Raw genomic sequence first — 288,358 nt, 5'->3', positions numbered from 1 at the left:
TTTCCCCCGAGAGGTCATCAGCTCCTTTAGAGACTTTCCCTTTCCTGCCATGGGCTCTACCTCTTCGTCTGAAGTATCGTCCGAGCAGATAACGATTGAGGGAACACCAACCGCGGAATGTTGATCCTGCTCTGCTTCGGGATTAAAGGGCTCCACCGGGGGGTTTTGCTGAACTTCCTCCTCGAAGTAAAACTTGTCTATTTCTTCCTCAAGGGAAAGACGAGATGATTCAGCTCTTTCTTCAACCAAAACAGCAACACCAGGCTCATCTACCGGAGGTAGCTGCTCTGCCAAGTAAGGATTTCTAACACCTGGCAACACCACTGGTGGCAAATCGTGGTCAGCTAGGAGTCCGTCCAGGGACACGTCAATTCTAGCCAGCCTCGGACTGCCAGCCCTTATAGCGTGACCGACCGCCTGAAAAGCGCTGCTCAGAGGCTGGTAACCCAGAACCAAATGGGCCGCGCGCAACTGTCCGTCATGGGCGACGTAAATCTCCGACCTGAGAAGATAGTTCAGCGCTGGCACGTTCACAAATCTTATCCGAGGAGCAACGTGACTTTTGTCTGCAAACAAACCAAGAAAAGTGAGGTCAGATCATGAAATTTTCCAATTACAAAGAAAGCCAGAAAAAATAACCCCTCAACACTAAATCCTTTCCCCAAAAAGGATCAATCCTAAAAGCGCCGCACCTGGGTTTCCTGCCCGAGTTGGACAGTGAATACCGTCGAACCATTCCCCAGAAGCAATGAGGAAGTCATCCTTCACGGTCTTATTGGAAATTGGAAGACAAGAGATCAACCTAACGACCTCGTTCCGGGATTTAAGATAATACCCATCATCCCCGAGGCGGTGGCATTCGTACAAATAAGCCACATCATGCCAAGTGAGGCCTAGATTCATCCGCTCGTTTAGGACATCTACACAGCCTAGTATCTTGAACATATTTGGGGCATACTGATACGGCGTCAACCTATGGTTGAACAGGTATTCCCTTGTGATCCTGCGCATGGGAAGTGTCATCCCTCCCTCTATGAAAGCAATCATGGGGATAACGACCTCTCCCTCAACTCTATCGGTCAATATTCCTTCAAGAGGACAGTGCCGCAGCCCAACCCTCGGGGGAATGCGGTATTTAGCCCTAAAGGCTTCCATAGCGGCAGGAGTTTTTACTAATTTTTCGAATCTACCCATCTGAACTGAACTGAGGAAATGAAAGTAAAGACTGAAAAGAAAAGTAGAGTCCGAGGAAGGAATTGAAACGGAGAGAAAGGCGAAATGTACTGGTACCTTCACAAAACGCTCAAGGGGACGACTGGGAATCTCTCTTGGACGAAGCGCTTCACAAGAACGGCTACGGCGGCGTAACGGACGCAAGTGTTCGTATATCTCTGGGATTCGATGGAGTTCTCTGGAGCCTTTTGGGGTTTGAGAAATGCAGATGAAAAAAGAAACTGAACCCCGCTGACGTCTTATATAACAGGGAGGAGAGAGAAAAGATCAGTATCGCCTAGAAATACGGGAAGAAACGATGGCCGTTCGATCCACACCAAGCCGTTGGATGAAGGGAACATAACGCCTCCAGAAGTTAATGGCCACGTCTCGTAAATTGTAGCGCGTCAAAAGTGACGGTCCGCACGCGCGCCCCACGATCTCCTTATTTCCCTCCACTCACAAATATCAAAACCCCGCTTTTCTCCTCGGAGTGAGGATAAAACCGCAGTTTTGAGGGGCTATTGTGGGGGCCGGCCCAAAAATGATGGGCTATTCCAAACTCAGGCCCGTTCGAGGAGCGTACTATCCGAGGAAGAGCCTCGTATGCAGCATTACCCAATCCCAGCAGCTCCAAGGAAACCCGTCCGAGAAGTAATTCGTCCTCGGACATCACGAAGCCCAGACGAGAAACTCTGCTCAGCCATTTCAGCTCACCTTCCCCAACATATAAAACGAATTAAATTCGAAATATCTCACGGAAGGCTACCACCACATTAATTGCGCCCCAACCACCCTCTTGGCCGCATTAATGAGGAAAAGACTCCTGAACAGTACCGCCTTGGCCTCTACAACTCACAAAGGGTCTGATGAGGGCGTCTGATGGGACAGGTGCTCGAGTGGATGCTTGGATGACTAACAGGTGTAAGGCTGGGATGAAAAGAAGAAAAATATATAATGTAGTGAAGTCCCTCAAAGAAGGGACGGCAGAATTGTAAGAGAGAAAAAAGAAATAAAATCAGACTTGAGGAATCCTTCTTTGCGTTCTTATTTCCTTTCTGCAAACAGTACACTACATGCATTAGACTTGCTAGTTTCACTGAGGCCAAGTTCTTTAACCCATTCTCTACAAGTATTTATTGTGGGTTGTGCTTTGGGCCAAGGCCTGATCAACAGAAGTTGGGCCAGGAAAATCGTGCAACCACAGTAATATAAATTTTTTTTAACATAGTCTATTAAGAATGGTACAAAGGCACCCATCAACCGATCCCAACATAAGTTTTTTTTTGGGGATGAAAGAGATAGAGAACCCAACAAAAGTTAAAAGGGAATAAGTTAAAAGGGAATAAGAAGATTCAAAAATGGAATGAGATCTTGCTTGGAAGTAAAACAAACGGTCCACCTTAATTTTGTCTTTCCACGTTCCAATTTCCATTCCATATTATGTACGCACTACTCACTAGGCCACTGAGCTCAAAAACAGTGTTATGGTTCGTGAACGGTGCGCGGGCCTTAAGTAAAAAACGTAAAACGCGCACGCCTGCCACTACGCAAACGCACACTTCTTGTCTTGTCTTGTCAGCCATCGCTGTGATTGCTCTATTATTGGTTTTATTATATTAAACTCTCCTACTCCCACCTTCAACAACCACTCCCCCGCAAAAGTCAATATCGCCAACGCCAATGCCTACAATTTTTGCATTATCTATCAAACTCAAACTTCAACTTCCTCTTCAATCTTTTTGACATTCAATAATGTCTATAATATGCATGTATTTATTTTCCACTCAAAATTTTTTAAAAGTACACACTTTCATATGTGTGATAGAGATGGCTATCACCAATTCACCGCCTCCATTGGTAACAAATTCTTAAAGCTAGTTATGGTGACCTGGTCAGAAACACATGCCACCTTCCACAACCATGAGGTCCCCATTTTCAAACTTCGTTTTCTCCGTTTATATACTCATCTGTAGCATGAAATATCTGCTTACATCATTCTAGTAAGTATTTCTTCGTTTTTTGTGATAACCTTTACAAATATGTACAATTTAATTATTAATGGCAATTTGGCTGCTTTGTTTCTTCTCAAGCTGTAATATGGGAGTAGAGCCTTGAGTGATTCTCTTATTTTATATTCTTCTTGGAGCCTTGTAGGTTTATTTTTGCTGTACTTTACTTTGAGTTCTTCGATTGTTCATTTATTTAATTACCTCAGTTAAAAAAGTTATTTTTAGATGAATTGAACTGCTTTAGAATTTGATTGTGTTCGTTTGAGTTTTGATGTAGTTTGTTTCTTGTTATAAGGTGGAGTACTGGGATTCTACCACAAATTCCAGTCTTGGGTACTAAGAGAAAGTTGAGAGTTCTAGCTCTCTGTGTGTTAGTGGGATGTATCTGTTAAAAGCTTGGACGTATGGATTACTTATTGTTGCATGGTTGTGTTGTTCCTCACTACTTATCGGAGCTCAGGATACTCGGATTACCAACCCGGATGAAGGTGATTTTGCTTAGTTTAATTTGCTGTACTTTTAATTGCAATTTATGATTCACAAGCTTTTTTGCAATTAAGTTTTCACACTGGTCATGGGCACATGTTTTCTGTAAATTTACCCGTGAACTCTCAAACAAGTGATTTCATTTAGGAAAATGCTAGAGATTGGTGACACATCGGTTTGTAAGGCTTATGTAATAAAATTTATAGTATACCTAGCATCACTATTTTATTTACAGGAACTTCACATGTCAAATACTCACTTCCCCTAAGTCATAACTGATTATTGTTGCATATAGTTGAGCTGTAGTTGTTATTTGATAAACGTGGGGCTGCTAATCACAAAGTTGATGTACAATAGTTAAACAACTTTGCCTTTTCCTTTCATGTGGAAACCTTGATACTAGAATTAGAGAAACACATGGATCAGCAAAGCTAGTGAATTTTGTAAATGTTCATGTTGATGAAATGATGATTAACATTTGTATTCATTTGCAGTGAAGGCATTGCAGGCCATCAAGAGCAGATTGATAGATCCCAATGGGAATCTGAGTAACTGGGATCGAGGAGATCCATGTACATCAAAATGGACAGGAATTGTGTGCCACAATACATCGTTAGATGATGGATATCTACATGTAGATCAATTGTATGATTTTAACCTTTGCTATTTTATTTCTATCAGGGAGCAATATTGATTCGAATAATGTTGCATATTCTTTCACTTAGAACACTTTTCTTTCTTTATTTCTTTTGTCCCCCTTGCATGATGAGACATTTCTTTTTCCACTTTTATCTCTAGTCATATTAGTTGATGAAGGGAATGAAATTCCTTGGTTCTTTAGTTCATTTAAGATTCAAAAAAATTATTGGGACTTGATCTAATAGCCCCATGTTTCCCAATTTTTCTAGAAAATATGGTTCGGATATAAGACTATGAAAGCTTTGATACAACTTTTCTCTATACTGCATGTAGGAATTTCTGTTGAAGAACTAATGTGGTGCTTTAATAATTCCTTTCCGGGCTGCCTCTCTGCAGGTTACTATTAAATATGAATTTGTCAGGAAGTTTAGCACCAGAGCTTGGCCAGTTATCGAATTTGACTATATTGTAAGGAAAAGCATATCTGAAAGCTACTTTTCTGTGCTATGATACTTTTTGTTATTCAAAGTTTTTGGTTACCTCTTTCACTTCATGATCTGGATCATTATTATTCTCACTCCCATTGTAGCATTTAATGTACTTATCCTACTGATATATTTTTCTCTGTCTACTCTGTTGAAGGGATTTTATGTGGAACAACATAAGTGGGAGTATACCAAAGGAGATAGGCAATATTACGTCTTTGTTTCTCTTGTAAGTTGAGCAGCTTCTCTCTTGGATATGTTAGACACTCAATATTGCAATCACAGGATTACATGCTTAGACCATTAAGAAATGCAGATATGCTACTAGTTTGTGCATTTCAAAGCCTTTGAATTCTGAATAATATGGGAAATAATCCTTGTATCTGAACTAATTTACTTAATATGTCGGCACTTTTCTGAATACATGATATTTTAATATTGCAAATCTGCAGTACGTTGCTTAGTCTCTAATTCCATTTTCAATATTTTGTATGTTCCAGGCTTCTGAATGGAAACAAATTAACAGGTCCCTTGCCTGAAGAGCTCGGTTATCTTCCAAACTTGGATAGAATACAAATTGACCAAAACCATATATCAGGACCACTACCTAAATCATTTGCATTCTTGAACAAAACAAAGCACTTGTGAGTGTGTCTCTGATGCTATAGTGTCTAAAATCAGTTCTACAATGACTAACCCTTATACTACTCTTTTCTATGAGCAGTCACATGAACAACAATTCGATCAGTGGGCAAATCCCACCTGAGCTATCCAGATTACCAATGCTTGTTCACTTGTAAGTCGGTAACTTGTTATCTTGTATATTATATGTCTCATCCATCAGTACAGTCTGTGAGATCAGTGACCATCTTCAACTTTTGACCTGCAGCCTACTTGATAATAACAACTTATCAGGGTCTCTTCCTCCACAGTTCTCCGAACTGCCAAATTTACTGATAATGTATGGTTTCTTATTTCCTGGAACATAAACATTTTTGTTTTTTATCACTTAAAAATGTCAGTACAATTACAATTAAGATTTCTGAATTTATTTTCTTTTTCTTTTTCTTCTCTTCTTGAACAAGGTCATGATTTCTAATTTTCCTTTTTCTATAATCTAATAATACTTAAGCAATCTTTTCTTAAGTTTCTTGATGATTCATTTTCTTTGTTTTGCAGCCAACTTGATAACAATAACTTTGATGGGACTACAATTCCAACTTCTTATGGCAACATGTCTAAATTGCTGAAGTTGTAAGTGTATATTATTATGTTATTGTCCCATGTTTTTTACTAGGTTTCAAAAGTAAAGGTGGATTGAGGTGCTAGCCTTGAGGTGTGAGGCAAAAATGTTTTGTTTATTATTTTAGCAAAAATGCAAAACTGAAATAAATAGGATGTTGGAAATTGTCTTAGATTCTTATTTTGACTTAGTTTGGATTTTCTTGGTGTGAAAGAAAAAATATATTCTTTGTAAAAGCAGTAATTTGATTTATTTTATCCACTAAGGAATAGGTATTGAAGCCTTATATAGATAGCACTGTGAAATGTCTGGTGGCTTTGGGCCAAAAGGTCCTCCCCATACAGGGAGATATTAAGAAGACTAAGAAGAACATGAGTGGGTTTCATTGAATAGTAGTTTGATAGTTCTTTTGGGGTTTAAGGATACCCACCTATGTGACTTTAGAGTTTGACTAATGTGTTACTATAATAACATCGTATGGTGTATTGGGATTTTGGTACTAAAAGAGTTGTCAAGTTTGGGATTTGGTATTGAGAGTTTCTTTTGGGTGTGTTGGGATATGGGTTAGTTTGTGTTTGTTAAGTCAGTGAATATTGTTTGTAAGAGTAAGTGATTTTGGTTTGTGGTTTGTGGTTGTAGTTCATATTATTTATAAAGGATTCTAGTTGCCTTACCTGTGGATCTAGACATAAAGTTGTTCAAACCATATTAAACATTGTTGTCTTGTATTGATTTTTTATTTCTTGTTTGTGTAAATGTGCACCGAAATTCTGACAAGCTATTATCAAAGCTAGGTTGATCCTAGTGTGGTTAAAGAAAAGATTTTTTGTACAAGTTCGTGATTGGTTTGATATAGGCGCACACAAGTTTGGCTTTAGAAATGGAAATGATGATCAACTTATTCGAGGAAAAACTTTTTAGACTATGATGGAATTGTTACAGAAAGAATGAAGATTACTTGATGGAATTTGAGTTTGTGTGGAGATTTGATGAAAATTTTCTCCCATTTTGACTTGGTTTTAGTTTTCTTGGAGTGGAAGGAAAATTTATTCCTTATAAAAGAAGTAATTTGATACTTCTTTTCCACCAGGGAATATATACTGACACCTTATATATAGAAGACATGACTGTAAATGGTTTTGTGGTTTTCTCCCAATAGATCCTACCATATGGAGGAGAGAAGGGAAGATTATTAGAAGAACACAAGTAGGTTTCTTTGAAGAGTAGTTTGAAAGGGACCTGCATGTGAGACTTGAAAGTTTGTTTATTGTGTTACTTTGATAGTATCATTGGGTGTATTGGGTTTTTGGATAGTGAAAAGGTCAAGTTTGTGAGTTGATATTCAGAGTTTGTTTTGGTGTATTAGGATTGGGATTTGTTTGCATTTGTGGGAAGTTTTGAGTGTGTTGGTATTTGTGAAGGTTGTGAGTATAGTTGTGAGAGTGTGAGTCTAGTTTCTAGGCATTAGTTTTGTGTTGTAATCCATATTCTTGATAGGGAATTTTTGCTATTGTTTGTCCATGGATGTAGACATTGAGTTTGCCAAACCTTATTAAATATTGATGTCTTGTGGTGATGTTTATATTTCTAGTGCGTGGATGTTTATATTTCTGACTTTTGAGTGTTCTTTAGCAAGCACCAAATTCCAACAGACAGAAAAACTAGCAAAATAAAAAATAATATAAAATTGATAGAATGGTATACATTTTGTTGGAAATATATAAATTATTCAAACATTGATTGAAAAGAAATTAAATGGGAATGTTACCTAACTTCGATTGTGGTGTTTGTTAAGCCAACTAAGGAGGCATATAAAGTTTTTTTTTCTTTGAAACTTCTAGGCCACTGGTACACTGAACAAGTTAGGATTGCTTTAATTAATGATTAATCCTTTGAAGGTTTATTCAATGTTCCATACCGGTTTATGTAATCAGATATCAAAAATGTTTCATGTTATTTGGAGCTTTATATGCTTGCAAGATGGCAATCAAGGAGTATGCATATCTGCGTCACATGATATTTCACAGCAAGATTGATAATATTTGTGTTTTGGTTGGATTTTCCAGGAGTCTTAGGAACTGCAGTTTGCAAGGACCAATTCCTGATTTGAGTCAAATACCACAGCTTGGTTATATGTTAGTTGCTTTATTCTATTTTCCTTTTTTAATCTATTTGACGCTGATTATGAATGAGCTTTTAAGTCAAAAAGATAAATGCACCAAGCTGAATAAAATTTTCTCTTTACTTTATCAAAGATCAGTCTTCTAGCTACTTATACTTTAATTTTAATTTACATAAATTTCAGAGATCTTAGTTCAAATCAGCTAAATGGAACCATACCTCAAAACAGACTTTCTGCGAATATCACGACTATGTAAGATTCTCCATCTTTTGAATGACATGCCATCTGCTGGTTTTTGTGTTTTGTTTAAAATTATTTTCCAAATTTACAAAATATTTAGACACATCTTTCAGTTTTTGAACATAATTTACGCAAGCAATTCCCTTGACTTCTGATATCTATTATTCAATCAATATGCTCAGCGATTTATCTAACAACAATCTTACGGGAACAATTCCTGCAAACTTTTCGGGTCTTCCTCTTCTTCAGAAATTGTGAGTAGTCCTCCACTTGCTTTATTCCTCCTTTCATATTTTTAGTTGTTAAATTACCGATTGTCCCAAAAGCTTAAGCTTTTGTAACAATCAGTAATTTAACAAGTTCTATAGTTCATTGTTATTGTAAATCATTTCATATCTATCTAAATTTGAGTTTCCACTCATCTCAACCGTTACTTATAAAGTTACTAGTTGATATTAGTCAATAAATTAAACTGTTAATAAATAAATGGCTTTATTTACTAAATTATTCCCCATGGCAGGTCACTTGCAAATAATTCATTGAACGGTTCAGTTTCATCCACCATTTGGGATAATAGGCCTTCGAATGCAAAGGGAAACCTTACAGTGTAAGATCTGAGTGACAATGTTTCTATTTCCCTTGGTTAAAGGCATAATTTTCTGTTGGGTGTGTGTGTGCACATTCATGCTCTCAGACATCTTGTTCTTATATTGGTACAAATAAAGTTGATTTGTTTTTCTGATTACAGCACACTCTTTTGTAAAATTCCAATGTGTAACATCTTGGATTGACTTCAATAAGTTTACAAGCATCTAATACTGGATTTTCTAAGCGATTGCTTGTGGCCCTTTGGAATTGCAGGGAGTTGCAGAATAATAATCTTTCAAATGTTACTGGCAGTACTGCTATACCTTTGAATGTCACTGTCTGGTTTGCTTCTGTACTTGCTCCCCAATTTGCACTTGCTAATTAGCTTCATGTAGAATTTCATGAGTAAAAAAATGCATCTTAAATTAACGTGATTACTTGTTAAGATGTGCTCCTTTTAGTTTAAATAATTAAAAAAAAAAAAATTTGGAGGTGTAACAGACATACACATTGATACAATTATCATGTCACTTGTTTTGATAATTAATTTTCAGGCTTCGAGGGAATCCCTTATGCAACAGCAATGTAAATGTTCAGTTCTGTCAACCTGAAACTCAGAGTTTAACAAATTCCACTCCTGCTCCTATCCCTACAGTATGCCCACCATCTTACGAATGTTCCACCACATCTACTCAAAGTTGTATTTGTGCTGCCCCTCTGATTGTTGAATATCGGTTGAAAAGTCCTGGATTCACAGATTTTCGTCCATACATAGATGACTTTGAAGAGTACATGACAGGAGGTCTTCATTTATATTTTAATCAGCTGGACTTCAAAAATTTATGGGCATGGGAAGAAGGACCTCGACTGAAGATAACCTTAAAGTTTTTCCCTGAGAACAACAGCACATTCAATAGTAGTGAGGTTCTGCGAATCACAAGCAACTTCACATCATGGAAAATTCCTGATAGTGACATATTTGGACCTTATGAACTTCTCGGCCTTGATCTCCTGGATGTTTATAAACCTGGTTTGTCTTGAAACCCTTGTCTGATATGTTTTGCAACAGAGCTTTGTTGAAGTTGGAACTTATGCTTATTTACCAGTTGAAGAATGTACAACTGTCTTCTCTAATGTATTTGACCTACACCTTGAAGTCCTCTATACTAAATAGATAATCTTAGGTTTGTGGCATTATTTTCTGTTAGTGGTTATACCTGTGTTTGAGTCCATACAAAGCTGGCCTATGCTTGTCACTCTAAGCAATTGTGTGTCTGTGGGTGGCACATTTTAGTGGAGATCAACTTTTTTTTTTTTTTTGCTGCCAACCATTTTGAAGATAGGCTTGATCTAGGCAGTTTAGTGCTTTCACCATAGTGATGCTATGTTCAGTGATATTGTAGATACAGTTGCACTCACAAGTGAATAACTGCAATATCCTCAGTTCAAGAGGTTTTATATTTTTTTTCTGGGCAATTAAGTTGTGTTCTATATTGGCCAGGAAGGAAGCTTCTAATTCACACCTGATGTTACTTATGTCTTCACCCCAAGTATAGATGAACTATGTGTCAGGCACATGTTAATTTCATATATTCATATATGAGATGAATATTGTTGGATGGTTTTGAATTTTTTATGCTAATAATTTTCACTAATGTCACAGAGGTTGGCAACTCTCCAAGCTCTGGTATAAGCAAGGGTGCATTGGCTGGCATAGTGGTGGGGACCATTGCAGGTGCAGTTATATTGTCTGTAATTGTTTCTCTTCTGATACTGAGAGTGCACATGAGGAAGCACCATGCAGTTTCAAAACGACGTCATCGTGAGTATCTTATGTTTATGAAGTTAGGATGTTTAGGTAGACATATCATGATTTTTCACTTTCCCTGTAATTGTTTTAATTAGGCCTGTCAAGCTTGCCAGGCTGACACTTGTCCAAGCTCAGCATGAGGTACAAAGGCCTCAAACTGGCCTGAAATGGTCAATATTATAGCCCTCTCTCAACTATTGGTATGGGAAAGCTTCAGCCAAGTTCTGGCTGGCCCATGAATGGAAACATCATTTAGGGATGAAATGTTTTAATGAAAAATACCATTAGACTTGGTGGCATGCTGGCTTGAACCAACTCTAAAATAAATAATAACCACTCAGCCTTTCACTTATAAAGTGAAATATATACACACACAACACATATGTATACAATAAAGCATTCTGATAGTATGCATAATTGTATTAGTTATTTTAAAACAAATGGGCGCAGCATCTTTCATTTTTAACATTTGACCTGTATTTAAGTTACAGCGTCTAGGACTAGCATGAAAATTGATGGTGTGAAGGATTTCACTTATGGAGAAATGGCTCTGGCTACAAACAACTTTAACAGCTCTGCTCAGGTTGGCCAAGGAGGGTATGGGAAGGTTTATAAAGGCATTCTAGCTGATGGTACACTTGTGGCCATAAAACGTGCACAAGAGGGATCTTTACAGGGTGAAAGGGAGTTCTTGACAGAGATAGAATTGTTGTCAAGGTTACATCATCGAAACCTTGTGTCTTTGATTGGATTTTGTGATGAAGAAGGTGAACAGGTGCTTATTCTTATCTTGATTGGACATATAGAATTTTTTTTATACAAAAGATTGGATTATCCTTCATTCTCATAGTGGAATACACAAACATGAGTTGATGATTCCCATCAACTTAGGAAGTTGATACAATTAAATCATAAGGTCATGAAAACGGTCAAAGAAAAAATAAATAATAATAAGAAGAATAGTAAGAATAAAAACAATAGAATAAATCAAACTCAATCTAGAGACATTATAGATGAGATGCTGCCAACTTTTTATTTTTTCATCTTTTTTTTTTTTAATTTTTAAAATTTTTTTTTTTGTTAATAATGTAGAAGCATATGCAGAGTTCTTCATAAATTAAGGATGATTTGATTAAAAAAAAATGTATCAACAACTTATTATCTCCTTTCAAAATGAACTTTCTAGAGTACTGTTCTTCACGAGCAGTATGTTTCTCCTGCAAAATTGTTTGGCTTTCACACCAAGGACTGGTATTTTTCATTCTCTGTGGCTGAATTTGTTTAAAAATATTGCCTGTGAAGAGCTTCATGTTAGTATTGTTGTGGATGCAGATGTTGGTCTATGAGTTCATGTCAAATGGTACTCTAAGGGATCACCTTTCTGGTACACCTTACATACACCCTTTAAGTTTGTTTCTCCTAACAAATTTACTTTTCAAACTCTACATCACATTCAAATGAGCTTATTTGTGGTTCATGTATGCAATAATACAGTTAAGTCTAAAGAACCTCTGAGTTTTGCTATGAGATTGAAAATTGCCCTGGCATCATCTAAGGGCATCCTCTACCTACATACGGAAGCTAATCCCCCAATATTTCACCGAGATATCAAGGCTAGCAACATATTATTGGACTCTAAGTATACAGCAAAAGTTGCTGATTTTGGGCTTTCCCGACTTGCACCAGTTCCAGATATTGAAGGGGATTTGCCTGCTCATGTATCCACAGTTGTGAAGGGAACACCAGTAAGACACTTATTTATGACATTTTCCTAAATAGAATTATAAACTTCATGAGTCTAGGTTGATGAGTGAATTTTGCCACCTCCTATCACTGATTTTGTCGTCATTGTTCTCTTTATTGTGGCATCAGTGCCACACGTTAAGTGCCTATAAGTTTTATATGTTTCTTCATTTGACAATCTAGCTTGGGTTTCCAACCCTTCTTGGTAAAACAAATAAAAATGAAATGATAATAGTGTCTTCCATTTCCATTTTTGTTTAAATTATAAATTTATACAATTTGTATTTTTTATTAAAATAAATAAGTCAAACTCAAACTAAATGAAATAGACTTAATAGTGTGTGGTAGTAAATATAATTGATATCTATTTCTTTATTCTCTCATTCTCTGTATTAAATTTGCAGGGTTACCTAGATCCGGAGTATTTCTTAACTCATAAACTGACAGACAAGAGTGATGTCTATAGCCTTGGTGTTGTATTTCTGGAACTCCTGACAGGGATGCATCCGATCTCACATGGCAAAAACATAGTTAGAGAGGTAAAACATTATTGACTTGTTTGCCTTAGATTCGATAGGAGCCCAATGGTACATTAGGTGATTGGGCATGAAAGAAATTGTTGTTCTGTAATTTATTTTACCCTTGCAGTTTAATCCATAATGAAAATTCTCCTCTGCCATATGTCATTTTATACTAGGTGTAATAGTCGACAGTGAGATCTTGAGTTGCAAGTTTCAGTTTTAACTTCAAAAAAACATTGAAATCTTTTTACAATACTATGCCAAACAGAATTTTATACGATGAAGATCACTTTGTCATAATGTTGTTATCATATCATCCTCTAGGCAACAGTGGCTTAAATTTGGTGTAATAAAATGAGCAGTTGTAGTTTTTGACTGTCTTTATCCATTCCAGGTTAATGTCGCATATCAATCTGGTATGATCTTTTCAGTTATTGATGATCGAATGGGATCTTATCCTTCTGAATGTGTGGTGAAATTTTTGACTTTGGCTCTCAAGTGTTGTGAAGATGAGACAGATGCTAGACCTTCAATGGCAGAGGTGGTCCGAGAACTTGAAAATATATGGCTCCTGATGCCTGATTCTGACATTAAAACAACGGATCCTATGCTCTCAGGTTCTGAAAAGGTAATGACTTCACCATCATCATCCTCTAATGTGAAGAATCCTTTTGTGTCATCAGATGTATCTGGCAGTGACCTTGTTAGTGGAGTCGTTCCATCCATCACGCCTAGATAGGAAACGTTTGGAAAATTGGTTGTATCTGAACCTGAGGTTGCTAATGTCTTGAAAATTTGAACTGGGAAATGGTCTTTACGTTCATCTCAGTTGTTGATGTTGTGGAAAGTGTCTCTCTTAAATCTTCATTACAGTTTGTTTTGGAAAACTAATGTACTTAGAGCAGTAGATGGTTTAATAATATTGGTGTAAATATCAACCTTGTACTTTACAGCAAAGTAGTAGAAAAATATTTATAAGAAACATAATACTATCATTTATGTTTATGGAGTATGCAATGTCTAATTGACACAATGGAAATCTAAGCAGGCCCGAAGTAACGACAAAAAAATTTGATTGAAGTTTTTGAGATATGGCTTCAGATATATTACACGCAACTGGTATGATCGCAGATTGGTCTTCTTAATAATGCGCTGATGTTGTGATTATGGTAAACATGGATGCCTGGATTTCTTCATAAGTTGATGGTGACATGGTGTTGCATGTTATTCATTTACTTAGGGGAGCCTGCCTCAGGAGACAGAATCAAATTAAAATTTTTATGAACTTAGAAATTATAGGAGAATAAGATAACAAAAAAAAAAAATTTATATTTATATTTTTTTTTAAATCTAAAAAATTTATATAATTTGGTGAAACTACTTGATGTAACCACAGCTTCTAAGCTCAACTTTTATTATATAGTATATGGATCCGTTTAGATAGAACTTATTTTGTTAAAACTGAAAATTGAAAACACTGTATCAAAATAATTTTTAAATGTGTGAATAGTATCGTAAGACCCATTTTTAATGAAAAAGTTGTTAAAAAGTGGAATTTGTGGGTCCGTAAATAGTGCACAGGAAGAAGCAAAACGTGGACGTGATAAGTTGGATCCAAACCGCACCTATGTATATGATCTGATATCATTTATGCACTTTTTCTAATAAATTATTATAATTCACATAATATGTCTAAATTATATTTCACATATCTAAATGCATCACAATTTACAACTAATTCTCAAAAAACTAAAATAAATCGAACAATAAATAAATAAATTAGGGGTAATAAAATACTTATATATATATACGCACACATATATTGATAATCAACCAGCAAATAAAAGTAGCTACAAAAATTAAGTTAATATTCCTATGACAATTTAGTACAACAATTTTAAAGTTCTTTCCATATTTTCTAAATTCAAAGGTCATTTTACTCATCACACAACATGTGATAGCCTTCAAAACTTCTTTCTTCTTCTTCTTTTTTTATTTTTTTATTTTTATTTTTTTATGTGTTAAACTTTCTCCTGGAAACTTGAACCTCAACCCTTACCTTCCACATCTCATAAGACTACAAGTACTTAATATTTGTGTTGTGACCATCGCGTCAAGGGTGCGTAGTGGTCTTTTTCTATTTTTTAATATATATAATATAATATTTAAAGACTCAACCCGTATCATTTGGGTTTGGAACAACAATTTCTTCCCATTGTTAATGAAGTCTTTTAAATACTACCTTCTACAAGTCATTCGATCTCATTTTAAATTTTCGGGAGCATAGTTCTTACAATGATTATAGGGACTGGGATATAAGATTTTTAAAATTGACGGCAAAAAATTTGATTCATGATTCATCCTTTTATTAGGGACCATGATTGAGATAAAGTGTAATAGTTAAGCTAAGTTATTTTACCATCCAATCGCACTTTTAATAATTAAGATTAAAAGTTAAAAATCCTACTTTTAATCTTAATTTCTGTATCAAATTTTTTTTTTTTTTTCTGAACCTTTTGAACCATAATTGCATATTGCAACAGTCCTAAATCCAAATTCATGCCACTGATATTACCTTCTTCTTTTTTTAATTCCTGTTACTAGACAATTAAAGGGAAGGAAAAACAAAATGTACTTTGACCTGTTAGTTGGCGGACAAATGGCAAATGGAATATCCAAAGAACTTCTCGAAATGGTAGACATTGGTTGTAGAAAAATGGGCGACCGCTTTATTTGTTTATTTATTTATTGATAAAATGTTCAACATCTCTAAGCCGCAAGACATGCTTTTGTAGAAGCTTATTATAAAAAGAGAGAAGTCACGATTATAATATTTTCACAACAAATTATAGGTGATTAGTTGTTATTTGTTCAAATTTGAATCTAACACTAAGATTATTTTTTTGCCCCAACAATAACAATCAGTAACAACCTATCACTTAAGATTTGCTGTAAAAATATTGTGAAAATATTATGGACATATTATTTCTCTTATAAAAAACTAACATGGCAAAAATTGTGAATGGATAGATGTTTTAGGACTTTTTTTTTTTTTTTTAGAGTTTTAATTTATGGCAAGGTCGTAGGTGCCCCCCCCCCCCCGGGCCGCCGCCGCCTCCCTGGCCCAATGAGAAAAAGCCAAATATAAATTATATAAAGCTTGGTTTTGAATTTTCATGCTCCATTTTTGTTCAATACTTCCATGCTTTCACAAAAAGTACACTTTCTTTATTCAAATTTATATTAAATTTTGATTCTTTTTGTGAGTTTCTATCTAGATTCTAAATGATTAATGAAATTTATCTTAAAGCATTAGCATAGGATAATTGCAGCTAAGTGTTTGATGAAGTTCCCCAAAGAAGCTTGGGATAAACACACACACACACACACATATATATATATATATATATATATATTCTTTTATAAGTAGATTGGATAAAAAAAACATGGTTGTCTTTGGGTTAATCTAGAGGTACAATATGAAAGTTTAGGCTATAACAAATTTTTTAAGCATTTGGGTTTGAGTGTACGTATTTCGCCCCCCCTCACTCAAAATCCTAGCTCCGTCTCTGATTTATGGCATCTACTCTTAATGATAGTTTTTTATCATCAAACCAAGACACCAATCGGTTTTTAGTGTAGACAGGGATTGAACCCTGAATCTCTTATTCAACCATAAAAAACTTTACAAGTTGAGCTAACTTTAGCTGATGTTTTAGGACCTTGTGGGCTTTTTTCTCTTCCAAAGGCGAAAAATTTGTCAAAGATGCATTTTCAGCAGTTTTTTTTTTTTTTTTGGTAATTTAACGCCAAAATGCTAATAATTTCGTTAGTTAGCATCGTTTCCAAACTATTTAGGAAATGAACATCTCAAGTCTTTTGGACTCGATTTTATTGTAGCAGCTCGATTTTCAAAGACTTGAGTTTTATGTGCTAGAAGTGCTAAGGTGGAAAAATTTTCCATGTGGAACTTGAGTCTTTGAGACTTAAGTTCCTAAAGAAAAAATGTAGACTTCAACAATGAAGAAAGAAGAAGGCAGAGATGTTGAGAAAAGAAACAACTCAAAGAAGGTAGAGATGTTGAGAAAAGAAACAACGCAAGATCAACAATGAAGAAGAAAGAAGCAACAACAACAACAAAGAAAAGAAACAACACAGAGATCAACAATGAAGAAGAAAGAAGCAACTCAGCAAAGAAGCAACAATGCAAAACCTAATAAAGAAGCAATGATGCAAAACCCAGCAAACTAAAGAAGCAACAACGAAGCAACCCAGGCAATGAAGCAATGGTTTGGACTGAACCCAGGTAGTGAAGGCTTTAAGCGGCAGCAACAAAGGCTCTAGGCAAGGGAAATCAGCTCGAAATGAACTTCTCCACTTCGGATTCTCACACACACTCTCTCTCTCTCTCTCTCTCTCTCTCTCAACCAAATTTGCAGAAATCTAAGCCTTTGGGTTTTAGGGACTTTCTTAATTTTTTATTTGAGTCTTAAGAAAGAAAATTGGATTCTCACTTTCTCTCTCTAATCTAGATTTGCAAAAACCGAAGCCTTTGGGTTTTAGGTATTTTCTGAATTTTTGATTTGGGTCTTAAGAAAGAAAAAAAGAAAGAAGAACAAAAAGAAAAACGAGAGCTCAGTGCAGGAACTAGAACTTGAGTTTATAAAACTTGAGTTCCATGTGGATTTTAATCCACCTCAACTTTGCCAACACATATGTTAGGGACACATTTATGTAATTGGTTAATCCTTTGACCAAACGCACTTTACTTGTAATTGGATAGATCTAGGATGAGTTTAGTACTTCAAGAAACAAATGTTCAAGTTAAGTATTGAAGCTATGTAAGTCTGACCAATAAATAAGTAAAGGAAGTGCTATTCATTAAAACTTGACAGCAATCTTGATAAACAGACTTCTATCAACATTTAATGTTAAAGCTCAACACAAACTGTATCTGTCGAGAATTACGAAATCAAATTTTCCAGATCTGATTACACACATATACTTGAGTATTTGTGTAGGATTTCTTTTCTCACAACCCTAGACATATATAAGGATTATTTTAAGAGCCGTCATGAGTGATGCAAAGTGTTGCAAACAGAATACATGCTAATTATGACTGGAGACAGAAATTACTTTAGTTCATCATATTCTCTGTAAAAGCTACTGTGTCTTTACGCAAAAGGTTTTGTGACTAAGGAGCTTCTTGATCTTCATTGTTGATCAACATCTTCCTCAAGTTTGTGTGTTAGTCACGTACTGAGATCCATGCTTCACTGGTTAGTCACGTACTGGAATCCGTGCATCATTAGTTAGTCACGTACTGGAATTCATGCATAGAACGAAGAGATTGCCGCTATAATACAAGTCCAATTGGGTATTGGGGTAAGGGTTCAATTGTAGGTTTGTATTAGGTACTAGGATTCTTTTTACTTGTAACCGTTTATTATTGATAATAGTGGATTCTCAAGAGTGGTGACCTTAAATTCACCCGATGGAGTTTTATTTCGGTGGTTTTCCCTATTCGTAAACAAATCACCCGTGTCAAATTTATTTTCTACTGCATTTAGTTTAGTTGGTGATTTGGTTGTACTACCACGCTATTGCATGTTAAATTGACTTAATTAATTAACTTGGATAATTAATTGATTAATTTGCCAAAGGGGTTAATCCATTTTTGCCCTATCAATATAGAAATCGAGTCTTAGAGACTCGAGTTGCTACAGTGCACTTGAGTCTAAAAGACTTGAGATACTAGTTTTTAACTAATAAAATTGTTAACAAAATGGTGCTATTTTGCCCAAAAAAAAAAAAAAAAAAACTCATTTTCAACTGATTAAATTGTTGGGATATTTTATAAATTTAGCAAATTTCTCTCTCTAGATTGAATGCCAAATCTTATCCTGCAAGCAAATGTCACATGGCATGATAAAAAAAGTGATAGACTTTGCATTAGTTGCTTGACTACGATGTGGCCCTTCATTCCTTGTCATTGATGTGCTCATAGAGTCATAGACCAAGTGTGACTGACATGATTTTCTTTTTTCGATAATTCTTATGAGGACACACACTTTACCATGCACTTTACCACAATTTGTACATTTGTTAATTTGTAATCGAATTATACTACTTATATATGGAACCATCACTATTACTTGGTGATAAGTAATCTAAGTACTACTTGACACATGCTCAAGTTATAAATAAGTGATTGGCAAAATTTGTGTCTACACTCTATAGATTTTTTGTTATGTTTTCCCCGCCACAATTTGTGAGAAAAGATGCATAATTAGTTTTGGCTTCAAGTCTTCAACAAACATGGAATAGTTTCAGGTGCTTAAAAACTTGAATTTGAATTTAGATTTGAACTTGAAATCATTAATTTATAATGTTTTGATTTCAAATATATTGATTTTAGATATTATTTCAAATCTAAGGATTTTAAGGTTTAAAATCTATAGTGAATTTTGTCAAATCCAAATCCTCAGTGTTAAACAAGTTATTTGAATTTTAATTACTGAATTCAAATTCTTTTTTTTTTAGAAAGAAGACAAAGACGTTTTATTAAGGCAGGCTAGATAAATCCGCCTGAAGAACTGATACAAGGTCTGGTGGTATCTCATCCATCCTGACGGTCATAACACTTTTGCCTTACGAGCTAGGGAGTGGGCCAGCTTATTACACTGACGTCGTACCCAGGATATAGAAAAAGTTGTAAAAAAACGAATTGAGGAATAAAATATCTTTTATAAGGTGACCGTGCTGTGCCAAACTCCTATCTCTATTTTTCAAAGCTTTGAACAGGGATTCATTGTCTCCTTCTAGGACGATATTATCCAAACTGAGTTCCAATGCAAGCTCCATCGCTCTCCGTGCTGCAAGTGCTTCGACCTCGATCACAGTGGTTGGCAAAAGGATTTGTTGCTTCAGTGAGACTAGTGTGTGACCTTCACTATTCCGTATTACAACTCCCAGTCCAGCTGTATTGTCTTCAACGAAGGTTGTTGCATCGTAGTTTATCTTAAATCGTTGAGTTTCCGGCGGAGACCAGGCCATCTGGTGTTGACCTCGGTGTAGAGAGGGATTCGCTGAAGGTGCGAGAGCTTCAAGTTGTCTTTCCCGAGCATGCTCTGTTATTTTGTCTAAGGGCAAAGCTGTTTTGCCGAGGCGGAGATTGTTGCGGCGATTCCATGGGTTCCATATGACAAGAGAGAATAGTTCCAGTTCCTTATTACCTACAAAAACAAAACCCATAACATCAGTGAAATTTCTACTACCCTTGAGTGCTTCATGATTCCATATTGGAGTTTGATTCCATAAGGAACTCAGCACTGGGCAGCCATACAGGGCATGGACCATGTCTTCTTGGTGCACTCTGCAGATATCACACAAACCATTAGAGGTGATTTTGCGGTGAGCCAGGTTCACTTTAGTGGGTAAGGAATTTGAGCATGCATGCCAGATCAGGTTTTTAACCTTATTTGGCACCTCCAAACCCTATATTTTACTCCAGAGAGGTTTCATGGCTTCATCATTCGAGGGTCCCAGCTGTTGGAGCGTGTTTGCTTCTAGTAAGAACCTATAACCCGATTTAACAGAGTATTCCCCATCCAGATTAAATGGCCAAATCAGGAAATCTTCTTGAATGGAGCGACACAGAGGAATATTCTTGACAGTAGCTGCTTCAAAGTCATAGAAGAGCCGGTCAAGCATATCATCTTTCCATGTTCTGTTCATTGGGTCAAACAGTCACTCACCCAGACAGTACCATCTTCATCCAGTTTTGGTGTTAAAATTCTGGGTTTGTTTTTCACAGGGAGCCAATTGTCTCCCCACACCCGTATTGAAGTCCCCGTACCTATTCTCCACACCGCTCCATGCTTTATTATCTCCCTTCCTTTTAATATGCTTTTCCAAGCATAGGAAGCATTACTTGGGGATCTTGCTTCCATCACAGAGGTATTTGGAAAAAATTTGGCTTTGAAAACCTTGTAGAACAATGATTGGGTGTCATGCAGAAGTCTCCACGTTTGTTTTGCCAAGAGTGCATCATTAAACATGGCTAAATCTTTGAAACCCATACCTCCTTATGATTTAGGCTTACATAAGTCCGACCATTTCACCCAATGAATCTTTCGATTATCACCTCTTTGACCCCAAAAAAATTTGCGAATTAAGGCCTCAATCTCATTGCACAAAGTGAGTGGTAACTTAAAACAAGACATGGTGTAAGTGGGGAGAGCTTGTGCAACAGCCTTAATAAGAATTTCTCTACCTGCTTGAGATAAGAGCTTCGACTCCCATCCTTGTAGTTTCTTCCAAATTTGTTGCTTTATGTGGGTGAAGCTCTCAGTCTTGTTTCTACCCACCAGGGAGGGGAGACCCAAATACTTCTCATATTGTTAAACTACCGTTACTCCAAGCATATCCTTGATCCTATCTTGGATATTAGTATTGGTGGACTTGCTAAAAAAGAGTGTGGTTTTAGCTCAGTTTATTTGTTGACCGGAGGCACGCTCGTATTTAGCAAGAATGTTCAACAAAGTTTGGCATTCATTCTCCGTAGCCCTACAAAAGATTAAGCTATCATCTGCAAAAAGTAAATGGGTAAGTTTAGGACCATTACGACTGATTGATACTCCGCGAATATCACCATATGTTACTGCTTTACTTATCAGTCCATGCAGCCCCTCTGTGCACATGAGGAAAAGGTATGGGGATAAGGGATCTCCTTGTCTAAGTCCCCTTGATGGTGTGATGTGACTGTGGGGTTCCCCGTTTATCAACAATGAATTCAAATTCTTATGCCTAAATCCTTCTATCTAAACACACAACATCAATGTTTCCAAGTGATCCGCATGACTTAAAATTTTGGTCAAACCAAAAATGTTACTATCCACCAAAAAATAGAGTTTTGAGTGGTCTTCAATTTGAAAAAAAAAAAAAAAAAAAAAAAATCCTCTTGAACGGCTCCTTGCACAGAAATTAATTTATATTTTTTAAAACCCATAATAATTGATTAATCATGCACCATTGCCACCATATCATTCTCAAGAGTCAAGACTACCTAATAAATTTTCATAAGAGTAATGTTACAATTACAAATTATTTTACAATATTTTTACAAACTAATGTTATGCTAAACTTTTTATTAGTTTTTATCTAGGCCCACAATTAATACATTTTTTCATTTACCAATAACCATTTATCAAATCAGCAGTTTGTAAAAAAATTTGTATCTCTAGCATTACTTATTTCCATAATTCACAATTGTGAATTGATCCTCTTAAAGTCTAGTTATAATTCGTTCAAAAACCATCGTTTATCTTTGGCATGATAGTCACTCCACAAATATAACTGCTTGTGGGATGGAGGGTAAGGACTGGGGTTCAAGTCTTTAGGGGGGTTTCATATATATATATACGTTTAGATTGAGTTAGAGTAAAATTTCTATATTGCATATATATATATATATATATATGTGTGTGTGTGTGTGTGTGAAATAAAATAAAAATAAAAAGTCGTTCGGAGCTCATTTCTTATATCAACTTTATTCAATGAAGCCCAAACCCAATATAATTGATGGACGATACAACACTGAAATGGGCCTCGAGTCCAATGATATTAACGGACAACACTACACACATTGGACCTCAAAGTCCAATGAAATAGAAAACGATATTGGACGGTATCGGGCCTTTAAACCCAATGGAATAAAAAAAATTTCTACAACATGATGTTGTGCTCTTCCAGCCTAACTGATGGAGGAAGGCCCCGATTTACAAGGACTCACCACTAGAGTTTTAGGATTCTTGGGCACACAATCTATAAACCAAAGTGTATTGAGCCTCCCAGTACGGCCCATCTCACTTCCAAAAGAGCCAACCTTCATGAGCACTTTCAACCTAAACTCCCTAGTCTCTAGCAGTGCAATTGGTGTTCCTCAAGTCCCAAATACTTGGGCAATCACCTTTTAAGCTCTTTTCCAACATTGGTGATTAGCCCAAGCCTGTGGGTTTGAAACAAAGGCATGAGGTGACATGGTCTGGTAGGTGTGGAGGACATAATTTTAAGTTTAGCAACATGGTGGTAGTCTAGTCATGCAAACCATTGCATGCCTTCTTAGGGGCGTTTATTTTATTTTATTTTATAAATTTGATACTTTGATAGTTAGAGGAGGGGGTATTTGAATCTTGAGTATCTTATTTGGAAACACCAAAAAATGCCAACCAGTTGAGTTATAATGCTCTTGGCACATATAATGGCCAAAAGTAGTAAAATAGAGTGTAATTGTGTATTCTTGGTCATTCTCCCTTAAGGGGTATGTTAATTTGAGGGTTTGCCACTCGACCATGATGTGTGCTTTAAATAAAATCAAACTAAGCTCATGCAACTAAACACACTAGATCAGGTAATAAAAACCAGGACAAACCCTTGCAATTATGCAAGTTTGTTGCTTCAAATCCCAAAAGTCTTGTTGTCATATATCCGTCTAAGTAAACTTGCTTAGCTAGGTGGATCAACTTATGCCAATATAAATAGGAAAAATATTCTCTTACACTCATTTACTTCTACTATTTTTTTTTTTTTATCAATATTCACAACTGATAGAGAAATGTCCACATTTAAAATATGGAAGTGAATGTAAAAAACTAGATGTAAAAAAAATAAATAAATAAAAGTGTAAAAGTATCATTACCATAAATAAGAGAAGCGTCCTAGGGTACATCACCATCTCTAACTCCTTTTGCTCACTATCCATATCAACTAGTTTCAAAAAATCATGTTTTTTAAGCAAGCAGAACCGGATTTCAAAGAAATCCTGTGAACCGCTTGACCCACGGTTGGACCATTTGATTTAAGTAGAACTGGTAGGGGTTCAATCACAATCCAACCTTGCTTGATGAATTAGAAAAAAATGAATAAAGTGCATTTAATACAATTAGTACTTTGGTTGAGATGGGTTAGTTTTAAAGTCTAACCACTAGGCCATGCTGGAGTGTTGATGCTCTAAGTGGAAACTAAATATACTTGAAGTAAACTTAATAGAATTCATACCAATAAATTAAATAAACTTTCATTACTACTTTTATTTTATATTGTAAATAATATTCATAATATTCTAAAAGGGAGTATATAAATATATTCATACTTTTTTACTTCAAAAATTAATAATAACTTTTAATGTATTTTTTCATACTTTATTATTTTACTTATATTAACTTTCTTTAAAATATGCTTGAAAATCATTTAATTTTCCCCATATATATATATATATATATATAAAAGTCAATTATGGTAATTTTATAAAATTCATATCTATATTTGTATTTAATTAATTAATAAAATAATTATGACATCATCGCAGTTTGACCTCGGTCCGATCTTAAAAACCATGAACCTCTTCCCTTACCGATCCTATGAACGGTTCGGGTCTGAAAACCATGCTTGAGGTACCACTTGATAAACATGGATGCCTGCATTTCTTTATAAGTTGATGGTGACATGGTGTTGCATGTTATTCATTTGCTTAGGGAAGCCTGCCTATTTTTTCATGCTTTATTATTTTACTTTTATTAACTTTCTTTAAAACATGCTTGAAAATCATTTAATTTTCCCCATATATAAAAGTCAATGTTTCAATTTTTATAAATTTAATATCTATATTTGTATTTAATTAATTTATAAAGTAATTATGACATCAACGTGGTTCGACCTCAATCGAATCTCGGTTAGACCTTAAAAATCTTGAACCTTTCGCCTTACTAGTTCTGTGAACAGTCCGAATCTAAAAATCAAGCTTGAGGTACCATTTATTTGCTGAGCGCAAGTTCAAGTCCTGCCCTTAGCAAGTGAAATAACATCTCTAGCATGCAAACCATTGGACCACACACATCTTGTTGGTCAGGAATGAAAAATTAATAAATATAAACCCATTTAAGTATCAAACATATTAAAAAATTAAATAACACATCACGGTTTGACCTAGGTTGAATCTCGGTCTGACCTCAAAAATCTTGAACCTCTCCCTTTTTTGGTTTATTAAACGGTTTGAGTTTCAAAACCATGATTTAAATTCAAGAGGACCATCAAGTACTAATACCTTATTGTCCTCTAATATGTCGAAGAAAGAAACTAGAAAAAAAATGAAATGGATGTGGTCAAACCACTATCCCTCCAAAATGGCTGTTATATATTTTTTATTTTTTAAGTACCCTCTAATAACTTGGCTCATTGTAAGCACCAGAAGAACATGTAACATGGCCTTGTTAACACATTCATTACACAGTAAACTATTTTGAATTTCCTGAAAGAATGAAATCAAACCTTCTGGAGTACCTGCACTGCGAAAACAGATATGTCCTTCCTCAACTCTCCCTCACATTAATAACTTTGCGGTTGATGCTATTGCTAGCACCGATTTTACCTGTAGAATTAGAAGTCCAAAGTTAAAATCAGGTCAGTAGACTCAGTACTTAGTAGAATTCAAAGTCAAAATTTAAAAACAGGTCAGTACTTAGAGGCAATTTTTTAAAGGTATGATAGAATTTCAATTTATGGTGTCAACTCCATGATAATTGCTTTTTGTTATTAAGCAAAGATACTAATTAATTTTTTGTATAGACGGGAGGTTTAAATCTTAAATCACTTATTTGAACAGGAGGTTACTTAATACCCACTTAAAGGTAAAAATTTAAAGGTTTGGAGAAAAATAGATAATGCGTTTATACTTTATAGCCACATTCAAGTAATTTTAGCTTCAACACTATGGGCCCTAAAGAAATTCCTTCAACAGGGAGCTACACTAATCCTAAAAATAAGTCAAATGCTTCAAGAGACCCCATGTAAGGCCAAGAGGGGAAAAAAAGAAGTAATTTTACCTTACAGTCACCATCATGTCACCAAGCTCGTTTGGAGTGCATGATTTGATTAAGGCAACAAATTTTTTTTTTTTTTTTTTGAGAGAGTTTCAACCTATGATATTTACTCCTGATAATAGCTCTTTATCATTAGACTAAGACACCAATTAGTTTTTGGTATAGGAGGAGATTAAACCTCAGATATTTTATTTAACTATCAGAAATTTTACTAATTAAACTAATTGGAACCCATAATTAAGGCAACAACCTAATTACAAGCAACTGCAAAATTATAATATAACATAAATAAAAAATAATAATTATATAGTTCTTATAAACTAATCATGCATTGCAAAGATGCTTGATTAATTTCCTAGGCCATAGAGTTGTTGATACACCCATTGCTAAATGAGTGGATTGAAATTTCTTATTAAACACTTATTAGTAGTATTTTGGTATGTAATGTTCATTTAGATAATTGATGATTCATAAAATCTAATCCACTCATTTTACAAATGATTTAAAACAAAATCTACAAATAGAGTTTCTTTATAAAATGCAAAGGATCCTTATCCGCTACAACCGGCTTAATGACAGACCTGCATTATCTAACACAACATGGTTTAACCATCTATGTACCATTTTGTTCCTAAAATTATTTTGTGTAATGTGTTAGATTTAGCTTCTCTAGCCACTTGGATGCCAATTATATATTGCTGGGCTTCCCCAGTGCTACTGTAACTCTCTCTTTCCTTGTTTTAATGTTATTTGTAAAGTTGTGATTTCCAATTAACTTGTGTTGGCTATAATTCTGTGCCAAATTTGATTGTATTTTCTTCAATCATTTCTCTGTATTTATGTGGGTTTATTTGTAAAGGATGAGTGTGAGAGATTGGTGAAAAATCAAGTTTTAAAGATGAATCAGTGCAGTTCGTGACTAACTCGCGAGAAGCTCCGGAGAAGAGTAACCTGCGAAAAGGCCACGTGTGAAGCACATGACTGGAAGTTGAAGAGTCACACTAGGTTGTTAAGTTCGCGAGTGTTTTGCGAGAAGGGCTATCTCATGAGGTACCCGCGAAACTCTTTGTTTGACAAAAAGATAAAGTGTTTTACCAAATTATTTACTCACACTATAAATACCCTCATTACCCATGAATTGTAAGGAGTGCTTTCCAGAGAGAAAACCCTAGCAAATACACTTGAGAGTTAGATATTGTTATACTCACAATCATCTGCACATTTCTTTATGGTTTTTCTCAACTCCTACCTTTCCATCTCTACATCCTTGAGAGGTTCATAGTTCAAATACTTACCACACCAGATATGAGTGTTAAGTGAGGTTTTGGTGTTGTTAGGAGGCATTAGAATGAGCCATTTAGTGGTAGATGCAATCGGGCTGAATTGTGGGATCCGGAAAGCTAGAGAAAACAAGACTTCGAGAAGTCCATTGGTAGCAAGAGTTTGGAGGGCTTAAGTACATGGGATAGACTAGGCTTGTAGGGTCTTTTGTTATTCTCTAGTGGAACGATTTCGACTTTGAGGATTGCGGAAAGGTTTTTCTCCGAGTTCTTTGGTTTTTTCTTCGATAACACGTCTTGGTGTTATCTTGTGTTTGCATATCCCTTCCCTACTCTTTAAACTTTCATTTTATTGTTAATTGTGGATGGATATGGCTTAGAGTAGTGTTATCAGTTCATTGCGCATATTTACTCTTATTCTGCACTTTATTAAGTTTGAGTAAAAGCAATCTAGCCGTAATTTTTTATTTGGGGTCTGAACAAGCTCGAGTGTTCTCACGCAAATCCGAGCTTTTATTATTCAATGGTATCAAAAAAAAAAAAAAAAAAAAAAAAACATCTAACATGGTGTTTGGTATTAAATTCTAATATACCCTTTGATATTCAAATTCTTGGGGATACACAAGAAAATATGGATTTTCATGAATGTAATTATTTTTATGTTTGATTTGATTAAGAACATAGTAATATTCCTATAAATATAAGACCCACATGTTTTATTTATTCCTAATGATTCTATAGGCATTATTTTTTTTTTCCAAAATATCCTTAGGTATTAAAATCTTTTTTTCTCAATATATTCTTAGGCCTATAAACACTTTTATCTAACATATTACCTATCACTATTATGTGGCTTCCTACAAAAAACAATGAGAAAAATAATAAAAGCCATAAAATAAACTAAAGCTAACATTTCGAATGACACATATAAATTGAAAATACTTAAGGTACGTTTGGTATACTGTAATAGCTCCTGTAATGGAATAGTTATTCATATGTAATAGCAATTTGGTTATTTAGTTGCGTCTTTATTACATGAATTAGTTATTACATTGAAATAACTATTCCTTAAATTGAAGAGTAGTTATTCCTCTTTAGAATGTATGTAATAGCTATTCCTTAGGGTACATTTGGTATGCTATAATAACTCCTATAATGGAATAGTTATTCATGTGTAATAACAATTCGGTCATTTGGTTGTGTCTTTATTACATTGATTAGTTATTACATTAGAACAATTATTCTTTAAACTGAAGAATAACTATTCCTCTTTAAAATAAATGTAATAACTATACCTTTTTTTTTTTTTGAGAAGATGTAATAACAATACCTTAGTGCATATAATAGGTTTTAAAATTAATATATTTCTAAAAATATAAAATGTCCTTATACATCATCATTTACAAACTTTCCATATGTAACAACCAAACTTATGAATAGTAATAGTTATTCCATTATAATGTTTTATATTCTCAGTAATAAAGATTACTATTCCTACTGTAATCTACATTCAGTGTACCAAACGTACTCTTAGTGTATATAATAGGTTTTAAAATTAATATATTTCCAAAAATATAAAATTTCTTTTTACATCATCTTTTACAAGTTTTCCATATGTAACAACTAAACTTATTGACAGTAATGATTATTCCATTACAATGTCTTCTATTCCTAGTAATAAAGATTACTATTCATAATGTAAGCTACATTTAGTATACCAAACGTACCTTTATTTTTATTTTTGTTTTTCATGATTTATGAGGACATCTTTCCTTATCAATTAAAATAATATATTTTCTTCCAAAATTAAAAAGATTTCAAATCTATATAATATTTAAAAATTGAAGCATAACATTTATTATTAGCATAACATTTCGGCCAAATTCGGTCTCTTTTGGTCCATTTGATCTACTTCAGGCCATTCAGTTAAATTCTGTGCACTTACTAAGAATGAGAAAATAGAAGTTTGTGTTGAGACTACCTATTCTAAATTTGAATTTATTAAAAAATATAAATCTCAAACTCATATGAAAAGAGCAAAGTCAATATAATAATCCTTAAATGTGATTATATGTATAATTTTAAAAGAAGGCGAATTACATAATTCCCCCCCCCCCCTAAGTATAGGGGTTATTTCCAATTAAAACCTAGAGTTTAATATGTTTCAATTAAAATTGGAGCAAATTATACTTTTTTTTCCCTAAATTACTACTTTGATTACGCTTAATCTTCTCAAAAAATATTATGCTTAATCCCCTGAATTATTAAAACGCACAATAGACCCCCATTATAACTCTATTGATCAAAATCGTATATTAATTTCTAAATTGTTTCAATTTGTCTCTCATTGAATTTATTTATTTATTTAAATTATTTGGAAATTTTCATGGAGTTATTATTAATAACAGTTTATGGAAAATCATATAAATTGTAAGTAAAACCTATGTAAACAAAAAAAATGCTTTAAGTGCAATAAATTTTGGAGAGTAAAAAAAAAAAAACCTTAGAAAAATCATAGCAGATGAATTTTAATGAAGATGTGACTATTTTGTGACTTTTTTAATTATAAAATAAAATATCACATAGTGTTCATATGATGGGTTTTAGAACCCGTTTGGTACGTGTGTTTAAACAACAATTTTCAATTTTTTTGGAAATACGTGTGGGTGAAAAAGTGTGTGAAAATACGTGTAATGTTATTTAAAAACTGAAAACATGTGTTTAAATATATGTACTAAATGGGCCAAGTGTCCATAACTCCATAATAGTCTAATATGCAATTTTATTTATTTATTTATTTTGTGATTTTAAACTAGCTATGACTATCAAATGGGCAAATTGATTTTTTTTTTTTTAAAAGGGGTTCTAATTGGAATTTTTTTTTTTTTTTTGGTTTCCCATAGTGTTTCCTTAAAACTTTCAACAAAAAACTAATCACTGTTCGTGACGGGTGGGCCCATAATGGAGTAAATCGTTGGCTTAGAGAGTTTTTTCAAAGTGCTAGTGCCTGGATTTGAATTAGAGAGCTCCTAATCAAACCCAAGATAGCCACTATAAGACTGAGTGTCTAACCACTCGGCCAACTCCACTGATTTCTAATTGAAAACTTTAAAACTTTGTAATCATCCCCAAATTATAGGAATGAATGGTGTGTAATGGATAAGTGAGCAGTGAGAACTAAAACGGGAAAATCAAAAAGTCAAAGCGGAAAGAAGACGCGGAATGAGGGTAGGATAAATGGGAAGATCAAAAGAAAGACTTTTGGGGAAAGAACAAATATTTAAAAATTGATTATTGAAAACGAAATGAAAAAGATTTTTTTTTTTTTGGTTGAGGAATGACAGAATAGATAGTTTATTGAAGAAGAAAAGAATGTACTTTCAAAAGTGCGCCAATTAATTTAATATAGCAAGGTCATAATTTAGCTAGAACTTTCAAAAAGTTTCAAGTTAGGCGGCTTAAAAATTAAAATAATCTCCCCAACGTTGTATTCACTATTCACTCTCCCCAATTTATTATACCTTTTAACTGACAGAATTAGATTTTTTTTTTAATAGACAAACGTCTCTTTGGTGTTGGTTTGGGCACTCTGCAATTTCATTTGATTTATTTGCATTGTATTTATTAAAATACATAATTTTTGGTAAATTCTATGTTAAATGTCTAACAAGAAAATAAAAACTAATTTATTTAAAAAAACTAAAAAGATTAGATTATTTGCAAAAGAAACTTACACAAAAAATAAGAATCTTTTTTCTTTTGGCTCATTCCCAAACACTCTCCCAATGTCTCTTCATCCGACAAACTTTTTTTAAAGGTAAAAAAAATATAGTAGTAGATTATGAACCATTGTAGAGATATTTTAGTATTTTAATTCAATGGCGGCTCCGAGAATTTTGTTTAGGGGGGTCATTAAAAAATTTTAATAAAAAAAAAACTAGAATATATCGAATTATCAACAAAATAAAATTAATACATGAAGTTTTACAATTTTCTTCTATAAGTTTTCAAATTTTAAATTGTTATATGATAGTTCATTATGAGTATCTATGCTCAATGTGGGTAGCTATGACTATGAGGCTATGACTATTTTATTTTGTTAAGTCTATCTAACATTTTTATTTTTATGCAGTTGTTATTATCTATTTGTTATTGTTTTTATAAAATATTTTAAACTAAATGACTAAACTAAACTCATTAGCTTTGTATTAATTATTGAGGCACACAACTACACTTATTCATATATAAACTTATACACTTTGCGTCTACTTAACTAGCCAATGCTTGGACAATACTAACTTTACAATTCTTTTCTTAAATTTTACTAACTTTATAAGAAAAAGTTATTATAACATGATAACAATACACACACATGTAACAAATCATCTCTATTTCCTAATTATTAAGTTATATAAATTTATATTATATTTATATTGTACACACAAATGTCCACACACATCATAATTCACATAAATAGCATTATAACAAAAAGTAATACACACTATCAATATTAGACACACTCATACACATGATATAAATTTATAAAAAAGAGTGATACTTACAATTCACAAACACTGACTCTTTACTCTTAGAGTTAAAAATACTTGTAATAAGGGTGTGCAAAATTTAAGTCAGGGTGTGCAAAAATATTTTTAAAAATAAATTAAAGTATTAAACTAAAAAAAAAATTTATATATATAATTTTTTTTTTTTTTGGAAGTCAGGGGGTTCAAATGAACCCCCTGAATATAGAATAGCGCCGCCCCTGTTTTAATTTTAAAGTGATCACTTTTAGTCTCTATCAAACTTAAGTGATCAATCTTAGTCTTTGTGTCAACATCCATTAAATCTCTCTAATAAAATAAATGTGGCCAGGAGTGGCCCAAAATAATTTGGGACGAAAAAATTATGTGTGACCTTTTATATGTAAATATTAATTAAACAAAATTATTTAATACTAATCTCATCAAGGTTAATTTGACATATTAAATATATAATTTGATGAATAATACCAACTATACTAATGTTAATTTCATACAGAGAATTAAATATCATGGTTGAACCATAAATTTTAATAAAAATATATTATGATTAAAAAAAAATTTATTCTGGATATATAATGATGCATAGTTAAGTAAAGTTATAATTTAATTTTTAATCTTATATCTTGCTTTTAAGGGAGAGAGAGAGATAGATATTATTTGGTATGTGGATTTGTAGGATATCGGTTTACAAAAATTAAAATCTCAAACTATTAGGAGAGATTAATTTATAATTGATGATTTTATACATTTGCAACATTTTTTTTGGAAATATTTTAGACTTTCAATTTGGTTGGGTTTCTTTTGGTCTCATACTTTGGGAGTCTTGATAGAAATGAAAAGAAAAAAAATACCCTAAAAGCACTACAAAATGTTCACTGATGTGAAAAAAACTATAAGTGATGAATTTCATAAATCCAATGAATGTTTAAATTACTTTTTTGTGATTAACGATATGCTAATTTGCTGAAAGTATGCTAAAGTATACTTATACCTTGAAAATATTGGAAAAAATGCCTTGACACCCCCTAAACTTTAATGTAGTGGCCATTACATCTTTTGAACTTTTATTTTAACCAATTTACTCCTTGAATTTTGCAGATGTGCCAAATAGGACCACCTGTTAGCTAAACTGTTAAGTGATTAACAGAACTATCATGCATGTGCACCTCATTTAATAAAAAAAACAAAAAACAAACCTCTATACCATTTGGGAGAGGGTGAAAGAAAAACTAATAAAAAAAAAGGTAGCCTCATCCTTATCTCCCACTGCAAATAAAGCTTAAGCACAAGAGCATACAAGATCAAATCAAACTCTATCAAATAAATTGTTATCTACATATTCAAATAAATTGTAATTTGTACAACAATTGTAAATACATGTACAATCTCCCAAAAAATAGTTACGGGAAGCCAACATTATTTTCAATCTCTACATCTCATCTCAGTTTCTTCAGATAGCAATATGAGGGTGGTTTTCAAACCCAAATTGAAGCTCTTCTTTTACAACTTCTCTCTCTAAACCAACAAATCAACCACCATGGCCAACTCAACATCTCATTTGCCATTACGGGTCTCTTCTCTAACTTCTCTCTAGTGATTTCTTTCTCTCTCTGGCCAAAAACTTAACCTCCATTTCTGAAACTCTCAAGTTTTAGCCTTTCAGATTTAAATCCAAATCTAACCTCCATATCTCAAATCTAGTTTTCCCTCTCACAAAACTAAAAAACAAGATTGTCGGCAGGACCATGATCGTCTCTCTCTCTCTCTCTCTCTCTCTCCTAGGATTCAAATGGACACTTGACTGTGTGGATTGTCTCTCTCCTAGGTTTTTGTCTCTCAAAATTGTTCTCTCTCATCTCTATGGGTCTGAGGCAATTGAATTGGGTGATTTTAATGCTCACATGTGTGTCATGTGAGTATTTTCTTAGTTTATTAACAGCTGACCAATTGAGGTACTAATTTGGTACAAGAGTAAATTGGCTAAAATGAAAGTTTTGGGGTGAATAGCCACTATGTTAAAGTTTAAGGTGGTTGTTAGAGTATTTTTCCCAAAAAAAAAAAGATTTTAAAGTGAGAAAAGGCGAGGAAAAAAAAATGTTTTAAAAAAGTTATACATAAAAACTAAAAACTAAAAACTAAAAGTTAAACTTATAAGCTGATGAAAAACAAACACTAGCATCACTAAGTAAAAAAAGTGTACAAACATTAAAAAAAATTATTTTATAAAATTTTATGCCTTTGAAAATGGGGGAAGTGAGGGGGCCTTTTACCCTACGGATGTGTTTGTTTGGAGGTGAAATAGGGTGGATGAAAAACTTTAAACAGAAAATGAGAAGAGAAAATTTTTTGGAGGGTGTTTAGTTGAGAGGGGGAGAGGAGAAAATGATGATGGGGCCCACCAAAAAGTTTTCTTTCCAAAATGGAGAGAAAACTTGGTGGGAGAAATCTTATAGGTGAAGGACAAAAAAGCCCATTTGCAAGTTATACATGGGCTTCTTCAATACATTTTTGTTTTTTTTTTTTTTTTTTGTTTAGACGTGATTTTTTTTTACACATGATTTTTATTATTTTAATAAATTTGGGTGATTGTATTTTTTTTTTTTTTTTTGTTGTTTGTTACTTTTTTGTTTCAATTAGACATCATTTTTTAATAAGGATATATAAGTAAATTTATATAAACTCATTTTTTCCATCCCTCCACTTTTTCACTCTCAACCAAACAAAAATGAGAGAAATTAAAATGGTTTCTATCTTTCTACTATTTTCTATCAATTCACTTTTTTACTTTTTCAACTAAACGGATCCTAAAGGTAATTTTTTATTTTTTATTTTTGTGGTAGGATCTTATGCCTAGGCCTTAGTTGCCTAGGTCTTAGGTCAAATGTGACCAACAAAAGCTTTGTCACTTGATTAACATCTTTTACTGTTTTCAAGAAGACATTTAAGACACTGACCTGAAAATTTTTAAATACTAAATAAATTCATTGGTTATTATCTTAATGGTCACCTTAGAGTCTAACGTGACACCTGTGCATTTTATGTGCCGTATAAATAATTTTCCTTAGTAACATGACAGCATGACAGTATAGACTAGATTGATAATGAATTTTTTTTTGTTTATAATTTTTATTTATTTATGGGAATTGATAATGTTTTTTTTTTTTTTTTTCAGGGACACAAATGTATTTTTACCTAGTTATAAAACTCAAAATCTTCTTAAAAAAAAAAAAATCACTTTCCCTCTCGTTTTTTCCTGTTGTTTTCTGGGAAAGCCAAAAAAAAAAAAAAAAAAAAAATCCTGAAAATCACAATTACTAAACAAATACTTACTTTACTAATAGATCATGAATGGGCTTTAAGTGGCTAAACCCATTCATGATCAAGCTCAAAGTCTCGTCCCCCATCACTCCACCATTACCTTGCAAAGCCAAAAGGAAACTTTTGATGGTGTTGGATTCTGCAACGGTGCATTGCGGCCTCAACCACTTTGATGATTGAGATTGCTGGCTTTGTTTATAGTCCCCACAACTGCAATGGGACCACTCTTTGTCTCCAAGTCATAGTCAGTGACCTTTCTCTTTTGGGTCTATTTTTAAAATTCAACCTGCAGTAATTGTTTAATATGAAACTAAGAACCCAAAAACCAAAGCTAGAAACTAAAAACGTCGGTTTGTGAAAGAGATGGGTGTGATCACCAGCATCACCAACAACTTGGGTGTTCCTTTTTATGGCGACCTGGTCAGGAAGAAGCTACCGCTACTAATGTCACGGTTTCATTTTTCAAACATGTGAATTCTCTGGCTACTATTCAATTGCAGCTTTTCTTTCTTATCTACTTGCCTTGTTCTGATTTTTTCAACGATTCAATCTTAATCTAGTATCTGGGTACGAACATGTACCTCTCTCTCTCTCTCTCTCTATTGGGTCCACCTTAAATTGCTCAATTTGCTGTCAAGTTGGCTTCTTTGTTTCACCTCAATCTTGAGTAATTCTCTTATGTTATTTTATTCTTCTCTTGGGTTGCTTGTTTTGGATATATTGAACTGCTTTAGAATTTTAAATGTGTGAGTTTTGATGGTTGTTTTTGATTATCAGGTGGAGTACTTGGATATTTTCTACAATTTGTAGTATTGGGTACTTAGAGGATTTTTAGAGTTCTGGGGTTCCGTGTGTTAGTGGGATGCATCTATCAAGAGTTTGGACGTGTGGATTATTTATTGTTGCATGGTTGTGTTGTTCTTCACTACTTATTGGGGCTCAGAAACCGGTTACCAGCCCCGAAGAAGGTGATTTTGCTTTAGTTTTCTGTTCTTTTGCATTTCATGATTCACAAGCATCTTTTGCAAAATTAAGTGCTCAGGATGATGCTTGTTTAGATTTCTCACATGCGTGCTTTCTGAAACGATTACTCATGTTCGCTTCCCCCAAGTTAGGAGTGGTTAGTATGGCATATAGTTAGGTTGTAGTTATTGTTTGATTCATCAATTGGGTGTGCTCAAAACTTGAGGCTGTTAATAGCTTTGATGCATGTTTTTAAGATAACATTGCGTTCCTTTAATGCAGATACCCTGATTCTAGAATTATAGAAACAGAAGGACCAGCAATCATGTTGATGAAATGATGATTAACATTTGTATTAATTTGCAGTGAAGGCTTTGCAGGCCATCAAGAGCAGTTTGATAGATCCCAATGGGAATCTGAGTGATTGGGATCAAGGAGACCCATGTACATCAAATTGGACAGGGGTTTTCTGCTACAATACACCTTTAGACGATGGATATCTACACGTTAAACGATTGTATGATTTTAACCTTTATTGATTTTTATTTTTATCAGAAAGCACTATTGACATAAATTATGCTATATTTTATTTCACTTTTTTCACTTTGTTTATTTTGTCCCCTGCATATGATGAGATGAATATTATTCCACTTTGATATCTACTCATTTTAGTTGGTGCATGGAACAAACTTCCTTGATTATATTGTTCATTTGAAATTAAAAGAAATTTATTAGGATGGGATCTATTATCCACATGTTTCCCAATGGTCAACCGTATCTCCTAATGAGTTTAAAATCTATCTTCATGTTCTTTTCATTTGTGAAGAAAATTAATAACTATTAATTTATTAGAATTTATTGCCTACAAACACAATTGTTATCTCATGCTTAGCATTATAATAGATTTTGAAGCTAGTCACAAGTTTGCATATAAAACTATCAAGCTTTGATAAGACTTGGCTATTAATTGCATGTAGGCTCTTCTTCTGAAGACATAGCAATGGTGCTTTAATAATTTTGTTTTGGGCTGCTTCTCTGCAGGCTACTACTACGTATGAATTTGTCAGGAACTTTATCACCAGAGATTGGCCGCTTATCAAATTTGACAATATTGTAAGGCAAAGGATATCTGAAAAATAATTTTTGTGATACAAATATCTTTATTTGAATCACAGTTTTCGGAGACCTCTTTCACTCAATATTCTGGAATCCCATGGTAGCATTCTATATTACTATTTACTTATCCTACTGATATATTTTTCTTTCTACTCTGTTGAAGGGATTTTATGTGGAATAACATAAGTGGGAGTATACCAAAGGAGATAGGCAATATTAAGTCTTTGTTTCTCTTGTAAGTTGAGCATCTTCTCTGTTGGATAGGTTAGACACTCAATATTGTTATCACAGGATTACATGCTTAGAGCATTAAGAAATGCAGATATGCTACTAGTTTGTGCATTTTAGACCCTTTGAATTCTGATACAAGAGATAATCCTTGTATCTGAAGATTCAGAACTAATTTACTTTATATTTTGGTGCTTTTCTGAATACATGATATTTTAATATTGTAAAGCTGCAGTACAATTTCTTTGTCTCTAATTCCATTTATAATATTCTGTGTTTCCAGGCTTTTAAATGGAAACCAATTAACAGGTCCCTTACCTGAAGAGCTTGGTTATTTTCCAAACTTGGACAGGATACAAATTGACGAAAACCATATATCGGGACCAATACCTAAATCATTTGCAAACTTGAACAAAACAAGGCACTTGTGAGTGTGCTTCTGATGCTATACTGTCTAAAATCAGTTCTACAATAACTAACCCTTCTACTTCTCTTTTTTATGAGCAGTCACATGAACAACAATTCGATCAGTGGGCAAATCCCGCCTGAGCTATCCAGATTACCGAGTCTTATTCACTTGTAAGTATTAGGTCATATTCTTAAATTTCATATGAGTCATCTGTATGACCATTGACAATCTTCAGCTTGGCACCTGCAGCCTTCTTGATAATAACAACTTATCGGGGTATCTTCCACGAGAGTTCTCCGAACTGCCAAATTTGCAGATACTGTATGGTTTTCACTTTCCTAGAACATAAATATATTTATGTTTACACATAATTTTCTTTACATTTAAAATTTGTGAATTTATTTTCCTTTTCTTTTTCTTACGCTTTTCATCTTGAACAAGGCTATAATTTCTAAATTTTCCTTTTTCTACGGTGTAACATTACTCTAGTAATCTTTTTTCAAGTTTCTTGATACTTTCATTTACTCTGTTTTGCAGTCAATTTGATAACAATAACTTCGATGGGACTACAATTCCAGCTTCTTATAGCAAGATGTCTAAATTGCTGAAGTTGTAAGTTCATATTATTATTGCTTGTTTGTAACTATGTTCCAAAAGTAAAGGTGGGCAAGGTGCTAGCCTTGAAGTTTAAGGCTCAATGTTTGTGTGTGTGTGTCTATATATATATATATAGAGAGAGAGAGAGAGAGAGAGAGAGTGTAAGGATCAATGTAAACTACTCTATCAATGTTTGGCTAATGATTAAAGAAGCTCTTCCCTCCCCCTAAAATGCAAAACTATAATAAAGAGGAAAATACCAACAAGACAAGAAGTACTATAAAATGGACAGAGTAGTTTGCATTTTGTTGCGAAAATACATAAATTATTCCAACATTGATTGAAAATGAGTACTTTTTTTAAGGATAAATTACAACTTACCCACCCATGGTTTGACCGAAATTTAAGTTGCTTACCTATTGTTTTGACACTTTACCCCTCTGAATTTTGACTGAAATTTAAATTGCCTACCAGTGGTGTGAAATCCCATGATACAAGTGTTCCGTTGGATTCATTTTGATCTTATTGGATCTTGTATTTTTATGTTTTTTGTGTTTTTGGAGGAAATAGACATAAAAGTGGAGCAAATAGACATAAAAGTGGAGCAAAATTACATATTTAGCCATGCTTTTAACAAAAGTGGGTTACGGAACTCTAACTGAGCTAACCTTAGATAGGTAAAGTGTCAAATTTTAAACCACGAGTAGGCAACCTAAATTTCGGCCAAATCATAGGTGGGTAAGTTGTAATTTGCCTTTTTTTTTTTTAATTAGTAAGTGACACTGACATGCACATGTGGTTAGTCTTGAATTCACAACCTCACCCTCCAGCCCAATATTAGGGGAGAAGAAAGTGCCAGTTGAGCTATGGCTCATTGGAAATTGAAATGGAATACAAATGGGAAGTTACTCAACTTAGAAGTGCTGTTGGTTTAATCCAACTAAGGTGGCATGAATGTACTTCTTTGCATTTCTCAAGTTGTAAAGAAGCTAGATTATCTTAATCAGATATCACAGAACTTTCATTAACTTAGAAGCTTTATATGCTTACAAGATGGCAATTAAGGAGTAAACACATTCACATGTTGCGTGATATTCAAGATTTATAATATTTGTGTTTTGGTTGGATTTGCCAGGAGCCTTAGGAACTGCAGTTTGCAAGGACCAATTCCTGATTTTAGCCAAATACCAAACCTTTATTATCTGTAAGTTTATTTTTATTTTTCCTTTTAAGAGTCATTCTGGGATGATCACTTATGGCTTTTAAATCTGAAAAATAGATGGACCAGGGTGTATGGAATTTTCTCTTTTCTTTATCTAAAAACTCCGATAGCTACTTATACTTTCTTTATGTTTTACTTTGTATAAATTTCAGTGACCTCAGTTCAAATCAGCTAAATGGAACCATACCTTCAGATAGGTTTTCTCAGAATATCACGACTATGTAAGATTCTTCATCTTCTAAATGAGATGTCAAATTTTGTATTTTTTTTTCATGTTGTTTGAATTTAATTCCTAGTTATTGCGAAATATTTCAAGACAACTTATAACAGCAATTCCCTTGACTTTTGATATCTACTATTTGAGCAATATTCAGCTTGTTATCCCACAACTATATTTCTGGAACAATTCCCACCAACTTTTCTGATCTTCCTCATCTCCAAAGACTGTGAGTAGTCTCCCTTTCTTATTCCTCCTTTTGTGTTTAGTTCTATGGTTCATTGTTATTGTAAATTATTTTGTATTAATTTAAATTTGAGTTTCCACTTATCTCAACCATTATATTTTAAAGTTACTAGTTAATATCAGTCAATAAATTAAACTTTTAATAAACTAATTGGATTTATTTGGTAAATTATTCCCCATGGCAGGTCAATTGCAAACAATTCATTAATTGGCTCTGTTCCATCCTCCATTTGGCAAAGTAGGGCTTTTAATGGAATGGAGAAATTTACAGTGTAAGAACTGAATGACAATGTTGCTATTTCCTTGTTTAGAAGTGTCATCATATTTTGGTATGGGTGTGTGCATCTGTTCATTCTCTCAACCGTCTTTTTCTTGTAATGGTAAAAAAAATAAAGTTGATTCCTTTTTCTGATTACAGCATGGCCTTTTGTAAAATTCAAAGTTTAACCTCCTGGGTTGACTATTAAATTTACTCTCAAGACTGGATTGTCTAAGATATTGCTTTTTCCCTTTGGTACTACAGGGAGTTGCAGAATAATAATCTTGCAAATATCAGTGGCACTATTTATCTACCTCCAAATGTCTCTGTCTGGTTTGCTTCTATACCTCCCCAATTTTTGCTTCCTGATTAGTTTCATATAGAACATCATGTGTGATGAAATGCATCTTCAAAATGTGAATACTTGGTAAAGGATTGTGGATGTGATCTTTTTAATTTTAGTTTTGCAAGGTGTAACATACATAGCACATTGATGTGATTAAGTCTCATTTTTAACTCTCAGGCTTCAAGAGAATCCCTTATGCTTGAACTCCAACCTAGCCCAGTTCTGTAAACCTGAAATTGAGGAAGACAAAAACAGTCAGAGTTCAACAAATACCACTTCTGTTTGTCAGGCTCATGCATGCCCATCCTCTTACGAATATTCCCCTACATCTCCAGTAGTTTGTTTCTGCGCTCTTCCTTTGTTTGTTGGATATCGGTTGAAAAGTCCCGCATTCTCAGATTTTCGTCCGTACAGATTTAAATTTGAGGAGTTCCTGACATTTCATCTTGAGTTATCTCTTTATCAGCTGTACATTGATTCATTTACATGGGAAGAAGGACCTCGACTGGGAATGCAATTGAAGTTCTTTCCTGTATCTGATTCTGTAAACAATGCTAATACCTTCAATAAGAGCGAGGTTCAGCGAATCTTCGATGTATTCACATCATGGAAAATTCATAATAGTGACCTTTTTGGACCTGCTGAACTTATCAGCTTTCCTATACTGGGCTTCTATAAATATGGTTTGTCTCAAAACCCTTATTTGATATTTTTTGCAACAGAGCTTTCTTGAGTCATAACTAATGCTTATTTAGCTGTTGAGGAATGTACAGCTTTCTTCTCTAATTTATTTGACTTACACCTTGAAGTCCTCTATACTTAAAGACCATCTTAAGCTTGTGGCATTATTCTCTGTTGTTGATTTGTCTGAGTAACTTGTGGGAATATCTGTGGGGGGCACATTTGAGTGGAGATCACCTTTTCTTTTGTTGCGAACAACGTTGAAGAAAGGCTTGGTCTCCAGTTTAATGCTTTCACCATGGTGATGCTATGTTCTGTTGAATAACAGATACAGTTGATCAGCACATAAGTAAATAACTGCAATGCTCGGTTCAAGATGATTGTTAATTTTCCCGGCAATTAAGTTGTGTTCTATATTGATCAAGAAGCCAGCTTCAAATTCACACCATCACTTATGACTTGACCCCAAAGATAGATGAACTATAACTCAGTCACAAGCCTTATTTTGTGTATTCATCTATGAGATGAATTTTGTTGCAAAGCTTTGATTTTTTTTGTGCTGATAGTTCTCACTAATGTCACAGATGATGCCAACTCTCCAAGTTCTGGTTTAAGCAAAGGTGCATTGGCTGGCCTAGTACTGGGGATCATTGCAGGTGCAGTTGCATTGTCTGCAGTTGTTACTCTTCTGATACTGAGAATGCATGTGAGGAATTACCATGCGCTTTCAAGAAGACGCCATTGTGAGTATCTTATTTTTATGATGTTAGGGGTATCAGGTAGATATGTCATGTTTTTTTGCTTTTCCTGTAATTGTTTCTATCGTACACCCTGAATTTAGGCCTGTCAATTGGGCCAGGTTGATACTAGTCCAATTACATAGGCCTTAGCCTGGGCTTGGTCAATATCTTAGCCCTATCTCAGCTAATGATGTTGGGCAAGATTCAGCCAATTTTGGGCTGGCCTGTGATTAGAAGCATCATTTAAAGTTGAAAAAAGGTTAAAGATAAATTTGCATAGGACTTGGTTGCATACTGGCTCAAACCATGTTTAAGTTGAAGAAAATCCAGTCATCAACTATGTTTGTAACGACCCAAGGAAAAGCGCTAGCCATATCTGCGCTATATCTCAAAAGGATTAGTCACAATTGAGACTCTTAATAGTTGTTAATAAAGTCCAGTTCAACCTAGTATATGTCCAATGTGGGACTTATCAAACACCCACACACATCCCACAATCAATCGAACTGGGGCATCATCACAATGTTAAACAATGTTGTTGACAAGCAAGGAAGTACGGGCACTTCATTTGGAGTGCAGTACCCGTGTAGGACACTTGCATTGCCTGGGACACTTCTGCATGTGTGTCCCAGCAGTATCCCTTAAAAAAAATGAAGCACATGGCCAAGACACAAGAATAAGAGGAATCAAATACTCTTTCACAAAACAAAGAGAGCATTTATGTTTTGAATAGTAATAGTGCATTTGAGAATTAATAAATATATTTATTCTTGATTTGAATTCTAATTTCTAAACATCCTTTAATAGTCATGGATTTTCTTTATTATCCATTATTACTCTTAATTTGATATATTTAACATTATATGAAAAATATATGCTTAATAATAAATAGAAAATAAAAATAAAACTATATTTAATAATTAATTTAATAGACATGTTCCGCCGTACCTGTGTCCTATTTTTTCAAAAAATGCCATGTCACCGTGTCATACCCGCACCCGTATATGTACCTGTGTCCATGCTTCTTAGTTGACTAGTAAGACGCAATGGTATGTGTGTGTGTGTCTGTGTGAGTATAAATAAAATCTTATGATAATCAATACATAATTCTATCAGGTATTTAAAAAAAAAAAATGGCACTGCACCTTTTTATGCAGCACTTATTTCTATGTTTTTATTTTTAACATTGGTCCTATTAAATATGCAGCATCTATGAGCTCCATAAAAATTGATGGTGTAAAGGATTTCACTTATAGAGAAATGGCTGTGGCTACAAGCAGTTTTGACACTGAGGTTGGCCGAGGAGGGTATGGTAAGGTTTATAAAGGCATTCTAGCTGATGGTGTAGTTGTGGCCATAAAACGTGCACAAGAGGGATCTTTACAGGGTGAAAAAGAGTTCTTGACAGAGATAAAATTGTTATCAAGGTTACATCATCGAAACCTTGTGTCTTTGATTGGGTATTGTGATGAAGAAGATGAACAGGTACTTTTTCTTATCTTGAATTTATATATACATGTTCTCTATGTTCTTAACACTTATTCCAAATTTCAAGCCAATTGGATGTTATTTTCTATTCGATTTGTAAACTCATCTTTTATGCATATTTTTAATATACAAAAACTTGAAATTTAAACATTTAGTAGATAGAATAGTTATATATCTCATATCAACTTGAAATTTTGCAAACATGGAGAGTATTGGAAGAAAATGTAATCTAATAGCGGATTTGTCAAAATTTGCATCAAATGAAATAAATATTGAGTGGTGTAGGATTGCTTAAAGAGTTAAAGTTACACTAGATATAACTTGAACCTAACCCATATACATAATGAATAAAAGATTGGATTATCCACCAATCTTCTTGGATACACAGGGAGATGATTCCCATCTACTTAGGAAGTTGATGCAATTAAGAGTTAAAAAATAAGAAGTGAAAGATGTAAAACCGTGTACATAGCTGCTTTGAATATGCAAACAATGGAAGAAATCAAATTCGGTTTAGAGACATTACAGATGAGATTTTGCCAAATTAGTTGCTTAATAACGTAGAAGCATAGACGGTTCTTCATAAAGTAAGGATTATTTTGGCTCTAAGAAATGCATTAAGGACTTAAATATCTGCTTTCGCAGTGAACTATGTTGCTCCTGCAAAATTGTTTGGCTTTCACACCCTGGGGACTAGCTTTTCTTTCTCACTATTGCTTAATTTGTTTTGGAAATTTTTCTTTGGAGGAGCTTCATGTAAGTATTGTTTTGCATGCAGATGTTGGTCTATGAGTTTATGTCAAATGGTACTCTGAGGGATCACCTTTCTGGTACACCTTATAATCATTCTCTAAACTTGCCTTTTATTGATCTCACTATAGTATTTTCTAGGTGTTCCTCATTGCGAATGATTGCAATCTATAACTTGCAACAATACACTTTCTCCCTCTCTTCCCCCCCCCCCCCCCCCACCAAAAAAAAAATTCCGTTTTATTTATATATTTTATAGCTAAGCGTAACTTTTTTACTTTCAAATTCTATATCCATTCTAATGAGCTTATTAGGGGTTCATGTGTGCAATAATACAGCCAAGTGCAAAGAACCTTTGAGTTTTGCTATGAGATTGAGAATTGCCCTAGGATCGGCTAAGGGCATCCTCTACCTACATACTGAAGCTGATCCTCCAGTATTTCATCGAGATATCAAGGCCAGCAACATATTATTGGACTCCAAGTATATGGCAAAAGTTGCTGATTTTGGACTTTCACGACTTGCACCAATTCCAGATATTGAAGGGACGGTGCCTACTCATATATCCACAGTTGTTAAGGGGACACCAGTAAGACTCTTATAGTTGATGTTTAACTAATAGAATTATAAATTTCATATTTTTCTAGGTTGATGAGTGAATTCTTATCAGTGTTCTCCAGCTGTGGCACAAGTGCCACATTTTAACTGCCTATAAGTTTTATATGATTCAACACTTGACAATCTAGCCTGGGCTATTGACTCTTCTTGGAAAAACAATAAAAATGAATTGATAATAGTGTTGTTCATTTCCATTTTTGTGTAAGGGTAAATCACAGAAAACCACCCTAAACTATGGGATACTTGCACATCACAAACTTTGAAAATTTGGTTGAAACAACCGTGCCAAAAAGAGGAACTGATAGCTTGATACCATGTTAGAGAAGTATTAGAAATGAATTAAATGAGAGAGGTTCAAAAAGAGAAGCTAAAAATCTTTTATAGCCTTCATCCACTATATTCCATATATATATATGAGTTTTTTTTTTTTTTGAATCCTATATATGTGAGAGTTGGTTACAAGGAATAGAGAATATTCTAGACAATATGATAGCTGGTGAGGGATACTTCAGCAGCAACACCCACCCCTGGGATACTCTAGACTAATCTGGAAGGATTCAACACAATGCAAGGGTACCACCTATACATTATAAACTCTTTAACAGGGTGCAAAGTGCAAGATCCCCAATATATATATATTGGTAAGTTACACACGGTCCCAATAAGTCTTGAATCCACAACCTCACCCTCCATCTCATTACTGTGGGACACGGAACTGCCAGTTGAGCTATAGGTCATCGGCAATCCCCATAATTTAGGGTGGTTTTTTTGGAACTAACCATTTTTTTAAATTGTAAATTTATACATTGTTATTATTAAAAAAAAAAAAAAATGGTAACTCAAACTCTATGAAATAGACTTAGTAGTATGTCATTTGAGATGTAACTGATGCCTATTTTCTTTTTCTTTCGTTCTTTGGATTAAATTTGCAGGGTTACCTTGATCCGGAGTATTTCTTAACTCGTAAATTGACAGATAAGAGTGATGTTTATAGCCTTGGTGTTGTTTTTCTTGAACTCCTGACCGGGAAGCAGCCAATCTCACATGGAAAAAACATTGTTAGAGAGGTAAAACCTTATAGACTTGTTTGTCTTGGATTTGATGAGGCCTAATGGTGCATCAGGTGCTTAGGCATGAAAGGGAAAATTGTTTTTCCGTGATTTGTTTTATTGTGTAGAATAAAGATGACAGCTTTTAGTTATTCTCTCTCTCTTCTTCTTGCCATATGTCATTTTATTCTAGACGTAAAGATGAGAGATATCCTCATTTGCAAGTTTCAGTTTTAACTTCAAACACTGAAATCCTAAAAAAAAAATCTTCACTTCTGTCCTTATGCGAAACATTCGTTTACTTGTATAACATTTATGATCATTTTGGCATAATGATCATATTATTTAATCCTGTAGATACAGTGGCTTAAATTTGTGTAATAAAATGGTTTCTTATAGTTTTTATATGGTTTCTATTTGTTTCAGGTTAATGTTGCGAGTAAATCTGATATGATCTTTTCGGTCATTGATGGACGAATGGGATCTTATCCTCCTAAATGCGTGGTGAAATTTTTGAATTTGGCTCTCAAGTGTTGCGGAGATGAGACAGATGCTAGACCTTCAATGGCAGAGGTGGTTAGAGAACTTGAAAGTATATGGCATATGATGCCTGATTCCGACATTATATCAGTAGGCCCTATGGTCACTAATGCTGAAAAGCTTGCAACTCCACCATCATCATCCTCTACGGTGAAGGATCTTTATGCATCAGAGATATCTGGCATTGAACTAGTTAGTGAAGTCATTCCATCTATCGCGCCTAGATAGAAAACATTTCTAAAATAGATTGTATTAGAACCTGAGATGCTATGATCTTGATGTTGTGTAAAGTCTCGCTCTTCATTATTCATTACATTTTTTTTTTTTTTTTTTGTAAACTAATTAGTTAGACTTTTTTTTGGGTAAACTAATTAGTTAGAGCTGTAGATGGTGTAATAATGTCACTGTAAAAACGTATAATGTTCAATAATGAAGTTGTTGATACTTGATAGTGAAATTTTGAAATACATTGATAAGAAACGTAAACTTTATGGAGTATGTGCTGTCTGATTCAATATAAACATTAACTTTATGGGACACTGAGCAGTCTTAAAGCTACAAGAAAAAGAAGATTTGATTGAAATGCTTTTAATGAAAACTGGCTTCATACACACTGGTATGATTAGGGGTGGTGGTTAGTCAGTTATCTTTCTTTTTCTTTTTCTTTTCTTTTCTTTTTTTTTTTTTTTTTTTTTTTTTTGATACAGGATAGAAATTCTCTTTTAGCCTAATCTACTCTAACCAAGGATACGCAGTAATGTTACTCAGTTAGCATTGAATCGCTATGGATCCTCAAAGGCCATCAAATACATGATTGGGCCCGGTTCTAAGAATAGGCTAGTTAGATTAGATTAAATTAATAAGGCCCATTTAAGCCTAGGGTTGTGGAAGAGCTTGGGAACGAACGAACCAAGAGTGGGACATTTGTTTTTTTGAGAATATTAAGTATTTTAACACATAGATGGGAAGATGGGAGAATGTTTTAAATAAATTAACAGTGGTGTATATTCAAAACTGAAAGTGGTGGGACAAATTGAGTCCCACTCCACTTTTACTAATAGGAGGTTGGTGAATGGAACTTTTATAAGTTCATAAATGAATGTGATTTTATCTAATTAACTCAAATAATATAATTTTAACTATAACATAATTGTTAATTATTAGCATTTTCTTATAAATTGGAAAAATATTAATGTAATGTTTTTTTGTTTGTTTATTATATGGGAACTTCCCATATAATAATAATAATAATTAAAAAAAAAAACATTACATTAAGTTTGATAAAAAAAGAGAGTAGATAACATATACTTTTGTCTCTTATAGTTTATGATTATTTTCATTTTTGTCTTTTAAGTTTCACAATTTTCATTTTAACCATTTATGTTTGATTTTGTTTTCATGTTGGACATATTTCTCATTTTCATTAGTTATCTAACCGTCTATAATATGTTTTTTGCTTACAATAATGAAATTCATGTATTCCCACAACATTTTAGAGCTAATATTTCATGAAATAGTTAAACATAGAGGGCACATAACAATCATATTACTCATGAGAATGAACTGCCAATTATTTAAAAATAATAATAATAATGAAAATGAACTGCAAGACTAATAAGAAAACAAAATGAAACGTAAAAAGGGAAAAATGAAGAATTTGAAATGTAAAAGGCCAAAATGGAAAAAATCCTAAACTTTAATGGTCAAAAAACTACTTTAATTAGAAGAAAATGAACTAAGATTGAATATGTAATCTCATTTGATATTGAACTTGAACTCGACTCATGATTGAAATTAAATTAAATGAAGAATCCTAAACTTTTAATAGTCCCCTTTAACTCTACTTGTTTGCAATCCTAGAGCTAACTAGAGCTCAATATGTATATTTTTACACATACAAGCTGGTGCTATCTCTCGAGGATTCAAGCTTCCTCGGGAAAGTATTGTGGAAGGTTGGAGCCCGGCCGCCTAGAGAATACTGTGCAAGAGGTAACCATTCTTTGGAGGATAAGTTTTAGGGAAAGAAGCCAACAATAAAGGAAGAAATATCTAAGAAGAAGTCTGCTACCACCACATTAAATGCTCTGCACCTAACCAACTAGCCACATTTATGTGAAAATGACACCTGAAAAGTGATATCTTAGTTTACAGCTATTCACAAAGTTTCTAGGAGGTTTTGGATGGGACAAGCATCCAATAGATCACCTATAAGATCAACAAGTGTAAGGTTGGGATAAAGGGAGAGGACTATATAAGGAAAGGACCCTCACAAAAAATGGGGCATGTAATCTGAGAGAAAAGGAAGAGAAAAGGAAGAACACCTTGCACTTAGAAAAACTTGAGTAAATATAAGAACACTTGATCCTCGGACTTGACCAAGAAGTGTAATTCTTACATTGTATTTTCTTACTGGCTTGCATCCTGTCAATCTAGGCCTGTATTTGTTTTGCTAAGTCGCTTTCTTGTAAAATCCACTTTCTACAAAATATATTGTTGTTGGGCTTGTTGGGCCCTCATCCATCTATCATGGGCTATGGGTCGAAGTCTACTCCTTACAATTACTTACAAGTAGGGATGGCAAATATGCTTTGCCTTGCTTGACCCACTCCTGCCCCGCATCACCCTCCCCCCCCCCCCCCCCAAACTTTCCTCTCCTCAAAGAGGTGACAAGGTAGGGAGTAGGGTCACGTCCCGCAACGAACCGCAGCAAGGTTGGGTCCGCGCATGAATGGGCTCATACAATATCATTTGTAGAGAGTGGGTTCGAAAGGCTAGGCCTCGGTTACCCAGCGATGGGTTTTTGTGGCGTTCATATGTGATTTAAGCGTTTTCACCCTTGGAGCCTTTCTTCTGGAGGTAGGCTGGGAGCCTTTCCCTTTTGGCCAGTCGTCCCAGCCCCCCCTTTTAGATTACTTACTTTTTCTTTTATACTAGTCTGCATTCACTTTCCTTCGTCCACGTGTAGGGTCGACATTTCCAAGACTGATACTTATCCTGTCAATCCCAACCCAAAGTTGTTGGGAGTGGTTAATAAAGTTAAAGGATAAGGCTTTGTTAGGCGCAGAGATATGCATGGGGAAGATGGTAAAGGCAGCTTTTCCTAGATATTTTAGATTTCCCTTCAAGCATGTTCCTTTACCGTTTTGCCCCTCTTCTTAGTGGATCTTTAGGTCAACCGAGGACTGCACTGTCCTCGGCTGCTTCTCCGGGCCAGTTGGGCCTTATTATTCTTGAGCTCGGGCCATGACTTTTTTCGGCTTAGGCCTTTGAACTCTCCATCAGCAAGTGGGCCTGGCCCATCAATTATTGGACCCCACAATAGCCACTCAAAACCCTGCTGTCCGACATCATGGTTGGAGAGGGGGGTTTTGGTAATACCGAGCCTTTATTATGGCTCATTTAATTCATCCCTTGACTGGTGCTGGCGACTCTTCACCTGCCCAGGGAATGTGCCGGCCTACAAGACGTTCCTCTTGATTTGCGCACGATGCGTTTATGCCGTTTGGTTATCTGAAGCGCGTCTTTAATGTCTTCCCTTTACGAGGCCTCCCAGATTCAACGGTTTTTGATTGGCGTGGGGAAATGAAACGGACGCATTCATGTTTGCAGATTTCCTTGGAGATCTGAACGTATTATGTACTCTTTTCCTCGTCCCCTATATAAAGAGAGAAGACAAAAGCTTACTTTCTCATACCTGAGTCCCTCAGATTCCTCCCAGAGTCCACTTCTTCTCTCTGGTTATACCTTATTCGATAGAAAGTTCACCACAGTAGTCAGCCATGAATAAGCCACTTCATTCCCAAAAACACCATGTCCTAATAAAGCTCGAGATGGCTCGGTCAGGGCAAGGATGGCGGAGACTCAAGATTTGTCTCCCCTTTCTTTTAGCCAAAATCCGAAGCAGGGACTCGTCACATCTCACTTTCGGTGTGACCGAGTCAAAGACATCCATTATCACCACCCTCCGCTCTGTCATGAGCATATCTAACATGACACCAGTGTGTTAGGAGTCAGGACTGGGGCAGGGACTAAGTGCCCCTGCTTCTTCCTTTCTTCGTTCACTGGCGCCTCCCTCTGCCTCTCTTTCTTCTTCTTTCCACCACCAGATCCATCCTGGTGCTTTTCCTTTTCCCTCTTTTGTTCCTCTTTCTTTCTTTTCATCTCTTCCCTCTTCTTCTCCTCCTTCTTTTACTCATGTCCTCCATCTTCCTCATTCATCTCCTCCATCTTCTGCTCATGTCCTCCATCTTCCTCATTCATCTCCTCCATCCTCTTCTTCCTTTGCGCTCCTTGATGACAGGAGCTTGCTGAAGTGCTTCCATGTGTTCCAATTCTTCTTCCTTCTCCTTCATCTTTTTCTAAAGAAGACTCTTCTCCTGATATGAGCAGTACTGAGGCAGAGATTGGAGAAACTTTGAAGGTGAGTTTAAAAGACACCTGACTGTTTACTTATCTGTATTGCGGATGCTATTGTTGCTTTGGCAGTTCATCTTTTGTATAGGCTTGTTTAAGCCCTTCTTTGTACGTTGTAATAATTTTTCATATTAATAAAAGTTGCTGTTACCTTATTTCGCATGTTATGTTTTTATGTTTTTACAAGTTTACAAACGCTGCTCGGCACCATAATATAGCATTTGAATCAATGATAACTAAGGCTAAGATGTTTGCTAATAAAAAGGTGTCACCATAACTTTAATAAAATTATTTAACATAGCAAAGCCGACCAGTGAGGAACGAAACTCACCTTAAAATCAGCCAAGATGAGGACTAGGTGCTCGATACGGTGTAGGAAGTAACTATCCGAGGACATGTCATTCGCCAAATGGACAGTTTCCTTAGGTTGATGAAAGTTGGGTCGTTTCGCCATCTTCTTAACACATTGGCTTTAACCTTTTACGGTATTTGAGCCGAGAACCTTCCCCATTCTAGTAGTCGGTTTCCCAAAAGGCTAGAGTCCGAGGACTTCGTAACGCCTGGGTTCCGACTAAAACTTAGATTTTTTTCTCAGTACTTGGTTTCCCCATAGGCTTGAGTCCGAGAACTATGCAAGTCCTAGGTTCTGTCCAAAACTTTTTGAGTTCAGTTTCTCCCTTTCCTCAAGTATTTCATGAGGTGCCGAGCAGGAAGTTGTCCTCGGCAACGGTTATTCCTCGGCGTAGGCCATTGCCCCTGGGCCCTTATGCAGATTGGGCCAGGGTCGCGAATTCACTAGGCCCACGAATTAAGAGGTATTTATGCAGTCTTTGGCCACGCGGTACTTTCTGATGTCCCAGTGTTCGAGGTGCGCCTTTACGAGGCTCCTTTAATCTTGTGGTTGCAGTTGACGTTGGAAGTTGGGCCAGAGCCATTTTGTCGGTAGCGTTCCTTGGGACGCTGCGTGAATTAAATGCCACCACCTTATCTCTTTAAATAAAAAGGGGAGAAAGTTACTTCACCTTCGCACCAATTCTTTAGTTTTCTCCTAAATCACAGCTCCTATACTCAGTGCTGTTCTCCCTTAGCACAACATGTTTGAGGCGAGGGTTGGGAAGAAGGAACTCTCTCCGCCACGGAAGCGCCGTGCCCCCATGAGACTCAAAATAGTGAGGTATGGGCACAGGAAGTATAAGTTCAAGAGAATACTCCATTTCGATCGAGGGGAAAGGATGTCTCTCCCTCTTTTAGTCAAAATCCGAAGCAGGTTCTGTTCATGCCAGAATTTTGGTGTGTCAGAAGAAAGATTCTCCGCCGTCAGCGCCTTTGCCTTGTGGCGGGCGAATATTTAGAGAAAGCCCCTCAACTTCCAACTCCCTGCACCTTTCCTTCGGCGGTGTCAGGCTCAAGTTGGGTCTCTTTCGCTGTTTGAGTTGTGGGCATGTGGAAGCATTGAGGAAGAACAAGGTCTTGGAGCTGTAGCCAACCTCTCCTCTGATCTACTTCCTCGGCTTTATCTTATTCTCTTGTATCTTCCTTTCTTTTTGGTTATGTAATGAGCTTTGACACAAACTGATTCCAGCTTTTCATTGTACGCTGTACTATTTCTTTATTTTAGTAAAATAAATGGAAATTTCTTTACTTGTTTTGAATACTGTTCCTTTGACAACACTACTTTGTGAATGGGTGTGCTCCATGTGTGTGTTTCTCCTCGGCGGCATTTAAAGCAAAAACTCTTGAAACACAATCCAACTAATTCTCATTTACCGACACTATCAGGCATAATGATAATAACTCATAATAAGTTAAACTTAGGAAACTAACCGAGATAACGGTTGAACGTTCTGTAATAAGTGTGAGAATACTGTCTGAGAACGACAATTCTAAATAATTCATCCGAGGGAGTGACTGAGCATTGCATGACTTCGATTATGCTTTTGGAAACACGTTACTCCATTCCGTACTGGTCCCTTTAGTGTTGAGGGTCCGAGGGCAAACTAGAGAATCCGTGTAACGTAGTTTTTCCTTTTTTAAGCAGTTGGTTTTCCCAGAGGCCTGAGTCCGAGGACCATACAAGGCCTTGGTTCTGTCCAAAACCTGTATTTTTCTTTGTAAGTAGTTGGTTTCCCCAGAGGCTTGGGTCCGAGGACCATACAAGGCTTTGATTCTGTCCAAAACTTGTATTGTCTTTGTAAGTAGTTGGTTTCCCCAGAGGCTTGGGTCCGAGGACCGTACAAGGCCTTGGTTCTGTCCAAAACTTGTATTGTCTTTGTAAGTAGTTGGTTTCCCCAGAGGCTTGGGTCCGAGGACCATACAAGGCCTTGGTTCTGTCCAAAACTTGTATTGTCTTTGTAAGTAGTTGGTTTCCCCAGAGGCTTGGGTCCGAGGACCATACAAGGCCTTGGTTCTGTCCAAAACTTGTATTTTTCTTTGTAAGTAGTTGGTTTCCCCAGAGGCTTGGGTCCGAGGACCATACAAGGCCTTGGTTCTGTCCAAAACTTGTATTGTCTTTGTAAGTAGTTGGTTTCCCCAGAGGCTTGGGTCCGAGGACCATACAAGGCCTTGGTTCTGTCCAAAACTTGTATTTTTCTTTGTAAGTAGTTGGTTTCCCCAGAGGCTTGGGTCCGAGGACCATACAAGGCCTTGGTTCTGTCCAAAACTTGTATTTTTCTTTGTAAGTAGTTGGTTTCCCCAGAGGCTTGGGTCCGAGGACCATACAAGGCCTTGGTTCTGTCCAAAACTTGTATTGTTTTTGTAAGTAGTTGGTTTCCCCAGAGGTTTGGGTCCGAGGACCATACAAGGCCTTGGTTCTGTCCAAAACTTGTATTGTCTTTGTAAGTAGTTGGTTTCCCCAGAGGCTTGGGTCCGAGGACCATACAAGGCCTTTGTTCTGTCCAAAACTTGTATTGTCTTTGTAAGTAGTTGGTTTCCCCAGAGGCTTGGGTCCGAGGACCATACAAGGCCTTGGTTCTGTCCAAAACTTGTATTTTTCTTTGTAAGTAGTTGGTTTCCCCAGAGGCTTGGGTCCGAGGACCATACAAGGCCTTGGTTCTGTCCAAAACTTGTATTTTTCTTTGTAAGTAGTTGGTTTCCCCAGAGGCTTGGGTTCGAGGACCATACAAGGCCTTGGTTCTGTCCAAAACTTGTATTTTTCTTTGTAAGTAGTTGGTTTCCCCAGAGGCTTGGGTCCGAGGACCATACAAGGCCTTGGTTCTGTCCAAAACTTGTATTGTCTTTGTAAGTAGTTGGTTTCCCCAGAGGCTTGGGTCCGAGGACCATACAAGGCCTTGGTTCTGTCCAAAACTTGTATTGTCTTTCTAAGTAGTTGGTTTCCCCAGAGGCTTGGGTCCGAGGACCATACAAGGCCTTGGTTCTGTCCAAAACTTGTATTTTTCTTTGTAAGTAGTTGGTTTCCCCAGAGGCTTGGGTCCGAGGACCATACAAGGTCTTGGTTCTGTCCAAAACTTGTATTGTCTTTGTAAGTAGTTGGTTTCCCCAGAGGCTTGGGTCCGAGGACCATGTTTCCCCAGAGGCTTGGGTCCGAGGACCATACAAGGCCTTGGTTCTGTCCAAAACTTGTATTGTCTTTGTAAGTAGTTGGTTTCCCCAGAGGTTTGGGTCCGAGGACCATACAAGGCCTTGGTTCTGTCCAAAACTTGTATTTTCTTTGTAAGTAGTTGGTTTCCCCAGAGGCTTGGGTTCGAGGACCATACAAGGCCTTGGTTCTGTCCAGAACTTGTATTGTCTTTTATTTATTTATTTTCCGAAGGTTAGCTCCTCGAACAAGGTGGGGGGAAGCTAGCCTAATGTTTGGAGCCCCTAGACTTGTCCATGCCACTGACACTGCGAGGCGTAGCCCCTAGTGGGAACTGATGTTGGAATGACAACACTGTGTCGCCGGTCATAAAGGCATCCTCATAGACCTCCGCCCGACAAATGCTTAACTCCACCGCCGTCTAAACCGACGCGCAAGCCATTCCCACAGACGGCGCCAATTGTAGGGTCACGTCCCGCAACGAACCGCAGTAAGGTTGGGTTCGCACATGAATGGACCCATACAATATCATTTGTAGAGAGTGGGTTCGAAAGGCTAGGCCTCGGTTACCCAGCGATGGGTTTTTGTGGCGTTCATATGTGATTTAAGTGTTTTCACCCTTGGAGCCTTTCTTCTGGAGGTAGGCTGGGAGCCTTTCCCTTTTGGCCAGTCGTCCCAGCCCCCCTTTTTAGATTACTTACTTTTTCTTTTATACTAGTCTGCATTCACTTTCCTTCGTCCACGTGTAGGGTCGACATTTCTAAGACTGATACTTGTCCTGTCAATCCCAACCCAAAGTTGTTGGGAGTGGTTAATAAAGTTAAAGGATAAGGCTCTGTTAGGCGCAGAGATATGCATGGGGAAGATGGTAAAGGCAGCCTTTCCTAGATATTTTAGATTTCCCTTCAAGCATGTCCCTTTACCGTTTTGCCCCTCTTCTTAGTGGATCTTTGGGTCAGCCGAGGACTGCACTGTCCTCGGCTGCTTCTCCGGGCCAATTGGGCCTTATTATTCTTGAGCTCGGGCCATGACTTTTTTCGGCTTAGGCCTTTGAACTCTCCATCAGCAAGTGGGCCTGGCCCATCAATTATTGGACCCCACAATAATAATCAAAGACTTTGACTTTTTGGGACTCTTCCATATTATGTCATATAAGTTTTGGTAGTCTCACAATTTTTCACATAATTTTTATTTTTTTCAATTCCTTACTTATTTGACAAAAACTAATCAAATGGCAACCATTCCTTTTAATACTCCAATATGTAGCTTGTATTTAGACTCCTATTAGGAATTTTTTTTCTTAGAGTGGCATGCAAGTCTTTGACGTACTTCCAAAGCATATTTGTATGCAACGCAAATTTCTTCATAGTAAAAGATGTGTAGCCGACTTACTCTCATAAAAATCATATAGGATTAAAAGAACTAGGCTAAGCTCAACCCATACATCTATATAAGAAGCAAAAACCCTCATAGAAAAATTAAACAAGATTGTAGTTGTAGTTTCAACTTTCAAGCCATGGGAAACTCACTGTGGAAACATTAGCAAGACATATAGAAGAAGAAATACACCATGACCAAGTACAAAAAGATCATCCAATCTTCACATGCCAAATATGTGTAGAGTCCATGGCTCCATGCAATCAAACCAAAAATTCAACTACAATAACAACTATGTGCACCCTCTTTTATGATGCCAAATACATTGAAACCTAGATTGACAACAATGTGCCAAACATTGAATGTCCTATATTTATTTATGGAGCATGAATTTCATGTTTAAATAAGAATTAATAAATAAAAACTAATAACATACATATTCTATACCACACTTTGAATGCTTCACAACATCATTATTCTATTTATTTGATTTTTAAACAAAATTTACCACTACAAACATGTTTCTCTTATATTCTGTTGTGTACTTCGGTCCACTTTGGTCCTTGTAGACACTTAATTTTGCACACATAATTTAACATTTGGAGATGATGAAATAATCATTCTAAGTACCCAAAAATCATGATTGCATTTCATTCATTAAGTCATTCATCACACATCATAAAAATGATCTTAAGATTCTAACGATCATGACGATATATTCGGTTTCCAAATCAGACGGTTGGATTAAAAGATATCACAAGATCAAGTTTGAATGGCCTGCATACATTTATTTGGGTGAAAATAATCACACGTGATTAATTGAAATTTATTTTGATTGGATAACAATTAAAATTAATTAAATGAATTTCTGTGATTGGTGGTTTATTTTGTTAAAATAAGATTGGTTGCATGGGAATAAAAGAAATAATTTGATAATGTTAAAATTTAACTGATAATTAAGTTTTTAGGGTAATTATCTCTAAAATAATTATTATAATGATTTAATTATCAAGTTAAGATAAATTTTATCTGGAATACAAGTCCAGAACACATTTAAGTACAATCCCCAACTTAGAAAAACGCCCAAAAGAAGTCCAAAATGTGTAAAAAATGAAAGTTGGGTGAAATCGCTGAAAGTGCCAATTGGTAGTAACCAATCAACAGTCAACAAATGACGCAGTAACCCATCAACAATCATATTGGTCCACTTTGGTTCTATTTGGTCATTCTGTCCACTTTGGTCCTATCTGGTCAACTTTAGTCCAATTCTGTCCACTTTGGTTCTATTTGATCCATTAGGTCTTATTTGATCTTATTCAATCCACTTCGGTTCTATTTTGTCCGTATTAGTCCAATTCGGTCCATTTTGTCCACTTTGGTCAAATTTGGTCATATTCTATCCACTTTGATTCTATTCGGTCCAATTCAGTCTATTTGGTCCACTTTGGTCCTATTTGATCCATTCTGTCCACATTTGTTTTTTTTGGTCTATTTCCACCCTATTCGGTCCATTAGGTTCTATTCATTTGACTTTGGTCTCCTTTTGTCCTATTCTATCCACTTCAGTCCATTTGATCCACTTTGGTCCAATGGCGGAGCTAGGATTTGAGTTGGGGGGGGGGGGATTTATATATGATACACGTACTTACACACACTATGTGAATATATAATATTTGAGACCAATTTGAAAAATTAAAAGTAATTCATTTAAATACTAAGTGATATTTAATGTAATTATACCAATAAAAAAACTCTACCAAAAAAAAAATGTTTATTCATAATATTGTATTTATCTATTGAGATATTTCTCACATGAATGATCTATTTTTAATTTTTTTTAGAGCCAAAACTCAAGTTATGAATGAAACTATTAGTAGTTAGATAAATACTGAGTGTAATATATATGAATTTCTATTATTTTAGTTAATGTAGTCCGATAAAAAGGTTCAAATTATATGGTACGGACAAACTAAAAAATTCAATGCAAGGCATGTTAGTGGAAGACTTAAGGTTCCTCAATAGTTCGTTTAGAAGATGTGCTTTGTTTCAAGACCAAAGAAATAGAGTGGCATTTAATAAACCCAAAAACAAAAAATAGGCAGGGGAATTTAATAAGTATTAGCTATAATAACTAGGGGAATTTTTTGGGTGGGCCAAGGGAGGCAACTGCCCCCCTAGCTCCGCTTCTGCTTTGGTCTATTTCGGTCCATTTTTGTGCACTTACATAATGGGAAAATACAAGTTTAGGTTAAGAGCACCTATTCTAAATCCAACTTAAAAAAAATATCGATCTCAAATTCATATTATGTGAAATATTAAGCATAGTATTTATTATTGCTACACTCCTATTAGGCTACATTAACGTAGCATTTTGTTTCACTTCAATCCAACTAAATTTAAGTGAAGTCTTTCTAAATATGAAGGCTATGAATATACAAATGTACTTTAGGTCAATTACTCTTTTTTTTTTAATATCATTACTTTTAAATAAATTGCATGAGGTTAATTATATCTTCAAGCAATATATATATATATATATATATATAAAGAGAGAGAGAGAGAGAGAGAGAGAGAGAGAGAGAGTTGGGTTCGAGTTCACCCAGTATAACTTTAAACAATGTTACACTAAATATTTTTTAATTGAATGCGAATTTTAACAACTCCACTGTGGGATAACATGAGAGAGAGAGTTGGGTTCAAGTTACACCCAGTATAATTTTAAACAATGTTACACTACTTAATATTTTTTAATTGAATGCGAATTTTAACAACTCCACTGTGGGATAACATTATCTTTGTGCATTCTCCATACTTGCAAAATTTCAAGATGATTAAATATCAATAGTCATGTCATCAATCAATCGTTTAAATTCAAGTTTTTGTAGTTTAAAATAATGACTAAAATATGAGTCTATTGGTCGAATAGTAAATAACAACTGATTAGCAAGAATATTGGTATTGTGGGGACCGTGGCCCAAAATAACAGGACCCGTCCGAGGACAGCAGCCCATCCGAGGAGTTAACGTGGCTTAAGCAACCCATGTTGAACATCACTGGAAACAAAGAAAACAGGTCCGGGAGGAATTTCTCCTCGGACACTGAAAATCCGGAGCGAAAGGACATCCCAGGCACTAAAGCCCATCCCCTAAATACGTGAAAAGGAAGGAAATACAAAATATCTAAGCAAAAGCTGCCACCGTCACATTGAATGCACTACAGCTACTTTCCTGGCCGCATTAATGTGTAGAAGACCCCTGAACAGTACTACCTTGGCTTTCGCAACTCACAAAGAATTGAAAGAGGTGTCTGATGGGACAGATGCTCAAGTGGAGGTTTGGATGATTGACAAGTGTAAAGCCCAGATGACAGGAAAATGCCTATATAATGTGTAAAAGCCCCCATAAGAGGGGGACGGAAGAAGGAGGAGAGAGAACTGTAGCATGCAAAGGAACCCCACTGCATTGATTCGTATATACAAACTAAGTGTTTAGCTCTATCAAATCGTGTGGTTTTTCAATATAATGGCTTTTGTTCTTGTTCATGTGTTATTTTATTCCATGCAATACCCCGTTTAACTTACTAAACCTAGTTCTTTGATCCATACTCTACAAAAAATTCATTGTGTTGGGTTCTTTGGACCAAGACTCACAAAATAGGGGTTTGGTCTCCAAAACTGTGTCCCTACAGGTATGTATGTTAAGAACATATAGAACATATAATCCAACGGTTAAATTTTTTAAATATGAATTCAATAACTAGTTATTGGGTGGTGTAACATTGTTTAGAGTTATACCAGGTATAACTTGAAACTAACTCATATATATATATATATATTTATATATAACTTGGGCATAGAAAAATATATTTGTGCTTATACCATCAAATTTACTTGATTGCCTTGCTTATAGTAGCCAAAACATATTTCTTCACAGGTATTTGTATATGCTTCATAGTCTTAACATATTTTGTCTCATTTATTTATGCTTCATAACTTAAATCATGCTTAAATAATTCATACATGAGAAGACTATTTTTCTTATTAATTTCTTATTTCCATCACAGCATCACTCATTGTATTATCTTTTACCTAGTAAAAAATGCAATGGTAGAGGCAACAGACAATCCATTGGCGTGAGAACAGAAAGACTACCAAAGAACCTTGGTCTAACCATTAACCCATCAACAGTCAACACACGACGCATGTCACGGCCACAAAAAGACCCAAATAGATTGTCAATAGAAAAAAGAATTCCTTAGGGGTGGATCTGGATCAGAGAGTGTGCTTTGTAGCTCCCACATGCTGGGACAATATTACAATCATTTTCAATCACGCGATCATATTATTCTACGTAAAATCTTCTTATCACAAAAACATCCATAAATCACAGTCATCCAATAACATAATCTAATAATGACACTCATGCATGGTGGATCACTCCCAAAATACTTGAATAAGAAAGAGCCAAAACCTCTTGCCTGACTCTTGATAAGACACGAACTATAATGGACTAGAAAAGAAGAATACACATCAAAATCTACGAGTGTTTATGTCCAATTTTTATATAGTTGTTGCCAAGTCTTGTGCATCAGCCAGTCATCAGTTAACTTTCATAAATTGACTACGATGACAAAAATGTCAAAATGCGGAGTTTGCTTAAACCGGACTGTATAGCTCAAATATGAGTTCACCAATCCAAAAATGGGTAAATTTCATAAACTTGCTATGAGGTTTGTGATAATATCAATTAGGTCCAAAACATTTTAAAAACTATTAATTTGGTCCTCAAAAGACAATTTTGTCCCTAAACATACCAAATGCCGTTAGTGATTCTCTCTCTCTCTCTCTCTCTCTCTCTCTCTCTCTCTCTCTCTCTCTCTCTCTCTCTCTCTCTCTCTCTCTCTCTCTCAACGAACCCTAGTCACTCCTAGAAAAACCTCCATGAATACCTTTTACAAATAATCCCAAAATACCAAAAAAATCAGCACAGTAGCAACTCGAATATACCCAACCCTTTCTGAATCCATAAAAAAACAGTAGCAAAATCTCATTGAAGCTCCCTTGAAAACACTATGAAAAAAAGCACAAAAAATACCTTTCAAAACCAATAGAAACCCAAAAAACCAGCAAAAATCCAAGCCAAACAACACAAATAAATCCCTTTGTAAATTCCCAATGAAATCTCCTAAAAAGACCAACAAGAACCCAAAAAACTAGCAAAAATCTCAGCCAAAGAAGATTAACACAACCCCAACTGTTAACCTTATAAGAGAAAAAACACACCATATCACAAGATCGACTTCATCATCTCCTGAAGAAACACTACCCAAATCCGAAATCCAAAGGCCATGCCACGATCCATGACGTTGCTGCAAAGAGGATGAGAGAGTCCGTTGAAGGCGAGATCTAGATTGAAGTACCACCATCACCACCATGTGGGTTCCGATTTGAGAGAGAGAGAGAGAGAGAGACGAAAGTCCATTGATGGCGCTGATGGTGTCAAACTTGCGGTGGGAATCGGGAAGACCTTTGCATGGTGGTGTTGCTGATGCCAGTGACCAAGCTCATGGGTTTCGTCATGGATAAGGTTTGGTTAGAGAGTAAGAGAGAGTTCTGAGAGAGAGAACTTAGAGAAGAGAGTTTTTTTTTTTTTTTAAGAAACAAAGAAGAGAGAGAGAGAGAGAGAGAGAGAGAGAGAGAGAGAAGTAGTGGGGATTGGTTTGTTAAGGACAAAGTTGTCTTTTGAGGACCAAGTTGGTGGGTTTTAAAATGTTTTGAACCTAGTTGTTATTATCACAAACCTTAGGTTGGGTTTGTGAAATTTACTCAAGAATTGATCAAATACCTGTTTGCCTACAAAAATTCCGGTTGGTGCACTCTTAGTGATGGAGTATTTAATTGACACCCTGTTCTCAAAATTTAGGAGCTTTAACTGTTTTTGGTTTTATTGCTTGTTGCTTTGTTTGGTTAAATAATATTGCTTATCCTAGTGAATTTTACGAGCCCATTGGATCAGAAACTTCTCAAGCACAAGCATTTACTTTTCTGGTTAGAGACCAACACCTTGGGGCTAACGTGGGGTCCGCCCAAAGACCTACCAGTTTAGGTAAATATCTAATGCGTTCTTTGATTGGAGAAGTCATTTTTGGGGGAGAAATTATGCGTTTTTGGAATTTGCGTGCTCCTTGGTTAGATATATATGACACCCAAAATTTAAAATAAATAACCCTTATGGTTTTTATTTTTTATTTTAAAGTTATGGAAGGTAATTTGACTCTTGAATGTCTTTATTGAAAATACAAAAAATGTGCTAACTAGTTAAGTTACAAAATTCTTAGTTAGGGGTCCAAACACGAACTTAATCAACACGAAAGTGAAAAAAATGAATAGATTTATTTTGAATCTATCAGTCATGAAACGGTTCACCTAGAGGAACTTGAAAAGAAGAAGAAGAAAAAATATCATTTCCAACTTAGGGTGCGTTTGGATACCGTTTATTTTACTGAAAATTGAAAATTGAAAACAATAAAAAAAATAATTTCCGAATTACTATTCACACCAAAAATACTGTTCATTTACCTATTTGCACTGTTCATGTTCCATGAATAGTGCAATAGGTGCTGGTTAAAAAAAGAAGAAAACGCAGACGTGATCAGCTAGAAACGCCAGTCCAAACGCTACCTTAATATTATTTCTGCAACAACTTTTGCCGTAGACCCTTCTCTATGAGTTAGAAAAAAATTTGGTGCGATAAAAGCATATAGATGCTTAGAATAAGATTCATAGAATTGCCAATAACTTTATGAAAAAAAGAAAAAAGAGAGTTTCGAAAAAAGAGAGTTTCGAAAAAAAAAAAAAAAAAAAGAGTAGGACTAGTTCGAAGAGTAGCGCCAATTACGTTGGTCAAACTTCCAACTGCCATCACTATAGTTTATATTATCTTGGTCAACAGACAACAGCGTTAGTGCTCGAATTCATCTAAAGTCAAAACTGAAAAATTCAACCTTCGCAACGTGGAGTCAGGTCAGCCACACAGCAAGGTTGTCTCATGTGCAATTATCGGATGTCCCCGAAGGGACATCTCATGTGCAATTATGAACGCATATGAACCTGATCTATATATCTATATTCTATATTTTCATATAATAAAAAATAAAAATCTATATTCAATATATATCTAAAACTTGAAACGAAATATTTATCATTGCTATCCTCTAATTGAGTCATATCAATGTTCACGTTGTTATCATTTTTTTTTTCCTAATTTTCTTATAATTTTTTTTTTAAAATATTTATACTTAGTTCAACTTTTTTCACTCCCTTATCTTTTTATCTCCCAAATCCTGCTACAGTCTATTTTAATATCACTATTCATCTTTTCCTTAATTTTCTTTTATTTTTTCTTTTCTTATTTACATCTTCTTACTATAAATTTATCATTCTTTGTTCCATTCTTTGCATAGTTTTTTCTCACAAAAAAATTATCTATCTCTCTCTCTCAATTATTTGGTGGATTTTTTTTTTTTTTGGGTTCTATTTGATTGTTAAATGCTATTCTATTGCATTATAAAGAATTAAAGATAGTATATAAGAATATAATATCATTCTATTACATAACATGATTTGGATAATTTGGTATTTATTATTTTATTTTTATTTTTTACTTTTTTTTTCTTCTCATCTAATTTATTCAACATTTAAATTTAGCTACATTATTCATATCAATGTCCACGTTGAGTCACATCAATGTCCACATTGTTATAATTTTTTCTTTCCAATTTTCCTATATATATATATTTTTAATATTATTTATATTTTGTCCAACTTTCCTCACTCCCTTACCTTTTCATCTCCCTAGTCTCACTACCGTTTACTTTAATATCACTATTTATCTTTTCCTTCATCTTTTTTTATTTACATCTTCTTACTATAAATTTATCATTCTCTCTCCCATTCTTTGGATAGTTTTTTCTCACAAAAAAATTCTCTCTCTCTCTCTCTCTCAATTATTTGGTGGATTTTTTTTGGCATCTCTACTTTAGGTAACAAAATTTGTGTGTTCTACTTTAGGTTGATGTGATTTAGTTTTGTGTTTTAAGTTTTGTTTTTTGTTTTTAGTTCTATTTGATTGTTAAATGCTATTTTATTGTATTATAAAGAATTAAAGATAGTATATAAGAATATAATATTATTCTATTACATAGCATGATTTGGATAATTTGGTATTTATTGTTTTATTTTTATTTTTTTACTTTTTTTTATTCTCATCTTAATTTATTCAACATTTAAATTTAGCTACATTCTCCATATCATTAAATTATTCATATTTTTAGTATTTTACTTAAATTCAAATAAATAAAATTATCTTCATAAAATTGTGTTCATTTTTTTAACGTTTACACTTTCTCCGACCTTTCTCATTCCCTTTACCTTTTTATCTCCCCACTATCCTCTATCTTAATATCACTCTTCATCTTTCCATTTATCTTCCTATATTTTGTTTCTTCTTATTATCATCATTTTAGTATAAATTTTTCATTCTCTCTTCCATTTTATGCATAATTTTCACTTACAAAAAAATTATTTCTCTCTCTTTCTGTTTCAAATTTTTGGTATATTACATAGCATGCTTTGGATGATTTGGTACTTATTTATTGTTATATATATATATATATATATATATTTTTTTTTACTTTTTTTCTTCTCATATTATTTTATTCGACATTTAAATTCAATAACATCCTCCATATCATTAAATTATTTATATTTTTTCTCATTTTTTTTATTTTAAAAAATTAAACACATAATATTTTAATTAAATTAAATAAATAAAATTGTCCCCATTAAGTGGAGTAATGCTAGGAAAACACTCATTCTCACACCCAATGCATCAAAGAAAAAATGGAATACAAAATAAATGCCAATTTAGAAACACTAATTTTTTAAAAATTAATGATGATATCAGACCAAATATATCATAAAAAAACTAATAATGCATATTTAATGCAATAGAATTATCATCAAATTTTGGAAAATGATAGGTTGCCAATGGAGAGAGAGAGAGAGAGAGAGAGAGAGAGAGAGAGAGAGAGAGAGAGAGAGAGAGAGAGAGAGAGAGAGAGAGTAGATAAAAATTAATGATGATATCAAATCAAATGTCAATTAGTAACCATTAATTGGAAAACAAAGAGGCTATATATATGTATGTATTTATGTATATTTCATACACTATTACTTTTGAAATTCTAATGAATGATGCTTAAAGTCTCTAGTATGCAAATCATCAATATGTAAATATATGAGATCATGAAAAAAAATGATAAAACTAATTAGTCATTATCATTAGGGAGTAGTAATTTAGGGTATGTTTGGTAATTGTTTTTCCCTTTATTTTCTATTTTCAAAAACAATTTTCTATTTTTGAGACTAAAAAACTTGTTTGGCAACCCAAAATAGACAAATAACAAAATCTGTTCTCAAAATTCAGTTTGTGAAAGAAATTGAAAACATGCAAAATGTTATTGTTTCAGGCATCTAAAAAAGTTGAAAATATGTATAGAGTTTACTTTAATGATACACCTAAAGATTCACTTAATAAATAAATAAATATATATATATATATATATATAAAATGTTTTTATTAACTTAAAAAAAATGAAAAGTAAAACAATAATATTAATAAAAAAAATTTATTGAGATTTCTTAAAAAAAAATTATTAAGGCCCTACTGGCTACTGGCGTGTCTGCGAGACTGCGACTGGTTTAGCTGAGAACAAGAACTGCATAGACTTAAATCAGCAGGTAAGGAGCGGTAAAGAGCTTTCAGCCTTTCACACCACAAACAAACTCATCTCTTTTAGTTTCCTACAGCTTTTTTGCCCAATTTGTTTTCATTGCAAAAACGAAAGACATGGCTGCTGCGAGCCTAGTGGGAGGAGCATTTCTGTCTGCAACCCTCAAAGTGTTGTTTGCCAAGATGGCGTCACAGGAGGTCGTTGACTTCATCCGGGGAAGAAAAGTCCCCGATACACTGCTGAAGAAGTTGAAGACAACGTGTCTTGCCCTTCATGCAGTGCTCAATGATGCAGAGGAAAAGGAATTCACAAACCTACAGATCAAAGAGTGGCTTGATGAACTTAAAGATGCTGTCTACGACGCAGAGGACCTTTTGGATGAGATAGCTGCTGAAGCTTTGCAGTGCCAGTTGGAAGCTAAGAGCAAGGTAAGGAATTGCATCACTTGTACATTTACTTGTTCTGAACAAAAACTAAAATCAAAGATAGAAGAAGTCCTTGTCAGGCTAGATGATTTAGCAAAGCAAATGGATCTTATAGGTCTGAGAGAAGGTGTTGGACTTGGAGGGAATCCTTTACCAAGAATAAGATTGCCCACCACTTCTCTGGTAAAAGAAACTAGAATTATTGGTAGGGATGATGTTAAAGAGCCCATAGTCAACTTGCTGCTCTCAAATGATGCAAAAGGCAATGAACACCTCTGTGTGATTCCCATAGCGGGCATGGGTGGGATTGGCAAGACCACCCTTGCTCAGCTTATTTACAACGACCAAAGAATCACCGAACATTTTAGCATTAGATTTTGGGTTTGCGTTTCAGAAGAATTTGATGTGGTTAGGATCACAAAATCAATTCTTGAGGCTGTCACTTCACAGAAATGTGACACTACAGACTTCAATATGATCCAAACTAGATTGAAGAAGGGTTTGATGGGAAAGAAATTTTTACTAGTTCTTGATGATGTATGGAATGAAAATTATGGCGACTGGGAGCTCTTGAAGAATCCCTTTAAATACGGAACATTGGGAAGTAAAATTATTGTGACAACACGCAATGAAAGTGTCGCATCAGTTACGCGCCCTATTCAAATTTTTCACCTTGATAAATTATCAGAAGAAGATTGTTGGTGTTTATTCGCAAATCATGCCTTTGAAAATGGAAACTATAATGCATATCCAGAATTAGAAAAAATGGGTAGAAAAATAATTAAGAAGTGCGATGGCCTACCATTAGCAGCAAAAGCACTTGGTGCTCTGTTGCACTGTAAACTAGATGAAGATGAATGGTATAAAATTTTGAACAGCAAAATTTGGAGTTTGCCTAATGATGGGGTGATATTCTTCCAGCTATAAGATTAAGTTACAATTACCTACCCTCTCATTTGAAGCGATGCTTTGCATATTGTTCAATATTCCCAAAGGATTATGAATTAAAAAAGGAAGAAGTTGTTCAATTGTGGATGGCAGAGGGCTTCTTGCAACAAGTGGACGAGAATAAAGAAATGGAAGAGATTGGCAATGAGTACTTCCTTGATCTAGTATCGAGATCACTTTTGCAACGATCAAATGGCAACAAATTTCATTTTGTAATGCATGCCCTTGTTCATGATCTTGCTAAATTTGTATCTGGGAGATTTAATTCTAGATTGGAAGGGGACTACAAAAATAATATTATAAATAAGACTCGGCATTTTTCATACTTAAGATCACAATATGACACAAGGAAGAAGTTTGAAGCTCTTTATAAAGCTAAGCATTTACGCACCTTCCTTCCATTACAATTACACAAAGCGAATGTGGACTTATACTTAACAAAGAAGGTACCACAAGATCTATTGCTAACGCTAAGATATCTACGTGTACTTTCTCTTTCTCATTACACTAATATGATAGAGTTGCCTGAGAGAATTGGAGATTTACAACATCTACGCTACCTAGATGTCTCTTGTACTAAAATTGAGAGGTTGCCTTACTCTATATGTAGGTTGTGTAATTTACAAACATTGAATCTATCAGAATGCAAATTCCTTGTTATGTTGCCATCAGATATGCAAAAGCTCATCAACTTGCGGCATCTGAATATTACTGGAACTAGCATACAAAAGATGCCAATACATATGGGTAGATTACAATGTCTTCGGACTTTGACCAAATTTATTGTTGAGAAGGATATGGGATTCCAAATTGGAGAGTTGGGGGAACTTTCAAATCTATGGGGAGCGATTGTGATATCAAAGCTACAAAATGTGATAAACCCGACAAATGCTTTGAGTGCAAAGTTGAAGGCCAAGAGGCACCTTGATGAGCTAACATTGGAATGGGATGCTGATTACAATATTTCTCTAAGTGAAAGAGACATACTCAACAATCTCCAGCCTCATACAAACTTAAAAAAGCTTGTTATTAACAACTACAAGGGAACAAGCTTTCCAAATTGGATAGGAGATCATTCATTTTCAAATATCACAGTTGTTCATTTAAACTATTGTAGAAATTGTCCCAGTTTGCCATCACTTGGGAAACTCCCCTCTCTTCAAGACCTCTCCATTGTTGGATTTGATGAAGTTGTTAAAGTAGGTCCTGAATTTTATGGTAGCAGTTCTTCTAATATAACACCATTTCGATCACTGGAAATATTGAAATTTGAGAGAATGTTGAAGTGGGAGGAATGGCTTCCTTGTGAAGGAGGAGTTTTCCCGCGTCTTCAAGAGTTTTATCTTTGGTATTGTCCGAAACTAAGCGGAAGCTTACCCAAGCACCTACCTTCTTTAACCAAATTTCATGTTCATGAATGTTCACAGCTTCAGACTTCTCTCCCAACAGCTCCTGCTATGCGTGAATTGACATTAAAGAATTGCAATGATGTGTTTTTGAAAGAATTGCCACCTACATTACAGACACTCAGAATGGGTTGATTCAATAACTTGGAGTCTCTGTCAGAGGGAGTGATAGACTGCAACCTTTGTCCTGAAATGTTAATAATCTTTGACTGTCCTGTGCTTAAGTCTCTTGCTCATGTTGTTCTATCCAGTCCCACTACACCAAAAGTGCTTGGTATCTATAAATGTAGGGAATTACAGTTCCCATTGTACCAGTGCTACTCTTCCCTTAAGAGATTGTTTATAAATGATAGCTGTAGTTCTCTCATTTCAATTCCTTTAGACATCTTCCCGAAGCTTGATTATCTCCAAATAAAAAGTTGTTGCAACATGGAGTCCCTTTTAGTTTCGGAGGGACATCAACCAATTGATCTGGTGTGGTTGGAAATTGAAGATTGCCTTAATCTTGTAGCTTTTCCTAGTGGAGGATTGTTGGCCCCCAATCTCACACGGTTAAAAGTCGATAATTGCCCGCGTCTCAATTCACTCCCCCAAAACATGCATACACTTCTACCATCTCTTGAACTTTTGGAAATTATAAATTGTCCGCAAATTGAGTCTTTTCCAGAAGGAGGTCTGCCATCCAATCTAATTAATATTAGCATCGGTGACTGCAAAAAACTTATCTCCACTAGAATGGAATGGGGTTTGCAAAGACTGCAGTGTCTTAAAACATTACTATTTGGAAATGTTAATCTTGATTGCTGGGATGTGGAGTCCTTTCCAGAGGAGGATTTACTACCCACAAGTCTTAGAATTCTTGCCATTGTTGGATTTCGAAAATTGAGATCATTAGACAACAAGGGGCTTCAACACCTTACCTCTCTTCAACAGTTGTTCATCGTAGGCTGCCCTGAGCTCAAGCACATGCCAGAAGATGGGCTGCCTTGCTCCATTTCTTATCTAGAGATTGAAGATTGCCCTTCATTGACGAAACTATTCCAAAGGAAGAAGGGAAAAGAGTGGCGCAACATTGCTCACATCCCAACCATAAAAATCGATGGCCAAGTCATTATATGAGCCATAAGTCTAGACGACATCCAACCCCATTTGACAATCAGGTATTTGTTCGTTCTACTTGCATTTCTTTTTAGTTTTTTATTAAAAAAAAAATCTATTTATTTTGAAAATGATATTAATACCGATAAAGGGGAAAAATAGGATTTCTTAGATGCCAACTGTGATGCGATGTTTGTGGAAATAATATGAAACAGGTCTACTATTCACACGGGATCATCTACAATCCATGTATTGTTAGTGTAATGAATTTTTTTCTTGCCTATTCAAATGTTCTTTAATCACAAACAATAAAATTCTTGGTCTGCAATTATCTTTCCCTTTTATCCCCCCCCCCCCCCCCTTTTGCAGATTAATTTTTAATGAGCTGTCGCATGAAAGCACATTTACATTTTGTCTTGACATTCAAATGGAATTTGGTTTCAACATGAGATTGAACATTCGGATTTGGTGCCTACTCCCTTTCTTTTCTACGGATATCTGAGTCCTTTGTTTAATCAATCCTATGAAATAATGCAGTGAGAAACAATATTAGAAAGTTTGTTACTTTCAAATGTCTTCAAGTTAATCTGAAGCATCAGCCTCTAATTTTCATACAGAAGCATGGAAGTGAAAATTTTGTGGCTAAAGCAAAAGTTCCAATGGAATTATGGAAACTATGTGAGCTTGCAAGTCATGGAACAAACAAAATCCATGCTGAATGGATCATGCAAATTTAAGGGGGCAAGCTCATCCTTCCAACCTTAGCTTTAGTGTGCCATTATTTTCAAAATTGAGAAGCATTTTTAACCACATCCTTTGTTGCCAAAAATAAAATTCTTTAGTTTTGGCAACCATTTCTCGCATCTTTTGTGCTTAGCAATAATGCCAAGTTATATTCCATTGAATCTGAATCCCCTTGTTGATTTTCTTAACATTTAAAAACAGAAATCTATCATTTAGAGTACATTCATCTCAAGAAAAAGTTCAAGCATTTGAGAAAACGAAAAAAGAAGAAGGATTTCTTGTAAGATTGTTAGTTCATTGTCTTATTACAGCAAGTGCACAAAATGATTAATTGAGTCCTTTCCTCACGTTCTAGCAGGAACAGGTCAACGTTTGATGGTAGGCAATAAACTCTTAAGAATGTCAAGTGCCACACAAGTCTTGCCACTCTTTGCGTTGGGTGATTTCCAAATTTGAGATCATTGAACAAGACCTTACCTCTCTTAGATTTGTGGATCAATGACTGTCCTGAGCTCAAACTCATGCCATAAGAGCAGTTACCAAAAGAATTGCAAAGGAAGAAGGGAAAATAGTGGCGCAAGATTATTCACATCTGCTACATAAAAATGGATGACCAAGTCAGGTATTTATTCTAGTTGACCAGCTAAGTTTCAATCTTGATTTTACTTATTTTTCTTAAAAGTATCTAACATTCTCAAAAAAGATTTTATTAAAAAAAGGGTAATGAAATCAGTTAGATGACTTCACCAAAAATAAATAAAAGAGATGAGCGTTTAACACCCATGTCACTAAGGATCTATATCCTTCTCTTCCGATTAGCCTACCTTGCAGTAAACAAGACAGACTCAAAAAGCGAAAAGACAATTTATATCGAAACATTTTTATCTACTACAAAAAGTTTTGAATATTTTTCAAATGGTTTACTTCTAAGTTCTAATGATTTATCATGCTGACATTTTCTTAACTAGTTCTTTGTTCCACTGACTTCTGGGTTCATTAGGATCCTACTTGGATATGCTACCTATCAAAACAAGAAAAGGATCCTAATTGGATATGCCATGCTGTTGAATGATTCTGCCTTTGTCTCCCATGCTCATTGAAAGAATATGGTCACGTTCTAATTTTATTACAGAAGGGCGGAGCTGCGAATTTAGTTGCCAAAATTTCAAGAATAAAGCAATTCCAATGAAAACTATGGGGGCTTCCAAGTCATGCTAAGACCACCTCTCTTATATGTCCCAATTTAAATCAATTTCACATAGGGGAGATATTACCGTACAGGTTAGGATACTTTATATCTTCATTATTTACTAAACATAACAGAGATATTACCATATAGGTTAATATACTTTATATGTCTTATATACCCCAATTTAAATCTATTTTACATCATCAGATACAACAAACTAACTACCTCTGGGTGGAGATGGGTTTGCTAAAACTACCTCTCTTTTAAATTCAGGAACTGGTGGAGGACATGAAGATGTGTAGCACTCTTTAAAAGAAAGGTTGCTGGTTCTGGTTATTACTTCTCTCCCCAACTCTAGACATCTCAACAAGGCTCAGCCCATCAGAACTAAGATATCCCAGTTGAAAAGTGGTATCTAAATCATTAAGATAATGTCAGTTTTTAAATGCCAGGTGACTAGTGCCTAAATTCATCTCTTCCCCCATTTCTTTTTATCATTTATATACAAATTTGTTTTGTTTTAAAACAATATAAAGACGGATATATGTCAGAAAACTTTCTTCTATTGCTGAAAAAACCGTTGTCTATAGCCCAAAAAAAAAAACCCGTTGTCTAGAGTGAATTCATTGCATACAAACATTGAAAGCATTTTAGTGAGCGAAAGGAATTTTTTTTTCTTATATATTTTTTTATGGTTGGGTGAGGGTTGGAGTTAGGGGGTGTTGGGTGCTCACTTTTTTATACTTTAAACGTATTGGTCATACTCTTGCTTTTATCTTTATTAAGTGATTCATCTATATGACAATCTTGGTAAGTGAAATACAGGAGACACTGTTCAGACCATCAAAAACACTTTTCATGGATGAAATATCTACTGGCTTGGGAAGTTCGTCAACCTTTCAAATGGTGAATTCAATCAAGCAATATGTTTACATTTTGATGCAACAGTTATCTCTCTATGGCAGCTCACACCTTAGACTTGTCATTTTTTTCTCCTTTTTATTTTCCTCTCTAATGACCACATTGTATACCAGGTGCCCCATGAACTAGTTCTTGAGTTTTTTGGAATCCATGGGTTTCAGATGTCCTGACTGGACGGCATGACAGACTTCTGACAAGAGGCAAGTGTAAATTGCAGCTCTGATATATGCTAAAAGAACATCTAAAAGATGGGCCTTACATGTGGTCCATGAGTATTGTTTGTATTCAACTGATTTATCATAGATGACATTCAGGGAAGATCAGGATCAGTACTAGACACCAAGATAAGACTTACATTTTGTCATAGTTCAGGATTTTGCCAAGGCATTCCATTCATTCCATGTTGGAAGGAGACTAAAAGTCAAAGATGAACTTGCTTTGAAAACTACACAAGTATGGTGTTAGCACAAAGGAGCTCTTGAATGCTCGTTTCTTACAAAGAGGAACTCAGGTTTTTACTTCTTCAAGCTGGTGAGAGTGGAGGTAGACCTTATTTTTACTGTTTTTTTTTTTTTTTTTTTTTTTCTTCCTAAAACTTGATTTTGATTAATACCTTTTCTCTGCTTTAAGATTTCAATAGTGGCACTGATTACAACAACCAAAGGAGGAGTTTAGAATTTAGATGGGTGCTTTGTTCTTTACTGTGGTGGTGGTAGTTATGTTTACTGGATTGTCACAAATGTCCATGACCACTGCATAGGTTCCTGTTTTCTCCAAGCAAAGGGACTTGCTCTGTCATCCTTCATGGGTATATGCTCTTCCTTTACGGATACTCAAGATCACTTTCACATTTGTAGAAGTTGGTGCTTGGGTCATCCTCGCCTATTATGTTAATGGATTTGATCCAATGTTAGAAGGTAACATGTTAACTGTCCTGAATTTGTCTTGCTTTATGAGATTTGCTTGGAACCTGTTTTTCTCTTCTTTAAAATATATGCAAATGTGGACCCTGCAGGTTGTTTGAGAAGTACATTCTTCTAATACTTGAAAGCCAAATGGCTTCTCATTTTTTCCATAATTGCAGCAGCAAGCATGGTTGTTGTTAAAAGGTTTGGGTCATTGACAAATCTCTTGCTTTCGCATCGGTGGCTTCATCCCATCAAGAGGTATGTTATACTGAATTGATAATTTTACATAATCTTTTCACAATATTACACTATACATCAAGAATGCTTCTTTCTTCTCTATATCTCTGCATGACTAGACCAACATCCCCCCCCAATGGTTTAGTATAAATTTTACCTAGTGTGAGTTTGGATAGCACTGATGCATTTGGCGTTTGACCTTTTTTTGGGGTCCCACGGCACTGTTCATGGGACCACCAAACTCAGCAAAATGCACACACCTATGCATTTTTTGGTCTCACAGCACTATTCACACCTTTAAAAATTATTTTGCTACAATGTTCTTAGCAATTAATTTTTAGTTTTTAGCAAATAAGCGGTATCTAAACAGGCTTTTAATCCAATAAATTTTCAGTTTTCAGCAAATAAACGGTATCTAAACAGGCTCTTAATCTCTACGTTTTACCTAATTTGGCTACTCTTTCATAATAAAGATTCTCCCTTAACTCAACCATCCCACATGTTTATTGTTATTGCTTGTTGGATAGGGGTTGGGGCGTTCATTGGATTCGTCTTACTTTCAACATCAATTTCACTCTAGCTCTCACTAATCTCAACTTTGGGAATTGCATAACGGTTTCTATTCATTGGTTTGATGATAACACAGAAATAGAAGCCTGAATTTGTGTTAAGATAGTGGCGTGACATCATATTTTAGTTACATTTCCCAAAATACAATTTCTTATTTATTTTTAAATATACATATTTTAGTAAAGAATAATTATTCTTCATTTAAAAAAATTAATAATCAAACAAATGAATGGTTATTCCTAAGGAATATCTATTACATATAAAGTCTATTAGAGTGTACCAAATGTACCTAAGAGTGGAAAGAATTCCTAATCTGAAACTGAAAGTGCAGAAGCTTCTATCAAAGCTAATATGGTAATAGGAAAAGTGGGATGGTCTTCCAATTGCTTTATGAAATTACCTATTCATTCGACATGACGCTGTTAACTTATTATGTCATAAACATTGGAATAGATAAAGCTTCTTGTTTCAATTTTTCAATTTATTAGAGTCCGAAAATCTAAGACCTGATTGTTTGATCTAAACTTTCAGGTAATGAAGAATCTGGTTTACTAGAGGACAAGTTAGTGCTTCTGAAGGGTATAAGTAGTGCTTTGAAGCCCAGTGTTCTCACAACTCTGATGGGTATTAAGCACTAGCAGCACTGGTAAAGCAATCTGGATGTGCATGCTCGTGGATGTTGAATGTGCAGTTTTTCTTTAGTAGTCTTGGGCACATGTCTTGAACTTCAAATACATATAACAAAACACTACTTTTGTTCACGATTTGCCAACTTAGCACTATGAACCATATATATAACTGATTTCAACAACTGGAAGATGCATATAATGATGACACATGTCATTTTTTTTAAGACATAGGACAATGAAACATGTCAAACTCCTATAATCCATTTTAATAGCATCATAATTATTGGGTATTAGGCATCTGACAAAGTATTGCTATAAAATTGATTGTAGTTTAAGACTACAACCTTTCTCATTATCTTTTTTTTCAATATCTTTTTATTGAAAGTAAATTTTGACAAATCTACCATTGGATTATATTTTCTTTTTATATCCTCTATGTTTGTAAAATTTCTAGAAAATTAAAATCAATAACTATGTCATCAATAAATTGTTTTTTTTTTTTTTTGAGAATGATCAATAAATTGTTTAAATTGCAAGTTTTTGTAATTTAAAATTATGCATAAAATATAATCTTATAGATTATAAAGCAAATAATATTCAATTGGTACAAAATTTGATATGTGTATTAAGAGCATAAAGAACATGCAATCTTGCAGTTAAATTTTTGAAATATGTAGTAATATTAAGCTACAACCAATTTTATAGTTAAATTTTGTCCATAAATACCTAAAAACCTTGATATGTTTATTTTTAATTTTAAGGGAGTATAATTGAAATAGTATTTTCTATATTTTGTACTTTCAAATGTCAATATATGTTATTTAAAATTTTGTTTTAAACTGTAAATTTTTTTTTTGTAAGGAAACATATAATGTATTTTGTTGTAAGGTTTTATATACAGTGAAATATGTATGGAAATGCAAATTGTTTTATTTTAAAATGTGGGAATGTAAAACCAATTTATTACCATTTATACTTTGATAATCACTAAACTGATGTATGAGAATCATTTGTTATAATATGTTTATGTATGGGAATCAACTTCTATAGAAATGTATCTCCCCAAAACGTAGACTAAATATCTCTTTCCTCCGCACAATTTACATTAAGTGAAAACTAAATAAAAATAACCATATTGTAGATCATACAATATTCAAGATGCAAAAAATGTAAGCCTACAATTTCCTCATGGCCAAAAATGATTTGGTGGCTAATTTTCTCTTTTCTCACGATTGTGATGAGATATTGTTTTATACATTATATAGACATTAAAAATAAAATAAAATAAAATCTTATTCTTAAAAAGTTAAAAAAATAATAGTAAAAAAAATCATGCTTTGACCCCCAAAGAAAAATCATGACTTCGTCCTTTGTAAACTTCAATCACTAGTTTATACATATCTTGTTCATCAATGTTATCGTTTGAATTCTTCTAACAATAATTATACGGAGAACAATTTTTAAGATAATTGAGGTGGCAAATTGTGATTGAAGTAAAAAAATAAAAAAATAAAAAAATTCTTTCACTTTCCACATTATTTTACTTATTTAAAAAAAAGCCAAAATTTTTTTTTCTAAGAGTGCCAAACTAAATATAACAAAATTCTTAAGCAAATATCATGATTCAAAACTAATATTTTATTTCATAAATTAATTTTTAACCCAACAAACTTGTGTCTCACTTTCTTTTCATTGTGCTAAATTCATTTCTAATTGAATATGAACTTTATCTTTCTAACACTATATTTTTCTAGATTAATACGATACCATATTGATGGTCGTAATCTAGGATTATAAGGAAGAAAAATCAATTGCCCTAGAAAGAAGATATAGAGTCCAGCTTCTGAATTTTGATTATTTTTTCTCTTAAAATATGCATCAATTATGGATGCTTTTTCCATAAATTACCGATTATTAAATCCAAAAAGAGTCCATGGAAGTCAGCTGATACAAAGTTAATTATTGTTTTGACAATTTACACCTTTTTAGAATTTTTAATTAAGGTTTTAATGTATGGCCAGGATTTTAATCAACGGTGGGGCCAGAGTTTGTTTTTCTTAGGGTTTTCTTTAGCATTACAAAAGAAATGTAATTCTCATAAATAACCTTCAACAACAATGACCAAGCCTTAGTCCAAACACTTTGGGGTCAAACATGGATCCTCGTCAAACTAGTAAGGGTCGGCCACGTGTTTTTTTCCACCGTTCTATTCAACTTTTTTTTTTAATAAGTAAGAAAGATGTATATATAAAAAGCTACCTTATGCAAATAGCACAAAGCAATCCAAAAAATTACAAGGTAAAAAAAAGTGCAAAGAAGAAATTAAGTACAAACAGGGAGAAAACTAAGAAACAACGGGAGGCAATCACTAGATGTGAGACCCCAAGCTCAAGACCAGTCAAATAAAGAACTACTAAAAGAAGCAAGCAATCAGTCTCCTGATCTATTCATGTCCTCCAATGTCCGCCATTCTATTCCATCCAAAATCATACTCTCTGTTACTTCCCTAATTAACATGTTCCTTTTTACTACTTCTATGAACGTTTTTTTGGTCTTCCTTTATCTATTTTCATTCCACTAACTTGGGGGTAATTTGCCTTTTAGCATTATTTTTAGCAACTATTTTTTTAGATGGCATGTTTTGGAAATATATTAACAAACTAGCATCTCGAGTGTTAGAAGGTCGAGATCAATGATGAAAATCAAGTCCTTAAGACTCGAGTTCCAATCTGATGTGGAAGAAAAAAAGCCATGTGGAAATCGAGTCCGTAAGACTTGAGTTCCATAGAGAGGAGAAGAAGAACAAATAAGGAGAAGAAACTCAGCAAAAGAAAACCAACAAAACAAAGAAGAAAAAACCCAATATAACAAAGAAGAAGAAACCCAAAACATCACAAACCCACATGAAATTTTTTTCAAAAAAAAAAAAAAAAAAAAAAAAAAACCTTAACGATGAAGTTGTGGACTGATTCGGTCTAGGATTGGCTAGCCTTTGCCCGAACCGATCGAAAATCAAACAACAAGGGCCTCAATGAAATGGGTCCCAAAAGGAAGAAGCCCAATAGAAGAAGAACAGAACGAAGAGACCCAGTTGAATGCTATTTCTCAACGAAGGAACTCAAGTCTTAGAGACTCGGGTTCTACGTGGATTTTTTCTTCCACGTCAGATTGCCAACACCTTACAACTCAAGTTTCACGTCGAACTCGAGTTTCAGAGGCTCGAGATGATAGTTGTTAAATAGTTTTGCAAACTTGACAATTAACTAAATATTTCAAAATTAGTGCTAAATGAAGGAAAAAAAAATCCACTAACTTGACTTAATTCACTTATGCTTACTAGTGCATTAATTGCTATTCTTTAAACATGATCAAATTATTTCAAGAAATCTTTTCATCAATAGTAGTTACCTTGATCTTTAAAAGAATTTCCTCATTTCTATAGGAAATGGTAAAATTCAGCTTGTTCCAAAAGATTAAACTAATTGGAAATGGTAAATTCAATCATTTAACTTTTATTCTAATACTACCCCTTACATGTGGGCTCAAACTCCCCTTCATATGCAGGGCCTAACACGTAGAATTTATAACTTCCTAAATTGGAGGTAAAGCGGAGACAAGTTTTCAACTCAAGATCACTTGCTCCAATACCATGATAAACTACCACTTGACCCAAGAGCTTAATCTGATGGGAAGGGGGAATTTAATCATTTATCCATTATTCAATCACATTTAAGAATATGGCAGATTATTGGGAACTGACAGCTTAGAACTACATTTGACTTCCTAGAATCTCTCTATCATTCTGTTTCTTTCTCATTCGTCTTCTACTTGCACTTTAATGTACTATTGTTATTTCTCTACTATAATTGATTGATCTAAAAAGTAGATCATATCAAATCTGCAAAGTGCAAACAGCCCTAGAAGTCTATTAAATCTTACTCCCGACCGATACATTTCACTATCAAAACCTAATTGGCCCTACCCCTTTCTACATCAACCCTAATCCCAATTCCCCAAAATAGAGTTAGAAGGTGCAGGATTCGGGTGCTGTCTTGCTTCAATTAGCATAACACTAAAATTGACAAAATACTAATACATAGCACTCACTATACACATGATAAACAATTATTTCTTTAAAAAAGAAATTATATAGGCATAATCCTTCCTTTCTAGAATTTAACATAATTTCTCAATCCTTTTTTTTTTTTATAGGTAACATAATTTCCCAATCCTTATAGCATATCAATAAATCAAATTATAGTTGATTGGAGTTGCATATGCAAGAGGGAGGGGTGAGAGCCCAGATCATTTCCTACTCCACTATTCTTTTGCAAGGGGGATGTGTGAGTTCATCCTTGGGATGTTGAGATTTTGGTGGGTGATGCCCAAGACTATGCTTTTGTTGATTCAAGGTTGGAGAAGGAGCCAAACTCCTTCCAACACAGAGCTAGGGATTTAGTACATCCATGTTTGATGTGGACTTTGCAAAGGGAAAGTACTCAAAGGATTTTTAGGGAGCAGCAATTTTCAACTATGAGAATTAAGTTGACATTGGTAAGCTCATTGTTTTCTTGGCTTTTAGTTGATACGGAGTTTTGTAGATTTCATATCCTCTTTACCTTTTTGAGAGATCTTTGGTTTTTAGGTGGAAGAAACCCAGCATACACATCAAACCAAAAATCTAACGTATTGGTGACTTACATTTTTAAATAAAATTTACCATTACCTACCCAAAAAGAGAAAATTAGACAGTTTGAAAAGCCATTAGATTATGTGATATCTTTTAAATTAGACTAATACTTTTACGCATGTCATAGATCTTAAAGTACCTGAATCTTTTAGAGAGAGAGAGAGATGAAAAGCAGATGCAAACCATATGTTCCTTTATGAGTTTGTCTCGTTCACTCCCAGATATCTCAGCAAGACGCAAAATTGAACTCTGAGGCACAATTGCTGCCTTTTCCCACCCAGATTCCTTACTGCAATGCAATGCCATACAGATAGCAAAGATTGGCACAAAGTGATTTTTGACCAGAACTGCCAACAGTTGACAAGCAACCTGGTATCAAACAACCATTAGATTCAATGACAAATTTACAAGGAAATATATTTTTAAGAAGACTGATAAAAGAACCAGACACCAGAACAATCAACAAGCAATATTAGTTTCATCTTCAGAGGGGAAATATACATAATACATCAGTTATAACTTATATATTTAACAATGACATTCTAGAAACTAGAGTATTCAACAAAAAAACTTGATATCAAGCAAAAATTAGAGGTTCCCATCCCCTTGATATAAAAATGAGATAGATATTAGAATATGCTAATTCCTTGGCAACCCAGCTTAGTTTAGAGCTATCCCCATGCAGGACCAGAGCTGGAAGAAGCCAATGGCAACAATACTATACGAAATAACTAGGATCGACATCAGAAACAAATAGTTGACGTATCTACATTGAGCACATCCAATGTGGTCAAATGGAACACTTATGGATATCACATCCCAAACCAAGAAAAAACCATTAAAAGAATATAAACTTTGTTAGAATTATGGATAAAGCAATTAAATTCACCTTTTTCTAATAGCTTAAACTTTTGGGACAATTGATAAATTAACATGGTATTAGAGTAGAATTATAATTAAGCAATAATATCATCACTTTCTAATTGCTTAAGTTTTTGAGAGAATCGGTAATTTAACAAACTTTAATTAGTAAAAAATAGATTAATAATGTGGAAATTTAAATATAGGATGGAGTTGAGCGACCAGAATTGCCTGCACATAAATGGCACTACACAAGCAAATAAATATCCAAAGCATCAACTTTGTTTTCAACATTAATATATCAAAATAACACATTGGAGGTCAAATAAAAAGGGACTACAGGTTAACACCATTCAGACTTACAAAGTCCACAAATGCACTTTCTTATCAATTTCGTGAATCATTGTTAACTAAAACAGATGAAAAATATTGAATTTTGATACTTTCATAATTTTTTTAATAGTTCATATCAAAAAGCACCAACTCCAACTAAAACACCAAAATAAGTCAAACAGATTACAACACACTAAATCAAAAAGTTACCAAAGCATTCAAATATTGAACTCTCTTAAATTCCCACAACTCCAAATATCTACCAAGTTTTGATTTGGTGTGTGTGTGTGTGTGCGGTTGAAATTACTGTTTTTTTATCTTTTTATATGGCCGAGCGGTGGCAGGGTCAGAATGTGACATGTTAAAATGCAATACCATAAACACGAGATGGACATGCCACATCAAAGGATAAAGCACAAGACATAGTTGCACTACAGCGGGCATAAAAATAAATGTGGTTTAGAATAAACTCAAACCAAGAAAATAATCATTGTTTTCTCAAACAGAAGATCATACAAATTGGCAAGCTTAAAAATAGAAGCATCATGTACATGACTTGAAGAATTAACCTGTAAAGAATTTGTTTCCTAGAAATATAGTATAAAATACATGCATAAAACTTTTTTTTTTCCTTTTTTTTTGGGGGGTAAAATGCATACTTAAAACAAAATATTCAAGTTTCCTGTCAAGTATATATCAATACCTTTGACTTTTCAAAATATCCATGCCTTATGGAACAGAAACAATTATATTCATCACCTTCAGCATAGATGCGTACTTAAGCTTTCTGGATAGATTATGAAGTACTGCATTGACCAATTCCCCGAAAAAAAGAAAAAACAAATAAACAAAAAGGCTGCAGATAATAAGAAATTAACCATGACTAACTGATAATGCAAACTGCAAAAAAAGGATGGATTTTATACCTCTGACAAGGATCAATAGCAATAACTGCACACATCATAAATACAGCCTGGATGAGCCATTGAGAATCCTAAAATAAACATGATGACTTTGAAACATATGCAGGAATTTGAAATTCCAAAGCATTGAATTGAGAAGTAATCTAATCTTCTACCAGCAATTTGAATACCCTTCTATAGCTATGATGAAAATTATTATCTAATTCTTGTTCTCAAAAGGGAACAAATCAATCAACTCTCGATGTTGTCTTCTTTGCCTCAACATCAAGATGACAGATGCCAATAAACAAAGATTTTGTGTATAAAGGCATTGAAGATTTAGGTTGTCAGATGCTTTTTGGAGATTGACCACTTTACCAATGGCATTTTGTTTAACAATAATTCCACAAACTGAGAACCCTAAAAAGATTAGGATAAAAATCCTTGCACAATCTACAAACCAATATCTGCATTGCTGAGTTATTTCTAACAGCCAACCAGATCTGCTTTTCTTCCTTTTTCTCACCTGTTTTGACCGTTGAACTCCAAAATATACCCAGCTTGTTACTCCTCGATCGAATCTTAATCAACCTATCAAATCCCTAACCCCCAACATCCCCAATTCCCTCACATAGATGCTGCAAAAGTGAATATGAATGAGAATAAAAATTTAAAAACAGTTACTAATACATAATACCACAACATTCAAAAACAAATCACACATAAGATCCCTACCAAGTACCAACATAATTTATCAATGATTCAAGTGTGCAGGCTTCGAAAGAGAAAAATATACATCAAATAGAAGAAAGGAAATATAAAGCATCTTATTAAACATCTTCAACTAATAGCAAAATAAAAAAGCAAATGTCCATATGCAAATTTAAAATGTAAGTCTATCACAATACTTTTTAAAAGAAGAACATGTCAATCTCTGGCTCTTTGAAGTATAGAAAATATTTAAGGTTTTATAAAGCAGAGGATTCAGTTAAATAATTTTGGCATAACCATACAATTTTCCTGGGGGTCTATACATATTTCTTACCCTAGGAAATGAAAATTCCAGCCTCTTTTGTTTTCTAGGAGTTATAATGGACAAAATACTTTTATCATGGTCACATTAAGACAGTAGTTGTGGTGGTCAAGGTGAGCATAGGCCAGCAATGCAAGTACAGCTACTAGTCATCTTCTCAAATGTACTAACAGTTCAATCCCTTTTAAGTTTCAGGGTTGAGAAAACACAATCAACTAAATGATGATGCGTTCCTTCATCACCCAAAACCAGACCAAGGAAATATGAGCTGACTGAGACATTTTTAGTCATGGATATCCAACACAGGGAGACTACGAAGCACGATGGAGAAAGTAATCTTACCACCTAAAAGTCATGTTTACCAAAAAAAAATGCAAATTTCTTAGACGCAAGATATTTAGACCATTGAACTTCAAAATTCTAACCCATAAGGATTATTTCTGCTTTGTAAACTAAAATATTTGAAGCTCCAGCCTTTAAGATCACATTCCTGAGTACCACGACAGATTTCAGCATCAACATTGACATCTACGCTTCAATAGATTAGAAATAATGTAAACCAAATGAGAACTAGAAAACTAAAGAGTATGTCATACTCATAATACTATAAGCAAACAGACCTTCCAGTTAGCACGTCCCAAAACTGCTCTCAGGAGACTCTTTCATGAGATTTAAAATGTCACAAATGTCACCCTACCCAAAAATGAAGAAAGTGAATATGTACAAGTACACATGTTGGTACACATCCCATAACTAAAACTCATTACATAGAAAAACACACCATGTAAGCGTTAAAGTAAATTGCATTCTCGATTTCTTGAAGAAAGATCTAATGTGTGGCCAATCCAAGAATACATCCTGACTCATACAAAAGTCAAAACCCAAACTCACATGAAATTTAAATGTTCCCAACTCAACCCCAGCTTCATTAAGTTGACAAGTACCTTGTGTTTTGCTATTCTCAAGAAGTGAATAGGGTAAATATTAAATTACCCTAACACAAGCTATTTTGTTAATATGATGTTTCTAATTGTTATAACTAATTTTGCCTAGCATATATACTACTCATAACACTTGTAATGGTTTCTTGGGAGCTATGGCCAAAGAAGTATCAATGTTGGTAATGAAAGCAATCAAAGAGATGGTGTTTGGAAAGACCAAAAAGCTATAACTGACAAAATATGTCACAATGTTAACGAAGGTCCAATACAATACTTCTATAATGTAACTACCAAAATTAAAAGGTTGATTAGCTAACTGTTGAGATGGCAGTGCCATTGTATAAGCTGTAAATGCATTCTGGATGGAAATTTCAACCCTCCACCTTTAAAATGAGCGCATCGTGCTAACAAATTCTATCTTACACAAGAATAAAACATACTATGGTGGCTGCCTTTTAATGGAAAATCAGCAATTTACAAGTGCTTACACGCACAGTTGAACCAAACAAAACAAGTGTTTATTGCATATATCACGTAAATTAAACAGTCAACTAAAATTGACAAAACATACTAACATCCTGAGTAATGCAAATGTTTTCTCCTTAGTTCCTCTATTTAAAAGACCATAAAGAAGCAGGCATGGAGAATTAAATGGAATTTGTTTCCACTGACATGTAATCAAAGTATAATGCACTTACACTAATAGCATTCTTTTAAATAACCTAAGATCCCACACATCTTGAGGCATGACATGTGTTTATTAAATCCTAAAAGAAGAATTGACAAAAAAACACTTTCATAATAAAAGCATGTACATGTTTGTAAATGGACTATTATAGAAGGCATCGCCTAATTGCTTAGAAAAAAGGATAACGCAAATAAAGTATGAGAACACAGTCTAAGAGGGCACATGTTCTGGCACTCACATATGAAATTATGTTTCCAAGGAGCACCAAAGCAGCATCTACCTGCATGGAAATTAAAATGAACATTAAAGTGGCAGCTCAAACAAAAAATTAGAAAAACTTGCAGGCTATGTTAGTAGATTTCCCAGCAATTAGATCTTCTAGGCTGTGTTTATTTCATACTATCAACAAACCATAGAAAGGTTGTCTATCATCATAACTATAATTCAGTAAGGCACTTATAAAATAAAATAAAAAACTATAATTCAGTAAGGCATAACTGATTTATAAAAATAAAAGTATACAAAAAGCCATATCAACTGCGGGAGAGAGAGAGAGAGAACGAACGATCAAAAGCCACCGAATAGTTATAACAACTTGTTATACAAAAAAAAAAAAAAAAAAAAATCAAAATAACACATGAGAATAGTACAAAAGCGTTCAAATTCAACCCCAAAACAAAACCCAGATAGGAAAACCCAAATCAACTGCGAGAGAGAGAGAGAACGAAGATCTTCCCAATGAGAGAGATAGAACCTGCCGAGTAGAAAGAGAGAATCGGTGTTATGGCCGGGACAGGAGAGAAGGGAGAGCGGAGAGAATGTGGAGAGAGAGACCTCTGGGATTTTAGGAGAGAGAGAGAGCCGTTGTGGGTTTTTACAAATACGTGGAGAGAGAGGGTGAGAGAGCCGTTGGGATGTGCGCATTTAAATACATAAATTTCGGATTTTTTACAAAACTGCCACTGAATTTCCTTTTTTTTTTTTTTTTATTCCACGTCCAAGCTTTACAAAATTCTTCCCATTTATTTATTTATTTTTATTCAAGATAAATTTTTTTAACTAACCTAATCTGAGTGTATAAATGTGTGAAACTCCCTCCTAAATACTTGAACCCTGACCCTTACCCCTCACACCTCATAAATACTTATATTTGTGAAGTGACCACCGCACCAAGGGTATACGTTTTTTTTTTTTTTCTTTCTAAAATGTAATAACTTATGTTTATCATAATTCGATATTGTTACATTTTCAATTACAAAATTACCTAGAGGGTGTGATGAGATTTATATACAAAATTATTTCACCAAAAAAATGTCGAATTATAAAGAATGAAAATTATTACATTTTAGGGGAAAAATTGGAAGAAAATAGATGAACAAAACTTATATACAATACCTTAAGTATTGTTCCTTAGTTTCCTCTCTTAAAATTCCGTCATGTGGTTACTTTACTTAAAAAGAATACTTCCATTCATGAAAAAAAGCCACATGGCATAATCTTAAGAGATAAATCTAAGGAACAACACCTAAGTACAGTATCTAAGTCTTACTCAAATTAGACTTAACTCACTTGTGGTTAGGCCAATTTTGTCACTTAACCCACCTATGGAGCCCTCTATTATGCAACCTTAATCCACCTTACCCCATTCCATTTGTAAATCTCATTTACTATATAAGCCAACTTTTAGAATACTTTCTTAAGACACATTTTGAGGAAATTTTTTTTTGAAGAACTTGAGACAACAAATTTGGCCAATACACTATTGAAATCGCATTATGTGATCAAAATAATGTGAGATCTTGTTTTTGGTACTAATTTCGAGCAAAGAGATACAAGTTTTCACCACCATTGTCCTCTCACACTATTAAGTCTATGTTCTAGGGTTTAAAACATTTTTGGAAAAAAATTATACTGATTTTTAGCACAATTGTATGTTGGTGAGTAGGAATTAAAGATTCACCTTGCACCATGTCTTCGTCATGTGACTTTTACTCAAGTTCTAGTGAGCATTTTTGTTCAAGAGAGTGATGTGCACTAAGGACCTCTTTGATACTATCTGACTTTGTGAGAAGGTTTTTTGGCTGTTGCTTTTACAATTGCTAGTCACAGACTTACACGATGCGGGGGAATAAATAATTATTTTGTAATTTCAATATAATGTATTATTTGTTCTCTAAAATTTGTTGAACATAAGTTGTTCACCCTAAAAATTAAACAATTATTATTTGGTCAAATTTGGTCTACTTTTGTCACATTTTGTCCAATTAGGTAAACTTCAGTCCACTTTGGTCCTATTTGGTCCACTTGGTCAATTTCGGTTCCCTTTGGTCCATTTTAGACTAATTGAGCCTTAAATTGATTGTTTTTGTAAGTTGCCTTTTCAAGTTTAGCTAAAGAATTCTTTTTTTTCCCCCCTTATTTTTTGGGTTGAAAAGTATGAAATTTTATTATATTTGGGTTAAACTCTTTAGTTTTGAGTTAAAAAAAAATTTAGATATTGTAAATTAGAAATATGAGCCCTAAAAATGGAGTAAAAATGATAAATATTCAAAAGTTCTATTCCACTTCAGTCCTATTCGATCTATTTTGTCCTCTTCGGTCAATTTTGGTTCTATTTGGTCTATATTGGGTCCAATCGGTCCAAATTGATTCTATTCTATTCACTTCAGTCCTATTTGGTCCATGTTACTCATATTCAGACCACTTTGGTTTTATTCGGTCCACATTGGTCCTATTCATTCCATTATGTACACTTCGGTCTACTATGATCCTATTCGGTCCAATTTGGTATTATCCCATCCTATTTGTTCCTATTCGGTCCATATGTCCATTTTGATCCTAATATGTTAATTCGTTCGGTCCACCTTGTTCCCATTTTGTCATAATCTGTCCACTTAATTTCATTTGGCCATTTTTAAGCACTTACATTTAACGAAAAGATATGTTTGGGTTGAGAGTAGCTGTTCTAAATCCAAATTTATTGTAAAAAACATAGATTTCAAACTTATAATATCTAAAATTTTAACCATAATATTTATTATTGCTTTTATACCCTAAATTCTAAGACTTTAGGGTGTAAAATCGAAAACATCCAAAACTTTAAAAAGTAAAATCCAAACACTCCTAAAATTTAGGAAGCAAAATCCAAATTCTAAAATGTTAGGGTATAAAATTCAAATACCCTCAAACTTTAGAGGTGTAATTTGTAGTTTACCCAAAAAATAATAGATATATTTTCAACAAAAAAGATTATATATATACACAAACGTTGACAAAATTTAGCTACAAAATTTGTATAATCTAAGGTTACAATTTTGCTTAATATCTTTTTATTGAATTTGAATATTGACAAATCCACTATTGAATTACATTTTATTTTTATATTCTCCATACTTGCAAAATTTCTAGAAAATTAAAGATTAATAACTATGTTATCAATAAAAATTTTAAATTGTAAGTTTTTGTAATTTAAAATTATGTATAAATATAAGCTTATAAATTATATAGTAGATAATATCCGATTAATACAAAATTTAATACGCATATTAAGAGTATAAAAAATATACAATTCAACATAGAACTTTCAAAATATATAATAATATTTATTTTATTAAGTAAAGTTATAGTTTTTTACTACCGTATACATTATGATATATATATATATATATATGTTAAAATTTATTTATTTTATATATATATATTTCATTGTTATTTTTTTTTTTAAAACCTCTATAAAAGTTATATATATATATTTTTTGTCATGACATGTTTTATCCAAGCCAAATCCTTCTTTACCCATTTACTAAAAAAAAAAAAAAAAAAAAAAAATCTAAAATCACTCTCTACTTCTCCCGTTGGTTTCTTGGCAACCAAACAAATCCTGAAACTCACCATTAAACAAGATTATCGAGAAAACCACCACAGGTATTGTTTTGGATTCTGCAACGGTGCATTGCGGCTTGACTCACCTTGTTGGGCGAGACTGGGAACGTTAGGATTTGACTTGACGGTAGCTTTTTGTAGTCTCACTTTCAGTCTCAGAGTTACAGAGCTTCCTCTTTTTGGGTCTATTTTTACATTTAACATGCATTGATTTTTTTGTTACCGCTACATTTAAAACTAACACGAAAAACTTTGGTGACTGACAGAGATGGCTGTGATCACCATCAACAACTTGAATGCTAGTTATTATGGCGACCTGGTCAGGAGATACAACTATTGTCAAGGTCTCATTTTTCAAACTTCAAATTGTATTCTCTGGTTAATAATCAATTGCAGCTTATATTGTCTAATTGCATTGTTCTGGTTTTTCAACACTTTAGTCGTCTTATTCTAGTAACTGCTACTGATATATACCTCTCTCTCTCTATTGGGTCAACCTTAATATGCACAATTTTTGTGGTTGCTTTGTTTTGTCTCAATCTTGAGTGATTCTCTTATTTTATTCCCTAATAGTTGGAGATTTTCGCTCTACTTTACTCACTGTGAGTTCTTTGATTATTCATTTATTTACCTTAGTTATTTTAGAATTTAATAGCATGAGTTTTGATAATTCTTTCATATTATCAAGTGGAGTACTTGGATATTACCACAATTTATAGTCTTGGGTACTAATAAGAGGATTTTTAGAGTTCTGGGCTTCCATGCGTTAGTGGGATGTATCGGTCAAAAGCTTGGACTTATGGATTATTTATTGTTGCATGGTTGTGTCATTCTTTGCATCTCATTTTTCAAACTTCAAATTGTATTCTCTGGTTAATAATCAATTCCAGCTTATATTGTCTACTTGCATTGTTCTGGTTTTTCAACATTTTAGTCTTCTTATTCTAGTAACTGCTACTGATAGATACCTCTCTCTCTCTATTGGGTCAAACCTAATATGCACAATTTTTGTCAATTTGGTTGCTTTGTTTTGTCTCAATCTTGAGTGATTCTCTTATATTATTCCCTAATAGTTGGAGATTTTTGCTCTACTTCACTCACTGTTGAGTTCTTTGATTATTCATTTATTTACCTTAGTTATTTTAGAATTTAATAGCATGAGTTTTGATAGTTCTTTCATATTATCAGGTGGAGTACTTGGATATTACCACAATTTATAGTCTTGGGTACTAATAAGAGGATTTTTGGAGTTCTAGGCTTCCATGTGTTAGTGGGATGTATCAGTCAAAAGCTTGGACGTTTGGATTATTTATTGTTGCATGGTTGTGTCATTCTTTGCTTCTCATCGGAGCTCAGAATCCGATTACCAACCCCGAAGAAGGTGAATTTGCTTTATTTTGTTGCTCTTTTGGATTTCATGATTCACAAGCTTCTTTTGTGCTTAAGTTCTTCAGGAGATGCTTGTTTAGATGTCAAATATTCATGAACTCTCTAATAAGTTATTTTATTGTAATTTCACATGTCAAATATTCACTTACTGAAGTCGGGAGTGGTTATTGTTGCATACAGTTGAGCTGTAGAGGTCATTTGATTCATTGATTGTCTATGCCTCAAAACTTGAGGCTGCTAACAACATTGATGCATATTTTTAAGATAACATTGGGCTCCTTTAATGCAGATACCCTGATACTAGAATTATTGAAACACAAGTACCATCAAAGATGTTGATGAAACAGTGATTAACATTTGTATTAATTTGCAGTGAGGGCTTTGAGGGCCATCAAGAGCAGTTTGATAGATCCTAATGGGAATCTGAGTAATTGGGATCAAGGAGATCCATGTACATCAATTTGGACAGCGGTTTTTTGCTACAATACAACATTAGACGATGGATATCTACATGTTCAACAATTGTATGATTTTTATTTCTATCAGAGAGCATTATTGACATGAATAATGTTGCATATTTTCTTTCACTTAGAACACTTTTTTCTTACTTTTTTTTTTTTTTAATTTTCTCCCCCTCACATGATGAGATGTATATTATTCCACTTTTATATTTACTCATTTATTTTCTCCCCCTCATTTATGTGCATTATTCCACTTTTATTCCACTTTTAAAATTTATCTTCGTGATCTTTTGATTTATTGATATATTACAATTTATTGCCTACAAACACATTATTATGCAAGGATGCACGGACGCGGCTCCCAGGCCGGCGCACCCGCGTCCGACGCTGCGGGACGCGGCGACGCGGGAGGGACGCCGCAGACCGCGCGTCCGTCCCGCGTCGTGCCGCGTCGCGCCACGTGGCGGATCCGACTCGGGCCGACGCGGGCAAAATCGGCGCCGACGCGGCCCAAATTGGGCCGAATCGGTCCGTATCGGCCGAAACAGGCCGTGAAAATCGCCGGAGAGGCCGAAATTCTGGCCTCAGATGCGTTTCTTGCCTTATTCTTTCTTTGTTTTGTGAATCAAGTATATTAATCTGTTTTTTTAAGAATATTTTAATAGTAAAAATATATAGAAAATATAAATAAAAATATTTTTAATAATTTTTTAATCGCCGAGTCCCGCCGCACCCGCACCCTACTTTTTCAAAAATTGCCGAGTCCCGCACCCGCACCTGCACCTGAGTCCCAAAACGCACCCGTGCTTCATAGTTATTATGTAATGCCTATCATTATATTTGATTTAGATGCTAGTCACAAATTCACATATAAGACTATTAAGCTTTGAGAAAACTTGGCAATTAATTGTAGGCTTTTCTTGTGAAGACGTAGCAATGGCACTTTAATAATATTGTTTTAGGCTGCTTCTCTACAGGGTACTACTGCATATGAATTTGTCTGGAACTTTATCACCAGAGCTTGGCCGCTTATCAAATTTGAAAATATTGTAAGGCAATGGATATCTGAAGGCTGATTTTTTGTGATACAAATATCTTTATCTGAATCACAGTTTTCGGAGACCTCTTTCACTCAATATTCTAGAATCCCATGGTAGTATTGGTTACTTATCTTACTGATATATTTTTCTCTATCTACTCTGTTGAAGGGATTTTATGTGGAACAACATCAGTGGGAGTATACCAAAGGAGATAGGCAGTATTACCTCTTTGGAACTCTTGTAAGTTGAGCGACTTCATTAATTATATACTTGTACTGTTAAGAAATGCTGATTTGCTTCTAGTTCATGCCTTTAAAGTCATTGAGTTTTAAATAGTATAGGACATAATCCTTATGTCTAATTTACTTTATATGTCAGCATTTTTCTGAATACTTGGTATTTTAATTTTGCTGTACATTTGCTTTGTCTCTAATTCTATATGTGGTATTCTGTTTTTCTAGGCTTTTGAATGGAAACCAATTAACAGGTCCCTTACCAGAAGAGCTTGGTTATCTTCCAAACTTGGACAGAATACAAATTGACCAAAACCAAATATTGGGGCCACTACCTAAATCATTTGCAAACTTGAATAAAACGAAGCACTTGTGAGTGTGTTCCTGATGTTGTACTGTCTAAAATCATTTCTACAATGACTAACCCTTTTACTTATCTTTTTTAATGAGTAGTCACATGAACAACAATTCGATCAGTGGGCAAATCCCGCCTGAGTTATCCAGATTACCAAGTCTTGTTCACTTGTAAGTATTTGGTCATATTCTTAAATTTCATATGAGTTATCTGTTAGGCGAGTGACCATCTTCAACTTGCAGGCTTCTCGATAATAACAACTTATCAGGATATCTTCCAGAAGAGTTCTTCAAACTGCCAAATTTACAGATACTGTATGGTTTTTGTTTTCCTAGAACATACATATATTTGTTTATACATAAATATATTTACATTTAAAATTTTTGTTTTTATTTTTATTTTTTTGTTTTTTGCTTTTCATCTTTAACAAGGCTATAATTTTCTAAACTTTCCTTTTTCTACAATGTAAGATTACTCAAGTAATATTTTTTCAAGTTTCTTAGTACTTTCATTTTCTTTGTTTTGCAGTCAATTGGATAACAATAACTTCAATGGGACTACAATTCCTGCTAATTATAGCAAAATGTCTAAACTGCTGAAGTTGTAAGATCATATCATTATTGTATATTTGTAACTAGGTACCAAAAGTAAAGGTGGAGCATGGTGCTAGCCTTGAAGAGTAAGGCTGAATTTTTGGTTTTTTTTTGGGGGACTTAATGATTAAATAAGCTATATTCCCCTCCTAAAATGAAAACCTGAAATAAAGAGGAAAATACTAGCAAAATAAGAAGTAATATAAGATAGAGCTGTTTACATTCTGTTGGGATAATACATAAATTATTCCAAAATTGATTGAAAATGAATGCTTTTTATTGGTAAGTGACATTGACATGCACTTGGTCGGTCTTGAATCCATGACCTCACCTTCCATCCCATTATTATGGGAGAATGACGTGTCAGTTGAGCTATAGCCCATTGGCAATTGGAAAGGAATACAAATGGGAAGTTACTCAACTTAGAAGTGTTGTTGGTTTTAATCCAACTTAGGTGCCATGAGGTATTTCATTGCATTTTTTTGAAATTTCAAGGCAACTGGTACACTAAACAAGTTAGGATTTCCTTGATTAGTCCCTTACCATTTGATGTTCCATATCATTTTTATGTGGTTTGCTCAAGTTGTAAAGTGTCTAGATTATCTTAATCGGATATAACAAACATTTCATGTTCTTAGATGCTTTGTACACTTGCAAGATGGCAATCAAGGAGTATGCACATTCACATGTCATGTGATATTTCATGGCAAGATTGATAATATTTGTGTTTTGGTTGGATTTTCCAGGAGCCTTAGGAACTGTAGTTTGCAAGGACCAATTCCTGATTTTAGCCAAATACCAAACCTCCTTTATCTGTAAGTTACTTTATTATTTTTCCCCCTTTTTAGAATCATTTTACCATGATCAAGTATGGCTTTTAAATCAGAAATAAATAAATGCACCAGGATGAATACAATTTTCTCTTTTCTTTATCATAACAAATCCACTAGCTACTTATACTTTCTTTATGTTTTACTATATATAAATTTCAGAGACCTTAGTTCAAATCAGCTAAATGGAACCATACCTCCAGATAGGTTTTCTGAAAATATCACGACTATGTAAGATTCTCCATCTTCTGAATGAGATGTCATTATTTTTTCTTTTTTCTTTTCTTTTATTGTTATTTATTTATTTTTTTGCATTTGAATTTAATATCCAGATATTGCAAAATATTTACAGACATGTCTGTCAATTTTTTAAGATAATTTATACCCACAATTCCCTTGACTTATGATATCAATTATTTGAGTTATATGCTCAGTTTGTTATCCCACAACCATCTTACTGGAGCAATTCCCTCCAACTTTTCAGTTTCGGGTCTTCATGATCTTCAAAGACTGTGAGTAGTGTCCCTTTGTTTTCCCTCCTTTTGTGTTTACTTCTATAATTCAATATTATTGTAAATTATTCCATATAAATCTGAATTTGAGATTGCGTTTATCTCAACCATAAAATTTTAAATTTACTAGTTAATATCAGTAAAAAAATTAAACTGTTAATAAAATAATTGGATTTTTATTTGGTAAACTATTCCCCATGGCAGGTCCATTGCAAACAATTTATTGAGTGGCTCTGTTCCATCCTTCATTTGGGAAAATAGGGCTTTGAGTGGAATGGAGAAACTTACAGTGTAAGACCTGAATGACAATGTTGCTATCCCTTGGTTAAAACTGTCATCATCTATTGGAATGGGTGTGTGTGAGTCCATTCATGCTTTCAAGCATCTTTTTCTTGTGATGGTGAAAATTTGAGATTTTGCCTTGTTCTGATTACAGAATGGCCTTTTGTAAAATTTAAAGGTGTAACCTCCCAGGTTGACTTTAATAAATTTACTCTCATACTAGATTTTCTAAGCTATTGCTTTTGGCTCTTTGTTTCAGGGATTTGCAGAATAATAAGCTTTCAAATATTTCATTTACGGGCACTGCTTATCTACCTCCAAATGTCACTGTCTGGTTTGCTTCTATACCTCCTTCCCAATTTTCGCTTCCTAATTAGTTTCAAGTAGAACGTGATTGCATCTTCAAAATGTGAATACTTGTTTAAATATTTTGGATGTGATCTTTTTAATTTTAGTTTTGCAAGGATTAACAGACATAGCACATTGATGTGATCAAGTCTCATTTTTAACTTTCAGGCTTAAAGGGAATCCCTTATGCTCAAACTCCAAGCTAGCCCAGTTTTGTGTATCTCAACCCAAGGATAAAAATAACAGTCAGAGTTCAACAAATATCACTTCTGTTTGTCTGGCTCAAGCATGCCTACCCCCTTATGAATATTCACCTACATATCCAGTAGATTGTTTCTGTGCTTCTCCTTTGTTTGTTGAATATCGGTTGAAAAGCCCTGGATTCTCAGATTTTCGTCGGTACAGACATACGTTTGAGAAATTCCTGACTTCTACTCTTAACTTGTTTCATTATCAGCTGTACATTGATTCATTTGAATGGGAAGAAGGACCTCGACTGGGAATGCAATTGAAGTTTTTTCCTGTATATGATGCTGAAAACAGCACACATGTCTTTAATAGGAGTGAGATTCAGAGAATCTTTGATATGCTCACATCATGGAAAATTAAAAATTTTGACATTTTTGGACCTTATGAAATTATCAGCTTCTCTCTACTGGGCTTCCATAAAGATGGTTTGTCTCAAAACCCTTATCTGATATATTTTTGCAACAGAGCTTTCTTGAAGTTGGAACTAATGCTTATTTTGCCATTGAATGATGTAGAAATTTCTTCTATAATTTATTTGACCTATACCGTGAAGTCCTCTATACTTCAAAGACAATATTAGGCTCATGGCATTATTCTCTGTTATTATTTTTTGTTTATATTCTGAGTTACATGTTATGTCTGTGGGTGGCGCATTTAAGTGGAGTCACCTTTTCTTTTTCTGCCAACAACATTGAGAAAGACTTGATCTACACAGTTTAGTGATTTGATTTCGCCATGGTGATGCTATGTTCTGTATAAACAGACAATTGCACCGCTGTGATTCAGCACACAAGTGAATAACTGCTATGCTAAGTTCAAGTTGTTTTTTTTTTATTATAAATTTTTGGGCAATTAAGCTGTGTTCTACATTGATCAAGATGGCAACTTCAACACCCTCTCACTTATGACTTGACCCCAAGGATAGATGAATTATGACTCAATCACATCTTCCCTTCTTTCATGTATTCATATGTGAGTTGACTATTGTTGCAAAGTTTTGATTTAGTTTGTGCTCATAGTTCTTACCAATGTCACAGATGGTGCCAACTCTCCAAGTTCTGGTTTAAGCAAAGGTGCAGTGGCTGGCCTAGTACTGGGAACCATTGCAGGTGCAGTTACATTGTCTGCAGTTGTTATTCTTCTGATAATGAGAATGCATGTGGGGAATTACCATTCACTTCCAAGAAGACATCATTGTGAGTATCTTATGTATATGAAGTTAGGGTTTTTAGGTATATATGTCATGATTGTAATTGTTTGTGTTCTACATCCTGATTAGGCCTGTCAATTGGGCACAGATACTAGTCCAATTATAAAGGCCTTAGCCTGGCTTGGTCAATATCTTAGCTCTATCTCAGCTAATGCTGTTGGGCAAACTTCAGCCAAGTTTGGACTGGCCTTTGATTGGAAGCATCATTTTGAGATGAATAACAATCAATAAAAAATACCATAAGACTTGTTATTTTGACGAACAACCATTCAGCAACTATTTTATTAATGTTGTTGACTTGTAAGACGCAATTTGTATTCGTAAGTATAAATAAAACATTTGGATAATCAGCGCATGAGTTTATCAGGTATTTTAAAACAAATGGCACTGCATCTTTTTGTGCAGCATCTATCACTATGTTTTCATTTTAGCATTGGACCTATGTGTAAAATGCAGCATCTACGCGCTCCATAAAAATTGTTGGGTTGAAGGATTTCACTTATAGAGAAATGGCCGTAGCTACAAACAACTTTGAAAAGTCTACACAGGTTGGAGAAGGAGGGTATGGTAAGGTTTATAAAGGCATTCTAGCTGATGGTACAGTTGTGGCCATAAAACGTGCACAAGAGGGATCCTTACAGGGTGTAAAGGAGTTCTTGACAGAGATAGAATTTTTGTCAAGGTTACATCATCAAAACCTTGTGTCTTTGATTGGATATTGCGATGAAGAAGGTGAACAGGTACTTTTTCTCATCTATATATGGGTTAGGATCAAGTAATACCTGGTGCAACTTTAAATAATATTAGATCACCTAAGAACTTATTCTGGAAATCCCACAGTTGGATTACATGTTCTCTATGTTCTAAACACGCATGCTAAATTTCTTGTGAATTTGATGTTGTTTACTATTTGATCCATAAAATAATCTTTTATACATAATTTTATAATACAAAAAACTTTGAGATTTGAACATTCTATGTATGAGAATAATCTTGAAATTTCACAAGAATGAAAGGTATAAGAAGAAAATCTAATCCAACAGTAAACTTATCAAAATTTGCCATAAAAAAATTTTCACTAGTGTAACATTGCATAAAGTTACAGTGGATGTAAATTAAACCCAAACCTATATATATATAATCAATAAAAGATTGGATTATCCATCAGTCTCATTATTGGGTACACAAGGAGATGATTCCCATCAACTTAGGAATTTGATGCAATTAACCCAAATGAATATGAAAGCTTTAAGAGTAAAAAAATAAAATAAAAAGAAAAAGAAATATGAAAATCGTGTTATAAGTTCTTTGAATAGTTGCTAAAAGTCTTGTAGCTCTATTGGCATATTTTGGTGTTTCCAACGTAGATGCCGAGGGTTCAAAAAACTTCAAATTCCCCCTCTCCCATTATATCTGTCAAATTATCAAAAAAAGTAGATAGCTACTTTGAATAGTTGCAAACAATGGAAGAAATCAAATTCAATCTAGAGATATTACAAACGAGATTCAGTCAAATTTGTTGCTTAATAATGGAGAAGCATATACAGAGTTCTTCATGATTAAAGGATTATTTGGCTCTAAGAAATGGATTAAAAACTTAAATATGTCCTTTCTCTGTGAACTTGAGATAATATAGTTTTTCATTTACTTCTTCATGAGCAATATTTCTTCTCCTGCAAAATTGTGTGGCTTTATAGGGACTAGCCTTTTCTTGGTCTTTGTTGCTTAATATGTTTTGAAAAAATTGCTTGGGAAGAACTTCACGTAAGTATTGTTTTGCATGCAGATGTTGGTCTATGAGTTTATGTCAAATGGTACTTTAAGGGATCACCTTTCTGGTACACCTTATATTCATTCTTTAACCTTGCCTTTTATTGATCTCACTATAATATTTTCTAGGTGTTCCTCATTGTATGTGAATGCAAGTAAACTTGCAATTTATAACTTGCAACAATACACTCCCCCCCCCCCCCCCCCCCCAATTCCCCTTCTTTTTTGTCCTTTTTTATTTTTGGATCTAAATGTAAACATTTTAATTTTCAAATCCCATCCTAATGAGCTTATCAGAGGTCGTGTGCAATAATACAGCTAAGTGTAAAGAACCTCTGAGTTTTACAATGAGATTGAGAATTGCCCTAGGATTGGCCAAGGGCATCCTCTATCTACATACTGAAGCCAATCCTCCTATATTTCACCGAGATATCAAGGCTAGCAACATATTATTGGACTCCAAGTATATGGCAAAAGTTGCTGATTTTGGACTTTCACGACTTGCACCAGTTCCAGATATTGAAGGGACAGTGTCTGCTCATGTATCCACTGTTGTGAAGGGGACGCCAGTAAGACTCTTTTTTTCTTTTTCTTTTTTTAATAATAGGTGACACTAGTAAGACTCTTATAATTGATGTTTAACTAATAGAATTATAAACTTCGTATGTGTCTAGGTTGACGAGTGAGTTCTTCCCCCTTTGTATCACTGATTTTGTTATCAGTGATCTCTAGCTATGGCTCAAGTGCCACATGTTAATTGCCTATAATTTTTATATGTTTCAACATTTGATTGTCTAGCCTAGGCTCTTGACCCTTCCTGGAAAAACAATAAAAATGAATTGATAATATAGTGTTGTTCATTTCCATTTTTGTTATAAGGGTTAATTGCAAAAAAAAAACCTCCCTAAATTATGGGGTACTTGCACGCCTCAAGGTTTGAAAATTTGCAATCAACATTCTAATTGAAACAATTGTGCCAATAGGCACCCTGTCATCCAAATTAGGGTTAAGGTTAATGGTCACTCGTGATTTGCACATGACCCTCAAAGGGTAAAACGATGGATCTACTCTTTTTAGTTACTAAATAACTAAAATACCCTTACTAACTGCAGACTTTCACTAAAATGCCTGACTGATGTTAAGACAGAAGTAGAAAAATAAAGATAGAGTAGGACAAATCTTAAGATTCACCACTTAGAATATGCCTGTAAACCTTAGGCATCACCACCTAAGAGTGCTTGGAATCACAACCAAGCAAGAGAAACATTATCTAATAAGAAAATTCTTATTCAATTTGTACTACTTTCACGATTACAAAAGCCACTATTTTAATCGTTAGTGTGGGCACCAGATTTATTTATGATTTTTACTTATTTGAGACACCAGATTTCAAACTTTTATTTGAATTTTGAATTAGTTTGGGCTTTATTGTGATTGAGGATTTTGCGGGATTTAATTGTGGCATGATTAAGATTTTCCATATTGATGTAATCTTGGAAGCACTATTAAAATAGTGGCTCTTGTAATCATGATGACATTGCATTTGGAATAAGAATTTCTTGATGAAAATCCTCTCTTTTTTGGTGGTGATTCCAAGCACCCTTAGGTAGTGAAGCCTACGGTTTTTCCCTTTTTGTATCTTATTTTTTGCTTTCCCTACTATGTTCTGCATCAACTTGGTATCAAACGATTTCAAGAGCAACTATTTCCTTGATTTTCTTGATTCTTGTCATTTTTGTACTTGATTGTTGACCCCTATACACTCCTTGTGTACTAGGGTGTCCCTTTTTTATATCAATAAAACTTATTACTTATAAAAAAAAAAGAAAAAAAGAAAAAAAAGAGTAACTATTTTAATAGGGATTTACTTATCAATTTTTTTTTTGATAAGTAAATTTGATAAAATCATGCCACAATTAAATCTGATAAAATCATCAATCACAATGAATTCAAAATTCAAAATAAAATCAGGCATCTTAATGAATTAGTATTATTTTGATTAGTAAGTTATGCATGCATTAGTGGGTATTGAACCCACAACTCCATCTTCCATCCCATTATTATGGGAGGAGGAAGTGCAAATTGAACTATAACTTATTGAACTGGTATCTCAAAGAATATCTGAAATAATTATGGTACTCCTTGCATCATAGACTCACCCAATAATTAGTAAAAATAAGTCTCCCTCTCCATCTCAAACTATGTCAACCGATTCTCGTGCTTGACCTAATCCACAATATCCCAAACAAGTTGTTTCCATCTTGTGACACACTCTTGCTTGTCTCACAGCAACACCCACTGGAACAGTCCATATACCCCCATTCAATGTTGATTAGGGTTATGAATTTCAAGAGACACTTGCATGGGCCTCAATCCCTTACTGTTGTATAATCCATTTGACCTTCCCATTTCATTTGCGCCACAGCTGCCTCTCTCTCCAACCCCTCCACATTCTCCCCCTTTTCTTCCTCCACTAACCCTAGGATCAAAACCGCCTTCCCTTTTCCCCACCAACTCCAACCTCCAATTTGGTAACTTATGGCAAGGCTTCCTCCATGCCACTACTTCCTCCAACATTTCAAGTCCACAACTACCTCGTCATCAACCCCATTCACACCCCCCCCCCCCCCCCCACCCGGCAAAAAAAAGGGCATCTTTTGGGACCGTATAATCTTTTCTATACATCATCTTCTTGCCACTTTTCCTCCTTGATGACTCAGCCAATGCCTATTCACTTTGCTTTCCTAGTATTGCATCCATTCATTTGTTTCACTATGTCTAACACTTGTTCATCACCTCCACATACCTTGATTGGATGACCTAATTGAACTTTGAATTCACCTAGTCAAGCAAATGAGAGTCATTGAGTTTGAAATGTGCAAGTCACATAGACATTAAATTTGACCTTATTTGGATGGTGGGTTTGTAGATTGGCACAATTGTTTCAATTAGGGTGTTGATTGCAATGTTTTATTGGGATGCAAAGTGCATGTATTCCCATATATATATATATATATATATATATATATATATATCGATTAGTCAGTTACACTCATACCTAATAGGTTTTGAATCCACAACCTCAGCCTTCATCCCGTTAAGTGTTGGTTGAGCTATTGGTTATTGGCAATCCCCATAGTTTAGGGTGGTTTTTTGCAATTAACCATTTGTTTAAATTATAAATTCATACAACGATTTTAAATTTAAAAAAAATGTAACTCAAACTAGATGAAATAGACTTAATAGTATGCTATTGGAGATGCAAATGATGTCTATTTCTTTATTCTCATATTCTCTGAATTAAATTTGTAGGGTTACCTTGATCCAGAGTATATCTTGACTCGTAAACTAACAGACAAGAGTGATGTTTATAGCCTTGGTGTTGTATTTCTTGAATTGCTGACTGGGAAGCAGCCAATCTCTCATGGCAAAAACATTGTTAGAGAGGTAAAACCTTATAGACCTATTTGCCTTGGATTTTATAGGGCCTAATGGTATATCAGGTGCTCGTGCATGAAAGGGAAATTGTTCTTCTGTAATTTGTTTTATTTGGGTAGGGTAAAGTTTGACAACTTTTAGTTATGTCCTCATTTGCAAATTTTAGTTTTAAATTTGAGGATATCCTCAAATTTGCAAATGAGGATCTCTCTCGTCTTTACAAATTTAAATGAGAGATATCCTTATTTGCAAATTTTAGTTTTCACTTTAGTAAACCATTAAAATCCTTTTAAAATCTTCACTTTCAGCCTTTTGTGAAACACTCGTTTACTTTTATATCAGCTATGATCATTTTGGCATATAGTTCATATTATTTGATCCTTTAGATACTTGGCTTAAATTTATGTAATAAAATGGTATCTCGTAGTTTATAATCTTTTTTTTTAAAAATGGTTTCTATTTGTTTCAGGTCAATGTTGAGTATAAATCTGGTATGATCTTTTCGGCCATTGATGGGCGAATGGGATCTTATCCTCCTAAATGTGTGGTGAAATTTTTAAATTTGGCTCTCAAGTGTTGTGAAGAAGAGACAGATGCTAGACCTTCAATGGCAGAGGTGGATCGAGAACTTGAAAGTATATGGCATCTGATGCCTGATTCCTACATTAGATCAGCAGGTCCTATGGTGACTAATGCTGAAAAGGTTGCGACTCCACTATCATCATCCTCCATAGTGAAGGATTCTTATGTGTCGTCAGAGATATCTGCCATTGAACTTGTTAGTGGAGTCATTCCATCCATTACACCTAGATAAAAAACTTTTCGAAAATAATGTTGTATAAGAACTTGAGATGTTATGATCTCGAAACTTTGAATTGGGAAATGGTATTTACAATCATCTTGGTTGTTGATGTGTAAAGTCTCACTCTTTGATCTTTATTATATATTGTAAACTAATTAGTTTTTTTTTTTTGATGGGGAAAACATTGAAACTTCTTTTATTCAGAAAAGCCTAATAAGTCGGCTTGAAATACATTGTGTAGTTGTGGTGAAACATCCTCCATCCATACTAAAAAATCTGGTATGCTAACAACATATCTAGCCAGACTATGAGCTAAAACATTACATTCCCTCTTTGTGTGAGAGTAAAGTAATTCATCAAAACAGTGAGACAAACTTTTTGCATCCTCAATCAGCAAACCCATTGGTACCAGCCGCCTCTCTTCCTCCATTAAACATTTGATAACATTCAAAGAATCTCCCTCCAATACAGCCCTCTTCACTCCTATCTCCAAGGCAAAAGCAAGAGCCCACCCCGCGGCTGTGGCTTCAATATCATCACTACATAATTCTTGATGTACCAATTTAGAACATGACGCTATCACTAAGCCTCTATGGTTTCTAATGACAACGCCAATCCTAGATTTTTTCTCATGAGGGAACACCGCACCGTCAAAGTTGATCTTAAAGAACTCTTAAGGTGGTGGTTTCCAATGCTTTCTGGGGCGCTGATTTTGTTGCACTGGTATATCTGAAATCACTTGCCTGGTGTGGTAGTCAACTAGCCAAACTTTTGAGATGTGAGCTATCTGGTGTAGTGAGTCCGTGGGTTGATTGAGGCGCACTCAGTTCCGCTGGTTCCAGATTTGCCAGACCGTTACAGCAAAGAGCTCAAGATGATGGTTGTTTCGGATCAGCCAAGATAAGAGCTCTTTGAAATCCACGAACTGGACTGCACCTCGGACACTCCAAAACTGTAAATTAGACCACACCGAATTGAACTCCGGGCAAGACCACAAGGCATGCAAGGCATTCTCCGATGAGGCATGGCACCTGACACAGTGAGGGTTTGTTGATATAGTGCGTCGGAACAAAGCACTCTTTGTAGGCATAGCTTCACGGCAAGCATGCCACACCAGCGTTTTCACCTTCGGTGGAGTGCGCATGGACCACACAGCTTTTCACACTTGAGTATGATCATTTGTAGTCACCTGTGGCTCATCATTCAGATCCTCTTCCATCTTTAAGAACCTATATCCAGTCTTGCAACTATACTTCCCATCATTTGAGTGTGGCCAAAACAAAACATCCTCTTTTGCTTCACGGCTTAAGGGGATTGTCTTAATCAGCTCTGCCTCCTCAGTGTTGAATAGACCATCAATCATTTCTAAATTCCATTGCCTCCTCCTTGGGTCTATAAGGACATCCACTGTTGAGCTCTCAAGCTCTACCAATGGATAGGATGACACATAAGGGGGATGCTTCCTAGGCAGCCAATGATCTTGCCAAATTCTTATTTTTTTCCCATCACCCACTCTCCACCTAGCCCCCCTTTGGATAACGTCCCTCCCTATAAGTATACTCCTCCAAGCTTAAGAGCCCATTCTTGAATCCTTGGCCTCCATGATGGTTGCATTTGGGAAAAACCGAGCCTTGAACACTTAATAGAAAAGGGAGTTTTGATTATGCAAAAGGCGCCATGCTTGTTTTGCTAGTAGTGAATCATTGAACTTGGCTAAATCTCTAAAGTCCATGCCACCCACTCCTTTGGACTTTGTCAAATCATCCCATTTAACCCAATGGATTTTCCTTCGATCACCTCTGTGCCCCCACCAAAATCTTTTAATCAAGGCCTTAATCTCATTACATAAACCCAATGGAAGTTTGAAACATCCCATTGTATATGTGGGAATGGCTTGTATGACAGATTTAATTAATACCTCCCTTCCTGCTTGTGAAAGTAGCTTCCCTTCCCAACCTTGGAGCTTTCGCCACACCCTCTCCTTAATGTAGTTGAAACTTGCTTTTTTCCCTTTCCTCACAAATGATGGTAGACCTAGGTATTTCTTATATTGCATGATTTCTAGTACACCCCAACCTTCTTTAATTTGGTCCTTTACACTCCTTTCAGTTGCTTTGCTGAAGAAAAGAGCCGTCTTGCTCTTGTTTATTTTTTGCCCTGAAGCATCTTCATAATCCTTCAAAATATCCAACACTTTGCCACACTCCTCCAAAGTTGCCCTGCCAAAAAAGGGGACTATCATCTGCAAAAAGCAAATGTGTTAGTTTTGGGCCTTTTCGACATAGGGAGAAACCATTGATGTCCTCATTCCTTTCTGCTTTTTTGATCAACCCATTCAACCCTTCAGTACAAAGCAAAAATAAGAAAGGGGAAATGGGGTCGCCTTGCCTTATACCCCTTGTTGGATGAATCATACCACAAGGTTCTCCATTCACTAGCACTGCATAAGTAACAGTTTTTACACGCAACATAATCAGATTTATCCAACCATCTTTAAATCCCATCCTCCTCATAATTCCCTCCAAAAAAGGCCACTCCACTCTATCGTAAGCCTTACTCATATCAAGTTTTACTGCCATATAGCCATGGGATCCAGATTTAAATCTTTGCAAGCAATGTAGAGTTTCAAATGCCACCATTATATTATCAGAAATAAGTCTATCTTTTGTAAAGGCTTATTGGTGTTTAGTAATGATAGAGGGTAAAACATTTTTTAAACGGTTAGCTAAAACTTTAGAAAAAATTTTATACAACACGTTACACAAGCTAATAGGGCGAAATTGGTGGGCATACTTAGGAGAACTAGTTTTGGGGATCAATGTGATAAAGGTATGATTAAGGGATTGGGGTAATGTACCTGAGTTAAGCCACATGAGGATGGAGGAAATAACATCTTGACTAACCGTACCCCAAAAGTGTTGGTAGAATAATGGTGGCATTCCATTCGGACCAGGAGCTTTAAGGGGAGCCATTTGTTACAAAGCCACTTCCACTTCATGGGCTTCAAACTGTCTGCTTAGTAAGGCATTCATCTCATCAATAATCACAGTTGGCACACACTCCCACACCCTTGAGGACTCCATTTGACCCGAAGAAGTGAAAAGATCTTGGTAATAGCTTATGAGAATTTCTGTGATATCTTCCTGGTTGGTTTTCCAAGAATCCTCTTCATCTCTCAAACCCTCAATCAGATTTTTTCGATGCCTTTTCGTAGCACAGCAGTGAAAGTACTTCGAATTTTTGTCACCTTGCCTTGCCCATAATAGTCTTGACCTCTATGCCCACATAGTAGCCTCCTTATCACGTCACTCTTCAATTTCTTTTTTTAATTGTCTAACCCTAGTATTGTCACCCCTTATGATAGCTTCCTCTTCGGCCTTGTGGAGAAGTTTCCTCAATTTTTCCAACTCCTTATGTACATTCCCAAAAACATTTTTATGGAGGAGTATGTGCTATTCGATACACTCATCCAAAGGGACACTGTGTAGTCCTGAAGCTACAAGAAAAAAAAAAGATTTGATTGAAATGCTTTTCATGAAAATTGGCTCCATACACATTGATATGAACAGGGTGGTGTTCACTCAATTAGCATTGAATCGCTATGGATCCTTAGAGAGGCCGTACAATACAATATTGGACCTGGTTCTCACAATGAACTAGTTAGATTCAGATTAATAAGGCCTATTTAAGTCTGGGCTTATGGAGGAGCTTGGGAACAAACCAAAACTGGGGCAAATTGAGTCCCAAACTTGGGGTCCATTTTTACCAATAGGAGGTTGGTGAATTGAACTTCTAAAATTCATAAATGAAAGTCATCCGATCTAATCAAGTCAAATAATATGTTATTAGATGATTGATTATATGTTATTGTCAAATAATTCAATGTTATTGTAAATTATTCCGTATAAATCTAAATTCGAGATTCCATTTATCTCAACCATTAAATTTTAAATTTATTAGTTAATTTCTATAAATAAATTAAATTGTTAATAAAATATTTGGATTTTTATTTGGTAAATTATTCCCCATTTCAGGTCGATTGCAAACAATTTTTTGAACGGCTCTGTTCCATCCTTCATTTGGCAAAATAGGACTTTGAATGGAATGGGGAAACTTATAGTGTAAGACTTGAGGGACAATGTTGCTATCCCTTAGGGTGTGTTTGTTTCATGTAAAATATTTTTTGGAAAAATACTTATTTTCCGGAAATGCTATTTTCCGAAAAGGAAAATATTTTTAAGTGTTTGGTTGCATTTTAGAAAATGTTGTGAAAAATATTTTCTGGTGTTTGGTTGTGTTGTTGAAAATACCCTAGAAAACACATTTTCTACTTATTACTCACATTTTCTCAGCTGCCAAACAAATATATAATTTCATTCCTCAATCCAGAAACACAAATAAAACCCAGAAAAAAAAATTCATAATCCGGTCGCGACTGGGTTCGATGAGAGGCGAGATCGCGTGAAGCCGATTGGTGCTGCGATCGCGATCGGCATGAAGGCGAGATCACGATCGGGGATGACAATCTGGGTCGAGGACAATCGGTTTTGGGGTGCGACACAGTCGGGGACGACGATCTGAGTCGGGCTCTTCTGGGTTTTCTGGGTTCTTCCTCTCTCTCTCTCTCTCTCTCTCTCTCTCTCTTTGCGCGTGGGCGCGTCTCCCTCTCACTCAGCTCTCTCTCTGTTTTCCGGAAAATGGTATTTGATAAAAACGGAAATCAATTTACACCCGTTGATAGGCCAACTGAAAAGCATTTCCAGAAAATGCATTTTCCGTGCGCAACCAAACACCCGTAAATACGGAAAAACATTTCCGGAAGTGATTTTCACCCAAAACAAACACAGCCTTAGTTAAAGTGACACCATCTTTTGGCATGGGTGTGTGTGTGTCCGTTCATGCTCTCTCAATCATCTTCTTTTTTATAATGGTGAAAAATCAATTGGTGTCTTGTTCTGAGTACAGAATTTTGTAAAATTAAAAAGTATAATCTTCTAGATTAACTTTATAAATTTACTCTCGTCCTAGGCTTTCTAAGCTATTGCTTTTGGCTCTTTGGTATTGTAGGGAGTTGCAGTATAATAAACTTTCAAATATAACATTTACAAGCCACTCTTATATACCTCCAAATGTCACTCTCGGGTTTGCTTCTATGCCTCCTTCCAAATTTTCACTTTCTATTTAGTTTCATATAGAACGTCATTTGTAATGAAATGCATCTTCAAAATGCGAATACTTGATTTAGAGATTTTGGATGTGATCTTTTTAATTTTAGGGGTCATGTGTGCAATAATACAGCTAAGTGTAAAGAACCTCTGAGTTTTGCAATGAGATTGAGAATTGCCCTGGGATCGGCTAAGGGCATCCTCTACCTACATACTGAAGCCAATCCTCCTATATTTCACCGAGATATCAAGGCTAGCAACATATTATTGGACTCTAAGTATATGGCAAAAGTTGTTGATTTTGGACTTTCACGACTTACACCAGTTCCAGATATTGAAGGGACAATGCCTGCTCATGTATCCACTGTTGTGAGGGGGACGCTAGTAAGACTTTTTTTCTTTTTCTTTTTATTAATAATAGGTGACACCAGTAAGACTCTTATAATTGATGTTTAACTAATAGAATTATAAACTTCATATGTGTCTAGGTTGATGAGTGAGTTCTTCCCCCTTTGTATCACTGATTTTGTTATCAGTGTTCTCCAATTATGGCACAAGTGCCACATGTTAATTGCCTATAATTTTTATATGTTTCAACATTTCACTGTCTAGCCTGGGCTCCTGACCCTTCTTGGAAAAACAATAAAAATGAATTGATAATATAGTGTTGTCCATTTCCATTTTTGTTTTAAGGGTTAATTGCAAAAAAAACCTCCCTAAACTATGGGGTACTTGCTCACCACAAAGTTTGAAAATTTGCAATCAACATTCTAATTGAAACAATTGTGCAAATAGGCACCCTATCATTCAAATTAGGGTTAAGGTTAATGGTCACTCGTGATTTGCGCATGACCTCAAAGGGTAAAACGATGGATCTACTCTTTTTAGTAACTAAATAACTAAAATACCCTCACTGATTGCAGACTTTCACTAAAATACCTGATTGATGTAAGACAAAGGTAGAAAAATAAAGATAAAGTAGGACAAATCTTAAGCTTCACCACTTAGAATAGGACTGTAAACCTTAGGCATCACCACCTAAGAGTGCTTGGAATCACAACCAAGTTAGAGAAACATTATCTCGTGAGAAAATTCCTATTCAATTTGTACTACTTTCACGATTACAAGAGCCCTATTTTAATCGTTATTGTGGGCACCCAATTTATTTACAATTTTTACTTATTTGAGACACCGGATTTTAGACTTTTATTTGAATTTTGAATTAGTTTGGGCTTTATAGTGATTGAGGATTTTGTTGGATTTAATTGTGGCATGATTATAATTTTCCATATTGATGTAATCTTGGAAGCACTATTAAAATAGTGTCTCTTGTAATCTTGACAACATTGCATTTTGAATAAGAATTTCTTGATGAAAAATTCTCTCTTTTTTGGTGGTGATTCCAAGCACCCTTAGGTGGTGAAGCCTAGGTGGTTCTTCCCTTTTTGTATCTTATTTCTTGCTTTCCTTACTATGTTCTACATCAACTTGGTATCAAACGATTACAAGAGCAACTATTTTAATAGGGCTTCCAGGCTTACATCAATATTAAAAGCTCTAATCATGCCACAATTAAATCCGATAAAACCCTCAATCACAATGAATTCAAAATTCAAAATAAAATCAGGCATCTTAATGAATTATTATTATTTTGATTGGTAAGTTATGCATGCACCCAATGGGTATTGAACCCACAACTTCACCTTCCATCACATTATTATGGGAGGAGGAAGTGCACATTGAACCATAACTTATTGACCTAGTATCTCAAAGAATATTTGAAATAATTTTGGTACTCCTTGCATCACAGACTCACCCAAAAATTAGTAAAAATATGTCTCCCTCTCCATCTCAAACTATGTCAACTGATTCTCATGTGCTTGACCTAATCCACAATATCCCAAACAAGTTGTTTCCATCTCATGGCACACTCTTGCTTGGTCTCACAGCAACACCCACTGGAATAGTCCATATACTCCCATTCAATGTTGATTAGGGCTATGAAATTTGGGAGAAACTTGCATGGGCTTCAATCCCTTAGTGTTGCATAATCCATTTGACCTTCCCATCTTCATTTGCACCACAGCCACCTCTCTCTCTAACCCCTCCACATTCTCCCCCTTCTCTTCCTCCACTAACCCTAGGATCAAAATCGCCTGCCCTTTTCCCCACCAACTCCAACCTCCAATTCGGTAACTTATGGCAAGGCTTCCTCCATGCTACTACTTCCTCCAACATTTGAAGTCCATAACTACCTCTTCATGAACCCCATCCCCACCCCCCTAAAAAAGGGCATCTTTTGGGACCGTATAATCTTTTTCATACATCATCTTCTTGCCACTTTCCTCCTTGATGGCTCAGCCAATCCCTATTCACTTTGCTTTCCCAGTATTGCATCCATTCATTTGTTTCGCTATGTGTAACACTTGCTCGTCACCTCCACATAGCTTGATTGGATGACCTAATTGAACTCTAAATTCACCTAGTCAAGAACATGAGAGTCGTTGAGTTTGAGATGTGCAAATCACACAAGCATTAAATTTGACCTTATTTGGATGGTGGGGGTGTAGATTGGCACAATTGTTTCAATTAGGATGTTGATTGCAAGGTTTTATTGGGATGCAAAGTGCATGTATTCCCCCCCACACACACACACATATATATTGATTGGTAAGTTACACTCATACCCAATGGGTTTTGAATCCACAACCTCTGCCTTCATCCCATTAAGTGCCAGTTGAGCTATTGGTTATTGGCAATCCTTATAGTTTAGGGTGGTTTTTTGCAATTAACCATTTGTTTAAATTATAAATTCATACAACAATTTTAAAAATAAAAAATAAATGTAACTCAAACTAGATGAAATAAACTTAATAGTATGAGATTGGAGATGTAAATGATCTCTATTTCTTTATTCTCATATTCTCTGAATTAAATTTGTAGGGTTACCTTGATCCGGAGTATTTCTTAATTGGTATATTAACAGACAAGAGTGATGTTGTATTTCTTGAACTCCTGACCGGGAAGCAGCCAATCTCTCATGGCAAAAACATTGTTAGAGAGGTAAAACCTTGTAGACCTATTTGCCTTGGATTTTATAGGGGCCTAATGGTTATCAGGTGCTCGTGCATGAAAGGGAAATTATTCTTCTGTAATTTGTTTTATTTGGGCAAGGTAAAGTTTGACAACTTTCAGTTATGTCCTCATTTGCAAATTTTAGTTTTAAATTTGAGGATATCCTCAAATTTGCAAATGAGAATATCTCTCATTTAAATTTATATCCTCAAATTTGCAAATGAGGATATCTCTCGTCTTTACAAATTTAAATGAAAGATATCCTCATTTGCAAATTTTAGTTTTAACTTTAGTAAAACATTGAAATCCTTTTAAAATCTTCACTTTCGGCCTTATGTGAAACACTCGTTTACTTCTATATCAGCTGTGATCATTTTGGCATATAGTTCATATTATTTGATCCTTTGGATACTTTGGCTTAAATTTATGTAATAAAATGGTCTCTCGTAGTTTATATTAAAAAAATGGTTTCTATCTGTTTCAGGTTAATGTTCAGTGTAAATCTGGTATGATCTTTTCGACCATTGATGGGCAAATGGGATCTTATCCTCCTAAATGTGTGGTGAAATTTTTAAATTTGGCTCTCAAGTGTTGTGAAGATGAGATGGATGCTAGACCTTCAATGGCAGAGGTGGATCAAGAACTTGAAAGTAAATGGCATATGATGCCTGATTCCGACATTAGATCAGCAGGTCCTATGGTCACTAATGTTGAAAAGGTCGCAACTGGACCATCATCATCCTCTATGGTGAAGGATCCTTATGTGTCATTGGAGATATCTGCCACTGAACTTGTCAGTGGAGTCATTTCATCCATTACACCTAGATAGAAAACATTTCAAAAATAATGTTGTATAAGAACTTGAGATGTTATGATCTCGAAATTTTGAACTGGGAAATGGTATTTACAATCATCTTGGTTGTTGATGTTGTGTAAAGTCTCACTCTTCGATCTTCATTATATATTGTAAACTAATTAGTTAAGAGCAGCAGATGGTGTAATAATTAAAAAAACTGATACTGTTCAATAAAGTTGATGCTTGATGGTGAAATTTTGAAATACGATTGATAAGAAACATAAACGTTTATGGAGTATGTGCTGCCTGATTCGATACAATCATCCAAAGGGACACTGGGCAGTCCTGAAGCTACAAGGAAAAAAAGGACTAAAATACAAAATTCATCCTCTAAGTTTTTTCATATTTCATTTCAGTTTTCTAAATTAAAAAAAATCAATTAATAATTAAAAAATATTTTCCAGATTTTTTTTTTTCAAAAAATCTTAACAAAAGTTTGATGGAAGGCTTTAATTGAATAAATTTAAAACTTAGAGGACTGAAATGAATAAAAACAAAGTTAGAGAACTGAAATGAAATCTAAAGAAACTTAGAGAGTCAATTTTGCATTTTGGCAAAAAAAAAAGAATGATTGAAATGCTTTCCATGAAAACTGGCTTCATACTCATTGATATGAACAGAGTGGTGGTCACTCAATTAGCATTGAATCTCTATGGATCCTTAGAGAGGCCGTACAATACAATATTGGACCTGGTTCTCACAATGAACTGGTTAGATTCAGATTAATAAGGCCCTTTTAAGTCTGGGCTTATGGAGGAGCTTGGGAACAAACCAAAACTGGGGCAAATTGATTCCCCAAATTTGGGGTCCACTTTTACGAATAGGAGGTTGGTGAATTGAACTTATAAAATTCATAAATGAAAGTCATCCTATCTAATTAAGTTAAATAATATAATTTTAACAATAAAATAATTATTAATTACTAGACCCTGAGTTATGTCCCCTTACTCCATCTTCAATATTCAAATTGGTAAGAGATTTTTAGAGTATATTAAAGCTCTTTGATTTCAGGGATTGCTTTCTAGAATAGTTGCTTGGTCCCAATTCTTGTCCTTAACTCAAACTCAATCATTGATTTATTTTGCTTGGCCTCAACCTTTACTGAAGTTGAGCTGAGGATCATGGCCGAGCTCAACCATTACACATCACCAATTTGTCCATCATACTTGTTGAAAAAATAAAGACAGAGAATAAAAAGATACAACAAGTAATTTATTGTACAAATTTACGGACAAGTAAAGTAGACCAGGCTTAACCCTAATGGGCTAGGCGTGTATATATACTAACATGTTGAGAAAATAAAAACAAAAAGAATAAAGTAATAAAATGTGTATTTCTGTGTGTCTGTAACAGTACAATAAATTGTCTTTATATACGAACATTGAGAAAATGTTATACAAGCAAAAGGTGTGTATCCCCCTCAAAAAAAAAAAAAAAAAAAAAAGCAATAGGTGTGTACAGTAAGTAATGTGCTATATAGGTGAAGTAAAGTTGGGCTTAAGCCCAATAGCTGGGCTATGCTATGCGTATATACACTTACAAAACTCAATGCTTAGCAGATCACCATGAAGCCGAAAATGGAGACCTAGGGATTTTTTTTTTTTTTTTTAATATTTGTTTATATAAGTACAGTAGGATTTGAAACTATTGCATTTTTATTATCAAGCTAATGTACTAATATATTTCTTTTAGGTTTTTGCAAGATTTAGTCTCGTGTGTCTTATATGAGAATATGAGATTTTGCCAATTCAAACAGTGCATCTCTCTGCTTTTCTTTCTCTTGCCCTAGTCCTGTTCTAGCCTACTTCTAGCTTTACTTATCCTTGTGAGAGCATTCATGCCTCATACCAATGAGTCACTTCACTCCCTTTCAAGCCTATTCACAGGAGTTTAGCATTGGTTCCTTCCTTTAACTCATTTATTCATCATAGGCGTAGTTTTCGGGGAAAAGAGAATTTGGCCGGCCAATTGGTCCTCCAATCTCGATAAGATAGCCTTAATTTTCTAACAAAGGGATTAAACCATGACAGCTCAGGCAAGATATGGAATGGATCGTATGTCTATATATATACAAATTAGTCAATATATTCCTAGATGATGATAAGTAAAATAGAAATAGATTTTTTTTTGGAGAGAAATATAGAAATAGAAGTAATTTATTATTATTATTAGTTTCTCAAAAAAAAAAAAAAAAAAAAAGAAGTAATTTATTAAAGGGGAAATTACATTTTACCACCCTAAACTATCACACTTTGTACCCTAAACTATCACACTTATCACACTTTGCACCTTGGTGTCATTTTTGCTGTTATATTTAACAAAATCTTGTTGCATGTGACAAGCACATGCTTCTTGCTTAAGTGGAACAAAGTTAAAAAACTGAAACATCCTTCTTCAAAATCAATTAAAACAAAACTCAAAAATTTCCACATCTCCCTTTGTCTCACGTGTTGTCATCCTCTTCCCCATATTCAATTTCAAACTATTTAAATTTACCTCTCTAATTCCATAGCATAATTCATAGCAATATTGAAAGGATCATTCAGAGAGTCACACCTCAAAGTGTTGTCACCTTATAATACTATTGACAACACTTCTCTTCTCAAAGTGTCCTCAGCTTTTTCTCAAACCTCTCTAATTGATCTAATCAATGGCTCGATTGGCCGCATCTCAGGTTCACTACCCATTTCTTTCATTCTATCTACTCTTTTTTTCATTACCCAAAACAAAAAAATGGGTCTTTGTCTTTTGGGGGAGAAAGTAGGTAACTAGCACTAAAATACTAACTATTTAGTTAGTAGTTAAGGTTTCAAAACTAATTTTTTTCTAGCATCTCGAGTCTTTTAAGCTCGATTTTGGCCAATAAATCGACCATCAAATGCTCGATTTCTATGCTCTGATTACTGCCGACGTGGCAACCTTTGCCACGTGGGAACACAGAAATCGAGTCTTAGAGACTCGATTTCTAAGTGTTATAACTCAGTGAGGCACCACAACGTCAGGGAAGAAAGCAGAGAAAAAAAAAAAAAAAAAAAACCCAGAAATAGAAAGAGAGATCGGCGAGACCCAGGCGCCGCGCGCGGCCGGGGTCTCGCGCGGCCCAGGCAAGACCCAGGCGCCGCGCGCGGCCTGGGTCTCGCGCTGCCTGGGCTCGCGAGACCCAGGCCGCGCGCTGCCTGGGCTCGCGAGACCCAGGCGCCGCGCTGCCTGGGCTCGCGAGACCCAGGCGCCGCGCTGCCTGGGCTCGCGAGACCCAGGCCGCGCGCGGCGCCTGGGTCTTGCCTGGGCTCGCGAGACCCAGGCCGCGCGCGGCGCCTGGGTCTCGCCGATCTCTCTTTCTATTTCTGGGTTTTTTTTTTTTTTTTTTTTTTTTTTTTTTTTTTTTTTTTTTTTCCCTGACGTTGTGCAGCCTCACTGAGTTATAACACTTAGAAATCGAGTCTCTAAGACTCGATTTCTGTGTTCCCACGTGGCAAAGTTTGCCACGTCAGCAGTAATCAGAGCATAGAAATCGAGCATTTGATGGTCGATTTATTGGCCAAAATCGAGCTTAGAAGACTCGAGATGCTAGAAAAAAAATTAGTTTTGAAACCTTAACTACTAACTAAATAGTTAGTATTTTAGTGCTAGTTACCTACTTTCTCCTCTTTTGGGTACTTTTTGGTTTAAACTTTTGACTTATGTTTTACTAATGTTTTTGGTATGTGGGTTTGTTTTCAAGTTGCTGTTACTGTTCTTGTTGGAAGTGATTGTCCACTAGGAGATCTGTATTTATGGTTTTTTTTTTTTAATCTTTTCTATTTTTCTCTGATTAATTTTGTGCTTAAAAATGCTTACTTTGTTAAATCCATAATTAAATGGTTTAAGTGTTTCTGTTAGTTCTCACCTCTTTGTTTTATTTTTTTGTTTTGTTATGGATCATATAAATTAATGGGCTTGTTTGGTTACTTTTGGTTTTAATAGTTGTGCAGTCTTATTTTAAGTCTACATTCGTCTGTGAATTCGTTCAAAGGAGAGAACGATAAAAAGAAAAAAAAAAAATCAGCCAAAGAATTACATCCGTGGATTCTCAAGCTTTTAGGGAGGTGACATTTCCTTTTACCAGGGAAGGTGGATGGGGAAGAGGATGGCATCACGTGAGACAGAGGGAGATGTGAAAATTTTTGAGTTTAGTTTTAATTGATTTGAAGAAGGATGTTTTAATCTTTTAACTTTGTTCCACCTAAGCAAGAAGCATGTGCTTGTCACATGCAACAAGATTCTGTTAAATATAACAACAAAAATAACATCGGGGTGCAAAGTGTGATAAGTGTGATAGTTTAGGGTGCAAAGTGCGCAATTAAATAGTTTAGGGTGCAAAGTGTAATTTAGTGTATAGTTTAGGGTAATAAAGTGCAATTTCTCCTTTATTAAATGAAAAATATTTTTTTAAACAGGTCAAGCAAGTGAAAATAATTTAAATCATTGAAATTTCATTTATTCTTCACAATAAATTTATATAAATTAAGAGACAAAATTATGAAAATAATCAAAACATAATCATGGAAGATATTGTGATTTTGAATGTTAAGGTATTTAAAAACCACCAGCTAGTGTGGCGTAGTGGTTGCCTACTTCTTGATGGCTGTACTTGGTGCGGGTTCGAGTCCTCATACCCCATGGGTGTGGGGTTTGGACTTAGGTTTAATCCGTGCACTTTCTTGGTAGAGTCCGAGTGGGGGGCACCATTATGAGCTGGTGGTACCCATAGGCGATGTACCTGTGGGGCGTGGTCGGCTGTGATAACACACGTGAGCCACCCTTTTCCCTTCTAAAAAAAAAAAAGGTATTTATTTAAAATTAAAACATTTAAAAACTAGGTAGATAAGTGATTTGAAATATCTAAAAAAACTTGAACAATTTCAAAGAACATGTTCATGTTGAACCAGTGGCGACGCCACTCAGAGTCTAGGGTGTTCCCAGGAACACCTTGACTTGAAAAAAAAAATTTTATATATATAATAATTTAAATTTTTTTATTTGTTTATCCTTAAAATAAAAAATAGGAACATCCTCAAGTAATATCAGGAACACTCTCAAAATTTTTTTGCTAAACAAATTTTGAACTAAAATCTTAAAAATAAAAATTGTAACAGAGAATCTAAAAAAATAAAAAGATATTTGTAACAGAGCAAGCCCCCAAAAAAAAAAAAAAAACCAACATCAATCCTAAACAAATACCCAACAGGCCCAACCCAAACGTATTCTCAAAAAAAAAAAAAAAAAAAAAAAAAACATAGAAGTACCAAATGGCTCAAGTCACCTTCAGGCCCAGCACCACTTTGATGGTCGTTGTTAACATTTAGCTGGTTATCCCTTCATCTTCCTCCTTCAGTCTCGTCTGTAGTTCACCTCCCTTCTTTTTTTTCTTTTTCATTTTTCTCTTCTTCTTATCTGTTGTTTAGACTATAGCTGCACCACCTGGTTCCTTTTGTTTTGTGTGGTTCATGTAGTCTTATTTTGTGTGTACTGATACCACACGTGTACTCACACCAACCCACTTTCTACTTCTTATTAAATGCTTTCTTTATTTATTTTTTTATTTTTACAAAAGTTACTAATGGGCAGACAAACCACGTTGGTTTATCTGCCACTCTTTTACTTTTTTTATTTTTGATTTTTGTTTTAATTTCCTAGAAAATCGTTTATAGTTTTCTATTTTTTTTCTTTTTGACCACTCCTCCGTAGAAGGCTTATTATGCTTTTTAATTTTTTTATTGAGTTGTGAAATTAGCTTGAAATAATTTGAATAAAAGAGGTAAAATTTTGAAATGTAATTAGATATATTAATTTATATAGAATTTTTTTTAGACTATTAGTAGTTAGTAAAAAAAATTAATGAAGTAATTAAACACCAATAATTAATAATTTAATTAACTAATACATTATAAAAGACAAATAAATTAAATTATATTAAGCTAAACAACAATTAATAATTTAATAATTAATGAAATAACAATACAACAATTTATAGTTTATAAAAGAAAAACAAATTTATGAAACAATTAAACAATAATAATGAATAATTTTATTAATATTTCAAATGAATTTATAGTTTATTGTTCAGGTACCTTCTTCATTTTTTTTTTCCTTTTTTGAGGTTTTTCGGTGTACAGAATGCAAATTTTTTTGGTTTTAAGATTTTTTTTTTTAAAGCACAAACTTCATGTTGGCCAAATCTTAAATTTCGGTCAGTATTTACCGAAACGTCCCGAAACACCCAAAATAGACCGAAATGACCTGGAATTTTTTTTAAGTGAAATAGGAACATCCTAGACAAAATTCCTGGAGTCAACACTGTATATATATGTATATAGATAATTAAATATAAATGTACTTGGGCAGGATAAGGTGAGCAAATCTATCCCCTTATCACCTTTTTGAAAAGGAAAAATTACTCAAGGCAGGACGACACAGAACATAGAAAATTATTTTCATCCTAAAGCCAAACATGAAACCATAACATTACGCCTCCTCGTTCAGATAAACAAAAAAGCAAATGTAGAAACATGGTTAAGAAACTGATGGTTTTACATGTCTGCAATATGAGTTGTTGTCATTGGCCTCATGGCTTGTGATCAAACGTGGTGGTGTGATCCATATAGAATTATAAATTCAATTAAAAAAACATATTAGAATAATAGTGCCAAAAAAAAAATGTGAGCTTTTAAAAGTTTGTGTCAGGAAGAAATCAATAAAAAGTCAAAAACTCTGATTTTATATATACTAGTTGCATATCTGAGCGTTGCGTGTGATAATTTTTTTAGGATGGTTTCATTAAATATTTTATTAATACTATAATTTTAATTATTAACCATTGGTTTTTCATTAGTTTTTAAGTTAATACAAACCTTGAATATACCATTTTTTACCTTTACACATACACACACACACACACACACACACACATACACACACACATATAGTGAATCTTTACACATACTTTTAAGAAAACTCTATATATTCCACTTTTTTGGATGCGTAAAATTATAGACTACTACTCCATGATGATAGTGGCTAATTAATTTTATATATTTTTTTTTAGTTATCTCATTTGTAATGCTTCTTACCATTATCATATATTTACTAACTGATGAATTGCATAACAAAGACAATAAATGAGAGGTAGCGTTGTTCATTAGATTTTTGAAAGTAATAGTGTATGAAAATTAATTATATATATATATATATATATATATATTATAAATAAGGTTGAATGAAATGTCAAAAAATGGATTTTTAAATTTTCTAACTTTATTTCTTATGTAATTTCTACAACTATCAGAGAACATCTCTATTTTAGTTATGATTAATATAGTTTCCATGGTTAGAGTTTGATTAGTTTTAAATTTAAATTTAGTACTATGATTGTATTTTTTTTTTTTTTTTTTGATAAAGATAGAATTTTTACTCTAGCTTAATCTAAGTGTATATGTGTGTGAAGCTCCCTTTTGGAGACTTGAATCCCGGCCCTTACCCCCCACACCTCACAATCATTTATACTTGTGGAGTGATCACTGCACTAAGGATGCGCGGTGGTATGATTGTATTTAATTGTTGATTATTGATTTAATTTTTTAAGTGAATTTAACGGTTTATGTTACTACACTATAAAGTTTTTATTGTTCTCCACACAGTAATATCTATTTTATTTTTAATGGGCAACTAGTGGTGTTGCCAAATCTTTATGGACTTACCATTACCAACCCTCCAACGAGCACCTCTTTGTATTACATCCAGCCCAATTAGAATGCTCTTCCATGCGTAAGACCCAGTAGCCGAATCCTTTGCTTCCATAAGGAACCATGAGGGAAGAACCTAGCCCTGAAAATTTTATAAAAGAGCGAATCTTTGTTATGCAACAATCTCCATGCCTATTTTGCCAAAAGAGACTCGTTAAAGAGAGATAAGTCCCTAAACCCCATCCCACTAGCACTTTTAGGCTTTATCAACTCCTCCCACCGAAGCTAGTGCATTTTCCTCTTATTTCCACGTTGGCCCCAAAAGAATTTTTTAATCAAGGTCTCGATCTTATGACACAAACCCACTGGGAGTTTAAAACATCCCATAGCATATGTGGGAATAGCCTGAATAACTTCTTTTATTAGAACTTCTCTCCCTACTTGTGAGAGCAGCTTCCCTTCCCATTCCTGCAATTTTCTCCAAACCCGCTCCTTGATATAAGTTTGCCTTCGTCCCTTGCTCAACAAGAGAGGGTAAACCCAAATATTTCTCATAGAATTTGATCTCATGTACCCCCAATAAAGACTTTATCATATCTTTATTCTCCTCCGAGGTTGATTTGCTAAAAACCAAGGCGGTCTTATCTATATTTAATTTTTGGCCAGATGAAGTTTCATATTTTGCTAGAACTTGTAAAGCTTTTTCACACTCAGTCTTGTTAACCCTACAGAAAAGGAGGCTGTCATCTGCAAAAAACAAGTGTGTCAGTTTAGGGCCTCTCTTGCATAGAGAGAAACCCCTAAAATCACCATTTCTAGCAGCTTGTTGTATAAGTCTATGCAAACTCTCTGTGCATAAGAGGAATAGGAAGGGGGAAAAGGATCCCCTTGCCTAATCCCCCTAGATGGCTAAATCATGCCATAAGGTTCACCATTCACCAAAATAGAGTAACTAACAATTCTTCACACATAACATGATAAGCACAATCCAACATTAACAAAAGCCCATTTTAAACATAACATTTTCCAAAAAAAGCCCATTCCACACGATCATATGCCTTACTATATCCAGTTTCAAAGCCATAAAACCATTAGTACCTGAATTATGATTTTTCATACAATGCAAGGTCTCAAAAGCAACTAAAATGTTATCAGTAATGAGATGATTTTTAGCAAACGCTAACTGATGTTCTGTAATAATAGATGGTAGCAACTTTTTTAAACTATTTGCTAAGACCTTAGAAAAAATCTTATACATCATATTACAAAGACTTATGGGTCTAAAGTCTATCACATGTTCAGGACTATTCACCTTAGGAATGGGAGTTAAGAAAGTGTGATTCACCGGGCAAGGCAAGGTACTCGTATACAGCCACGATAAATGGATTGTGTGACGTCATGATCCATCATAGGCCAGAAGTGCTGATAAAATAGTGGGGGCATGCTATTTGGGCCCGGAGCTTTTAGTGCAACCATTTGTTTCAAGGCAGCCAAAACCTCCCATTCCATGAAGTCACAAGCTAGCTTCTCATTCATATCATTTGTTACAACCGAAGGTAGGCAGTCCAAAATTTCTGTCATTGAGCTCAGGCTGGTTGAGGTGAATAGATTACTATAGTAATTTGTTATGATCTTCACCACTGTCTCTAGTTGTTCCTATCACAAACTGGCCTCATCTCTCAAACCTCTAATGGAGTTCTTCTTGAATTGCTTCGTCAATTTACTGGGAAAATATTTAGAGTTGCTGTCACCCTTTGTTAACCATAAAATCCTAGATATTTGGTTCCACATTCGGGTTTCCTTGTTTGAGAGAATATTAATCTCGGCCTTGAGCCCCCTAACCCGAGAGTTATCACCACTCCTCATCGCTTCAGACTCTGCCTTAATCAACATTTTCTTTTTTTCTTCCAACTCTTTTCGAACATTCCCAAAAAAACTTTATTCCACCATGTCAAACCTTTACCACACTTTTCAACTTTCTTCAAAACATTACTTTTCGTATCAGGGCTCACAGTATGCACCCAAACTGCCTCCACCGTTTCATTATAGCTAGGATTCGAGAGCCACATCTCTTCGAACCTGAAATTTTTTTTCCATAGTGGATCTTCCAGCCCTTATGGATTTATGAACAAAGGTAGGTGATCAGATGAAGTACAAGAAAGACTATTAACCCTCGTACTTGGGAATTTGAGAAACCGGCTGTTATTCGCTATACCTTTGTCTAGCCTCTCCCATATTAAAGTTCCATCATCAAAATGTTTCCTCCAGGTGAAATCCGAACCCACAAATCCTAAGTCCAAAAAGCCGCATTCATCAATGATGTCCCTAAAAAGCTGCATTTGATTATGGTTTCTCACAGCCCTACCTAGCTTCTCATTTTGCTTGACAATTTCGTTGAAGTTGCATACATATAACCAGGGACTAGATGCTCTTCTGTTCAAAACTCAAAGCTTACTCCAAGCTTTATGTCTTTTAGCAGTCTCAGGTTCCCCATAGAATCCTGTGAAGCGCCACTTTGAATCCATTCCCTTATCAATAGTAGTATCAATAAAGTATTTATGTGAATCTTCACTGTAATGTTGACAGAATTTTTTCAGTATAGTAACCTCCACCTCTCCCATTCCTTAGCACCTCCCACTTCTGATCAAAATTGATTTTATCAAGAACCCAGTCTAGCCTTGCTTCATCTATCATTGTTTCGGATAAAAACAAAATAGAGGGATCTTTTGCTTGTATCAAATCAACAAGCTCATTCTCTGTATGTGGGTTCCCAAGCTTATGACAGTTTTATACTAATAGATTCATTATGTCTGGAAGGTCTGGTTGCCAGCATCCGTCAATATCGTTTTCGAAATACCATCTCCCTTGGAAACCTGCTGCCTTTTGCTAGGTAACTCGAGGGATGAGTCATTGGTTTCCTTCAACCTTTTTCTAGAAGCAGTCCTGTCTATAGGAGCAATTTTATTCTCAGAGTTTGTTGCCCTGGTTTGTCTTCTCCGATAGCCCGCCTGACTATGGGATTGGTTGCTACCATTGGTGATAGTTCGAGGGACAAATAGATTACAAACCCATCAGAGTTTACGTGATGCACCAAATCTGCCAACTCAGCTCCCTCTGAAATCTTGCCCGAGAAATTAACGCAATCAGAGTTACTATGGGGCAAGGATTTAGAACTGCTAGGTGTCGAGTCAATCTCGTGTAATTTGGAATGAAAAGGATTTTCCTTAAACATCTCCCCCTAATCAGCTGTAGTAGATATTTTCGGGTTTCACTTATTTTGATTTGGAAAAAATTTCTAGAATTACCTCCTTTCCTAACTTATCCAAAGAATTTGAATTTAAAAAAGATTCGACATTAATACCTTCCCCACAAAAATCAGCTTCCATATCAGGAATATCCACCGGAGTAGGAATTTGCATCACCTCCCTCCTTCACCACCGTAGGAACTCTGGTCACCTCTTCTCTAACCCAACCTGATTCTTGTTTGTCGAAGTAACTTGGGACATAAATGACATCTTTCCCAGTAGCTTGATAGGAAGAGCTTGAAGATGCGGCCCAAACTGTTTTTGTTCCTGCGTAAGCGAACCCTTACTCAGTATCCACAGGTCACAATTTTTGTCTTCATGGTTCAAACGACCACACCAATAACACATATTTGGGAGGCGCTCATATTTGAACTCCACCCACATCTTGTTTCCAATTTCTAAGGTCACCAGTCTGCCTCGACAGAGTGGTAGAGAGATATCAATTATGACTCTCACTCGAATACAGTGGCCTCCTTCATTGTCCACTGCATCCCTGGACTTGCAAACATCTCTAGCAGTCTCACAGATTTCTTCAACCACCTTTTTTGTCATGAAACTGATTGGGATGTTGTGGACCTGCACCCAAAAGGTAGCCTTCCTAAAAATCAAATCCTTTATAGGGAAATCATGGGCATACCCAGGGCCGGCTCAACAAGTTTTGGGGCCTTAGGCGAAAATTTTAAATGGGGTCTTTTTATAATTAAATATTAATAAAATAAAATATATTTATATATTGAATTTTTTTATTTAAAATCTATTTTTCTTGCTTTTTGAGATGCAAAATTACTAATTAAGTTTTTGTATTTAAGTTCCTCTAACATTTCTTTTTCAATTGATAATATAGCTAATCCACTTAATCTTTCTTGTGACATAGTAGACCTTAAATAAGATTTTATTAATTTTAATTTTGAAAAACTTCTTTCTGCAGATGCAACCGTAACAGGTATTGTTAATAATATTCTATAAGCAATATATGCATTTGGAAAAGAATCTAGTCTTTTTAAATAATTAAGTACATTAATTGGAGTATTTTCATCTATTTGCACAACTTCTTTTAAAACTATTAGTTCTGAATATAAATCTAAGCCATTAATATCATAATAAACATCATGTTTGAGAAAACTTTCAAGATTAAGACAATAATTTTTCAAACTAATATCATCTAGTGCTTTTAGTTTTTCAAAATTAAATAAAAAACCAAAAATATCCTCATATATTTGAAATTGTTCAAACCTACTTTCAATTGATGAAATAGCTTGATCTACTATATATAAAAAATAATTAATTCTAAAAGATTCTTCAGCAGATTGTGTTAGCTCATCATTGACATTCTCATCAAATTGTTTTTTTCTACGAATTATACGTTTTTCATGAAATATAGGCTCTATTTCCATTTTGATTGCAATCTCTTTAGATGAAATCATAGCAGATGTAAATCCATCTTCTCTATATTTTTTAAAAAAAGATATGAGACCCTTTAGTTGATCTATGGCAACGTCAATATGCATGTCTTTTGATTGTAAATTTTTACTAACAGAGTTAATAGCAAATAATATATCATACCAAATAGTCATGCCTAACAAGAATTCAAAACTTTCAAGTTCATATGTTGCCAAACAATCAGCTTCACTTTTTGTTTTAGGATCTTCACTCGTTTTTGCTAACTGTAACAAAGCATCTCTTATTTCTAAAGCTTGAAATTTTATTGCTTTTACACTTTCAATTCGACTTTCCCAACGTGTTTGTGACAATGGTTTAAGAGTTAAACTTGAAACATTATCTTGTAAAATTCTCCATCGCTTTGTGGAAGAAGAAAACAATGTATATATACGTTGTACTACTCCAAAAAAAGATATAGCTTTAGGACAAGAATTGGCCACATCACATAGCACAAGATTAAGATTATGACAACCACACGGTGTGTAAAATGCTCTAGGGTTTATATCAATTATTCTTTTTTGTACCCCTTGTTTTTTTCCTTTCATATTAGACCCATTGTCATATCCTTGTCCACGTACATCATTAATATCAAGTTCAAGACTTTTTATTACACTTATAATTTCATTAAAAAGGCCTTTTCCAGAAGTATCATCTACTTTTAAAAATTCTACAAAATGCTCATCTATTTTTATTGGACTAGTTGAAATATTCACACACCGTAATACTAGAGTCATTTGTTCTTGATGACTTACATCTAGAGTACAATCAAGTATAATTGAAAAATATTTTGCTTCCTTAATCTTTTTAATAATTTTACCTTTAATTTCATTTGCTAACAATTGTATCAATTCATTTTGTATATTATGTCCAAGATAATGATTATGAATTGCACCATGTTGAATATGTTGAACATGTTCTTGCATTACTGGATCAAATTCTGCAATCATTTCAATTAGACTTAAAAAATTTCCATTATTTTCTTGATAGATCTTTTCATTTTTTCCTCGAAAGGCCAAATTATTTTTTCCAAGATTTTTTACTACAGCAATAATTCTTAACAACACTTTTTTCCAATGATCTTTCTCTTTGTTTACTTGTTCTTGGAAATTTTTATCAATTGTTTTATTTTTCAATAATCTCATTTCTAAATCAATCCAAGCATTCATGTTAGTAACATGCTCTTTGCTTGTTTCATGATTTTTAATCTTATTGCTAATATTTCTCCAATCATTAGTTCCTTCATTAGTAAGTTGATTTGTACTATTACCATGTGTTGTTGAATTAAACAACTTGCAACAAAAACAAAATGCTTTATCCAAATCTTTTGAATACACTAGCCATCTTCTATCAAATTTCTCCCCATTTGATAACTTTTTAAAATAAAATGTAGTAGAAAAATGTCTACGCTCTTTATCTAAAGGAAATTTTATATCATTCTCTCTAATTGGACCCTTTTCTACTAATAAATCTCTTAATTTTGTATCAATATTTTCCCATTGACTTGGATCATAGATATTATTTGTAAGTAGGTTAGTCATTTTTTCATTTTTTTCTAAATTATTTTGGTTTTCATTATCAATTATTGTTACATCAAATGTTTCAACATTATTAGGACTATTTTCATTATTCTCTTCTTGTTGTATAATTTCATCATCTTCCAACTCTTTTTGATAAGTTTCTTGTTCATTTGTAATATTTTCACCCAAACTTTCTATTGTGTTTTTTTTAATACTAGTAACAAATTTATCCATAGATCCTTTTTGAGATTCAATTTGTTTTTCAATTTTTCTCTTTTTAAGAAGTTTTTCATATCCGGATAAATATTTTCTAGTAGACATTTATAATGAGAAAATATTTATAGATAAATAAAACACAATTTATAATTAAAAATGATAATTTAACTAAAAATAAAATTTAAAGTATAGAACAATAAAACCTGGTTATTGCAATTTTTCTAGAGCCGTGACCACTTGAAAGTTTAAACCTGCACAAATAAAAATTAATTTAATACATGATTTAATAAATTAGTGTCACTATAATACAAATGAGTTGATATGATATACATCAAATTATTAATTGGTATAATAATTTATAATAATAAATAAAGTGTCAGATTAAAAAAAAAAAAGGTTGAGAAACCGTCGGACCAAAGTGAATCACTGTGGTCATTAACCAAAAAAAAAAAATACTGTGCTGTGGTCAGTGGTTTGTCACGTGACATGACAGACCACTGACCACAGTACTCCTATTAAAAAAAAAATTGAGAACCAATCACAAGGCCATCCAGCCAGATCAGCTTTTTTTCTCCAATTTCTATGGCTAAGTTTTAAAGTAGATAAAGGTCCCATCCCATCAAACAGTTGTGCAGTGCAGTGAATGGGTGAAACAAACTAAAAATATATATAATATAAGTTAAATAAATAGATGACTCTTGAGTCTTTATTTTCGGAAAGACAAAGAGAAAGAGGGGAAGAAAAAACTGAAGCAGAAAAATACCTTCTGTGACTGCCGGCTGGTGCCTGGTAGAGTGGTATGCAGGAATCAACAAAGAAAAATTTTAAGCTAGAGGGGCTGACTGAGTTGATGAAAAAAGATCAAAAATCAAGATGAAGATGAAGAAAAGAAAGGTAAAACCGTAAGAATATAGATGAAGAGGCAGAGAGTTGAGAGGTTTTTCTTTTGTTTTTGACATTTATAATCTCTATTTTAGCATATTTCAAGACAATTACGTTATATTATTAATGAATTTGTCTGCTATTAATTTTAATTTTAACATATTTCAAGAATGAGTTAATATATTTGTCTCCTAAAATTTAATTGTGTCAGCTGAACTTTGACTTTTTTTTTTTTCCTTTTTAATCTTTTGCATTTTAGGATACAATGGGGCCTTTTTAATGCATTTTATTGACCAATAAAAATGCTTAAAATTTTTTTTAACTAAAATATATAAATAAATATATTATATATAAAATTTTTTTTTACAAGTAGGGCCTTCTTTTATTTGGGGGCCTTAGGCGATTGCATCTCTTACATCTGCTGTTGAGCTGGCCCTGGGCATACCTTTGTAAAACCACTAAATGTTTGTCGAAAATTCGTGGTTGATTTTAAAGGATTTTATCAATATCAGCTAGATTATCAAAAATGAACAGGACTTTGTGGTCTCCAATATTTTGAATCTTAAAACCACCGGTGGACCGCGAAACCTGTTTGAAAGTCCTCGCTAAAGGAATAGAGAATACAGAGTTGATGTTGGGTTGAAAACCACACACAATGAGACGTGTCCTGCTTTGTATTAATACTAAAGGATTATAGACAAACTTCCCTAAATTGTAGAGAAGATAATTACAGCAAATTACAATTATAGAGAATCAGCTAAAGTCAAGGGATGTGCTACGGAGGAGACAATCAAGGGAGTGATATCGGCTGACTTATGTTTGGCAAGAATCTGAATTTGAATTGGATTCTTTTATGGCAATATATTTGGAGTCTTGGCTGGCAATATTTGACTTTGAGTTAGACACATCAAGCTTCTGATTATCACACCCCCGCAAGCTAATGGGACAAGAGCGTACCATAAGCTTGTTTGCCAATAATTTGAAACGGGCAGTAGAAAGCCCTTTGGTGAACACGTCTGCTACCTGATCTGTAGTACAAATGTAGCTAACATCCAGCTCCTTGCGAACAACCTTATCACGCACATAATGGTAATCTACTTCCAAATGTTTAGTGCGTGCATGAAACACCGGGTTTGAGGCTAAAGAGATGGAACTAATGTTGTCACACCAAATAAGCGGAGTTGTTAGAGAGACACCCAAATCTTTGAACAATGATCGCAGCCATGAAATCTCAGTTGCAGTATAAGCCAATTGACGGTATTCTGCCTCTGTGCTTGAGCGAGATACAGTATGGTGTTTCTTGGCACTCCAAGATATGGGATTATATCCAAGATAAATACAGTAACCACCTGTAGAGCGACGATCATCCGGATTTCCAGCATAATCAGCATCGGAATAGGCTTCTAAACATAGAGAACCAGGTTGATAAAACAAACCATGAGTAGGAGTGCTCTTCAAATAACGCAATATTCTTTTGACAGCAATCCAGTGAGTTGTGGTAGGTTGATGCATGAATTGACACACTTGGTTTACTGCAAAAGTGATATCGGGATGAGTGAGTGTCAAATATTGTAGCGCCCCAACAACACTTCGATATTTAGTAGGATCAGGAAGAGGATCACCATCATAAAGACTTAATTTCTGTCCAGTATGAGCAGGAGAAGAAATAGGCTTGACATCTTGAAACTTTGTGCGATGTAATAGATCCATGGTATATTTTGTTTGAGTTAGGTACAAACCACCAGAACTGTATATGGCCTCAAGACCAAGGAAAAAATGCAAAGGACCTAAATCCTTCATAGAAAATAGTTTCCCAAGGTTTTGTATAAGCTGGAAAATATGAGATAAGCTATTCCCTGTGATCAAAATATCATCAACATAAATAAGTAGAATAATGATCAAAGCACCCTTACGAAATGTGAAGAGGGAGTAATCAGCTTTAGACTCACAAAAACCGAGCTCCTCTAAATAATCAGAAAATTGTTGAAACCATTGTCGAGGAGCTTGTTTTAAACCATAGAGGGACTTATGAAGCTTGCAGACATGGTGTGGATAATTAGGATCAATGAACCCAGAAGGTTGACGCATATACACTTCCTCAGATAACCGGCCATGGAGAAATGCATTCTGAACGTCCAATTGTCGAATAGGCCATTTTTGATGAATGGCTAAAGCAAGAACAATGCGAATAGTGGAGTGTTTCACAACTGGACTAAAAGTCTCTGTATAATCAAGCCCTTCTTTTTGATGAAAACCATTTGCTACAAGACGAGCTTTATAGCGCTCAATAGTACCATCAGATCTTTTCTTGATTTTAAACACCCACTTATTAGGCAAGATGTTCATATTTGAGCGAGGAGGAACCAATGACCAAGTGCCATTCCGTTGTAAGGCATTAAATTCAGCCCCCATAGCATGACGCCATTCTGCATGTTTAACTGCTTGGCTATAACAGGTTGGTTCAATCAAATGAGAATCATATATCACATTCATTGCATATTTTGGATTGGGTTTGCAAATTCCATCTTTTCTTCTAGTGACCATGGAGTGGGAGGAATTTTCTGGGAGAGTTTGTGATGTAGGAGGTAATGGATTTGGAATGGAAGATGTAGAAGTAGGTGGTATAGTGGGGTTGGGATGAGAAGTTGTAGGGGAGGAGCCTATAGGATGGTTGCTAGAAATATGAGGAAGAGAGCTTTGTGTGAGGGAAATGGAGTCTTGTGGGGTAGGCATTGGAGGAGTTTGAGGTATAGTAGGGGAAGTGGGTGGAGGTCTAGAAGAAGAAGGTGGAGTATGTAGTTGAGGTAGCTGAATCATTTCTAGTGTAGGTGCCAAAGATTCCAGGGGGCCCTTTTCTGCAGAAACAGTGTTAATGGTCTCTTGAAATGGGAATGAAGACTCATCAAAAATAACATGACGGGATAAATAGACACGACTAGTGCTTGGATCAAGACATCGATATCCTTGATGATTAAGAGAGTAACCCAAAAACACACATCGTTTAGAACGAAAATGCAGCTTATTTGTATTATAGGGTCGCAAATAAGGAAAGCATGCACAACCAAACACTCGAAGACTATCATAAGTGGGAGATTTTTGAAATAGCTTTTCATATGGACTAAGATAATTTAAGACACGAGTTGGAAGTCTATTAATCAAATACACTGCAGTGTTAAATGCATCAACCCAATAGGTATTTGGCATATGAGCATGAGCAAGAAGAGTGAGACCAGTTTCTACAATATGCCGGTGTTTCCGTTCAGCCAATCCATTTTGTTTAGGGTGATTCGGACATGAGGAGCGAAAACTAATACCATGATTAGCTAAAAAATTTTGAAAGGCATTATTAGTATATTCGCCACCTCCATCTGCTTGAAAAGCTTTAATTGTGGATGAAAAAAGATTTTCAACATGCAACTTAAATTTGACAAAAATAGCAAAGACTTCATGTTTAAATTGCATAGGAAATATCCATGAATAATGAGAGAAATCATCCACAAATAACACATAATATTTGGATCCTTTCATAGAAACAGTTGGAGAAGTCCAAACATCTGAATGCACCAATTCCAAAGGAAATTTGGATATTGAATCCGACAAATGAAAAGGTAGTTTAGTACTCTTGCCCAAAGGACATGAATTACAAAAATGATTTGAACTTTTACCACTCATAGGAAGACATTTATTTGAAATAAGACGCAAAAGTGTGTTGGAGGCAGGATGACCCAGCCGAGAATGCCAAACTGGAGCGCCAACACGGACACCAACAAATGCAAATGGACGACTTGACTTAGTAGAAATCTGGTTGTGAATATGGAAAGGATAGAGACCATTTTCACTCTTCCCGCAGAAAAGCGTCCTCCCCGTGCTTAGATCCTTCACATAAAAACAATCAGAGAAGAAAATAAAATAGCAGTTATTATCACGAGTAAATTGATAAACTGAAAGAAGATTAGCAGCGATAGATGGGCAATGTAAAATATTATTCATAGCAAGGGAGGATGAACCATGAGGAATTTTATTAGAACCAATATGAGCAATATTCAAACCTACACCATTACCCACAGCAACTTGGTCCTGGCCATGATATTCATTGTGAACAGCCAGATTTGCAAGATCCGAAGTGATATGATTCGATGCACCAGTATCAGAAAGCCATGTGGTATGAGGATTGTTCAAGGATGCAGCAGCTGCCATAGCCATAAGTTTTTGAGTTGGAATTCGGCCTTCATAAGCATGATTCATTCGGTGAAAACAGTCACGGGCACCGTGTCCTGGACGATTGCAGATTTGACAAGTCGGCCGAGAAGAATTATTACTAGAGGACCCAAAATTCGTGGAACCAGAGTTGGAGTGGGACCAAGAATTCTGAGGTCGACGTGAACCAGAGGACCCTCTGGCTCTCATATTAGACCCTCGGTTATGTAGAGAACCTCGACCTCGAGTGGTTTGATTATTAGATTTGGGAGCATACATCGCAGTAGGAGTATTGTCAAGCAAAGGTGTTTGTTGTTTCTGAAGCCTGTTTTCAGCACTAAGAAGTAATGCCACAAGATCATCATATGATATAGGAGTGTCACGTGCTTGTGCAGAACTGATAGTGATTTCATATGCTGAACCAATGTTATTCATAATAATAGTAACAAGTTCATCATCATCAATGGGTTTGCCAGCCAAGGCAAGATTGTCAGCAATATGATTTATTTTGTCCACAAAATCAGAAATTGAAAGACCATCTCCTCTTGTGTTACATAAATCATTTTTCAACTGTTGAATACGATTTTTTGAGTGAGAAGCATACCTCTTCTCTAGTGAGGACCAGGTTGCATATGCTGATGTGAAACGAGCCACTGTGGATAGCACTGGTGGGGAGAGAGAATTATTGATCCAACTGAGGATCATTTGGTCCTGTTGATGCCAAGTAATATAAGATGGATCCACTTCGGTGGTCTCCTTACCATCTTTGTCCCGTTTAAATTCTGGAGGACATTGATTTGTACCATCGACAAATCCCATCAAACTCTTGCTCTTCAAAATAGGAACAATCTGAGCAAGCCAAAGAGGATAATTGGTTCTGTCTAGTTTAATTGACATGAAACCTGAATGACTGGGTACCACGACGCCAGTTGAAGAATTGGTGTGTTCCACTGAGATTGGTTAAAGCAAAGAAAAGAGAGAGGCTGGAAAAAAAAATTGTGTTTCTTTTTATTTTATTTTTAAAGGTCGTTGGACATATAGCTCTGATACCATAAAGGAATAGAGAATACAGAGTTGATGTTGGGTTGAAAACCACACACAATGAGACGTGTCCTGCTTTGTATTAATACTAAAGGATTATAGACAAACTTCCCTAAATTGTAGAGAAGATAATTACATCAAATTACAATTATAGAGAATCAGCTAAAGTCAAGGGATGTGCTACGGAGGAGACAATCAAGGGAGTGATATCGGCTGACTTATGTTTGGCAAGAATCTGAATTTGAATTGGATTCTTTTATGGCAATATATTTGGAGTCTTGGCTGGCAATATTTGACTTTGAGTTAGACACATCAAGCTTCTGATTATCACTCGCCACCACATCCATATTCAACAAACAGGTGGCGAGAAACTTAGCTGCTAGAATAAACTTTTGTAAACGTTGATCAATTGGAAGAGTATAGCTCGAGGTTTCCTTTTTTGACAAAGAAAGGTCCCCCCATTTACTAGTCAATGCTTCCATCACTTGAGGATTCCTCAGAAACAAAGCAAACAAAACTGAAGAGAGAAAAAAAAAAGTGTATCCTGTAGACCCCTGAAAAAAACCCCACAAACTCAAGCAACAAACTTGTTGTGATAAGAGGACAAATCTCTCCTTCGAAGAAGGGACAGAAAACCTTCTATTGCCTAAGAGAAGAGGGAGCACCCAACTTTCTTAGCGACAAAGAGTTCATGAACAAGTTCGAGCTTGTTTGATTAATAAAATTATATATTAAACTTTTGGCTCTTAAAGTTTGGATTATTTTAATTTTTGTCTTTTACGTTTCAAAATTTTCATTTTGGTCATTTATGTTTGATTTCATTTTCATATTGGACCTATTGTCCATTTCCGTTAGTTATCTTTCCATCCATAATATGTTTTTTTTTTTTTTTTGATAGGTAAGAATGGTATATATACGAAAGGCCTATGCATGAAAAGCACAAAGCAAACCCAAAACTTACAAAAAGAAAAAAAATAGAGTAAAGACAAAAAATAAAACGAAGCAATAGATTAATTACAAAAAAGTAGAGAGCTAAGAAAAGAAGGAAGAGAATCACTAGTCGTGAGTTCCCAAGCCCGAGACCAATAAAAAAGAGTTCCACTAAAAGAAGCAAGCATCTGATCACCAAAATTATCCAAATCCTCAAAAGTCCGCCGATTCCATTCCCTCCAAATACACCATAGTAGGCACAATGGAACTAAATTCCAGAATGCTTCTCTAACCAATTCCACTAGCCAAAAAGCAAATCTGGAATCAGTCTAAGTATGACCCATGACAATCCAAAAGTTATGAAAAAAAAGCTCCACAACTGATAAGCCATTTCACAATAAAGAAGTAAGTGGTCCACCGTCTCCCCACAGTAATGACTCATAATGCACCAGTCCACAAAATCCAAGCCCCTCAATCTCAAGTTATCACTTGTTAGGATCTTATTCCAAGCTACTGAACAAATGAAAAAAGAAACACACCTAGGGACCTTAACTCTCCATATACCTTTCCAATGAAAGACAACTGAGGGAGAATCTTGCAACTTGTTATAATACGACCGGATGTCAAAATCCCGATTAGGCTTCAACTTCTATCTCATCCGGTCTCCAACGTCCATTGAAGGGTTATTAGCTCCCAAAGTATGAAGAAAATACAGCCTTTCCTCTATTTGCCAATCATTAAATTCCCGGATGAAACGAACATCTTAACTTCTTCTATCCTCCGCCCCCTGCCTTGACAAAGAAGCTTCTATAGAGGCCTCCTTGTTAATAGCAATACCATACAGTCTCGGGAAAGCCAATTGGAAGCTTGATCCCCATACCACCCATCCTACCAAAATCTCACTATATTCCCCATCTTAACAACAAACTAAGTATTTTTGCTAAAATCCTCCCAGCCCATATGAATAACTCTCCACAAACCACACTCATGAACTCTCCTACCTAGCTTAAAAGTCCATCCCCCCACTCTTCCCCAAACTTTGAAGCTACCACCCTCCTCCGTAGCCAATTCTCCTCTTTCCCAAATCACCACAATCATTTTCCCAATAAGGCCTTATTGAAAGTAGTAAGTTTCCTTATACCTAGACCACCATTGGATATAGGCGCATAGACTTTATCCCATCCTACCAAATGATTCTTGCTATCACCCCACAAAAAATCCATTTGCAACTTTTCAATCCTATTAGCCATATAAGTAAGAATGGTGAATAGTGATAGAAAATAGGTAGGAAAACTAGAAAACGTACTTTTGAGTAGCGTCAATCTACCCCCCTTAGACAAATCCAACTTCTTCCACCCGGCCAACTTTCGCTCATTTTTTTCCAAAATAGGATTCCAAATTGAAGGAGATTTATGAGAAGCCCCCCAACAGCATGCCAAGATAAGACATAGGCAAAGTTCTAACTCTACAACCCAAATTTCAGCCAAGGCATGCACATCATCTACCTCCCTTATTGGAACTACTTCACTCTTTTGGACATTGACCTTCAAACCTATCACAGTCTGAAAATAAAGTAACAACAACTGAATATGAAGAATTTGCTTCACATCTACATAATAAAATAGAATAGTATCATTTACAAATAATAGATGTGAAACACATTCCCTACCACCCCTCCTACTCTCAGCTTTAAAACCACGGATTAAGCTAGCTCCCTCCACTCTTCTCAACATCCTACTAAAAACCTCCATCATAATCAAAAACAGCATAGAAGATAGCGGATCCCCTTGTCTTAAACCCCTTGAACTACCAAAAAGATCAACTGGAGACCCATTAATCAAAACAGAGAATTGAATCGTGGATATACAAGTGCGAATCCATTTACACCACTTCATCCCAAAGCCCATTCTCTCCAACAAATCTAGAAGAGCCTCCCAATTCACATGATTGTAGGCTTTCTCAATCAAGTTTACATATATCCCCAAGAACCCAACTCTTCACTCGGCTATCAACACATTCATTCGCAATAAGAACTGAATCCAAGATTTGTCTTCCATCCACAAATCTATTCTAAGTCTCAGAGATCAAATGATCTAAAACCATTCTCAAACGATTTGCCAAAACTTTAGCCAAGATCTTATACACACTCCCCACCAAGCTAATAGGCCGAAAATCTCTAATATTAGAGGCATTGTTCTCTTTTGGAATTAAAGTGATAAAAGTAGCATTAAAAGATTTTTCAAAATTACAATGTTGAAAAAACTCTTTAGAGACCTTTGAGACGTCTTTCTCCACTGTTCTCCATCAATGATGATAAAAGGCCATAGTAAAACCATCTGGACCTAGAGCTTTGTCCCCTTCCAAGTCTCTTACAACTTGAAAAATCCCATCTCTCTCAAACTTCCTTTTAAGCCAAACCCTCTCCATATCCCCAATACAATCAAACTCCAAACCCTCCACAGAAGGCCTCCACTCCTCGAACTCCTAATACAAATTTTCATAAAATTGTACTTGTTAGGGCAAAAATGTATTAACCCCTTATAATTAATTAATTAATTACCCAAGTTAATTAATTAGATCAAATTTCATGCAATAGCGTGGCAGCACAAACAAATCACCAAATTATCTAAATGTAGCAGAAAATAAATTTGACACAGGTGATTTGTTTACGAATGGGGAAAACCATCAAGACAAAACCCCACCAAGTGATTTTAAGTCACCACTCCCAAGAATCCACTATTATTAATCACAAGCGGTTCCAGGTATAAGGAACCTTACCAAACCCTTTGGCCTATCCTGAAATACCAACTTACAGTTGAACCCTTACCTCAATATCCAATTGAACTTGTATTGTAGCGGCAATCTTTCCGTTCAATGCACGAATCCCAGTATGTGACTAACCAATGATGCACGGATCCCAGTATGTGGCTAATTTCCCCAACTTGAAGAAGATGTTGGCTACAAAGTTTTTCACTTCGTCAACAATGAAGATTAGGAAGCTCCTTGGTTACAAAACACTTGGCGTAAAGACAGAGTAGCTTCTTTAAAGAGAATGATGAACTAGGGCACTTTTTGCATGTGCGACAGCCTTTTAAATAATCCTTATATATGTCTAGGGTTGTGAGAAAAGAAACCATATACAAATATTTCAGCATGGGCTAGAAATCAGATCTAGAATTTCTGATTTCGTAAGTCTCGACAAAAACAACTTGTGTCGAGCTTTGACTTTAAATCTCAATAGAAAGGATTCTGTCGAGACTCTGTCGAGCTTTAATGAACAACTCTTCTTCACTTGTTTCTTGGTCAGATCTTCATTGTTTTAACACTTGACTTGAACAACATGTTTCTTGAAGTCTTAAACCCATCATAGATATACCCAATTACAAGTAAAGTGCATTTTCTCAAAGGATTAGCCAATTACATCAAATATGTCCCTAACAGTACTACCTGAGCAGTTACTTCAAATTCCTCCTCAAAAACCACCCCATCCACCTCCAAGATCCTTAGATGATTATACCTTTTTATGGGATTTTGCCATCTTGTGGAAGAACTTGGTGTTATTATCCTCTTCCTTAATACATAACATCCTAGATTTTTGTCTCCAGGATATTTCTTCCAAAGAAAGAAGATGCTCCACCTGAGACCTCAAATCTACCCTATAACATTTCTCCCCATTAGTGAGACCAAGCTCCTATTCCTTAGCATCTAAAATTTTCAACTCCTCCAGCAATTGTTTCTTTTGACGCCTTACATTACCAGACTCTCTACGATTCCACTGAATTGTATCCTTTTTAATGCCTTTAATTTTTTGGCAAGCACAAAACTAGGTGTATCTATAAATGAATGCCGATTCCACCAGGACTGAACTTTATCCACAAACCCATCTATCTTTAACAACATGTTTTCAAACCTAAAAGGACTCTTCTCCCTTGCCATTCCCCCCGCCTCCAAAAGAATTGGATTGTGATCTAAAATGGGACGAGGTAAAATCCTTTGAATAACATCTGGGTAGTGTTCCTCCCAATCATGTGTGATCAAAGCTCTATCAATCCTAGACCTTGATGGTTGATCTGTACTACTAGACCAAGTATAGCTACCTCCTTCCAGTGGCAAATCAATCAAATTAAGATCCTCAATAAATTCAGAAAATCTTTCCATAGTTGGAGTTAGACGTGTCCCACCCAAATGTTTACTTGGAAACCATACAATATTAAAGTCTCCAAAACAATACCACAGTATACTCTAGTATTGCTGAATACCGACCAACTCATCCCACATATGTCCCCTCTCATTGTTATCATTTGGGCCATAAACACTTGAGCATGCCCATATAAAACCATCCACCACCCCTTGCCACTTAATCAATATTAAGAAAGTATCAACCATGGCCTCCATCTTTTCCAAAGCCCTCCTATCCCACATAATCAATGCCCTACTAGCAATCTGATCCGCCTCCAAAGCAACCCAATCCACATAGGAACATCTCCACAAACTACAAACCATCTATCTATCCATCCTAGCAATCTTCGTCTCCTGTAAACATACTTCATCACATTTCCACCCCCGTAACAAATTTTTCACTACCAAACGTTCCTGATGATCATTCAAACCTCTAACATTCCATAAATTTTTTTTTTTTTTTTTTTTTTTGCTTATATTATTGAAATTTGTGTATTCCACAACATTTCAGTATGAATATTTCATGAAATAATTAAATATAGAGGGCACTTAACAAATTAGAAGAAAATGAAGTACGATTGAACATGTAATCTTGTTTGATATTGAACTTGAATTCAACTCGTGTTTGAAATAAAATTAAATAGAAAATCTAAATTTTAATTAATGACTCTTTCAACTGTGCTCGATTACAATCCTAGAGCTACCTAAGCCCTATATATATATATATATATATACACACACACACACATATTTTACACATATACTATTTATAGTTGATTTTTTTTATGGTGCATATTTTATTACCATTCCTTAAAACACTTTTAAAAAAAAAAACCTTTTACTACTTTAATAACTGCACATTCCCCTCATTTTTTACCTCATTAATATATATCAAAACTACTGTGTCAAGGATAGACAAAATATCTCAAAGGCTCAAACCCAATTCATCTCAATAGGGCAGGGCACCTTGATTGGCTATATGCTATTTGATGTGATCCATAATTACATTAAACTAATCACTTGGAAAGTTCTAAAATAATAATAATAATAATAATAATCACTTATAAGTAGGTATGACAAATGGGCTTCTCCTCATTTGACCCACCTCTACCTTGCTTTGCCCTATACAAATTTTCCCTTCCTCGAAAAGATGACAAAGTTGGGACTAGTTTTACTTGTCCTGTCCCATCTTGTTATGACCCGAATGTATACAAATAAATTTATTTATATTTAAATTATTTATATAGTTTAATTATATATATATATCTTACTTATAATTTATTTAAGAAAAAAGAAAAAAAAATATTTTGACGATCTTTTCAATTTCACACCAAAGTGGTATAAAAACTTTGTTAAATGTTTTTTTTTTTTTTTTTTGAGAGAGAGAGAATACATATTTTGTCTTGAATATAATAAGAGTGGCCAAAAAATTGAGTTGCAACCTATTTGCTTACAAATTTGGAAACATCAGAGTGACGAGAAGCACATTTGACTCTACAATTTAGTGCCCATCACTACCTTGAAGGACAGGACCCACTCTCACGTTTAGTATCAATATCAGTCTCAGTCTCTGAAAGTGATGGATGTGATCACCATCAACGACTGGTCACGAGGAGTTGTCAAAGTCTTTGTCTGATTTTTCAAACTTTCCTTTCTATTGTTCATATTTAATTACAGCAACTTATAATATCCACTTGCATCAATCTGATTTTTTTTTTTCAACTATTCAATCTTATTCACGTAACTGGTATGGATATATACCTCTGTTTCTCTATTGGGTAACCTTAATATGCGCAATTTTGCTGAAAATTTGGTTGCTTTGTTTCTTTTCAATCTTGAGTGAATCACTTATTTTGTTCCCTAATAGTTGGAGATTTTTGTTCTACTAGAATATAGAGATTGGTTTTACTTGTCTTGTAACATCTTGTTGTGCTCCAAATATATACAAATTAATTTATTTATATAGTTTAATAATATATATATATCTTACTTATAATTTATTTAAGAAAAAAGAAAAAAAAAATATTTTGACGATCTTTTCAATTTCACACCAAAGTGGTATAAAAACTTTGTTAAATGTTTTTTTTTTTTTTTTTTCTTTTGAGAGAGAGAATACATATTTTGTCTTGAATATAATAAGAGTGGCCAAAAAATTGAGTTGCAACCTATTTGCTTACAAATTTGGAAACATCAGAGTGACGAGAAGCACATTTGACTCTACAATTTAGTGCCCATCACTACCTTGAAGGACAGGACCCACTCTCACGTTTAGTATCAATATCAGTCTCAGTCTCTGAAAGTGATGGATGTGATCACCATCAACGACTGGTCACGAGGAGTTGTCAAAGTCTTTGTCTTATTTTTCAAACTTTCCTTTCTATTGTTCATATTTAATTACAGCAACTTATAATATCCACTTGCATCAATCTGATATTTTTTTTTTCAACTATTCAATCTTATTCACGTAACTGGTATGGATATATACCTCTGTTTTTCTATTGGGTAACCTTAATATGCGCAATTTTGCTGAAAATTTGGTTGCTTTGTTTCTTTTCAATCTTGAGTGAATCACTTATTTTGTTCCCTAATAGTTGGAGATTTTTGCTCTACTAGAATATAGAGATTGGTTTTACTTGTCTTGTAACATCTTGTTGTGCCCCAAATATATACAAATTAATTTATTTATATTTAATTTATTTATATAGTTTAATAATATATATATATATATATATATATATATCTTACTTATAATTTATTTAAGAAAAAAGAAAAAAAAAAATATTTTGACGATCTTTTCAATTTCACACCAAAGTGGTATAAAAACTTTGTTAAATTTTTTTTTTTTTTTTTTTTCTTTTGAGAGAGAGAATACATATTTTGTCTTGAATATAATAAGAGTGGCCAAAAAATTGAGTTGCAACCTATTTGCTTACAAATTTGGAAACATCAGAGTGACGAGAAGCACATTTGACTCTACAATTTAGTGCCCATCACTACCTTGAAGGACAGGACCCACTCTCACGTTTAGTATCAATATCAGTCTCAGTCTCTGAAAGTGATGGATGTGATCACCATCAACGACTGGTCACGAGGAGTTGTCAAAGTCTTTGGGTGAGTTTGGTTCGACTTTCAAAAGTTGAACTTTTTTAAAAAGTTGAGTTTTCAAAAAGTGCATAATGAAAAAGTGCTTTTTCAAAAAGTTGAGTGTTTGGTAAAAACTGTTAAAAAGTACTTTTTGAAAAAGCTGAGTGTTTGGCTAGCACTATAAAAGTTGCAGTTTGAGGGGTAAATTACTAAAAAGGACAATGTATATATAAGGAGTTTATTTCATACTTAAATCAACTATTTCATATACTTACTAAAAAAAATAATAATAATATATATAATTGGTATTATTTTAATAATGTTTAGGTAATTTTTCTTTTTTAGTGTCATAATTATTTGTTATTACCATTATTGACTTCTTATCAATATTATTAAATCTAAATAATTTTCATCATCATGAAGCACAAAATAAAAATGTAAAAAGATAAAATATACACCAATAATCCAAGATTAAATTGTACTACATAAAAATGTAAAAAAATATGATAAAATACATACCAATAACCCAAGTTTAAATTGTACTACATAATATTAAAAAAAAAAAAAAAAAAAAGACAACTACTAATTATTATCCTCCCAAATGGAATTAGCAATGGAATCACGAAGAACCACCATCGCAGGGTCTGTTAAAGTTCCTGAATTCTGCTCATAACTGCTACCTGCTTCACTATTATGTTCTCTTCTAGAAATTGAATCTTGAGTGGCGTTTATAAAGCCCATATCATCCCTATCATTTAGTCTAACAAAATTATGAAGAGCCATAGTAGCAGATACAATAAGTATTTGGATATGGAATGGAAAAGATGGCATGTTTCTGATAATTCTCCATTTATTCTTCCACACACCAAAAGTGCGCTCAATCGTACATCGAAGAGATGAGTGAGCATGATTAAATTTTTCATGTCTAGTTCTAGGGCTTCCACCTCTCCTTCGAAATTCCTGAAGATGGTATGATATCCCCTTGTATGATACAATAAGTCTAGCTGCTGCACTGTGTGCAACCCAGTGCAGCAGCCCAAGCTGCACTGGCTGCTGCACTGTGTGCAGCTTGGGCTGCACACTGCACTGGTGCAACAGCTAGACCAGCTGCTGCACTGTGTGCGGGTCCTCTTCTTCATCATCATCCATCTATAATTACTAACAAAAAAAGGGAGTTGTCTTAAGTTACTGACTATAATTATTTCATTTTAGTTTGCAAGGCACTATGAAATAATACTAGTGCAAGGCTATAATAATGTCCAAGAGGTTAATTCTTATCATTTTATTACAATTTGTAATATTTGTCCACACCATTATAGACTTTTACTTCGTGATTACTCTGTACAACCTCCTTGGCTCCATTACCTTTCCTATACGGCCATTAATGAATACGAAATATCAAATTTAGTAAAAAACCTTACTAGTTTATGTTAAATTCAAGGACCAAAATTAGAAAGATTCCTTAAAACCAATCACAAGTTAGACCCAAAAAGGATAAAAACAAAAACTAAAATTTACACAAAACTAATTTCAGTTCATGCTAATAACTAATAAATAAAAATATTATGCATCCAGCAACAACAACATCTCTACCATCCATTTCCAATCAACACCCCATCAGCACTTCACCATGCAGAAACCAACAAAGCCAATATTCCACAATGTCACATACACAACGAACCATATCAACCAGTATCAAAAATATTTATATTTCTTCTGAAAATTCTTCTTTCCTTCTCATTCTTTATATTTCTAAAATACCCAAATCATACTAATAAAATACCCAAATCAGATATCGCATGAGACAGAGCATCCACAAAAACACAAATAAAAAATAAATAAATTACGAAGCATGTACCCATAAAGCTTTTTCAGTACCCGGCAAGAGAACAAATATATCTTTAGCAAGAACAAAGCATGCAAGATCTGAAAATTCTTTTTTTCAGCTTGGTAAAAAAAAAAAAAAAAAATTCCAGATCAATGTTGGTACCTGGTGGCGTTGGGTAGCAGATCCGTGTTGCTTGGGGTTTTTTTGATCAAAACTCTACCTGCAAAATGTATTTCTCAGATCAGATTAGACAAATAAAAAAAAAAAAAAAAAATTACAGAGGAAGCCCGTTGAAGAAGACGAAGAAAGAAGAAGAAGAAGAGGAAGAAGACGACCAACGGATGACAAAAGAAAAGAGAGACTTACGCGCGGAAAGTTGTTACTTGTAGCAGCACAGAGATGAGAGGAACGAAGGAGCTTGCGCAGAGCAGAGAGACCCAAAGTGAAATGAAGTGCCTGTGCGATCTCTGAAGACATGAGCATTTGAAGGGTAATTTCGTAATTGCCTGCTCACCCCAACGGATACCCCAAAACGCCCAAAGACTTTTGGAAAATGGACCTGATGCTTCGCATAAGGGCTGATGCGCGTTTTGGGCGTTTTTTAAAACGCAACTTTTGACCCAAAGTTGCGTTTTGTAATAACCAAACGCAATTTTTGGGCCAGCGTTTTGCAAAACGCAACTTTTAGGCTCTAAAAGTTGAACCAAACGGGTACTTTGTCTTATTTTTCAAACTTTCCTTTCTATTGTTCATATTTAATTACAGCAACTTATAATATCCACTTGCATCAATCTGATATTTTTTTTTTCAACTATTCAATCTTATTCACGTAACTGGTATGGATATATACCTCTGTTTTTCTATTGGGTAACCTTAATATGCGCAATTTTGCTGAAAATTTGGTTGCTTTGTTTCTTTTCAATCTTGAGTGAATCACTTATTTTGTTCCCTAATAGTTGGAGATTTTTGCTCTACTAGAATATAGAGATTGGTTTTACTTGTCTTGTAACATCTTGTTGTGCCCCAAATATATACAAATTAATTAATTTATATTTAATTTATTTATATAGTTTAATAATATATATATATATATCTTACTTATAATTTATTTATGAAAAAAAAAAACAATTAATATTTTGACATACTTTTCAATTTCACATAAAAATGGTATAAAAACTTTGTTAAAATAGTTTATTAATAGTTATCTTAAGTGTAGGGGCAAAGGCCCAAAGGCCCAAAGGCCCAAAATCATACAATGGGCCTTGGACCCCATACGGGATGGTCAACCATGTCCAAGGAGAGGGCGTAGATACCAAAAGGGGTCCTAGTCCAGTTCTCGTAGGCCTGAAGTCACTTAAAGGGCAGTCCGAGGAGAAATGTCTCCTCAAACGTAACGAGTAGGGCTTAACATGCACTCTGCCTACTAAAATGATCCACCCGAACGAACACTAGTAGCAAGGACAAGCCCTACAGACCCGTGGCAAAGAAGGAAATGAAAGATGCCCAAGGAGAGGCTGCAGCTGCCACATTAAATGCATTGCAGCTACTTTTCTGGCCGCATTAATGTGGAGAAGACCTGTGAACAGTGCTGCCTTGGCTACCACAACTTATAGAAAGATGGAAGGGATGTCCGATGGGACAAGCACTCAAGTGGGAGCCCAGATAATCAACAAGTGTAAGGCCACGATGGCTTCAAGGAGGCTATATAAGAAAGGGAGTCCTCATGAGGAAGGGGACGTAAGAAAAGCAAGAGGAACAGAAAACGAACTGGAAAACTGAAAGTAAGAACCAACAAATATCTATCTCATCTCCTCGGACTAAGAATATATGGACATTAACAGGATTTTCTTGTATCCAAGTGTTGTGTAGTTCAAACTTAGTCTTTATCTACTTCGCTAAGGCCCGATTCTGTAACCCACTCTCTACAAATTCATTGTTTCAGGGTCCCTTAGACCAAGACCCCATACTTGTTGGGCTTGGGCCCCAAATTGAGACCCTACAATTGGCGCCGTCTGTGGGAAGAATTTGTGCCTCAGCAAGTACGACCGTTAGAAATGGAAGGATCAGGTTTGCGACAAACGAGACCCGTAGACTCCCAACGGCAGGACAACTTCCTTAACCTCGAACGGGAAAGAAATCAAGACAAGCGATGAGAAGGTAGCATAAATACCTCCCATACGAGCAGAAGCCGCTCAAGAGGAAAAGGTCATGCATCCCAGAAGCAGGGCGATAATAGGGCTCTCTAGCAAGAAATCGACGACCTGAAGAGGAAGTTGCGCCGAGCACAGCGAAGGCGTCCTTCCCCCAGTTCGGACACCAGCGATGAAGAGGACAACGAGTACAGGCGAAGGTCGAGAACCCCACCAAGTGAAACCTTCTCCTATGAGGAAGAGCAACCTCACAAACGCGGCCACAAAAGTCCGTCTTACAAGGGTCTAGCAAACAACGCCATGAGTAAGGCCCTAGACCACATCTCTCAGTCATTCTTCACGCGCAGGATAGAGGTGGCTGAACTTCCTTGGCGGTTCCACCAACCCACTTTCACCATATATAATGGTTGGACGGACCCCGTAGAGCACGTAAGTCAGTTTAACCAGAGGATGGCCATCCATTCCAAAGACGAAGCTTTGATGTGCAAAGTGTTTCCGTCTAATTTAGGACCCATGGCGATGAGGTGGTTTGACAGCCTCAAGCCAAACTCCATAAATTCTTTTAAGCAACTAACCCAAGCTTTCGGTTCTCGCTTCATAACGAGCAGTAGGGTTCCTCGGCCCTTAGATTCCTTCCTGTCCTTATCCATGCGAGAAAGAGAGACCCTGAAGGCCTAGTCGGATAGATACTGGGAGATGTATAACGAGATAGAGGGAAATTATGATGACGTTGCCATCAGCACCTTCAAGAGAGGCCTGCCGACAGAGCACGGTTTAAGGAAATCCCTGACTGGGAAACCGGTCACCAGCGTGCGCCAGCTCATGGACTGAATCGACAAGTACAAGAGGGTCGAGGAGGACCAACAGATGGGAAAGGGTAAAGCGAAGGTTGTCCCTCAGGAGAGGAGGGACTTCAGGTCGGACCGATTTAGCAACAACAACCGGTCGAGAAGGGATTACTCGGAGCAGTCTGGATCCGCCGGGGCGCAGGCAGTCCACGCTGTGTTCTGGGAACCATTACATAAGATCTTAGAGAAAGTCAAGAATGAGCCGTTCTTTCAATGGCCAAATAGGATGGTAGGCGACCCTGCGAAACACAACCAGAGCCTATATTGCGAATACCACCAAGAACCGGGGCATACCACCGATGATTGCAGAAATCTAAAAAACCACTTGGACCAGCTGGTCCGAGAGGGAAAGCTGAGACATCTCTTACATCATTCTGGTGGCCGACAAGAGCAGACGAGCGTCGAGGCAAGGCAAAGCACCTTGAGGCTGCCTATTGGCATGATAAATGTTATTCTCGCCGCTCCAGGAAGAAACAGCTCCCATTCTTTCAGAGTGATGTCAGTGGCCCGACTCCCTGCTGAAGCTGACGACCGTGAGCCTAAGAGGGCTAAAGGGATGGCCTCGCCCATACTCGGATTCTCGGATGAGGATAAAGTCGGAACCATTCAGCCCCACGACGATGCTCTAGTCATCACACTCAGGATTGGGGGATATGATGTGAAGAGGGTGCTAGTCGATTAGGGCAGTGCCGTGGAAGTAATGTACCCCGACCTGTACAAGGGGCTGAAGCTGAGACCGGAAGACCTGACAGCATACGACTCCCCTTTGGTAAGTTTCGAAGGGAAAACTGTTACTCCGAAAGGCCAGATTAGGCTGCCTATACAAACAGGCTCGGACATAGTAGAGGTGGACTTCATAATGGTGGACGCATATTCGCCCTACACCGCCATTGTAGCTAGACCTTGGCTTCATGCCCTAGGGGCTGTATCCTCAACCTTACACCAAAAGGTGAAGTACCCGTTAGAGGGTCGGGTTAAAGAAGTGATAGGGGACCAAGCCATGGCCCGGCAATGCATGGTGTCCGCCATCTCGCGACGGTCGAGTGCCAAGCCCTTAACCTCTACCGAGAATGGCTTATAGCAATTAACAGCCCCAGCCCCGATCCCGGGTGGTGGGGGACCTGTTGAGGAGGCAAGTTGTGAGGATTTGGAAAAACTTCTTATGGGCTCCGACCCAGAAAGATTTTTTCAGGTTGGCTTGGAACTGCCACCCCAAGAGAAGGAGAAGCTGATTGATTTTCTCAAAGAAAATGTGGACGTGTTTGCATGGGACGCCTACGAGGCCCCGGGGGTTGATCCGAATTTCATATGCCATCATCTTAATGTTAGTCTGGCTGTTACGCCTAAGAAACAACCTCCTCGGCGACCGTCAAAAGAGCATGCTGATGCAGTGAGGGAGGAGGTGATGAAATTAAAGAAAGCAGGGGCTATCAAAGAAGTTTTCTACCCCGAGTGGCTGGCTAATACAGTTGTGGTGAAGAAGAAGAGTGGGAAATGGCAAGTCTGCGTGGACTTCACGGACCTGAATAAGCCCTTCCCGAAGGATCCTTTTCCTATGCCTCAGATAGATCAATTGGTGGATTTGACCGTAGGACACCTTCGAATGAGCTTCTTGGACGCCTTTCAAGGATACCATCAAATACCCCTGGCTGTCGACAACCAAGAAAAGACGGCTTTTGTCACCCCCATTGGAAACTACCATTACAAGGTGATGCCTTTTGGCTTGAAGAACACCGGGTCTACCTACCAGAGGATGATGACCAGGATGTTTGAATTGCAGATGGGCAAGAGCATCGAAGTCTATATAGACGACATAGTGGTAAAGAGTAAGTTGGTGTCCGAGCACTTGAGGGACCTCGACGATATCTTTGAAATCCTGAGAAAGTACAGGCTGCGCCTGAACGCGTCTAAATGTTCGTTTGGAGTGGGATCAGGGAAATTCTTAGGTTATATGGTGACCCACAGAGGTATTGAAGTCAGCCCTGACCAGATTAGAGCTATCCACAGCATACAGCCTCCTCGAAACCCCAAGGAGGTCCAAAAGCTCACCGGTATGATTGCCGCCTTGAACCGTTTTATCTCTCGTTTGGTGAATAGGTGTAGGCCTTTCTTTCTCTTATTAAACAAGTGGACTGAAGAATGCGCCTTGGCCACCAATCATGTCCAGTCCTGAAGCCGACTAGGTTTTATTCGCCTACATTGTCGTGGCCCCTCACGCAGTGAGCCTGGTACTGATCTGGATGGACAATGGCATACAACAGCCTATCTACTATGTGAGCAAGTTGTTGCATCAGGCAGAGATCCGTTACCTCCCCCTGGAAAAGGCCATCCTGGTGATCATACAAGCCACGCGAAAACTCCCCCACTATTTCCAAGCACACTCAGTTGTTGTGTTAACCCAACTCTCGCTCAAGTCAATACTCCAAAGTGCCAATTACACAGGGAGAATAGCTAAGTGGGGGACCATTCTTGGCCCCTTCAACATTAGATACATGCCTCGCAGCGCTGTGAAGGGCCAGGTCCTCGCAGATCTGGTAGCTGAGTTTGCTGAACTCTCACCAGAAGAAGGGGGAGGGATACCAAGCATGAATGAAAAATTGGTCAGCACAGTCTCTCAGCAAGGGCCCACCTATTGGAAAGCATATGTTGACTGCGCAACAAATCAAAGGGGCTCTAGGGTGGGACTCGTCCTGATTTCCCCCGAGGGGATTGCTATCGAGAAATCACTAAGGCTGGGCTTTTCAGCCACGAATAACGAGGCAGAATATAAGGCCCTGTTGGAAGGAATGTCCATGGTCGAGAAACTGGGCGGGAAATCCATAAACATGTTCTCAGACTCAAGACTTGTTGTAGGACAAGTAAATGGGGAATTGGAGGCAAGGGATGAAAGAATACAAGAGTACTTGGTCCAAGCTAAGCGATTGCGGGTGTGTTTTAACTATTTTAGCCTAATGCATGTATCCAGGAGTGGAAACACCCATGTCGATTCTCTTGCCACGCTAGCCACCTCCTCAGCACAGTGCCTACCTCGAGTTATACTCGCGGAAGATCTACACAGACCCTCGGTGGTGAAGGCCGAGTTGATGCATGTTCACAGCGTCAAGGCAGGGCCTAGCTGGATGGATCCTTTGATACTGTTTTTAAAGGAAGACGTCTTACCTGAAGAGAAGAGTGAGGCCGACAAGATTAGAAAGAAGGCTTTTCGATTCTGGCTGTCCGAGGACTTGAAACTGTATAAGCGCGCATTTTCAAGACTGTATTTGCTATGCGTACACCCTGATGCCACAGAACTTATCCTAGAGGAATCGCATGAAGGAATTTATGGGAGCCATACAGGGGGTAGGTCCTTGTCCCATAGAGCCATAACCCAAGGTTACTGGTGGCCGAGCATGCAGAAAGAGGTGCACGAATACGTGAAGAAGTGCGACCAATGCCAGAGGTTCGCCCCAAATATACATCAACCGGGCGGGACCCTCAATCCGCTGTCCAACCCTTGGCCGTTCGCGCAATGGGGCCTGGATATCCTAAGACCATTTCCTAAAGCAGTGGGGAACAAAAGATTCCTTCTCGTCGGCATTGATTATTTCACAAAATGAGTCGAAGCCAAGCCACTGGCAAACATTAGAGACGTAGATGCCAATAAATTTATTTGGAAGAACATCGTCACTAGGTTCGGAGTCCCTCACACCCTAATCTCAGACAACGGTCTCCAGTTCGATAGTAAAACCTTCAGAAGGTATTGCAGCGAGTTGGGAATTGCGAATAGATACTCCACATCGGCTTACCCACAGGGGAATGGGCAGGCCGAAGCCATCAACAAGGTCATCGTAATTGGGCTAAAGAAGAGGTTAGATGACGCGAAGGGGAGATGGGTGGAAGAACTGCCCCATGTCCTGTCGACGTACCGCACCACGTCGCGCAGATCCACAGGGGAAACCCCCTTTTCGATGACCTATGGAGCCGAGGCCGTCATCCCCCTAGAAAAAAATTTCCCAACGTTGAAGACCAGCACATTTTGTCCTAATGTCAACAACGAGCTGCTGGAAAAAAGCTTAGACCTCATCGAGGAAAGAAGGGAAAAAGTAATGGTCCAACTTGCCTACTACCAACACAAACTTAAGCAAGGTTATGACGCTAAGGTGAAACTAAGGCCACTAGCACTTGGGGATCTGATATTAAGAAAAGTTCTGGGCACTGTAAAAAATCCCGCGTGGGGAAAGCTCGGACCAAATTGGGAAGGGCCATATCGTATCACCTCGATGGCCGGCATAGGGGCATACTTTTTAGAAGATTTGGATGAGCATGTAGTGCCACGTCCTTGGAATGTAAATAACCTGAAAATGTATTATTATTAATGAAAGTTCGTACTCTTGGTATTACCTACCGTGCATTTTTATCCAAGAATTAAACAGAACCCAAGTCCTGCGTAGCTCCTCGGATCATAGGCTTGGGGGAAATTAATCACTGTGCCATTTTATCTAAGTGTTAAACAAAACCCAAGTCCTGCGTGGCTCCTCGGACCACAGGCTTGGGGGAAATTAACCACTATGCAGTTTTTATCTAAGTGTTAAACAGAACCCAAGTCCTACGTGGCTCCTCGGACCACAGGCTTGGGGGAAATTAATTACTGTGCCATTTTATCTAAGTGTTAAACAGAACCCAAGTCCTACATGGCTCCTCAGACCACAGGCTTGGGGGAAATTAACCACTACACAGTTTTTATCTAAGTGTTAAACAGAACCCACGTCCTATGTGGCTTCTCGGACCACAGGCTTGGGGGAAATTAACCACTACGCAGTTTTTATCTAAGTGTTAAACAAAACCCAAGTCCTGCGTGACTCCTCAGACCACAGGCTTGGGGGAAATTAATCACTATGCCATTTTTATCTAAGTGTTAAACAGAACCCAAGTTCTGCGTGGCTCCTCGGACCACAGGCTTGGGGGAAATTAACCACTACGCAGTTTTTATCTAAGTGTTAAACAAAACCCAAGTCCTACGTGACTCCTCGGACCACAGGCTTGGGGGAAATTAACCACTACGCAGTTTTTATCTAAGTGTTAAACAGAACCCAAGTCCTGCATGGCTCCTCGGACCACAGGTTTGGGGGAAATTAACCACTACGCAGTTTTTATCTAAGTGTTAAACAGAACCCAAGTCTTGCGTGGCTCCTCGGACCACAGGCTTTAGGGAAATTAACCACTACGCAGTTTTTATCTATGTGTTAAACAGAACCCAAGTCCTGTGTGGCTCCTTAGACCACAGGCTTGGAGGAAATTAATCACTGTGCCATTTTTATCTAAGTGTTAAACAGAACCCAAGTCCTACGTGGCTCCTCAGACCACAGGCTTGGGGGAAATTAACCACTACGCAGTTTTTATCTAAGTGTTAAACAGAACCCAAGTCCTGCGTGGCTCCTCGGACCACAAGTTTGGGGGAAATTAACCACTACGCAGTTTTTATCTAAGTGTTAAACAGAACCCAAGTCTTGCGTGGCTCCTCGGACCACAGGCTTTGAGGAAATTAACCACTACGCAGTTTTTATCTATGTGTTAAACAGAACCCAAGTCCTGTGTGGCTCCTCAGACCACAGGCTTGGGGGAAATTAATCACTGTGCCATTTTTATCTAAGTGTTAAACAGAACCCAAGTCCTACGTGGCTCCTCAGACCACAGGCTTGGGGGAAATTAACCACTACGCAGTTTTTATCTAAGTGTTAAACAGAACCCAAGTCCTGCGTGGCTCCTCGGACTACAGGCTTGGGGGAAATTAACCACTACGCAGTTTTTATCTAAGTGTTAAATAGTACCCAAGTCCTGCGTGGCTTCTTGGACCACAGGCTTGGGGGAAATTAACCGCTATACAGTTTTTATCTAAGTATTAAACAGAACCCAAGTCCTACGTGGCTCCTTGAACCACAGGCTTGGGGGAAATTAATCGCTACATAGTTTTTATCTAAGTGTTAAACAGAACCCAAGTCCTGCGTGGCTCCTCGGATCACAGGCTTGGGGAAAATTAGTCACTATCCTCTCTTTCATACTTAGCCGTATTACTTAAACTACGAGTAATGGGTTATCCTTGGAGGTCTGGTAACACAGTCAAAATTCATTCACAATGAAGACAAAAATGGAAGCAGTAAAATGAAGTTCAAAGAAGAAATTATATCATTCATTAAGCTCCGAGATGCATCATCTTAAAAACGTTAACAAAAGCTAAGGAAATGAAAAACAAAACAAAATAACTACAAGAGAAGTCCTACACTAATGTCCTAAGCTTTATCCTGGGTTGAGCTTTTTGCAGGGTCCTCAGCCTCAGGACAGTCACCTCCTGCTGTAGGTTTGGGTCCGGCCTCTTTGGCTTGCGTAACAACGTCCCTTAAAGTGAGGGCGTCCTCAGGCAAATTGTCCTTGGCTGGTGGCTATACCTTTTTGTTCCCCCCCTTTCCCTTCAGGTATAATGGGATCAGGAACAATGGTTGGGGCGGAAGGGGGCTCCTCAGGGGTACCCGAACCTGGAATCTTGCGAATATCTGCAGGGAAGAAGATATTCTTGATCCTCCTAAGGTCGGAGTCCGTAGGAACTGCTGCCCGGTCTAAGGCTACTCCCCAGGACTCGGTGACGTAGTCCCTGCAAACCACAGCCACCTCCTCAGTTAGCTTGGCTTAAGTATCCGCCACTCCGCACTCATAGGAGGCTGCGGTGCCACTCCGCACTCATAGGAGGCTGCCACCGCAGCCTCCTTGGCCAAACGAGCCGCCTCCTTTACCTGTAGTAGTTGCGCTTTGAGGTCCGAGACCATTTGCCACTAGGTCGCAAGGTTTATTTCTGTTGTGTAAAGCTGCTGGGGCATGTCCTCGGCCTGCTTCGTTGTAGTCTTAAGGCCCGCCTCGGCACTGTCCCGGGCCTTGAATCTCACGAATATCCGCAGGGAAGAAGATATTCTCCATCCTCCTAAGGTCAGAGTCCGCAGGAACTGCTGCCCGGTCCAAGGCTACTCCCTAGGACTCGGTGACGTAGTCCCTGCAAAACACAACCACCTCATCAGTTAGCCTGGCTTCAGTATCCGCCACTCCGCGCTCATAGGAGGCTGCCACCACAGCCTCAGTCGCCTCCTTGGCCAAACGAGCTACCTCATTTGCCAGTAGCAGTTGCGCCTTGAGGTCCGAGATCATTTGCCTCTCGGTCGCAACGTTTATTTTTGTTGTGTAAAGCTGCTGGCGCATGTCCTCGGCCTGCTTCGTTGTAGTCTTAAAGCCCACCTCGACACTGTCCCGGGCCTTGAATGCCTCTTTGATCTCCTTGTTCAAGTGCTCTTTGTCCAGCTTGAGAGCACTCGTAACCTTCTTCGCGGCGAGGCGGGACTGAACCTCAGCGTTCAGCTCTTCCTGAAAGTTCTTCGCCCACTCCTTGGCGACGAAGATCTGTTGAGTGACCTGCACATAAATAACGAAAAATCATTAAAACGAGAACGACAGATAGATGAGCATGGAATAAAGAACCTGAACAAGGAAGAATCTTCGTTTTACCATGGCAAGATCTCTCTTCAATGACATGAAGAGGTTCGATTTCCTGGTGGCTCGGAGCCCATCCATGTCACGAGGCAGAAGGAGGGGCTGTAGCAGGGCCTCGGCAAGGTAGGATGCCTGCCCCCGATGAGACTCCCAAAGGGTTGCATCCCACGGGATAGGGGCGCCATCCAGCTCCAGGCGAGGAGACCAGGTGCGCTGCTCCCTCCTGATAGTCGCCTCCTTTCGGCTATCAACGGACTTTGTCCTCTTGTCCTTTGGCTCTTTGCCTTTTTTCTGTTGGTTGGCCTTTTGAAGGCCAACCTCACCTTCCTCCAATTCTTCCACTGGCCTTTTCCATCTCAAATTGGGAATGGGTTGTAGTGCGGGGTCAATGGAAGGAGGAAGAGGAGGAGGAAGTTTAGCTGGAACCTGCTTCTTAGGGGCATCCTTGGAGGACTGCCCCTTGTTCTTATTGGACATGAGCCCTCTAAGCCCGGACCTCGGCTTCAAATCCATACCCTCCTCTTCGACTTCCTGGCTCGTGTCAATTTGAGCAATTACCAGGCCAGGAGAGTGAGCCACCGAGAAGCGATCAAGATCCGAGCCGGAATCTGAAAGCTCTATGGGCTTTGTTGACACCTCGCCCTCCTCGGTGAAATGGAAGTGGTCAATTTCAGCCTCGAGAGATGAATGCGAGGAGTCAATTCTCTCTCCTGGAGCGGCTACCTCTTGGAGAACGCACTGAACGGGCGGTTGGACTAGTGGTAGGTCTCTCTGAGCAAGGAAGCCCGGTTTAGAGACGTCAATACGGGCTAATCAGGGACTCCCAGCCCTTATTGCTTGACCCACGTCCACAAAAGCGCGAGAAAGGGGCTTATAGTCCAAGATAAGGTGAGCGGCACGCAGTTGCCCGTCCTCGCTCACAAAGATCTCGGACCTTAGAAGATAGTTGAGGCCTTGGACGTTGACCAAACTTATCTTCGGAGCTGTGTGTTCTTTGTCTGCAAAATACCCAAAGGGAGGGTTATGTCAGTCCGAGAAGGTAAATAATCAAAACCGAAACCGAAATAAGTGAAATAAAAGCTCAAAACTAAGATCCCCGCCTAGGGATCTGATCCTATAGTGCCCCACCTGGTACTTCCGCCCTAACTGGGCAGCGAAGACCGTCGTGCCATGCTCTGGAGACAATCAAATGGTCGTCCTTCAAGCTTTTGTTGGACTTGGGAAGGCAGAATATCAGTCTCACCTCGTTGGACCTAGATTTCAGGTAATACGACTCATTGAGGCAATGGCACTCGTACAAGTGAACTACATCGTGCCATGAGAGGCCGAGGTTCATCTGTTCGTTTAGAGCGTCTACGCACCCTAGGATTCGGAACATGTTAGCAGCGCACTGGTGGGGGGCCAGCCTATGACCGCGCAAGTAATCCCTAGTTATCCTCCCCATGGGGATCGTCATTCCTCCTTTTATGAAAGCGATCATAGGAATGGCGACCTGCCCCGTCTCTCTCTTGGTTAAGATCTGGTCCGAGGAGCAGTATTCTAAACCCACTCTCGGCGGGATACGGTATTTGGCCCTGAAACCTTCCATACCGGCCGAAAAATCTACCAGTTTCTGAAACTTATCCATCCTCCTAACCCTAGGTGGTACGAAGAAGGTTTACTAATGGAAGGAAGCCAAGAAGAACAACAGAGAAGAAAAGTTAAGGAATACGGGGAAATGAACACTTACGGGAGCGCAGATCCTAAACCTCCCGAGCTTTCAAAGAATCCGCCGGAAATCCTCACGAAAGTGGCTATGGACTTTTAAGTGTTTTGCGAGAGGAAGTGCTGAGGTGCTCTAGAACACTTGGGTTTCTTTTCTAAAAAGAGGAAGTATTTCCCCCCAGAAACCTTATATAGCAAGGAGAAACTGAACGGGATTACTCCTGCCCAAAGAATTGGGGGAATATCTACCGTTGATTGAATGCCCCACCGTTGGATGCGGGAGACATGAAGCCGCTTGGTGCAATTAATAGCACCTCGTGGGCTACGAAACGCCAGAGGCAATAATGAAGCACGTGAGGCTGTACCCCCACACGCGTGAATCAAGAAATTGTAATAATTCACCCAATAAGTATCAAAATCCCACCTTTTCTCCTCGAATAAAGAGGGAAAAACCGGAATTTTGAGGGGCTATTGTAGGGGCAAAGGCCCAAAGGCCCAAAATCATACAATGGGCCTTGGGCCCCATACGAGATGGTCAACCATGTCCAAGGAGAGGGCATAGATACCAAAAGGGGTCCCAGTCCAGTTCTCGTAGGCCTGAAGTCACTTAAAGGGCAGTCCGAGGAGAAACATCTCCTCGGACATGATGAGTAAGGCTCAACATGCACTCTGCCTACTAAAAGGATCCACTCCAACGAACACTAGTAGCAAGGACAAGCCCTACAGACCCGTGGCAAAGAAGGAAACAAAAGATGCCCAAGGAGAGGCTACAACTGCCACATTAAATGCGTTGCAGCTACTTTTCTGGCCGCATTAATGTGGAGAAGACTTGTGAACAGTGCTGCCTTGGCTACCACAACTCATAGAAAGGTGGAAGAGGTGTCCGATGAGACAAGTACTCAAGTGGGAGCCCAGATAATCAACAAGTGTAAGGTCATGATGGCTTCAAGGAGGCTATATAAGAAAGGGAGTCCTCATGAGGAAGGGGATGCGAGAAAAGCAAGAGGAACAAAAAAAGAACTGGAAAACTAAAAGTAAGAACTAACAAATATCTATCTCATCTCCTCGGACTGAGAATATATGGACATTAACAGGATTTTCTTGTATCCATGTGTTGTGTAGTCCAAACTTAGTCTCTATCTACTTCGCTAAGGCTCGATTCTGTAACCCACTCTCTACAAATTCATTTTTTCAGGGTCCCTTGGACCAAGACCCCATACTTGTTGGACTTAGGCCCCAAATTGAGACCCTACATTAAGAATAACCATTAGCATGATATTCTATTTTTATTTTTTTTTATATTATCATTATATATATATATATTGTCTTCTTTTTTTTCTTTTTTTTGTTGGAGAGAATATATATTGTGTCTTGAATATAATAAGAGTGGCCAACAAATTGAGTTGCAACATATTTGCTTACAAATTTGGCAACATCAGAGTGACGAGAGCACGTTTAACTCTACAGTTTAGTGCCTAACACCCACTCTCACCTTCAAAGAAGTATACGCTGTTACGGGTGTGTTTCCTTCCTCTCACAAGCTAGCGGGACCCACAGCTGTGAAAGGGAAGAAACGAACACCCGTATTAGGGTGTAGATTCTCCTCACGTTCAGTCTCAGTCTCAGCCTTGGTCTCTGAAAGTGATGGATGTGATCACCATCAACGAGACAACTGTTGTCATAGCGACCAGTCACAAAGAGACAACTATTGTCAAAGTCTTTGTCTTATTTTTCAATCTTTCCTTTCTATGGTTCATATTTAATTACAGCAACTTATATCCACTTGCATCAATCTGATATTTTGTTTTTCAACTATTCAATCTTATTCATGTAACTGGTATAGATATATACCTCTCTTTCTCTATTGGGTAACCTTAATATGCACAATTTTGCTGTAAATTTGGCTGCTTTGTTTCTTTTCAATCTTGAGTGAATCACTTATTTTGTTCCCTAATAGTTGGAGATTTTTGCTGTACTTTACTCACTGTTGAGTTCTTTGATTATTCTTTTATTTACCTCTCTTATTTTTGAATTTAATTACATGGGTTTTGATAGTTGTTTCTTATTATCAGGTGGGGTACTCTGATACTGCCAAAATTTTGAGTTCTGGGGTTCCATGCATTAGTGGGATGTATCTGCAGTCAAGAGTTTGGACGTATGGATTATTTATGGTTGCATGCATGTGTTGTTCTTCACTACTTATTGGAGCTTCAAATCCGGTTACCAACCCCGAAGAAGGTCATTTTGCTTTAGTTTGCTGTTCTTTTGCATTTCATGATTCACAAGCTTCTTTTGCAATTAAGTTCTTTTGCATTGCGCTTGTGCTTTCTGAAAATTTATTCTTGAACTCTCTAAAAAGTCATTTTATTAAAGACACTACAATATGCATGAAAAGCACAGAATAGTTAGAAAGTACAAAAAGTGGAAAGAAAAAAACAGAAAGCTAATTACAAAAAAGAAGAGAGCTAATGAACAAAGGGATGGAGTCACAAGATGCAAGTCCACAAGTAATTTTTTATTGTAACTTCACATATCAAATATTCACTTCCCGAAGCTGGGAGTGGTTATTGTTGCATATAGTTGAGCTGTAGTGGTTATTTGATTCATTGATTGTCTGTGCTCAAAACTTGAGGCTACTCCCTGATACTAGAATTATAGAACACAAGGATCAGCAAAGATGTTGATGAAACAGGAATTAACTTTTGTCTTAATTTGCAGTGAAGGCTTTATGGGCCATCAAGAGCAGTTTGATAGATCCTTGTGGGAATTTGAGTGATTGGGATCAAGGAGACCCATGTACATCAAATTGGACAGGGGTTTTTTGCTACAATACAACATTAGACGATGGACATCTACATGTTCAACGATTGTATGAATTTAACCTTTCCTAATTTTTATTTCTATCAGAGAGCATTATTGACATGAATAATGATGCATATTTAAGAACACTTTTTTCTTACTCTGTTTCTTTTGTCCCCCTCACATGATGAGATGTAATTATTCCACTTTTATATCTACTCATTTATGGGTGTAGCAGGGCACAACCTTCCTTAATTATGTAGTTCATTTGAGATTAAAAGATATTTACTGGGCTAGGATCTATTATCCACGTATTTCCCAATGATTGCTAGCATCTCCTAATGGGTTTAAAATTTATCTTCACGATCTTTTCATTTGTTAAAGAAATTAACAAATATTGATATATTATAATTTATTGGCTACAAACACATTGTTGTCTAATGCCTAGCATTATCTTAGCTTTAGACGCTAGTCACATGTGCACATATAAGGCTATCAAGCTTTGATTCGATGAAACTCGGCTATTAATTGCATGCAGGCTTTTCTTATGAAGACTTAGCAATGGGGCTTTAATGATATTGTTTTGGGCTACTTCTCTGCAGGCTACTACTACGTATGAATTTGTCAGGAAATTTATCACCACAGCTTGGTCGCTTATCAAAGTTGAAAATATTGTAAGGCAAAGGATATCTGAAAGATGATTTTTTGTGATACAAATATTGTTATCTGAATCACAGTTTTCAGAGACCTCTTTCACTCAATACTCTGGAACCCCATGGTAGCATTGGATTTACTTATGTTCCTGATATATTTTTCTCTATCTACTCTATTAAGGGGTTTTATGTGGAACAACATCACTGGGAGTATACCAAAGGAGATAGGCAATATTACCTCTTTGGAACTCTTGTAAGTTGAGCAGCTTCTATGTTGAATTAGTTAGATACTAGATATTGTTATTAGATGATTGATTATATGTTTATACTGTTATGAAATGCTGATATGCTACTATTTCATGTATTTAAATTCGTAGTTTTAAATAATATAGGAGATAATCCTTATGTATTATTTACTTTCTATGTCAGCATATTTCTGAATATTTGATGTAAATTTGCTTTGTATCTAATTCTATATGTCTATATGTGGTACTTTGTTTTTCTAGGCTTCTGAATGGAAACCAATTAACAGGTCCCTTACCAGAAGAGCTTGGTTATCTTCCAAACATGGACAGAATACAAATTGACCAAAACCAAATATCGGGGCCACTACCTAAATCATTTGCAAACTTGAATAAAACGAAGCACTTGTGAGTGTGTTCCTGATGCTGTACTGTCTAAAATCATTTGTACAATGACTAACCCTTTTACTTATCTTTTTTAATGAGCAGTCACATGAACAACAATTCGATCAGTGGGCAAATCCCGCCTGAGTTATCCAGATTACCAAGTCTTGTTCACTTGTAAGTATTTGGTCATATTCTTAAATTTCATGAGTCATCTGTGAGATGAGTGACCATCTTCAACTTGCAGGCTTCTCGATAATAATAACTTATCAGGGTATCTTCCAGAAGAGTTCTTCAAACTGCCAAAATTACAGATACTGTATAGTTTCTACTTTCCTAGAACATAAATATATTTATGTTTATACATAGACGTCTTTACATGTAAAATTTATGGTTTTTTATTTTTATTTTGATTTTATTTTTTATAATTTTATAATTTTCATCTTTAACATGGCTATAATTTTTTGGACTTTCCTTTTTCTATTGTAATATTACTCAAGCAATCTTTTTTCAAGTTTCTTAGTACTTTCTTTTTCTTTATTTTGCAGTCAATTGGACAACAATAACTTCAATGGGACTAGAATTCCTGCTAATTATAGCAAAATGCCTAAATTGCTGAAGTTGTAAGTTCATATTATTATTGTATGTTTGTAACTAGGTTCCAAAAGTAAAGGCAGAGCAAGGTTCTAGCCTTGTAATGTAAGGCTGAATTTTTTTTTTTGGGTTCAATGATTAAATAAGCTATCCCCCACCCCCCCCCCCCCCCCACCTAAAATGAAAACCTGAAATAAAGAGGAAAATACTAGGAAAATAAGAAGTAATATAAGATATAGTGGTTTACATTTTGTTGGGAAAATGCATAAATTATACCAACATTGTTTGAAAGCAAATACTTTTTTAATTGGTAAGTGACACTAACACATGCACTCACTCAGTCTTGAATCCATGACCTCACCTTCCATCCCATTTATTATGGGAGAAGGAAGTGCTAGTTGAGCTATAGATCATTGGGAATTGAAAAGGAATACAAGTGGGAAGTTACTCAACTTAGAAGAGTTGTCGGTTTTAATTTAAGTAAGGTGCCATGAGGTATTTAATTGCATTTTTCTGAGATTTCAAGGCTACTGGTACACTGAACAAGTCAGGATTTCCTTGATTAATCCTTTACCATTTGATGTTCCATATTATTTTTATGTAGTCTGCTCAAGTTTTAAAGAACCTAGATTATCTTAATCAGTCATCACAATCCTTTCATGTTCTTAAAAGGTTTATACACTTACAAGATGGCAATCAAAAAGTATACACATTCACATGCTGCTTGATATTTCATGGCAAGATTGATAATATTTGTGTTTTGGTTGGATTTTCTAGGAGCCTTAGGAACTGCAGTCTACAAGGACCAATTCCTGATTTTAGCCAAATACGAAGCCTCCTTTATTTGTAAGTTACTTTATTATTTTTTTCCCCTTTGTAGAATCATTTTATGATGACCAAGTATGTTTTTAAATCAGAAAAAATAAATGCACCTGGCTTAATAAAATTTTCTCTTTTCTTTGTCAAAACTACTCCACAAGCTACTTATACTTTCTTTATGTTTTACTTTATATAAATTTCAGAGACCTCAGTTCAAATCAGCTAAATGGAACCATACCTCCAAATAGGTTTTCTAAAAATATCACGACTATGTAAGATTCTCCATCTTCTGAATGTGATGTCATCATATTTTTTTGTTTATTTATTTATTTATTTATTTTTGCATTTGAATTTAATATCCATATATTGCAAAATATTTACAGACATGTCTATCAATTTTTAAAGATAATTTATAGCAGAAATTCCCTTGACTTATGTTATCAATTGTTTGAGGGCTTAGCTTGTTATCCCACAACCATCTTACGGGAGCAATTCCCTCCAACTTTTCGATTTCAGTTCTTCCTGATCTTCAAAGGCTGTGAGTCCCTCCTTTTGTGTTTACTTCTATAATTCAATGTTATTGTAAATTATTTCGTACAAATCTAATTTTGAGATTCCATTTATCTCAACCATTAAATTTTAAATTTATTAGTTAATTTCTATAAATAAATTAAATTGTTAATAAAATAATTGAATTTTTATTTGGTAAATTATTCCCCATTTCAGGTCAATTGCAAACAATTTTTTGAACAGCTCTGTTCCATCCTCGATTTGGCAAAATTGGACTTTGAATGGAATGGGGAAACTTACAGTGTAAGACTTGAGCGACAATGTTGCTATCCCTTGGTTAAAGTGACATCATCTTTTAGCATGAGTGTGTGTGTGTGTCCGTTCATGCTCTCAAGCATCTTTTTCTTTTAATGGTGAAAAATCAATTGATGCCTTATTTTGAGTACAGAATTTTGTAAAATTAAAAGGTATAATCTTCTGGGTTAACTTTATAAATTTACTCTCATACTAGACTTTCTAAGCTATTGCTTTTGGCTCTTTGTTATTGCAGGGAGTTGCAGTATAATAAACTTTCAGATATAACATTTACAAGCAACTCTAATATACCTCCAAATGTCACTGTCGGGTTTGCTTCTATGCCTCCTTCTAAATTTTCACTTTCTAATTAGTTTCATATAGAGCGTCTTTTGTAATGAAATGCATCTTCAATATGTGAATACTTGATTTAGAGATTTTGGATGTGATCTTTTTAATTTTAGTTTTGCAAGGTGTAACACACATAGCACATTGATGTGATGAAGTCTCATTTTTAACTGTCAGCCTTAAAGGGAATCCCTTATGCTGGAACTCCAACCTATCCCGGTTTTGTGAATCTGAAACAGAGGATAAAAATTACAGTCAGAATTCAACAAACACCACTTCTGTTTGTCCAGCTCAAGCATGCCCACCCCCTTACGAATATTCCCCTACATCTCCAATAGCTTGTTTCTGTGCTCGTCCTTTGTTTGTTGGATATCGGCTGAAAAGTCCTGGATTCTCAGATTTTCGTCCGTATAGATATGAATTTGAGGTGTTCCTGACTTCTCGTCTTGAGTTGTCTCTTTGTCAGCTGTACATTGATTCATTTACATGGGAAGAAGGACCTCGACTGGGAATGCATTTGAAGTTTTTTCCTGAAAACAGCACACGTGAATTCAATAGGAGTGAGATTCAGCGAATCTTTGATATATTCACATCATGGAAAATTCATAATCCTGACATGTTTGGACCTTATGAATTTATCAGCTTCTCTCTACTGGGCTTCCCTAAAGATGGTTTGTCTCAAAACCCTTATCTGATATATTTTTGCGATAAAGCTTTCTTGATGTGGGAACTAATGCTTATTTATCAGTTGAAGAATGTAGAACTTTCTTCTCTAATTCATTTGACGTATACAATGAAGTCCTCTATACTTAAAAGACAATATTAGGCTCATGGCATTATTCTCTGTTATTATTTTGTGTTCATATTCTGAGTTACATGTGATATGTCTGTGGGTGGCACATTTAAGTGGAGAGCACCTTTTCTTTTCCTGCCAACAACGTTGAAGAAAGGCTTGATCTACGCAATTTAATGCTTTCACCATGGCAATGCTATGTTCAGCAGTATGAACAGATACAGCTGTACCGCTGTGATCCAGCACATAAGTGAATAACTGCAATGCTAAGTTCAAGATGATTTTAATGTTCTGGAAAATTAAGTAATGTTTTATATTGATCAAGAAGGCAGCTTCAAATTCACACCCTCTCACTTATGACTTGACCCCAAGGATAGATGAACTATGTCTTAGTCACATCTTCCCTTCTTTCATGTATTAATATATGAGATCAATATTGTTGCGTGGTTTTGATTTTGTTTGTGCTCATTGTTCTCACTTCTCACCAATGTTACAGACGGTGCCAACTCTCCAAGTTCTGGTTTAAGCAAAGGCACACTGGCTGGCCTAGTACTGGGGACTATTGCAGTTGCAGTTACATTGTCTGCAGTTGTTACTCTACTGATAATGAGAAGGCATGTGGGGACGTACCATTCACTTTCAAGAAGACGTCATTGTGAGTATCTTGTGTTTGTGAAGTTAAGGTTTTCAGGTATATTTGTCGTGATTTTTTACTTTGCATTCTACATCCTGATTAGGCCTGTCAATTCGGCCAGGCTGATACTAGTCCAATTATAAAGGCCTCAGCCTGCTTGGTCAATATCTTAGCCGTATCTCAGCTAAGCTAATGCTATAGAGCAAACTTCAGCCAAGTTTGGACTGGCCTGTGATTGGAAGCATCATTTAAAGATGAATAAAAAATACCATAAGACCTGGTTGCATACTGGCTCAAACCATATCTAAGTTGAAGAACAAACAGTCAGCAACAATTTTAACAATGTTGTTGACTTGTAAGTGTGTATGTGCTTATAAGTATAAATAAAACGTTCTGATAATCAGTGCATAATTTAATCAGGTATTTTATAACAAATGGCACTGCATCTTTTTGTGCATCACCTATCACTATGTTTTTATTTTAACATTGGACCTATATTTAATATGCAGCGTCTACAACCACCATAAAAATTGATGATGTGAAGGATTTCACTTATAGAGAAATGGCCGTGGCTACAAACAGCTTTGACAAGTCCACTCAGGTTGGCGAAGGAGGGTATGGTAAAGTTTATAAAGGCATTCTAGTTGATGGGACAGTTGTGGCCATAAAACGTGCACAAGAGGGATCCTTGCAGGGTGAAAAGGAGTTCTTGACAGAGATAGAATTTATGTCAAGGTTACATCATCGAAACCTTGTGTCTTTGATTGGATATTGTGATGAAGAAGGTGAACAGGTACTTTTTCTCATCTTGATTATATACACACACGTATAGGGTTAGTATCATATTACACCTTGTGTAGTTTTAAGTAATATTACCACCTAAGAATTTTTTATTGAATGAATATTTTGGAAATCCCACCGTTAGATTACATGTTCTCTATGTTCTTAGCACACGTCAAATTTTTTGTGAATTTGGATGTTGTTTATCATTTGATCTATAAACTAATCTTTAATAAATAATTTAAAAATACAAAAACTTGAGATTTAAATGTTTATAGACGAGAGAGTTATTGATCTTAAATCATCTTGAAATTTTGCAATTACAAAGGGTGTAAAAAGAAAACCTAATCCAATAGTGGACTTATCAAAATTTGCATACTATAAAAAAATATTCAATACTGTAACATTGTTTATAGTTACACTGTATAAATTAAACTCAACCCTATATATATATATATATATATATATATATATATAATCAATAAAAGAATGGATTATCCATCAATCTCATTATTGGACACATAAGGAGATGATTCCCATCAACTTAGGAATTTGATGCAAATAAACTAAATGAAAATGAAAGTTGTAAGAGTTTAATAATAAAATTTTAAAAAAGAAAGAAATATGTAAAATTGTGTATGTAGTTGATTTGAACAGTTGCTAAGAGCCTTGTACCTCAATTGATACCTCTTAGTGTTTTCAATAGACACGTTTAGGTTTCAAATCCTCCCTCCCCTATTGTATCTATCGAATTATCAACAACAGTATATAGCTGCTTTGAGTAGTTGCAAACAATGGAAGAAGTCAAATTCAATCTAGAGATATTACAGATTAGATTTTGCCAAATTTGTTGCTTAATAATGTAGAAGCATATACAGAGTTCTTCATAAATAAAGGATTATTTAGGCTTTAGGAAATGCATTAAAAACTTACATATCTTCTTTCTCAGTGAAATTGAGACTATAGTTTTTCATATACTTCTTCATGAGCAGTATTTCTTCTCCTGCAAAATTGTGTGGCTTTAACACATAGGGAATAGATTTTCTTGCTCTCTGTTGATTAATTTGTTTTGAAAATTTTGCTTGGAAAGAGATTCATGTAAGTGTTGTTTTGCATGCAGATGTTGGTCTATGAGTTTATGTCAAATGGTACACTAAGGGATCACCTTTCTGGTACACCTTATATTCATTCTTTAAGCTTTCCTTTTATTGATCTCACTATAGGATTTTCTGGGTGTTCCTCATTGAGTATGAATGCAAGTAAAATTGCAATTTATAACTTGCAACAGTTCACTCCCCCCCCCCCTCCCACAGTTTATTGTCTATTTTTTAGCTAAACGTAACTATTTTACCATTCAAATTCTACATCCCATTCTAATGAGCTTATTAGGGGTCATGTGTGCTATACAGCTAAGTGTAATGAACCTCTGAGTTTTGATATGAGATTGAGAATTGCCCTAGGATCGGCTAAGGGCATTCTCTACCTACATACTGAAGCCAATCCTCCAATATTTCACCGAGATATCAAGGCCAGCAACATATTATTGGACTCTAAGTATATGGAAAAAGTTGCTGATTTTGGACTTTCGCGACTTGCACCACTTCCGGATATTGAAGGGACAGTGCCTGCTCATGTATCCACAGTTGTGAAGGGAACACCGGTAAGTCTCTCTCTCTTTTTTATTTTTTATTATTTTATTTTATTTTATTTTAAAAAGGTCACTAGTGAGACACTTATAATTGATGTTTAACCAATAGAATTATGAATTTCATGTGTCTAGGTTGATGAGTGAATTCTTCCCCCTCGTATCACTGATTTAGTTATCAGTGTTCTCCAGCTACAGCACCAAGTGCCGCATGTTAAGTGCATATAAGTTTTATATGTTTCAACATTTGAGTCAGTCTAGCCTGGGATCCTGACCCTTGGAAAAACAATAAAAATTAATAGATAATGGTGTTGCCCATTTCCATTTTTGTTTAAGGGTTAATTGCAAAAAAAAACCACCCTAACTATGGGGTACTTGCACACCACAAAGTTTGAAAATTTGCAATTAACTTTTTTTTTTTTTTTTTTGAGATGGTTACAATATGCTACTAGCTTTGCAATTCGAACCATTTTCCCCTAGACAAAGAGTACTTTGTGTATGGGGAGAGATGCCAATTAAGGTACAAGGCTCTTGGCATTGCAATCAACATTCTAATTGAAACAATTGTGCCAATATGCATCTTGTGATCCAAGTGAGGGTTAAAGTTAATGGTCATGTGATTTGTGCATGAACCCCAAAGTGTAAAAAGATGGATCTACCCTTTTTAGTAACTAAATTACTAAAATACCATTACTAACTTCACACTTGTTTGAGAAAGATAAAAATAAGGGAAAGGAAAGATAAAGTAGGAAAAACCCTAAGTTTCACCACCTAGAATATGCCTGAAAATCTTAGTCATCACCACCTAAGAGAAACATTTTCTAATTAGAAAATTCTTATTCAAATTGTACTACTTTCACAATTACAAGAGCCACTATTTTAATAGTTGGCGTGGACACTAGATTTATTTTTGATTTTTACTTATTTGAGACACCAGATTTCAGACTTTTATTTGAATTTTGAATTAGTTTGGGCTTTATTGTGGTTGAGAATTTTATGGGATTTAATTGTGGCGTGATTAGAACTTTCCATATTGATGTAATCCTGGAAGCACATTCCCTCTTTTCTTTCTCCACTAACCCCAGGATCAAAATCACTTTCCCTCTTCCCCACCAACTCCAACCTCCAATCTGCTACCTTATGGCAAGGCTACTTCCATGCCACCACTTCCTCCAACATCTAAGTACACACCTACCTCTCCATCAAACTTATGCCCTTCCCCCCCCCCCCTCTCTCTCTCTCTCCTAATAGGCATCTTTTGGGACCATATCATCTTTTCCATACGTCGTCTTCTTGCCATTGTAGTACTCAACGACATAGCCAACGCCTTTTCACTCTGCTTTCTCAGTGTTGCATCTATCCATTTGTTTTGCTATATGTACCACTCGCTTGTTGCATCCACATTTCTTGATTTGACAACCCAATCAAACTCTAAGTTCACCTAGTCAAGCACATGAGAGTTTTTGAGTTTGAGATGTGCAAGTCACATGGACATTAAATTTGATCTTATTTGGATTGTGAAGCCGCAGATTGGCACATTTGTTTCGATTAGGGTGTTGACTGCAAGTTTTTATTGGGGTGAAAACTGCATATCCCTGTATATATATTGATAAGTAAGTTACACATATACCCGATGGGTCTTGATCCACAACCTTAGCCTCCATCCATAATGGGAGAAGGAAGTGTCAATTGAGCATAATTTGGTGGTTTTTTTTTTTTTTTTTTTTTTGCAATTAACCATTTGTTTAAATAATAAATTTATAAAACAATTTTTAAAATTAAATAAATAAATGTAACTCAAACTAGATGAAATAGACTTAATGGTATGTTGTTGGAGATTTAATTGATGCCTATTTCTATATTCTCTCATTCTCTATATAAAATTTGCAGGGTTACCTAGATCCGGAGTATTTCTTAACTCGTAAATTAACAGACAAGAGTGATGTTTATAGTCTTGGTGTTGTATTTCTTGAACTCTTGACTGGGATGCAGCCAATCTCACGTGGCAAAAACATTGTTAGAGAGGTAAAACCTTAAACCTGTTTGCCTTGGATTTCATAGGGGGTTAATGTTACATCAAGCGCTTGTGTATGAAATGGAAATTGTTCTTTTGTAATTATAGGTGCAGGGTAAAGTTGACAGCTTTCGGTTATTCTCTCTCTCTCTTAACATATGTCATTTTATTCTAGATGTAAAGACGAGAGATATCCTAATTTGCATGTTTCAATTTTAACTTCAATAAAACATTGAAATCCTTTTAAAATTTTGGCCGTATGCGAAACATTCGTTGTATGAAATTTATGATCATTTTGGCATAATGTTCATATTATTTGATCCTTTAGATACAGTGGCTAAATTTGTGTAATAAAATGGTTTCTTATAATTTTTCTATGGTTTCTATCTATTTCAGGTTAATGTTGCATGTAAATCTGGTATGATCTTTTCAATCATTGACGGGAAAATGGGATCTTATCCTCCTAAATGTGTGGTGAAATTTTTGAATTTGGCTCTCAAGTGTTGTGAAGATGAGACAGATGCTAGACCTTCAATGGCAGAGGTGGTTCGTGAACTTGAAAGTATATGGCATATGATGCCTGATTCTGACAATGTATTAGCAAATCCTTTGGACACTGACATTGAAAAGGTAGTGAATACACCATCATCATCCTCTATGGTGAAGGATCCTTATGTGTCATCCGAGATATCTAACACTAAACTTGTTAGTGGAGTTGTTCCATCCATCACCCCTAGATAGAAAACATTTCAAAAATTAGGGTGTATCGAAACCTAAGATGCTATGATTTTGAAACTTGAAAATTTGAACTGGGAAATGATATTTACAATCATCTTGGTTGTAGATGTGTAAAGACTCACTCTTCGATCTTCAATACAATTATTATTATTATTTTGTTAACTAATTAGTTAGCAGTTTATAATAATGTATGTTGTTCAATAAACGGACTTGTTGATAGTGAAATTTTGAAACACGATTGATATTAAACATAAACGGTTATGTAGTATTGTATGGTCTAATTCGACACAATCATCTGAGGAAATACTGAGTAGTCCTGAAGCTACAAAAAATAATGATTAAAAAAAATTGAATTCCTTCAATGAAACTTGCTTCTTATATGTTGATATGATCAAGATGGCATCCAATAAACATTAACAATTCAAAGAATTTAAAGATACTTATGATTTGTTTGGATTGAGGAGGAGGGAAGGGGAGTAGAGTAGAGTAGATTTAATATAAAATTAGCTTATTTTTAGCTAATTTTACTATACTCAACTCCTCTCCACCTCCTTTCCCCTCTATCCAAATAGGTCATTTTAAATAAATTAAAACAAAAAAGAAAGAAGAAGAAGAAAAAAAAAAAAGAGAGGTAAAAGATACTTGGTCAGTAGGTCTTGTTAGTTGGTGGTCAGTTAGTATTGAATCTCTACGGATCCTAAGAGGCCATCCAATACAAGATTGGACCCAATTCTAACAATTGGCTGGTCAGATTCAGATTGATAAGGCCCATTTAAGCCTAGGCTTATGGAGGACCTTCAGAACAAACCAAAAATGGGGCAAATTGAGTGCAGGACTTGGGCTCCACTTTTTCAAATAGGTAGTTATTTTTTGGGATAGTAATTTTTAATTTTTTCTATCCATTACATTATATTTCAATTTTGTCCCTAATCTTTCAATTGTATCAATTTGATCTCTAACATTTTTAATGCTGTGTTGATTTACTATCTACCGTTATTTATTGGATGGAAAAAGTTGACGTGTCAAACAGAATTAAAACAAAAAAAAAATTTCATGTTATATCAATTGTCAACTGTACCGTCACGTTAAATTATTAAAAAAAAAAAAAAAAACCAAATTAAACTTTGCACTTGTGTGCATTAGCATCACCTCACTAAAATCCCTTAACTCTCTCTCTTGCTAAACACTAGTCAGTATCTATTAATGACGCTGGGTTTAGAAACATGAACCTTTTCTTCTTCTTTCGTATATGAAAAGCTTCCAAATACAAAGCTTTCCTAGTTGAGATAAAGCTTGATTCGAGCATTTGGTGTATAATGAAGATATTGAGGGCCTTTGCAAGAGGTAACTGGTTCAGTTAAAGGGATTCGAACAAAGACTACAAAGTTAGGCACACCAATAGCTTCTTTAAAACCATCAATTTGGCCTTGTTTGAGTCCGATGTTTTTGAAGCTGGCTCTAATATTTAATCTCCATCTCTAATCTCTTTACCCCAACTTGCAATATATATTTTTTTTCTTTCAGTTTTTGGGCTGCCAAACTCTAATCTCTAATCTCTTTGAAGCTCGGTCTCTTCTGCATTAACTTCGCCTCAACCATATCAGATCCCTCGCAAAGAAGAGCAGATTGGCAGCCACCATGAAAACTATATTGTTTCTTTCTAAAATCTTTTTTTTTTTTTTTTTTCCTTCTGGGATTCGATTTATCTGTATAAACTAGATTTTTCTTTTTGTGTGTTTTGAGTTTGGGAGATCTGAAAATTTTGCAGTTTTGAGCAAAAAGTTTGATTCGACAATGGTGGATTTTCTTGGTATATTTTGAGCTCTCAATTTTTTTTATAGATTAAATCCTTTTTATAGTGTTTGGTTGTCATGAAAGCGATGTAAAATTGAAGCAAAGATCTCCATGTTTCTTGTTGTAGTTGAGATTTTCTTTGATTATTGTTGTGTTTGGTTTCCTAGAAAATGAAAGAAAAGAAAAAGATATCTTGGTCTTAGGTACTCTATGTCACGTGCAGATTTTATTTTGTATTTTTTTTAATAATAAGTGTTGGCAATTGATGTGTTATGAAAAATAAATTTTTTTATTATTTCGTTTGACATGTAAGCTTTTTTCGTCTAAAGATAACAGCAGAAACTAAATTAATACGACTCTAAAAAATTAGAGACTAAATTAATACAATTGAAAGATTAGTGATCAAATTGAAATATAGTGTAAAGAATAGGGACTAACTCTGTAATTTACCCTTTAATTTTTTATGGATTTTAAAATTTTATAAAATCATTCTATCTAATTAGCTCAAATAATATAATTTTAACTATATTAAAATTATCAATTTTTAGCATTTACTTGTAAATGGGTATAAAAATTTAGTGGTAGTGATTATTATATATGGGAAATGAACAAGTTAATCTAAATGGTTCATGTCAAGAAAAAAAATGGTAGGCTAGCTAATATTTTTATCATCCTCTGTGGTGGAACAAAATATCTCTTATTTCAACCTCGAATAATTTATTTCTGGTTTCCAAAGGATTGTTGGTATATTGCTTTGAACGTTGCACTAATCCTTTGAATCTTGTACCAATGGGTATCATCCTCCCTAGAACAACGTTCTCTTTTAGACCTTTCAACCAATCGATATGACCTCATATAATTATTTATGGGGTATTTACTTATAAGGCATCAAAATTTGGATATTTGTAGGCGAGGGAGACTATTAACTTGTCTTTACGTTCTATCGGGAAAAAAAAATGACAAACTCTTTCATTTTTTTCAATTAAATAAATAAAGAAAGAAACTATTATATATATATATATATATATATATATAAAGAGGCTAAAATGCACTTTTGGCTGTTAAATTTTGGATTTGTTTTCATTTTTGCCTTTTATGTTTGAAAATTTTCATTTTGGTTCTATATGTTTGATTTTGTTTTCATATTGGACTTGTTACTTTTGTTTGTTATCTAACCGTCCTTAATATATTTTTCTACCTACAATAGTGAAATTATTGCATTCCACAACATTTTAGAGCTAATATTTCACTAAATAATTAAATAGAGGACACTTAATAGTTATATTATAGATGAAAATGAATTGCAAGACTAATATAAAAACAAAATTAAACATGAAAGGACAAAATAAAAAATTTTGAACATAAAGGACCAAAATAAAAATAACTTCAAACATTAAGGCAAAAAAAAAAAAGGTACTTTAAACACAAGCAAATGAAATAAACTTGAACATGTAATATTGTTTGATATTGAGTTTGAGTTTAACTCAGTGTTCGAAATAAGTTAAAGGAAAAATGCATAATTTTTAATACTTGTATTGGCTAGCCGGTTTACAATTCTAGAGCTAGGAATAACCTAATATATTTAGTAGAGTTTTAAAAATCGGATTAGATTAGACAGTTCAATCGGGAACCGAGCATTAATCTAGTTCGGTAAAACCCTTTTGATGCCCTATTTTTGACAAGAGGGCCCAATGGTAGAAGAAGCCCAACGATATAAAAAAAGGTGGAGAAAGAAAATAGTATAACAAAGACCATTGGGCCAGAATGATAGGAATAATGGTCTGCAAGCCCACAAAACAAGGAGTGGCCTCAAAGAAAGCAAATGGGCTGAGGAAGCCCCAAAGAATGAAGTAGTAAGCCCATGGGAATCGTAAGAAGTGGAAAGAAAGCAAAAAAGGGTCGGAGGAGCCTAAAGAAAAGAATTAGTAAACGGGATTGGTTCAAAGACCAATAAACCCAAAGGCAAAAGATGTGGTCATTGGGCCAAGGAAGTCCAAAGGATTTAGCAAAAGCCCATGAGAATGAAGGAGGTAGAAAAAAAAATGAAATGGGCCAAGGATGCCCAAGGAATGAAACAAGTTGAGGATGCCCGAAGAATGAAATGAGCCAAGGATGCCCTAGGAATGAAACGGGCCGAGGATGCCCAAAGAATGAAATGGGCTCCGGGGTGTTGAATGGACTGGCCTAGCAAGAATGCTGGGCAATAAAGACTAGAAGAAGGAATAATATGAGAAATTGGCATGGCAAACGTTTCAGCTTGCAAGCCCAGAAGTAATATAGCAGGAACAATGCAGTGACGTGGCAGGAGCACCAACCAGTCCATGGGATGTATCTGCAGTTGAGAGTTTGGACGTATGGATTATTTATGGATGCATGCTTGTGTTGTTCTTCACTACTTATTGGAGCTTCAAATCCGATTACCAACCCTGAAGAAGGTCATTTTGCTTTAGTTTGTTGTTCTTTTGCATTTCATGATTCACAAGCTTCTTTTGAAATTAAGTTATTTTGCATTGCGCTAGTGTTTTCTAAAAATTTATTGTTGAACCTTCTAAAAAGTCACTTTATTAAAGACATTAAAATATGCATGAAAAGCACAGAGTAGTTAGAAAGTACAAAAAGAGGAAAGAAAAAACAGACAGGTAATTACAAAAAACAGAAGAGAGCTAATGGATAAAGGGATAGAGTCACAAGATGTGAGTCCCCAAGTCATTTTATTGTGACTTCACATATCAAATATTCACTTCCTGAAGTTGGGAGTGGTTATTGTTGCATATAGTTGAGTTGTAGTGGTTATTTGATTCATTGATTATCTGTGCTCAAAACTTGAGGCTGTTGATACCCTGATACTAGAATTATAGAAACACAAGGATCAGTAAAGATGTTGATGAAACATGAATTAACTTTTGTCTTAGTGTACGTTTGGGTAGTGTTTTCCACGTCTAGCGTTTCCCCAATTTTTATTTTATTTATTTATTTATTTATTGAGAAGTGATGGGGGTTTTGTCTGTTAGTGGGTCCCGTGCACTGTTCATGGGACCCACAAACCTCTTTTTCACCAAAACTTTTATTAAAAGTGGGTCTCACGGCACTATTTACACATTTAAAACTTATTTGGCTATATAGTGTTTTCAATTTTTAGTTTTCCGCAAAATAAGCGGTATCCAAACACACCCTTAATTTGCAGTGAAGGCTTTGTGGGCCATCAAGAGCAGTTTGATAGAACCTTGTGGGAATTTGAGTGATTGGGATCAAGGAGACCCATGTACATCAAATTGGACAGGGGTTTTTTGCTACAATACAACATTAGACGATGGATATCCACATGTTCAACGATTGTATGAATTTAACCTTTCCTGATTTTTATTTATATTAGAGAGCATTATTGACATGAATAATGTTGCATATTTTAGAGCACTTTTTTCTTACTTTGTTTCTTTTGTCCTCCTCACACGATGAGATGTAAATTATTCCACTTTTATATGTACTCATTTATGGGTGCAGGGCACAACCTTCCTTAATTATGTAGTTCATTTGTGATTAAAAGAAATTTATTAGGCTAGGATCTATTATCCACGTATTTCCCAAAGATCCCTAGCATCTCCTAATGAATTTAAAATTTATCTTAATGATCTTTTCATTTGTTAAGGAAATTAATAAATATTGATATATAATAATTTATTGGCTACAAACACATTTTTATCTAATGCCTAGCATCATATTAGCTTTAGACGCTAGTCACAGATGCACATATAAGGCTATCAAGCTTTGATGAAACTTGGCTATTAATTGCATGTAGGCTTTTCTTATGAAGACTTAGCAATGGGGCTTTAATAATATTGTTTTGGGCTGCTTCTCCGCAGCCTACTACTACGTATGAATTTGTCAAGAAATTTATCACCATAGCTTGGTCGCTTATCAAATTTGAAAATATTGTAAGGCAAAGGATATCTGAAGGATGATTTTTTGTAATACAAATATCGTTATTTGAATCACAGTTTTCAAAGACCTCTTTCACTCAATACTCTATAATCCCATGGTAGCATTGGATTTACTTGTGTTGCTGATATATTTTTCTCTATAATTCAATGTTATTGTAAATTATTCCGTATAAATCTAAATTTGAGATTCCATTTATCTCAACCATTAAATTTTAAATTTATTAGTTAATTTCTATTAATAAATCAAATTGTTAATAAAATATTTGGATTTTTATTTGGTAAATTATTCCCCATTTCAGGTCGATTGCAAACAATGTTTTGAACAGCTCTTTTCATCCTTCATTTGGCAAAATAGGACTTTGAATGGAATGCGGAAACTTATAGTGTAAGACTTGAGCGACAATGTTGCTATCTCTTGATTAAAGTGACACCATCTTTTGGCATGGGTGTGTGTGTGTCCGTTCATGCTCTCTAGCATCTTCCTTTTTTAATGGTGAAAAATCAATTGGTGCCTTGTTTTGAGTACAGAATTTTGTAAAATTAAAAGGTATAATCTTCTAAATTAACTTTATAAATTTACTCTCGTCCTAGACTTTCTAAGCTATTGCTTTTGGCTCTTTGGTATTGCAGGGAGTTGCAGTATAATAAACTTTCAAATATAACATTTACAAGCAACTCTTATATACCTCCAAATGTCACTCTGTGGGTGGCACATTTAAGTGGAGAGCACCTTTTCTTTTCCAGCCAACAATGTTGGAGAAAGGCTTGATCTACGCAGTTTAATGCTTTCACCATGGCAATGCTATGTTCAGCAGTATGAACAGATACAGTTGTACCGCTGTGATCCAGCACATAAGTGAATAATTGCAATGCTAAGTTCAAGATGATTTTAATGTTCTGGAAAATTAAGTAATGTTTTATATTGATCAAGAAGGCAGCTTCAAATTCACACCCTCTCACTTATGACTTGACCCCAAGGATAGATGAACTATGCCTGTCTCATCTTCCCTTCAACAAAAGGACAGCTTTTTGAAACACTTGAAAACTGATGTCACCCTCCCTACTTTGTATTGGAGAATGTCATGTAAAAACAATGCGAGGAATATCACAAATTTATTTACAGCACATAAAGTGGGAAACAATTTAATGTTTCCTTCTAAGGGAGCAGATGCCATACTTGTATGATTCCTCAATCGATACATTAAACTGTAGACAAATATTGGCCCCTAGTAATTTTGTGAGCATAGTGTTTATGTCAGCTCCTTTTCCAACATGTTAGGATGTGAGTAAGAAAGTTTCAATCCCAGATGTTCTTCCCTTAGTCTAATTTAAGAAGATAAAGGGGGAAAAGTCCTAAAAGTACAAACTTATAATAATAAACCCCCCAAAATATAATCACAAAGCTAAGTACAAACTTATAATTTAATTTTCGTGATGTGTTTGAAGACTTAAAATTTCATCTCCCTATCTCTGCAAACTTTGTCCTCAAATAAACTGAGGTGCAACCAAAGCCAAATATGATAGCAGTTTCCCTACTGATGTTGGAGAAAACTATATTAACAATGAGGGTTGTTCACACACGCTAAGACAAATTCTTAGTGGACAAAATGAGCACATTACCTCAGCAAGTGCAACAAAGCTTACACCACAAGCAAACCAGCAAAAGAGAATTAATCCCATTAGTACCTCCAAATACTGCCAAAGAACACAGTAAATTCAAGAAAAGCAGAGAAGTACATCAACTTTCAGGAAATTTAGGTCCGTTAAGATGAATGTTCTCATAGATCCTTTAAAAAGTAAATAGTTCAATCAGTTTCAAAAATTTTAGCTACCAAGAGAAGAAAATTATATTCATCACCTTCAGCATGGATGCTTTTTTAAGCTGTTAGGATAGATTATGAAGTACTACAGATAATAAGAAACTAACCATGACTAACTGATAATGAAAAAAACAAAGATTACTGTGTCTTTGATTTTTCTTTTTATTGGACTCGTTGTCCTTTGCCTCACATAAAACAATGCTCTAAATAAATGAAAAGGCACTACATATATCTCCAACTCTATTTCCTCACTATAAATGGCAATCTGCAATAGAGTAATAATAACAGTTTCAAGTGTGGGTTGAGGCTGAGGAACAGCAGCTAGGACCTCCCTTACTGTAACAAATTTTTCTTTTGAGGAAACCACCAATGTAACACCAACGTTCAAACTAGAAAAGAATACTAATAGACGTTAGTATTGAGAATCACTTTTACGAAATTTAAATATCAATCTCTATTAACCAAAATAACATTCATATTCATAGAATAATCTAGTAACAGAGAGAATTAACAATTTCTATAATGGTCACAGATTTTGAGGGAGGAGGCCTGGCTACCTTGGATTAGTCACAGATTTTTGCTCTCTGTCTGATTTTTGTTGTTTTTGATTATATTATTATGGGAGGGTCCATGTTTTTCTTTGTCAAGTCCAAAACTTTTGAATTTTCTGTCGAAGAAGGTGGTATTTATTATTTATTACGTATTCTTGAAAATGGTCGAGATTCTTCACGATTTGTCACTTTGGGGAAGGAGAGTGCCAAGAGGCTGTTGTTTAACGTGGAAGAGTTGGCGTCTAAGCAATCACCTGTGCAGTTTTCTAGAACGTGTAGGGAAGGAAATAAGATTTTTATTATTCAGTGGGGGTCCAATGCTCATGGAAATTTTTTGCTTATTTCTGAACTCATTCATGGACGACATAGAGGGTCCATAGTGATACCGGAAGGAAACTTGGGGAGAGGATGGGGTGGTTTTGGTCTTCACTTAAGGAAGACATTAGAAGATTCTCTTCTCCGATAGGGACATTCCGGGATTAAAAACAGTGAACCCAAGCATCTTGTTGTGGTGGTACAGGAGGGGTTGCAGAAAAACTATGGCATTGTTGGAAGAAGCTGTGGGTGATTTTTTGGTGTCTTGTAGATTTAGGAATGTGGGAGATAATTTTGAATGGGCATTCATTGGTGTGTATGGTCCTAATGTAGGTAGGGACAAGAGGCTGATGTGGGAGGAGTTAGCAGGTCTTTATAGTTGGTGGAATTTGCCATGGTGTGTAGGTGGCGATTTCAATGCAATTTGATTTCCTTCCGAACGTTTGGGGGCAGAGACTTCACTCAGGGTATGTATAATTTTTCTGATTTCATCTCTTTTAATGGGTTAATGGATATCCCTTTGGAGGGTGGTAGTTACACTTGGTCAAACTCTCTGTCTGGCTCCAGGATAGATCGCTTCCTCTTTTCTTCAGAATGGGAGGAACATTATCCAAACATTCATCAAAAAAGGTTGGTTAGAGTTCTATCAGACCACTTCCCCATTTCTTTGGAGGGCGGGGATATTCGTAAGGAAAGTAGGCCTTTCCATTTTGAGAACATGTGGCTTCAAGTGGATGATTTTGTGGAGAAGGTGAAAAATTGGTGGAACTCTTATCATTTTTATGGAACTCCAAGTTACAGGTTAGCCATGAAATTGAAAGCTTTAAAGGGAGACTTAAAAAAGTGGAATGAAACCGAGTTTGGAAATGTAACCGTTAAGAGAATTAAACTATGGAATGATTTGAATGCCTTGGATTCTAAAGAGGAGAGGGTGTCTTTTTGTTGATGAGAAGTGCGATAAAGAGAGAATTTGCTTGGAGATTGAGAGGATTTCTTTATTGGAGGAGATTAGCTGGAGACAAAAATCGAGGGTGCTATGGTTAAGGGAGGGGGACAGCAATACAAAATTCTTTCACCAGATGGCTAAGGGTCCATTTGGATACAGCTGAAAACTGAAAAACACTGTAGCAAAATAATTTTTAAATGTGTGAATAGTACCGTGGGACCCACTTTTAATGAAAAAGTTGCTGAAAAGTGAAATTTGTGGGTCCGTGAACAGTAAAATTTGTGCTGAAAAGGGGAAAAAAGTCAAACTTTGCGGCTACCGTTCATGAACAGTAGCCGTGTTGGTCTCTCAAACGCGTGCAAAAAAAAAAAAAACAGAAAAACGCAAACGCAAACGCATCAACCGGACCCAAACGCACACTAATTCTAATAGGAGTAACAGTATTGGCAGTTTAAATATTGGTGGAGTGTTGACATCAAATCAAGAAGTTACTGAAAAGGGTACTATTTGGTTCTATAAAAGTCTTTACTAAGAAGATAAGCACATTCGTCCTCATCCAGATGTGCTGAATTTTTCGAGGATTTTTGAGGATAATGCTGGCTGGTTGGAAAGACCTTTTGAGGAAGCTAAGATTTTTGGAGTGGCCATGGATTTTGATGGTGATAAAGCTCCTGGACCTAATAGATTCCCTATGGTGTTTTTTCAGACTTGTTGGGCCATTATCAAAACTAATCTTTTGGAGGTTTTTCTGTATTTTTTTGATAATGCTTAGTTTGAGAAAAGCTTGAATGCTACTTTCATCTCCTTAATTCCTAAAAAATCTAATGCAGCGGAGGTAAGGGATTTTCGACCTATTAGTTTAATTGGAGGGGTGTACAAAATTATTGCTAAAGTTTTAGCTAACAGGTTGAAAATGGTGCTTGGGGATATTGTTCACGAATCTCGAAATGCTTTTGTCAAAGGAAGACAAATTTTAGATTCTGTTCTTATAGCCAATGAATGCTTGGATAGTAGGCTGAAATTAGGAGTTCTTGGGGTGCTGTGTAAGCTGGATGTAGAGAAGGCATATAATCATGTGAATTGAGACTTTCTCATTTATATGTTGGATCGTTGTGGTTTTCATGAAAAATGGAGAAGATGGGGGTTTTATTTTGTATCTCTACTGTTAAATTCTCCATTCTCATTAATGGAACTCTGTGTGGTTTCTTTGAAGTTCTAAAGGTATAAGACAAGGTGATCCCTTATCACCTTCATTGTTTGTCATTGTTATGAATGCTTTTAGTAAAATGTTGGATAAGACAGTGAGGGATGGGCTCATGTCTGGTATTAGGGTAGGTCCCACAGGAAACTCTTTGCAGGTGACCCATCTTCTCTTCGCTGATGATACCCTAGTCTTATGTGATGCTAATCTTGGTTAGATTATGTTTCTCCGGTTGGTGCTGTTTTGGTTTGAAGTAGTTTCTGGGCTGAAAATTAATATGGGTAAGTCTAAATTGGTCCCTATGGGTGTGGTTCCAAATATAGCACATATGGTGGATGTGCTAGGGTGCAAGCAAGGCTCCTTTCCAATGAAATATTTAGGTCTTCCATTGGGTGCTAATGTCAGCGATAGATCTATTTGGAATCCAACTATCGAGAAGGTGGAGAGGAGGTTAGCAGGTGGGAAACGACTATTTCTCTCAAAAGGAGGTAAAGTTACTCTTATTAAGAGTACTTTGTCCAATCTTCCAACTTATTATCTCTCTTTTTCTTATCCCGGTGGAGGTTGCAAACCGTATTGAGCAACTTCAACGAAATTTTCTCTGGAGTGGTATTGGGGATGTTAAAAAAACTCACCTAGTGAAATGGGCCACGGTTTGCACTCCTCTTCATTTTGGAGGTTTAGCTATTAGAAGTTTGAGAAGTTTTAATAGAGCCTTGTTTGGAAAATGGTTATGGAGATTTGGGAATGAGCGACAGGCCTTGTGGAGGAGAGTGATAGGGGCAAAATATGGTTGTGAAGGGGGAGGTTGGTGCTCTCTTCCCGTTATTGGCCCTCATGGAGTGAGTTTGTGGAAGTCTATTAGTCGTGGTTGGCCATCTTTTGTTCGTCACATCCAATTTGAGGTTGAGGTCGGGTTTACTGTTAGATTTTGGCCGAATATTTGGTGTGGGGACACCTCTTTGTGTGTGCTCTATCCAAGACTTTTTTCTTTAAGTCGAACTAAGGAGGCCTATGTGGCTGATTTGATGAAGTTCCCAAATGGCGTTCTTTTTTGGGATCTAACTTTTAGAAGATACAGCGAAGATTGGGAATTGGAATCCTTCTACAGTTTAATGTCTAGAATTTATGGAGCTTCTTTGAAAGGAGTTGGGGATGATAAGATTTGTTGTTTCAATCAGTCTTTCCCTTGGAAGACTGTTTGGAAGTCCAAGGTCCCCTCTAGAGTTGCTTTTTTGTGTGGACTGCAGCTTTGGGGAATATTTTGACTATTGATAATCTTAGGAAACGGCAGATTTTAATTTTGGATTGGTGTTATATGTGTGGGGAATCAGTTGACCACCTCCTCATCCATTGCTCTATTGCTTTTGATTTATGGTCTATGGTGTTTACTCTGTTTGACATTCATTGGGTTATGCTGAAAACAGTGGTGGAGCTGTTGGCTTGTCGGCAAGGAAAGTTTGGGAGGCATCGGACTACTATTTGGGTGGCTGTGCCCCATTGTTTGATGTGGTGCATTTGGAGAGAGAGGAATAACACGGCATTTTGAGGATTTAGAGAGATTAGTTTCAGATCTTAAACTCTTCTTCCTTAAGACTCTTCTGGATTGGGTTACAGTGTTAGGCTTTCCTTCTTTTTCTCCAGTCCATGATTTCATGGACTTTTGTACTTTATGCACTTGATTTGTTTTTGTCCTTGATGTATACTTCCTGTATACTCAGGTGACACCTCTCTTCTTTTTAATATATTTTTATTACTTATCAAAAAAAAAAAAAAAAAAAGAATCTAGTAACAGCAATATATACAATTGCGACCACATGACAATAAATATTGACCATAACAATAATTGGGCTTTAACAGTGCAAAATTCTATTTGATTTTGTTAACTCTCTTATGGATCGGCACATCGAGTGTCTAGCGATGCAAGTGGCAAAAGGTTGGTCTTGTTTTATTTTAGTTGTATTTTTCTTTAAGTAATCAAGGATCTTTTTGGAGCTTTAAGGTTTTCCAAAATGGCTTGTAATTTCAAACCCATAGTTATTTTATTGGGCTTCTTTTTTTCTTTGATTTTTAATAGTTAAGAAAAGATAAATTTGCAACTATTATGGTGTTGCAGTTTGTTTGATGCAATTCTTCCCTAAGCAATGTCAAGGACCCTAGGTGTAATGCCTACAAAAACTATGTGCAATGTCACTTATCAAAAAAAAAAGTGCAATGTCTAGATTTATCTTTTTTTACTTCTTTCTCTTTAATTTCCAGCAACTTGAAATCTTGCAACTAAATCATAATTCCACAAACTGAGAACCCTAAAAAGAATAGGATAAAAACCCTTGCACAATCTACAAACCAATATCTGCATTGCTGAGTTATTTCTAACAGCCAACCAGATCTGCTTTTCTTCCTTTTTCTCACCTGTTTTGACTGTTGAACTCCAAAATATACCCAGCTTGTTACTACCTGATTGAATCTTAATCAACCTATTTCTCTAGCATTACCAACCACAAATCCCTAATCCCAACATCCCCAACTCCCTCAAATACATGCTGCAAAAGTGAATATGAATGAGAATAAAAATTAAAAAACAGTTACTAATACATAATACCACAACAATCAAAAATAAATCACAAATAAGATCCCTACCAAGTACTAACATAATTATTCAATGATTCAAGTGTGCATGCTTCAAAAGTGAAAAATATACATCAAATAGAAGATAGGAAATATAAAGCATCTTATTAAACATATGCAACTAATAGCAAAATAAAACAGCAAATGTCCATATGTGAATTTAAAATGTAAGTATATTGCAATATTTTTCAAAAGAAGAACATGTCAATCTCTGGCTCTTTGAAGTATAGATATATATTTTTTTTTGATAGGTAACAAAAGCTTTATTGATAAGAGAAGTACAATGAGTTTGCAATAGTAAACTCACTGCAAAAATCTTTGAAGTATGGATAATATTTAAGGTTTTATAAAGCAGAGGATTCAGTTAAATAATTTTGGCATAACCATACAATTTTCCTAGGGGTCTATACATATTTCTTACCCTAGTAAACGAAAATTCCAGCCTCTTTTGTTTTCTAGGAGTTATAATGGACAAAATACTTTTATCATGGTCACATTAAGACAGTATCTATGGTGGTTAAGGTGAGCATAGACCAGCAATGCAAGTACATCTACTAGTCAACTTCTCAAACGCTACTAATAGTTCAAGCCCTTTTAAGTTTCAGGGATGAGAAAACACAATCAACTAAATGATGATGCGTTCCTTCATCACCCAAAACCAGACCAAGGAAATATGAGCTGCCTGAGAAATTTTTAGTCATGGATATCCAACACAGGGAGACTACGAAGAACAATGGAAGAAAGTAATCTTACCACCTAAAAGTCATCTTTACCAAAAATAATGCAAATTTCTTAGACGCAAGATTTTTTAGACCATTGAACTTCAAAATTCTAACCCATAAGGATTATTTCTGCATTGTAAACTAAAATAATTGAAGCTCCAGCCTTTAAGATCACATTCACAAGTACCACAACAGATTTCAGCATCAACATTGACATCTACGCTTCAATGGATTAGAAATAATGTAAACCAAATGAGAACAACTAGAAAACTAAAGAGTATGTCATATTCATAATACTAAGCAAACAGACCTTCCAGTTAACATGTCCCAAAACTGCTCTTAGGAGACTCTTTCATGAGATTTAAAATTTCACGAATGTCACTCTGCCCAAAAATGAAGAAAGTGAATATGTACAAGTACACATGTTGGTACACATCCCATAACTGAAACTCATTACATAGAAAAACACACCATGTAAGCATTAAAGTAAATTGCATTCTCAATTTCTTGAAGAAAGATCTGATGTGTGGCCAATCCAAGAATACATCCTGACTCATACAAAAGTCAAAACCCAAACTCACATGAAATTTAAATGTTCCGCAACTCAACCCCAGCTTCATTAAGTTGACAAGTACCTTGTGTTTTGTTATTCTCAAGAAGTGAATAGGGTAAAAATTAAATTACCCTAACACAAGACATTTCATTAATATGATGTTTCTAATCATTATAACTAATTTTTCCTAGCATAAACTACTCATAACACTTGGAATGGTTTCTCAGGAGCTGTGGCCAAAGAAGTACCAATGCTGGTAATGGAAGCAATCAAAAAGATAGTGTTTGGAAAGACCAAAAGGCTATAACTGACAAAATATGTCACAATGTTAACAAAGGTCCAATACAATAATTCTAGAATGTAACTACCAAAATTAAAAGGTTAATTAGCTAACTATTGAGATGGCAGTGCCATTATATAAGCTGTAAATGCATCCTGGGTGGAAATTTCAACCCTCCACCTTTAAAATGAGCTTATCTTGCTAACAAATTCTATCTTACACAAAAATAAAACATACTATGGTGGCTGCCTTTTAATGTTTATCAACAATTTACGAGTGCTTACATGCACATTTGTACCAAACAAAAAAATGTTTATTGCACATGTCACGTAAATTAAATAGTCAACTAAAATTGATAAACATCCTGAGTAATGCAATTTTTTTCTCAGTTCCTCTATTTAAAAGACCATAAAGAAGCAAGCATGGAGAATCAAAAGGAATTTGTTTCCATTGACATGTAATCAAAGTAAAATGCACTTACACTAATGGCATTCTTTTAAATAACCTAAGATCCCCCACATCTTGAGGTATGACATGTGTTTATTAAATCCTGGAAGAAGAATAGGTGACATAAAAACACTTTCATGATAAAAGCATGTACATGTTTGTAAATGGACTATTATAAAAGGCATTGCCTAATGGCTTAGAGAAAAGGATAACGCAAATAAAGTATGAGAACATAGTCTAAGAGGATACATGTTCTGGCACTCACATATGAAATTATGTTTCCAAGGAGCACCAAAGCAGCATCTACCTGCATGGAAATTAAAATGAACATTAAATTGGTAGCTCAAACAAACAATTAGAAAAACTTGCAGGCTATGTTAGTAGATTTCCCAACAATTAGATCTTCTAGGCTGTGTTTATTTCATACTATCAACAAACCATAGAAAGGTTGTCTATCATCATAACTATAATTCAATAAGGCACTTATAAAAAAAAAACTATAATTCAGTAAGGCATAACTGACTTATAAAAATAAAAGTACACAAACAAACAGACAAAAAGGGAGAGTAAAAGAAAAATAAGTTCAAGAAAAATACAAGAACTTGAGCCCTCAATATACTGAGACTATCAAAGAAGATTGACACTACCAAAGAAGAATGTACCAACAGAACTTACAACAGCTATATTGACAATACGAAAGAAGATTCCATAAAAAGAAAACTTACAACTGCAGTTGAACATTGGTAACCCATGCAAGAGGCAACTCCATATAGTACAGTCAAACTGCAAAATTTTCTCAAAAGAATGAGTTAGTTTTAAGTTTTAAGTATAAGGATAACAATATTAATTAGAGCAATACAGAAGACATATTTGATCATTAATAGGATTTTATTATTTTGTGATACATAAAAATTTTCTCAAAAGAATGAGTTAGTTTTAAGTTTTAAGTATAAGGATAACAATATTAATTAGAGCAATACAGAAGACATATTTGATCATTAATAGGATTTTATAATTTTGTGATACGTAAAAAGTTTTCTTGCAAAAAAAGAGGAACTCAACCATACAAATCTGAAAGATTATTACATGATTAGGGAGAAGGCTTAAATTATAGAAAAATGCTCTCACTTTCCAGCATCCCTCTTATCCTTAGCACTAACAAGATCTATAGATATTGGGTTGATCTGAATAAACGACCCATCTGACTTGGAGACAGTATTAACATTGCTCTTACAATAATTCTCCTCCACCACAATACTCCTCTCCATGTTAGCAAATAATAATACCACTAATAATACCACAGAATGCAAATACACAATTTCTTACTCCCCCCCCCCCCCCCCCCCCCACAAAGGGAAAAAAAAAAAAAAAAAAAAACTCAGTGGCATCATTATCATATGCTGAAATTACAATTAAGTGGTAATAAAAGTAATAGACTTGAACAAAATTTAAAGTTCCATAGTCACTCACAATATCTTAAGCAAAGTCCCAAAGAAAAATGTTAGGGTTTAGCACACCCACAAAGAGATCAAAAAAAGTGAAGACAAAAAATTAATTGTCAAAATTGTTATAGAATGAGTGAGAAGGTAAAAAAAAAACCTCTATATTTCACACATAAGATACCAACCCTCTAGCAATATACAGCTACATAAAGTATTTGGGTAATAAATTTAAAACCCTAGTTTCCATAAAGTAACAAACATAAAGATGTTTGCAGCCTCCAATTCCATTCTCAAACAATCCAACCAATCCACAAAAGGTTCAAAATAAACCATCAATTGATACCCATAAATAACAAAGCGCACGTTAGGGTTTTTAGTATTTAATTGCTCCCCAATTCAAAAGCCACCGAATGGTTATAACAACTTGTTACACAGAAAATCAATCAAAATAACACATGAAAATAGTACAAAAGCGTTCAAATTCATCTCGAAAACAAAACCCAGATAGGAAAACCCAAATCAACTGCGAGAGAGAGAGAACGAACGATCAAAAGACACCGAATAGTTATAACAACTTGTTATACAAAAAAAAAAAAAAAAAATCAATCAAAATGACACATGAGAATAGTACAAAAGCGTTCAAATTCATCCCCAAAACAAAACCCAGATAGGAAAACCCAAATCAACTGTGAGAGAGAGAGAGAGAGAGAGAGAGAGATTGATCTTACCTAGGAGAGAGAGAACGAAGATCTTACCAAGGAGAGAGATAGAACCTGCCGAGTAGAAAGAGAGAAATCGGTGGTGTGGCCGGGACAGATGAGAAGGGAGAGCGGAGAGAATGTGGAAAGAGAGGCCTCTGGGATTTGTGGAGAGTGAGAGAGAGAGAGCCGTTAGGTTTTTACAAAACTGATACGTGGAGAGAGAGGATGAGAGAGCCGTTGGGATGTGTGCATTTAAATACATAAATTTCGATTTTTTTTTTTTACTAAACTGCCATTGTATTTGCCTGTTTTCATTTTTTTAATTCCGTGTCCAAGTTTTACACAATTATTCACTTTTTATTTATTTATTATAATTTGGTATTATAATGGAGTTGTTTGGATTTATGATTTTCGATAACTTATTACTTTATTTTCATCACTTATCATTCAAAATATGTGAATCTCACGCATGTAATACTTGTTTGGTTTTGTTTCTATTTTTTGTTTTTTTTGTTTTTTTTTTTTTTTGGCTGTGTTCTATTTTTTGTTTTCATTACTTATATTTCATATTTTTGAATGATGAGCGAGTGAATTCAGAAAATAAATAAATAAATAAATTATTTTCAAGTTATAAAAACTGATTTATGATGGTAATTTCCTTCACAAGTTGGGCCCCATGGTCAGTGTGTTGTCCCATCACACCGACACATCACACCTACGGCTTTATTTTTTAGTCCAGACCATTACTTCACTTTCCTTTTCTCACTTCCTTCACTCATTCCTTTACCATTACACATTTCTTCGACTCCCAAGCTCCACGAAAAAACACTCTATACTCACTGCTCCCTCCCAATTCAACTTAGTAATCAACATACAAATTTTGTCATATTCTCACCCATTTATTTCAACAGCATCAACACCCATATTTCTAATTCCAGTCTTTACCCAAATGTCACATCCCACATAAAATCCCAACCAAATACTTAATATTTGGAGCCAACACCACATCTGAAAAAAAAAAAAAAAAAAAATACCAATTCATAACTTTATCCATTTCTCATTTCTGTAAACAACGGAGCAACATAAAGAAGTTCAACAAAAATGTGATCTTTACATGACATACCCAAGTTGGAGTACCAGGTTTTTTGCCTAATTTTTTTTAAAAGAAAAGGAAACAAGTCGGTGCTCCTTTCCTAGGTTTCTACCTTATACATGCTCCTTTCCCAAGTCTTGATCGGCGCCGCTGGGTCACGATGGAAGAGATCGGCACCACTGCTGCACGTCGGAGGAGATCTTGCAAGCTGGGTCATGATGGGCACGAGGTACGCCTACTAGATGACAGTGGAGATCGGCACTGCAGCCAAGGACGATGGAGGAAGGCTAGGTTGGTGGGGGGTTTTGGGAAAAGACGTGGGCTGAAGGGAATAAATGAGGTGAAATTAGGTTTGGGGTGAAAGTATATGCGGGTAGGCTAATTGTGAGCAGACATGGTGCTCAGTCAGTGGATCCCACAAAAAGTATAGATTTTGAGTTATCAAAAGGCAGAAATAAGTGCAAAACACGCCCTTGAAGGAAGTTGAGGAATTTTACGTGGCAAGTGTTGAGTTAGGGTCCGTTTGGATACAGCTGAAAACTGAAAACTGAAACTGAAAACTGAAAAATACTGTAGCAAAATAATTTTTAAATGTGTAAATAGTACCGTGGGACCCATTTTTAATATTTTTTTCTGAATAAAGTGATTGTGGGTCCCATGAACAGTGTACAAACAGTATATGCACAGTAAAATTTGTCTCCCGCACAGTACATAAACAGTACTTTTACTGTTCATTCGCTGAAAAAAAAAAAAAAAAAAAAAAAAATCTTGAAACGCAAACGTGCGTTTGGGAAGCGCAAAACGCGCTACCCAAACGCACTCTTAATGAGAGGTAACTGATGGGTTTTGAGTGATGAATGAGGGGGTCTCTTACATCTCAATAAGGCCTATATTTTCAATTACAAAATTACCTAGAGGGGTGTGATGAATTAGCGAGGGCATGATGAGATTTATATACAAAATTATTTCACCAAAAAATGTCGAATTATAAAAAATGGAAATTATGACCTTTTAAGGAAAAAATGGGGGAAAATTAGATTTAATCTACATGTGGTTGGCTGGTTTTGTCACTTAACCCACCTATGGAGCCCTCTATTATGCGGCCTTAATCCACCTTACCCCATTCCATTTGTAAACCTCATTTACAAAATAAGCCAACTTGTAGAACACTTTCTTAAGACACATTTTGAGGAAATCTTTTTGAAGAATAACTCGAGACAACAAATTTGGGCAATACGTTATTGAAATCGCATTATGTGATCAAAATAATGTGAAATCTAAAGTTTTTACCACCATTGTCCTCTCACACTAGTAAGTTTATGTTCTAGGCTTTAAAACAATTTTGGAAAAAAATTATACTGATTTTTAGCACATTTTTGATGTTGGTGAGTAGGAATTAAAGATTCACCTTGCACCATGTCTTCGTCATGTGACTTTTACTCAAGTTCTAGTCAGCATTTTTGTTCAAGAGAGAGATGTGCACTAAGGACCTCTTTGATACTATCTAACTTTGTGAGAAGGTTTTTTGGCTGTTGATTTTACAATTACTAGTCACAGACCCACGCGATATGGGGGAATAAATAATTATTTTGTAATTGTAATATAATGTATAATTTGTTTTCTATAATTTGTTCTCCGTAAAAATTAAACAAATATTATTTGGTCAAATTAGGTCTACTTTTGTCACATTTTGTCCAATTAGGTCAACTTAAATCCACTTTGGTCCTATATTGGTCCACTTGGTCAATTTCAGTTCCCTTTAATCCATTTTAGACTAATTGAGCCTTAAATTATTTGTTTTTGTAGGTTGCCTTTTCAAGTTTAGCTCAAAAAAAAAAAAATTTCCTTAAATTTTGGGTTGAAAAGTATGAAATTTTATTATATTTGGGTTAAACTCTTTAGTTTTGAGTTAAAAAAAAAATTTGAGATTATAAATTATAAATATGAGTCATAAAAATGATAAATATTCAAAAGTCCACTTCAGTCCTATTCAGTCTATTTTGTCCTCTTTGGCTTTTATGTGGTCTACATTTTTCTTATTGGGTCCAATCGGTCCAAATTGGCCCTATTCTATTCACTTCAGTCCTAGTTGATCCACATTGATCATATTAAGTCCATTTAGTCCACTTTGGTTTTATTTGGTCCATATTGATCCTATTTGTTCCATTATGTCCACTTGGTCTACTATGGTCTAATAATATATAATGTATAATTTGTTTTCTAAAATTTTTTGAACATAATTTGTTCTCTGTAAAAATTAAACAAATATTATTTGGTCAAATTATGTCTACTTTTGTCACATTTTGTCCAATTAGGTCAACTTAAATCCACTTTGGTCCTATATTGGTCCACTTGGTCAATTTCAGTTCCCTTTAGTCCATTTTAGACTAATTGGGCCTTAAATTAATTGTTTTTGTAGGTTGCCTTTTCAAGTTTAGCTCAAAAATTCTTTTTTTTTCCCCCTTAAGTTTAGGTTGAAAAGTATGAAATTTTATTAAATTTGGGTTAAACTCTTTAATTTTGAGTTAAAAAAAAAATTAGAGATTATAAATTAGAAATATGAGTCATAAAAATGATAAATATTTAAAAGTCCTATTCGGTCCACTTCGGTCCTATTTGGTCTATTTTGTCCTCTTTGGTCCACTTTGCTTTTATGTGGTCTACGTTTCTCCTATTGGGTCCAATCGGTCCAAATTGGTCCTATTCTATTCACTTCAGTCATATTTGGTCCACATTGGTCATATTCAGTCCATTCAGTCCACTTTGGTTTTATTCGGTCCATATTGATCCTATTCTTTCCATTATGTCCAATTCGGTCTACTATGATTCTATTCAGTCCAATTTGGTCTTATTCGGTCCTATTTGTTCCTATTCGGTCCATATTGATTCTATTCGTTCCATTATGTCCACTTCGGTCTACTATGATCCTATTTGGTCCAATTTGGTCTTATTCGGTCCTAGTTGGTCCATATGTCCACTTTGGTCAAATTTGTTCTTATTCGGTCCACCTTGTTCCCATTTTGCCATATTTTGTCCACTCAGTCCACTTCGATTCATTTGGTCAATTTGTGTCAATTTCGATCCATTTTTATGCACTTACATTTAAGGAAAAGATATGTTTGAATTAAGAGTACCTATTCTAAATCCAAATTTATTTAAAAAATACATAGATCTCAAATTTGTAATATCTAAAATCTTAAGCATAATATTTATTGTTGCTTTTACACCCTAAATTCTGAAACCTCAGGGTGTAAAATTGAAACCACCCCAAACTTTAAAAAGTGAAATCCAAACACCCCTAAATTTTATTTAGAGAGTGAAATTCATATTCTGAAATATTAGGGTGTAAAATCCAAATACCTCAAAACTTCAAATGTGTAATTTGCAATTTACTCAAAAAATAATAGATATATTTTCAACAAAAAAATTATATATATGGATAAAGTTTAGCTACAAAAATTGGTTATAGCCTTAGGTTACAACCTTGCTTAATATCTTTTTATTTTTTTATACAATATCTTTTTATTGAATTTGAATCTTGACAAATCCATCATTGGATTACATTTTCTTCTTATGTCCTTCATATTTACAAAATTATGTGTTAAAAATACTTAATATTCTAAAAAAAAAAAAAAAAAAAAAACTATGTCATCAATAAATTTTTTAAATTGCAAGTTTTTGTAGTTTAAAATATGCATAAATATAAGCTTATAAATCATACTAGCCCTTGAGCATGCGCTTCAGAGGCTCTTCTATTTTTTGGGTAAATTTTAATAATTTACATCCATTATAATTTAGAATTACTACATTTTTTAATCACAAAAAAAAAAAAAAAAAACTAGGGGTGTGATGAAAAAATTATTTCACCCACGAACGCATAATACTCATCAAATTTTCATCACAACCCTAGGTTTTTTTTTTTTGTGATTTGAAAATGTAGTAATTCTAAATTATAATGGATGTAAATTGTTAAAATTTACCCCAAAAATAGAAGAGCCTCTGAGCACGCACGTGAGTGCGTCCTCAAAGACTAGTTTTAATAAAGAAGAAAAGATTTGAGAAAATAAAAATGTGAGATTAGAGTAATGAAATTTAAAAAAAAAAAATGAAAAAAAAAGGGGGACAGAAGAAACAAATACATCATGATGAAATAAAAAAACAAAAATGAATACCTGGGTTGAGTTTTGTAGATTGGAGTAGTTTTAAAACTAACAAAAGAGTGATCTTATTTTACAGGGAGTTAGAGAGTAGAAGTAGGAATTTAAATCAACGTAAATGTAGAAGTTGGAAGGCATTTTAATATAGAAGTAGGAATTTATTATTTTTTCCAATTCACTATTTTAACCCCATTTTTAAGTTGTTGGTTAATAATTTAGGGGTATTTTTGACAAGAAAAAAAGCAATAACTAACTTTCTGAATTTTCTTAATATATATAGATAGTAAATAATATCCGATTAACATAAAATTTTACATATATATTAAGAGTATAAAAAACATGCAATTCAACAGATAAATTTCAAAATATAATTGTAGGGTCCTGATTTGTGGCCCAAATCCAAAATATATGGAATCTCGGCCCAATGAGCCCAGTACAATAAATTTGCAAAGAGTGGATCAAAGAACTACGCCCTAATAATTTGAACAACGGCTAATATAGAGTTAAATGATAATCAGGCACAAACAAGATGTATTGATATCAGTAGATTTTCAGTCGAGAAGACCGAAATTATATATAATGATCACCATTGAATACAGAAACAATTTGGATTACTACAGTGTTTTCTTTTTCTCCATCCTCCCTCTTTTCCATGAAGAGTCTTTCACCTTATATATCTTCCTTTGGATCATCTTCACCCTCTACCTGTTGATTATCTAAACCCTTACTTGAGTACCTGTCCCATCAGACACCCTCTCTGGTTTTCTGTGAGTTGTAGTAGCCAAGGTAGTGCTGTTTAGAGGTCTTCTCCACATAAATGCAGCTAGAAAAGTAGCTGTAGTGCATTTAATGCGGTGGTGGCAGCTTTCCTTTAGATATTTTTGGGTTTTCTTCCTTCTTGTATGTTCATGAAGTATGTTTCTTTTATTGGAGCTTTTTGGGGGATTAGGCTGATAGATGGAGTACATGTTGTGAACTATATTCATCATATCTGAGGAGGATTTCCTCCTTGGATAACCTTTCACTTGTTCCCCATCTTTGAGACTTTAATTGGGAATGTTTGAACAGCTACTAGCTCCTTCTCGAACTTATCAATGTCCTTGGACAAGCCCAGAGCCCAATATACTATTTTGGGCCCTAATCCCTATAATAGCCCCTCAAAACTCCGGTTTTTCCCTCCCATTTGAGGAGAAAAAGTGGGGTTTTGATTTTTAAGAGATAAGATCAATTGATTTTTTGATTTACATGTGTGAGAATGCGGTTTTACATGCCTCATAATTGTCACTGACGCTTCGTAGTCCACGAGGCGTCATTAATTACTCTAGGCGGCTTTATGTCCCCCACATCCAACAGTGAAACGCCAATCCAATGGCTGACATTTCTCCTAGTATTTTGAGCGGGAGTACTCCCACTCATTTTCTCCCTCTATATAAAGCCTTGAGGAACCCCTTTTCCTCTTTTCTTCACAAATCTTCAAGAACTTCAGAGAATTCCAGCGCCCAGTCTTCACAAAATGCACTAAACTCTTGAGTCTCCATAGCTATTTCCTGTAAGAAGTTTTCAAAAAATCTTTGAAAATTTCAGAGATTAACATATGAGTTCTCATAAGTCTTTATTTCTTTATATTGTCCTTTTTCCTCTCAGCCTTTCTCCTCGACCTCTCAATTTATCTAAATGGGTAGGTTCAAGCACTTAATAGACACACCGGCCAGTATGGAGGGTTTTAGGGCTATATACCAAATCCCACAGGGGATGGTTTTAGAATATTGTTCTTCGGACTGAGTACTTACTGATAGGGATGTGGGTCAAGTCATCATTCCTATGATTGCTTTCATAGAGGGAGGAATGATGCTTCCCATGGGTAGGATAACCAGGGACTATTTGATTAACCATAGATTGACTCCTTACCAGTGCACCCTATCCTATTTAGGGTCTTGGGTTGCGTAGATGTCCTAAACAAGCAGCTGGGCTTAGGGCTCACGTGGCATAATGTGGTTCACATGTACGAGTGCCATAAGCTTGCCGGTGCAGGATACTACCTCAAATCTCGGTCTGAGGTCGTCAGGTTGATATCTTGTCTCCCCAAGTCCAATAAGGGTATGAAGGATGACTACCTGATTGTCTCAGAGGAGTGGAACGACAATCTTCATTATCCAACTCGGGTAGGAGATCCAGGTGTGATACCTTTAGGATCAGTCCCTTTGGAAGGGGACTTAGCCTTTTTAGCTTTACTCTTTTCACTTGACACTTCATCTTCTTTTGGTGAAAAATATTCTTTTTTGGTGATCTGACCATGATCTTCTTCTCGGATGTTTTTGCAGATAAAAATCACGTTGCTCTGAGGCTCAGATTTACTAACGTTCAGGCTCTCAATTACCTTCTGAGGTCAGAGATTTTTGTGAGCGAGGACAGACAATTGCGAGCCGCTCACCTAATCTTGGATTACGAGCCTTTGTCCCGCATCTTCCAGGACATAGGCCAAGCAATAAAGGGTGGAAGTTCAAGGTTTGCTCGGATTGACGTCTCCAAGCCAGGATTTTTGGCTTGAAGGGATCTTCCCCCGATTGCCTTGCCAATTCCACAAAACCTTCCACTAGCTGCATTACCGCTTCCACAAAATCTTCCTGAAGTAGCAGCAGTTCTTGAGGAGGAGATTACCTCATCTCGTTTATCATTAGAGGAGGAGATAGACAAATTCCATTTTGAAGAAGAAAATAATTCGAGGGTTCCTTTAATCAACATCTCGAACACCGAGGGTGAGTCAGACAGAAATTTCGGTGTTCGCACTCCTATTCTTGTAATCGCCCGCCCAGACAACTCCTCCGACGAAGAGGAAGATAGTATGGCGTTGAACAAGGGCAATAAGAGTTTAAGGGAGCTTTTGGCTTCCAGGGGCAAGGAGTCAACATCAAAGGTAGCCCCTAAGTCCCAAGTTCCCTCCAATCTTCCCCCTTCTCCTCCACAGATCCCCACTTATCTTTGCCTAAAGCCTAATCCTGATCTAAAGAAGAAAAGGCCCCTCGAGACGCTTGAAGAAGGCGAGGTGGGTCCTCCGAAGGGGACGAAGTAGCAGAAGGTGATCCCAAATGCCCGGGACAGGAGATCCCAATCTATGGAAAGCCGAGAAGAACAAAATAGGGCTGATGTGCGTATAACACCATGCACATGGAGTCCTTAGCTAGAAGTGGACGGGGCTCCCATTCCTTGGAATGCCTCGGTTCGGGAGTTTCAAAGGGGTCAAGCTGGATACATAGCTAAAGCCCTTGAGCAATTTCTACTTCTACCTAAGGATATGAAGGCTTGTAGGCGTTTTCCACAGACTGACCTCTTTCTGTCCCTAAAGAGGGACCTTGCTATGGTAAACAATTTATTCATTTATGAACTTAGATGCTAAATTGTACTTTAGTTTTTAACTCATATTATTTTTGTGGTCTTTGGGCAGATTACTCAACAAGTTTTTGTGGCCGAGGAGTGGTACCGTGACGCTCATAAATAGGCCGATGTTGAGGCCCTCACTTGTGTTGATGTTGAGAAATCATTGGGGGTTGCTAGGCAAGAGCAAATAGAGCAATCTGAGAAACTTAAAGTGGTGGACCAAGCTCGTTTAAGTGCTGAGGATGGCTTAAAAACAGCTGAAAGGTAGGCTGAGGATTAGCCCCAAAAACTGCACTTGATCGAAATAGATTTGGCCACACAAAAGCAATTGGTCATAGATCTTAAGGCTGAGTTGCAGAAGGCTAAGGAAGAAGCTCAACTGGCCAGGGAAGCAGCCGAGGCTGAGAAGAAGGCTGCGTATCAGCTTGGTGTGGAGGAGCCGCAAGTAAGGCTTGCCGCGGAGCTTTCAGAGGTGTGCAGGGACTATTGCAACATGACATGGGACAAGGCCCTCACTATCACATAAGTCCCTGTTGACTCTGTTTGGAGGTTGCCTGAAAATGTCTACTATCATCTAGAGATCCGTGAGGTCCTGGCTAACTCCTCTCTTCCTACCCTTTCCCCAGAATCTTCCGAGTAGCCATTGGCCATCCCAGATGCCCTCCCTTTTCCTGAAATTTCAAAGGGATCTAGCTAGGCTAGTAGCCAAGGCTAGAGGGTTGAAGGGGAGAAAGGCAAGGGCAAAGGCAAGGGAAAGAAGCCCTTTGCCAAGGCCAAAGATGCAACTAAGGCAAAGGAAACAAAGACCGAGACTCAAGAAGATGATCCTAAGGCCAAGGATGCTCCTGCTACCCAGCCAAGCCAGAAGGAAGATCCTCCTGCTAAAGCTTAGCCCTTAGGATCCCTTTTTTGATTCCTTTTTGTAGTAGTTTAATTTTTTTTTTAATGACATTATGTCAATGTGTTCAATGTATTTTCTTTATCACTTAATGAGAATGTTCTTCATTTCATCCTTTGTTCTTTTGCCTTATGTAATTTGAATTTTATAATTTTTATACATAGCATTGAATTGATGTGATTGTGCCTCTAATTAAAGCTAACAATAATACGCTGCTTAATAATCTGATTAAGTGTCAAGAGTAAAGTTATGAATTAAGTGTGTATATTGTGAATTGAATCTTAGGTAATGAAGATTGATATTCATAGATTTATATCATGTGAAAGAAAATAAAAGAGGCAGAGAATCTGTATATTTCTCGTAAATATAAGTTTAAATTTGCCTTGGATTTGTTTTGGCTTTAGGTTCTATTTAAACACTTATGTACATGCCTTTGAGTATTAATTTCATCCCAACATGTGGTCCGAGAGACCTAACATATCTTAAGATTTGTTTAATATTTGAATAGTTGTCAAAAATATTTAATTTCCCTTAAGCCTGTGGTCCGAGGAGTCATGCAGGACTTAGGTTTTGCTTAATACTTGAACAGATGTCAAAAGTAATTAATTTCGCCTAAGCTTGTGGTTCGAGGATGTAGTGACCCAAAAAGGGGGGGTCTTGCATTCTATGGAATCCCATATCGCCTAGGGAAGCACACGGAAATGTGTTTATAAGGAATGATCTCCCTTCAATGTGTAGAGGCCTTTTCCCCAGCGCAACCTGGGGAAGAACAAAACCGTGAGGGGTATGGGCTCCAAAGCGGACAATATCTACACAGTTGGGGTGGGGTCGTTACAGATGGTATCAGAGCCATGCCCTAGCCAGAAGTGTGGGCCCCACACGCGAGGACGCGTGTGCCCGTAAGGGGGGTGGATTGTAGTGACCCAAAAAGGGGGGGTCTTGCATTCTATGGAATCCCACATCGCCTAGGGAAGCACACAGAAATGTGTTTATAAGGAATGATCTCCCTTCAATGTGTAGAGGCCTTTTCCCCAGCGCAACCTGGGGAAGAACAAAACCGTGAGGGGTATGGGCTCCAAAGCGGACAATATCTACACAGTTGGGGTGGGGTCGTTACAGAGGAGCCATGCAGGACTTAAGTTCTGTTTAATACTTGAACAGATGTCATAAGTAATTAATTTCCCCTAAGCCTGTGATCCGAGGAGCCATGCAAGACTTAGGTTCTGTTTAATACTTGAACATATGTCAGAAGTAATTAATTTCCTCTAAGCCTGTGATCCGAGGAGTCATGCAAGACTTAGGTTCTGTTTAATACTTGAACAGATGTCAAAAATAATTAATTTCCCCTAAGCCTGTGGTACGAGGAGTCATACATGACTTAGGTTCTGTTTAATACTTGAACAGATGTCAGAAGTAATTAATTTCTGCTAAGCCCCTGGTACGAGGAGTTATACAGGACTTAGGTTCTATTTAATACTTGAACAGATGTCAGAAGTAATTAATTTCCCCTAAGCCTGTGGTTCGAGGAGCCATGCAGGACTTAGGTTCTGTTTAATACTTGATTGAGTAACATGGAACACAATGCTTTTACATAACAAGAGAATTTATTTGATAAAAGAAAATTTCATTAATAATAATACCTTTTCAGGTTGTTTACATTCTAAGGGCGCGGTATTACACGTTCATCTAAGTCTTCAAGGAAATAGGCCCCTATACCAGCCACAGAGGTGATGCGGTATGGTCCTTCCCAATTGGGTCCTAGCTTTCTCCATGTTGGGTTCTTTGCAGTTCCTAGAACTTTCCTCAATACCAAATCACCAGGTACTAGTGGCCTTAACTTTACCTTGGCATCATAACCTTGCTTGAGTTTATGTTGGTAGTATGCTAATTGGACCATCGCACTTTCTCTTCTTTCTTCAATAAGATCCAAGCTCCTTTCTAGCAAGTTATTGTTACTACTTAGATTGAATGAGCTGGTTTTTAGTGTTGGGAAGCCTGTCTCTAAGGGAATAACAACCTCGACTCCATAAGTCATCGAAAAGGGGGTTTCCCCTATTAACCTGCGGGGCATGGTTTGATATGTCCACAAGACATGTGGCAATTCTTCCACCCATTTTCCCTTTGCATTATCTAATATTTTCTTGATTCCACTAACTATGACCTTATTAATAGCCTCGGCTTGCCCATTTCCCTGAGGATAAGCTGGAGTAGAATATATGTTCGTAATTCCCAATTCACAACAGTATCTCCTGAAGGACTTACTATCAAATTGAGGACCATTATCTAAGATGAGGGAATGAGGGACCTTGAATCGAGTAACAATGTTTTTCCAAATAAACTTTTTAGCAACCACATCTCTGATATTTGCTAGCGGTTCAGCTTCAACCCATTTAGTAAAATCGTTAGTGCCAACCAGCAAATACCTCTTGTTCCTTGTTGCTTTGGGGAAAGGGCCAACTATATCTAAACCCCAATAAGCAAAAAACCAGGGGCTAGACAAGGGGCTCAGAACTCCTCCTAGCTGATGTATGTTTGGTGCAAATTTCTAACACTGATCATACTTTTTCACATACTCTTGTGCTTCTTTTTGCATATTCGGCCACCAGTAGCCTTGAGTGATGGCTCTATGAGACAAAGATCTACCTCCTATGTGGTTTCCACAAATTCTTTCATGCAGCTCCTCAAGGAGTGGTTCTATCGCTTCGGGGTGAACACAGAGTAGATATGACCCGGAAAAAGAGCATTTGTACAATTTTTGGTTCTTAAATAACCAGAAATAAGGCGTTTTTCCCCTTATCATTTTAGCCTCTAATTTGTCTTCTGGCAAGATGTCTTCTCTCAGATACAGTACTATAGAATCCATCCAACTGGGCCCTACCCTGATTTGGTGAACATAAACCGTTGGTCCCTTGACCTCTGTAAGTTTACACAAGTCTTCTATAAGGATAACCCGAGGTAGGCTTTGTGCCGAGGAGGTTGCCAGCGTGGCTAGAGAATCAGCGTGTATGTTTCCACCCATAGGGACGTGCAAAAGAGTGAAGGATTCGAACCCTGATTGTAGATGTCTAACTTAACTTAAATACCCTTGCATCCTCTCATCTCTTGCTTCTAGTTCGCCCTTCACCTGGCCGATGATTAACCTCGAGTTTGAGAACATCTTTACCGCTTTTCCTCCATTCTTTGAACCATGGACATTCCCTCTAGTAAGGCTTCATATTCAGCTTCGTTATTCATGGCCGAGAAGCCCAATCTTAGTGACTTTCTATGGTGAGCTTCTCGGGTGAGATCAGAACTAGCCCCATTCCAGAGCCCTTTTGGTTTACCGCACCATCAATATATACCTTCTAGCATGAAGGTTCTTACACGGATATTGTACCAACTGATTTTCCATCCACGTTATGTATTGTTGATATTTCTTCTAACGGGGGTTCAGTGAATTCGGCCACGAGGTCTACCAGTACCTGACCCTTGACAGAGGTACGGAGCATGTATTTGATATCAAAAGCCCCTAGAACTGTGCCCCACTTCGCAATCCTGCCCATGTAATCAGCACTTCGAAGTATGGCCTTGAGTGGAAGTTGAGTTAGGATGACGATTGTATGCACTTGGAAATAATGGGGAAGCTTTTTTGTACCATGCACCACTGCAAAGATAGCCTTCTCCAGCGGTAGATAGCGAATCTCGACCTCATGCAGTGATTTGCTCACATAATAGAATGGTCGTTGTACTCTATTATCAACCCGTATCAATACCAAACTCATAGTGTGGGGGGCCACCGCAATATAAGAAAACAAGACTTCGTTCGTCTTGGGGCTAGATATAATAGGCAGCCATGATAGGTATTTTTTAAGTTGCTGAAATGCCAAAGCACATTCTTCAGTCCATTCAAATCCTTTCCATTTATTCATTAATAGGAAGAAAGGTTTGCATCTGTCTGTGGATCGAAAAATAAACCGGTTTAAAGCAGCAGTCATTTCGGTTAATTTCTAGACCTCTTTGGGATTCCGAGGTGGTTGTAGATTGTTTATCACCTTAACCTATTCGGGATTAACTTCAATTTCTCGGTGGGTTACCATGTAGCCCAGGAATTTTCCTGATCCCACACCAAATGAACATTTGGAGGCGTTAAGGTGCAACTTATGTTCTCTCAGTATTTCAAAAATGTTTCTGAGGTCTCCCACATGCTCAGACACCACTTTGTTCTTCACTACTATGTCGTCTATATAGACTTCAATATTCTTGCACAACTGGGGTTCAAACATCTTAGTCATCATCCTTTGATAGGTGGATCTTGCATTTTTCAAGCCAAAGGGCATTACCTTGTAGTGGTAGTTTCCAGTGGAAGTAACAAAAGCTGTCTTTTCTTGGTCCTCTAATACTAGCGGTATTTGATGGTATCCTTGAAAAACATCTAAAAAGCTCATCCGAGGATGACCTACAGTAACATCTACCAACTGGTCTATCCGAGGCATAGGAAAGGGATCTTTCGGACAAGCCCTGTTTAAATTCGTGAAATTCACGCATACTCATCATTTTCCGTTTTTTTTCCTTACTACCACATGCTGGCCAGCCATTCAGGATAGAAAACCTCTTCGATAGCCCCCGTTTGCTTAAGCTTCGTCACCTCATCTTTGACTGCGTCAGAATGTTCTCTAGATGAATGTTGAGGAGGTTGTTTTTTGGGGGTAATAGATGGATTAACATTCAAGTGGTAACAAATGAAACTTAGGTCCACCCCCGAGGCTTCATAGGCATTCCATGCGAATACATCCACGTTTTTTCTCAGGAATTCGATTAGCTTTAGTCTCTCTTAGGGAGGCAACTAGGAGCCGACCTAAAAAAACTTCTCCGGATCATCACCAACAGTAACCTTTTCTAGATCTTCACACTTCGCTTCTTTGGTTGATTCATTGTTGGATAGTACTGGGGTTCTTAATTGCTATGAGTCCCTTTCAGCAAAGGTCGAAGACCCTGTAGTGGGCCTATCCAAGATGGCAGCCACCATGCACTATCTAGCCATGGATTGATTCCCTACAATCTCTTTAACTTGGCCGTTGGACGGATATTTCACCTTCTGGTGGAGTGTAGAAGAAATGGCTTCTAAAGCATGAAGCCAAGGCTTGGTCACGATAGCTGTATAAGGTAAATAAGCATCCACCACAATGAAGTCTACTTCCACCACATCCGAACCGGTCTGTATTGGCAGTCTAATTTGACCTCTTGGAGTAACTGTCTTCCCCTCGAAACTTACTAGTGGGGAATCGTATGCTGTTAGGTCCTCGGGTTTCAAATTTAGCTCCTTGTATAGGTCGGGGTACATTATCTCGACAGCACTTCCCTAATCTACCAACACTCTTCTCACATCGTATCCCCCTATCCTGAGTGTGATCAACAAAGCATCATTATGGGGTTGGATAGTTTCGATCTTATCATCGGCCGAGAAGCCCAAGACTAACGGGGCCTCTATTCTGGCTCTTTTTGGTTCTAAATTACTATCTTTGGTTGATAGCCAAGCCATCGACATTACTTTGGAGGGACAGGAGTTGGTCCTACCGGGGGCAACGAAAATGACATTGATCATTCCCAGAGGAGGTCTTGAAGAAGAATCTCTCCGTGGATCCGAACTTGTCTGCCTCACTTGGCCACTAGAATGGTGCAGTAGTTGCTTCAACTTCCCTTCTCGGACCAGCTGGTCCAAATGATCCTAAAGATTTTTGCAATCTTCCATGGTGTGCCCCTGATCCTGATGATATTGGCAATAAAGGCTTTGATTGTGTCTTAAGGGGTTTCCGGCCATCTTATTTGGCAATTTGAAGAATGACTCATTCTTAATCTTCTCTAGAACCTGATGCACCGATTCTCGAAATACTGCATTAATGGTCTGGGTGTTGGTAGACCCTGATTGTTTAGTAAAATCTCTCTGGGGCCGGTTATTATTGAATCGATCCGACTTGAAATACCTCATCTATTGAGGGATAACCTTAGCTTTTCCTTTACTCAGTTTTTGATCTTCCTCAACCCTTTTATACTTGTCAATACGGTCCATAAGTTGGCGCAGGCTAGTGACTAGTTTTCCTGTTAAGGACTTCTTTAAACCATGCTTGGCTGGGAGGCCATTCTTGAAAATACTGATTGCGACGTCTTCAAAGTCACCCTCTATTTCATTGTACATCTCCAAGTACCTGTCTGAGTATGTTTTCAGGGTTTCCTCTTCTCACATGGACAAAGACAGTAGGGAGTCTAAGGGCCGAGGGACCCTAGTACATGTGATAAAACGGGAGCCAAACGCCCAAGTGAGCTCCTTGAAGGAATTTATAGAACCCATCTTCAAGCCGTCAAACCATCTCATTGCCATGGGTCCCAAACTAGATGGGAACACTTTGCACATCAAGGCTTTGTCCTTAGAATAGACAGTTATTCTCTGATTGAAATGGCTCACATGCTCCACCGGGTCTGTTTATCCATTATAGGTGGTAAATGTTGGCTGATGGAAACACTAAGGAGGAGCTACTCTTTCGATCCTACGCATGAACGATGACTTGGCAATCTGGTTCAAAGCTTTGCTCATCGTATCATTTCCCAATCCTCTATGATCGAGGCTTTTACATTGGTGTTCACTATGATGCTCTTCTTCATATGAGAAGGATTCGCTAAGGGGAGTCCTTAATCTACATCGATAACCGCTATCATTCTCATTGTCAGAGGAGGAATCAGACGGGGTGAAAGTTCGTTTTTGTTGTGCATGGTGTAACTTCCTTTTAAGCTGGTCGATTTCCCTTTGCATGACTTTATTGTGTTGTTCTTGAGAGACGTGACTCCCAACTCAAGAATGGCTTTTGCTTGTGTGCGTAACGTGCACGCTGCCTTCTTTATCTCTCCTACATTCAAGATTGGTGAAAGGGTTTTCATGTTGAGATGCCATGGATTCTGCTTGATGTGAGCCTGAGTTTGCCATATTTGACTGTTGTTTTCAACTACCAGACAAGTTCTTCCCACATAGGGGGCCAATTGTAGGGTCCCGATTTGTGGCCCAAATCCAAAATATATGGAATGTCGGCACAATGAGCCTAGTACAATAAATTTGTAGAGAGTGGGTCAAAGAACTAGGCCCTAACGATTTGAACAACGGTTTATATAGAGTTAAATGATAATCAGGCACAAACAAGATGTGTTGATATCAGTATATTTTCAGTCCGAGGAGACCGAAATTATATATAATGATCATCGTTGAATACAGAAACAATTTGGATTACTACAGTGTTCTCTTTTTCTTCATCCTTCCTCTTTTCCATGAAGAGTCTTTCATCTTATATATCTTCCTTTGGATCATCTTCACCCTCTACCTGTTGATCATTCAAACCCTTACTTGAGTACCTGTCCCATCAGACACCCTCTCTAGTTTTTTGTGAGTTGTAGTAGCCAAGGTAGTGTTGTTTAGAGGTCTTCTCCACATAAATGCGATCAGAAAAGTAGCTGCAGTGCATTTAATGCGGTGGTGGCAGATTTTCCTTATATATTTTTGGGTTGTATTCCTTCTCGTATGTTCATGAAGTATGTTTCTTTTATTGGAGCTTTCTGGGGGATTAGGCTGGCAAATGGAGTACATGTTGTGAACTATATTCATCATATCCGAGGAGGATTTCCTCCTTGGATAACCTCTCACTTGTTCCCCATCTTTGAGACTTTAATTGGGAACGTTTAAATAGCTACTGGCTCCTTCTCTGACTTATCAATGTCCTCGAACAAGGCTCATGGCTCAATATACTATTTTGGGCCCTAATCCCTACAATAATAATATGTTTATTTTATTAAGTAAGGTTGTAACTAAAATAATGCTTATTTTAGCTAAATTTTGTGATATATATATATATATATATATATATGTTAAAATTTATCTATTTTTATATATATTTCATTGTTATTTAAAAAAAAAAAATTAACTTCTATAAAAGTTAAATATAATTATTTATTATTATCTTTTTTGTCGTGACATGTTTTATCCAAGCCAAATCCTTCTTTTTCCAGCGCCCCCCCCCCCCCCCCCAAAATCTAAAATCACTCTCTACTTTTCCCATTGGTTTCTCAACAACCAAACAAATCCTGAAATTCACCATTAACCAAGATTATCGAGAAAACCACCACAAGGATTGTTTTGTATTCTGCAACGGTGCATTGCAGCCTGACTCACCTTGTTGGTTGAGATTGGGAATGTTAGGATTTGACGGTAGCTTTTTGTAGTCTCACTTTTAGTCTCAGAGTTACAGAGCTTCTGTTGGGGAAAAATCCTAGTCCTCTCTTTATGTCTGTGTGAATTAAAATATCACTACAAAGAAATAACAATATTATAGAAACAAAAAATTTCGGCAAGCATCACATAAATACAACCACACAAGAACACCAAATCTTACGTGGAAAACCCTCCGGTATAGAGGGAAAAACCACGGGTAGCTCTGAAAAATATCCATTATGAAATAGAGATTACAACTATTAAGTTTGGGTTAAACTTGAGTCCACAATAAATTGGATATACAAAAAATAAATCTCAAGGAGTAAATACAATCTTACTACAAAGCCAGTAGCAAAATCTTCCTCTAAATACTCTAACTCTCCATGGTTGTAGCACTTAAAAACTCCATGAGAACTCCACCAATTTATCTTCTTTGTGTGTAACTTGAGCATAGAAAAATGTCACATTTTTCTTTTTCACTCTCTCACACTCTAACTGTGTTTTTCTTTATCTCTACTTTCAAATTGTACCTCTCAAGCTGAAGCTCTATCTTTTTCTTTGTCTTGCTCTCTTTAGAAGTCACACAAAATGGCCAAAATAGCTCTCTGTTTGCTTCAGCTTCCCACTCAAGCCCGAATGGCCTTTGCTTCTTTCTTTTCTTTTTCTTCAACGTGTCCAACAGGCTTTGGATCACTTCTCGTTAAGAGAAGTCAAACTTCTCAAAAGTCTGGGTCATTTCTCAATAAATGAGAAAGCTAGCTTTGAAGACTTTTGGAACAAGCTCATAAAAATGAGCTTTGACAAATATGTGTGATGGAATCCAAGGGTGTCACTTCTCGTTATGAGAAGTCAAACTTCTCACAAGTCTTGGTCATTTCTCAATAAATGAGAAAGCTAGCTTTGAAGACTTTTGGAACAAGCTCATAAAAATGAGCTTTGACAAATATGTGTGATGGAATCCAAGGGTGTCACATGCACCCAACAGCTTCCTCTTTTTGGGTCTATATTTTTAGATTTAAGGCTAAAATTTAAAACCCACCCTTTAAGTTTCTTCAAAATTCATTTCAGTTATCTAACTTTGCTTTTGTTCATTTCAATTTTTTAAATTTTAGATTTATTCAATTAAGGTTTTTCTGTCAACTTTTGTTAAAAGTTTTTGAAAAAAAAATTGGAAAATAATTTTAAATCATTAATTGAAAATTTTAATTAAAAAAATTTAGAGAAAAATTTAAAAAATTGGAAAATTAACCACAACATATAACAAAAGTTGATGGAAAAACTTTAATTGAATAAAATTGAAAGTTAGAGGACTGAAATGAACAAATGCAAATTTAGAGGATTGAAATGAATTTTGGTGAGGGTGGGATTTGGATCTTAAAGTTTGGATTATTTTAATTTTTGTCTTTTACGTTTCAAAATTTTCATTTTGGCCATTTATGTTTGATTCTATTTTCATATTGGACCTATTGTCCATTTCCGTTAGTTATCATTCCATTAATAATATGTTTTTCTGCTTATATTAATGAAATTCGTGTATTCCACAACATTTTAGTACTAATATTTCATGAAATAATTAAATATAGAGGGCACTTAACAAATTAGAAGAAAATGAAGTACGATTGAACATGTAATCTCGATTGATATTGAACTTGAACTTAACTCGTGTTTGAAATAAAATTAAATAGAAAATCTAAATTTTAATTAATAGTCCCTTTCGATTGTGCTAGTTTACAATCCTAGAGCTAACTAAAGCCCTATATATATATATATATATATATATATATATATATATATATATATTTACACATTTACTATTTATAGTTGATTTTTTTTTTTTTATGGTACAAACACTTAAAAAAAAAAAAAAACTTTAAGTACTTTAATGACTGCACATTCCCCTCATTTTGTACCTCATTAATATTAAAATTACCTTGTCAAAGGATAAACAAAATACCTCAAAGGCTCAAACCCATTTCATCTCAATAGGGCAAGGTACCTTGATCCAACTATATGCTACTCTGATGTGATCCATAATTACATTAAAACTAATCATTTGGAAAGTTCTAAAATAATAATAATAATAATAATCACTTACAAGTAGGGATGGCAAATGTGGTTCTCCTCACTTGGCCCACCCCTACCCCGCTTCACCTCGCACAAATATTCCCCTCCTCGAAAAGATGACAAGGTAGAGATTGGTTTTACTTGTCCTGTGACATCTTGTTGTGCCCCAAATATATACAAATAAATTTATATATATTTAAATTATTTATATAGTTTAATAATTTACATATATATGTATCTTATAATTTATTTATGAAAAAAGAAAAAAATTAATATTTTGACATACTTTTCAATTTCCCACAAAAGTGATATAAAAACTTTGCTAAAATAGTTTATCATTCAATTTCCCACAAAAGTGATATAAAAACTTTGCTAAGATAGTTTATTATTAATTATCTTAAGAATAACCATTAGAATGGTCTTCTATTTTTATTTTTTTATATTATCGTTATATATATATATATATATATTGTCTTTTTTTTTTTTTTTGGGAGAGAATATATACTGTCTTGAATATAGTAAGAGTGGCCAACAAATTGAGTTTTACTACATATTTGCTTACAAATTTGGAAACATCAGAGTGACGAGAGCGCGTTTGACTCTTCAGTTTAGTGCCCATCACCCACTCTCACGTTCGAAGAATACACTGTTACGGGTGTGTTTCCTTGGCAAAAATGGCCCATTACCATCAATTTTGGAAATAATTTGCCCAGAAACACTGTTTCTGAACTATATAGCAATGTACCACTTTTTCTGGTACTCGAGCTTGGTGAGCTCGAGTACCATCTTTTCATTGGTCAAACATCTTCTCAAAAAAAAAAAAACGCCGCTATAGGGCCCGAAAACGTCACTATAGGGCTTAAAAACGCCACTATAGGGCCCCTTGAACCTGTTATGGGGACTTATAAAAAATTTTGCAGGAAAACGCCGCTATAGGGCCCAAAAACGTCACTATAGGGCTTAAAAACGCCACTATAGGGCCCCTTAACCTGTTATGGGGACTTATAAAAAAAAATTTTGCAGGAAAACGCCGCTATAGGGCCCGAAAACGTCACTATAGGGCCCCTATGGGGGCTTAAAAACGCCGCTATAGGGCCCGAAAACGTCACTATAGGGCTTAAAAATGCCACTATAGGGCTCCTTGAATATGGGGCGAGAGTGGATTAAAAAAACATGGTACTCGAGCTCACCAAGCTCGAGTACCAGAAAAAGTGGTACATTGCTATATAGTTCAGAAACAGTGTTTCTGGACAAATTATTTCCAAAATTGATGGTAATGGGTCATTTTTGCCGTGTTTCCTTCCCCTCTCACCAGCTGGCGGGATCCACAACTGTGTGAAAAGAGAGAAACGTACACCCGTAACAGGGTGTTGATTCTCCTCACGTTTAGTCTCAGTATCAGTTTCAGTATCAGTCTCAGTCTCTCAGTCTTGGTCTCTGAAAGTGATGGATGTGATCACCATCAACGAGACAACTATTGTCATAGCGAGAGGTCACAAAGAGACAACTATTGTCAAAGTCTTTTGTCTTACTTTTCAATCTTTCCTTTTTATGGTTCATATTTAATTACAGCGACTTATATCCACTTGCATCAATCTGATATTTTGTTTTTCAACTGTTCAATCTTATTCATGTAACTGGTATGGATATATACCTCTCTTTCTCTATTGGGTAACCTTAATATGCACAATTTTGCTGTAAATTTGGCTGCTCTGTTTCTTTTCAATCTTGAGTGAATCACTTATTTTGTTCCCTAATAGTTGGAGATTTTTGCTGTACTTTACTCACTGTTGAGTTCTTTGATTATTCTTTTATTTACCTTACTTATTTTTGAATTTAATTACATGGGTTTTGATAGTTGTTTCTTATTATCAGGTGGGGTACTCTGATATTACCAAAATTTATAGTCTTTGGGTACTAAGAGGATTTTTAGATTTCTGGGGTTCCATGCATTAGTGGGATGTATCTGCAGTCAAGAGTTTGGACGTATGGATTATTTATGGTTGCATGCTTGTGTTGTTCTTCACTACTTATTGGAGCTTCAAATCCGGTTACCAACCCTGAAGAAGGTCATTTTGCTTTAGTTTGCTGTTCTTTTGCATTTCATGATTCACATGCTTCTTTTTGCAATTAAGTTATTTTGCATTGCGCTTGTGCTTTCTGAAAATTTATTCTTGAACTCTCTAAAAAGTCATTATATTAAAGACACTACAATATGCATGAAAAGCACAGAATAGTTAGAAAGTACAAAAAGAGGAAAGAAAAAAGCAGACAGCTAATTACAAAAAAGAAGAGAGCTAATGAACAAAGGGATGGAGTCACAAGATGCGAGTCCCCAAGCAAATTTTATTGTAACTTCACATATCAAATATTCACTTCCCGAAGTTGGGAGTGGTTATTGTTGCATATAGTTGAGCTGTAGTCGTTATTTGATTCATTGATTGTCTGTGCTCAAAACTTGAGGCTACTCCCTGATACTAGAATTATAGAAACACAAGGATCAGCAAAGATGTTTAACTTTTGTCTTAATTTGCAGTGAAGGCTTTGTGGGCCATCAAGAGCAGTTTGATAGATCCTTGTGGGAATCTGAGTGATTGGGATCAAGGAGACCCATGTACATCAAATTGGACAGGGGTTTTTTGCTACAATACAACATTAAACAATGGACATCTACATGTTCAACGATTGTACGAATTTAACCTTTCCTAATTTTTATTTCTATCAGAGAGCATTATTGACATGAATAATGTTGCATATTTTAGAACACTTTTTTCTTACTTTGTTTCTTTTGTCCCCCTCATATGATGAGATGTAAATTATTCCACTTTTATATCTACTCATTTATGGATGCAGCAGGGCACAACCTTCCTTAATTATGTAGTTCATTTGAGATTAAAAGAAATTGATTGGGCTAGGATCTATTGTCCACGTATTTCCCAATGATTGCTAGCATCTCCTAATGGGTTTAAAATTTATCTTCATGATCTTTTCATTTGTTAAAGAAATTAACAAATATTGATATATTATAATTTATTGGCTACAAACACATTGTTATCTAATGCCTAGCATTATCTTAGCTTTAGACGCTAGTCACAGGTGCACATATAAGGCTATCAAGCTTTGATTCGATGAAACTTGGCTATTAATTGCATGTAGGCTTTTCTTATGAAGACTTAGCAATGGGGCTTTAATGATATTGTTTTGGGCTGCTTCTCTGCAGGCTACTACTACGTATGAATTTGTCAGGAAATTTATCACCACAGCTTGGTCGCTTATCAAAGTTGAAAATATTGTAAGGCAAAGGATATCAGAAGGATGATTTTTGTGATACAAATATTGTTATCTGAATCACTCAATACTCTAGAATCCCATGGCAGCATTGGATTTACTTATGTTCCTGATATATTTTTCTCTATCTACTCTATTTAAGGGGTTTTATGTGGAACAACATCAGTGGGAGTATACCGAAGGAGATAGGCAGTATTGCCTCTCTGGAACTCTTGTAAGTTGAGCAGCTTCTATGTTGAATTATGCTGATATGCTACTATTTCATGTATTTAAAGTCGTTGAGTTTTAAATAATATAGGAGATAATCCTTATGTCTTTTTTACGTTCTATGTCAGCATTTTTCTGAATATTTTGTGTAAATTTGCTTTGTCTCTAATTCTATATGTGGTATTCTGTTTTTCCAGGCTTCTAAATGGAAACCAATTAACTGGTTCCTTACCAGAAGAGCTTGGTTATCTTCCAAACTTGGACAGAATACAAATTGACCAAAACCAAATATCGGGGCCACTACCTAAATCATTTGCAAACTTGAATAAAACGAAGCACTTGTGAGTGTGTTCCTGATGCTATACTGTCTAAAATCATTTCTATAATGACTAACCCTTTTACTTATCTTTTTTAATGAGCAGTCACATGAACAACAATTTGATTAGTGGGCAAATCCCGCCTGAGTTATCTAGATTACCAAGTCTTGTTCACTTGTAAGTATTTGGTCATATTCTTAAATTTCATGAGTCATCTGTGAGATAAGTGACCATCTTCAACTTGCAGCCTTCTCGATAATAACAACTTATCAGGGTATCTTCCAGAAGAGTTCTTCAAACTGCCAAAATTAGAGATACTGTATGGTTTCTACTTTCCTAGAACATAAATATATTTATGTTTATACATAGATGTCTTTACATGCAAAATTTATGGTTTTTTATTTTTATTTTTATTTTATTTTTTATAATTTTATAATTTTCATCTTTAACATGGCTATAATTTTTTGGACTTTCCTTTTTCTATTGTAATATTACTCAAGCAATCTTTTTTCAAGTTTCTTAGTACTTTCATTTTCTTTATTTTGCAGTCAATTGGACAACAATAACTTCAATGGGACTAGAATTCCTGCTAATTATAGCAAAATGCCTAAATTGCTGAAGTTGTAAGTTCATATTATTATTGTATGTTTGTAACTAGGTTCCAAAAGTAAAGGCAGAGCAAGGTTCTAGCCTTGTAATGTAAGGCTGAAATTTTTTTTTTTTGGGCTCAATGATTAAATAAGCTAGTCCCCCCCCCCCCCCCCCCCCCTAAAATGAAAACCTGAAATAAAGAGGAAAATACTAGGAAAATAAGAAGTAATATAAGATATAGTGGTTTACATTTTGTTGGGAAAATGCATAAATTATACCAACATTGTTTGAAAGCAAATACATTTTTAATTGGTAAGTGACACTAACACATGCACTCACTTAGTCTTGAATCCATGACCTCACCTTCCATCCCATTTATTATGGGAGAAGGAAGTGCTAGTTGAGCTATAGATCATTGGGAATTGAAAAGGAATACAAGTGGGAAGTTACTCAACTTAGAAGAGTTGTCGGTTTTAATTTAAGTAAGGTGCCATGAGGTATTTAATTGCATTTTTCTGAGATTTCAAGGCTACTGGTACACTGAACAAGTCAGGATTTCCTTGATTAATCCTTTACCATTTGATGTTCCATATTATTTTTATGTAGTCTGCTCAAGTTTTAAAGAACCTAGATTATCTTAATCAGTCATCACAATCCTTTCATGTTCTTAAAAGGTTTACACACTTACAAGTTACAAGATGGCAATCAAAAAGTATACAAATTCACATGCTGCTTGATATTTCATGGCAAGATTGATAATATTTGTGTTTTGGTTGGATTTTCTAGGAGCCTTAGGAACTGCAGTCTACAAGGACCAATTCCTGATTTTAGCCAAATACGAAGCCTCCTTTATTTGTAAGTTACTTTATTATTTTTTTTCCCCTTTGTAGAATCATTTTATGATGACCAAGTATGTTTTTAAATCAGAAAAAATAAATGCCCCTGGCTTAATAAAATTTTCTCTTTTCTCTGTCAAAACTACTCCACGAGCTACTTATACTTTCTTTTATGTTTTACTTTATATAAATTTCAGAGACCTCAGTTCAAATCAGCTAAATGGAACCATACCTCCAAATAGGTTTTCTGAAAATATCACGACTATGTAAGATTCTCCATCTTCTGAATGTGATGTCATCATATTTTTTTGTTTATTTATTTTTGCATTTGAATTTAATATCCATATATTGCGAAATATTTACAGACATGTCTGTCAATTTTTAAAGATAATTTATAGCAGAAATTCCCTTGACTTATGTTGTCAATTGTTTGAGCGCTCAGCTTGTTATCCCACAACCATCTTACGGGAGCAATTCCCTCCAACTTTTCGATTTCAGTTCTTCCTGATCTTCAAAGGCTGTGAGTCCCTCCTTTTGTGTTTACTTCTATAATTCAATGTTTTTGTAAATTTTTCCGTATAAATCTAATTTTGAGATTCCATTTATCTCAACCATTAAATTTTAAATTTATTAGTTAATTTCTATAAATAAATTAAATTGTTAATAAAATAATTGGATTTTTATTTGGTAAATTATTCCCCATTTCAGGTCAATTGCAAACAATTTTTTGAACGGCTCTGTTCCATCCTTGATTTGGCAAAATTGGACTTCCAATGGAATGGGGAAACTTACCGTGTAAGACCTGAGTGACAATGTTGCTATCCCTTGGTTAAAGTGACATCATCTTTTGGCATGAGTGTGTGTGTGTCCGTTCATGCTCTCAAGCATCTTTTTCTTTTAATGGTGAAAAATCAATTAATGCCTTCTTCTGAGTACAGAATTTTGTAAAATTAAAAGGTATAATCTTCTGGGTTAACTTTATAAATTTACTCTCATACTAGACTTTCTAAACTATTGCTTTTGGCTCTTTGTTATTGCAGGGAGTTGCAGTATAATAAACTTTCAGATGTAACATTTACAAGCAACTCTAATATACCTCCAAATGTCACTGTCGGGTTTGCTTCTATGCCTCCTTCTAAATTTTCACTTTCTAATTAGTTTCATATAGAGCGTCTTTTGTAATGAAATGCATCTTCAAAATGTGAATACTTGATTTAGAGATTTTGGATGTGATCTTTTTAATTTTAGTTTTGCAAGGTGTAACACACATAGCACATTGATGTGATGAAGTCTCATTTTTAACTGTCAGCCTTAAAGGGAATCCCTTATGCTGGAACTCCAACCTATCCCGGTTTTGTGAATCTGAAACAGAGGATAAAAATTACAGTCAGAATTCAACAAACACCACTTCTGTTTGTCCAGCTCAAGCATGCCCAACCCCTTACGAATATTCCCCTACATCTCCAATAGCTTGTTTCTGTGCTCTTCCTTTGTTTGTTGGATATCGGCTGAAAAGTCCTGGATTCTCAGATTTTCGTCCGTATAGATATGAATTTGAGGTGTTCCTGACTTCTCGTCTTGAGTTGTCTCTTTATCAGCTGTACATTGATTCATTTACATGGGAAGAAGGACCTCGACTGGGAATGCATTTGAAGTTTTTTCCTGTATATGATGCTGAAAACAACACACGTGTCTTCAATAGGAGTGAGATTCAGCGAATCTTTGATATATTCACATCATGGAAAATTCATAATCCTGACATGTTTGGACCTTATGAATTTATCAGCATCTCTCTACTGGGCTTCCATAAAGATGGTTTGTCTCAAAACCCTTATCTGATATATTTTTGCGATAAAGCTTTCTTGATGTGGGAACTAATGCTTATTTATCAGTTGAAGAATGTAGAACTTTCTTCTCTAATTCATTTGACGTATACAATGAAGTCCAATATACTTAAAAGACAATATTAGGCTTATGGCATTATTCTCTGTTATTATTTTGTGTTCATATTCTGAGTTACATGTTATATGTACCCACACATTTAAGTGGAGAGTACCTTTTCTTTTCCTGCCAACAACGTTGAAGAAAGGCTTGATCTACGCAATTTAATGCTTTCACCATGGCAATGCTATGTTCAGCTGTATGAACAGATACAGTTGTACCGCTGTGATCCAGCACATAAGTGAATAACTGCAATGCTAAGTTCAAGTTGACTTTTAATGTTCTGGAAAATTAAGTTGTGTTTTATATTGATCAAGAAGGCAGCTTCATATTCACACCCTCTCACTTATGACTTGACCCCAAGGATAGATGAACTATGTCTTAGTCACATCTTCCCTTCTTTCATGTATTAATATATGAGATTGAATGCTTGAAAATGCGTTAAAAACACAAGAGCCATTTAGACCCTCAAATTAAAGTTACGGCTCGATAGATTTTACACTAACTTAATTCTAAGTGTGGAATATTGTAAATGCGAGCGGATAAACAAACAAGCTACTCTAACAAATATTCATATAACCACAACAGTAAAATGAAATGTAAAAGAATAAGGAAGAAGAATGCAAACACAGATAACACACCGATGTGTTATCGAAGAGGAAACCAAAAAACTCGGCGAAAAACTTCTCCGCCGCCCTCAAACGGTAATCGATCCACTAAACAATCAGTTAGGATACATGGGTTAGCAAGAGACCTTTTAAGCCTAATCTACCCCCTGTACCTAAGCCCTCCAAACTCCTTCTCCAACAAGGCTTCTTGGAATCGTGTCTTGTCTAGCTTTCCAGATCCTGGAACAAGCTTCGTGTTGCATCTGCCATTCTTAGCTTCTTCCAATGCTTCCCAACAGCACCAAACTATCACTTGATACTCTGAAAGGGTGTGGTAAGTGTTTGGGCTATCAACCTCTCAATGGTATGGAAATAAAAAGGTAGGAGTTGAGGAAAATCCACAAGCAATTGTGTAGAGAATTGTGGGTATAACAATCTCTAACTCTCAAGGTGTTTGGCTAGGGTTTTCTCTTAGAAGCACTTCTTAACAGTTGTGGGTAATGTGGTATAAATAGTGTAGGCACAGAAAGTAAGTATCAGAATTGACAATCTAGCAAAACAGAATGTCTCGCGGGTGTCTCGTGGGAAGGCCTTACCCGCAAGATACTCGCAAGACACATGACTCTTTATATTCCAGTATGTGCAAGTCACATGAGTCACTTCCGGGATGCTTAGTCGCGAGATACCCGCGAAAACTCTTTAGTCTTCAATTGCTTGAGTCTTCACACTCTCTCTCTCTATCACACAACCCTTACAATCAAATTCCACAATAAATACAGGGTACAAAAGATTGAATAGAATTACAATTAAATTTGGCACGGAATTAAAGTCAACAAAACACATAGTTGTAAATCACAACTTTATAGAGATGAATATTGTTGCGTGGTTTTGATTTTGTTTGTGCTCATTGTTCTCACCAATGTCACAGATGGTGCCAACTCTCCAAGTTCTGGTTTAAGCAAAGGCACACTGGTTGGCCTAGTACTGGGGACTATTGCAATTGCAGTTACATTGTCTGCAGTTGTTACTCTATTGATAATGAGAAGGCGTGTGGGGAAGTACCACTCACATTCGAGAAGACGTCGTTGTGAGTATCTTATGTTTGTGAAGTTAAGGTTTTCAGGTATATTTGTCGTGATTTTTTACTTTGCATTCTACATCCTGATTAGGCCTGTCAATTGGGCCAGGCTGATACTAGTCCAATTATAAAGGCCTCAGCCTGTTTGGTCAATATCTTAGCCGTATCTCAGCTAAGCTAATGCTATAGAGCATACTTTAGCCAAGTTTGGACTGGCCTGTTATTGGAAGCATCATTTAAAGATGAATAAAAAATCCCAGCAAAAAAAAAAAAAGATGAATAAAAAATACCATAAGACCTGGTTGCATACTGGCTCAAACCATATCTAAGTTGAAGAACAAACAGTCAGCAACAATTTTAACAATGTTGTTGGCTTGTAAGTGTGTATGTGCTTATAAGTATAAATAAAACGTTCTGATAATCAGTGCATAATTTTGTTAGGTATTTTATAACAAATGGCACTGCATCTTTTTGTGCATCACCTATCACTATGTTTTTATTTTAACATTGGACCTATATTTAATATGCAGCGTCTACAACCTCCATAAAAATTGATGATGTGAAGGATTTCACTTATAGAGAAATGGCTGTGGCTACAAACAGCTTTGACAAGTCCACTCAGGTTGGCGAAGGAGGGTATGGTAAAGTTTATAAAGGCGTTCTAGTTGATGGGACAGTTGTGGCCATAAAACGTGCACGAGAGGGATCCCTGCAGGGTGAAAAGGAGTTCTTGACAGAGATAGAATTTATGTCAAGGTTACATCATCGAAACCTTGTGTCTTTGATTGGATATTGTGATGAAGAAGGTGAACAGGTACTTTTTCTCATCTTGATTATATATACACACACATAGGGTTAGTATCAAATTACACCTTGTGTAGTTTTAAGTAATATTACCACCTAAGAATTTTTTATTGAATGAATATTTTGGAAATCCTACCATTAGATTATATGTTCTCTATATTCTTAACACACACGTCAATTTTTTAGTGAATTTGGATATTGTTTACCATTTGATCCATAAACTAATCTTTAATATATAATTTAAAAATACAAAAACTTGAGATTTAAACATTTATAGACGAGAGAGTTGTTGATCTTAAATCATCTTGAAATTTTGCAATTACAAAGGGTATAAAAAGAAAACCTAATCCAATAGTGGACTTATCAAAATTTGCATACAATAAAAAAATATTCAATACTGTAACATTGTTTATAGTTACACTAAGTGTAAATTAAACCCAACCCTATATATATAATCAATAAAAGATTGGATTATCCATCAATCTCATTATTGGACACAAAAGGAGATGATTCACATCAACTTAGGAATTTGATGCAAATAAACTAAATGAAAATGAAAGCTGTAAGAGTTTAATAATAAAATTTTTAAAATTTTTAAAAAGAAAGAAATATGTAAAACCATGTATGTAGCTGATTTGAACAGTTGCTAAGAGCCATATACCTCAATTGACATCTCTTTGTGTTTTCAATAGAAACATTTAGGTTTCAAATCCCCCCTCCCCCATTGTATCTATCAAATTATCAACAACGGTATATAGCTTCTTTGAATAGTTGCAAACAATGGAAGAAGTCAAATTCAATCTAGAGATATTACAGAGAAGATTCTACCAAGTTTGTTGCTTAATAATGTAGAAGCATATACAGAGTTCTTCATAAATAAAGGATTATTTAGGCTTTAGGAAATGCATTAAAACTTACATATCTCCTTTCTCAATGAAATCGAGACTATAGTTTTTCATATATTTCTTCATGAGCAGTGTTTCTTCTCCTGCAAAATTGTGTGGCTTTAACACCTAGGGACTAGATTTTCTTGCTCTCTATTGCTTAATTTGTTTTGAAATTTTTTTTTGGGAAGAGATTCATGTATGTATTGTTTTGCATGCAGATGTTGGTCTATGAGTTTATGTCAAATGGTACTCTAAGGGATCACCTTTTTGGTACACCTTATATTCATTCTTTAAGCTTTCCTTTTATTGATCTCACTATAGGATTTTCTGGGTGTTCCTCATTGAGTATGAATGCGAGTAAAATTGCAATTTATAACTTGCAACAGTTCACTTCCCCCCCCCCCCCCCCACAGTTTACTGTCTATTTTGTAGTTAAACATAACTATTTTACCATTCAAATTCTACATCCCATTCTAATGAGCTTATTAGGGGTCATGTGTGCTATACAGCTAAGTGTAATGAACCTCTGAGTTTTGCTATGAGATTGAGAATTGCCCTGGGATCGGCTAAGGGCATTCTCTACCTACATACTGAAGCCAATCCTCCAATATTTCACCGAGATATCAAGGCTAGCAACATATTATTGGACTCTAAGTATATGGCAAAAGTTGCTGATTTTGGACTTTCGCGACTTGCACCACTTCCGAATATTGAAGGGATAGTGCCTACTCATGTATCCACAGTTGTGAAGGGAACACCGGTAAGTCTCTCTCTCTCTCTCTCTCTCTCTCTTTTTAATTATAGAAAAAAGGTGACCAGTAAGATGCTTATAGTTGATGTTCAACCAATAGAATTATGAACTTCATGTGTCTAGGTTGATGAGTGAATTCTTCCCCCCTTGTATCACTGATTTTGTTATTAGTGTTCTCCAGCTACAGCACCAAGTGCTGCATGTTAAGTGTGTAAGGTTGAATTTAATCAATCATCTTGTTGGCTTTATTTCGTGCCAAATTTGCTTGTAATTCAGCAATTAGTAACCCTGTATTTAAGTGAGTTTGTTGTAAGGGTAGTGAGTGAGATAGAGTGATTGAATGCTCAAGAGTGTGCAAGAAAACAAAGTCTCGCGGCTTGATCTAGCTGGTGACTCGCGGCTGCAAGCCGCCAGAAGCAGCACACATGCCAAGCATGCCAGAAGTCGAAGCGTCATGCTAGCTGGAGCACTACAGGACAAAATAGGACAACTGACCGTTCTGTTATCGCGCGGCTGGATCTCGCGACTTAGTTAAGCCGCGAGCCACCCCTGTTTTGAAAAACTTGACGTTCCACATTCTTCTCTCACCCTAGTATAAATACCCCTTATACCCACAAAAGAAAGAGAGCTTCCAGAGAGAATTTTGAGAGAGAAACCCTAGAGTAAAACAAGATTGATTTATCTACAATCTTTACATAAGAGTCTCTTCAAATTCCTCAACTCTCTTCCTCTCCATTGTTAAACCCTTGAGAGGCATTCTACCAAAACCTGTTCTCACCATATCCATTACTATGAGAAGGCTGTTTGGTGTTCTGAGAAGCAGTTAGGAAGGAACCAATCTACATTGGTTGATGCTATGGTCAAGTAGTAGAATCTGGGAGGCTAGAAAAGAAATAGGTTCGGTGTAACCTTGTTGGAGTAAGAAACTTGGAGGGCTTAGGTGCACTGGGTAGATTAGGCTTGGAGGGTCTATTGTTGTCCATGTATCCCAACTACATTTTCTAGTGGATTGTTTACCGCTTGGAGGGCGGCGGAGAGGTTTTACGCCGAGGGCTTCGGTTTCCTCTTCGATAACACATCGCGTGTTGTCATTGTGTTTGCATTTTCCTTCCCTTTTATCTTTGCCTTTTATTATTTGCTGTGGGTTGTGATTTTAAATTGGCTTAGATTGTTTTCCAATTCTGTTTTATAGTTTTTGTTCATTTTCCGTACACTAGTTGTTTGACATAAAGCTTAAATTGGTTAATTTGTAAATTGGGGGTCTAAACGTTCAAGGGTGTTTTTACACTATTTGAACTTTCAATTGGTATCAGAGCGGGTACACTTCTAGTGGTTTCATTACCATAGTGTGATCCTTGACTCCTTATTGAGATGGATCGGTCTCAATCCCTAAATGCACCTCCATATTTTGATGGTAGTAATTATGCTTTTTGGAAGATTCGCATGAGAGTATTTCTATGTTCCATTGATGAACCTGTTTGGGATGCTGTTGAGATAGGTTGGACTAGACTTGAGGCAGCCAAATCCACATGGGATAAGGCAGCACTCGCCGCATCTAATGCTAACAGTAAAGCACTCAATGCTATTTTCTGTGGTGTGTCTCCAAATGAATTTCACAGGATCTCTCACATTACCATTGCCAAAGAAGCGTGGGAGATATTGGAGACCATTTATGAAGGCACGAAGAAAGTAAAAGATACCAAGCTACAGATGTTAACCACTCGGTTTGAGGAGCTAAAAATGAGTGAGGATGAGTCCTTTGACTCTTTCTATAGCAAGCTGAATGAGGTGATTGTAAGCAAGTTCAATCTGGGAGAGAAAACGGAGGATTCTAAAATTGTAAGGAAGATCCTTCGATCATTGCCGAAAAGTTTTCGTGCCAAAGTGACAGCGATTGAAGAGAGCAAGGACATTGATGACATCAAAGTCCAAGAGCTGGTTGGTTCTCTTCAGACTTATGAAATGTTGCTGCCCAATCAACGGAAGAGCAAATCTCTTGCTCTTAAGACCATTAATGAGAAGGTGGAAGTCCATGACTCATCGGAAGAAGATGTGGTTGACAAAGATGTTGCATACCTTGTAAAAAATTTTCGAAAATTCTTGAAATTCAAGAATAATGGCAAATTTGGTGATAAAGGAAAATTCCAAAGTTCAGAAAGGGATAAAAGAGAATTCAAAAAGAAAGATGGAAAAGAATCCCAATCTACACAAGGTGTCACTTGTTTTGAATGCAACGGGCATGGACACTTTAAGAAAGAATGTCTGAATTATTTGAAATCGAAAGGCAAAGTATATGCCACGACATTGAGTGACTCGGATTCATCCGACTCAGATTCTGAGGAAAGCTGTGATGGAGGGGAACTATTCAGCTTTTATGACTATTGCCTATGTTGAGTCTTCAGACGAGTTAAATTTGCTTCTACAAGAGCTTGGAGTACATAGTGATAAAGAATCATTTGGAGCTGTTGAGGAATCAGATGCAGAAGAAGATGAAAACACAGCCAATCTTCAAGACAATTATAACTCACTCCTAGAGAGGTCGGGTGAGTACACTAGGGTGGCAAAGGCAGCTGTGAGAAAGATGAAGAAGGCAAAGAAGGACTATAAAAGTCTCCTAATTCGCTATAAGGAGGCGAAATGTGAAATAGAAACACTGAACGGTGAGCTGTCAGAAACTTACACAAAAGTGAGATTTCTTGAGCAAGAGGTTGTGCAAGCAAATGCTAAAATAGAGAGGGTCACCACCAAGAAGCTAGATGATGTTATTTCATCTCAAAAGAGCTTTTCAGACAAATCCAGATTGGGATATACCGGAGGAAGTAGCTCATCTGGCAATATCACTAAAGAAGTGAAGTTTATACCGGCCAAAGAGCCAGTTGAAGTTGGCCCTACTGCTAAGAAGCCCAAGATAGAGGAGAAGAGGAACATGGAGAACGAACGATTGTTGAAACCACGTAATCAATCCGTGTGCAGGTCTGAATCCCGAGCCAAGTCTCGTCCACGACCACAAAGGGGTCCTAGATCAAACTATGTGTGTCATCATTGCGGACTTCAAGGGCATACTCGACCAAATTGTCAAAAGTTGAGAGTAATGAATAGTGCAACTCCCCAAAGGTCACGAGGACCTAGAAATGATAGGAGAAATTGGGCTGGTGAACCATTAAGAGATCAAAACGATGATCCCGGAATGATGAACATGATGAAGATGATTGGTGCATTCACCAACTGCTTGGAAAGCTTCACACGAAGGTTTGAAAGCCCTAACTCTCGTACCCAATCCTATAAGGAAATCACCCCAAACGCAAGTGACGTATGGGTGAAAAAGGTACTTATGCATAAGCATTACAACATGTCCATGCATCAATACTTCCTATGCTTTGTGACGGTGTTTGATTGTTTGCTTATTGATTATGTTGGTGGTTGTTTGTTTGTCTATTTGTGCATACTTTTGTTCTTTTTTGTTTTTGATCAATCTTTTTCTTCTTATGTGTCAAAAATCCAAAAATCACATAAAAAATAGAAAATCAAAAAGTTTGATTGACATTGTTGAGTTTTGTATCAAAACTTGTTTTGCCTTGTACCTTTGTGCTAATGGCTTTATGCATTTTCGAGCGTAACTTGTTTCTTTGCACTCTTATCATGGTGGAAGAAATCTTGAAATCTATGTGACTGTTGTAAATAGATCTTCAAACTTGTCATGAATGATTAGTGAATGGTTATGTTGATCTTGAGACAACTGGCCGTTCTGTTATTGCGCGGCTGGATCTTGCGACTCAGTCAAGCCGCGAGCCACCCCTGTTTTGAAAAACCTGACGTTTCACATTCTTCTCTCACCCCAGTATAAATACCCCTTATACCCACAAAAGAAAGAGAGCTTCCAAAGAGAATTTTGAGAGAGAAACCCTAGAGTAAAACAAGATTGATTCATCTACAATCTTTACATAAGAGTCTCTTCAAATTCCTCAACTCTCTTCCTCTCCATTGTTAAACCCTTGAGAGGCCTTCTACCAAAACCTGTTCCCACCATATCCATTACTGTGAGAGTGTTGTTTGGTGTTCTGGGAAGCAGTTAGGAAGGGACCAATCTACATTGGTTAATACTATGGTCAAGTAGCGGAATCCGGGAAGTTAGAAAAGAAATAGGTTCGACGCAACCTTGTTGGAGCAAGAAGCTTGGAGGGCTTAGGTGCACTGGGTAGATTAGGCTTGGAGGGTCTATTACTGTCCATGTATCTTAACTACATTTTCTAGTGAATTGTTTACCGCTTGGAGGGCGGTGGAGAGGTTTTACGCCGAGGGCTTCGGTTTCCTCTTCGATAACACATCGCGTGTTGTCCTTGTGTTTGCATCTTCCTTCCCTTTTATCTTTGCCTTTTATTATCTGCTGTGGGTTGTGATTTTAAATTGGCTTAGATTGTTTTCCAATTCTGTTTTATAGCTTTTGTTCATTTTCCGCACACTAGTTGTTTGACATAAAGCTTGAATTGGTTAATTTGTAAATTGGGAGTCTAAACGTTTAAGAGTGTTTTTATACTATTTGAACTTTCAAAGTGCATATAAGTTTTATATGTTTCAACATTTGATTCAGTCTAGCCTAGGATCCTAACCCTTGGAAAAACAATAAAAATTAATAGATAATGGTGTTGCCCATTTCCATTTTTGTTTAAGGGTTAATTGCAAAAAAAAAACCACCCTAACTATGGGGTACTTGCACACCACAAAGTTTGAAAATTTGCAATTAATTTTTTTTTTCTTTTTTTGAGATGGTTACAATATGCTACTAACCTTGTAGTTTGAACCCTTTTCCCCTAGACAAAGAGTACTTTGTGTATGGGGAGATGCCAATTAAGGTACATGGCTCTTGGCATTGCAATCAACATCCTAATTGAAACAATTGTGCCAATTTGCATCTTGTGATCCAAATGAGGGTTAAAGTTAATGGTCATGTGATTTGCATATGACCCCTAAAGTGTAAAAAGATGGATCTACCCTTTTTAGTAACTAAATTACTAAAATACCATTACTAACTTCACACTTGTTTGAAAAAGATAAAAATAAGGGAAAGGAAAGATAAAGTAGGAAAAACCCTAAGCTTCACCACCTAGAATATGCCTGAAAACCTTAGTCATCACCACCTAAGAGTGCCTGGAATCACCACCAAGTAAGAGAAACATTCTCTAATTAGAAAATTCTTATTCAAATTGTACTACTTTCCCAATTACAAGAGCCGCTATTTTAATAGTTGGCGTGGACACCAGAATTTTTTATTTAAGTTTTTTTGAGACACCAGATTTCAGACTTTTATTTGAATTTTGAATTAGTTTGGGCTTTATTGTGGTGGAGAATTTTATGGGATTTAATTGTGGGATTAGAACTTTCCATATTGATGTAATCCTAGAAGCACTTTCCCTCTTTTCTTTCTCCACTAACCCTAGGATCAAAATCACTTTCCCTCTTCCCCACCAACTCCAACCTCCAATCTGCTACCTTATGGCAAGGCTACTTCCATGGCACCACTTCCTCCAACATCTAAGTACACACCTACCTCTCCATCAAACTCATGTCCTTCCCCCCCCCCCCCCCTCTCTCTCTCTCTCTCCTAATAGGCATCTTTTGGGACCATATAATCTTTTCCATACGTCGTCTTCTGGCCATTGTAGTACTCAACGACACAGCCAACGCCTTTTCACTCTGCTTTCCCAATGTTGCCTCTATCCATTTGTTTTGCTATGTGTACCACTCGCTTGTTGCATCCACATACCTTGATTTGCCAACCCAATCGAACTCTAAGTTCACCTAGTCAAGCACATGAGAGTTTTTGAGTTTGAGATGTGTAAGTCACATGGACATTAAATTTGATCTTATTTGGATGGTGAAGCTACAGATTGGCACAATTGTTTTGATTAGGGTGTTGACTGCAAGTTTTTATTGGGGTGAAAACTATGTATCCCCATATATATATATATATATATATTGATAAGTAAGTTACACATATACCCGATGGGTCTTGATCCACAACCTTAGCCTCCATCCATAATGGGAGAAGGAAGTGTCAATTGAGCATAGTTTGGTGGTTTTTTTTTTTTTGCAATTAACCATTTGTTTAAATAATAAATTTATAAAACAATTTTTAAAATTAAATAAATAAATGTAACTCAAACTAGATGAAATAGACTTAATGGTATGTTGTTGGAGATTTAATTGATGCCTATTTCTATATTCTCTTATTCTCTGTATAAAATTTGCAGGGTTACCTAGATCCGGAGTATATGTTAACTCGTAAATTAACAGACAAGAGTGATGTTTATAGTCTTGGTGTTGTATTTCTTGAACTCTTGACTGGGATGCAACCAATCTCACGTGGCAAAAACATTGTTAGAGAGGTAAAACCTTAGACCTGTTTGCCTTGGATTTCATAGGGGGTTAATGTTACATCAAGCGCTTGTGTATGAAATGGAAATTGTTCTTTTGTAATTATAGGTGCAGGGTAAAGTTGATAGATTTCAGTTATTCTCTCTCTCTCTCTTCTTTTCCTCCTACCATATGTCATTTTATTCTAGATGTAAAGATGAGAGATATCCTAATTTGCATGTTTCAATTTTAACTTCAATAAAACATTGAAATCCTTTTAAAATTTTGGCTTTATGCGAAACATTCCTTGTATAACATTTATGATCATTTTGGCATAATGTTCATATTATTTGATCCTTTAGATACAATGGCTAAATTTGTGTAATAAATTGGTTTCTTATAATTTTTCTATGGTTTCTATTTATTTCAGGTTAATGTTGCATGTAAATCTGGTATGATCTTTTCAATCATTGATGAGAAAATGGGATCTTATCCTCCTAAATGTGTGGTGAAATTTTTGAATTTGGCTCTCAAGTGTTGCGAAGATGAGACAGATGCTAGACCTTCAATGGCAGAGGTGGTTCGTGAACTTGAAAGTATATGGCATATGATGCCTGATTCTGACATTGTAGTAGCAAATCCATTGGACACTAATGCTGAAAAGGTAGTGAGTACACCATCATCATCCTCTACGATGAAGGATCCTTATCCTTACGTGTCATCTGAGATATCTAACACTAAACTTGTTAGTGGAGCCGTTCCATCCATCACCCCTAGATAGAAAACATTTCGAAAATTAGGTTGTATCGAAACCTGAGATGCTATTATCTTGAAACTTGAAAATTTGAATTGGGAAATGATATTTACAATTATCTTGGTTGTAGATGTGTAAAGACTCTCACTCTTCGATCTTCAATACAACTAGTCGCTAACCCATGTGATGCACGGGGTAAACAATTAGTTTTTATTTCTTTGAAATTGAACCAAAAAATAGAACCGTACATATGTGAGGACAATGAAAATGATGTCAAATGTTATCATGATGAAGAAATTGGAAATTCACAACTACCTTAAATTTATAGAACAAAGATATTTATTTCACAGCATTATATTGAATGATTAAAACCCTTAAAAATGAGTGAGGAGGACAAAAACTTTTGCAAACCAAGAGTAATTTGGTAGAATTGTAAAGTAACACCCTCTTTTGTATGCAAACATATCTCCAAAGTACAAAGCATGTAATGGAACCATAGAACATGAAAATATATGTTCTTCTCACTAACATACAAATAGCTTAATTAAATTTATGACTAATCAACAACAGCATAGTGTGGAAATTGTTTACCAAAAAAAAAGAGGAATATCTAACGATCAAACATATGTATCTAATAATTCTAACCATAAAGCAACTACAACATGAGAATCTAGTTCAAAGTATTTAAACAATAACTAAATTTACAAATGCCCTTTATATATATTTATAGTGATAGTGTGATGCCCCACCAACAGTGATAGGGCCTCACCTATTCCACATATGCTCACTATCCATGGAGGTCTTCCTAGAATTCCTGTTTTGCACTTCACTAAGCATCTTATTTGCATCTCTCTTCCTTAAAAAGAAAACAAAATGTACAGCATGAATAACATTCTCCAATGTGGGTTTCAATTACAAAAACTCATCAACATTTACAAAAAAAAAAAAAATAGAAAAGAAAAGACAAAACTAAACTTTTTTTTTTTTTTTTGTGGAAAAAAATAGGGCTTTAACAAATTAGAAATTCAAAGCATGAAATCAACTACCAAATACCAATTATTATTGAACATCATGAAAACTATAATGAATTGATAACAGATTTTAAAACTCCTAGTAATGAAGAATGGCAACCCCCCCAACTCAACAGCATTTTTGCCAAAAAATGCATACTGCACATCAAATAGTGTATTATAACTATCACATTGAAATCTGCTATCAATTCATTCAAGTAAAAATAAATAAATAAAGGTCAATTCTCCAAACCGTTAATTTTTTTTTTAATTTAATAAACCTCCAAATATAAGAAAGACATTTAATGAAATTAATCATTCACAATGAGAACAATGCATAACCCACATATAAATATAGGGCAGGACAAACATTAAAGGGTTTTTGAGCTAACCATAACATCACTCTCAAAAAAAACTTAGAAATCTTTTGCTATTGTCCATATCATAGTAAAACAGAAAACCTTTAAAACCCAAAACCACTGTCATATTCACTTCACAATAAAAACATTCTAGTTGACCATGAATTAGCAGTTTATGAAAACAATACATGAGGTAGTATAAAATATAGCCCGATCATGAAACCATAAATCCCAGATAAGCAAAAGAAAAAAAAAAAAAAAAAAAAAAAAAAAAAAAAAAAAAAAAAAAAGCTATGAAACTGAAAACACATGAAAGCAAAACCTATAGGATTGGGAGGCTAAGATCAAAACTGAATACTGCCACCAAGTATATATAATTAACCACAAATCCACATGAGGCTAAAATAATTCAATAATCTACAACAGTAAGTTAATTATTCAATAACTAAATTAATATATTTGCATTTGTGTATATCATCAACTACAATAAAAACGTTGAAAACACATAATAAATATGGCAAATCAATATCTAAAGTCCTATTTCTAATTAAATTAATTTGTTATTTAAAGGAAAAAAAAAAAACATTGAAGAAACTTCAAAAATATTATCTACTTAAACAGCACACATATAGTGAAGAAAGTGTGCTTTGACGTTGCATATATATTTAGTGGAGGACCACAGTGAAAATACTCAGTCCTTGATAAATATTGAAAAATTAATTAAGGAGAATTTCTAAGAAGATGGCTCTGCAGGCAATAGTCACAAAAGTAGTGACACTATAAAACACTCAAGAACATTCAACAACAACAACAACCAACTAAAATGCATGACTTAATGACACATTGAACAGAAAGATGCAGCTTAGTGACCATGGGCCATCATCAAATAGTTTATGCTAGTTCATTTATTCTATTATTCCAATACATGTACAACAGTTACTCTTGTAGGCCTTTTGTCAAACACCTAATAGATATAGCCAAGAAATAGAACTTGATTGATGTACAGGTGCTAAAATAGTGGAATTACAAAACCTGTAGAAATTGATTTTCTATGAGTGTTTCCCTGACTTCAACAAAAATGAATAGAGAGAAAAAGGGGTTAGGAATCGAAATCCCTAAATTGACAGAAAAACCTAATTAAAAACGAAATCCTTAAATTGCTAGAAAAACCATTATGTGCCTGGGTTATCAAATCCTTATGGGGAGGAGTCAAAATCACAGGCAAACTAATAGCTTGACTTTTACATGGCTTCTGGAATTTCATCTCAATATATAAACCCTTCAGCAGTTCTTTTAACAGTATCAAGTCCTCGAAAGTACCCGCCGATGTATATGGGGTATCATTCATAGTAACCTACATCAAATTAACCCCTAATATATCAAAACCCAAATTTGAAAACTGAACAAAACATATCTATTAGACTTAACTATACATGTGTGTTTCTGCATTCATGTTCCAAGTAACATAATAATCGGAATTAAAACTATAGAACACTATATCTCTTACCACATTGTACAAGCATATAAAATAAAAAAAATTAATATCAATGATAAAGATTCAAAACCCTAATTAGGATCTCAAACTATAATCAAAATCAGTACTTTATTATATTTTAACCAAAATTAGCAGCAAAGGTATTAAGTTGATCTAAACCCTAATTAGGATCAGGCAAATAAAGAAATTCAAATCTTGGCGATGTGAGAGATTGATGGTACTGCAATGATGTAAGCGTCTTAGGGTTCATTAAGGTACTTGTTGACGGTGCTATTGGTGTCGACGTTGAGTTCGACGGTGACTTTGTCCTGTTGCGAACTTGACAAAGTAGTCGCTTTCTCCAAAGGCTCGTCGTCTTCTTCGTCACCCCAGCGTTTCGTCTCCGTCTTTGGAACAGAGATTTCTTGTGGTGGCAGCAGCGGAGCAGCAGCCGTGGTGTTTTCCTAAGGCGTGGCACTACCGTGGTGGCAATGGTGTTATCAGTGGTGTCAGCCATTGAGAGAGAGAGAGAGTGATCGATAAAAAATAAAATAAAAGGTTGCTTTAAAAAGAGATTATTCATAGATGGAGAGTACATATATTTATTAAAAAGAAAAAAAATAATATTTAAAAATTAAAAAAAAATGCTGAAGTGGAAAATTGTGGAGCTAGCAGAGGCTTCGATTATATATATATATATATATAGATTATTATTATTATTTTGTAAACTAATTAGTTAGCAGTTTATAAAAATGTCAAGATAAGAATCTAATGTTGTTCAATAAACGGACTTGTTGATAGTGAAATTTTGAAACACGATTGATATTAAACATAATCGGTTACGTAGTATTGTGTTGTCTTATTTGACACAATCATTTGAGGAAATATTGAGTGGTCCTGAAGCTTCAAAAAATAATAATAATGATTAAAAAAAATTGAATTCGTTCCATGAAAACTTGCTTCTTATACGTTGATTGATCAAGATGGCATCCAATAAACATTAACAATTCAAAGAACTTAAAGATACTTATGGTCCGTTTGGATTGAGGAGGAGGGAGGGAGAGTAGAGTAGAGTAGAGTAGAGTAGATTTAATACAAAATTAGCTTATTTTTAGCCAATTCTACTCTACTCCCCCTCCTTTCTCCCTCTATCCAAACAAGCCATTAGTTTTCCTATCACTTTGACATTAAATAAATTAAAACAAAAAAGAAAGAAGAAGAAGAAGAAGAAGAAGAAAAAGAGAGGTAAAAGATACTTGGTCAGTTGGTCTTGTTAGTTGGTGGTCAGTTAGTATTGAATTGCTACGGATCCTAAGAGGCCATCCAATACAAGATTGGACCCAATTCTAACAATTGGCTGGTCAGATTCAGATTGATAAGGTCCATTTAAGCCTGGGCTTATGGAGGACCTTCGGAACAAACCAAAAATGGGGCAAATTGAGTGCAGGACTTGGGCTCCACTTTTTCAAATAGATAGTTTTTTTTTGGGATCATAACTTTTAATTTTTAATTTTAGTACCAACCTACAGTTGAACCTTTACTCCAATACCCAATTGGACTTGTTTTGTAGTGACAATCTCTCCCTTTTCAATGCACGGCTCCCAGTACGTGACTAACCAATTCGATGCACGGATCCCAATACGCGGCTTACTCACCAACTTGAGAAAGATGTTGGCTGCAAAGTTCTTTAGTTCATCAACACAATGAATATCACAAAGCTCCCTGGTTACAAAACCCTACGATGTACAAACACAGTAGCTTCTTGAATAGAAGGATGAACTAGGGCATATGTCTCCGGTTTACAATATGCTTGTGAAAAACTTTTGCACTGAGTTGCATCAGTTGTGACGGCCCTTTAAAACAATTCTTATATATGTTTAGGGCTGTGAGAAAAGAAAGCCCAAATATCTATTCACGGATTGGAGTGAAATCAGATTTGAAAACTGATTTTCATAAACTTCGACAGGTACCTTATCTATGGAGCAGCTGTCGAGCATCGGGCTTTAAACAACCTTTTAAACCTCGATAGATACTAGTTGTTGAGCTAGTTGTCGAGATTTAAAATCCAGCACTTCTTCACTTGATTTTTGAACAAACTTGCATGGCTTTAACACTTGAACTTGAAACCTTGTTCCATGAAGTATTAAACACATCCTAAATCTACCCAATTACAAGTAAACTGCATTTTGTCAAAGGATTAGCTAATTCTGCATTGACATATATTCCTAACACGATTCACATATGTCCTAACAACCTTGACAAATTCAGTAGTGAAATTTGCACTTTTGCTGCTTGAAATATTGTAGGTACTTGTGGTCATGATCTTGTATGATAATTGCTTGATTGAGCATGCTAGATCAGTCTGTCTGTCTGTCTGCTGGAGGCATCTGTATAGACTAATGGATCTGCTGGAGTTCTGAACATGAGTAGCTGGAGTTTGTTTTATCTGTCCAAGCAAGCTGTTGAGTGTGTCAGTTCATTGCTGGAGTTTGAATAGGTGATTCATCATTCTGGATGACCTTCTAATTTGCTGAATATAATGACTGTTAAGTAGATGATAATTGTTAGGTTCTAAGTACTTAGGAACTTATATATTAGAACTCTAATTTGTATTGTTGGCAAACCATGATCAAAATAGGTTTTTAGTCTTGTTTAGACTTGCTCAAAGTATAGGTCTTTTGTGTAAAGTTGGAATCGAGCTGTTGCAAAATTCATTGTGCAATTCGGTCTAGCTTGATCGATCGAGAATTAGACTCAATCAATCGAAAGTCGGGCAGAATGTTTTTCTGTAGAATTTTCCAACTCAGCCCTAAGCTCAGATGACGGTTTAGAGTTTTATATTTTACCGTAGGTATAAAAGGGAAACCCTAACCATGTTTTTGTGTTGCTCTATTTGCTGGGTGTGTGAATCTCTTATGAGATCTAGAGGTGGTTGCCTTCACACATGCTTAGGATTATCAAGAAGGAGATTTCATTGAGAGCTTGATGATCATTCAGTTGCTGCACTAAAGAGCTTAAAGAAACACAAGCGGGTGTGCTTGTATTTGCTGGAGAATCCAAGAAAGAAGGAGTCCGTGGTCTCAGAGCTTGCACATGGTCATGTCAGTAAGTTTTCTACTGGTGGGTAGCAATAGGATGTTAATGGTCTAAGTCGCTATTGTAAAACTTCGATTCTTTCATAGTGGATTCATCTTTACCTTGAGGATAGTTAGGTTAAATCTTCCTCAGGTTTTTACCGGTGTGATTTCCTGGGTCATCATATCTTTGTATTCTTTATGTTCCGCACTTTACATTGAAATGATTATATGATTATGTTAACCTAGATCTGAAATTTGGACTAAGTAATTACTTGGCTAATTTACTAGATTAATTCAGTTGTGTTTTAAGGGGTCTAAAAACGTACAATAATGATTGAAAATATTTTATCTTTGTGTCATTGTCTATGAAGGAAATATCATTGGCAGCTTCTAGGAAAGTATGGCTGGCATGAGTTCCAGCAGTAAGATAGGAAATACCAGACTAATGGCGATGGTCTAGATTCAGTAATAGAATAATATGGTGGCAACTTTCCCCTTGTGTTTAGGAAGTAAGTTCAGCTGAACCTCTTGTTTCCCTTAAGTAAGAATCAAGGTGCCACTTGGAAATGTTGATGGATGATCCTTTGTTGGACTTAGATAGTTTGGGAGCTACTTCATCCTTTCCAACAATAGATGGATTCTTGTCAAGTTGTTGGCCATTGGCTTCTTGCATTTTTCACCATTCACTGGATCATGATCAAAAGAAACAAGGACAGTGGAGTACTCATCTTGCTTTCTAGCAGTGCAAGGCTTTTACTGATGCAGTAACTTTTCATACCTTTGCAACAGCTAGGTAGATTGTGTGATGTGAAGATACAGCAGTAGGTAGTCTAGAATTGTTGGATGGATTCAAGTAAGACTTGGATCTAATTTTTGGTTGTGGAGGGTAGCAAGAGTGATCCTTAATTCTTAATGAGAACACTTTTCAGCAAAGATTCCCCGTGTAGCAATGGAAGTAGGTTGAATGGTGATGTAGCAAAATGTTGGCATGATCTGTGATGGATTAAGAAAGTTCTCCATTTCTTGGATGTAGGTCTTGAATGATAACTTGAATGTTAGTGAAATAAAGATAATTGCCATGAGATTTACCATGGGTTTTGATAAGTAATTGCCATGGGCTTGAACCATGGGCTTTTAATATGGGATTGAATTCCATTGATAAAATAGTTTTGCCATGGACTTGAATCATGGGCTTTTGAAACATATTGTTGCCAAAGTGTTAACTTTGGGCTTTGAGCATAATATAATATTATTTGCCAAATAATATTTGGGCTTTTATGAAATAATTATTTGTGAAAAAAGGTAGTAGTTTTGGGTTGTTGATAAAATGTTGCCTTAGTATTGGACTTTTGTAAAATTTTGCCAAAATAGTATTTGGGCTTTTGTAAAAATTTTCCAAAATAGTATTTGGGCTTTTGATAAAATATTGCCAAGGATAGTACTTGGGCTTTTGAGTATTTGTAAAATTTTGCCAAACTAGTATTTGGGCTTTTGATAAAATATTGGTAAGAATAGTACTTGGGCTTTTAATAGTATTTGGGTTTCTATAAAATTTTGTCAAAATATTATTTGGGCTTTTGATAAAATATTGCCAAGGATAGCACTTGGGCTTTTGAGTATTTGTAAAATTTTGCCAAAATATTGCCAAGGGTAGTACTTGGACTTTTAGTAGTATTTGAGCTTTTTGTAAATAGTTGCCAAAATAATATTGGGCATTTTGTAAATCGTTGTCAAAATAATATTGGGCTTCTATAAATAGTTGCCAAAATAATATTGGGCTTCTATAAATAGTTGCCAAAATGGTATTTGGGCTTTTGTAAATAGTTGCCAAAATAGTATTTGGGCTTCTTTGTAAATAGTTTGAGATTTTGTAAAAATACTGCCGTGTAGCAACGGATTTAGAGTGTCATGTAGCAACGGGCTTTGTAATGGGTGTCGTGTAGCAACGGACTTTAGGGTGCCGTGTAGCAACGAGCTTTAGGGTGCCATGTAGCAACTTGCTTTGTTAGAGTGCCATGTAGCAACGGGCTTTATAAGAGTGTCATGTAGCAATGGGCTTTGTAAGAGTGCCGTGTAGTAACGGGTTTTAGAGTTTCCATGTAGTAATGGGCTTTGTAAGAGTGTCGTGTAGCAACAGGCTTTAGAAGTGTCGTGTAGCAACAGGTTTTAGGGTGCCGTGTAGCAACAGACTTTGTAGAGGGTTTTGTTGGGCTTTTTGGGTTTTTCCTACAAGGTAAATGAGTTTGGGCTTTTTATAGAGATGGTATAATTTTGTGGCCCAATATGGTAATGGTATGGTAAGTATTTGTGTGGACCCAAAATAATTTATAGGGCTTGTATAGAGAGTATTTGTGGGAGCCCAAGTTGGATAATAATTTGGAGAGTATTTGGGTAATATGTGGGAAGTATTATGGGGGTTATTTGAGTATTTTGTATTTGGTGAATGGGCAAATAAGGACTTGAGATGTAATAATTCGTCCAGGTAAAGAAGTGTTTTCTATTGGAGGCTTTTTTGATTGAACTACTGGAGAAGAAAATAGATTTTTCAGCAAAATGAGGGTTTTCTGCTGATGAGGCTTGCTGCTGCGGAAGTGATGGATAACAATGAATGTGTCTAGCAACATGAGGGTTTGCCGCTAATTAGGCCCTTTGTTGTTGGACTGTTGGATAATAATAGATTTGTCTAGTTGTATAAAGGTTTGTTGATAAGGCCCTTTGATGTTGAACTGTTGGATAATAGTGCAGCCAAAGAAGAGTAATCTATTACTGAGCCCTTTTGTTGCTGGAGAGATGAGCATGTCTAGCGGTAAAAGGCGTTGCTATCAATTAGACCCTTAATGGCTGGAATGATGGATAATAAATTTGTCCAACGAGATGAAGGGTTGCTGTTGACTAGGCCTTCTGATGCTGAAATACTGAATAGTGCCAAAGAGGGTAATTTGTTGTTGAGGCCCTTTGCTGCTAGGGAGATGAATATGTCCAACGGTAAAAAGGGTTGTTGATTAAACCCTCTCTTACTTGAAATAATGGTACACATATCTGGCGAAATGAGAGTTTTTTTGCTGATAAGGCTCTCTCTTGCTAAAGAGATGAATATGTCCAGCAGTAAGAGAAGTTTCTTCTGCTAAGTCCCTCTATTGTTGAAATGATAGATAATAGCGAAGACCTCCAACGGTAAGAGAGGTTTCTATTGTTGAGGCCCTCTGTGGCTGGAATGATGGATAACAGTGAATATCTCCAGCAATAAGAGGGGTTTTTGCTATTGAGGCCCTTTGTGGCTGGAATGATAGATAATAGTGAAGATCTCCAACGGTAAGAGGGTTTTCTACTGTTGAGGCCCTTTGTGGCTGGAATAATAGTGAAGAGCTCCAGTGGTAAGAAAGGTTTTTACTACTGAGGCCCTCTGTGGCTGGAATAAAAAATGATAGCGAAGATCTCCAACTGTAAGAGGGGTTCTACTGCTAAGGCCCTCTGTGGTTGGAATAATGGATAACAGTGAATATCTTCAGCGATAAGAGGGGTTTCTGCTGTTAAGGCCCTCTGTGGCTGGAATGACAGATAATAGTGAAGATTTCCAGCGATGAAAGGGTTTTCTACTGTTGAGACCCTCTGTGACTGGAATAATAGTGAAGAGCTTTGGCAGTAAGAGGTGTTTCTGCTACTAAGGCCCTTTATGGTTGGAATAATAGATGATAGCGAAGATTTCCAACTACAAGAGGGGTTTCTACCACTGAGACCCTTTGTCGCTGGAATGATAGATAGTAGCAAAGAGCTCCAGCGGTAAGAGGGGTATCTACTACTAAGACCCTCTATGGCTAGAATGACTAATAATAGCGAAGATCTCCAATGGTGAGAGGGTTTTCTACCATTGAGGCCCTCTATCGTTGGAATGAAGAAAGAGCTTCTTTTATGGGGTCAATAAGCTCATAATAAGTATGTTGCAAGCCTTGGAGCCGCTTGAATGGTAGAGAGACACGTGGAATAGCATCTCCTTGAATATGAGGTAATATTAATATGACTCAGCGTCGTGAGCTACTGGATCAAGAGATTTTGAGTATTTGGAGTCGAGTTCTCCTTTACAATATTTGATCCTAGACTTTGGGGGCATGATACAGCGATACATGCAACTCCCCAATGGAGTCGCCAAATGTTCAGGGGCTTTTTTTCGGAGCTCGGCCACGTGTTGTCCGCTAGAGGGGTGACCTTGCTAGGTCTGGGTTGTGTTTGGGGAGTTGCATCCAGAACTCAACATTGGGCCACATGGTCCAATGGCTACCGGCATAATTTTAAGCCTTCAAAACCATTAAATCCAAAATCTAAGAATCATGATAATGGTTGAATAAATATATAATATGTGTTTGATATAATAGCTTTGATTAGTAGTTGGAATAAAGTAATATGTATTTAAATGTGAAGTAATCATGTACTTAATGATGTAAATTTAAAGATATGGAAGCAAAGTCACTTATCTTTGTATGGTTTGTAGTTCCAGCTATGTAGCATCTGTGAGTTAATAGGATTCCAGTAGAATGACTCCAGCAATGGAGAGGCAGTTTGCCATGATAACTTCAAGATTAAAGGGGGAAAATGGGTGCAACTAGAGGGAGAGAGAGTATGTCCAGCTATGTGTAGAGGCTAGTTAAGCTTGTCCTTTTTATCATGCACTTAAATGAGTTTCCCTTTGACAATGCTCTTTTGGTTGTTGTGAAACTATGAATAGGATTGCCTTCCATGGGAAGGGCTTTTGTAAGATGTAATTTGTGCCTTCTAAGAGAAGGGCTTCATGTAAAATAGATTTATGTCTTCCATGAGAAGGGCGGCCTTGGTGCCTTCTAGGAGAAGGGCTTTAGTATTGGAAGTTTATGCCTTTCATGAGAAGGGCTTTTATAAGAGACATGGAGAAGTGTATTAAGATGTGTTAATGGGCAGGAAAACAGTAGAATTTCAGAGTAAGAGAGTATGAGAGTGGAGCTTAGAAGAGTTGTGGTGTGTTATATGTAATGGTGTAGTAAGTGTGTATGAGATTGTGTAAGAGAAATGGAGAAAGAGACGTTTAGAGATATGGGCAGCAAGATAGATGTATTTTCTAAATATGGAGAATGAGAGAATGAGTATAAGAGAGTAATGGTGTTGTAGTGTGTTCAGCGCTGCTGCTGGGATTTTCTTCTGGAGGATGGAATAGAGCTTATAAAGGACATTTATGAGCTAAGGGTTGAAGATTTTAGTTCCTAATTTGGAAACTAAAAACTTAGAAGCTCAAAAGTTCATTAAGAGCTCAAGAAGATAATTAGAGGGAGAGGGAATAGAGAAGTTTATGAGAGAGTTGTTCTCCTCTCTTGGTGTCCTTTGGTGTGTTGATGAGGGACTCTATTTATAGCTAAGTTTAAGGGGGGGGGGGGGGTTTGGCAAATAATCTTAGCCAAAATCTGTCCCAATCAGCAATGAATCTTCAGAAAATCCATCCTAAGATTCGGCCAAAAATGGTATGTTTAGCTTTAAGGTATTCTTGCTGTTTTGGGTAATAGCTTCTAGAGGAAAGAGCAACAAAAAAGGAAAGTATTTTAACAAGAAAAATATAGTTTCTTTAGTTGGTTTTAGTTTTCAGCCAAATGAGGAAAATTAATAATGTTAAGGCTACTAGGTCAGCTGTCACAGCTATTCTGAAAAGGTGTCCCAGTTGTCAAGAAAAGCTGTCATAGCTGTCATAAGACAATTGTTGCTTGGGGTAGTAGTAGATGAGGTTAGATGTTAGGCTACTGGGATTTGAGCATTAAATGGTCGATGATATCACTTTCAGCCAGGTGTCAAGTGTTGAACACACTGCTGGTGTTCTGCTGGAAATGTTTCATTTTTTGAGTGTTTGTGTTTTTGGTCCAAGAAAGTAAGTAATAGAATGATTGGTTGAAAGTTAATGAAGCTTTAGAGATTTAGTTAAGGTCTCATTGTGAAATGACTTAATCTTGGTGAGCAAGAAGAGCATTTAATGCTCTGCTCTAGCAGCTAGTAGAGGAATATTTGGTATGATTGTGGCAGATAGCAGTTGGATGTTAGAGATATCATGAATATTCTATATATTTAGAGATTAAAGATAGCCAATCAGATTAGGCCATGTGTTTGAGTTGAATTTGAGCTGAAAGTAGTAATGTAGTTTATGTAGAATAATATAATGAAGTTTTTAAATTTGAATAGGAACAGCTGGAGATTGAATGAATAGTTATTTTCTCAGCATTTAGATGGATGAAGATATGGAGTATTTGTCATATGATAAATATTAAGTTTTAGCAAAAGAGCAATGGGGAGTTTTATCATCTTAAGTGCTGTGTGATAAGAGATGCTTACCATATGTTATCCGTTACACATGAACTAGTTAAAGTTCAGGGAGTGGGAGAAGACACGCCAAGTAATATGTTTCTTTTATCAACTTTAAACCGCTGGAGCTTTACTGAACATACCTCTTGGCCCTCCAAACCACGACTCCCAAGGTTTCCTCAAAGAGACTTATGAGTTTGGATCATAAGCCGAAGATGAGATGATGTACCTTGGATTTTGTTATCATTTTGTGTAAATATGGGCTTTTGCTGGAGAATCCACTTTCCATGAGTGTGAGAGAAGTAATATGGGTCGTGAGCTTTGATTCATTGCTTGAGCCCGATCTATATGTTGACATTGATGATGTCGTGGGGTTATGATCCCAATTGATGAAGAGGAAATATGGACCATGAATCCGCCTCTTAAAGTAAGGATCTTGTAGGCCATGTGAGCCCAATCCATGAGATATAAGCTTATTTTGGGTTTTGAAGATGTTTACCCAAAAAATCAATAATATGTTGATGTGGCGTGGGTTGCCAATGAAGTAGTGCAATGTGGGGCGAAAAAAGAGTCCTCAACAACCACTCCTTATTGCACCACGTGGCTATATAAAGTAATGCCATGTATACATTTAAAAACACTAAACAATTGTGACTTTTCATTTTTCAATAGGCACCTTTTCGGTTAATAAACACATTTTTCATTCAATAAGCACATTTTCGGTCAATAAACTCCTTTTGACTTTTTGTTAACCGCTCTTTATTGCACCATATGGCTACATAAATTAATGCCATGTATACATTTAAAAACACCAAACATTTGTGACTATTCATTTTTCAATAGACACATTTTCATTTAATAGATAACTTTTTGGCTAATAGATACATTTTCGGCCAATAGGCACCCTTTGGTATATCCAATATGAAGGGTTATGACCTTTCAATAGACACTTTTTGGTATATCAAATTTGAGGGGTTATGCCTTATCAATAGGCAGTTTTTGGCATATATATTACAACTTATCTTATATATACCTATATATACAACACAAACTAAACTAGAGATGCAACATTATGTCTTTTATTCCTTCCCACAAAAAACTAATAAATAAAACGAAATTACTTTTTTCTACCTAACTAATAAAACTTTGTGCTATTTCTTTCAATATCATTTTTTTTTATAATTTCATGCATTTTGCTTGCTACTCCAACTCAAAAATAATGGGTTTTTTTTTTCTTGAAACTCATTCAATAGTTATTCCTATGCATCGTACGGGTTAATGACTAGTATAATATAAAAGCGAAACGTTTGGCTTTTTGTGGACCACTCCTCATTGCGCCACATGACTACATAAATTAATGACACATTTACATTTAAAAACACCGAACAATTGTGCCTTTTCATTTTACCTGTTAAGGTTCAGTACCTACTCACCGTTTCACATAAGATGTATATATTAAAATAAAATAAAAATTATTTAGAAGAAAGGCATTGGTAAGGCATTGAGAAGAGAATGAAAAATCTGATAAGAATAGCATTTGAAAGACTTTTAAAGAAATCATTCAATATTATTGTTGTTATCGTTGATGTGGCTTGATTCCTGAACCTTTTCACTGTTTAACCCAAAAAAGAAAAAAAAGAAAGAAAAAGAAAACCAAAATGACTTACCAAGAGCAATAGTACCAAGGGAGTTAATCTCGTACCGAAGGCTGTACCAGTTTGACCAATGGAACGAGATATTTCGATATTGGTCAATACTGGTGTACCGTTTTGGGTTTACCGCTATATTATAATAAATATAAAAGTTTACCGTAAAATATTACCTCAATTAGAGTGTGTGGGATCATACTTAATTGGATCTTCAAAATCATAACCCAAGAAGCGGCTACTCAACTCTCTTTGTTTCCTATCAAGTCCAATAAATATTCTACATCGTCATCATAACCCAAATTCTCTGATTTATTACCCACAAGAATAAGAAAGACGAATGAAAAGAAGTAACTAAATGAAGAAATTATTTACTATTATTGTTGCGACCATTGGTGTGGCTTGATCCCTAGACTTTTTCACTATTTAACCAAAAAAAAAAATTACAAATAGCAATTTTGGAGAAGACCCACATATTTCTTGTGTTTCTAAGAAAGATGAAAGATAAGAAGTTACCAAATGAATATTAACCACTATTTATACCCAAAGAATTATGACCCTTCAACATGCACCGTTTCATTCAATATGCACATTTTCGGTCAATAGACACATTTTCGTTTAATAGACTCCTTTAATATATATCTAATACGAAGGGTTATGACCTTTCAATAGACACATTTTGGTATATCCAATTTGAATGGTTATGTCTTTTCACTAGGCACCTTTTGGTATATCCAATTTGAATGGTTATGACATTTCAATAGGTACCTTTTTTTATTAAATTATTTTTATTGAATAGGTTGAATGAGTTACAATTTTTTTTTTTTGTTTTATAATAGGCTTTTTGTTGAATAATTTTTTCACTTGTTGCTGTTTGGTGTTTTTTTGTTTTGTTTTGTTTTGTTTTGTTTTTTTTTTTTTTTTTTTTTTTTTTTTTTTATGTTTGTTGTTATTTGAGCTAATATTTATTGTTGTTATTTAAGCTTTAAAATAAATAAAAAATTAAAAAAAAAAAAAACAGGGATTAAGAATTATGTTTGGAGGCAGAATTAATTTTGGAGTAATGCTACGTCCATAACATTTTTACAATAAATCTTATGCAAAAAACTGTTATTGGTAGGTAAAAAAATAATATTAGTATTTGGCCCAAATTAGAATCAGTAACAGCTTACTACATTATATTTGTTGTAAAATTATTGTGAAAATTTTGTGAATGTCGTAGCACTACTCTTATTTTTGTTGAACCCAAATTTTTGTAATTCTCAAGTCAGGGTTGTTAGGGCAAAAATGTATTGATCCCTTACAATTAATTAATTAATTACCCAAGTTAATTAATTAGATCAAATTTCATGCAATAGCGTGGCAACACAAACAAATCACCAAATTGTCTAAATACAGTGGAAAATAAATTTGACACAGGTGATTTGTTTACGAATGGGGAAAACTACCGAGGCAAAACTCCACTGGGTGATTTTAAGGTCACCACTCCTAAGAATCCACTATTATCAATCACAAATGGTTACAAGTATAAGGAATCTTACCAAACCCTTTGGTCTATCCCGAAATACCAGCCTACAATTGAACCCTTACCCCAATACCCAATTGGACTTGTATTATAGCGGCAATTTTTCCGTTCAATGCACGAATCCCAATACGTGACTAACTCCACAGCAACCCTTTGATTGATGTAGTTGATTTACAACAACTTCACATAGAAACACCAATAAGATCTTCAATGATAGTGTGAGAGACTTTCCTTAGTTACAGAACCCAAAGGCGTACAAGAAACGCAGCAAAAACTCTTTCTTCTATAGGAGGAGGCTAGGGTTTCAAAAAGAAAACCTTATGAAGCTCTCTAAGGTTATGTTTTTCTTTTTCCACCTCCTTATTTAAATAGGAGCTCAATGGGCTCTTCTATTCCAAATAGGTATACACAAACCTTGGGCTTTCCTAGTCTAATAAGTATTATACAAACCCATAAACAAATAGCCTTTTAGAATAAAAACATTGTTGGCTATAGTCTGAATCCCATAAGCTCGATAGATCGAGACATGTGTCAAGCTTTAATGAATCTTGATAGATTAAGCTTTTGTCGAGGAGGAATCAAGACTTGCAGAGTTCGCTTTTCTTGAGCAGTCCTTGGGTAATCTTCATGTCTTCAATGTAACCACTTGTAATGATCATCTTGAACCTACTTAGATTTACCCAAATACAAGTAAAGTGTGTTTTGTCAAAGGATATGACAATTACATAAAGATATATCCCTTACAAGGGTGTTCAAAATTTTTATTAGGGTAGTCACAATAGGTTAGTTTAACATATAATATTTTTTTGGCAAGTGTATATATACATTTTTTCTGCAAGTCAGGGTGGTCCTGTGACTACCCTGGCTTGCATTTAGAGCTACCACTGGCTTGTTAGAGAGAAAAAATAGAGAATTTTCACAATGACTTCCAAGACCCAAATTTTGTTATCTTACCATTTACTTTAGACCCAAATGTGGTCTAAAATACCACATTGGTTAGTTAGTGAGTGAGTCTTCAATTTATAAGTCTCGCTAGTACTTACAAAAGTTAGACCATTTTGTAAGTGCTAATGTTGTAATTCTTGTCTTCCCACTCCCTCCTTCCCTATTCCCTGTCTTCTGTCTATATTATCTCACCAAAAAAAAAAAAATCTATTACTTTTTATTGCGAGTGTGAATTGAAATGATTTAAAGATCTCATAATTATAGTTAAAATGTTTTTTAAAATTTATGGTTTAATTTGAAACCACCCCCAAATTATAAGGAAATGGGGGTGTTTGGTAGAGGAGTTTGAGTAATGTTGTTTGGGTGTTTTTGATATATGTGTGGGTGAAAAAGTGTGTGAAAAAGTGTGTAATGTTGTTTAAAATGTTCAAAAGTGTGTTTGAACTTACCTACCAAACACCCCTAAGTAATTTATTCAAGTCTTTAATTAATCGCAATATTGTTGCGCAATAAGAGTATTGCTACTTGTCATAAAGAGAAAATAGCCATTTTTTGCAATCATGATCTGTTTGACGCAATTTTTATTATGTGGTGTATGATATATTAAACATTACATCTATATATATATATATATATATATATATATATATATATATATATTAATAGGTAAAGCTGAGAGAAAATCCAATTAGATTTCAAATTGGATTATAATTGTAGTCTAATTTTATGTCACGTGTCCTATTTGTATATTGTTTGTTTTTAGACCCCTTAAAAACACAATCAAATTAACCTAGTGAATTAACCAAGTGATTACTTAGTCCAAATTTCAGATCTAGGTTAACACACAATCATATAATCATATCAATATAAGTGCGGAATATAAATAACACAAAGATATGATGACCTAGGAAACCACACCGGTAAAGACATGGGGAGAATTTAACCTAACTATCCTCAAGGTAAACTTGAATCCATTATGAAAGAATCGAAGTTTTACAATAGCGACTTAGACCACTAATATCCTATTGCTATCCACCAGTAGAAACTTAATGACACGACCACGTGCAAGCTCCGAAACCACGAACTCCTTCTTTCTTGGATTCTCCAGCAAGTACAAGCACTCCCGCTTGTATATTTTTAAGCTCTTAATGCAGCAACTGAATCAATCACCAAGTTCTTACATAGTCTTGAATCTTGGAAACCCTAAGTATGTGTGAAGGCAACCACTTCTTGATCTCACAAAAGATTCACACACACAGCATAAGGAGCAACCAAAACATGGTTAGGGTTTTCTCTTTTATACTTAATACAAAACATAAAACCCTACACGTTAAACGGGCTTGGGCTGAGTTGGAAAATTCTGCAAAAAAACATTCTGCCCGAGTTTCGATCGATCGAGTCTAATTCTTGATCAATCGAGCCAGACATAATTGCACAATAACTTCTACAGTAACTCGATTCCAACTTTACATAAAATGCATACACTTTGAGCAAGTCTAAACAAGACTAAAACCTGTTTTGATCATGGTTTGCCAACAATACAAATTAGAGTTCTAATACATTAGTTCCTAATCCTTAGAACCTAACATATATATTTTTTTAATTTCTAAGTGAGATAATGTTGTGCAAAAGACAAAAAGTCTAATATAAATAAACCATAAAAAAAAAAAAAAAAAAAAAAAAAAACCCCAATAAAAAAGAGTAAACTCATGTATATATCCAAAAAATAAAATAAAATAAAATAAAGAAAGAAGAAATAAAGAAAGAGTAAAACTCATGTATATATCTATAACTTAAACAAGGTATAATTTGAATTCATATATGTGTAATTGTGTTGTTTTTAATTGTATCGTGCATATACACGGATTATACACTAGTTAAGAGTAATGCTAGGTATACAATATATTTTTCATAAATTTTAAAAACTAATGTGCACTGTACATTTTTAGACCCCTTAAAACACAACCAGATTAACCTAGTTAATTAACCAAGTGAAAACTTAGGTTTATTATTCAGATCTAGGTTAAAACAAAATAATCATATCATGCAAAGCAACGGAAATATAAAGAACACAATGATATGATGACCTAGGAAAAGCAAATTGGTAAAAAACCTGGGGAGGATTTAACTTAACTATCCTCAAGGTAAAAAGCAAATCCACTATGAAAGAATTGAAGTTTAGACAATAGCGACTTAGACCACTAACATCCTATTGCTACCTCGAGTAGGAAACTTACTACCACGACCACGTGATAGCTCCGAGTCTACGGACTACTTCTCTCTTTAGCCTTTGCAAAAACACAAGCTCACCTGCTTGTGACTTTGATACTCCACTCAAAGGTTTTGGATCTCATTAAACATTTATCTTGTATTCAACAACTTCTACAATACCGGATCTTGAGATTCTTCAAGGAATAACAACGGTAGAAGACATGAGAGAGCTTTTTGGGTACAAAACCCTAGATCTACAAAAGAGGCACAAGATACACTCTAATCTCTCTCTAAAAAGCCTTACAAAAATGTGCTTAGGGTTTCCTTTATATATTAGAAGAAGTAGATCTGAAACCCTAATCCTTTTTGGGCTTGAATTGCTGTTGGGCCGAACTTAAAATTCTACAGAGCCATATTTCGATCAGTTGAGCCTGTCTCTCAATTGGTCGAATCAGGAAAATTCTAAAATCTCTTTTCTGCAGCTTGCTTGTTCTTGGACCTTGACTTGTATCATCTTGAGCATTGTCTAATAATACGTATAGACTCTAAGATTTATATCTAGACAAGTTTGTGTTCACAATTTGCCAATTGATCTAAACTTTTAGAACCTAACATGCACAAATTACATTCATTACACATCAATTTATGAATTTTTTTATAATAAAAATTGGATGTAACTTGACATTTTTCTTAAATTTAAATTGAATTTCATATTACCTTCAAAAAAAGGAAAATGGTGTGCATAGAGGTGGCAATTTGTGTTTGCAAATCAGGTTTGTGTCGTGTCGATTATATGGGTCAACACGAACATGACACATTTATTAAACAGGTTAGGATTCCTCAACCCTAACATTTATTTTTTTATTAAACGGGCTAATCATGTTGACTCATTTATCAAATTTTATAAAAGAAAAAAAAAAGTATAAACCCAATTCATCCGAACTATATATATATATATATATATATATATATATAAAATAATAAAATAAATAAAAATAAAAACCAACCAAATAAGATGGGGTGAGGTGAGATTGAGAGCTGAGATTGGGAAGCGACCCTCGGGCTTGGGAGAATGTAACTAAGAAAGAAAATAAGTTTATTAAAAAGAAGTATAAACCCAATTCATTTGAACTATAAAAGATAAAAATAAAAACCAACCAAATAAGATAAGGTGAGGTGAGGTGAGATTGAGATTGGGAATTGACCATGGGGCTTGAGAGAATGCAACTAAGATAGAAAATAAGTTTATGTACCTAAGGTTTTTAAAGGTATATTGATAAAATAACATTTATTTAAACGGGTCAAACGAGTTAAATGGTTCCGTTAGTTGGACACAAACACAACACATTATTTAAATGGGCTAGTCATGTTAACCTAAATATGACACGGACTCATTAAGTCTCAAATCATTGCCTACTAACTTCATGTTGTGTTCATGTCTTGTTAGCGGATAGTGTCAAATTTTTTACCAACCCTAAGTGCTAAGTGCCCATAGTAGGTTTTGCAAATACAAAAAATACCTGCAAAGCCACATATTTTGAGTTAGAAAACTATTGCCTTACAAGTGATTTATTTATTTATTGAAAGAAAGAAATTTATGTTTTTTTTTTTTTTTTGAAATAGAAAGAAATTTATGTTGATACCATTATAAATTACCCTGTAATCTTACCCAAAAAATAAAAAATAAAAAATATTTCGATTCATGTAGGATTCCTAACATAAATTTTTTCTTTTTTAGACTAGTCACGTGCCTTCTTACTTTCTTGGATTTACGTGAGGAAAGATTCTTAGGTAAGTTCAACAAGAATATTGACCACATAAGACATAACTGAAATGACTGTTTCATATTCTAATTTAAAAATATGTTAAAACTTACTACATATATGTGTTTTATAACTAAAAACCCGAGTTCAACCCTTTCTTATGAAATACGTGTGTAACAAGAACGCTCTTAAAATTAAACTACCACAACAACCCTTTCCTTTTCAAACCTTTTCAAAGGCCAATTTTAATGGACAACGTTTAAGTTTTAACTAATTGGTCCTTTGCAACCCTGGAACTTGCAAATGTCCAGTCAAACGTCCAAATTAACTACCTGTCTACCCTATCAACACTAGTCTCTTTCTCTCTTCCTCCATTTCTACTCTTTTTAAAGGGTTACCTTCTATTCCTTTTTCATCATTCAATAAGTTTTTGACCTTGTTGCTGTATTGTGTTGTAAGCTAATCACTATCCTTCATAAATTTTTACAGTCAATAAATTAAGATTGTTTCAGCTTGCCATGAACAATACGAAAGGGTTGAGAAGAGCCGAAGGGACTGCCCTGGGTGACCCAATGGTGTGTCAATACGTCCACATGATTGACTCCGCTGGTTTTTGGTACGGGGATGATCCAATGAGCTATAACACTCCGGTTCTGTCGGCCGAGATCTCTGTGATTTTCATCATCTCTGGTCTCACTCACCTTTTGATGAGACCTCTTCGCCAACCTAAGATCATTGTGCAAATTATTGTAAGCGTTTCTTTACAAATTTTTTATTTTGTAGCATTTGGTCCTTCCAACATATTATCCACATTCAAAATGCATATGGCTGAATCAAAATCAAGTTGCTTACAGTATACATACTGATACTATAAACAATCTGTTTTTTCAGGCCGGCATAATAATGGGTCCCTCAGTACTAGGTCAAAGCAGGGAGTATTTAGAAGCGTTATTTCCTCCGGGTAGTAGATTAGTATTTTCAACATTGGTAGAGTTTGGCTTCATGTTTCACCTCTTTATATTAGGATTGCAGATTAATGCAAGCTTAATAAAGAGCATTGGAAGAAAAGCCTTGATAATAGCTCTAGTAGGGACTATGATTCCCTTGGCATTTGGAGGGACAGCATACAAGATCATACATCGTACTAACCCTTCAATGGCACCTTTAACCCTGGTTGTCATAAATTCTATGTCTTCTTTCATTGGCGTCACCAGCCTCCTTGATAATCTCAACATTCTTAATACAGAAATTGGCCAATTTGCTTCCTCTATTGCTTTGGTAAGTGATACATGTTGTTGGCTTCTCGCATTTGTTATGAGAAATGTTGATAAAGCACAGAAATACTCCCCACACAAACCATTACCAACACTAGTAGTGGTGCCAGGTTATTACTGCATCCTATTCTTCCTACTCCGACCACTAATGATATGGATTTTCAGTTCCACCCCTGTAAAAGCACCCATTAAGGAAAATCATTTTACAGCCATCCTCTGTATAGTTATGGGGAATGGAGTTCTTGCAGAGTATGTTGGCGAACATGCTTGGCTTGGTGCTTTTGTGTTAGGCTTTTCTTTGCCAAATGGGCCAACATTAGGCGCAAGCTTAATAAAAAAGCTTGATATTCTTTGTACTGAGTCGCTACTTCAACTCTACTGCACTAACAAGGGGTTCAGCACACTTTTCTCTTCCATGGCAAAAATGTCTACAGCAAAAATGGAGATCCTCATTTTTGCTGGTTACATTGGCAAGTTCACTGGCACCATTTTGCCATCGATCTACTATAAGATGCCCTTCAGGGAATCTTTAACACTCACTCTCATCATGTGTTGCAAAGGCGTTTTGGAACTCACTATATATAGTACGTGGGAAACCTCCCAGGTAACACAAGAAACAATTATAAGTGTGAAAAATCTATAGGATCAATATTAATTTTATTTAAATGCTCACCTCATTTTTCACTTTTCACATTCAATACTTTCCAAAAACTATACTTTAGTACTTTTCCTAAAGCTCTGTTTACTTAGTTACAAAAACTACGATTATCTGAGGAAAAAAATAATTAAAGACTGAAGTTTTGCTTGCTTTGTAAGATAATGTTAGTGGTGCATTAACCTTTTTCTTCGTTTGTTCATTGACAGATCATAACAAGGCAAACATATACGCTTTTAATAATCAACATGATAGTCATAACAGGGTTGGCCTCAATTTTTATACGTCACCTTTATGACACTTCCGCAAGATATATGGGTGACACAAGGAGGACAATCTCGGACTCCGACCAAAACTTTGGTCTCAGAACACTGGTCTGCATCCATTCAGAAGAGAATGTATCTTCATTAACAAACCTTCTTGAAGTGTCCAACCCCACAAAAGAAAGCCCTATTTTTGTCTCTGTCCTTGAGCTCGTGGAGATCACAAGAAAGGCAGCATCTATCCTTGTAAAACATGATAGGCAACACATCTCATTAGTTTCTAATCTATATTGCTCTGGACACATTGGCAATGCCTTCGATCATTATGAGAGTTACAGCGAAGGGAGTGTTATGATACAAAACTTCAAAGCAATTGCACCATATGCAAGCATGCATGATGATATATGCACTCTTGCTGTGGTTCAGAAAACAGGCATCATTATTGTTCCCTATCACAAAACATGGGCAATTGATGGAACAGCCAAAGCAAACACTCCTTTCATTAGGACCATAAACAAAAATTTGCTTAAGAAGGCCCCTTGCTCCATTGGAGTTCTTGTTGACCGAGGCCAAATTGGTGGCAACCCAAGCGTTCTGAACGGTAATTCACCATATCGGATTGCCATGCTTTTCGTAGGTGGTGCAGATGATCGAGAGGCACTAGTGTATAGCATCCGGATGGCCGGGCATCCGAATGTCAGTCTCACAGTGGTTCAATTTATAGCGTGGGGTTACAAGACAAACAGTTATCAAGAAAATCTTGACAAGGAAATGTTGAATGAATTATGGGCTAGTATAGTGGGAAAACGGAGAATATACTGTAAAAAGGAGACTGTGAGACGTGGGTTAGATACAAGACATGTTATACATAAGATGGCAGACAATTTTGATCTAGTTATTGTGGGTAAATACCATGAACCAGACTCTCCCGTTACATTAGGACTTAGAGAATGGAGCGAAAGCCCTGAACTTGGAGTACTTGGGGACATGCTGGCCAGTTCAGTTTTTCAGTTTTCAGTTTTGGTGGTACAGCAGCAGCCCAGAAGGTGAACTCTGAATCTCAGCCAAGATAGGATTAAGGTATATCATATACATATGATGATCATGTCAAGAACTAGTGCTGGGCTTCAGAATACACCTTATGTAATTGTCTCTCCTGTAAATCCAAACTTAAAGGCAAAGAACTGATCAATGGCCTTCCTCTTTTAGATCCTAAGATTATGTTTGATAACTGTTTTTGTTTTTGTTTTCTGTTTCAAAAACTTTTTCTAAAGCTTGTTTTAAAAGGAAAAAAAAAAGTTTTGGTATATTTTCAAAGTCTAAAACACGTTTTTTGGTTACTTTAAAAGAAAATATTTATTTTCCAAAAATAAAAAATTTATTTGGTAACTGTTTTTATCATAAAAGTTACTATCATCATCAATTGGACCATTTCTTTTCATCTGTTATAATACAATAAGACCTAAAATAAATGAAACTATAGTCAAAATTATCAAATCAAAAGCCATTATGAGTGAGAATTATTTTTGGGCCTCCCCCACCTAACAACTTGGTACCTGAAGATTGAAGAAGAAGACGAAGCTTTTATAAGTTGTCTCGTTTTGATCCATGTGAATATCCTTCTGGCATGCATTGCGTGAGAATCTCCTTGTCTTGATTGGCCCGTGTTTTGTTCTGGATATTGCCCATCATATGGGTCAATCAACTTGAACATTATATTCTAATTAGTCTTTATTTTAATTTTAATTTTATTTTATACAAGATACAAAATTGATTCTATTTTAATCTAAGTGTATATGTATGTGATGCTTACTTCTGAAGACTTGAACCTCAACTCTTGCCTCCCATACCCCAAGAGCACTTATAACATTTGCATCAATACCTGTATAATAGGAAATTAAAAACATCACATTTTAACCAATTAAGACCAAAATTCACCACTTTCTAAAAAAAAAATAAAAAAAAAATAATGATAGAGATACAAACTATTTTACAAATTTTTTTACAAACTGCTGATATAGTGAGTGATTATTGGTAAATGAAAAAATGTTATTAATGATAGACCTAAATGAAAACAAATAAGAGATTGACTACATCAACATTTTGTAAAAATGTTGTAAAATAGTTTGTAACTGTAGCATAACTCAAAAAAAAAAAATACCAAAATTCCCCAAAATTAGGCAATGCAAAGTTGTGTAAAAATACATGGTTGTTATGGTAACTATGTAAATTTATAGTAAAACTATTCATTTTGCATATAGTTTTTTTATTCTTTCTATATATAACCTGATGATTACGGAAAAGAGTGAGCAGTGATTATTATGTGTGAAGAAAGAGAAACAATAAAAAAAAATCAACAAAATTGATATTTTAATGAAATTAAGTGTAAAATAGATATTAGATAATATGGTATGAAGTGTTTTGAAAAGTAAGTATGTAAAATAGAAAAAGTAAATTCTTATGCTAAAATAAACAAAAATTTTGGCACGAATTGATGCATATGCTCTTATATAACATTCGATGTGATCTATATATATATATATATATATATCTAAAAGCTTAATCGTACCATTTACTATTGCTACGTACGATTTTGTTGAGTCATATCATCAGCCACATCATCATTTTTCTTTCTATTTATTTGTTCCTTCATTTTTTTTAAAATATAAAATACTTAAAATATTCAATAGATAGTAAAAGTCTCATATCATGATAATATAAAAACAAAATGGCTTTATATATTCATCTTAAACAGTTTTAACTTTACATATATTTTACCATTACTCATTAATCTACTTTAATTTAAATGTTTATAATTGAAAATTAAAAAAAAAAAAAAAAAAAGATAAATTGCAAATTACACGTCTTAAGTTAGGCAAATGTTTGGATTTTATACCCTGAAATTTCAGAATTTGGAATTTAATCCCTGAAGTTTGGAGGTGTTTCGATTTTACACTCTGATATTTCAGAATTTAGATTTTACCTCCTAAAGTTTGGGGGTATTTGAATTTCACACCCCTAAATTCTAAAACTTTAGGGTCTAAAATCCAAACACTCCCAAATTTTTTAGATTAAAATCCAAACACCCCTAAAATGTAAGGGGTAAAATCCGAATTATGAAATGTTGGGGTGTAAAATCCAAATACCCCCAAACTTCGGAGTGTACATCTATTTTAATTTAAATGTTTTTAATAAAAAAAAAAAGAGTAAACTATTTGGTTCTCAATATGGTAAAGTGCTTTCCTATTTTTTTTTTCTATATTTTTTTTGACAATATAAAATATATGAATTATTTAAATATTCAATAGATAGTAAAAGTCTCACACCATGATAATGAGAACATATTAACTTTGCATATTCTTCTTTTAGGTTACTGTGCTAATCACCTTTGTATATATTATAAATACTAGTGTATAACTCGTACATATGAACGGGTACAATTAAAGATAATTACAATTATATGGTTCAACTTGTACATTTTTTTAAAAAATGTTCAAATTATACATGGTATTAGCTTACACATTTTTTAAACCATGCATTTCTGAAATATTTAATGGTTTCTCATTATATATATATATATATATATATATGATTTAGAATTTAATTAGATTTAGAATCTTCGGTTTTTGCACCCAATAATTCATTTGTCCCAAAAATTAAAAAATTAGATGAACAAGTGACATAAATTTGGATTCCAATTGAAATCCAATTTAAAATTTAATTGAACTAGCATGTAATCTCATGCATATGCATAAATACACTTAAAGAAATACAATAAGATGCATAATATAATTCCTATATATATAATTTAAATATTATTGATAGTCATTTTTATATTTTGTTAACTCTTTTAAAAAACTTTTTAAGGATATTATTAGGTATAAAATGTAAATTATCCATGTTTATTTATTTATTTATTATTGTAAAACAATTTTTTTTTTTTTTTACAATTCATTTATTTTAGACTCTTTGGTTTTTGTACTTAATAACTCATTTGGATGAATATTTATGATGTGACCCCACATTTGATTCTAAAATTAAGAAATAAAACTTTTTAAGAATAAATAATTTAGGATACATGGCACAAAATTGAGAATCCAATAGAAATCTAATTAGATTTTCTCTGAGTTTTGACTTTTAATATATATATATATATATATATACATATATATATATATATAGTTTATGAATCTTCTTAGGCAAGAGCAAATAGAAAAGAAAATCATGAAGAAAATGTGGATTTTTTTTTTAGTAAGATTGAGATGTAATTCTCACAATAAAATTGTTATCCAACACACTGCCTTCATCAAAGTTTGGTATGTAATTCAATGTGCATATAAAACTCTGAATTTTCACTATATTTTGTTACTCTTTAAGTCTATTCTTAATTTTAACCACTTCTCTTTTTCACCAATAGTTTTTTTTTTTTTTTTTCTCGATCATAGGCTACTAAAGTATAGTCTCAATCATATTGGAATACATTCTTAATCAGAGGTTCTCTATTTTCATTACTTTGGTTTATTTTGAGTTTTTTGTGTGGGAAAAATAAGCATAGAATGAGAGAGCGACAAATTTATAGTAAGAAAATAGGATTAAAAAGAGCCATACAAAAAAAAAAAAAAAAAAAAAAAGATAAAAAGATAAAAAGATAAAGGGGCAAAATCTACATATATCTAAAAGTTGAAATGTAGTATTTATTGTTACTACACTCCTTTTAAGGCACCTCATCGCCATGTCATTGCCCATATAATTAGTCTTTTTCATATATATTTTTTACCTTTAATTTTTTTACAATATTAAATATATAAATATATTGGCTTTACACATTCATTTTAGGCGGTTTTAACTTTACATATTCATCTACTTTATTTTTGATGTTATAATCTATATAATAAATTAATGGAAAATCAAAAAAAAGTATTGTCTATATATATATTCATCTTGGGCAGTTTTAACTTTACATATTATTTTGTCTTTTCATCTTCCTTTATTTTGGCTCTTCTTGTTCCCATCATCTTACTATAAATTTTCTACTCTCTCCCATTCCATGCATATTTTTCCCATACAAAAAAGGTTATCTCTCACTCTCTCTCTCTTTCTCAATTTGTTTTTCATTTTTTGTTGGATTTTTTTTTCCTTGTATCTCTACCTTAGATTGATGAATATTTGTTTTTTAGAATTCTACTTTTTAAAAGTTTTCTATTAAAAAAAAAAAAAAATTCACTGCCCATAGGAGGATCTCCTACTAAAGGGTCACTCCCTTATTGTCCTATTATTAACTAATTCATACGTGTTCCTTGATGCAAGTATTTTTTATTTATCATTTTATTTACAACACTAAATACTTTTAATGAATGGTGTTTGATATTGATCTGAATTGGGGGGAAATCATACTATAATATGTCATATTTTGTGTTGTTATCAGATTTTAGTTTATTTGGAAAACAACAGATAATTTGGACAAGCTGATAAAGAACAGTTAGTGTAGTTGAAGACAATTGTTTTTGTGCAGTTTCTTTTCACTATTTGTAAACATTATGTTTAATATATTAGTGGCAAATTGTTATGGCTTTATTATATGATGTTCTTAGATGCTTAAGTAATTGTTTTAAGCGTTTACAAATATTTATATTATTTTTCATCTTCTTTATTTCATTAGTGTGTTATTTGAGATTTTTAAGAAAACAAATTCTATTTTGTATTTAAAATTATTTATTTATCTATTCATTTTTCATATGTTAGATTAGATGTTAAGTAGAGACAAAACTAAAGGAGAATCTGATAAAAATACAACTCTAACTCTCACTAAAACATTGCCTAAAAAATAGAGTCACTCTCCTGTTGATTTTCAAATTGTTTTATTCACTTATAAATTAGATTTTCAAAATAAAAATTATATATAAAAAATAAAGAAATGTTTTTTTAATATAAAATAGGACTATTAAACAAAAAAAATTAAAAAAAAAGGACTATAAAATAAAGTATATATTACATTTGTGATTGTCCTTATAATAAATTACATTGCTATTTATTAAATTAGTCCAAAATGAAATAATAAATAAATTTAATGAGACCACTCTAAAAAAAAATTACCACGCGCAACGCACAGTATCTACGACTAGTTATATGTAAAGTTAAAATCATCTAAGATGAATATGTATAGACAATAATTTTGTTTTGATTTTTCATTGATTTATTTTTAGTTATAACATCAAAATTAAAGTATATGAATTTATAAAGTTAAAATCGTCTAAAATAAATTTGTAAAGCTAATATATTTATATATATATATATATAAATATATATTTATATATATATATATATAAATATATATTTATATATATATATATATATATATATTTAATATTGTCTAAAAAATTAAAGGTAAATAATAAATATGAAAAAGAATAATGATATGACAAATAAGATGGTCTAGCATGAACATATCAACAATAAGTGTTACTATTTAGTTTTTTTTTTTATTTAAATATATATATATATATATATATATATAATATAAAATGGACAAAGTTTAAATACAAAATTGGTTGTAGCCTGAGGTTACAACCTTACTCAATAGAATAAATATTACTGCATATTTTGAAAATCTAACTTTTGAATTACATGTTCTTGACATTTTTAATACACATGTCAAATTTTATGTCAATCGGATATTATATATTATATGACCTATAAGTTTATATTTTATGCATAATTTTAAACTAAAAAAACTAGCAATTTAAACAATTTATTGATGGCATAGCTATTGATCTTTAATTTTCTAGAAATTTTACAAGAATGAAGAATATAATAAGAAAATATAATCTAATGGTAGAATTCTCAAAATTTACCTCTAATTAAAATATATTGAATAAGATTGTAGTTTAAACCTATAATTAATTTTATAGCTAAACTTTTTTCTATAAAATATAGAATATAGATGGTTAGATTGGAATCACCCATTTATATAAACACAAAAAGTCAAAGAAGTAAAATATAATAACCAAATGATGTGTGCGCTTATTGGAGCCGAAGAAATCTTTGATTTGGTAACAAAAATTCCAAGTTCCGAAAGTCCATGCACATTGGGTAAGTGGGAACAGGGAGAGAGGATCAAATATATAGAGTCCCATTTGGCAAATAATGGTTCCAAAACATGTTCTTTCCTTTGCTTGTCACCTCTTCCTACTCCCTACCACTCAACCCTCCCCACAAGAAGCCAAGTCCACTTTCAACGACCCTTTCTCTAATATATATTCCCAGATTTTCCAACTTTTATTATGCATTACTGTCCCTGTTGTACACTTATACGTCGCTGAACCCATCAAAAGAAAGAGATGGTTGCTATTAATATTATCAACATCACCATCATCATCTTCGCTAACTACTTCAAATTCTTGAAGAACGCTCGTTATGGAGACTTCGTCACCAATACACCACCACCCATCACAAGGTCTAATCTGAATATATATATATATATATATATATATATATATATTCAAATGTAGTCTATGCATGAATCATCCTGCTTAGTTTTTTGAACTATTCAACCTGATACAAATTCTAGATAGGATTTCTAAGCTTTCACCTTTTGTCAACCTTAATATATGCACATGTCGAAATCAATTTTGCCGCTCAGTTTCTTCTCAAACAGTATGTAAGGAACACCAACTTTGAGTGATTCTCTTACTTGGTTGAATTATTCATTCATTCTTTCATTCTCTTACTAGTTGAAAAGGTTATTTAAGTTTCTTTCAGGTGAAAACTTAAATTACTTTTAGGATTTATTTGTGTTGAGTTTCCATAGCTTGTTTATTGTTATTATAGGCAGAGCATTCAGATTCTACCAGAAATTCTAGTCTTTCGTACTAGTAAGAGAAATTTGGGAGCTTTGGTGTCCTATGCGTTAGCAGGATGTATCTTTCAAGAGTTTGTGGTTATGGATTATTTGTTGTTGCATGGCTGTGTTGTTCTTCACTGCTTAACGATGCTCAGAATCTGCTAACCAACCCGGAAGAAGTTGAGTTTGCTTTACTTTGCCGTTCTTTTTCATTTTATGATTCACAAGCTTCTTTTGCAATTAAGTTCTTGAGGGCATGCTTATTTTCTCCGAAATTTTATTCATATACTCCCTAAGTCATTTTACGATGGTTAAATGATTAAATTCACAATTTCTTAACAACTAAAACATTTGGGACAATTGGCAATTTATTATAGTATCAAAGTAGATGGTCCTGAGTTCAATCTCTTGTTTTTTCTCTACCTCTCATTTGGAAGTTAAAAATCTTATGTTCTCACTTATTAAGGAAAACTAGTCGTAGACCCGTGCATTGTGCGAAATAATTTTTTTTTAGGGTGATCTTATTAAATATATTTGGGGTAATAAGTAATAACACTCTCCCATTCTGTTTATATTAATAACAAAATATTTTAACTTTATTTAAGAATCTATATATAAATGTTTAGCCATGGTTAGTAAAGACATTACTCATAATTTTAGAATTAAAATACAAATTTATAAAATACCAAAGCATTTGAAATGACAAATCTCTCCATAACTCATTGGGAAAAGAAAAGGAAAAAAAAAGAGGAAAAGACATTACTTAATATTTTGAAATACACTTTAATTTAAAATTTTAAAATAAGAGAATTTAATTTTAAAATTAAGGTTAATTTTGGAACCTACCTTAAGCACATGCATGTTAGTACACAATATTTTAATATTAATTTAACAAAGTTTGGTCAAACAAATGTAAAGGGTGAAAATATTTTTTCCTTTCAAGTTTGAGGTAGAATGTCATTTCTTCAAACCTCAAGAAAGGGGAATGTAATTACCTCTATATTATTATTATCGTTGTTGCCGTTATTAATAATTGATTTTTCATTTTCTTCTAAGTTAATAAAAACCTTACATTTACCTTTTTATTTATTTATAGAATATACATTTTTTTAACCTTTACATATCTATTTTTTAATGTCAATCTTTACATATACCTTAAGTAAACTCTATATATTCCACTTCTTTAGATGTGCAAAATCATAGACTACTACTTCATAATGATAGTAGCTAATTAGTTTTATCACTTTTTTTCATAATTTCATTTATAACTTTTTTTTACTATTATCATAATTTCATTATGTAATTTCTATTATTACATGAGAACATCTCCTTTTAGTTATGAATTAGAGTTTGATTAGTTTTAAGTTTAAATATATTGCTATGATTGTGTTTAATTATTGATTATTGATTCAATTTTTTAAGTGAATGTAACAGTTGATTTTATTGCACTGTAAAGTTTTTAATGTTCTTCATATTGGTCATATTTATTTTTTATTTTTACTTCTCCTTACAACCTCTTTGTTTTTCAATTAATAGTTACTAATCAACATTTGATTTTTTTTCTTTACCATCTCTCTCTCTCTCTCTCTCTCCATAGGCAACCTATTGTTTTCCAAAACTTGATGATTATTTTATTGCATTAAATATGCATTGTAGTATTTTTTTTTTCATTTAATTTTGCTACCCTTAAGTTAGTATATCCATAACTATTAGTTTCTTTATATTATATTTGGTTTGATATCCTCATTATTATTATTATTATTATTATTTAATTTAGTGTTTCCCAATTGGCATTTGTTTTGTATTATATTTTTTCTTTGATGTATTGGGTTTGAGAATGAGTGTGTCCCTAGTATTACTCCACTTTATGAGGACACTTTTATTTATTGAATTTAAGTAAAATTTTAAAATTTTAATTTTTTTAAATAAAAAAATGAGAGAAATTAAAATATAAATAATTTAATGATATGGAAGATGTGGGGAGATGAAAAGATAAAGGTAAGGAAAAAGCTTGGACAAAGTGTAGATGAAAAAAAAAAAAGTACAATTTTTTAAGGATAATTTTATTGATTTAAATTTAAATAAAATATTCCATGTTTAAGTATTAAATATATATATATATATATATATGTGACTGAATTTAACTGTTGAATAACATAAGATGAGAAGAAAAAAAAGTAAAAATAAAATATATAACAATAAATACCAATAAAGAGAAAAATTGCACATAAAAGATTTTTATTTTTTCTTATAACTCTAATTAAGATTGATGGTTTTTTTTTTAATATGTGTTTTAGTATTGTGTTTTTTTAATTTCCCATTAGAAAGTCTTTTCTTTCCCTTTTATAATTTTCATTGAATTTTGGTTTGGATTAATACTTAGTTGTTTTTGGAAATAGGAATTTGAATATGCCTACCAATTTTTTGACTAATAAATTATTATAAAATCTATTTTTTATTTCTTTAGTTTTATTTTAATTTTGGTTAAGTTAACCTTGTAATTTTGTGATGATTTTTTATTATTATGGTTATTTCCTTATTCCATAAGAGATGAATTGTATATTAAGCAAATGTAATACACTACAACAAAGTTAGAAGAATATGGTTCACCTTAAAAAATATTAATGAAATACACAAAAAAAAAAATATTAAAATGATATCCACCCCAAATGTTTTCCTATAATGACAAGCTTTATCTTTTAACCTCTAAGAAATGCAATGCAATGACCAAAGGATATGCCCCTTTAATATATTGTCTCTAATCAAATAAACAAAGGCTCTTGTCCCCTTTAGGTACAGGTTTATATGGAATTCAATTGCTTTAAATTTCTTCTTTCCTCTGTAAGAAAGAACCATCAACCTTAACTAACCAAAAAAAAAAAAAACCATCAACATTAATTAGAGTTATAAGAAAGAACAAAAATAGGATAACATTTAACAATTAAAGAGAAAAAAACAATTTAAAAAACAAATCTAAATGGCATTAACCAATGTGGAGTTTTAATGAACTCTTGGTCTACCTAGAATATAATAGAGAAAATAAAAATGAGACTAATACTAATTCTAGGAAACATATATAGAGAAATAGAAATAAGGATGCTAATTAAAGAACATTGGCAATACCATCAATCCCGTTTAAAGCTTAATCATTGCTCCACTAATTTGCTGACTTTCAACTTTTGGCTAGTATATATTCAGGCATTCTCCAATGCCATAAATTTCCTTATTGTCTGGTTTTACTTGAATTCCAGCAAACTACCCAATCAAATTAAGGAGAAAATAAGAATAATGATTCTAGTGTAGAAAAAAAAATCCCAAAGATTAGTAATTTGGCATAAATAGCAATGCCATAAAATTCCTTATTGTCTGGTTTTACTTGAATTCCAGCAAACTACCCAATCAAATTAAGGAGAAAATAAGAATAATGATTCTAGTGTAGAAAAAAAAGTCCCAAAGATTAGTAATTTGGCATAAATAGAAGAATGTATAAAAAAAAATTCATCGAAAAATTGAGAGAGAAAGAGAGAGAACCTTTTTTTTGAATTTTGGCAAACTACCCGATTAAATTAAGTGAGAAAATGAGCATAATGATTCTAGTGTAGAAAAAAAAAAAAAAAAAAGAAAGGATTCCCAAAGATTAGTAATTTGGCATAAATAGAAGAATGTATAAAAAAATTCATCGAAAAATTGAGAGAGAGAGAAAGAGAACCTCTTTTTTGTGAGAGAAAACCATGCATAGAATGGAATAGATAGTTACAAATTTATAGTAAGAGAATGTGAATAAGAAGAGACAAAATAAAGGAAGATAAAGAGAAAGAAGAAGAAATTATTTATATAGAGGGTAGTGGGGAGATGAAAAGAAGAAGAAGAATATTTATGTAGAAGGTAGTGGGGAGATGAAAAGAAAAAGAATAATATTTATGTAAAAGGTAGTGGGGAGATGAAAATGTAAGGGTGAAGAAAGTGTGGAAAAAGTGTAAATATTAAAATAAAATAAAAAGTAAATGTTAAAAACAATTATAGGAAAATTGGAAAGAAAATGATAATGAGGTGGACGATGATGTGGCTCAACTAGAGCGGAGCAACAATAAATGCTACGCTTCAGCTTTTAGATATATATAGATATAGATTCTAGGCCCACACGCTAGGAGGTTGTTAGAATAATGGTTAAATGATTAAATTCCCTATTTCCTAACATCTTAAGCTTTTGGGAAATTCATTAATTTATCATTTTCTAGTAATTTCACATATCAGATATTCAATTCCCCCAAGTTGGGAGTGATTAGTGTTTCTTATAGTTGAACTATAATAGTTATTCAATTCATCAATTGTGTATGTTCAAAACTTGGGGCTGCACATAATGTTGATGCTTATTTTTAAAATTGACTTTGCATTCCTTTAATGCAGAAATCCTAATACTAGAATTATAGAAACATAAGGACTAGAGAAGCTTATGAACTTTCTAAATTTAATGTTGAAGAGACAATGATTAACATTTGTATTAATTTGCAGTGAAGGCATTGCAGGCCATCAAGAGCAGTTTGATGGATCCCTATAATAATATTAGTAATTGGGATCAAGGAGACCCATGTACATCAAATTGGACAGGAGTTGTGTGCTCCAATAAAACATTAGGCGATGGATACCTACATGTTCAAAAATTGTATGATTTTATCTTTTCCTGCTTTTAATTCTATTTAGGAGCATGTGAATAGTGTAGCATGTTTCCTTTCACATAGAAAACTTTTTCTTACTTTATTTCTTTTGTCCCCCTTGCATGATGAGATATATTATTCCACTTTTATATCTACTCGTATTAGTTGGTGCAGAGAACAAAATTCCTTGGTTCTGTAGTTCATTTAAGATTAAAGAAATTTATTAGAATTGGATCTATTAGCCACAATTTTCCAAATGATCACTAGCAGGTCTTAATGAATTTAAAATCTGTCTTCATGATCTTCTCATTTGTCCAGATTTAATAACTAATGATTTATTATACGACTTATTGCCCACAGACTCAATTGTTATCTCATGCCTGGCATTATGTTAGATTATACACTAGTCACAAGTTCACATATAAGAGTGACAAGCTTTGATAAAACCTGACTATTAAATGCATTGCATCTAGGCATTTCTAATAAAGATCTAGCTATGGTGCTTTAATAACTTTCTTTTGGGATTCTTCTCTGCAGGCACCTACTACAAATGAATTTGTCAGGAAGTTTGTCACCAGCGCTTGGCCAGTTATCAAATTTGACAATATTGTATGGCAAAGGATGTCTGAAGTGTTACTTTTTGTGCTACAAATATCTTTATTGGAATCATAGCTTTTAGATACCTCTTGCAAAATATTCTAAAATCCGATGGTTTTGCATTTGATTTATATATCCTACTGATATATTTTTCTCTATCTACTCTTTTGAAGGGATTTTATGTGGAACAACATAAGTGGAATTATACCAATGGAGATAGGCAATATAACATCTTTGGAACTCTTGTAAGTTGAGCAGCTTCTCTGCTGGTTGGATTAGATATTCAACAATGTTATAAGATAATTATTTGCCTATACTATTAAGAAATGGAGATATGCCACTTGTTCATGCATATTTAAAGTCTTTGATCTCTAAATAATATAGCAGATAATCCTTATCAAATCTTGACTAATTTACTTTATAGCATTTTTCTGAATTCTTGGTATTTGAATATTGCAGTGCATTTGCTTTTTCTTTAACTCTGTGTAATATTCTGTGAATCCAGGCTTCTGAATGGAAACCAATTAACAGGTCCCTTACCTGAAGAGCTTGGTTACCTTCCAAATTTGAAAAGACTACAAATTGACCAAAACCAAATATCAGGATCAATACCTAAATCATTTGCAAACTTGAACGCAACACAGCACTTGTGAGTGTGTTTCTGTTCTGATGATATATTGTCTAAAATCTAATCTACTATGACTAACCCTTCTACTTCTTTTTGTGAGCAGTCATATGAACAATAATTCAATTAGTGGGCAAATCCCAAGTGAGCTATCTAGATTACCAAATCTTCTTCACTTGTAAGTCAGTATTTGGCCATGTTCTTATATTTCATATGAGTCATCTGTCTGTACAATCCGTGAGATCATTAACCACCTTCAATTCTGCATCTGCAGCCTTCTTGATAATAACAACTTATCAGGGAATCTTCCACCAGAGTTCTCCACAATGCTAAATTTACGAATACTGTATGATTTTTACTTTTCCTAGAGCATAAATTTATTTTTGTTTATCTCATAAATGTCTTTACATGTATTTATAAATTGCTTTTTATCTTGAACAAGGTTATAAAATCTAAATTTTCATTTTTCTATTAGTTAATTTTTTTTTTCGAGTTTCTTACTGGTTTCATTTTATTTGTTTTGCAGTCAACTTGATAACAATAACTTCAATGGGGCTACAATTCCATCTTCTTATAGCAACATGTCTAAATTGCTGAAGTTGTAAGTTCATATTATTATCGTATGTCTGTAACTAGGTCCCAAAAGTAAAGGCAAGCAAGGTGCTAGCCTTGAAGTATAAGGCTGAAAGTTTTTATTTATTTATTTGGCTAAATAATACAAGAAGCTCTGTTTTCCTCTAAAATGCAAAACTAAAACGATGAGGAAAATACTAGCAAAATTAAATGGTAGTATATTATAGATAGAATGGTAAACGTTTTGTTGTGAAAATACATGAAGTATTTCATCATTGATTGAAAAAGAATACAAATGGGAAGTTACTCAACTTAGAAGTGTTAGTTGGCATGAAGGTATTTTATTGCATTTTTCTAAAATATCAAGGCCACTGGTAGACTGAACAAGCCAGGACTTCCTGATTAATCCTTTGCTGTTTAATATTCTACACCACTCTGTATTCTGCTCAACTTGTAAAGAAGCTAGATTGTCTTGATTAGATATCACAAACCTTTCCTGTTCTCCATACACATGCGAGCTAGCAATAGTGTGCGCATTCACAAGTAACATGGTATTTCATGCAAGATTGATAATATTTGTGTTTGGTTGGATTTGCCAGGAGCCTTAGGAACTGCAGTTTGCAGGGACCGGTTCCTAATTTGAGCCAAATACCAAACCTTTATTATCTGTAAGTTGCTTTATTTTGTTTTCCTTTTTTAGTTTATCTATGATGATCAAGTATGGCATATAATTCCAAAAAATAAATGCACCAAGCTGAATAAAATTTTCTCTTTATGTTATCAAAGACAACTCCACTAGTTACTTATACTTTATATTTTACTTTATATAAACTTCAGAGACCTCAGTTTAAATCAGCTAAATGGAACCATACCCTCAGATAAGCTTTCGGGAAATATGACGACTATGTAAGATTCTCCATCTTCTGAATGACATGTATCTGATTTTTTTTTTTTTTTAATTTAGTTTCTAGGTATTACAAAATATTTACAGATGTGTCTTTCAGTTTTGAATTTTTTTTCTTTTTCTTTTTTGAGTAGATTTTGAGATAATTTATACCATTCTGAAATCTATTATTTGAATGATTTCAGCTTGTTATCCAACAACAGTCTTACTGGAACAATTCCCACCAGCTTTTCGGATCTCCCTCGTCTTCAAATATTGTGAGTAGTCTCCCTTTATTTTTCTTCTTTTGTTTATTTATATGGTTCAATTTTATTGTAATTATTTCATATTTATTTTCTTCATATTTATTTAAATTTGAGCCAATGAGCTCTAGCTCAAATGTCACATCCTCTTTTTCTAAAAATGGGTGGAGGGTAAGGTTGTGGGATCAAAACCCACTACATCTGTGTATAACTTACTAATAATTTTTTTTTTTTTTTTCTAAATTTGAGTTTCTGCTGATCTCAACCATGAGATTGTAAAGTAACAAGATAACATCATTCATTAAATTAAACTGTTAATGAAAGAAATTGGATTTATTTGATAAATTATTCCCCTTGGCAGGTCAATTGCAAACAATTCATTGAGTGGCTCTGTTCCATCCAGCATTTGGCAAAATAGGACTTTGAATGGAATGGAGAAACTTACAGTGTAAGACCTGAACGACAATGTTTTTGTTTTTTGATGAATGAATAAGTCTTTCCATTCGACAGTATATATTTTTACAACATTTACAACCAGCAAGGAAACTGCTATTCCTAAGAAACACAGCCAATTGCTACACAACTAATAAGAATAAAAAGCCAGTAGATGGAATCCTCCATGAACAACAGAGGACTCTATTCAAAGCAGTATGCTTGATATGTTCACACCAAAGAAACCTATATCTAATGTCGGCAACTACAGCTTGCAACAAATCTTCCCCAAATCTGTCTCTCCCATTCTTTTTCTGAGTATTTCCAAAAAGCCAAAGATAGATGGTAGCTACACAAGCTAGCTTACCATTGGTCTTTTGAAAACTTCTACCTTTCTACTTCTTTAAAGCCCAATCCAACTCCTCATCCTAACCCCTACCTGCCTAAAAAACATCTACATCTGATTCAGGAAACCCAACATCTATCACTGCTACATCCTCCAGCTCTACTTGCACCCCTTGATCATCATACTTTTCCTCCTCTAGGTCATCTAGCAAGGAAAATTTGTTTGTAGCATGAGCTTTCCATGAGATATCCACTCCATCTCCACACTTACTACTCATAATGTTTCCCTCTTCAATACTTTCCTTTTTCTATTTGAATCTTCAATTGATCCATCATCATCAGTGTTCTCTTTCCCTACTTGCCTCTGTGCCTCATTAGACTCCTTTGTTGCCATACCTTCATTGTCCTCTTGGGTCATGTTCTCTCATTATTTTCGAATACCTTAAAATTAATTACCACATTTCTATGGCTTCCAAGGGTATTCCACCTCAACATCAGTGAAACCACCAATAATTAAAGCAACACTGACCAACCTGCACATACAACCTCGCATACCCCATTGTCAATTGTTTATTGGTGATTGCATCCCAACAGCACTTGCAATACAAATCAATGATTCATGCTTTCAAAATTTAACAGGAATATGATGGAATTTTTCCCAAATAAGAAAATTAGTTAACAAAGGACTAAATAACTGAATTCCTGGTTCACATCACCTCAGCATCAATTGCTTATTGATCACATGACACTTGCAACATTCTCAACACCTCATCCCTAGACTTGGCATTTTTGAATTTGCAAAAAAAAAAATCACATTTTCAGCAGACATCAGTTCAACAGCACCAAAAGATTGCCATAGTTTCTAAAACCTAGAAGAAAGGAGGAGCTTTCTCCAAAAACTGTCCCACAAGAGAGTTTGTCCACTTCTTTGTTACCTCCTGAACCAGCACTAGTGGTGGCCTAAAAATATTTTTCCCATGCATCTTCTCCAGTAGAAAAAAGCTTTAAAAATCAGTATTAATAGGCTGGTGAAACAGATTCCTCCAGTCCAAACCTTTCTTCTCAGTGGGCTTCTGTACTCCTTCTAATCCCAATCAGTCTTACGCCCAATAACTTCTCACTGGTTTTCCACCTCAGCATCTAGAATAGAAGCACGTGATTAACCCTCCTCCAACTCAGCATTAACAAATCTAGAATTTTGGCCAACGAACACTTGGGTTCCATTCTTCTTGTGCTCAATCATTCCCCCCAAATCCTAACTGTTATTCTGTTTCCCTCCATCCCGAGCCAGTGAATACTTTTTGGGACTCAAAATCTGACACACTTGGCCAATCACATTCTGCTGAGAATCAAAAACTAATAGTTGAACTCTTGCTCAAGCTTTCAATCAGATTCTAATTTGGCTGTGCCAAGTACCTCCTTGCCTTAAGAACCACGATGTGTCATCAATCCGGGAATCATCCTCATCAAATCCAACCAACATGACCGACAGCATATTCTGTGATCGTCCATTTTTCATATGACCTGAATGACAATGTTTCTATTTCCCTTGGTTAAATGATGGGGGGTTGTGTGCATCAAACAAATATCTTGTTCTTGCATTGGTACAAAATAAAGTTGATTCCTTTTTTTTGGTTACAGCATGGTCTTCTGTAAATTTAAAGGTGTAACCTCCTGGGTTGAATTTAATAAATTTTGGATTTTCTAAGATATGGCTTTTGGATTTTTTGTATTGCAGGGAGTTGCAGAATAATGTGCTTTCAAATATTTCAGGCACTATTAATCTATCTCCAAATGTCACTGTCTGGTTCGCTTCTATACCTCCCCCCATTTTTGCTTCATAATTACTTTCATAGTAAAAGATTGTGGATGTGATCTTTTTAGTTTTAATTTGCTAGGCGTAACAGATATAGGACATTGATATGATCGTGTCACTTATTTTTATTTTTTTTCCTTTTTCAGGCTTCAAGGGAATCCCTTATGTTCGAACTCCAGCCTATCCCAGTTCTGTCGTTTTGAAAGTGATGAAAATAACAATCAAAGTTCAACAAATACGACTTCTGTTTGTCCAGCTCAAGAATGTCCACCCCCTTTTGAATATTTAAGTTCCGCTGCATCTCCTGTGGCTTGTTTCTGTGCTGCCCCCTTGTTTGTTGGATATCGGTTGAAAAGTCCTGGATTCTCAGATTTTCGTCCATACATAAATACATTTGAGGAGTTCCTGTCATCTAGTCTTGACTTGTTTCTTTATCAGCTGTACATTGATTCATTTTTCTGGGAAGGACCTCGACTAGGAATGAACTTGAAGCTTTTTCCTGTATATGGAAATAGCAGCACTACTAAGTTCAATATGAGTGAGGTTGATCGAATCTTCGGGCTGTTCACATCATGGAGCATCGATGATAGTGACATTTTTGGACCCTATGAACTTATCAGCTTCCCTCGACTGGGCTTCTATAGAGACGGTTTGTCTTGAAACACTTTTTTAATATGTTTTGCCACAGAGCTTTATTGTAGTTGGAACGAATGCTTGTTTAGCTTCTGACGATTGCACAACTTTTTTCTCCAATTTGTTTGACCTATTCCTTGAAATCTTCTATACTTTAAAGACAATCTTTAATCTTGTGGCATTATTCCCTACTGTTTGAATTCATATTCTGAGAAATGTGTAGTATGTGTGTGTGGGTGGCAAATTAAAGTGAAAATCACCATTTCTTTTGCTGCCAACTATGTTGAAGACAGGCCTTCTAGTGTAACATATACATTTGCACTACTGGATCTGTCACATAAGATTATTTTTGATAACTGTTTTTGTTTTTGTTTTCTGTTTTCAAAATTTTTTTCTAAAGCTTGTTTTAAAAGGAAAAAAAAAAGTTTTGGTATATTTTCAAAGTCTAAAACACGTTTTTGGTTACTTGAGAAGAAAAAATTTGTTTGGTAACTGTTTTTATCATAAAAGAACTGTTTTTATCATAAAAGTTACGATCATCATCAACTGAACCATTTCTTTTCATCTATTAGAGCATCCACAGCAGTGGAGCTAAATATTTAGCTATTTAGCTTCACCAAAAATTACTTTATCTGTTTTACTTACACATATGCTGCAGCAGTGAATCTATTTTAGCTTTCAACACAATAAAATAATATAAATAGCACAATAAAATATTATAACCACTACAATAAAATAATAAATCCCACTACCCAAAAAAACCAACCACAACCACCTCTACCATCAGCCACAGCCACAACCACCACCACCACCACTAGTCCACAGTAGGAAAAAAAAAAAAAACCAAATCTCCAATCTTTTTCCACAGCCACAACCACCACCAACATCACTACCACCACCACCAGTCCACAGCAGAGAAAAAAAAAAAAAACCCAAATCTCCAATCTTTTTCCTCAGCCACGTCCACAACCACAGCCACCACCACCAGTCCACAGCAAAAAGAAAGAAAAAAAAAAAACCCACCACGAGCAAGCACTCCGATCACGTCGGTGAGCTGGGTCGGCAAAAGGGGTGGATCGGCAACTTGGGAGACCAGAGTTGAGAGAAACCCACCACGAGTAAGCACTCCGATCACGTCGACGAGTTGGGTCGATAGAAGGGGTGGATCGGCGGCAGACCGAAGTTGAGAGAGTGAGAGACCGAAGTGAGAGAGTGAGAGGCCGGAGTGAGAGAAAGAGTGATGTTCAGAGATGAGAGAGACAGAGTGAATGAGAGAGGCATTATTTTAATCAACCGGTTGATTAAAAATTTTTTTTTTTCTCCTCATGAACAGTGCACATCTATTTTTAGATGTGCACTGTAGCAGTGGAGCTAAAATTTTTTGATTTAGCTCCACTGCTGGAGCATCATTTTAGCAGCAGTGTAGCTAAAATATAGCAATATAGCTACACTGCTGCAAATGCTCTTATAATACAGTAAGACCTAAAAAAAATGAAACTACAGTCAAAATTGTCAAATCAAAAGCCATTATGAGTAAGAATTATATTTGGGCCTCCCCACCTAACAACTTGGTACTTGAAGATTGAAGAAGAAGACGAAGCTTTTATAAGTTGTCTCGTTTTGATCCATGTGAATATCCTTCTGGCGTGCATTGCGTGAGAATCTCCTTGTCTTGATTGGCTCGTGATTTTGTTCTGAATCTTCTGTCTCATCCTCCTTCCCCTATATATATGTGTGTATTTCTCAAATTTAAAAAAAAAAAAAAAAAAAAAAATTGAACATTATATTCTAATTAGTCTTTATTTTAATTTTTATTTTATTTTATACAAGATACAAAATCAACTTTAACTTAATCTAAGTGTATATGTGTGAAACTCACTCCTAGAGACTTGAATCCCGACCATTGCCCCCCATACCCTAAGGCTTCGCTTAGGAGTTCATAAGGGAAGGGAATGAACTGGAATAAAATAATAATAAGGGAATGGAAATGAATGGAATAAAATGGAATGTATTTAAGTAAGGAAAAAGAATGAAAAATAATGAAATGGAATGAAATTAAGTAATCTTGAATGGATACTTTAAAATAAAAGAATGGAAAGGAATGTAAATGAATGGAATGTAAGTAATCATGTTTGGGAGCAACATGGAGGGAATAGAACGGAACCATTTTATGACAATATTACTATTAGACCCCTATTTTAAAATAAAGAGCTGAATATACAAAAGTATTTTGGGAGTTTTAATAAAAAAATCATTAAATCTAATTTCATTCTCTCCAATTCCTCCCAATTTCGGGGGGAATGAAAATTTGAGGTTTTAAGGTAATAGAGAGAAATGAGTGTTCCCTCCTACCCATTCCATTCCCTCCTACTTAAACTCTCAAACAAAGGAATGAAAAAACTCCCAAACAAAGGAATGAAAAAACTCCAAAACAAGGGAATGGAAGAATATTCTAAAATGATTCTTTTCATTCATTTCCATTCCATTTCATTCCCTCCTCTCAAGCGAAGCCTTAGAGCACTTATAACATTTGCATCAATACCTATATAATAGGAAAGTATCACATTTTAACCAATTAAGACCAAAATTCTCCAAAATTAGGCAATGCAAAGTTGTCTAAAAATACATGGTTGTTATGGTAACTATGTAAATTTAAAGTAACACTATTCATTTTGCATTTAGTTTTTGTTATTCTTTCTATATATATCCTAATGATTAAGGAAAAGAGTAAGCAGTGGTTATTGTGTGAGACGAAAGAGAAACAATAAAAAAAGAAATCAAGAAAATTGATATTTTAATGAAATTAAGTGTAAAATAGATAATTTGATATGAAGTGTTTTGAAAAGTTAGTATGTAAAATAGAAAAAGTAGATTCTTATGCTAAAATAAACAAAAATTTTGGCACAAACTGATGCAAATGCTCTCATATAACATTCGATGTAATATATATATAAAAGCTTAATCGTACCATTTACTAACGTTACGTACGCTCTTGTTAAGCCACATCATCAGCCACGTCATCCTTTTTCTTTCTATCTTATTTGTTCCTTCTTTATTTTTAAAATATAAAATACTTAAAATTAGGGATGTTCGCGATGCGGTGCGATACGGTTTTGGGTCATTTTTAGTACCGCACTTTGCGGTGCGGTTTAGCTAAAATCATAACTGCTCCACACCTTATTTTTGCAGTCACATGTGCGGTGCAGTGTGGTGCAGTGCGGTTTAAAATTTAGCTAAAACTATAACCGCACCGCACCTCATTTTTACGATCACATATGCGATGCGGTGTATAAGATGCAGTTTGAATGATTTGAAATTGATATATATTTCAAATTTTGGGCTTTTTCTATCCAGCCCAAAACTAATTTTTTCCTTTATTTTGGTCCAAGTTTTAAACTATTGAGCTATTTTTTCTTTATTTTGAGCTAACTTTCTTAATCAACACTTACTAGGGTTATTAAACTTTTTTTTTTTTGGAAAACTACGATTATTAAACTATTAATAATATATTTAATATTAAAAATAATTAAATATATTAATATATAGAGAGGGTGCAGTGTGATGTGGTTTGTGCGGTTTTCTTATTATAAAACCGCAAACTGCACTGCACCATACGGTGTGGTACAGTGTAGTGCACTATTACTTGCGGTGCAGTGCGGTTATGCTATTTTGCAGGCAATTTTGATGCGGTTTTTGCGGTTTATGCGATTTTGTGAACACCCCTACTTAAAATATTCAATAGATAGTAAAAGTCTCATATCATGATAATATAAAAACAAAATGGCTTTATATATTCATCTTAAACAGTTTTAACTTTACATATACTTTACCATTACTCATTAATCTACTTTAATTTAAATCTTTATAATTGAAGATTTAAAAAAAAAAATTTTAAAAAAAAAGATAAATTGCAAATTACACCCCTTAAGTTAGACGAATATTTGGATTTTACATCCTGAAATTTCAGAATTTGGAATTTAATCCCTGAAGTTTGGGGATATTTGAATTTCACACCCACAAATTCTAAAACTTTAGGGTGTAAAATCCAAACACTCCTAAATTTTCAGGAGTAAAATCCAAACACCCCTAAAATGTAGGGGGTAAAATTTGAATTATGAAATGTTGGGGTATAAAATCCAAACATCCCCAAACTTTAGGAGTGTAATTCGCAATTTACCCCCCAAAAAACTTTAAAATATTAGTAAACTTTAGGTTACTTAATATGGCAAAGTATTTTCCTATTTACTTTTTTCCTCTAATTATTTTGAACAATATAAAATATATGAATTATTTGAATATTCAATAGATAGTAAAAGTCTCATATCATGACAATGAGATTGACTTTACATATTCATCTTGTGTGCTTTCAAATTTACATATACTTTACTGTAGGGACACGATTTTTAGCAGCCCAAGAATGACATTGGGCTCGTATGTAAAGAGTCCTAACAATATGATTTGTAGAGAGTGGGCTTGAAAGGCATGACCTTGGGCACGGGTGAGCGGTTTAGTCATAGTTTCTACGAGAGCTTATGTATGGACGGACATGGCTTGACTAGCTAAGCCTACCATTAGCACGGGTTGCGGGGTTTAGGTCCTCGGACAGTGTCCGAGGAGCAATGTACCCTTCCCTTGCTCTTCCCTTATGCAGGATTTTTCCTCCTCCCGGGGGCCTCCTCTTTTCCTTGGCTTTCTTTTCCTTTTATACTAGTGTTCGTTTTCCTCTTTAGGGTCCACGTGTAAGTTTTACTTTCTAGGATACAGTCCTGTCTTGTCAACCCATACCTTGAGTGCTTAGGGGTCGTTGGGAAAGTTAAAGGGTATGGTTTAGAGTATGGGCTTGTCAGATACAGGGTTTTGCATTATGATGTTGGCAGCTTTTCACCTTGTCCTGCCCCTATACTGGGTTTGCCCCTTTCTTGAGGCATTTCGTGAGGTGCTGAGCATGAGGTCGTTCTCGGCAATATTCTTATGCTCTTTTTGGGATTTAATTATGCGTCCTCGGCAAATGGCTCTCCTCGGCTTGGGCCTCGGGCCCTAATGTAGAGTGGGCCTGGGCCGTGAATTCTCTGGCCCCACATTTACCATTTCATACATCTATTTTAATTTAAATGTTTTTAATTTAAATTTAAAAAAATTAAAATTAAAATAAAAGTAAACTATTGTTTGCTCAATATGGTAAAGTGCTTTCCAATTTTTTTCTATATTTTTTTTTACAATATAAAATATATGAATTATTTAAATATTCAATAGATAGTAAAAGTCTCACACCATGATAATGAGAACATATTAACTTTGCATATTCTTCTTTTAGGTTAATGTGCTAATCACCTTTGTATATACTATAAATATTAGAGTGTAACCTGTACATAAGAACAGGTATAATTAAAAATAATTACAATTACATGGTTCAACTTATACATTTTTTTAGAAGATGTTCAAATTATATATGGTATTAGCTTAGACATTTTTTAAACCATACATTTCTAAAATATTTAATGGTTTCTCATTATATATATATATATATATATATATATGATTTAGAATTTAATTGGATTTAGACTCTTCGGTTTTTGCACCCAAAAATTCATTTGTCTCAAAAATTAAAAAATTAGATGAACACATGGCACAAATTTGGACTCCCATTGAAATCCAATTTAGAATTTAATTGAACTATTTTGTAATCCCATGCATATGCATGGATACACTTAAAGATATACAATAAGATGTATAATATAATTTGTATATATATAATTTAAATACTATTAATAGTCATTTTTATATTTTGTTAACTCTTTAAAAAAATTTGTAAGGATATTGTGGGGTCAGAGAATTCACGGCCCAGGCCCACTCTACATTAGGGCCCGAGGCCCAAGCCGAGGAGAGCCATTTGCCGAGGACGCATAATGAAATCCCAAAAAGAGCATAAGAATATTGCCGAAGACGACCTCATGCTCAGCACCTCACGAAATGCCTCAAGAAAGGGGCAAACCCAGTATAGGGGCAGGACAAGGTGAAAAGCTGCCAATATCATAATGCAAAACCCTGTATCTGACAAACCCATACTCTAAACCATACCCTTTAACTTTCCCAACGACCCTAACCACTCAAGGTATGGGTTGACAAGACAAGACTGTATCCCAGAAAGTAAAACTTACACGTGGACCCTAAAGAGGAAAACGAACACTAGTATAAAAGGAAAATAAAGCCAAGGAAGAGAGGAGGCCCCCGGGAGGAGGAAAAATCCTGCATAAGGGAAGAGCAAGGGAAGGGTACATTGCTCCTTGGACACTGTCTGAGGACCTAAACCCCGCAATCCACGCTAATGGTAGGCTTAGCTAGTCAAGCCATGCCCGTCCATACATAAGCTCCCGTAGAAACTATGACTAAACCGCTCACCCGTGCTCAAGATTATGCCTTTCAAGCCCACTCTCTATAAATCATATTGTTAGGGCCCTTTACATACGAGCCCAATGTCATTCTTGGGCTGCTAAAAATCGTGTCCCTACAGATATTATTAGATATAAAATGTAAATTGTTCATGTTTATTTATTTATTTATTATTGTGAAGCACTTTTTTTATATACAATTCATTTATACTAGACTCTTTGGTTTTTATACTTAATAACTCTTTTGGATGAATATTTATGATGTGGTCCCACATTTGATTCTAAAATTAAGAAATAAAACTTTTTAAGGATAAATAATTTAGGACACATGGCGCAAAATTGAAACTCTAATTTTGAATTCTAATTTGAGTTTCTCTCAATTTCATCTATTATTATATATATAGATATAGACTGGACTCTTTAATTTTTACACGACACGCGACGCAAAATTGAGAATCCAATTAAAATCTAATTGGATTTTCTCTGAGTTTTGACTTTATATATATATATATATATATATATAGATTGTTTATGAACCTTCTTAGGCAAGAGCAAATAGAAAAGAGAATCATGAAGAAAATGTGGATTTTTTTTAGGAAGATTGAGATGTAATTCTCACAACAAAATTGTTATCCAACACACTGCCTTCATCAAAATTTGGCATGTAATTCAATGTGCTTATAAAACTCTGAATTTTCACTATATTTTGTTACTCTTTAAGTCTATTCTTAATTTTAACCGCTTCTCTTTTTCACCAATAGTTTTTTTTTTTTTTTCTCGATCACAAGCTACTAAAGTATAGTCTCAATCACATTGGAATACATTCTTAATCATAGATTCTCTATTTTCATTACTTTGGTTTATTTTGAGTTTTTTGTGTGGGAAAAATAAGCATAGAATGAGAGAGTGACAAAATTATAGTAAGATAATAGGAATAAAAAGAGCCAAAAAAAAAGAAAGATAAAGGGGCAAAATCTATATATATCTAAAAGTTGAAATGTAGTATTTATTGTTACTACACTCCTGTTTAGTCACCTCATTGCCATGTCATTGGCCGCATAATTAGTCTTTTTCATATATATTTTTACCTTTAATTTTTTTACAATATTAAATCTATAAATATATTGGCTTTACAAATTCATCTTAGGTGGTTTTAACTTTACATATTCATCTACTTTATTTTTGATGTTATCATGTATATAATAAATCAATGAAGTTTCAAAAAAAAAAAAATCAATGGAAAATCAAACAAAAGTATTCTCTCTCTCTCTCTCTCTCTCTCTCTCTCTCTCTCTCTATATATATATATATATATATATATATTCATCTTGGGTGATTTTAACTTTACATATTATTTTGTCTTTTTATCTTCCTTTATTTTGGCTCTTCTTGTTCCCATCATCTTACTATAAATTTACCACTCTCTCCCATTCTATACATATTTTTCCCATACAAAAAATGTTATCTCTCTCTCTCTCTCTCTCTCTCTCTCTCTCTCTCTCTCTCTCTCTCTCTCTCTCTCTCTCTCAATTTTTTTTTCATTTTTTGTTAGATTTTTTTTTCCTTGTATCTCTACCTTAGATTGATGAATATTTTTTGTTTTTTCTTATAACTCTGATTAAGATTGATGGTTTTTTTTTTTAAATATATGTTTTGGTATTGTATTTTTTAAATTTCATGTCACAAAGTCTTCTCTCTCTCTTTTGTAGCTTTGGTTGAATTTTGGTTGGGTTAATAGTTAGTTTTTTTGGAAATAGGAATTTGCATTTATATAAAAACAATCTACATGGCTATGAATTTGAATATGCCTACCAATTTTTTGAGTAATAAATTATTATAAAGTCTATTTTTTATTTCTTTGGTTTCATTTTAATTTTGGTTAAAATAACATTGTAATTTTGTGATGAGTTTTTATTATATTGAAAATCTCCTTATTCCTTAAAAGATGAGAAATTTGAATAATAAATTTGAAACTTATAAAGTTTTGTTGCATATTAGGCAAATGTAACACTACAACAAAAATTAGAAGAAGATGGTTCACCTTAAAAAAATATTAATCAGTGATCTTTATGACTGTTTAGGCTTGCTAAAGTCCACAATCAGTGACCATTGTGATACAAGGTGCAGACACAGTTTATGGGCTTGCCATTTGTCGTGGTGATATCTTAGAGAAAGATTGCAAGACTTGTATTGTTAATGCAACCAATGAAATTTGGTCACATTGTCCGAATAATAAAGGTGCAATAATATGGTACTATTACTACACATTGAAGTATCATAATTTGGATTTCTTTGGCCAAATTGACCATGACACATTGTTCTTCGCAAATACCCCAAAAAACATGAATACTAACCAATTGATTAGACAAAAGAAAGGAGAGTGGTTGCCCCAACTCACAGGGTAAGCTTCTGTGAATGCACAAAAGTTTCCTACTGGAGAGTTCGATGTTGGAGACAATTACAAACTCCACGGGTCAATTCAATGCCCTAGAGACCTTTCAAGCTTAGATTGTATGAAATGCCTCAATACTTCAATTGGGTTTATTCCAAAATGTTGTGACTTGAGTAAAGGAATGTAGATCTTTAGTGCGACTTGTGACCTAAGATTTCAGACTTTATACCACAAAGTATAAATTTGAAAGCTGAAGTATCCTGACATCAATTCTACTATCAAAATGTAACGTGTAATTGGAATATACTTTAAGTTTGTGGGTGATGAACATTTCTACTTTAAGAGTTGGTGATAAAATTTTGTCCTTTACAAGTTTTATCCAAATTGGTACACAATTGAATAAGATTTGTTGTAGTTCCTTAATTTTATTTTTCACTAAGCATATCTTGTGCCATGTATGGGGAAAAAATTAACATAATATAATACTCCTAAGGTTGCATCAATTAGTTCAAATAGTAAAATCTCTTATATATATATATATATATATCAAAATTTAAGTGTAATATTTATTATTGCTATGTTTCTGTTGAGCCATATCAGTGGCCACATCATCAACTTATTTTGTACCTCTTTTTTTTATCTTTTAAACTTCTTTTATTCTCTCTATTCTTTAAAAAATAATAATTAAAAATTTTTAAAAATTAAAAAAAAAAAAAAAAAAAAAAAAACCCCTCTTATTCTCTCTGTTAGTTCACATTTACTGTTACACTTCTTTCAACATTTCCCCTCCCTTTTTGCTTCTTTATCTCCCCACAACTCTCTACTTTACCATTACACTACCTTCATTATTTTTTCTTTCTTATATTTTTACTCTTTTTCTCCTCATTTTATTTTTGTATAAATTCGATAACATTTCTCCCATTCAATTCATATTTTCCCACGAGAAAACTATGAGCACTCCCTCTCTCTAGATTTTTGTACTTTCTTATAACTCTAATTAAGGTTGATGGTTTTTTTTTTTTTTTTTCTAATATGTGTTATGGTATTTCTCTTTCTTTTGTAGGTTTGGTTGAATTTTGGTTCGGATTAATACTTAATTTTTTTTGGAAATAGGAATTTGAGTTTATATAAAAACACAATCTGCATGGTTATAAATTTAAATATGCATGCCATTTGTTTGAGTAATAAATTATTATGAAGTCTATCTTTTATTCCTTTGATTTCATTTTAATTTTGGTTAACATAAATTGTAATTTTGTGATATGATTTTATTATATTGATAATCTCCTTATTCTTTAAGAGATGAGAAATTTGAATAATAAATTTGAAACTTATAAAGTTTAGTTGTATATTAAGCAAATATAACACACTACAACAGAAGTTAGAAGAATATGATTCACCTTAAAAAATATATTAATCAAATATACAAAAAATAATATTATGATATATTTGTAGAGATAAAAAATACTTGAAGAAATTTTTTTTTTTTTAAGTAATTGTTACTTTTTATAAATTACTCTCTGTTACATAATATTTATATATTCTCACGCATCGCTGAGTATGCAACTAGTTATATAAACACAAAAAGTCAAGAAGTAATATAATAACCAAATGATGTGTGCGCTTATTGGAGCCGAAGAAATCTTTAAGTAACAAAAATTTCAAGTTCCAAAAGTCCATGCACATTGGGTAAGTGGGAACAGGGAGAGAGGATCAAATATATAGAGTCCCATTTGGCAAATAATGGTTCCAAAACATGTTCTTTCCTTTGCTTGTCACCTCTTCCTACTCCCTACCACTCAACCCTCCCCACAAGAAGCCAAGTCCACTTTCAACGAACCTTTCTCTAATATATATTCCCAGATTTTCCAACTTTTATTATGCATTACTGTCCCTGTTATACGTCACTGAACCCATCAAAAGAAAGAGTGGCTGCTATTAATATTATCAACATCACCATCATCATCTTCGCTAACTACTACAAATTCTTGATGAACGCTCGTTATGGAGACTTGGTCACCAATACACCACCACCCATCAAAAGGTCTAATCCGAATATATATATATATATATATATATATATATATATATATATATTCAAATGCAGTCTATGAACTATTCAACCTGATACAAATTCTAGATAGGATTTCTAAGCTTTCACCTTTTGTCAACCTTAACATATGCACATGTCGAAATCAATTTTGCCGCTCAGTTTCTTCTCAAACAGTATGTAACGAACACCAACTTTGAGCGATTCTCTTACTTGGTTGAATTATTCATTCATTCTTTCATTCTCTTACTAATTGAAAAGATTATTTATGTTTCTTTCGGGTGAAAACTTAAATTACTTTTAGGATTTATTTGTGTTGAGTTTCCATAGCTTGTTTCTTGTAATTATAGGCAGAGCATTCAGATTCTACCAGAAATTCTAGTCTTTCGTACTAGTAAGAGAAATTTGGGAGCTTTGGTGTCCTATGCGTTAGCAAGATGTATCTTTCAAGAGTTTGTGGTTATGGATTATTTGTTGTTGCATGGCTGTGTTGTTCTTCACTGCTTATCGATGCTCAGAATCTGCTAACCAACCCGGAAGAAGGTGAGTTTGCTTTACTTTGCCGTTCTTTTTCATTTTATGATTCACAAGCTTCTTTTGCAATTGAGTTCTTGAGGGCATGCTTATTTTCTCTGAAATTTTACTCATATACTCTCTAAGTCATTTTACGATGGTTAAATGATTAAATTCACAATTTCTTAACAACTAAAGCATTAGGGACAATAGGTAATTTATTATAGTATCAAAGTAGATGGTCCTAAGTTCAATCTCTTGTCTTTTCTCTACCTCTCATTTGGAAGTTAAAAATCTTATGTTCAAACTTATTGAGGAAAATTCTAGGCCCACACGCTAGGGGGTTGTTAGAATAATGGTTAAATGATTAAATTCCCTATTTCCTAACATCTTAAGCTTTTGGGAAATTCATTAATTTATCATTTTCTAGTAATTTCACATATCAGATATTCAATTCCCCCAAGTTGGGAGTGATTAGTGTTTCTTATAGTTGAACTATAATAGTTATTCAATTCATCAATTGTGTATGTTCAAAACTTGGGGCTGCACATAATGTTGATGCTTATTTTTAAAATTGACTTTGCATTCCTTTAATGCAGAAATCCTAATACTAGAATTATAGAAACATAAGGACTAGAGAAGCTTATGAACTTTCTAAATTTAATGTTGAAGAGACAATGATTAACATTTGTATTAATTTGCAGTGAAGGCATTGCAGGCCATCAAGAGCAGTTTGATGGATCCCTATAATAATATTAGTAATTGGGATCAAGGAGACCCATGTACATCAAATTGGACAGGAGTTGTGTGCTCCAATAAAACAGTAGGCGATGGATACCTACATGTTCAAAAATTGTATGATTTTATCTTTTCCTGCTTTTAATTCTCTTTAGGAGCATCATTGATGTGAATAGTGTAGCATGTTTCCTTTCACATAGAAAACTTTTTCTTACTTTATTTCTTTTGTCCCCCTTGCATGATGAGATATATTATTCCACTTTTATATCTACTCGTATTAGTTGGTGCAGAGAACAAAATTCCTTGGTTCTGTAGTTCATTTAAGATTAAAGAAATTTATTAGAATTGGATCTATTTGCCACAATTTTCCAAATGATCACTAGCAGGTCTTAATGAATTTAAAATCTGTCTTCATGATCTTCTCATTTGTCCAGAATTAATAACTAATGATTTATTATACGACTTATTGCCCACAGACTCAATTGTTATCTCATGCCTGGCATTATGTTAGATTATACACTAGTCACAAGTTCACATATAAGAGTGTCAAGCTTTGATAAAACCTGGCTATTAAATGCATTGCATCTAGGCATTTCTAATGAAGATCTAGCTATGGTGCTTTAATAACTTTCTTTTGGGATTCTTCTCTGCAGGCACCTACTACAAATGAATTTGTCAGGAAGTTTGTCACCAGCGCTTGGCCAGTTATCAAATTTGACAATATTGTATGGCGAAGGATGTCTGAAGTCTTATTTTTTGTGCTACAAATATCTTTATTGGAATCATAGCTTTTAGATACCTCTTGCAAAATATTCTAAAATCCGATGGTTTTGCATTTGATTTATATATCCTACTGATATATTTTTCTCTATCTACTCTTTTGAAGGGATTTTATGTGGAACAACATAAGTGGAATTATACCAATGGAGATAGGCAATATAACATCTTTGGAACTCTTGTAAGTTAAGCAGCTTCTCTGCTGGTTGGATTAGATACTCAACAATGTTATAAGATAATCATATGCCTATACTCTTAAGAAATGGAGATATGCCACTTGTTCATGCATATTTAAAGTCTTTGATCTCTAAATAATATAGGAGATAATCCTTATCAAATCTTGACTAATTTACTTTATAGCATTTTTCTGAATTCTTGGTATTTGAATATTGCAGTGCATTTGCTTTTTCTTTAACTCTGTGTAATATTCTGTGAATCCAGGCTTCTGAATGGAAACCAATTAACAGGTCCCTTACCAGAAGAGCTTGGTTACCTCCCAAATTTGAAAAGACTACAAATTGACCAAAACCAAATATCAGGATCAATACCTAAATCATTTGCAAACTTGAACGCAACACAGCACTTGTGAGTGTGTTTCTGTTCTGATGATATATTGTCTAAAATCTAATCTACTATGACTAACCCTTCTACTTCTTTTTGTGAGCAGTCATATGAACAACAATTCAATTAGTGGGCAAATCCCAAGTGAGCTATCTAGATTACCAAATCTTCTTCACTTGTAAGTCAGTATTTGGCCATGTTCTTATATTTCATATGAGTCATCTGTCTGTACAATCAGTGAGAATATTAACCATCTTCAATTCTGCATCTGCAGCCTTCTTGATAATAACAACTTATCAGGGAATCTTCCACCAGAGTTCTCCACAATGCCAAATTTACGAATACTGTATGATTTTTACTTTTCCTAGAGCATAAATTTATTTTTGTTTATCTCATAAATGTCTTTACATGTATTTATAAATTGCTTTTTATCTTGAACAAGGTTATAAAATCTAAATTTTCATTTTTCTATTAGTTAAAATTTTTTTTTTTTCGAGTTTCTTAATGGTTTCATTTTAATTGTTTTGCAGTCAACTTGATAACAATAACTTCAATGGGGCTACAATTCCATCTTCTTATAGCAACATGTCTAAATTGCTGAAGTTGTAAGTTCATATTATTATCGTATCTCTGTAACTAGGTCCCAAAAGTAAAGGCAAGCAAGGTGCTAGCCTTGAATTATAAGGTTGAAAGTTTTTATTTATTTATTTGGCTAAATAATACAAGAAGCTCTGTTTTCCTCTAAAATGCAAAACTAAAACAATGAGGAAAATTCTAGCAAAATTAAATGGTAGTATATTATAGATAGAATGGTATACATTTTGTTGTGAAAATACATGAAGTATTCCATCATTGATTGAAAAGGAATACAAATGGGAAGTTACTCAACTTAGAAGTGTTAGTTGGCATGAAGGTATTTTATTGCATTTTTCTAAAACATCAAGGCCACTGGTAGACTGAACAAGCCAGGACTTCCTGATTAATTCTTTGCTGTTTGATATTCTACACCACTCTGTATTCTGCTCAACTTGTAAAGAAGCTAGATTGTCTTGATTAGATATCACAAACCTTTCATGTTCTCCATACACTTGCGAGCTAGCAATCAAGTAGTGTGCGCATTCACAAGTAACATGGTATTTCATGCAAGATTGATAATATTTGTGTTTGGTTGGATTTGCCAGGAGCCTTAGGAACTGCAGTTTGCAGGGACCGGTTCCTAATTTGAGCCAAATACCAAACCTTTATTATCTGTAAGTTGCTTTATTTTGTTTTCCTTTTTTAGTTTCTCTATGATGATCAAGTATGGCATATAATTCCAAAAAATAAATGCACCAAGCTGAATAAAATTTTCTCTTTATGTTATCAAAGACAACTCCACTAGTTACTTATACTTTATATTTTACTTTATATAAACTTCAGAGACCTCAGTTTAAATCAGCTAAATGGAACCATACCCTCAGATAAGCTTTCGGGGAATATGACGACTATGTAAGATTCTCCATCTTCTGAATGACATGTATCTGATTTTTTTTTTTTAATTTAATTTCTAGGTATTACAAAATATTTACAGACGTGTCTTTCAGTTTTGAATTTTTTTTCTTTTTCTTTTTTGAGTAGATTTTGAGATAATTTATACCATTCTGAAATCTATTATTTGAATGATTTCAGCTTGTTATCCAACAACAGTCTTACTGGAACAATTCCCACCAGCTTTTCGGATCTCCCTCGTCTTCAAATATTGTGAGTAGTCTCCCTTTATTTTTCTTCTTGTGTTTATTTATATGGTTCGATTTTATTGTAATTATTTCATATTTATTTTCTTCATATTCATTCAAATTTGAACCAATGAGCTCTAGCTCAAATGACGCATCCTCTTTTTCTAAAAATGGGTGGAGGGTAAGGTTGTTTGATCAAAACCCACTACATGTGTGTATAACTTACTAATAATTTTTTTTTTTTTCTAAATTTGAGTTTCTGCTGATCTCAACCATGAGATTGTAAAGTAACTAGATAATATCATTCATTAAATTAAACTGTTAATGAAAGAAACTGGATTTTTTTGATAAATTATTCCCCATGGCAGGTCAATTGCAAACAATTCATTGAGTGGCTCTGTTCCATCCAGCATTTGGCAAAATAGGACTTTGAACGGAACGGAGAAACTTACAGTGTAAGACCTGAACGACAATGTTTTTGTTTTTTGATGAATGAATAAGTCTTTCCATTCGACAGTATATATTTTTACGACATTTACAACCAGCAAGGAAACTGCTATTCCTAAGAAACACAGCCAATTGCTACACAACTAACAAGAATAAAAAGCCAGTAGATGGAATCCTCCATGAACAACAGAGGACTCTATTCAAAGCAGTATGCTTGATATGTTCACACCAAAGAAACCAATATCTAATGTCGGCAGCTACAGCTTGCAACAAATCTTCCCCAAATCTGTCTCTCCCATTTTTTTTCTGAGTATTTCAAAAAAGCCAAAGATAGATGGTAGCTACACAAGCTAGTTTACCATTGGTCTTTTGAAAACTTCTACCTTTCTACTTCTTTAAAGCCCAATCCAACTCCTCATCCTAACCCCTACCTGCCTAAAAAACATCTACATCTGATTCAGGAAACCCAACATCTATCACTGCTACATTCTCCAGCTCTACTTGCACCCCTTGATCATCATACTTTTCCTCCTCTAGGTCATCTAGCAAGGAAAATTTGTTTGTAGCGTGAGCTTTCCATGAGATATCCACTCCATCTCCACACTTACTACTCATAATGTTTCCCTCTTCAATACTTTCCTTTTTCTATTTGAATCTTCAATTGATCCATCATCATCAGTGTTCTCTTTCCCTACTTGCCTCTGTGCCTCATTAGACTCCTTTGTTGCCGTAACTCCATTGTCCTCTTGGGACATGTTCTCTCATTATTTTCGAATACCTTACAATTAATTACCACATTTCTATGGCTCCCAAGGGTATTCCACCTCAACATCAGTGAAACCACCAATAATTAAAGCAACACTGACCAACCTGCACACACAGCCTCACATACCCCATCGTCAATTGTTTATTGGTGATTGCATCCCAACAGCACTTGCAATACAAATCAATGATTCATGCTTTCAAAATTTAACAGGAATATGATGGAAGTTTTCCCAAATAAGAAAATTAGTTAACGAAGGACTAAATAACTGAATTCCTGGTTCACATCACCTCAGCATCAATGGCTTATTGATCATATGACACTTGCAACATTCTCAACTCCTCATCCGTAGACTTGGCATTTTTGAATTTGCAAAAAACAAAAATCACATTTTCAGCAGACATCACTTCAACAGCACCAAAAGGTTGCCATAGTTTCTAAAACCTAGAAGAAAGGAGGAGCTTTCTCCAAAAACTGTCCCACAAGACAGTTTGTCCACTTCTTTATTACCTCTTGAACCACCACTAGTGGTGGCCTAAAAATATTTTTCCCATCTATCTTCTCCAGTAGAAAAAAGCTTTAAAAATCAGTATTAATAGGCTGGTTGACACAGATTCCTCCAGTCCAAACCTTTCTTCTTAGAGGGCTTCAGTACTCCTTATAATCCCAATCAGTCTTCGCCCAATAACTTCTCACTGGTTTTCCACCTCAGCATCTAGAACAGAAGCACGTGATTTACCCTCCTCCAACTCAGCATTAACAAATCTATAATTTTGGCCAACGAACACTTGGGTTCCATTCTTCTTGTGCTCAATCATTCCCCCCAAATCCTAACTGTTATTCTGTTTCCCTCCATCCCGAGCCAGTGAATACTTTTGGGACTCAAAATCTGACACACTTGGCCAATCACATTCTGCTGAGAATCAAGAACTAATAGTTGAACTCTTGCTCAAGCTTCCAATCAGATTCTAATTTGGCTTTGCCAAGTACATCCTTGCCTTAAGAACCACCATGTGTCATCAATCCGGGAATCATCCTCATCAAATCCAACCAACATGACCGACAGCATATTCTGTGATCGTCCATTTTTCATATGACCTGAATGACAATGTTTCTATTTCCCTTGGTTAAATGATGGGGGGTTGTGTGCATCAAACAAATATCTTGTTCTTGCATTGGTACAAAATAAAGTTAATTCCTTTTTTTTGGTTACAGCATGGTCTTCTGTAAATTTAAAGGCGTAACCTCCTGGGTTGAATTTAATAAATTTTGGATTTTCTAAGATACGGCTTTTGGATTTTTTGTATTGCAGGCAGTTGCAGAATAATGGGCTTTCAAATATTTCAGGCACTATTAATCTATCTCCAAATGTCACTGTCTGGTTCGCTTCTATACCTCCCCCCATTTTTGCTTCATAATTACTTTCATAGTAAAAGATTGTGGATGTGATCTTTTTAGTTTTAATTTGCTAGGCGTAACAGATATAGGACATTGATATGATCGTGTCACTTATTTTTATTTTTTTTCCTTTTTCAGGCTTCAAGGGAATCCCTTATGTTCGAACTCCAGCCTATCCCAGTTCTGTCGTTTTGAAAGTGATGAAAATAACAATCAAAGTTCAACAAATACGACTTCTGTTTGTCCAGCTCAAGAATGTCCACCCCCTTTTGAATATTTAAGTTCCCCTGCATCTCCTGTGGCTTGTCTCTGTGCTGCCCCCTTATTTGTTGGATATCGGTTGAAAAGTCCTGGATTCTCAGATTTTCGTCCATACATAAATACATTTGAGGAGTACCTGTCATCTAGTCTTGACTTGTTTCTTTATCAGCTGTACATTGATTCATTTTTCTGGGAAGAAGGACCTCGACTAGGAATGAACTTGAAGCTTTTTCCTGTATATGGAAATAGCAGCACTACTAAGTTCAATATGAGTGAGGTTAATCGAATCTTCGGGCTGTTCACATCATGGAACATTGATGATAGTGACATTTTTGGACCCTATGAACTTATCAGCTTCCCTCTACTGGGCTTCTATAGAGAAGGTTTGTCTTGAAACACTTTTCTAATATGTTTTGTGACAGAGCTTTATTGTAGTTGGAACTAATGCTTGTTTAGCTGCTGAAGATTGCACAACTTTTTTCTCCAATTTTTTTGACCTATTCCTTGAAATCTACTATACTTTAAAGACAATCTTTAATCTTGTGGCTTTATTCTCTATTGTTTGAATTCATATTCTGAGAAATGTGTAGTATGTGTGTGTGGGTGGTACATTAAAGTGAAAATCACCATTTCTTTTGCTGCCAACTATGTTGAAGACAGGCCTTCTAGTGTAACATATACATTTGCACTACTGGATCTGTCACATAATTTAATAACTGCAATTCTCTGTTCAAGATGATTTGTAATTTTCTGGGCAATTAAGTTGTGTTCTATTCTTCTATATTTATCAAGAAGGGCACTTCAAATTCACACCCTATGTCACTAAAGACTTGGCCCCAAGGATAGATGAACTACTCATTCACGTCTTCTCTTCTTTCATGTATTCATATATGAGAGAATAATGCTGGATAATTTTCATTTTTTTTTGCTCATAGTTTTCACTAATGTCACAGAGAATTCCAACTCAAGTTCTGGTTTAAGCAAAGGCGCATTGGTTGGCATAGTACTGGGGACCATTGCAGGTGCAGTTGCATTGTCTGCAGTTGTTACTCTACTGATACTGAGAGCGCATATAAGGAAGTACCATGCAGTTTTGGGAAAACGTCGTTGTAAGTATCTTTTGTTTATGAAGTTAGGGTATTCAGGTAGATATGTCATGATTTTTAACTTTGCCTGTAATTGTTACCATTCTACATCCTGATTAGGCCTGTCAATTAGGCTGGGCGGATGCTTTTCCAATTACAAAGGCCTCAGCCTGGCTTGGTCAATGTCTTAGCCCTATCTTAGCTAATGCTGTAGGGCAAGCCTCAGCCAAGTTTGGACTGGGCTGTGAATGGAAACATTATTTAGAGATTAAAAATTTAAATGAAGAATTCCATGAGACTTGGTTGCAAACTGGCTCAAACCACCTCTAAGTTTGAAGAACAACCAGTCAGTAATTATGTTAACAATTTTTTTGGCTTGTAAGATGAAAAATGTGTGTGTATCTGTTAGCATAAGCAAAACATTCTGATAATCAATTATCATTTTATCAGTAATTTTAATATAAATGGGCACATCATCTTTATATGCAGCACCTGTCACTATGTTTTCATTTTTAACATTGTACCTGTATTTTAATATGCAGTCTCTAAGGCCTCCATAAAAATTGATGGTGTGAAGGATTTTACTTTCGAAGAAATGGTCATGGCTACAAACAACTTTGACAGCTCCGCTCAGGTTGGTGAAGGAGGGTACGGAAAGGTTTATAAAGGAATTCTAGCTGATGGTACAGTTGTGGCCATAAAACGTGCACAACAGGGATCTTTACAGGGTGAAACAGAGTTCTTGACAGAGATAGAATTGTTGTCAAGGTTACATCATCGAAACCTTGTGTCTTTGACTGGATATTGTGATGAAGAAGGCGAACAGGTACTTAATCTCATCTTGAAGAGAATATATATATATATATATATATTGATTATATAGATGCTTTTTTTGAATAATTGCAAACAATACAAGAAATCAAACTCAATCTAGATTTCTTCATTAATTAGGTATTATTTGTGATACAGACCAAACTAAAACATGCAAAAATAAAATTGAAAGACAGGATAAATAAAGATAGGGAACCTAGGATTCAGTGGCTGGAGTTGTTACCACCAAACCATTGTGACAATTTCAATAGAATTAAGAGAAATGTTATGTAACTTATGTCTACAACTTTTTTACAATAAATCTTATGTATTAGGTTGTTGCAGGTTGTTATTAGTGGGGTAGAAAAGTAATTTTAGTAGTAGGTTCAAATTAGAATCAATAATAACTAACTATCTATAATTTGTTATTAAAATGTTGTGGACGTAGCACCTCTCCTTCCTAATAAAAATAATCCTTCCTAATAGGAGTACAAGACTTTGCTTATATAGACTATTAAACCCTAATCCTGACTAAAGTTTTAGACCGTAATTGATTTATTACAAAAATAACCTTGCTTCTAAAAAATAAAAAACCAAGAGCTAAAATAAAAATACTAGTAACCAATAAAAATCATATTGACTACAAAATTAAAATTAAAAGTGCATCCCACATCAATTTGACTTTAAAAAATGCATACAATACTTAAATATCTCCTTTCTCATGTGAGTATTGTTTTGCAGATGTTGGTCTATGAGTTTATGCCAAATCTTACTTTAAGGGATAACCTTTCTGGTACGCCTTATATTCATTCTTTAAGCTTGTGTTTATTGATCTCACTATAGTTTTTTTCGTAGAGTATGAATGTAAGTGAAAATTGAAATATAAAATTTGTGACAGTACACTTTCTCCCCACCCCACCTTTCTGTCATTTTTTGAGTTAAGCAGAACCTATTTACTTCTCACATTCTACATATCATTCTAATGACTTATAGTGAATCATGTTTGCAATAATACAGCTAAGTCTAAAGAACCAATGAGTTTTGCCATGAGATTGAGAATTGCCCTGGAATCAGCTAAGGGCATCCTCTACCTACATACTGAAGCCAATCCTCCAATATTTCACCGAGATATCAAGGCCAGCAATATATTATTGGACTCTAGGTATATAGCAAAAGTTGCTGATTTTGGACTTTCACGACTTGCACCTGTTCCAGATGTTGAAGGGGTTGTGCCTGCTCATGTATCTACAGTTGTGAAGGGGACACCAGTAAGACTCTTATTGTCGATGCTTAACTAACAGAATTATAAACTCTATATGAGTCTAGGTTGATGAGTGAATTTTCAATAAGGTTGTATAGGCCTCTCTCCTATATTCAAAAGAAAAGTAAATTTAGGGTCACAAGTTAATAACCTAAGCTAACATATTATTTATGACATCAAGGTCCAACCACCAATTGAACCCAATTCTGACTAGAAAGCCAAGAAATTATCTCTTTTTTGGTTCTTTGTTCGGTCTAATTTTTAAAAATATGGTTTCAACATTTGAAAATATATCATGGGCTCTTAACCCTTACAAGAAATAAATTAAAAAAAAAAGTTGGTAATTGTGTTGGCCATTTCCATATTTGTTAAAATTATTAATTTAGCAACAATTCTTGTTATCTTTATAAAAATAAAAATAAAAATAAAAAGTAAATAAATGAAATTGATTCTAGATGAAATAGACTTAATAATGTCGTAGGTGCAATTGGTGTCTATTTCTTTTCTTTTCTTTTTTGAACTTGATGTCTATTTCTTTATTTTCTTATTCTCTACATAAAATTTGCAGGGTTACCTAGATCCAGAGTATTTCTTAACTCGTAAACTCACAGACAAAAGTGATGTTTATAGCCTTGGTGTTGTATTTCTTGAACTCCTGACTGGGATGCATCCAATCTCACATGGCAAAAACATTGTTAGAGAGGTAAAACATTATAGACCTATTTGCCTTTGATTCAATAGGGCCCGATAGTACATTGGTACATCAGGTGATTGGGCATGATAGCAAAATTGTTCTTCTGTAATTTATTACTCATTATATATTCAGGGTAGATAGAGAATAGCTTTTAGTTTGTCTCTCTTCTTTACCTCCTGCTATATTTCATTTTATACTATGCATGAATATTGAAGAGAGATATCCTCATTTGCAATTTTCAGTTTTAACTTGACATTGAAATCCTTTTAAAATCTTCATTTTCCCACCTTATGCCAAAAATTTATTCAATTCTATTAGATTTATGACCACTTTAGCTTAATGTTCATATTATTTGATCCTTTAGATACAGTGGCTTAATTTTTTGTAATAAAATCTCTTGTAATTTTTTTTATACATTGGTTTTATCCGTTTCAGGTTAATGCCAAGTATCAATCTGGTATGATTTTTTCGGTTATTGATGAGCAAATGGGATCTTATCCTTCGGAATGTGTGATGAGATTTTTTACTTTGGCTCTCAAGTGTTGCAAAGAAGAGACAGATGCCAGACCTTCAGTATTAGAGATGGTTCGAGAACTTGAAATTATATGGAATATGATGCCTGATTCTGACATCAAATCAGCAGATCCTATGGTTACTGATGCTGAAAAGGTAGTGACCCCATCAACATCATCTTCTACAGTGAAGAATACTTATGTGTCATTTGATGTATCTGGCAATGACCTTGTCAGTGGAGCCGTTCCATCCATCACGCCTAGATAAAAAACATTTTCGATAATTGATTTTATTCATTTTGTATAATTGATTTATTGGAACCTGAGGTTGCTAGTATCTAGAAAATTTGAACTGGGAATGGTCTTTACAACCAACTTGAGTATTGAGGTTGTGTAAAGTCTCACTCTTATTGATCTTCATTACATTTTTTTGTTTTTTTGAAAAGTGATATTCTTACTACTAAGAGCACTAGGTGGTGTGATATTGTCAATTTAAAAACTAACATCACACTATACAGTATAAACGGAGTTGTAGTGAAATTGTGAAATATGATTAATAAGAAGAATATTATTGTGCTATCTGATTCAATACGAGGGGACATTTCCTGCAACTATAACAGAAAAATGATTGATTGAAGTGCTTTCTTTGAAATCTGGCTTCACATACACATTGAAATGATCACAGAAGTGGTCTTCTTAGCAATGCAGTCTTGTTGTCAAGAGATATATACAAATTGTGTGGATTGGCATCCACAAAACATTAATAAACCAACAAACTTAAGTGTTCTTATTAGTAGAGATGGTATTAGGTGTAACTGGTATGGTTGTGTCCCCTCTCATATAGGGTGGATCTTAAACGTGTGAAACTCACCCCTAGGTCGGACACAACTATCCTGTTACATAAAATACCTTTTTCCTTATTGGAGGTCAATTAGCACTAAATTGCCAAGGGATTCCTAGAGGCCATCCAATATTAGATTGGCACGGTTCTTGGGTTATTTGTATCCAGATTAATAAGTCCCATTCCAAGACTTATAAAGCCCAAAATGATGTAGTTGATGCTCTTTTGAAAGCCCAAGTCCACCTAAACCAAGATTGATCCAAAATTGCTGAGTATGGTTGATGGTACAAGACATGCACACCATTGGATTGACATTGCCAAAGTATAGCCAACCAGTGCTTGGAGTACCCTTTTGTATGAAGAAAAAAAAAACTGTTGTAAACAAAACTTTGGCTACTTCATTCTCTAATTGTCCATGCCCAAAATCCAAATAAACAGGAAAGCACATAATGAGCATTAAGGGACCTTAGCGGAGTACCCTTTTGTATGTTGTCAATTATGTTCCATTCAGACCGAAAAACGAAAAATGTTTCATTGCAAATATTAAATTGCTTAACCCCATGTTTCACCTCAACTCAAATTTTAGTTTGTTTTGTTCTATTTAGCTCGTTATGCAAAATTTTTGTTGATACAAGTTCACTAACCACTTTTTCTTACTTCCTTATCTTTTTTCTTCTCTTATTTTGTTAAGGGATAAGCCATTTTCTTCTTTCTTGTTGTTAAGGGATAAGCCATGATTTGCTACCAGTGCTAGTAGGCCTCAATTGCCCATGGCACAACTACAAACCTAGTTGATAAATTTTCAAAATATAGGAAAATAGAGAACTAGGGTACGTCTCAATGTTGCCACCAATAGGGCGGAGGAACTTTTCAAAAATCCTAGGAGGGCTAGGAGGGGCTGGCCCCCTTAACTTTTCAAAAATCCTCCATCTTATATTTTTTATATATATAAAATAAAAAATAAAAATAAAAATGGGACATAGATTTAAATAATGGCTTCCCTAGATTTTTGCTAATGCATGGACATAAATTTAAATAATGGCTTCCCTAGATTTTTGCTAATGCATTTTATGCTCCCTCTAATTACTATTAGGTCATACACTCATACATAACTCATTAAATTAATGTGCATTTTATGTTCCCCCTACATCATATGTTAAATCAAAATTATAAATATTCTTGTGGGTTCCCATTAGCTTAATTGATAAAATTTCTGATGATTAAATAAAAGATCTGGTGTTCAATCTCCGTCTACACTAAAAACCCATTGGTTTCTTGGTTTGATGATAAAGAACTATCATCAGGAGCGGACGACATAAGTTGAAATTCTCTATAAAAAAAATACATATATTTTTCATGTATAAACAATAAATAATATATATATCTATATATATAGTTTTGCCACTGGCCACCATTCATAGGCTTGGAGTGCTTTGAAGGATCTACCTATGGGGATACCATGAAGGTTGTGGCTTGGAGTGATATTAAGGTAAAGGATATACATACCAGACGACCATAAAAGTGAATGCAACTGACATTTTATGAGTGAGAAGGTGATTATAATGTTCACCCGAATGACACATGACTTCTCAATATCTTATTACAATCTGATCCACAATGTTGAGATAATTATTTCCTGATTTTCAAAAAAAATGAACAACAATCATTTCCTATAAAATAAGACGGATATTGATATTGTGGAAGCAAAAGTCATGTTATTTAGAAATCGTGTCTTAAAAATACTATTTCAATTCTAAATATTAGTTTGGTTATCAAACATCCAAATGTTTAAGGTATGGATATCTCTAACACAAAAATTCAATAAAATTTATGTTATATAGAAATCATGTCTTAGAAAGATTATTTCAGTTCTATGTATTAGTCTGCATATCTCT

General features: G+C 35.1%; 8 protein-coding genes, 1 long non-coding RNA gene and 1 pseudogene across 38 annotated transcripts; 9 read left to right on the top strand and 1 right to left on the bottom strand.

Annotated features, from left to right (window-relative positions):
* The first annotated feature begins 2,902 nt into the window (after positions 1 to 2,902).
* Positions 2,903 to 14,101, top strand: LOC126726828 (probable LRR receptor-like serine/threonine-protein kinase At1g06840). Of its 5 annotated transcripts, none has more exons than XM_050432227.1 (21): positions 2,903 to 3,140; positions 3,520 to 3,712; positions 4,205 to 4,355; positions 4,746 to 4,817; positions 4,992 to 5,063; positions 5,335 to 5,478; positions 5,559 to 5,630; positions 5,724 to 5,795; positions 6,014 to 6,088; positions 8,144 to 8,212; positions 8,383 to 8,451; positions 8,622 to 8,693; positions 8,960 to 9,046; positions 9,301 to 9,369; positions 9,582 to 10,057; positions 10,691 to 10,849; positions 11,323 to 11,612; positions 12,170 to 12,221; positions 12,332 to 12,582; positions 12,985 to 13,119; positions 13,496 to 14,101. In XM_050432227.1, the coding sequence occupies exons 2-21, from the start codon at positions 3,604 to 3,606 to the stop codon at positions 13,838 to 13,840; spliced, it is 2,841 nt and encodes a 946-aa protein (XP_050288184.1). In that variant the 5' UTR covers positions 2,903 to 3,140; positions 3,520 to 3,603; the 3' UTR covers positions 13,841 to 14,101. The 5 variants fall into 5 exon arrangements, with proteins under 5 accessions (XP_050288184.1, XP_050288192.1, XP_050288170.1 ...); XM_050432235.1 differs by having other exon boundaries at positions 2,904 to 3,215; positions 11,329 to 11,612; XM_050432213.1 differs by having other exon boundaries at positions 2,904 to 3,215.
* Positions 14,102 to 35,211: 21,110 nt separating this feature from the next.
* Positions 35,212 to 47,047, top strand: LOC126726800 (probable LRR receptor-like serine/threonine-protein kinase At1g06840). Of its 5 annotated transcripts, XM_050432176.1 has the most exons (22): positions 35,213 to 35,591; positions 35,682 to 35,788; positions 35,899 to 36,089; positions 36,451 to 36,601; positions 37,126 to 37,197; positions 37,364 to 37,435; positions 37,712 to 37,855; positions 37,936 to 38,007; positions 38,087 to 38,158; positions 38,375 to 38,449; positions 39,570 to 39,638; positions 39,809 to 39,877; positions 40,031 to 40,102; positions 40,305 to 40,391; positions 40,643 to 40,711; positions 40,902 to 41,407; positions 41,990 to 42,148; positions 43,353 to 43,630; positions 44,412 to 44,463; positions 44,698 to 44,972; positions 45,934 to 46,068; positions 46,477 to 47,047. In XM_050432176.1, exons 3-22 carry the CDS (start codon positions 35,984 to 35,986, stop codon positions 46,816 to 46,818), a joined length of 2,877 nt encoding a protein of 958 aa, XP_050288133.1. In that variant the 5' UTR covers positions 35,213 to 35,591; positions 35,682 to 35,788; positions 35,899 to 35,983; the 3' UTR covers positions 46,819 to 47,047. The 5 variants fall into 5 exon arrangements, with proteins under 5 accessions (XP_050288147.1, XP_050288140.1, XP_050288133.1 ...); XM_050432190.1 differs by lacking the exon at positions 35,682 to 35,788 and having other exon boundaries at positions 35,212 to 35,591; XM_050432183.1 differs by having other exon boundaries at positions 35,212 to 35,688.
* An 18,627-nt stretch (positions 47,048 to 65,674) lies between these two features.
* LOC126726779 (putative disease resistance RPP13-like protein 1) lies at positions 65,675 to 74,914 on the top strand (annotated as a pseudogene).
* LOC126726794 (uncharacterized) lies at positions 70,582 to 184,075 on the bottom strand. 2 transcript variants are annotated; one of them, XR_007656070.1, is made up of 6 exons: positions 183,884 to 184,075; positions 182,439 to 182,496; positions 84,469 to 84,510; positions 81,370 to 82,206; positions 79,612 to 79,841; positions 70,582 to 70,920 (listed from the first exon to the last, which is right to left on the bottom strand). It is a non-coding gene; the product is annotated as an uncharacterized LOC126726794 (long non-coding RNA). The 2 variants fall into 2 exon arrangements; XR_007656068.1 differs by having other exon boundaries at positions 79,656 to 79,841.
* LOC126726647 (probable LRR receptor-like serine/threonine-protein kinase At1g06840) lies at positions 88,049 to 101,795 on the top strand. 15 transcript variants are annotated; one of them, XM_050432023.1, is made up of 23 exons: positions 88,049 to 88,239; positions 88,379 to 88,456; positions 89,301 to 89,493; positions 89,875 to 90,025; positions 90,925 to 91,011; positions 91,171 to 91,242; positions 91,464 to 91,607; positions 91,689 to 91,760; positions 91,833 to 91,904; positions 92,119 to 92,193; positions 92,930 to 92,998; positions 93,176 to 93,244; positions 93,448 to 93,525; positions 93,730 to 93,816; positions 94,067 to 94,141; positions 94,324 to 94,480; positions 94,613 to 94,829; positions 95,442 to 95,600; positions 96,071 to 96,354; positions 97,401 to 97,452; positions 97,682 to 97,953; positions 100,697 to 100,831; positions 101,292 to 101,795. In XM_050432023.1, exons 3-23 carry the CDS (start codon positions 89,388 to 89,390, stop codon positions 101,634 to 101,636), a joined length of 2,778 nt encoding a protein of 925 aa, XP_050287980.1. In that variant the 5' UTR covers positions 88,049 to 88,239; positions 88,379 to 88,456; positions 89,301 to 89,387; the 3' UTR covers positions 101,637 to 101,795. The 15 variants fall into 15 exon arrangements, with proteins under 15 accessions (XP_050287980.1, XP_050287942.1, XP_050287978.1 ...); XM_050431985.1 differs by having other exon boundaries at positions 90,940 to 91,011; positions 94,324 to 94,829; XM_050432021.1 differs by having other exon boundaries at positions 94,324 to 94,718.
* LOC126726753 (probable LRR receptor-like serine/threonine-protein kinase At1g06840) lies at positions 155,264 to 166,680 on the top strand. Of its 2 annotated transcripts, none has more exons than XM_050432109.1 (20): positions 155,264 to 155,509; positions 155,990 to 156,140; positions 156,673 to 156,744; positions 156,905 to 156,976; positions 157,230 to 157,373; positions 157,455 to 157,526; positions 157,597 to 157,668; positions 157,898 to 157,972; positions 158,721 to 158,789; positions 158,966 to 159,034; positions 159,223 to 159,300; positions 159,489 to 159,575; positions 159,823 to 159,897; positions 160,092 to 160,585; positions 161,204 to 161,362; positions 161,851 to 162,134; positions 163,242 to 163,293; positions 163,531 to 163,781; positions 165,657 to 165,791; positions 166,177 to 166,680. In XM_050432109.1, exons 1-20 carry the CDS (start codon positions 155,401 to 155,403, stop codon positions 166,519 to 166,521), a joined length of 2,865 nt encoding a protein of 954 aa, XP_050288066.1. In that variant the 5' UTR covers positions 155,264 to 155,400; the 3' UTR covers positions 166,522 to 166,680. The 2 variants fall into 2 exon arrangements, with proteins under 2 accessions (XP_050288066.1, XP_050288070.1); XM_050432113.1 differs by having other exon boundaries at positions 155,420 to 155,510; positions 155,984 to 156,140.
* Positions 184,076 to 205,341: 21,266 nt separating the features above from the next.
* LOC126726620 (probable LRR receptor-like serine/threonine-protein kinase At1g06840) lies at positions 205,342 to 222,212 on the top strand. Of its 6 annotated transcripts, none has more exons than XM_050431926.1 (21): positions 205,342 to 205,445; positions 205,546 to 205,739; positions 206,207 to 206,357; positions 206,891 to 206,962; positions 207,101 to 207,172; positions 207,363 to 207,506; positions 207,588 to 207,659; positions 207,730 to 207,801; positions 208,031 to 208,105; positions 208,860 to 208,928; positions 209,107 to 209,175; positions 209,352 to 209,429; positions 209,618 to 209,704; positions 209,950 to 210,024; positions 210,219 to 210,724; positions 212,387 to 212,581; positions 213,067 to 213,350; positions 214,446 to 214,497; positions 214,737 to 214,987; positions 221,227 to 221,361; positions 221,760 to 222,212. In XM_050431926.1, exons 2-21 carry the CDS (start codon positions 205,631 to 205,633, stop codon positions 222,108 to 222,110), a joined length of 2,919 nt encoding a protein of 972 aa, XP_050287883.1. In that variant the 5' UTR covers positions 205,342 to 205,445; positions 205,546 to 205,630; the 3' UTR covers positions 222,111 to 222,212. The 6 variants fall into 6 exon arrangements, with proteins under 6 accessions (XP_050287883.1, XP_050287894.1, XP_050287865.1 ...); XM_050431937.1 differs by having other exon boundaries at positions 205,342 to 205,459; positions 212,387 to 212,545; XM_050431908.1 differs by having other exon boundaries at positions 205,342 to 205,459.
* A 20,783-nt stretch (positions 222,213 to 242,995) lies between these two features.
* On the top strand, positions 242,996 to 245,644 carry LOC126691098 (cation/H(+) antiporter 14-like). Its single transcript, XM_050386197.1, has 3 exons — positions 242,996 to 243,151; positions 243,294 to 244,280; positions 244,541 to 245,644. Exons 1-3 carry the CDS (start codon positions 242,996 to 242,998, stop codon positions 245,642 to 245,644), a joined length of 2,247 nt encoding a protein of 748 aa, XP_050242154.1.
* Positions 245,645 to 256,922: 11,278 nt separating this feature from the next.
* On the top strand, positions 256,923 to 263,447 carry LOC126726786 (probable LRR receptor-like serine/threonine-protein kinase At1g06840). Its single transcript, XM_050432147.1, has 13 exons — positions 256,923 to 257,097; positions 257,627 to 257,698; positions 257,860 to 257,931; positions 258,192 to 258,335; positions 258,418 to 258,489; positions 258,586 to 258,657; positions 258,838 to 258,912; positions 259,484 to 259,552; positions 259,722 to 259,790; positions 259,974 to 260,045; positions 260,392 to 260,478; positions 262,546 to 262,614; positions 262,770 to 263,447. Exons 1-13 carry the CDS (start codon positions 256,979 to 256,981, stop codon positions 263,281 to 263,283), a joined length of 1,506 nt encoding a protein of 501 aa, XP_050288104.1. The 5' UTR covers positions 256,923 to 256,978; the 3' UTR covers positions 263,284 to 263,447.
* A 10,652-nt stretch (positions 263,448 to 274,099) lies between these two features.
* LOC126726771 (probable LRR receptor-like serine/threonine-protein kinase At1g06840) lies at positions 274,100 to 286,201 on the top strand. Its single transcript, XM_050432123.1, has 21 exons — positions 274,100 to 274,263; positions 274,438 to 274,630; positions 275,305 to 275,455; positions 275,992 to 276,063; positions 276,225 to 276,296; positions 276,557 to 276,700; positions 276,783 to 276,854; positions 276,951 to 277,022; positions 277,207 to 277,281; positions 277,858 to 277,926; positions 278,096 to 278,164; positions 278,345 to 278,416; positions 278,760 to 278,846; positions 280,914 to 280,982; positions 281,138 to 281,643; positions 282,214 to 282,369; positions 282,888 to 283,171; positions 283,897 to 283,948; positions 284,173 to 284,423; positions 284,985 to 285,119; positions 285,546 to 286,201. The coding sequence occupies exons 2-21, from the start codon at positions 274,525 to 274,527 to the stop codon at positions 285,888 to 285,890; spliced, it is 2,859 nt and encodes a 952-aa protein (XP_050288080.1). The 5' UTR covers positions 274,100 to 274,263; positions 274,438 to 274,524; the 3' UTR covers positions 285,891 to 286,201.
* Positions 286,202 to 288,358: the final 2,157 nt, after the last annotated feature.

Source organism: Quercus robur, chromosome 1 (genome assembly GCF_932294415.1).
Source record: "Quercus robur chromosome 1, dhQueRobu3.1, whole genome shotgun sequence".
NCBI classification, from domain to species: domain Eukaryota; kingdom Viridiplantae; phylum Streptophyta; class Magnoliopsida; order Fagales; family Fagaceae; genus Quercus; species Quercus robur.
The sequence above is the reverse complement of the archived record's forward strand: the minus strand, read 5'-3'. Positions and strand labels throughout refer to the sequence as shown.

Bases quoted from the DNA above. Each gene is read 5' to 3' on its own strand.
- LOC126726771 (XM_050432123.1), top strand. From the start codon at position 274,525: ATGTATCTTTCAAGAGTTTGTGGTTATGGATTATTTGTTGTTGCATGG. The intron at 274,631-275,304 runs GTGAGTTTGCTT...ATTAATTTGCAG, and splicing joins GCTAACCAACCCGGAAGAAG to TGAAGGCATTGCAGGCCATC. The intron at 276,297-276,556 runs GTAAGTTAAGCA...CTGTGAATCCAG, and splicing joins ATAACATCTTTGGAACTCTT to GCTTCTGAATGGAAACCAAT.
- LOC126726753 (XM_050432109.1), top strand. From the start codon at position 155,401: ATGTATCTGCAGTCAAGAGTTTGGACGTATGGATTATTTATGGTTGCA. The intron at 157,973-158,720 runs GTAAGTTCATAT...TGGATTTTCTAG, and splicing joins ATGCCTAAATTGCTGAAGTT to GAGCCTTAGGAACTGCAGTC. The intron at 163,294-163,530 runs GTACACCTTATA...TGTGCTATACAG, and splicing joins ACTAAGGGATCACCTTTCTG to CTAAGTGTAATGAACCTCTG.
- LOC126691098 (XM_050386197.1), top strand. From the start codon at position 242,996: ATGATTGACTCCGCTGGTTTTTGGTACGGGGATGATCCAATGAGCTAT. The intron at 243,152-243,293 runs GTAAGCGTTTCT...CTGTTTTTTCAG, and splicing joins AGATCATTGTGCAAATTATT to GCCGGCATAATAATGGGTCC. The intron at 244,281-244,540 runs GTAACACAAGAA...GTTCATTGACAG, and splicing joins GTACGTGGGAAACCTCCCAG to ATCATAACAAGGCAAACATA.
- LOC126726800 (XM_050432190.1), top strand. From the start codon at position 35,984: ATGCATCTATCAAGAGTTTGGACGTGTGGATTATTTATTGTTGCATGG. The intron at 40,712-40,901 runs GTTTGCTTCTAT...TTTAACTCTCAG, and splicing joins CCTCCAAATGTCTCTGTCTG to GCTTCAAGAGAATCCCTTAT. The intron at 43,631-44,411 runs GTACTTTTTCTT...TTTTGCATGCAG, and splicing joins GTGATGAAGAAGATGAACAG to ATGTTGGTCTATGAGTTTAT.
- LOC126726828 (XM_050432227.1), top strand. From the start codon at position 3,604: ATGTATCTGTTAAAAGCTTGGACGTATGGATTACTTATTGTTGCATGG. The intron at 8,452-8,621 runs GTAAGATTCTCC...CAATATGCTCAG, and splicing joins TCTGCGAATATCACGACTAT to CGATTTATCTAACAACAATC. The intron at 12,222-12,331 runs GTACACCTTACA...GCAATAATACAG, and splicing joins TCTAAGGGATCACCTTTCTG to TTAAGTCTAAAGAACCTCTG.
- LOC126726647 (XM_050431961.1), top strand. From the start codon at position 89,388: ATGTATCAGTCAAAAGCTTGGACGTTTGGATTATTTATTGTTGCATGG. The intron at 93,817-94,066 runs GTAAGACCTGAA...TCTTTGTTTCAG, and splicing joins GGAATGGAGAAACTTACAGT to GGATTTGCAGAATAATAAGC. The intron at 96,355-97,400 runs GTACTTTTTCTC...TTTTGCATGCAG, and splicing joins GCGATGAAGAAGGTGAACAG to ATGTTGGTCTATGAGTTTAT.
- LOC126726786 (XM_050432147.1), top strand. From the start codon at position 256,979: ATGGATCCCTATAATAATATTAGTAATTGGGATCAAGGAGACCCATGT. The intron at 257,098-257,626 runs GTATGATTTTAT...TCTTCTCTGCAG, and splicing joins TACCTACATGTTCAAAAATT to GCACCTACTACAAATGAATT. The intron at 258,490-258,585 runs GTAAGTCAGTAT...CTGCATCTGCAG, and splicing joins TTACCAAATCTTCTTCACTT to CCTTCTTGATAATAACAACT.
- LOC126726620 (XM_050431926.1), top strand. From the start codon at position 205,631: ATGTATCTGCAGTCAAGAGTTTGGACGTATGGATTATTTATGGTTGCA. The intron at 209,176-209,351 runs GTAAGATTCTCC...TTGAGCGCTCAG, and splicing joins TCTGAAAATATCACGACTAT to CTTGTTATCCCACAACCATC. The intron at 212,582-213,066 runs GTATATTTGTCG...TTTAATATGCAG, and splicing joins TGTGAAGTTAAGGTTTTCAG to CGTCTACAACCTCCATAAAA.